The following is a 288,358-nucleotide window of genomic DNA, read 5'->3' on the forward strand; positions in this document are numbered from 1 at the left end:
ATGGCAATCTTTATGATATGACTTGGGGGGAAAAGGTCCCACTGCCTTCTTAAAAGGCTCCACCTGCCACTAGTACATGAAATTTTCAGGCTTAAGTCCCTTCTTTGTATTAAGGCTCCAGAAGACTCCCTTTAAAATGCAGATTTCTAACCCAGGAGGGGTAACATATTCTATCACTACCAATGGATTTGGGGTTTTGTTGTTATTGCTGATCAGAATTTTAATTCACTAGCAGAAGGAGCTTTGAGATCAGAAATTCCCTCAACCAATACAAATCATCAACTCTGCAACTGATTGACTGAGCCACTAAGTGGTTAAATGAGTTGTCCATGATCACACAGCTAGTGTTTGTCAGAAGCAGAACTTAAAGCCATGTCTTCCTAACTCTGGGCAGCTTAGTGATGTCACAGTGCATAAAGTACCAGGCTTTAAAGTCAGGAAGACTGTTCTTCCTGAGTTCTAATCTGGTCTCAGACACTTACTAGCTGTGTGATCCTGGACAAGTCACTTAACCCTGTCTGCCTCCATTTTCTCATCTATAAAATGAGCTGGAGAAGGAAATGACCAAACACTGCAGTATCTTTGCCAAGAATGACCCCAAATAGGTTCACTAAAAATCAGATAGAAAAATGACTAAACAACAACTTCCTTATTCTGAAGTCCACTCTTCTATCTGGCAACTGCATGGCATAGCAGATAGAGTGCTAGACTTTGAATCAGGAAGATCTGAGTTCAAATCCAGAATCAAACACTTAACTAACTGAATGATGCTGGGAAAATTTCACAACCTCTTTCAGACTCTATATCTTCATTTGTAAAATGGGAATAATAATAGCACCTACCTCCCATGATTGTCATGAGGATGAATTTGTATAAAGTGCTTTGTGAATCTTAAAGCCCTATAGCTATTGTGATGAATCACAATTACTGTCTCTCTCATCTGGTACAGATGGGATGTTGTCTGGAGGGGCAATGTGGGAGTCCTCAGAGAGTTAGTGTTGTATAATTTGGGTTTTGAGTCTTGCCTCTATTCTTTCCAACCCATATTATTTCCCCTTTCTGAGACTGTTTAAAAGGGGAACTTGCTCCTGTCTTCAGCTTCAATACCCTAATTCCTAACCTTCTGTCTCTCCTATCAGAGGTAGAATTCTTAGAGAATGCATTCTGGACAGGCTATCGCAAGGTTCAACAAATTATGACCTGTGAGCCAAATTCAGCACTCCACCTGGTTTTAAATGGTCTGGGGGCTAAGAATGGTAGAACTAACTTGTGAGTTGTACAAAAATAGGCAGCAGGCCAGATCTGGCCAGTGGGTCACAATTTCTTGACTTCTGATCTATAGACATATTGAAATTGTGAGCTGTAAAGGGCCCAAGATATCATCCATTTCAACTCCTTCACTTTACAGAATAGGAAACTGACACCCAGAGCAGAAAAGTGACCTTGTCCAAGGTCATACAGATAACAGAAGTGGGATTTGAACCCAAGTCATCTGAACCAAAAATGTTGTGTTCCTTCCACTATGCTCCCAGCTATAAACAAATCCAGAATGGGATCCTAGGTTATTATCAAATAAGGGCAAAGAAGAGGTGGTAGTTCAGAGTCCACAAAATTGGTAGCCAAGGAATCCTTTAGAGTCAGGGAATGGGACAATGATCTTACCTAGCAGATTTGTTCACTGTCAAAGTTCCTGGCTCACATTCATCTCCACCTCACCACCCATTTGTTACTCAACCCCTGGATTCTGGTTTTCTGATCCCAGCACTTTACTGAAGTTCTCTGTATGATCAATGGCTTCTTAATTGGGGGGGGGGGGGACAAGTGGATGGATTTTTCTTAGTCCTTATTCTCCTCAGCCTTTCTAAATTATCTATCACCACTGACCACTCCACCTCATCCCCACTCTTGGTTTCCATGACACTATCTTGTCCTGATTGTCCACCTTTGAATTGCTGATTAATTTATGGAATTATGAAATGGGGGCTGGAATATCTGGTTCTTTGGGTACTCACTGGGAAAGATCACAATGGCAGTAGGAAGTATGGCTTCAATCACGCTTAAAGAAAGCACAGGGAGTGCAGGGATGAACAGGCACAGAAGGTACAGAGACAAGTGGTGAAAGGGGAGGAGGGTGCAGAAGTAGATGGCATGGGAAAGGGATGGGAGAGTGGAGGATGCCAGGTAGGCTGGGGAAGAGAATGGGGAGGGGGAAGCTACAGGGAGTAACTCATATTACCATGGATTAGAGTTGGGAGCACTAGACAGCATGGACCCCATAGAGATGGAAGAGGGCTGGGGCTGGGGGGAGAGGGAGGAATTTAAGGTCTCATTTTTATAGGGTTTTGGTAGAAATCAGACTCATCTGTTTGGGGTTAGCTCATTAATATATCCAAATCATCTCAAACTTGAATGTTAACTCACATCATCTCAAAAGCTACAGCACCATTGGGAGTTCTGCCAGTCTTACTGCAGATATCTGAAACTTAGTCGAGATTTACATATCATAGGACCAAATGGCCCTGACAACAAGGTATATATATAACATGTATATGTGTTATATATTCATATATACATACATATACATATACATGTCCCAGATCTACATATCCAATTCCAATCTCTCCCCATGTTTTCAGTCCCAAGTCTCCAGCTGCCTACTGAACTTCTCTTCCTAAGTTCCTACCAATACCTCAAACTCACAGTGTCCCAAGCAACCCATCATCCTTCTTCCAAAATTTGGCCAGAGTCTTCTCAAATGCCTTATAACTGTTGAGGCTATCAATATCCTTCCATCTTTTCAGTCACACAAGATTGATCTTGTAGCCATCTTTCAATCTTCCTCCTTCCATCTCACCCCCTCCCTCCCCTTCTGAATGAGTTTCCAAATTGTCTAGTTCCCCAGCACCTCCAGAATGTCCCTTTCTCTTCTCTAATAACACTACCTTAACTCTAACTCAGGCCTACATTTGTCAGTTACCTAGGGATACTCTGATAGTTTCCTAACTGCCCTCCTGTTCTTCACTCTCTCCCTTCTTCAATCTAACCTCCACACATCTGCCAAAATAATCTTTCTAATGCAGAATCCTGACTGTGTCATTCCCTATAACACAGGTTTGAATGCTTATAGCCAGCTTACCATTACATATGCTAACTAGTGTAATGGGAACACTAATTAGGCTTATATTTCTCAATGCATGCACTCAAACTTTATTAGTCAAAATGTACAAACAATACAAATGATACAGTCCTCTAAAAAATAAACCATCAACCTTTGTCTTAAAGGTTCTGGTAAACTTCCTCCATACTGGATTCATGACAAGGTCACCTCTCTGCTCAGCCAAAGGCTGTGTCTCCCTCTAATTTGGTCATCTGGCAAATCTCCATCAATCAGCCAATCAGCATAATCCTCAATTGAGCAGAGAGTACAGGAGCCAGTCCCAGGCACCATCTAAGAGTAGACTAGGGCTTCCATTCAGTTTTTTATAGTTCCGGCTATGGGTGGTCCTAAGTTGTTTACAACAAAATTTTATTGGTAGTTTACTACTTAAATTACTGATAAAGTTGATTTTAATATTTTCCTGTTGGTGGTCTCTCTTATCAGAGAGTCCACATATGTTTATCAGTTATTTAAGAACACACGCATGTTGTGTGCTATATCATACCACACAAGTGCTTATCTTATTGAAACACAATTTACTCAAAACAATTCAATCACAAAATGAAAGCCTAAAACAAAATGAAGTAAGTCATGCTAAACTAAGAAACATATTCCTTTCTTAATAAGATAATAAAATATATTGTCACTACACTTCCCTGCTCAGAAACCAATGATGACTCCTTTTTTCTTATTGGTAAAATCTTGATAACAGATACACCACTTTATTAAAATCAGTGGTTTACTGGAGCTGCCTCACACAAGCTCATGAGTATCCATTGTTAAACTTTTTTCAAGAGCATTTACACCTCAGAGATCAGCAAATGCTACAAATTATCACTTGATTTATTGTTATGTTGATTGTTTAGACCTCAAAAAATAATGGAGAAAATGCAACAATTCAAGTTCAACTTAAAAGTGTGTCATTCCATTGCTTTGTCTTTTATTGTTGTTGGGGGGGGGGGGGTTTTAGAGAGCTGGTTTTTAAGCATCTATCAACACCCTCTAAATAAAATACAAACTCCTTAGCATGACATTAAAGATCTTTCATAGTCTTACACCAATCTCCCTTTCTAGCCATTTTTTGTATTACGCACTCTATAGTCTAATCAAAATGAATTACTAGCTGTTTCCTAAACTTGATTGGCTATCTCCAATGTCTGTGCATTCACTCAAGACATCTGCCATGCTTAGAATGCAGTTCTGTCTCCAAAGGGTCAAAGGATATAAACAGGCAGTTTTCTGATGAAGAAATCAAAACAATTTAAAATCATACAAAAAAATGCTCTAAAACATTATTGATTAGAGAAACACAAATTAAAACAACCTTGAAATATCATTTTACACCTACCAGATTGGCTAAAATGATCGAAGAGGAAAGCAACAAATGCTGGAGGGGATGTGGAAGAATTGGGACACTAATTCATTATTGGTAGAATTGTGAACTGATCCAACCATTTGTAGAGCAATCTGGAATTATGTCCAAAGAGTTATTAAACTGCTTATACTCTTTAACCCAGCATTACCACTACTAGGTCTATTTCCAAAGATGATTAGGAAAAAAGAAAAAGAACCTATGTGTTCTAAAATGTTTATAGCAGCTCTCTTTGGCAAAGAACTGGAAATTGCAAAAATGCCATCAATTGGGAATGACTGAACAAATTGTGGGATGTGATTGTGATGGAATACTATTGTGCTATAAGGAATTATGAGCTCAATGAGTTTAGAAAGGAATGGGATGACAACCTCTCTGGGCCTCAGTTTCTTCATCTCAAAAGCAGAGGGGATCAGACTAGATGTTATTTAAGCTCCCGTCAGGCTTTAAATTAATAAGCACTTACATGACCATGTTTTCCCATAAGTTCTCCACTAGCGATAGAACCAAAGGGCTGGGGACCTTCCTCTAGTTCCCTTGACACCACTTGGCAGGCTTTTATTCCTTACTGGTCCTCCAACTCTCCAATGGCATCTTTTATACTTCTCTTGAAAGCACATACAGCTTGTCTTGCACATAACAGCTGTGTAATAAATGCTGTTGAATTGAATTGAGCTGAACTGAATTGAATTACTCCAGTCTACATTGATCCCTACTTTCTCTGAACACTTCTGGTACTACTGTTTGTCTCATTCATTCCAGTATTTAATTGTAAACTGCCTTCCATTGGTAACTATTTAATTCAATTTAGTTCAATTCAATAAACCTATCTATTAAAATGCCTGTTCTGTGCCCAGTGATGTGCTACATGCCCAGGCTACCAAAAAAAAATGGAAAAATCCTTTAGCTCCTGAGGCATAATTATGTTCTGTGGCTTCCTACAGAAGGAGACGGGGTCATGGATATCTGGTCCCTTATATCTGTAAACATAAGAAGCCCCAATAAATCCATGTTAAATGATTAAAGAAGTAAATGAATGAGTGCTCTCTATAAGGTGATATGATAATTTCTCTCTACACACAGATAAGATAAATTGAATAGAATAGAAACTCCACCAGGGGAAGAACTGCCCCCTCTTTTGTTTTTGTATCCCTAGCACCTATTGTGGTATCTGACATCAAAGTAGGTGATTCATTAGTTCTTGTTGATCTTGACTCCAGAAAAGAACAATTAGGTAGCTTAGTGGAAAGAGCACTGGGCCTGGAGTCAGGAATACCCGAGTTCCAATCCAGCCCCAGACAGTGACTTAGCTGGCATGAACTTGGGCAAGTCACTTAACTGCTCTCTGCCTCAGTTTCCTTATCTGTAAAATAGAGATAATAAATAGCACCTACCTTCTGGGGGGGGGGAGTCCATAGTGAGGATCATGTGAGATATTTGTAAAGCACCTTGTAAGGTGCTATATAAATGCTAGTTATTATTAAAATGCACTCTCCCCCCCCTCAACCTTTATTAAGGAGATGAGAGACTGTGAATATGGACTAATGTGAGAATTGGAATGACACCCCCTGCTGGTAGGAACATTGTGAGCTCCGGCCTGATCTTTTCTGGGGTTTCCAAGGTCAGTTCATAGTCAGGAAGTGATGTTTGCTCATGGGTTCTGTCAATCAAAGTTACCAGCCAATTAGCTTGGAGCTGTGTGTGTGTGTGTGTGTGTGTGTGTGTGTGTGTGTGTGTATGGACAGCCCTTTTTCCTGTTTCACAGGAGGTTCTGGGAGTAGCAACTGAAGAGCTGGTCCTTTGGGTTCCTGACCTCGGCTTGGGGGATCAGATGCTGGGATATATTAGAAAGTTAGAGGAAGTTTGCCTTCTACCTCTCTCTCTCTCTCTCTCTCTCTCTCTCTCTCTCTCTCTATTCACTAACTTCTAATGCACTTTAATAAATACTTAAACATCTAAACTCTTGCTAAAGTTTCTAATTTAAGGCAACCACTCATTAGATTTTAGACATCATAGCTAGAATTTTAGTCCCTTACACTAACATATCTGTAATCAGGCAGAATTTATGTATAGGTTAGTTTTGCCAATCTCTGTTTTCTATTTCTTTTTCATCTTTGTTACTACATACAGTTTGATGCTCAGAAAGAACTGAGTGCTAGATTTGTAGTCAGGGAGACCCAAGTTCAAATCCTGCCTGACACTTAGTTTTGTGACCCTGGGCAAGTCATGTAACTTATCATAGCCTCAGTTTCCTAATCTATAAATTGGGGAGGGGGGGTGGACTAGCACCTAACTCCCATGGTTATTGTGAGGATCAAATGAGAATATTTCTAAAGTTCTTTACAAACAATAAAGCACTGTATAAATGGTGGCTATTTCTGTTATTGTTATTATTAAAGATGAATATGATGCAAAATATAGACAGAGACAAAAATAATAAGACTTTAGAAAATAAGATAAATGTATGTTGGATGAAAAGAATGAATGAACAAACCTATTCTAGTAGGTTAGTGGGTTCCCCCTCCCAGGTGATACACAAGTATTTTAACAGAATGACTCTAATGGCACATGAATAGTGGAAAGAGCGCTTGGCTAGGAGTCAGACAACCTGAATTATAGTCCTGACTCTGCCAGTGCCTAGCTTTATAAATTTGAGGAAGTCACTTTGCCTTTCTGTGTCTTAGGAAGGAAACAAGCATTTGTTAATTGCCTATTGGGTGCCAGGCACTATGCTAAACACTACAAATATCTCATTTGATTCTCCCAACAACCTTGGGAGCTAAATGCTATTATTATTCCAATTTTGCAGTTGAGAAAACTCAGGCAGGCAGACATTAAATGACTTGACCAGAGTCATATAGCTAGTAGATGTATCTGAGGTTGGATTTGAATTCAGGTCTTCCTGACTCCAAGTCCAGTGCTCTATCTAATGGTGCCACCCTAGGTTCTTCATTTGTTAAATGAGAAAGTTAAACTGAATGATGCTGGAAATCCTCAGTCTTCATGATGTAATGTATTGATCACCTCATTCTGAAGATGAGGGAACTGAGGACCAGAAACTCACACCAATAAAAGCAGACACCTCTGCTATAAATCACTTGAATCAAGAAATTATATATAGATTAATTTTCATCAGTCAAAAATTGTAATAACAATATAAAGCCAGAAAGAAGGAAATAAGTATTTATATAAGACCTATCTTGTGCCAGATACTTTACAAATATTATCTCATTTGATCCTCACAACCTGAAAGGAAGGTCCTATTATTATCTCCAGTTTACTCTTTTTTTGGGGGGGGGCAGGGCACTGAGGGTTAAATGACTTGCCCAGGGTCACACAGCTAGTAAGTGTCAAGTGTCTGAGGCTGGATTTGAACTCAGGTCCTCCTGAATCCAGGGTCAGTGCTTTATCCACTGCACCACCTAGCTGCCCCATCTCCATTTTACTCTTGAGGAAACTGAGGCAGGCAACAGTTAAGTGACTTCCCCAGGGTTACAATAATTACCTGTTTGAGGCCACACTTGAACTCAGGCCTTCCTAATTCCAGGCCCCGTGCTCTATTCACCTCACCACCTAGATGTAGAAGTGGAACAACTCCCATTTATGTATGCCTTATAGTTTACAAAGGGCCTTTCTTCCCTGTAAGCTAGCTTGTGAGAGTTACTGCTGTTACTGGGTCTCAGAAAGGCTGAGTTGCCCATGATCACACAGCTAAATGACTAAGTGTCAGAGCCAGTATTCAAACTCAAGTCTCCAGACTTCAAGTCTGCAGCGTACTTCTTCCATAATACCAGTTTCTAAGAAAAAAAGTATAAATGATCATTAGTTTTAACAACTCAGCTAAATGAAAACCATTCACCAAACCATTCTTTTGAGTGTCTTCATGGCCTCAGAAACAAGAGTCTTTGAAAGATCAAGAGATTCAGTCTTTGGATAGTTTCAGTGTCAGGGCAGAAACTGACCATAAACACATTGGGGTTGGGCGGGAGAGGGATGGGAGCAACAGCTGTGGTCCCCCTGTTTACTCCCTACCTCTCCTTAGGATGACTAAGCTATGAGGCAGTATATCTCAAGCTGTTCTAAAAGGAACCTTGAAGTACCCCCCAAGGTTGTGTTGTCATTATTTATGAACCTTATGTTGTTTTTTATAGTCATTAAAAATGATAATATTAGATTTTACCACATGGATGCTGTGAGTATTTAATTTAAACTAAAGGGTCCTACACTGCGGAAAAACTTTGGGGAACCATTGGTCTAAGGATTCTGTAGCATCTGTTGCTGCTCTGCTATTTCTAAGGGAGCAGCCAGCCTTACCGCTGCCTGGAACCTTTTTGTATTCAATCAAGCAAGAAAAGGGTGCAAGATCCCCTTAAGTGTTCTTACTACCACTCTCACTGGCTCCTGAACTACCAAACAGCACCAAGATGGCCCTCAATGGCATAAGAATGAAAAATAAAGCATGACAGGCTGAGTTCATGTGGATTGACAGACAGTTCATCCAGCTACTGACTTTGAAGAAGAGTTAGAGAAGGAGGCTTCTCTATTCTCCCTTTCTATTGGCCTCATAACTATTTTTAATACCATATTCTCAAATGAAGGCCTTGAACTGCTATGTTCAGCCCACCCAGATCCTCTCTCTTCAGAAAGAATTTGAGAAGGGAAGGATTTTTTTTTCCTTTAGCCATGTGGGGGGATGGGGAAAGGGTGAAGAGAGCAAGGAAGAAGCCGCACAAATGTAGTTAGGCACTGAGAAACTTAAAATGGGGGGTAGGGAGGAAGTGTGAGAATTACATAAGTAACCATCCAATCAGCAGCCAAATCTTGGTCCCTCTTCACAGCATCTCTCTCTTTCTCTCTATTTTTTTTTCCATTTCTTCATTCAAAGGGCCACTACCCTAGTTCAGGCCTGGACTGCTATAATAGCCCTCCTAATTAGTCTCTGTACTCCCACTCTCTCCCATCTTCTCTGATTCATCCTCCACACAGCTGCCAAATAGCTTATGAAGTTTCCCTCACTCCCCACTTTCCTTGGTAATACCATTATTAATAAGTGCTACTTTATAGCTATGTCTTCAGTTCTTGGTGACGATGGATCTCATTGATCCATCAACCAGGGTAGTGTTGCAAGATGTCCACAGTTCCACTGTCCTTTGCAGTGTCAGAGTTGACAGCTTTTACCTTCAGGGTATTTGAATGGAGGAAGAGAAGCAGGAGAAGAGCCCTTTCATTCCACCACCATCACCACTCCCCCTCCCCAGCTCCTGCCTGTGGATATGATCCCCAAAAGAGTCATGAACTAAAGGGGCAGCTTCCTAGCACAGACATGAGACTGGACCCTCTTGGTTCATATTGCAGACCCTGAGGAGAGAAATGAATCTCAGTTTACTTAATAGGGGTCAGACTCTTTTCCAAAATGGCTTCTTCCCAGCAGAGCTTCCAGCATGGAAAAGCACAGGTTTCCAATATGGGTAGAAACTGTATCACTTCCAAGGAGGTTGAACTAAGAAGACAAAGTGATTGGTAACAGGTAACCTAGTCTAAACAGAAGTAGTAGGTAGGGTTTCTAGAGTTTGCACCTTGACCTTGTTTTTTCTCTCTCTCGTTCTGTCTCTGTCTTTCTGTGTGTCTGTCTCTTTCTCTCTGTCTCTATTTTTTTTATCTCTGTCTTTCTCTGCGTTTGTGCCTCTGTGTCTGTTTCTGTCTGTTTCCTCTGTCTCTTTCTCTGTCTTCCTGTCTCTCTCCCTCTGTCTCTCTCTCTGTTTCTGTGTGTGTCTCTGTCTCTCTCTCCTATTATTAATGAAACATAAGTCTAGCAGCCCTGCTCCTCCTTTTATTCCCTTTCTGCAAGTAGTACAGGAGTCTACCTGGACCTCCATTCCTCCTAGCCTATCATCTGCTCTGAACTGGTATAGAGAGCCCAGTAGCAGAGACCCTTCCTCTCGCTCTCCCTCTTTTTCTCCCTCTGCTTCTCCTTTCACTCTCACTCTCTCATTGAAAAGTCTCTCCCAGGTATAGGCAACACCTATTGTGCTTAGGACAGGTATCGATTGTAAATCCATTATAATCTTCTTTATAAGAATAATTATGTGATATATTTCTAGGACTATCGTAAAGGATTATATTTTTATTATATAGAAGTTGTTATTGATGGATTTGTATATTGTTGAGCTGATAATTCCCCTGAGAATCCATGTACTTGGTGATTCAACTTATACTAGATTGGTATGTTCATTATTGAGCTAAGAATTGCCTTATGGTCTATATTCTGATCATCCTCACTAAATATCTTTCTTTAGCCCAGGGGTTCTTAACCTTCTTTTGTGTCACAGACCCTTTTGGCAGTCTGATGAAGCCTATTGGACCTTTTTGAAGAATAATGTTTTTGAATAATTCAAAGAATACTAAATTTCAGTTTGAGGTTAGTGAAAATGAAGGTGTAATTTTTCCCATTCAAATTCACAAATCCTTGAAATCCATCTATGGACTACTGGAGGAGGGGAGAGAGTAATTCATGGACCTTAGGTTGAAAAACCTGCTCAAAAACAAAATCAAGCAGTGATTTTGTAGGTTTCAAAGTTACTAAGAACAAGGCCAAAAGATCCAGGGCATATTGGCACCCCAATAAAGCTGAGGATGCAGCTGACTCAGTAGCTACTGAAGGTGGGATGGGGGATAGAATTCCAGCCCAAGTCCCGTGATCAAACATCACCAGTGACTTGCTATTACCTCTAGAATGAGATATAAACTCCTTAGCCTGACATTTAAAGTTCTCCACTTTTTACTCTGACCTATCATTTCAAACATATTTCCTATTATTCCTTTTCAATTATTCTATGCCATTATCAGATTGGATTATTATAGGCTCCCTGAACTTAACAGTTCATCATCTGCCTCCATACCTTTGTAGAGGTTGCCTGCCATCCTCACATCTACCTCATAGAATCCTCAGCTTCCTTTTAGACCTATCTTCATCATCCATTTTGAGTGTTCTCTCCCTCCAAAAAACTATCTTACATTTCTACATACACGTATATATAATATACATATATAGACACACACATATGTGTGTATGCATAGCTGTTTCCTCCCCTTACTAGAACATAAATGCTTTGAGAGTAAAATTCATTTCATTGTTGTCTTTAAAACTGTAGAACCTAATATAGCAAGGATAATACATAGCACAAAGGTGAGAAATATTCAGCTTGGGAATTCCTCCATCAACAGAGATCACAGCTTATCCATAGATATTAAATAGGTAAGTCCTAGAGAGTTGCCCAAAGCACATAGAGGTTAAGCAAGGACCTGGGTTCAAATTCCAGCTCTACTGGTAGAAGTAGGAAACTACCTATAATCCTGACAAGTGGCTAGTTGTCATCGCATCATCAAGAACTAAGAAAAGTTCCAAAAGACGTATTCTTTCCTCTAACACTCCAGTCCAATAACAGGCCATGTAATATATTTCTCTTCTTTTATCTATTTTTTTCCTGTATAATAATAATAGCTGGCATTTGATATAGAACCTTAAAGTTTGTAAAGTATCTTATGTGTTATCTCAATAGATCTTCAACACAACCCTGTGAGATAGATGATATTATTATCCCCATTTCATAGATATGAAAACTGAAGCTGAGAGAGGGTGACTGGCCCAGAGTCACATAGTTAGTAAGCATCTGAGGCAGGGTATGAATTCAAGTCTTCTTGACTCCAAATTCAGCACTCCTTCCATTGGTCCACCTATCTGTACCCTATATCCTGATTTTGCTTCATATATAAAGAGATCTGTGGTTGGTCATGAAGATTTGTGCTGTATATTTAGTATATGCTGAGAAAAGAGGGAATGGAGGAAGCTAACATTCACTGGAAATAGACACAATTTAAATTACAGCAAAGATCCAACCTCTGTGCAAATGTTAGGCATTTTCCTAACTGGGATCTCTAAGCTATTGTCATATTAGTAACTTTATGTTTGATATAAACTCCATAAATTAGCAAAAAAGGGGACCACATCAACTTGAGGTTCATGATAGTCTTCCTAGGTTAAGAGTGAACTGATTATTGTCCCAGGATATGGCTGATTAAATCTCCAGAGAGGAAGGCAAGGAAAAGGAGCTAGTGAATGAAGAAAAGAACATCACACACCACCTCCAGGGAGAAGCTAGGAAGATCCTGGGAAGGATTTAGCCCCGCCCCTTTCCAGCAGGGAGGAGGGAGTGATCCAACTCTACCCTGCATAGGGATACCTACTGGTATTCTTTTTTTTTTTTCCTTTTCTTAATTTTTTTTTTTTTTGCAGGGCAATGGGGGTTAAGTGACTTGCCCAGGGTCACACAGCTAGTAAGTGTCAAGTGTCAAGTGTCTGAGGCCAGATTTGAACTCGGGTATTCCTGAATCCAGGGCCAGTGCTTTATCCACTGCACCACCTAGCTGCCCCAGGCCTCTGAATTTCTAAGAGATAAAGGATCCATCAGCAAAGGAAGTCAGCATTGATAACCTGTACCTGTTTCCCAGCAATTATGTGTTCAAGTCTTTTTAAGTAGACATAAAAAATTTTTTTAAAGAACGGCTTCTGGTTGGGGCAGATCAGACAGTGGAGATAGAAGATACAAAGAGGGAGAATGATAGATCCAGAGAGAGAAAAGGGTATATACAGAGGGGAGAGAAGACTAGAGACAGAGAACAGAGGATAGACTTGAGAAGGAAAGACAATATAGATAGAGAAGAGGACAGTTAGAGATTAAAAGGACAGAGTATGAAGGGGGGAAGGCAAATACATAGAAGACTTCTGTCAATATAGATGGAGAGAAGAGAATTATAGCACCACAGGAGACTAGGTCCTCATTTTAGAGATGAGGAAAATCACACTCTGAGATGTGACTTGCTCAAGGTCACACTGGTAATAAATAGCCAAACTGGGGTGTGAAAACCGATTGTCTGGTTGCAAATCCAACTCTTCCCCTTCTACTATGCTGCCTCTCCCAAACATAGACTAAAGAGAGAAACATAAAAAACAAAATGGGGGAAAAAAAGAAAAGAAAACTGTAGATACAGAAAGATTAACATAGAGAAGGGTAATCAGAAAAGAGTAGAGATGAGAAATAACAGGGTAGATGCAAAAAGCAAATGATAGACACAAAGAGATAAGAAGGTAGAGTCAAAGACTTGCAAAAAAAATCGAGGTTTTCTTTGGGTTCAGGCGACAACTCACCATTTAGCACCAGAGGTCAATTCTAAGAATAAATGATCAAACGCTGCCACCTAGTGGCAAAGTTTCTCAGTCGCAGAAATGACAAAAGCCCAGGATACGTTTTCATTAAGTCCACAGTAAATCAAAATAGACCTAGTTAGGATAGAGCAGGAGGTCCCTTATTCAGTAGGATGAGATCCATTGGTAAATCTTGAAGTCATCTGTCATCACTAGGCCCTTTCATCACAATTTATGGGAGTTCCCAGCAGAGCAGGTCTCTTCCCATTCTGGTGTTGTATGGTTCTATCGTTACCCCATGATTTATATGTAAATATTTCAGGCAGTGATTTTTCCCCTTCTGCTGGGCCCATGAATCTCCTTGGTCTCTCCACTACTTCAAGTAACATGGACTACAAATCAATAGATATTATGCTTACCTTTGAACTTAGGATTTATTCCTTCTCAGTTTTGAACCCATCTCTATCCCACACCCATTAGGATCCTTGCTATGGTCCAAGGACATTGAACTTCATTGGGTTAGAATGGATCAACAGAATGTAGACTGAGGAAAGGCAATAAATAAAGGGAAAGCATATTTAAAATCAGTTCACTAAAAAACATCTTGAATGACTCCTCTATAAAACTTCCACTATCTCCCCAACCCGTGATAATCTTTCCCTTGCTGGGTCTACTAGAATACTTGGTTTGTACCAGCAGGCTTTTATGCATCATTTCATATTATAATTTCTGTTATATGTGTCCTAATCCCCTAAGAGACTATAAATTCCCTAAGGACAGGTACTGTGTCTTCCTTAAATTGTTATTTATGTACATAGCAAAGGATTTTGTCCATAGTAGGAACTTAATAAATGTTTGCTAGAGTTGAAGTTCAATTTACAGCTCCCCCAACCTCAGCTGCATGCCACTCCCCCATGCCTATAGCAGATGATTTGGTTTTCAATTTCATCAAGAAGACTGAGGACATCTGGCACCATTCCTCACACCTTTTCAGCCTCATTCCTCATTTTCTCCTGTTTGCTCTCTCCACAAAAGTTAATCGTCTCCCTGAGCCCTTGATCCCTTTCCCTGTCAGTCCCTCCAAGACCTTGCTCTAGCAAGTATCCCCTCTTTCTTGAGTATCTTGATCTTGCTTTTAAAGGCAGCTAGGTGGCCCACCAGATAAGGAACTGGGCTTGGAGTAAGTTCAAATTTGACCTCAGACACTTACTAGCTGTGTGACCCTGGGCATGTCACTTAATATCTATTTGCTTCAGTTTTACCATCTATAAAATGGAAATAATAATAGCACCTATCTCCTAAGGTTGTCGTAAGGATCAAATGAGATAATAATTATAAGTCCTTAGCAGAGTCCCTGGCACACAGTAAATGCTGTATAAATGTCAGTTATTATTATTTCCTTTGCCAATGGTACCTTCCATTTTTCTCATCAAGATGTCGAGACTTAGAGCATCCAAACAAAATAAAACCATCTCTGAATACAAGAAAACTTAAAGATTTACAATTCTTGAAAATAAAGAAAAATCCTGCTATCATTCCATCCTTTCCTCTCCTTCATTGATCTTCTTCTCAACTAAGTTCTCTATACCCAGTGTTTCCATTTCCTGCTCTCTACTCAATGCCTTTGTAAGAGGGAAGTTTCTCACACCTTCAAACCCCAATTAACCATCACTAACAAGATGCTCTATGGCCTCATACCTTTATCAGATGAGAACATCAACTTGATTGCATGATACAATCAATCAAAAGTATAAAATAGGTATGAACACTTCTAGATAACTTTATTGAATCCATCAATCAAAAGCACAAACCAGGTCAGAACAATGTAGTTCGTCAAGTTAGCAAGGAGTTAAGTGCTTTAAATCATTAGATTAAATCATATGACAAAATGTTGAAAGAAATGTTGGTTGAAACAACTGCCCATACACACCTGGGCCTAGTTATATAAGAGGCGATTCCTGCATTGAAAATTACACCAATTGCTTTGGAAGTGCTTTAAGAAGGCAGACCTCCTTGAGGCTCTGCCAGAGAGCAACAAGGAGAGACTAGGGAGCAAGTCCAGAGGATATATTCCCCTCCCCTCCCCCCCACTGAATGTCTCTTTGGAGAGATAAGACCAATAACAATGTATTCAGCCAGGAGCTGAGAAAGGACTGACTAGAAACAATATAAAGTGCAGCTTCAGGATTCTCCAAGGGCCCAGGCAGTAATTATATACACCTAAAGAGAGTTTTATGAGGACTCCCCAAGAGAAATGAATTAACATCCAACAATGAATTGTGAGACCCCTCCCCCATTTGACACATGTGTTCTCTAAGCTTGAGGCTACTTTCCCCTGGATTCCGTATACACTTCCCAGTTTGGGGAAATGTTGTTGTACTTTGGTTCTTGTATACCTTCTCAGTAAATATTCCTTTAAAAAAAACCTAGTTATTTGGTAATCAATATTGGAGAGATGTTAACTGGTAACTAATATTATGAAGCACACTGCCTTCATCTGGAACACCTAGTCTCCTCCCTTGCAATCGTATTCCAGTCAGTCCCCCAAACTGCCTAGTTGTCCACTATCCTTTGTTATTTCCAGTCTCCTTCAAGTATCATCTCATCTGACTTCTCTGAAACCTGCCTCATCCTTAGGGATCGTTTCTATAGCATTGACTGTGTATATCACTTCCTGGGATCTTAGCACACCATTTTGTATGCTAGCTTGTTCTGCTCTTTGTGTCTTGTCCACTTGACCAGGCTGCAGACTCATCGAAAGAAGGAACTATACAGTACAGATCTCACACATTGTTTTACACATGGTGGATATTCCATAAATATCAATTGATCAATCAAGTGTGAAAGGAGGGGAAATAGAAAAGTACCATCAAATGTGGGCCCAGTGATAAAGGAAATCAGAGGGAAGGGTCTAGGTGGAAAAAATATTCTTTATGACAACCGGAGGAGAAAGTGTGCAACGATACTGGAAAGGTGTGAAGAATGGAAATGGAAGGTGACAAGATCAAGAAACATGCCCCTGATAGTTGTTTTGGGAATGGCAAAATCTAAAGTAGTATTATTTTGAATGACTTAAAGCCAATGTTCAATGTTGGACTAATGTTCAGCATTAACCAATGTGGCTAAAATGAAATATTCACAATAAGCTAATATCCTTGAAACATCCACTTGATATATGAATCCAGCTTAGGTTTCCTGATTAGCTTGGCAAATTAGCCTATTCAGCAGTACCCAGACTCTCTAGCTAATGTTGATATTAACCTCTTTTTGAAAACGATGCACCACAATTGTAAGGGGAATAAAAGGAATTGGAAGACTTTTTTAAAATGGAAAGAAAAGATTGCAAAGATCATAAAAAAAATTTTTTAAAGAGGACAATGTGTCATTCGATACCCTGAAAAAATGTCGATTGGATGAATAAACAAATGCACATAATAGGTGCTCAGTCAACATCTGTTGAATAAATGAGTACACCTGAATAAAGTGGTGTAGATGATGAATGAGGATGAATGGAAAAATAAATAGAAGACCCAGGGGAAAAAAAAAAAAGGTTTTGGCAGCTACTCTGAGGGATATACTTATAGGGGGAAGTCTACAGCTGCCATTTAATTGGGAAAAAAACAGCATAGGTGAGTAATAGATCATAGGCATTCATAAAGGTTACTGATATTTAAAAGGGAGCATCTTACACAGTGTCTCTTTCCATGGAAACTCAGCATAGATCAGGGAAAGGCAATTCTAAATTCACAGTGTCAGCACATCAGTGGGGACCTCAGGAGGGGCAAGCTGCTTAGTCTCCCCCTCCTGTCTGGCTCTGATGTTATAGACTTTGCCCAGCTGGTTGAGTTTCTGGAAATTGCTGTGGATGTCAGATAACTGAAGGGGGAGGGGAGAAAGCTGGGGAAAACAGTAACTATATGTTTCCTTGGCTCTAAAGTCCCTAACTCCTCAAGGCATCCTTCTCACATTGTCTGACTGCCTCAATTCAGTCAGATAGAGGCCCAGTTTAGATAAGGAAAGAAAGGAGAAGGGAACAAGAACTTTTTTTCTTTTTGCAGGGCAATGAGGGTTAAGTGACTTGCCCAGGGTCACACAGCTAGTAAGTATCAAGTGTCTGAGGCTGGATTTGAACTCAGGTCCTCCTGAATCCAGGGCTCTTGCTTTATCCACTGTGCAACTTAGCTGCCCCTGGAACAAGAACTTATTAAGCACCTACTAAATGCCAGGCATGGTAATAAGTGCCATACAAATATTGTCTCATTCAATCCTGACAACAACTCTAAGGCAGGTGGTATCATGATGCCTAATTTACAGTCGAGGAAACTTGCCCAGGGTCACAGAACTAGCCAGTGTCTGAGGCTGGATTTGAACTCAGGTCCTCCTGAATCCAGGGCTCTTGCTTTATCCACTGTGCCACCTAGCTGCACTTTGTACAAGGGACACACAGACCCATGTTGATATCAGTAGGGACCATAGAGGTGATCTAATCCAATCCTGTCATTTTGCAGATGAAGCAACTGAGGCCCAGGGAAGTGAAATAATTTGGCCAAGATTGCATGTCTTGTTAATGAGAGAATCTGAATTAGAACTTTCTGTCTCCAGACTCCCACTTCAGAGCCCTATCTGCTACAGTTATGGGATAAACTATGGAAACTGTTTAAGTACTCTATCAGTATCTGTTAGGATGCAGACTAGATTCAGGATTTCCTTGGTATATGGAAATGCCAGATAAGAAAACTCCTCCTATCCAGGCAAGTTGGCACCTTCCCCATAACCTACAGTCGTAGAGAATTATCCAGAGCCCTGATAAATGGGGTAACTTGCCCAGGATCACACAGTGATACCTCGCAAATATCTGTCATTATGTTATATTATTTACACCGTACCTTGTAATTACTACCAATGGCTGTGCTGATATAAAACTGTCATTGATTTTCTAAAAACTGTACTTGATAAGGAATGCTCTCACTCTACTAATTCCTACCCTGATGCCTCTTCATGGTATAAAAGGGACCTTCTGTTGTAAAAGGATATGGTGTGGGCAGTTCTTGAAGATCCTAGCGGGCCCCAATATCTTTATCTACAGTCCCATAGAGGGCTATATGTCTTTTATCCTAGGCCCTACTTTTATGGTTGTTTAGTCATTTCGTTCATATCCAATTTTTCATGACCCCATTTGGGGTTTTCTTGGCAAAGATCTTGAAGTGGTTTGCCATTTCCTTCTCCAGCTAACTTTACAGAGGAGGAACCCAGGCAAACAGCGTTAAGGGATTTACCCAGGGTCACAAAGCTAGAAAGTATCTGAGGACAGATTTGAGGTCCGGAAGATAAGTCTATGCACTGTGCCCACCTAGCCTCCCCGAGGACCTACTTGGATAAGTACGTCACCAGGTTGGCAATTTTCTTTTGCCTATGGCAGCTAATGAAGTGCATGGTTGGTGAAGGGATAGATATGAGGTATTTCACATAATCATAACATTTTAGGATTAGTAGGCAACTTAGAGAACTGATCCAACTCCCTATTCTGTGGACCCCTTCTGTCTACTATCTTGTTGCCCACACCAGAGACCATACCCTGGAAGACCCTGGTTTTCCTCTATGGTTACTACTGCTTTGGTGCTCTAAAATCCAAATTAGTGGTCTCCTCTGCTGGACCACTGTTTCACTTGACTCCCTATTCTTTGTCCACCTCTTCCTCAGCCTCTCCAATTGCCTTGCTACCAAATGTGTGTCCTTCCTCACATTTGACCCTCTTACTCTACCCCAGGTTCTGTGACCATGAAACATGATCAAATTAACTACAATTTACTCCTGGATGGAATATATCAATCTACTTCCTTATACCCACTCACCATCCCTATAATTTTCCAGACCAAAGTGACTGTTGTTGTCCCCCACACCCTTGTGTGTGTGTGTGTGTGTGTGTGTTGTCTTCAATTTATTTGTTTGTTTGTTTGTTTGCAGGACAGTGAGGGTTAAGTGACTTGCCCAGGGTAACACAGCTAGTAAGTATCAATTGTCTGAGGCTGGATTTGAATTCAGGTCCTCCTAAATCCAGGGCTGGTGCTTTATCCACTGTACCACCTAGCTGGCCCCGTGTTGTCTTCAATTTAAAAGAGAATTGTCTCCAATTCTAATTCCATTATAATTTAAGGTCCCTGAAAGCAGGGACTGTCATTGGTTTTGTATGTATAGCCCCAGCACTTGATACAGAGTAAGAGCATTAATATATTATTCATCATTAATTCATTTTACAGATTGGAAAAATGAGAGGAATCTAGGACCAGAGGAAGGATGTGGCATGCTCAAAGCCATATTAGAACCCTAGGCAAATCCTTTTAGCTTTTTTGTCCACAGTAACCAAAAAAATGCAGTGGTAGAATCACTGTTATTGTCTTTTTATAATGAGGATAAATCATAGTTAGTATTTATATAGCCCTTTAAAAATTTCAAAGCTTTCTACATTTATTAGCTAATTTAATCCTCACAAAAACCCTATGAGGTGGGTGCTATTATTCCAAATTTGCAGATGAGGAAACTAAGAGATTAAGTGACTTGGCCAGGGTCACACAGTTTATTAGTGTCAAGAGGCAAGACATGAAATCAGGTCTGACTCTGCCACACCCTGCTTTGTCTCTCCCCCACCATCTAACTGTGCAAGTATGGATCCTCTAAGGCTAAACCTCAAAGGCCCTCTTACTGTACAGTGACTCCACCAGGCTCCCACGCCTCTCTTCCAGAGCACTTCAGAACCTGCTTTGGAGCTTCAGGGTGAGCTCAGGGGGATCTCAACCTTCTCTCAAACACTCCCAGAGGATCCACTTAGTGACCTCAGCAAGATCATGAAAAGAGAATTTGATTCAGAAAACTGAGGAAACATGTATGGAAATGCTTTGACTGGCTTGGAGAATTGGGGGGCTGGCAGCCAGGGAAGGAGAAGGATGGAGTCTCAGCCTTCCTTGGGCATCTTGCCTAGCTTCTCCCTGGAAGGTGGTTTGTGATTTTTCTTTTTCAGTCATCACCTCTTCTTCCCTTCCCTGCCTTCCTCTCTGGAAATTTAATCAACCATATTCTATGATAATAATCAGTCATAGAGAGGGTGGAGGAACAAACACTGAGTAATAGCTGATTCTGGTAGGTGGTAAAGCAAAGGGTCTACCCTTTCTAAAGGAGAGGAGCTGATAAGAGTTTATAAATCTCTGTGTACCCAACAATGACCCAAACAGACTCCGGGAGTGGCAAAGAAGCTGCTCCTCACTTCTCAGGGAGATCTCCATATAGAGAGAAAGGGAAGGAAAGAGAGATTGATTTTTCTTGAAGGACATCACCAGAGTAGCAAAGAATTTTTATACTTCCAATTTTGCTCCACGTAAGGTAAAAATACTCCCATGCAAATTAATCTGTCCAACAAAATGTAGTCCAAACACCTAGGTGGGCTTGAAAGTCTCTGGCAGGACAGCCCTGTGACATGACTCTTGATTGGCTGAGAGACTTCTGAGAAAAAAGAGAAAAGGGAATGAAGGAAAAAGGCAGACTTTGAATGATGACTAAGGGAATCCCAGAGCCATAAGCCTGTGGGAAGGAACCTGCAACCCAAAACATCCCTTGGTTCCCAGCCCCTAAATCCCCAGAGACTGCTAAGAGCTGACTACTCCAGTGTAATGGTCTTCTGTCCAGGCGAGCTGAGATTTCTTCTTACTCCTGAGTTGCTGAGCCCCTATATTCTTGTATGTTTCTGTCACCTAAACTAATCTATATGGCTTCCCCTTCCTGTTTTACTGTTTACTTTGCTAAATATGTTTATTCCATATTTGTGATTAACTTCTGTGGAATAAAAGTTAGGTGGAGAGAGGAAGCTAAGTCTGCTGAGGTTACCTTAACTGTTACTCTCCAGGTCTTGGGGGAAACTACTTCCCCCCTGGAACAAAGAGAGAAAATGGCTTTTGTTCTTACCCTCCCTCACCCCCTCAAAAAAAGAATCTCACCTCTAGACTTCAAAAGTCTTATAGGTAATGACTAGATGTGATTTCTAGGCGCAGATGAGTTCCTGGTTCCCACAAAGGTGGAACTTTAATCTCCCCAAACCTTGGGGATAGGGCATTCCACTTCAATCTGTATATTCATTTTACAAATGGGCTGCCCAATTCTACTTTACACAGTACCACATTTGATGTGAAAACTTTATTTCATTCAAGTACAAAGAAAAGCCAAACTATTTGTTACCAGATAGATACTTTGCCTGTCCTTGGCCAACTCAGCACCCGTTAGGATGTAAAAATTACCAGTACTAGATTGGACTCATTCCATAGGCAGAGATATATCTTTTTATCCTACCCTTTTTTCTTTTTCTTTTTTTTAGTGAGGCAATTGGGGTTAAGTGACTTGCCCAGGGTCACACAGCTAGTAAGTATTAAGTGTCTGAGGCCAGATTTGAACTCAGGTCTTCCTGAATCCAAGGCCAGTGCTCTATCCACTGCTCCCCCTAGCTGCCCCCTTTCCCCCTGTTCTCAGCCTGCCCCATGCCTTTTCAAAGCCTGGCTCAAATCCCACCTCCTCCAGGAAGCCTTCATGGACCACTTCATCCCTCACTAACTAGTCCTCATATTGCAGAGTATTAATTGTCTGCACCCTTGGTGTTTGCTGTGGTGCTAATCCTGTTAGCTTCACCACCTCAACTAAAATCATGAGCTCCGGAAGGGCAGAGACTTATTTTTCTATTTTTATTACGTGCCATGACAGTGCCTGGAACAATGTTGAATAGATAGTAAATACTGAAAAAATGCCATTGCTTGCAGTCCTCTCAAAAGGCCATCGCCTGGACCAGTTCTATAAACTCTTCAGATCTCAGTTTCTGCAAAATGGTAGAGTAGGATGAGGTGATCTCGAAGGTGCCTTCCACCCCTAATAGTCCAGGGGCCAATGAGGCTTGGAGGATTCTGAGCAGGCTTGCATTACCTGCACCCTGCTGCTGAGGAGGAGATAAAGTCAGCAGAGAAGAACTTGGTCATGCCAGAAAGGATCTTTATGCCCCGTTTGTTGTTGGTCCCTCCGATCCTTCCCTGAGTTTGGTGGTTATCTATCCAGAGACGATGAAATGTAAGGTGAGGGGTAGGGTACAAGGAGGGTGCCTTTCCCTGCTTCTACTTTGCAGACCTCTGCTGGGGCCAGTAGGCAGTCAGCAAGTGACTATGAAAGGGCTGGTACCTCCTGCCAAGACTGTACTGGTGCTAGCCCCAGGCCCAACCCATTGGTGGCAGACGTCTCACTTACTCCATCATGTCCAAAGGAAAAACTGCCCAGGTGTCCAACCTAAAGCCCCTGGAGAAGGAGAACCTGGAAGCAGAGCCCCTTCCCTAGCCTTGCCCAGCCCTGCTAGCCTTGGGGAGGTGATGCAGCTACCACCTCAGCTCAAAGTTTCACATCCAGCTCCAGGTCTTCATTGTCCCAGGTTTTGTGGGCTATGACAGGAGAACCTGTCATTGTTGGAGTCTGGGCCTGATTGCTGTTAAGGTAAACTTGGATGGCCGAGGCACAGTCCAGCCGCTCCATGGAAGTCATGAGGTAGTGAAGCTCCTGGAGGCTCCCATTCTGCTCCTCAAAGAGCTCCAGGACAGCAGCTGCTGGGCTTCGCTGGCAAGACAGGAACCTGCCAAGGAGAACAGGAGTCAGGGAAATGCCGGGAGAAGGTTTCAAGTCTTGATCCCAGTCCCTTGTTCTTCCTCTCTCTATTCCTTCTCAAAGAAGTGAGTGTCTCCCAGATTTAACTCTGTGCTGATGCTATAGTGGAATCCTACCTCTGACACTATCTGTGTGACCCTGGGCAAGTCACTTAACCCCTCAAGGCCTCAGTTTCCTCATCTATAATATGACATTTCACCCTTTGAGCTAGTGTCATAGAGTGGAAGAGACGCTGGACTGGCAGTCAAGAGAACTGGGACATAAACCAGAGTCTGCCACTGAGTAGCTGTGTGACTTTGGACAAGTCACATCTCTTCTCTGGTCTTTGTTTTCCCTCAGTTTCCCATTCTGTAAAATGAGGGCTATTACCTATAATTCCTCCAAATATCCTTCCAGTTCTAAAATTCTATTATTATATTAAATATTATAACAGCTAACATTTACATAGCACATTGCTAAACCCTTCATGAATATTATCTCGTTTGATCCTCATAACAAACCTGGGAGGTAGGTGCTATAACCACCCCCATTTTACAGATGAGGAAACAAAGGCACAGCAAGGTTGCATGACTTAAACAGCTAGTAAGTGTCCAAGGCTAGATTTGAATTCAGATCCTTCTGAATCTAAGCCCAGCAGTGCTCTATCCACTGGCCACCTATCTGCCTCTTGTATCTATTCCTTCTCCATTCCCACTGCCACAACATTGGTCCAGATCCTCAGGTGATCACATAGAATTGAAAGGGACCATAAAAATTTGTCTAAACCAATTCCCTCATTTTATGGATGAAGGCCAAAGATGGGGAGTGACTTTTCCAAGGTTACAAAGATAATGGCTGGACTATTATAGTGATTTCCCTGTCTTTCTCAGTTCCTTCAAAAGAGCCATCAGATAGACTACGAAAAGTCATTTTTTTAGGAAAACTACTTCCTAAATATATATATATATATATATATATATATATTTTTTTTTTTCATTATATCACTCTCTTGCTCACATTCCTCAATGGTTCCCTATTTTACTACTAGATCAAGTCTTCTGTCTGGAATTCAATAGCATCATGATCCCCAACTGTGCCTTAATGTTTTTTTTCTTTTCTAGGACTGGTCTCATCACTGTCCTTACATATGCCAGGTTCATCCTGACTTCAATTCTTTTGTTTGTACTGCTTATCTAATGTAATGTGGTAAGTGGAGGAATGGACTTTGAGTCAGGATTTGAACCCAGGGCTCTACTGCCTCAGACACTTACTAGCTAGACTATCACATATAAGTCACCTAAACTCTAAGAGTCTCAGTTTCCCATCTGTAAAATGGGGAAAATGATAACCATAGCACCCACATTATGGGCTGCTGTGAGGATGTCCTGAGAGAACATAAGACTTATGAAGAACTTTCACATGGACGATATGAATGTTATCACCCATGTTCAAGACCTCATTCAAGCACCTCTCCCTGAGGACTTGAGTTTACAATGTTCTCTTGACTCTTTGACCTTGCAGTATGATTATGAGTAGGCCCTTGTGATTTAGCACTTAATTCTTCTGTGTATTTGGTTTTGTTTTTTTTTGTTGTTGGTTTTGTTTTTTTGTTTTTTTGTTTTGGTTTGTTTTGGGTTTTTTGCAGGGCAGTGAGGGTTAAATGACTTTCCCAGGGTCACACAGCTAGTAAGTGTCAAGTTTCTGAGGCCAGATTTGAACTCAGGTCCTCCTGAATCCAGGACCAGTGCTCTATCCACTGTGCCACCTAGCTGCCCCCTCTTCTGTGTATCAGAATTGGAAGAGATGATCTGGGGACTGTCTCATCCAACTCTGACCATAGAGCCTATAAATGAGGGTTCTTGCTCATAAACTGTCTCATTCCTAGAAAAGAAATGCCCTCAACCTGGACCTGGAACTCAACTGTCACCCCAATTTGATTATAAGTTCCCAGAGGACAGGGCCATTGTGTGTGTGTGTGTGTGTGTGTGTGTGTGTTTGTATGCACATGTGCTGTGTATGTATACTGTGTATATATGTGTATATGTATGTATATATAATATCATATATTATATCATATATATATAAATGAGTCATTGGATGTATGTGTATGTGTATTCAAAGACCCACAGATCTAGAGCTAAAAGGAACTACAGAAGCCAAATAACCCCAACCTTTCATTTTATGGTTGAGGAAATTGAGACCCAAGGAGCTTAAGTAATTTGTCAGAGCTGGCATTTAAATCCAGATTCTCTTACCCCAGAGTCAGTATTCTCCCCTCTGAACACACTGCCTCAAAGGTGCCTGGCCCAAGGATGAATGTGTTAGATGCTCAATTCAGCTTTGGGGATTGGCGAACTGATTTGCTCTTTCGTGGAGAAGGTGGGTAGATAGGGGAAAGGAGGGGAAACATCAGTGACCTATCAAGCCTCCATGTGCTGTGCCTACACTCCAGGTATGTTCCATCCTGCCCCAGCTACGTCCTCATTTTCATTCCTAGATGCCAACCTGCTTCCACAGCCTTTACTCTACCTGATCTTCATGCCACACAGCCCTAGATGGGATGCCAGCTTGCGCCAGTCATTGCCTGTGATACTGTTTGGCTCCAGTAGCATCTGCAGCTGTTCAAAGAGCTCTGGAGGTAGCCTGAGGGAACAAGACATTAAGTGGTTGGTGGTGCGGGATGGGGAAAAAACCTAGATCAAGTTGTTGGCTTCTTCTCCATAATTATCCCAGCACTTCTCCTCATTGCTCCTGGAGAAGTTTTAAGGGCTAGGCTAAGACAGGGGCCCCAAACTGGCATCCTGTCTATTTCCCACCAATCTCCTGCCTCACCTGTTGCATGGGGCAGGTCGGGAGACTGGAGGTGGCACTGCCCAGCATTCCTCCTCTGATGCCTGAAACCGTAGGATTTCCATGTACTTGGTCTCCAAGCCCTGTGTCAGGAAAGGGATAGAAAACATGGGGAAACAGGACTTAGAAATCTTGATGAAGAACCTCCTGATAGAACACCCTGATAGAATTCCCATGCTCATTCCTCCCTTTCCCCAGTTCTGGTGCCACTATGCCAAAAGAGGCAAGCAGCTCCAAACCTCTTCCCCTGTGCTTTCTTCTTCCTAGGACATTGGGCATGTAGGGGAGAGGAGGATCCTCTGAGAGCTGGAAGGTCCTCAAGTTTGTTCATTGCCCATATATGGTGTGAAAGACAAGCCCGATATGTAGACCTCAAGAAACCAAGGAAAGAATCAAGTGGGAGCCAGTGAATGAAAGTCTGAGGGAAGGGAACTCAAATTCCTTTCTCTCTCTCTCTCTCTCTCTCTCTCTCTCTCTCACACACACACACACACACACACACACACACACACACACACACACACCCCTCCATCCCCTGTCTCAAGGTGCTCTTAGGACAATCGCTAACATCCTCCCTGCTTTTTCCTGATTATTCCTATTTCCCACTCACATACAGATTAAACTCCTGGCTGAGGTCCTAACCAATTTAAAAAATGTAGAAACTCATACCATTATGTCTGATGGACTTAGAGGCCCCTCAAAATGTGAGGCCCTACACTACACCTTGTTTAGCTTGGCTTAAAATCTGGCCCTGCTCCCACTCACTTAACATCTTCTGTCAAAATCCCACTCAGTGTTTCTAATAGCTACTACCATTGTGTCTCCCCAATCTCTTCACACTCTTTATTCTGAAGATGAGCAATATCTTCCCCTTGACTTAAAAAGTCAACCTGGAAAGGAAGTGTAATCCCACCCTATGGCTTGGTAGGGGTAATTAAATGTTTTACGAATTCTCTTGCTGGTCTTCAGGGCTTGTGGACAAGAAATCATTAAAGGACTTTATCTCCATTTGCTTAATTATGTTAACAAAACCATATTCACTCTGCCCTCTATTTCCTCAAATCCCTTAGTCCCATAGGTTTCCCATTTCCTTTTCCCTGACAACACTATTTCCCTGGTACTCACATTCTGGAAGGTGTGCATAGTGACAATAATCTCATTGGTCAATGCTGAATTATCTTCATCCTCACTGGTTCCTAAGGGAACAGAGGAAGCAACAGGTAAGGAAATTGATAGGGCCAAAGTGAGTGAATGAGAAGGTTAGCAGAAGACCCTACCTTCCTTACCCTCCCTACCCTCCTCTAGTCTTGCTCTCCACCTCCCAGGAGGACTGGGTTCTGAAGGGTTTCTTCTAGGGACCTGGGGACGAAGAGAATGCATGGGCCTGTCTATTTTTCTGCCTTACAAAGTCCTGTTGTTTTTCTCTGCTGTTACAATGGGGCTTCTTGGGGGCTTCCAGATCCTTTCACTGCTACTAGAAATGATGAAGAAGAAAAAGAGATGGGCTCTTGGATTACCTGCTTTTTTCCTGAAGCAAAAGGAGCGGAAGGGGCACTTTCCATGCCAGATGTGAAGGTAGGGTACCATCTGGCAGCTGCTGTCATCCACATTTTCCCAGCCTGGGTTTGGGGATGCAGAGGAGAGCAGGTCACTCTGTGGGGAAGGGTCGAGATGGGAAGAAGGACATGTGTACCTGTATGCACACATACACACACACACACACACACACACACACACACACACACACACACACATACACATACACATACACACACGCATACAGAGCCAGTTGACCCCTATATCATTCTTTTGTAACGATTTGAATGACGCCACCTGCTGGAGACTTACTGTAGAAGAGCTCCACCCATGAGGTGAAGGTCTTTGTGGGCAAGAATATGTGTCTTCTTTGGCTTCAGGAAGTGACATTTGCTAGTGGGAGGCAGAAGGGGGAGCCTGGCACTCTGACTGGGGCTTTTTCCTGAGGACTCTGGTGGAGAAGGGAGCTAGAAATGCGCTCTCTCTTTAATAGATAGATGAATGTAGGCCTTTCTTTCTCTACCAAATTCTTATTCTCCTTAATAAATGCTTAAAAGTCTAACTCTTGCTAAAGCTTATAATATATTGGCAACCACTCATTAGATTTTAGACAGTCTAGCTAGAATTTTAGCCCTTAACACTTTTCAAGCTGATCCTTCCAATTTCTTTTTCACCAAAGTCAAGAGAAATAATGAGGGGAGACAGTAGCAGGGAGAAGTAGGTAAAATTCAGTGACAACTAAGAACAAAGGTTGGTTGGACCTTCTTGAAGTTGCTACCTTCTAAGAGTCAGAAGTATATCCTGGAAATGAAGGTTCCCATCAGGGGTTCCCATCAGGGGGGTTTTCATGCCCCAAAATCAGATTTCCTTATAACAGACCTCTTTGCCCTAGACCCCCTCTTTTGGGGGCAAAAGGGGAATGAGGGAGTCAGGAGGCAACATATACTCATCTCTCTCCTGGTCTCTCTAGCTCTCCTCCAGTGTCTACCCCTCTATCTCCACAGTCCCATGAATCAGTCTCCCTACTTCCACCCCACACTTAGTATCCACAGTACCCTCAAAGGAGCATAGAACTGAGAGGTTCTCTAATAATGTAACACGACAATCTTAGTGATAATCTAATCTAGCCCCTTCATTTTACAGAGGGAACCTGAGAAAGGTAAACCAGCTTGCCCAAGGTCACAGTGTTAGTAAGTAGCAGAGTCAGTATCAGAACCCTGGGACCTTAAGTTTGAATCCAGAGCACTTTATACTATCCCAGGGCATGGGGCAGCTAGGTGGTGCAGTGGATAAAGCACCAGCCCTGGATTCAGGAGGACCTGAGTTCAGATCCAGCCTCAGATACTTGATACTAGTTGTGTAACCCGGTGCAAGTCACTTAACCCTCATTGCAGCACTGCAAAAAAAAAAAAAAAAAATTAAATATACTATTCCAGGGCTGCCTCCCTCACTGGCTCCCCCTGTCTGTGCTGTCTGGCTTCACATCACTGCCCTCTTCTTTCTGTCCCACTTTACCTTCAGAGATATACTTGAGCTTCAGATACTGGTCCCCCCGAGTCCCCATGAAGTCAAAGAGTTGGCAGGGCCCACGGAGGCGCCCACCATAGGGCTCTTCATTGGTCACTGCCCACTGCAGGGCACAAGGTGTGTTGTTGAGGAAGTAGACACGCAGCTGCAGGTGTGACTGTCCTGGTACCAAGGCTGAGCAGAATACAGCTAGCTGCAACCACTTTCGGGCATCATGCACATTGGGAGCCTCCAGCACACAGGTGTAGAGACTAAAGAGGAAAGGGAAAATATGGTTACATCTTTGTTGCTACCTTGGATAGCAGTGGCCATGGAGGGGCTGGGTGGGGGGAGGTGAGGAGGAGTGTTGGGGACAGGTGAAGAAGTGGGCATCTGTGACAAGGGATGCTGGCAAAAGATCATAGGCTGGAGGCAGCAAATCTCAGACCTAACTCCAATTGGTGAAAGAAACAAAGAGATTGGTGGAATTGTCTCTGGATATGGAATCTACATTGAAAGTTTGAGGCCCACATCAGCCACTAAATAGTCATGTGACCTCGAAAAGAAACTCAACCTCAATTTCCTCTTCTGTAATGTGATGGGGTTAGACTATATGATCTCTAAGGTCATTTCCAGATCTAGTATTCTGCACTTGTCATAGAGTTCCACCCTGCCATGGCTGTGAATGTTGGGAAAGAATGGGAAAAAGGAAATGAGGTGCTGAGGAGACCAAAGAGGAAAAGTGAGGGTCAGGAATGACAGTGCTAGAGAGGAGTAATTCATGAACATCTGGAAGTCAGTTCATCCATATGGTGAGGGGAGGGACATGTACACATAGCTAATCCCTTCAGCAAGGTGGAGAACAACAGCACTAGGTCACTATGTTGATTAGAAGGTGACAAAAGGGAGAGAAGGAGGAACCAGAGAGAGAATAAGTCAGGCAAAGAGGGGTGAGGAGGTAGATACTTCTGGACAGAAAGACAGAAAGATTAGAAACAGGGGAAAGACAGAACCAGGAAAACAGGACAGATAAGGATGAGAGATGGGGGATGGGCGAGCACATAGGGAGGGATTGTGGGCATAAATAGGCAAAAGCCAAATATATTAATCTATTTGATAATTAGAGTCAACTAAAAAATCAGCATTGCTTTAATGAATCAACACTGAATTATGAGTTATTTTCTATAATGGCAATAGTTAATCATGTTAACACAACAAGCAAGTCACCAGAGAGTTAGTGCGACACAGCAGCATTGGGCTTGGAATCAGAAGACAAATGGGTTTGAATTCCAACTAACTGTGTAACTACAGACAACTTGTTCAACCTTTCTGAGCTTGTTTCCTCATCTGTAAAATGAGAATAATTCCTGTGTCATTCACCTCACACTGCTATTTGAGAACCAAATGGGATAACAGATGTTTTAAAGGGCTTTCTAGAACCTTAGAACACAATATAAATGCCATTTATGTTTGTAAATAATAACTACAAGCAAATATGGATAATCTATGTTTTATAATAAATGCACATATATTATATAGATTCATGTTATATATTCTGTTGTTGTTCTTCATTCTCTTCATTCTCAAAGAGTAACAAAATGACATTACTATGTGGGAGGCAACTCTTTGACTTCATTGTGTCCAACTGTGAGTGATCAGAACAACATGAGCTCAGAAAGCTCTATCACAGGTCAAGTACAAAATAGTCCATATGAACATTTGGAGTGGAGATGTCTCTAAATGTGCACATCTTGTGTTTCTTTTGAGCTATTGCAATTCTGCTTTGCTCATAGAGCATAATTCCTTCTTTGATACCAATGCATGATTCTGGGTATTCCTGGGCCAGCATCTCCCATTTCTTACAATTGATTCCCAAGTTCTTCAGAGAGACCTTGAAAATGTCCTTGTATCACTTCTTCTGACCTCCATGTGAGCTCTTCCTTTGTATAAGTTCTCCATAAAATAATCTTTTAGGCAAACATATTTTTGGCATTCAGATAACAGGACCAGCCCATTGGAGTTGCACTCTCTGTAGTAGAGTTTGAATGCTTGGCATTTCAGCTCAAGAAAGGACCTCAGTGTCTAGTACTTGATCACTATCTTCAGAATCTTCCTAAGACAATTCAAAAGGAAGCAATTCTGTTTCCTGGAATGGCGCTGGTACACTGTCCAGGTTTCACAAGCATACAACAATGAGGCCAGCACAACGGCTCTGTAGACCTTCAGTTTGGTAGATCTACCTACCAAATACCTCTTCTCTCCATACTTTTCTTTGGAGCCTCCCAAGTACTGAGCTAGCTCTGGCAATGCATGGGTAAACCTTATCTTTTATATGGATATCCCTGGGAAGTATACTGCCAAGATAAGTGAATATATCCACAGCATTCACATTTTTTCCATTTGCTTTATCTGATGGTTCCCCACAGAGATGGTATAGTGATGGCTGGTGAAGAACCTCTGTTTTCTAGGTGCTAATTGTTAGGCCAAAATTAGGCAGCAGAAAATGATCCATACTTTGTGGCATCTCAGCCTCAAAGGTTACATCGAATGCAAACAAAATCTGCAAACAAAAAGTCACACACCAACTCTCCCTCCACTTTAGCCTTGACTTGTAGCTTTTTCAAGTTAAATAATGTACTGTCAGTGCAGTAGCTGCTCTTCATGCCGTTTTCATCCTCAGTGAAGATTTCCGACAACATGACAGAAAACACCATGTTAAAAAGCATGGGAGCAAGCACACAACCCTGCTTCACTCCACTGGTAAGCGGAAAAGCATAAAGGTATTGCCCATTATTCAGAACCCAGGCAAGCATGCCATCATGACACTGACATCTAATACTGATGAACTTCTCTGATACCCTCATGACGGACAATATCAAAGGTCTTGGTCAGATCAACAAATGTAGTGTACAGACCTGCTTCTGGAATTTCTTCTGAAGTTGTTGGGCTAATCGGTCACCTAGAAAATGGTCATCTACCCAAGAGCCAGTGTGACTTCAGAAAAGGCAGAGGAATGGCTAATGTGTTTGCTGCTCAACTGCTCCAGGAGAAATACCGGGAGTAGAACAGAGGTCTGTACACAACATTCATCCATCTGACCAAGGCCTTGGATATTGTAAATTGTTGGGACCTGTGGAAAATTATCCTCAGCACTTAGCACAATGCCTGGTACATGGTAGACACCTAATAAATGTCTATTGAGTGGCTGATCCGTATTAGAGAATAAATCTTTATAAGTTCAAATTCTGAATCTATCAATAGTTTATCCTAACCTCTCCCTTCTCCAAACTTATACCAAAAGTCATCCTTCAGAACTAAAGTTTAATAGCAAAAAAGAACACTAAGACTTTTAGGATACTGTCTATTGAATTGCGCTGGCCAAATTGTGGGGGGTAGAGTTGATTTGGGGGGGGGGAGGAAATGCAGGGAATAGATAGAGCAGATGACCAGCCCTACCTGAAGTGGGAGATGGGGATTCTGCACTCATCCCTTGAAGTGTGAGCCCCAGGCTCTCCCAGTGGCTTCCATATCTTGGCATCTAGCAGGGGAGTGTTGCTGGAATAGGTACGGGCATCGCTGGGATTCTGGGCACAGTGTTTGAAGGTAAGAGTGCAGGGCTTCAGGAAGGAGGCTCCGTGGGGGTTGCAGGCCACGACAGGGCTCACCAAGGCCTGGCTACTCAACAGTGATGGGGCATCAGACAGGTCCCACACCAGGGCCAGGGACACCCGCTCCCGGCGTCCCAGAGCTACTGCACCTAGGAAAAGGAATGTATGGAGGAGAAGAATCAGGCAAGGGCAGAATCAGAGGGCAAAGTTAAAGGCAGATGGAATCAAGGTGGGGCTCAGTTACACCAGTAGTTAAGAAGCCAGGCAACAGGCAGCTAGGTGTCGCAGTGGATAGAGCACCGGCCCTGGAGTCAGGAGGACCTGAGTTCAAATCTAGACTCAGACACTTAATACTTACTAGCTGTGTGACCCTGGGCAAGTCACTTAACCCCAATTGCCCTGCAAAAAACAACAACAAAAAAAAAAAAAAAAAAAGAAGCCAAGCAACAACAGTAGGAAAATGGGTGTATATGAGCCCAGGTTCATGTGTGTGTACATGCATGTGCTGGGGGAGAGGAGGTATCAGCGATGATGATGATGATGATGATGATGATGATGATGATGGTGGTAATGATGGTGATGATGGTGGTGATGATGATGGTGATGATGGTGGTGATGGTGATGGTGATGATGGTGATGATGGTGGTGATGGTGATGGTGGTGGTGATGATGGTGGTGATGGTGATGGTGGTGGTGGTGGTGATGGTGGTGGTGGTGGTGATGATGATGGTGGTGGTGGTGGTGGTGGTGGTGATGGTGGTGGTGATGATGATGGTGATGATGATGATGAGCAGCTAGCATTTGTATAGAGCTTTAAAGTTTACAACACCCTTTACAAACATTTATGTCATTTTATCCTCATAACAACCCTGGAAGGCAAGTGTTATTGTTATCTTCATTTTAGAAACGAGGATACTGAGGCAGAGGTTAAATGACATAGCTAGCAAGTGTCTGAGGCTAGATTCAAACTCAGGAAAACAACTGAGAAGTAGATGATATTATTATCCCCTTTTTACAAACAAGGAAACTGATACACAGAGAGAGTAAGTGACTTACCCAAGGTCACATAGCTAGTAGACATCTCTCATATACTCCCATGGATTGAATGATCATTTCTAAGTAGATCATTTCTATCTACTTATCTAGCCTTAACCTCTCTCCAGTCTCACATCTCCAACTGCCTATTGGACATCTCAAGTTAGATGTCCCATAAATACCTTAAACTCAAAATATCCAAAACTGAACTCGGTAGCTCTCCCCCAAACCCTCCCCACCTCTCCAAATTTCCCTATTACTGTCAACCAGGCTCACAGCCTAGGTATCACCCTCAATTCCTCACTCTCTCTCACTTTCCCTTATCTAATCAGTTGCTAAGCCCCCTTCTCTCCTCTGACACTGCTACAACTTTGTTGTAGGCCTTTATCACCTCACATCTTGACCATTGTAAGAACCTGCTGATCAGCCTTCCTGCCACAAGCCTCTCCCCACCACAGCCTGTCCTCCACTTATCTGTCAAAGTGATCTTCCTAAAGAGCAAGTCTGGGCAGCTAGGTGGCACAATGGAAAAAGTACCAGCCCTGGGGTCAGGAATACCTGAGTTCAAATGTGGCCTAAGACATTTGACACTTACTAGCTGTGTGACCCTGGGCAAGTCACTTAACACTCATTGCCCCACACATTTAAGAAAAAAAAAAAAAAGAGCAAGTCTGATCAGATCTCCCCCACTATACAATAAATTCCGGTGGCTCCCTATCACCTCCAGGCTCAAATATAATATCCTCTGTCTGGCATTCAAAGCCCTTTATAATCTACCCCTCACTACCTTTCCAATCTTTTTATATCTGACATTCCCCCACCTAATCTTTGATTCAATGATATGGCTGTTCCTCCAACAAGTCCCTCCTCTTGGCTCTGAGCATTTTCATTAACTATCCCCCACATCTGGAATTCTCTCTCTCCTCATCTCTGCCTCCTGCCTTCCTCCAAGTCCCAGCAAAAATTTCATTTTCTACAGGAAGTCTTTCTCAATCCATCTTAATTCTAATACCTCCCCCCTATTCATTATCTTCAATTTATCCTGCATATAGTTTGTCTGCACATCGTTCTTGACATGTTTTCTCCTCTATTAGATTGTGAACTTGTGAGCAGGGACCGACTTTGCCCTTTCTTCATATCCTTAGTGTTTAAGCATGGTACCTGGTATGTAATAGGCACTTAATAAATGTTTGTTGACTGATTGACTGACTGACTGACTGACTGATTGACTTCCTAACTTCAAAACTGTGCTCCATCCACTGTGCCACCCAGTTACCTATGGTCTGGAAGAAAGAACACTGGGCTGATCTCAGAAGATTTAGGTTTACACTAGGGTTCTAACACTCTGCCCTTCACCAGGTGTGTGACTTTGAGCAAGTCTCTTGCCCATTTTTTAAGCCTGTTTCCTCCTCTGTACAATGAACAGGTTGAAATAGAGAATTGATAATAATAGTATTAACTATCATTTATATAGTGCTTCAAAGTTTGCAGAACACTGTCCAGACATAATCTCACCAGAGCCTCACAATGACCCCATAAGGTTTTACAATGCCGTTTTACAGATGGGAAACCTGGGGCAAACAGAGGTTAAATGATTTGCCAGAGACCCCACAGCCAATAACTCCCTGAGATGGGATTTGAACCCAAATCTTCCAGATTCCAATTCCAGCACTCTGTCCACCAGGCCACACTACTTCTTCAGATGACCTCTAAGGTCTCTTCCAGGTCAAACATCCTATGTTTCTGTGGGCATCAGGAGATAGGGACAGGCTAAAGGGACAACATGGCCGGGGGTAGTAGTTAGTGTTGGAAGATGCATAGCGGGAAATGGGGTAGGAAGAATAGCAAGGGGTGGTGTCCAGTATAGCCAAAGCTTATCAGTCAACTCGTTCCATCCCCAAGGGAGGTAAGAGGCAAAGTGAAAGCCAAGAAGGGAAACCAAGAGAGGGCAGAGAAAGGAGAAGAGAAAAGAACAGAGCAGAGCCAGTATTCCAGGGTAGGCATGGGTCCCTTACCTGGTGGGATGAACAGAGAGATGCCCATGTCCTTGAGCAGCAGACAGCCCCCCTGGTGATCCACATTACGCCACGCAAACACCAAGAGCTTGTTCAGCAGTTGTCGGACCACAGTTCGGCCCTCAGCAGGGGTGTGCAGCTCCTGGTAGAAGTTGGCCATCTCTGTCAGGGTGGCTGGTGGACACTGCCTTGGAGCATCATCCTCCGGAAAGGAGAAGGGCTCAGGGACTGGTTCCTTTGAGGCCCGTGGGGCCTCTGACCTCCCTTGGTGCCTGCTGGGGGGGCAGATCCAGCGAAGGCACTGGACTAGCAGGAGCACAGTGGCCACAGGTACCCCCACCAGCAGGAGGAGCTGGAGGGGCAAGCTTTGCTGGATGAAGCTCCCAAGAAAACACATCAGCACAGCCAATCAGTGAGTATCAGCTCTCCTGCACCCCTATAGAGGAAAGGAGGTTGGCAGGAGCCAAGGGCCTGTTGGCAGAGAGAAGGGGTTACTCCTAGACTCCAAGAAGCAGCATTTTCCCTCAAGCTCTGGTTTCTGTGCTGATGGAGTAGGGATCAACACTGATTTAGACCTAGAAGGGCCCTGGAGGTGATCTACACCAACACCCTCTTATTGAAGATAAGGAAAATTAAGTCCAAGGTAAAGTGACTTTCTCAGGGTCACACAGGTTATGTATATGACTATTTTATGAATTCACTTAAAATATTGCTTTTATTAGGTCCTGCTTTGTAAGAACTAGGCATTCTATGGGGAGAAGGGTGAACAAAGCATGGTATATGATTGTGATGGTATACTGTTGGGCTGTAACTAATGGTGAAGGGGACAGTTTCTGAGAAGCCTGGGAAGACCCAGTCAAAGGGATGCAGAGTGAAGGGAAACAATTTCCCCCCCTAACATCAATATCATAAAGACAAACAATTTAGAAAGACTTAATATCTCAGATCAATACAATGACCAACAGTGACTGCAAAAGCCCTACAATGACACATGTTCCCCACCTCTTGACAGAGAGGTGACTGACTCAGAGTGCAAAGTGAGATATATTTTTAGATGTAGTCAGTACTGGAACTTGTTTTGCTGGACTATGCATATTTGTTACAAGAATTTTGTTTCTTTCCAGCTGGGGAGAGTATGGAAGGGAGAGGGGCAAATGGGCTTTTGTTCATTTTTTTAAATGAATTTAATTTTTTTAAATGGAAAAATAAAGAACTGGGCAATCAAAAATATTTGTTGAATGATTATCACTTCCCTGCTAAATAGCCCACCAATTAAGTCTAAATTTGTGGATGTGGCTTTCGAGGTCCTCTATAACCTAGTTCCACCCCAGCTAACCTCCTGCTTCACCCCAGTGGACACACTCTGCTCTGGCCAGAACAGGCTCCTCACTAGCCCTAACCCCAATCCCTAAACATGCTAGCTGCTTTATATGCTGTTTCTCTGCCTTAGCTGGTGCTGAAGCAGCTGGTGGCGAAGTGGATACAGCACTGCACCTGGAGTCAGGAAGACCCGAGTTCAAATCCGACCTCAGATGCTTACTTGCTGAGTGACCCCAGGCAGGTCACCTCACCTCTGTCTGCCTCAGTTTTCTCAATCGTAAAATGGACATAATAACAGCACCTACCTCCCAAGGTTTTTGTGAAGATCAAATGATATATTTGTGTAGTGCTTAGTGTAGTGCAGTGGCTGGCACATAGTAGGCACTTTAAAATACTTGTTTCCTTCCTTCGTCTCACTCTGGCATACCTTCTACACCTCTAATCCCTTTCTACCCTAATCCCCCAGACTCCCCAAACTTTAAAAGTCCAGTTCAAATCCCGAATTATCCATGAAATTTTCCAGGATTTCTTCAACCTGTAGCAATCATTCCCTTCTATGAATTCACACAATGCACCACTCAGTACTTTGTTCTTCATGTGTCTTATATGTTTGTTCATCTTGTCTCCCCAATTAGATTGCTACCTTTTCGTGCCTCTAAATTTCTTTTTCATCACCCATCATATGTAGCACAGACCAGACACACTGGCACAATAGCTGGAGGAGGAGTCTTCCAGGAAGCAGCCTCCCTCAGCTCTCCCCCTCCACCCTATCTCACTTTATCAGCCTAGAGCTCTGGGCTCTGCCCTCTCCCCAAACCACACCTCCTCAACCCTTCCCAGCAGGCCCTATCTCTGGCCCCACCCAGTTCCAGGTTCCTAGACCTTCTCCCACAACAACTCCACTTCCTCCACAATCCTCTTTCCCCATGATCTGTCACATCTTGTTCTCCACTACCCAGACCCCTGGCCCTTTTGAAAAATCTTGTCTCCAACCCTCAGAGCTGGAGACAGAATTTTTGCATTTTTAAAAGAGCCTGTGAGAGAGAGGGAGAGAGAGAGAAAGAGACTGCTAAACCCCTCTGAAGGACTTCTTCAATTCTCTCTACTAGTGGCATCCCACTCATCCCTACCCTGGCCCCTGACACTGGTCACTGGTGATATATAGAGGAAGAAAGAGGGGGGGATGCAAAAGGGAGAGGGGAATGTCTTGGTTACTTTTGCTTAGAAATTTAGATCCCTGAGGAAGGAACAAACCTGATAAAATCAGGGCTTTCTCTGCATCTAAGGGCCTGAGATCCAGAGAAGAAGGATGAAATAAACAAGTGGAAACAGAGAGAAAAGAGATTGGGCAGGATTTGAGAGTGGAAAAGAATTTAGTAGAACTAGGGGAGCTGTAGTAACAACAAAAACAACAACAACAACAAAAAAAAAAACCTAGGCAACCCAGAAGAGACCATGAGTGGGGGAGCACTGGAAGATCTGGAACCTGAGGGGAAAGCTAAAGAGAACTGGGGTAAAGAGAGATGGATTGCTTACTGGTAAAGAAACCAAGAGGTCTTAGAAACTGCACTGTACTACAATGGTCCCCACTGATGCACAGACAAGGAGGTTCCTCACTTTTAAGCTTCTCCCTTTACAAACAGCTGCCTATGCTTCTCTGTGTTCTTATACATACACACACACACACACACACACACACACACACACACACGTGCCAGTCTCCTTGGGGAAGAGGTCCTGAGGAGGGAGTCAGTCCAGGGGAGGGGAATCTATGAAGGCATCAGCCCCACTTCATTTCATTCAAACGTTTAGTGCCCACTCTGAGCAGGCATTTGGGGGAGGGGTAAAGAAAGATATGGTCTCCTTGTCCTTGAGCAGCTTACAAAGCAGAGAAAATAAGACAAGCACACCACAGAGCATATAACAGGAGGAAAGGAGAGGGGAACAAACGTTTATTAGACACCTACTATGTACCAGGCACTGTGTTAAGTGCTTTACAAATAACGTTGGGGCAGCTAGATGGTGCAGTGGATAGAGCACCGGCCCTGGAGTCAGGAGTACCTGAGTTCAAATCCAGCCTTAGACACTTAACACTTACTAGCTCTGTGACCCTGGGCAAGTCACTTAACCCCAATTGCCTCACTAAAAAACAAACAAACAAACAAACAAAAAACAAATAACCTCTCATTTGACCCTCTCAGGAGTCAGGAAGGTACAATGGAAAGAGCCCTGGATTTGAAGAGAGAGGGCCTGGGATCTAAACTGGCATAAGTAAGTTACTACCTGTGTGAGTCATTTAACTTCTCCAAGCCTAAGTTTCTCCATTCAAAAGCTGAGGGAGTTGGACTAGACAATCTCAGTTCCTTGCAGCTCTAAATCTAAGATCCTATTAAGTGGTTCAAACAATATGCCCTCAGAAGATGGAAGAAGACCCCAATCTGACTGGGAGGGAAGAGGGATGTGAGGTGCATAGAGGAGGAAAGTCTATATGAGATGGGCCTTGAAGGATGAGTATGATTTCAAGTGACAGCAGAATCACCTCCCCTTCTATTCCTCTCCTCCCAGCTCAGAGTTCATTCCAGGCATAGGGGGTTGGGTAGCACAAAGGCATGGAGGGAAGAGATGGAGGGTGTGGAGTAAGTACAAGAATAAGAGTAAAAATAACAAAAGAACAAGAAGAGCCAGTATTTATATAGTCGATGCTTTAAGGTTTGACCTCTGTTTCCTAGAGTGCCTCTCCCATATTAAGATGCAGTTATTGGGGCAGCTAGGTGGCACAGTGGATAATGCACTGGTCCTGGAGTCAGGAGGACTTGAGTTCAAATCTGGCCTCAGACACTTGATACTTACTAGCTGTGTGACCCTGGGCAAGTCACTTAACCCCCATTGCCCTGCCAAAAAGAAACAAAAACCAAAACCAAAAAATAACAACAACAAAGCAACAACCAAAAAAAAGATGTAGTTACTGACCTCCCAGGCTTCCTTTAGGTTCCAACTAAAACCTACCTTCTACAGGAAGTCTTTCCTGATTCTCTCCCTTTTTCCCTGACATATGCTGATTCTCTCCTTCCCAAAGAGGCAAATTGTACAGGTTGTCCCAAAAGTCTTGGTGCAATTTTAGCTCTTAAAGCTACTTGGTATGTATCTGGTAACTTTATATTTTTGCTACCTATATTTTATATATACTTGTTGTCTCCTCTATTAGAATGTAACCTTAGACAGGAGTAATGGAGTCAAGATGCGAAAGTGAAAAGCAGCATTTTTGTCTCTTTCTCCCAACATCACCTTCTCTCCCACCCCCCACCCCCATTTCCAGAAACCTAGATGCACCAAATTGAATTCTGTTTGGGGAAAATAAGAATAAGTCACAATGAGTCATTTTCCCAGTCCAGCATACTTAAGTAGATAGACAGAGAGGTATTCGGATGCTGGGAGGCGGGGGGAGGTGGCAGGGGTGCAGTAATGACAACAGGTCATAGCTTCAGAGGAAATGGCAACTGTTGGCAACAGTGGTAAGGAGCAGCCTAGTGCCCAGACTAGACAGAAGGGGATCCCAGGGATCCCCTGAATTGCTACTTGGCACAGGGATGGGTGTCATTTAGAAATTTTGTTCTCCTTTGCCCTGTTACAGGTCATAGTTCTAGGGCGAGGAGGAACAGGCCCAATCACATGGGCCCTATCTGTGTAAGGAACCATAGCTATATGGCTTTGAGACCAAGAACAGAGTGGGGACTCAGTTCTAACCTTTAGACCTGAACATAAACCTTCAGAGGATTAAACTGTGGCAAGAGACCAAAACCAAGGACAAACCAGGAATTCAACTGTACTGAACCTAAATAATATACCCACAAGCTATGATGGAGTCTAGCAGTAGACAATAGAAATTCAACCAAGGAAAAGCCAACAGACTCAAACTGGGTCAGGAATTTGCAAAAACACAGACCAGATGGGCAATGAACAGACCTCTCCCTGGATCAGACCACTTTGGAAGCACTGAAAACTTACAGGGCCCCAGACTGAGCTGTGAAAACAGCAGAAGAACATTAAAGACAGAAGCTCAGGCCAGACATTCCCTAAAAAGGTGAGCTGAGCTTAACTCTAATATAAAGTCTAAAGTCAAGAAATAGATTGGAAAAAATGTGCAAACAACGAAAAAAGAACTTAACCATAAAAAACCAATACTGTGATGGGGAAGCTCAAGACACAAATTCAGAAGATAATGACTTAAAAATATGTACAAGCAAAGCCTTAAAGAAAAGATTCCTAGAAGAATTAAAGAGATTTTTTAAAGGGAGCAAAAATAGATAAGTGGAGGGGGTGGGGCAGGGAATGAGAGTTACAACAAAAAAATTATGAGAAAAGATTTAACACCTGGAGAAAGAGGTACCAAAAACACTAAAGAAAATAACTCCTTAAAAATAAAAATTGGCCAAATGGTAAAAAGAGGTATAAAACCCTAATGAAGCAAATAATGTATTAAAAATTAGCACCAAATGGAAGCTAATAATTCCATGAGACATCAAGAAACAATAAAACAAAGTCAAATTATTAAAAAATAGAATATGTAAAATATCTCTTAGAAAAATAATTGACCTAGAAAATTGATTTATGAAAGATAATTTTTGTTTGTTTTTATTTTGGTTTTTGGAGGCAATCAGGGTTAAGTGCCTAGGGTCACAGAGTTAAGTGTTAAGTGTCTGAGGCTGGATTTGAAGTCAGGTCCTCCTGACTCCAGGGCTAGTGCTCTTTACACTGTGCCACCTAGCTGCCCCTATGAGAGATAATTTTAAAAGTATTAGACTTACTTAAAAGCCATGATTTTAAAAAGACCTTAACCCAAAAAGCCATGTCAAATATATATCAAGAAGTGATAAGAAAAATTATCCAGATATGTTGGAAATAAAGGGCAAAGTAGAAATTGAAAGATTCTATCAATTGCCTCCTGAAAAAGATCCCAAAATTAAAACTCACAGGAATATTATAGGCCAAATCCAAAGCTTCCAGGTCAGGGAGAAAATACTGTAAGTAGGAAGAAATGTACATTTAAATATCATGGAGCCACAGTCAGAATCACACAAAATATAACAGCTACCACAATAACAAAGCAGAGGGCTTAAAATATGATATACTGTAAGGCAAAGCATTTAGGATCACAACCCAAAATAAACTACCCAGCAAAACTACCTATAATTCTACAGGGTGGGGAGGAAATGGAAATTTAATGAAATGGAGGACTTTCAAAAATCCAAATGAAAAAAACAGAGGTGACTAGTAAATTGACATTCCAACACAACAATCAAGAGAAGCATAAAAGGTAAACATGAGTGAAAAATCATAAGGGACTTAAAACGGATATAAACAGGCAGTTTTCAGAAGAAGAAATCAAAGCTCTCCATATTTATATAAAAGTGCTCTAAATCACTATGGATTAAAGAAAGGCAAATTAAAGCAACTGTGAGGTACCACCTCACACCTCTCAGAAATGACAAATGCTGGAGGGGATGAGGGGGAAAAAGGTACACTAATGAATTATTGGTGGACTAGTGAACCACTCTAATCATTATGGAGAACAATTTGGAGCTAAGTCCAAAGTGCATACCCTTTAACCCAGCCATACTACTCCAAAAAGACCAAAGCAAAAAGAAAAAGGACTCATATGTACAAAAATATTTATAGTAACTCTTTTTGAAGTGACAAAGAATTGGAAACTTAGATGATGCCCATTAGTTGGGGAATGGTTAAACAAGCTATGGTATATGAATGTGATAGAATATTACTGTGCTATAAGAAATTATGCAAGAGATGGTTTCAGAAAGACCTAAGAAATTTTACATGAACTGATGCAAAGTAAAGTGGGCAAAACCAGAAAAATAATTTATACTGTAATAGCAATATTATAAAGAAAATCAACTGTGGAAAAACTTGATAACTTTGATCAATACTATGAACCCACCACCATTCCAAAGGGTCCACCACCCCCAGATAGAAAGCTGATAGACCTAGAGTATAGATTGAAACCTCTGTGTGTGTGTGTGTGTGTGTGTGTTTTACATAACTTCATATTTGTAATGGATTTTCTATCTCTTGCCTTCTCAATGCGTAGGAAAGTGGGTAGAGGAAGGAAAGAATCTGGAACAGAAAATGAAGGAGGAATAAAATTTGAAACTCAAAACTTTAAATAAAAATGCTTATTATTTTTTTTTTAATTTGAGGTTTTGTTTAAAAGAATGTAAGGGGCAGCTAGGTGGTGCAGTGGATAAAGCACAAGCCCTGGATTCAGGAGGACCTGAGTTCAAATCCAGCCTCAGACACTTGATACCTACTAGCTGTGTGACCCTGGGCAAGTCACTTGACCCCAATTGCCTCACCCCCCCCAAAAAAAAAGAATGTAAGCCCCCTGAGAGTAAAAATTGTTTTACTCTTTGTATTTATGTCCCCAGTGCCTAGCATAGTGTCCAACTCATGGCTGTTATTTTTCAATCATGTCCAACTCATTGTGACCCCATGGATTATAGCACACCAGGCCCTCCTATCCTCCCCTATCTCCCAAAGTCTGTCCAATATTTCCATGACTATCTATCTCATCCTCTGCTATCCTCTTCTCCTTTTGACTTCAAGCTTTCCCAACATCATAATGAGTCCTGTCTCTTCATTACATGGTCAAAGTATTTAAGCTTCAGCTTCAGTATTTGACCTTCCAGTGAATAATCTGAAATAATTTCTTTAAATATTGACTGATATGATATCCTTGCTGTCTAGGGCACTTTCAAAAGTCTTCTCCACCACAATTTGATAATATTGATTCTGTGACACAGCTCTCGTTATAGTCCAACTCTCACAGTCATACATTGTTACTGGAAAAACCATAGCTTTGACTATATGGACCTTTGTCAGCAAGGTGATGTCTCTGCTTTTTACTTTGCTGTCCATATTTGCCATAGCTTTCCTTCCAAGGAGCAAGCATCTTTTCATTTCATGGCTCCAGTTGTTGTCTACAATGATCATTGAGCCCAAGAATATAAAATCCAAAGCTGCTTCCATTTCTTCTTCTTCTATTTATCAGGAAGTGATGGAACCAGTTGCCGAGCTCTTAGGGAGTCTTTTAATGTTAAGCTTCAAGCCAGCTTTTACACTCTCCTCTTTCACCCTTATCAAGATGCTTCTTAATTCTTCTTTATTTTTTGCCATAAGAATGACATCATCTGTATATGTGAAATGGTTTATATTTTTCCTGCCAATCTTAATTCTGGTTTTTTATTCATCCATCCTGGCATTTAGCAAGATGGCCTCTGCTTATAAATTAAATAAATAAGCTGACAAATCCCAATCTTAAAACAATCAGTTGTCCCATGTTTGGTTCTAAGTGTTGTTTCTTGGTCCACATACAAGTTCCTCAGAAGATATGTGATATTTAAAATCTAGATTGTGTGATCACCTTAAATTAGAAGGTTCAGCACCAGTCTTTGGGCATTAAACATTTATTAAAGCATACAGATATTCACAAGGAGTTCAGAAAGTTAAGAAAAAAGAAGTCCTACCTAGCCTACAGTTCCAGCCTGGTTGGGTTCTTCCTCAAGTCCTCCTCCACAAGCCTGCTTTAATCAGGAACTCCTCAGCAAGCTGATTGTGGAAGCTTTTTATAGGTCTGGAACAGAGGCAGTCCTTACACACTGCTTCAAGGTGATTGGTTGCTGTCCTCCAAATCCATTGGTTTTGAAGGTGTTCTCAAGTTGAATTCACAGTCTAGCTTCTGAGAACAATACCTTCTTAAGGGATAGTCAGGTGTGATTACAATCCAGTTAACTAATCAGCAGTCAATCACTCTCACTTGATTCAATCAGTCTATATTAATCTCCAGGTGGGTCTTTGAGTATCTGCTAAATCCCATTATTTCATCACAGACATGTAAGATGAGCTGGTACTCCCACCTCTGTGAGGACTTGCCACATTTTGTTGTGATCCACACAGTCAACAGCTTTACTATAGCCAATGAAGCAGAAATAAATGTTATTTTTTTTTCCTGGAACTCCATTGCTTTCTCCATAATACAGTGAATGTTGGCAATTTGGTCTCTACTTTCTCTGCCTCTTTGAAAACCAGCCTGGCGCTCTGGTAATTCTCAATTCACATATTGCTGAAGCCCATCTTGCAGAATCTTAAGCTTAAACTTGCTGGGAGATGAAATGAGAGTAATTGTTCAATAATTTGAACATTCTTTGGCATTACCCTTCTGTAGGTTTGGGATGTAAACTGATCTTTTCAAATCCAGTGGCCACTGCTGAGTTTTCCAAATTTGCTGGCATATTAAGTAGTAGCACTATAATAGCATCATCTTTTAGGGTTTTAGGGTGAGGCAGTTGGGGTTAAGTGACTTGCCCAGAGTCACACAACTAGTAAGTGTTAAGTGTCTGAGACCAGATTTGAACTCAGGTCCTCCTGAATGCAGGGCCGGTGCTCTATCCACTGCGCCACCTAGCTGCCCCTCTTTTAGGGTTTTAAATAACTCAGCTGGAATTCCATCATCTCCACTAGCCTTATAGTTAGCAATACTTCCTAAGGCCCACTTGACTTCATTCTCCAGGATATCTGGCTCTCAATCAGTGGTTATCAATGATATTAAGATTTTTCTTGTAGAGTTCTTCTGTATATTCTTCCTATCTCTTCTTTTTTTTTCTTTTGTGGGGCAATGAGGGTTAAGTGACTTGCCCAGGGTCACACAGCTAGTAGGTGTCAAGTGTCTGAGGCCAGATTTGAACTCAGGTTCTCCTGAATCCAGGGTTGGTGCTTTATCCACTGCATCACCTAGTTACCCCCTTCCTGTCTCTTCTTAATCTCTTCTATTTCTGTTAAGTCCCTACTATTTTTGTCTTTTTCATGTCCATTTTTGCATGAAACATTCCCTTGATATCTGTAATTTTCTTTTTTTTTTCTTTTTTTTTTTGGTGAGGCAATTGGGGTTAAGTGACTTGACCAGGGTCACACAGCTAGTTAAGTGTTAAGTGTCTGAGGCCAGATCCGAACTCAGGTACTCCTGACTCCAGGGCCGATGCTCCATCCACTGGGCCACCTAGCTGCCCCTGCAATTTTCTTAAAGAGAGCTCGCCTTTCCCAGTCTATTGTTTTATTTATTTACTTTGATGATTTAAGAAAACTTTATCTGTCCTTGTTATTCTCTGGAATTATGCATTCAATTAGGTATATCTTTCACTTTCTCTTTTTGTTTTTTGGTTTTTTTGGCTGGACAATGAGAGTTAAGTGACTTGCCCAGAGTTACACAGCTAATAGGTGTCAAGTGGCTGATGTCCAGATTTGAACTCAGGTCCTCCTGAATGCAGGGCTGGTGCTTTAGACATTGCTCCACCTAATTGCCCCCTTATTTTTTGCTTTCCTTCTTTCCTCAGCTATTTCTTTTTTCTTTTAATAAAGTATTTTATTTATTTTTTTCTCCTTACATGTAAAGATAGTTCTCAACTTTTGTTTATACAAGCTTTCCAATTTCAGATTATTTTCTCCCTCCCTCCCCTCCCTGCCCCCTCCCCTAAACAGCAGGTAATCTGATATAGGTTTTATATATATATAAAATAACATTAAACATATTTCTGCATTAGTCATGTTATAAGAGAAAAATCAGAGCAATGAGGAAAAACCTCAAAATAGAAAAACAACAGCATCAAAAACAAAAGAAATAGTATGGTTCATTCAGCATCTATACGCCACAGTTCTTTTTTTTTCCCTGGATTTGGAGATCCTCTTCTATCATGGGTTCCCTGGAACTCTTCTGTACCATTGCACTGGTGAGAAGAATATAGTCCATCACAGTAGATCACCACACAATGTTGATGATACTGTGTACAATGTTCTTCTGGTTCTGCTCCTCTCACTCATCATCAGCCCACTCCCCAGCTATTTCTAAAGCCTCACCAGACAGCCATTTTACTTTCTTGTTCTTTTTTTTGGAATTTTTTTTGGGGTTGCTGCTTCCTGTACAATATTTCAAACTTCTGTGAATAGTTCTTCAGGCACTGTATCTACCAGATCTAATCCTTTAAATCTATTCATCACTTCTACTTTATATTCATGAAGGATATTATTTAGGTCATACCTATATGATCTGATGGTTTTCCCTACTTTCTTCAATTTAAATCTGTATTTTGTAACAAGAAGCTTATGATCTGAGCCATGGTCAGTTCCAGGTCTTGTTTTAATCGACTGTATAGAGCTCATAGTAGGTACAAGAAATAAATGCTTATTAATTCTTTTTCCTATTTATTGGTCCTGAATAAATGGGACCTCTACTAATAGGGGCTCTAATCTAAACCTTCTCCCTACTCTTTCCAACTTTTTGCACTACAGACCACTCCCATGGCACTGAGTGATGGTTTTCTTATGGTCCTTAAATCACTGAGCAGAAAGGAGAAGTAGGCTGACTTTTTGCTGCTGTCACTTTGCCACTCTTACTCAGCAAGTTCTCCTTTTGAAGTTCACTCCATCCATCTTTATCACTCAGTGGAACTCTTGTCACAGTGATCTACCATGCTCTCTAGGTGCATTTCCCCTCCTTTCTCAGGGAATTCAGTAGTTTGCTCTTAGCCTTCTCAGGGACTTTAATATACATGTTGACGTATCCTCAATCACCCTGACCTCCCAGTTCATCAACTTTCTGAGTTTTTGTAATTTCCTTGTCTTTGTTTTAGTCATAGTAGAGGTAATAATAATTAATGATAGCCTGTTAAAGTTTTGTAAATCACTTTGTAAATATCTCATTTGATCCTCATGACCACTCTGGGAGGGAGATACTGTTATTATCCCCACTTTACAGATGAGGAAAGTGAGGCAGACAGAGGTCAAGTGACTTATCCAAAGTCATACAGGTGGTAAGTGCATGAGGCTGGATTTGAATTCTGGTCTTCCTGACTCCAGGTGGCATTCTATTCACTGGGCCACCTAAGTGCCTTTGACCATTGCCTATACTTTTTCTACTTTCATAATTTTAATATCTGAAATTTCTCTCAGACTTCCATCTCTTTTTGTGTTACAGCATCACTACATCATGGAATAGGTGAAATTTCATATATTTAGGAAGAGTGTGTATCTTTTTGATCTTCCTCTGTCTCCTTTCTCTTAAATTTAGCCCTCATCCTCACTGTAACCTCCAGTTCTTCATGTTCTACAAGTGTATCACCCTTGATCTGACCTCTATTCCCTCCCTTCATAATCTTGGCCCTCTGGTCAACCAGTTCAGTCATACTATCATCTTAGTTACTTTTGATTCTTTTGATCCCCTGTCCCATTGCCAATTATACCTTACCTAACCCCAACCTGCCACCATTCATCTTCTCCGCTCCTATTCATTCAGATGCTGCTGGAATCAGTAAAAATGTATGTTATCTAATCTCAACTAGGCCCTCACTTCTGCACACAATTGTTTTTTATTCTTTCTCAATGGACTCTCTATCACACTTTCCCTTGTTATTTGGAACATTTTCCTCAATGTAAAGCACTATTTACCCAACTACCCACCAATCCCCCTGCCTCAAGTTAAGGACCTTGTCTCCATCTTTGTTGGGGGGAGAAAGGTCAGCTGTCATAGGCTTTCTCTTTCCTCCTATGCCACATATCAAAATCCCCCTTCAGCATCAGCCCCAGCACCACCCTTTCTTTCCTCCTTTCTTCCAGGTACTGATGAAATGGACCTTCTCCTTGACAAGATTAATTACTTTACTTGTGCTCCTCTGGGACCTGCTCCCTTTGTTCATTCTTTTATCTTTAATCTCTCCTTTTTCACTGGCTCCATCTCTGTCACCCACAAACAATCCCAGGACTCCCCCATCCTTAAACAAAAAAACTTTCCCTTGACCCTGATGTCCCCTCAAGTGATTATCCTTTAACCCTGTCTTCCCTGCTTTCCTGCTTCCCTGTCTTCTTTCAAAAGTACCAGCTAAAATCTCACCTTCTATAAGAAACCTTTGGTGCAGCTAGGTGGCACAGTGGATAAAGCACTGGCCCTGGATTCAGGAGGACCTGAGTTCAAATTCGGCCTCAGACACTTGACACTAACTGTATGACCCTGGGCAAGTCACTTAACCCTAATTGCCAAAGAAGAAGAAAAAGAAATCTTTTCTGGTTCCTCTTCATTCTAATGCATTCTTCTGTTGATCATTTCCAATTTCTCCTGTACATAGTTTGTACATAATTGTTTGCATGTTGTCTTCCCTATTAGACTGTGAACTCTTAAAGAGAAAAGACGGTCTTTGGACTTTGTCCCCAGTGTTTAGCATAATGCCTGCCACATAGTAGGCACTTAAATGCTTATGGACTGACTGACTTAACCTGTTACTCTCTTACAATCTCACTTCCAGCCCCATCTCTCAACTGAAAGTGTTCTCACCAGGGTTATAAATGATTTTTAACAGCCAAATCCAATAGCTATTTCTCAGCTTTCATTATAGCCTTTGCAGGTTTTAAAGCTTTCAACAACCCCAGTCTCCCGCATATTCATTTCTCTCTTGGATGCTGTGACACTGCTCTTTCTTGGTTCTCCTCCCAACCTATCTGGCCATTCCATCTCAATTTCCTTCTCTGGAGCAGCATTCTTCTCTCAAAACACTAAATACAGGCATATTCCAAGGTTCTGTTTTGGATCCCTTACTCATCAATTCCTACACTCTCCTCCTTAGCAATCTCATCAGCTCCCATGGATTCAATGATTAACTCTGCCAATGACTCTGAAACCTATATATCCAGTCCCAAACTTATATACATATATGAAACTTAACATGTCCAAAATAAAACTCATTTTTGCCCCTAAGCCATCTCTCCTCCAATTCTTCAGGGGGACAGGGGAAGAAGAAACAGGAAAGGTGAAAAACACCATTATTCTAATCACTTACGTTCACAAATTTATATCCTTGGCTCTTCTCTCCCCCTTTTTTCTCATATCCAATCAGTCAATAAGTCTCATAGATTCTACCTCTGCAACATTTCTTACATGCCCCCTTTTCTCCACAGATATGCCCATTACCTTAGTTCAGATTCTCATCATCTTTCATCTGGACTCCTTCATTCACTTCCTAATTGGTCTCTTTGCTTTTAAACCCCCACCCCTTCCAAATATAACCTCTTCCAAACTGATATTTCTTTTTTTTTTTTTTTTTAGTGAGGCAATTGGGGTTAAGTGACTTGCCCAGGGTCACACAGCTAGTAAGTGTCAAGTGTCTGAGGCCGGATTTGAACTCAGGTCCTCCTGACTCCAGGGCCAGTGCTTTATCCACCGCGCCATCTAGCTGCCCCCAAACTGATATTTCAACAACACGGATCTGATTATGTCACTTCCCCACCAATTCAAAAATCATCAATGGCTCCCTAGTGCTACAAATATATTGCTTCCTGTAGAGTACAGTTTAGGTACTACTTCCTAGATGCGACTTTTCCTGATTCCCATAAAGGTTAGTAAGTAACTAAGTAAGAAAAGTAAGAATTCTCTCCCTCTTGAAATTACTTTGAATTTACTTATCTTTGTACATGTTTTTATAAACCACTCCTCCTCCTTAAGGATAACATGTATTCCCTGAAGGCAGATTGTTTCCTTTATATCTTTGCACCCCAAGTATCAAGTACAGTGTATTCTACATAGTAGGAACTTAACATGTGTTTGTTGAATTGAGAAATGGAGAAATAAATGAGGAAGGAGGCTTCCAGGCCAAAGAAAGAGTGGGTAGTAGGGATGTTAGTGGCTCTCCAAGAATCTTCTTCCTCACCCTGAGGCTCTCTCCTCCCTATCTAAGAAAAACAAACACCTTAGAAACATAAGTAGAAGTAAATATTTAAAAAAAAAAACATAAATATTAGGGGCAGCTAGGTGGCGCAGTGGATAAAACACTGGTCCTGGATTCAGGAGTACCTGAGTTCAAATCCGGCCTCTGACACTAGACACTTACTAGCCGTGTGACCCTGGGCAAGTCACTTAACCCTCATTGCCTTGCAGAACAAAACAAAACAAAAAACCATAAATATTAAATGGAATTAACCAACAAAAGAAGAGGAAAGACTCCTTAGCTCTGTGGTTGAGGGCATTCCCATCTCTTCGCTATCATCGGCAAAGGGCCAGGGACTTATAGTGGGTTAGGGTTTAGTTTGGAGAAGGAAAGCACGTGTGGTCTGTGTTGTTTCCATTGCAGCAAACTTCCTGGGGCCTCACAAGATCAGAGTCCAAATCCCCTTTATGCCAAGAGATTGTCAAAGGGATGTGTAGGCATTATGCAAGGGAGTGTCCCCTTTCCCAATCTATCAGCCCTTAGATAAATAGGGCCTCTTGTCAGAGAATTGGAGTTTGAATCTTGGTCCCTGCTACTTAGACTTGTGAGATACTGGGCAAATCACTTCCCCGTCTAGGCATCAGTTTCCTCATCTATAAAATGACAGGGTTGGACTACAAGGTTTCTAAAGCAATAACCCTGTGATTCTCTACCATCTCCTTCTCTCCTCCCTAAAATAAAGCTTCAATATGGAGGAAGAAGGATGAGGGTGGGGTGATGGAGTAGAGAAGTCATCCCATCTATTCCCCACTTCATCCTAGTCTAGAAGTTTAAAAGATGGAGACATCCCCTTCCCATCATCACCTACAAAAGCTCACTCCCCCTTCATTTCAATCTTTGAGAAATTACTTAGCTCCAACTAAATGTGGATACTTTAGATATGGAGAAAAAACTCTGGCCTGATGATGGCCAGACACCCCAAACTCATTTTATAACCTTTCCTGTTCTCATTCAGAAGCCCAAAGTCTACAACTCAATCTGAGTTGGAAATTCCACCCATCCCCACCTCCACCCCCCAAGTTGAGGATGGATTTGAATTCTTCCTACCACTTTTTACTGCCTCTCCTCCCCAGCCATTGTGGCATAGTAAACAGAGGGAGAGCCTCAAAGCCAAGAAAACCTGAGCTCAAGTACTGAATCCGATACACCCTGGATGCATGAACCTCCCGTTGCTCTAGATCCTAGCTTCCTAAACTGTGGGTCTCTGGGTAGCAAAACCAAATGTGGGGCGTCATGAAAAATTTGGCGACAGAAAAAGGTTATACACACCTATCATTTACCTATATGTATGTATATATTATATATACCTATTTTATATACCTATATCCCTGAGGTTGTGTAAAAATTTCTGGGGTGCAAAAGGGTCATGAGTAGTGGAAAAAGTTTAAGAAGCCCCACTCTAGGCAACTCTCTAAGATTATTTGTAGCAAAGGTGCTAACCTGAACCGATACAGGAAGTTTCTTCACCTACATATCAATGAAATCACAGGTCCAGTCCCTTTTCCTTCCCTATCTCCCCAGAGCAATTTACCTAGAAGTTGCTGGGAACTTGAAAGCCTCTCCCTACCTTCCTCATCACTCCTTCCCCAATTAGGCACCCCTATTGAGTAGACATGCTCATGACCCCCAACCCAAGATTGCAGCCCTGCCTTAGAAAAAGTGCCCAGACTATAAGATGCCAAAATAATACCTAGGAGCCTACATGTTGCCAGTGAATACAGAATAGAAATTTCAGGTCAAAATATCCAGACATCTGTCTAGACTCTGCCGACCTGCCCAGTCCCCACCTAACCCTTTCTGCCTTTGCCCTTCTCCCCCTTTCTTGGTCATACCAACATGGGTCCCTCTATTTACCTGTGCCCTGTTGAGTCTATATTGGCATACTCATCAGCCATATATGCCCCAACCCCACACTTACCTAATTATTCTGAAGACCGGAGTTCACCTGGGTCTTCAAGGAGTTAAAGCAGTAGCTACAAGAAAAGTAAAAATGGAATGAAGTAGGGAAGTGGAATCTAGACTGAGGGTGTGGCCTGAGGCTTCCTGGCATAGTCCCTGGTTCCTCCTCCATAATCCCTTAAAAGGAAAGTAGGAGCAAATCTTATTTTTTAGGGAAAAGAACAGTCTCAGAGTTCAGTAACATTGAAGCAGAGAGACCCAGAGGATGGCCAAGAATGCCAAAAGCCCATGGTCTTGCCTGTCCACATAATCTTGGGTGGTCCTGTGGTTTGGGGAGGGGGAAAGAAAGAGGAGGAAGAAATCTGCTCAGGTGAATCAGCTAAAAACCTTGCCCTTCTACCCCCTCTAGTGGTCCATGGTTGAATTATTATTCAACCTTGCATGGATCTCCCTCTTTGCTGACACTCCAGAATGCCACAGGGCAAAATGGTGTTGATGCCCATTCTCAAGTAGAATAAATTTACATCCTTTTATACTTCTGAGGTTGGGAGGAAACAGAACAACTGGGATCTTCAGATACCTTGATTTCCTAGGGGTGGGTTCAGCTTGTAGAGGTGCTAGAATCTCACCCAGAGCTAAAAGGGACCTTTGAGATCAATCATTCAGTACACTTTCCTCCTTTTACAAATGAAAAAACTAAGGAAGGAAAGAAGCTTTTATTAGGTACTTACTATGTGTCAGACACTGCTCTGAGCTCTTTATAAATGTTATCTGATTTGATGCTCACAACAACCCTGAAAAATTAGGTGCTACTTATGCCCCTTTCATAGTTGGGGAAAATGAGGCAGAGGTTCTATGACTTGCCCAAGATCACATGGCTAGCAGTATGAGGCCAAATTTGATCTCAGGTCTTGCAGTCTCCAGGCCTAGTGCTCTATTCATTGTGCCACCCAGCTGCCTGAGACCAAAGAGACCAATCAACTTGCCCAAATCCCCATAGATTTGTCTATGTTCAAGCTAGGGTTTGAGCCCAGGTCTTCTGATTCCAAGCCACTTTCTCTTTTCACTGCACTACTGATCCTCACCTTCTGGCTGGATTCTAATTGAGAGGCCCCTAGGAGCCTTCCCAATCCCCCAGCTGTCATCCCCCTTAGGAAGGAAATTACTTTTCCTCTTCTAGTCTCAGTTAATTATTCTCCTGCCTTCTGACACACCTGTGTGCCTCTCGTTCCCCTCTTCTCCCCTGCTGCCCTCCCCCAAACCCAACCCAGAGTAAGAGTAGGTCAGACTATACTCCCCACCCCCATATGTGGAAGACACCCTTGAAGGAGGAGGCAAGGGATTTAGTGAGGCCAAACCCCAAAGAGTTGGCTGCAGGGGTTAGAGAATCAGAGAACTGGGTTACTTGTGGCTAAGAAGGAAGATGTTAACCCATGGAAATTGAGCTCTCTGCTTTAGTCAGTCACTAGGTGGGCTTCCTTCCTCTCTCACTGAACTCCTTATCATTAGGGAAAAGCCCATCACACTAACAAGCAATGTAGGACCTGGCTACCTGGATGGGTCATTCCAGTTAAAAAGCAGAGTTAAAAAACAAAAAATAGGGGCAGCTAGGTGGAGCAGTGGATAGAGCACCGGTCCTGGATTCAGGAGGACCTGAGTTCAAATCCTGCCTCAGACACTTAACACTTAACTAGCTGTGTGACCCTGGGCAAGTCACTTAACCCCAATTGCCTCAAAAATACAATAAAATTAAAAACTGCTGATCTCTCTTTTTGTTTCATGTATTGCAAAGCAGTCCCAATCCCGAGACTTTCTTTTTCTTTTCTTTTTCCTTTTTGGCAGGGTAACGAGGATAAAGTGACTTGCCCAGGGTCACACAGCTAGTAAGTGTCAAGTGTCTGAGGCTGAATTTGAACTCAGGTCCTCCTGAATCCAGGGCAGGTGCTTTATCCACTGCACCACCTAGCTGTCCCCTGGGACTTTTTTTTAACTCTTATCCCTTGTCAGTCTGATATCATTTCCACCCACCAGGAATCCTGTTGGGTCTACCTGTGATCAGAGAGTGACAGAAGCTTACCTGGGGACAAAAAGCTCAGGAGTAGTGGAGCCAGAAATGGGTAACAACTGGGACCTTCTAGAAGGCTCTCCTGTCCTTACATAAGACAACTCCCTAAAGAGGATGGAATGGACAGTAGGAAAGAGTCAAGAAGGTTTAAGGAAACCCTGAGTGAGGGGAGCTTGAAGGGGTTGGCTCAGAAAATGAAAATGACTAACAATTGAGTCACCTCCTCACCCATAACTCCTGTGGCTACTTGATACCACCCTAGACATCTGGGTAAGGAAGGTAGTGAGCCCCACCCTACCTCCTCACACCCCATCTTCATGCTCTTCTCTGCTTCCCCCACATAGTTCAGCAGGCATAGAGTCAAGGAAGTCAACTGACTGAGGTAAGGAGAGGAGGGCACATTCAATACGGAGTGGGGGGTGGGGGGTAGGAATGGTGAGAATGAGACAGAAAGAAAAAGATGTGGCCACACGGTACTCCTTTAGGATAGACAGAAAGAAAGAGATGCAGACTGCAAGACAGATAGAGTGTCAGGCATCCAGAGAGGTTACAATAAGAACTCAGATTTGTATAGTACTTTAATCCTAGTAGATTAGGAATTTATTGAGGGAGGGGACTGTCTCTTGCCTTTCTTTGAATCTCTAGTGCTTAGCACAGTGCCTGGCACATAGTAGATGCCTAATAAACACTTGCTGACTAAGTGTCTGGCTTTAAGGTTTGCAAAGCACTTTACAGATATTGTCTCATTTGGTCCTCACGACAACTCTGTGAGGTAGAGATTGTTATTATTTCCAATTTATAGATGAGGAACCTAGTAAATAAACAAAAAAACAAGCAGAAAGGCACAGACTAAAAAGAATAGGCCAGTCAGAATAGGGGGTCCTTGAAACCAGTTGGGTCAGGACCTAGTTAGGTGAGCTGTGTATGATTTGGTCCAGTCAGCTTAATTTCAATCAACAGGGTCTAGAATATATGTGAGGACAGAATATATGTGAGATTGAGGGGCTGAACTAGGGGATTCTGAATCCTCAACATGTGCATTTCATGCAAATAAGCAGAAATACTAGTGTGAACCTGCAGTCCAAAAGACTTGTGTTTGAATCCTGTTTCATACACTTACTAGCTGAGTGGCTTTGGGGTCTGGTCTTTCTTTTTTTCACCAAGGCGCTTCCCAGTCTGAATTTAGGTTCCCTACCTTACTCTTGGGAAGTGGGGAAGCTTAGGGAAAATCTCCAGCCCCTTGAGGTCTCAGATGCTAAATGAAGCTAAACCTCTCCTTAAAGGAGGTAAACAGACTGCCAAACAGTGGAGTTTGAATTTGGGCGGGAAGGAACTGGTACCTCCAGGCTTTGGGATCCCTGGGGCAGAATGCCTGTGGAAGGTAGATAACTCCTGAAGCAGAATGGGGAAGGTCAGATATTTACTCAAAAGAAACCCCACCATTCCTGGCTGTGACTAGATACTTAAACAAGAGATTGAAATGTAGTCCAAGGGCAGGTGCAAGGGGATTCATAGGATTTCACACTGAAAGGGGATCTTTAGTATCATAATCCAGCTATATCATTTTATTGAGGAAGAACCTGAAACCCACAGAGGCCTTAGAGAAGTAATTTGCCCAATATGGTAGCTAGTGGGTAGATCTGGAGTCAGGAAGACCTGAATTCAGAGCTGACCTGAGATGCTTACTAGCTATATGATCCTAGGTAGGTTATTTAACCACTGCCTGCCTCAGTTTCCTCAACTGTAAAGTGGGGATAATAACTACTACCTCCCAGGGTTGTTGTGAGGATTAGATATTTGCAAAGTGCTTCACACAGTACCTGGCATAGTGTCCCTCCTCCTCACCCAGGTTATCTCATAGCAGAGCAGGATTCAAATTCAGTTCTTTTGACCCTTTGAGCATCATACCCATCATGCCTCTGGTTGAGTTCAGTGGTGCTTTGTTCATTTCAATTCAATGAGAGTCGTCTATGTGTGCAGCCCTCTGGCAAGTTCTTTGAGGGACATACAAGACTCAACATCAGATGGCTCACAGTCTTGTTGGGGAGAAGAGAAGAGCACACATTAAACAATGAGGCAGTCTACATACACTACATGCTCCATGAGTGGTAAAGACACTAAGTGCTACAAGGGTGAGAGAAGACATAGTTTATTCTATGGGCCAGAACAGCACTAGAAGTTTCCAAGCAGAGATGGGATTTGAGTCAGGTCCTCAAGTTTTTTCATGCGGTTTAGAAAAACAGAAAGATGAACTAGGTGATTTAAGGTTGTTAAAGCATCTTATATGTCATCTCATCTGATCCTTACAATAACCCCATGATATAAGTGCTATTTATTATTTTCCTCATTTTACAGATAAGAAAACTGAGGTTGCTCCCAGTGCTGTAAGTATAAGAAGCAGGATTTGAACACAAGTCTTCCTGACTACAAGTCCAACACTCTGGATGTTGGTTTCTAGTTGTCACAGAACCAGTGTATGATTAGTCTATTGTTTTTCAAAAGGACAGTCATGGGAAAGGAAGTGAGAACTGAAAGGAAGAGTTTTGGGAAGGGAGCAAAGGGCTGGGAGAAGGGGTAGAACTCAGGGCCACCCTGATCATTGGCTTCTCCTCTTCTTCTCCAGGCTCAGCCCCACTGGACAATGTGGCCTCAGAGCACCTTCTTCATGGCTTTGCCCCACGTGGGGCCCATTGTGGGCTGGTTGTTTGCTCGACAGCACATGCCCACCTGGTATGACACCCTGAAAAAGCCACCCTGGTGGCCACCCAACAAGCTTTTCCTAACCATATGGACTGTCATCTACTCCACCATGGGGTGAGGCCCTAAATGTAATCCTTTCCCCAACTTCCAGGCCCCAGCCCCATTGTTTCCTAGTGCTAGAATAAGAATAAAGCACCTCAGGGCCTATACCTTCTGTAACAAGCCCCACTCTAGAGATATGAAGAGGGAGAAGGAAGAAGAAAATGGAATAAGCATTTAGATAGTGACTACTATGTGCCAGGCACTGTGTTTAGTGTTTTTTCAAATCTTACTTCATTTACTTTTCCCAACAATCCTGCAAGCTGGATACAATTATCATTCCCATTTTACAACTGAAGAAACTGAGGTTAAGGGACTTGTCCAGGGTCATACATCTAGTAAGTGTTTGAGGTTAAATCTGAATTCAGGTCTTCCTGATTCCAGAAACTCTCTATTCACCATGCCCCCAGTTACCTAGTTCCTATCCCTATCTTTTCTTTTACTGAAGAAAGGTCTACCATTTCATTAAAAACTCTGCAACTTTCCAGAGACCCATGTCTGTTCCACCAGGGATGATTCTCCATCCCAAATTGTCTCCAGCTCTTAACTGGGTGCAAAGTGGAGAATGTTGACCCAGGGATCAGGGAAACCTGAGTTCAAATCCAGCCTCTCTGATACTTATTAGCTGTGTGACCTTGGGCAAGTCACTTAAACCCATTTACCTCAGTTTCTTTATCTACAAGATAAGCTGGAGAAGGAAATAGCAAACCATTCCAGTATCTTTGCCAAGAAAACCCCAAATAGGGTCGGACTCAACTAGTCAATTAAAGAACAACTTTGTTACTTCTCAGCTATACCTCCTCACCCTACTTCAGGATACCCTCTGTCTCTCAAAGGGGAGTGTCATATAAAGGAAAGGGCATTGGACTGAAAGTCACAAGATCTGGGTTCAGATCCTACCTAGTTCCCATACTTTAATAGTTGTGTGGACACAGGCAAGTTACTTTAATTAAGTCTATGTTTGCTTCTGTAAAATGCATATTTAATGGGCCTGAACTACCCTCACAGAATTGTTGTAAGGAAAGCATTTCCTCAAGCTTAAAGTGCTATTAGAAACATTCATTGTTATCAGGTCCCCAGTCTCTTCTTACAGTAATTTTCCCTCAGGCCTGTACTCTGACACCTGTACCCTCCTGCTTCAGTGGGGATCTAGGACTTCCTCTTTTTTTTTTTTTCGGGGCAATGAGGGTTAAGTGACTTGCCCAGGGTCACACAGCTAGTAAGTGTCAAGAATCTGAGGTCGGATTTGAACTCAGGTCCCCCTGAATCCAGGGCCGGTGCTTTATCCACTGCGCCATCTAGCTGCCCCCCCCTAAGACTTCTTCTTGTGCCACACTTCCTACCCTGGTTGTCCTAGGGCTGCCCCTCCAATGACCCCTTCTCCATTCCTGCCCTTCCCATCCACTGTCCATTCCCTCCAACCCTTCCCCACTAAAGTACATTCTTTACTTCCTCCCCAAAGATATGCCTCCTATCTGGTGTGGAAGGATCTGGGTGGGGGCTTCAGTCTTCCTCTGGCCCTGCCCCTTGGACTCTATGCTACTCAGCTCATCCTCAACTGGATCATACTGTTCCTCTTCTTCGGAACCCACAACCTTAGTCTGGTAAGGGTGGAGGTATTCAGGAATGGGGTTGGGTTTGTGCATTGATGGGATGGGACTGTCTTGGAGAAAGAAGGGAGGGGAAAGAGACCATACCTTAAGATCCACAAAATGGACCATTCATTCATTCATTCATTCAGTGAGCATTTATTGAGGAAGTCCCAGAATATACAGTCTGTGGAACAAGTAGGGGGCTAAAGTAGGGGAGAAGGAATACTATAGAAAGGAAACTCTTACTGATACCAGGATTATCCCTTCTATTTCCCTGGCCTAATTGCACCTCCACCCCACCCCTATTCCCCATATCACTGTCCATCCCTCTCTCTCTCCAGGTCCTATGCCACCTATTCCTGCTCTATGGACTGGTATTGGGCATGGCCTTGAGCTGGCACTCCATCAATGGCCTAGCTGTCCTGCTCCTGCTGCCCTACCTGGCCTGGCTTACACTGACAACTTCATTGGCCTATCATCTATGGATGGACAACTCCAGTTCAGAACCACAGCTATCTTCACAACCCCAGCTTCAATCCACCGGAGAGAAGATAGACTGAGATAAGGAAAATTTGAGGAGGGAAAAAAGGGGAGAAATGTCAAGGGTTGGGACTGAGAAAGCTAAGGGAAGGGACTGAGGAATGAGGGAGGGAAAAGGGGGGAGGGACAAGGAATCCCCAAACATAGTCTCTGATCAATATTCCCATACCCTTCCTAATAAACAACGCTGATCTTGGACCTCCTCTCTAATTCCAAGCTACCCCATTCCTACTTTATCATCATTTGCTTATTAAAATGAAGAGGATTTTGTTTAAAAGAAGCTTATTTTATAGTTAAAATAAAAATTTTATTGGTTCTGAGAAATTGATGAATGTTATGTATAAACATGTCTATTTGAAAACCTCAATATTAATACATGTGAATGCATAAGTATAAATGTCTATAAATAATATAATAGCAATAGTAATAGTGAGAGCCATTAGGGCTTGTGGGTGGAGCTCTGGCCCTGAAGTCAGGAAGACCTGGCCAAGTCCTGGTTTCTTACATAATTATCCATGTGACCTTGGAGTGTATGGGGTGTTCAGGGAAGACTAGCACCTCTGGTGTGAGGGCTTGCCAAGCCCTTTTCAGGGATGGTCATCTATCTTTGGTGTCTACCTGACACCCAACTTTCACCTGTGGCTCCAAGAAACTGTATCCACTCCCCAGTAAAACTATCTCGGCAAACAGGCTAATCTAGGTGGAGGGTAACTGACAGGCCTCCAACCCATTGGTGAGTTAGGGGGATGGCTACCCCAAGCATGAGAAGACTGCCCCCCCCCAGCAGAAAGGGGGGATGAGAACAATTTGTTCCAAAGGCCATAAAGGTGGCTGAATCTGGTGCTATGGAGGGCTTAGAGTTTGGTCAGACATCAAAGATGCCGAGATAATCCACTGCATCCCCAGTTATCACCAGTCATCTTGACTTTTGTCTTGTAACTGAACTGCCATGACTCTGGGAGAGAGAGTAAGGCTGAGGATTTAGTGCAATTCTACCTCACTTACATCCAATTCACTAGCAACTCAAGGTTGCCTAGTGATATCACTGGTCCTCTTCAAAAATTAGCAACAGGTTACCCTAGGTAAGCCATTAACTTCTTAGTGCCCCAGGCTACTCTTACTAGGAGCACCCTATGGGGATGAAATTATAGTCCCTATAAAACCAAATCAAACCTTGACATTTATAAAGGTTTGCTATTGGGGGGGGGAAGGGCAATGAGGGTTAAGTGACTTGCCCAGGGTCACACAGCTAGTAAGTGTCAAGTGTCTGAGGCCAGATTTGAACTCAGGTCCTCCTGAATCCAGGGTTGGTGCTTTATCCACTGTGCCACCTAACTACCCCTAGGTTTGCTCGTTTCAAAACACTTTCTCCTGTGTTAGCCTTGTGTTTTCTAAATTATTGGGGCTAAACTGTGCTTTATAAAATTATTTCTACCATTTATAATATTAATGGCTATTTATATAATAATAGCTATTGCACTCATTTTGGCAGTAATCATTTATTATTAGGTAATATTATATATTAGTAAAGGATTGACCACGTGGCAGTTAACACAAGCATAAAAGCCCCAATGCCACGTTATCTATCATGGCCTACCAACCTACACTGTCCTAAGAAGCAAGTGCTCCCCAAGGAATACCATTCTGAGCCAAGAGTGAGACAAGTGCCAAGCTGTAGACAACCTCAAGTGGTCAAGGCTTTTATCCTCTTTTGATAGAGGCAGGTCACCATACATTGATCAAAGCTAATTGACGAGGATAATTCAATTCCATTGGTTGACGTGACTTGAGGGTGGTCCAAATTAAAATGAGCTGTACTGATGCCATAATGGCCTAATGGGAGAAACCCCCTGAGGGGTAAAGGCATTTCCACATAGGGGTGTTTGTGTGTGTGTGTGTGTGTGTGTTTGTGTGTGTGTGTGTGCGCGCAAGAGTGACTGAGCTAGAACTAAAATGTCAGAAGAAGAAGCAGTTGCCAGGTTTCATCTCCCCAGGGCCTGCTCCCTGGGAGTGGGGTCAGTAGTCCAGGAAAAGGAGGGTGTTCTTAATCCCAGGGCTCTTGAGCTCAGGATCTTGGGTTGTCTCCTTTCTAGTCTAAAGTGGTGGGTGGGGCAGTTTCACTCAGTACTATCACAAAAGGAAGGAGGAACCTATCAAATACAAGTTGTTCAAGGTCTTTTGACTCCAAGGCCAATCATTTTTCTATTCTAGGTAAACCTGTGGAACCCCAGGTCCAATGCCTCCTCCCATAAAGTATTAAGGTTAAAAATCCCTGTGCCTGCCCCCAAGGCATTCCCTCAAGCATGTTTCCCTTTCACTCTCCCTAGTTTGATAACAAGAGCAGGGCTACGGAAATCAGAGTCCCTGGGTATGAATTCAAGATCTACCCATTTGTGACCTTGGTTCATTTTTCTCATTTATAAAACAAGGAGTTTATACTAAATGACTTCTGAGTTCTTTCTCAGCTTTAAATCTGCAATCCTATGATCTGTGAATGTCTGTCTCACCATCTTGCTCTTTTTTCTTCCTTATACACTATTCAAAATTCAGTTGTTGAAAAGTTTGAGTTCCTTCTACAGCCCTGAGGGGTTAGGTCTAAACTATATATACTAATACTGGCTAGACCTTCATTCATTCTCCTTAGCTCACTGATCAAGGTGGGAGAGTTAAAATACTCCTTGCTTCCCATTGCCCCTTCAGGATCTCTTCCTTCCTCTAAGACCTCTCTTCCTTTGAGGTTCATGTGATTTATATCTACTACCCTATCAAAATCCTGGTAGCTGTTGTCTACAGAAAACCATACTCACCCATCCCCATCACTCCCCTTCCTTCCTCAATGAGTTCAACACTTGGCTTACAACTTTTCTTTCCTCTCCAACTCCTGTTCTCATACTAGGGGACTCCAACATACATACTGATTCTCCCTCAAATGTCCTAACCATTCACTTCCTTAACCTACTCACCCTCCCATGAGCTACTCCAACATACCTCAGCCACACACAAAGATGTTGCCATATTGCCATCATCCACAAATGTATCACCCCCATATTCAAGAATTCTGAAATTCCTTTATCTGACCATATACTGACCATAAAAGCCAAACTATTTGGTTTTTCAACTCTCCCTCTGCCTTCCTTTACATAACCTCACTTTTCATCCCTATTGTGCCCTTCAATTCCTTGACCCCTCAATTCTATCCCAGGCCGTCTCCCTTGCAGAAGCCCTTCTCTACTCTTCCCCTCATCTTGACTCCTTGGTGAACCAATTCAACTCTGCCCTGACCTCCTCTCTTGAATCCCTAGTCACCCCCTTATCATATCACCAATTTTGCCTAGCCAAGCTTCAGCCTAGGATCACTCCTACCATTCATCACTTTTGTACCTACATACATGCAGCTGAATGAAGGCCAAGAAAATCACACAACCACTCTGACTCGGTCCACTACAAATTTGTGTTACACAAGTTCAACTGGCCCCTCAATGTTGCTAGGCAATCCCACTATAACTGCCTTATTAACTCACTATTCCACTCCCCACGGTAGCTCTTCCTAACCTTTTCATCCCTCCTCTAACCTCCCATGGCTCCCCATCCTCTCAGCTGAAAACTTTGTCTCATATTTTACAGAAAAGACTGAGGCCATTCACCACGAACTCCTTCCTATACCCTTTTCCTCATCCTCCTGTCACTCAGATGCTTTCTGCCACTCTTTCCTCTGTCTCACATGATGAAATGGCCTTATTCCTTACCAAGGCTAACCTTTCGAATTATTCAAATGATCCCATTCAATCCCATCTCTTCCAATAGATTGCCCCTTCTGTCATCCCCACTCTTTTGGAACTCTCCCTGTCTATTGCCTATAAACATCTCCTTGTCTCCCCCATCCTGAAAAAATACTCACTTGATCTTTCCATCCCTACTATGGTCCTATATCTCTCCTGACCTTTGTAGCTAAACTCCTTGAAACGGCTGTCTGAAATAGATGCCTCTACTTTTTCAACCCACATCACTATTACTCTCTTCTTAACCCCTTGCAATCTGGTTTCTAATCTTATCATTCCACTGAAATTGTTCTCTCCAATGTTACTAATGACCTCTTAGTTTCCAAATCCAATGGAGGGAGGAAGAGAAGTTGGAACAAAAAGTTTTTTTAAAAATTGATGTTAAAATTTGTTTTTCATATATTTTGGAAAATAAAATTCTATTTAAAAGATAAAAAAATCAAATCCAATGGCTTTGGAGCAGCTAGGTGGCACAGTGGATAAAGCACTGGCCCTGGATTCAGGAAGACCTGAGTTCAAATCCAGCCTCAGACACTTGACATTTACTAGCTGTGTGACCCTGGGCAAGTCATTTAACCCTCATTGCCCTGCCCCCCCCAAAAAAATCCAATGGCCTTTTCTCAATCATCATTCTCCTTGACCTCTCTACAGCTTTTGACACTGTTGATCACTCTTTTCCTCTTTGATACTTTCTTCTCTCTAGGTATCCAGGACACCTCTTTCTCCTATTTTTTCTCCTACCTATCTGACCAGTCCTTCTCTGTCTCCTTTGCTGGAACTATCTCTAGAGTTCTGTCCTGCACTCTTTTCTCTTCTCTCACCATACTACTTCACTTGGTGATCTCTTCAGCCCCCATGGATTTGATTACCATCCCCATGCTGATGATTCTCAAATCCACCTTTCCTGCCCTAATCTCTCTAACTGGCCTCCAATCTCATGTCTCCAACTTCCTTTAAGAGATATTCAAATTAGATGTTTGGTAGACATCTTAAATTCCATATTTCCCAAATGGAACTCATTACCTTTTCTCCTAAACCTTCCCCTACCTTCCTCTTTTTTTTTTTTTTTTTTTGCGGGGCAATGGGGGTTAATTGACTTGCCCAGGGTCACACAGTTAGTAAGTGTCAAGTGTCTGAGGTCAGATTTGAACTCAGGTACTCCTGAATCCAGGGCCAGTGCTTTATCCATTGTGCCACCTAGCTGCCCCATCCTCTACCTTCCTTATTACTGTAGAGGGCAACACCACTCTTCCACTCCCCCAGGCCTGCAATCTAGGAATCATCCTGGACTCCTCACTATATCTTACACCCCATATCCAAGTTGTTGCTAAGGCCTGTGGATTTCACCTTTGCAACATCTCTTCAATACATCTCCTCTCCTCTGACCCAGTCACCACTCTAGTGCAGGCCCTCATCACCTTACACCTGTATTATTGCAATAGCCTGAGGATGGGTCCACCTGTCTCAAGTCTCTCCCCACTCCAATCCATTCTCCATTCAGCCACTAAAATGCTTTTCCTAAAATGAAGGTCTGATCACGTCACCACTCCCCCCTATGCAATAAACTTCGGTGGCTCCCTATTGCCTCCTGGACCAAATAGAAAATGTTCTTTATGGCATTCAAAGCCCTTCATAACCTAGATTCTTCCTGCCTTTCCAGTCTTTTTTTTTTTTTTTAGTGAGGGAGTTGGGGTTAAGTGACTTGCCCAGGGTCACACAGCTAGTAAGTGTTAAGTGTCTGAGGCCGGAATTGAACTCAGGTACTCCTGACTCCAGGGCCGGTGCTCTGTTCACTGCGCCATCTAGCTGCCCCTCCAGTCTTCTTACACTATTCCTCAACAATATGCTTCAATCCACTGACATTGGCCTCCATGTTGTTCTATGAACAAGAATGAACAAAACTCTCCATCTTTTGACTCTGGTCATTTTTTCTAGCTGTCCCCCATGCCTGGAATCTTCTCCTTCCTCCACTCCAGCTATTGACCTCTCTGACTCCCTTTGAGTCCCCACTAAAATCCCAACTTTTACAGGAAACCTTTCCCAATCCATCTTAATTCCAGGGCTTTCCCTCTTTTAGTTATTTCCTATTTATCTTGTATATAGCATATACATATCTTGTATATAGCATAGTGTCCCCACCCCCACCCCCACCCCCCTGCTTTAGACTGTAAACTCCTTGGGATCAGGGGCTTTCTTTTGCTTCTTTTTGTATCCCCACTGTTTATCATAGTGCCTGGCATACAGTAGGTACTTAATAAATGTTTATTGATAGATGAATGGTTTGATATATACCTATATATACACATACACATAAATATATACACTTGTATGCATGCATGTGTATAGATGCATGCCCACATTTCCCATCTCCGTGCCTTTGATCACACTGTTCCCTACATGAATGCCTTCATCCCTGCACTCTATTTGTTTAATGCCTACTCATTCTTTACATCCCAGTTAGGGGAGCAGCTAGGTGACACAGTGGATAAAGCACCACCCCTGAATTCAGGAGAACCTAAGTTCAAATCCAGTCTCAGACACTTGACTCTTACTAGCTGTGTGACCCTGGGCAAGTCACTTAACCCTCATTGCCCCACAAAAAAAAAAAAATCCCATTTAGGCAGCTATGAAAGCACACTAGATAGAATGCTGGATTTGGAGTCAAGAAAACCTGATTTCAAGTCCTAAACTAGGGTTCATGCCCAAGGAGGAACTGTGTTGGCAGGCTCCTTCCTAAGGTCACACCTTCCATAGGGGTTAGTGTCAGAGATACCTGTGCTTCGGTTTATGGTAAGTGGTATGGACTGGCAGAGATAGTATAGACCTCATTCCTCACACTTCCAGAAAACCAAGGACTATCTTAATCTGAAGACATAAGGTTGTCCAAGAGGTCTCCTCAGTACTTTCTAGAACTTAGTCTCTGATCTACTAAAACACATCCCCTCCAACCCCAGTCCCTTGATTCATAGTCCCTAAACTTACATTGCCTCACCTGTTCAACCTTCTCCCCTCCTCCAACACCAATTTCCAGCCCCCAGTCCCATGCAGGAAGCATTTCCTCCACTTCCCCCCCCCCTTGTTGCTAGTTACCCCTGAGTTGTGTATAAATAAAATCAGAAGCTACCTCTAGCCAGAGCCAGATATATCTCAGGATTCCACCATCCAAAGCATGCTTGAGTATATATGTGTGCACATATCTTTTTGTCCTGTGGTGAGAGTGTTTTTCCATGTGTCCAAGTACCTCAGTGTGTGTACATGGTGTTTTTGTGAGTGTGTTTTTTCCAAATAACTGATGAGCACCTCAGTTTGTGTACACAGTGTTTTGGTGATTCATTATAGTAGGAATGGGAAGCTGGAGGACCAAACTACCAGGTAGTAAATCTGCCCTGATTTCATACCCATACCCCAGGAGGAGTCTGAGATGGGAGAGAAATATAGGGCAGAACAGGGGCTTTGAAAAGGGGGTGCTGACCATGTTGGATAAAGGAAGGAGATGGCATTGGTATATTTATACATGCATAATTTAGTTGGGTGTAGGGGACGTAAACAGACATTGGAAGATGTCTGGAAGGGGTATGTGTATGTCTGTGTGTGTCTGTGTGTCTGTGTCTGTGTCTGTGTCTGTGTGTGTCTGTATGTCTGTGTAGTGGAGAAGCAATAAAACCTTCCTCCACTATATGGCATTGCTCAGACTGTCTAGATATACTTGGTATGACTTGAGGGGAACCTTTCCCAATATTGCCCACTGAAATCCTAAATTTCACCATCCCTGATTAATTCCTTTGGAGTTAAACCTTGTCTTCTCCCATGAGATTCTATTTTAAGACAGCACAGTGCCTGGCACATAGTAAGCACTTAATTCATCCTCCATCTATCTATCAATGTATCTTTGTATCTATCTATGTATCCAACTATGTATCTATCTATTCATCTATCTATATGTAAATGTATATGTATGTATGTATATGTCTATCTATCAACCTGTCTATTGTTTTTTGGTTTTGGTTTTTGTTTTTTTGGTGAGGCAATTGGGGTTAAGTGACTTGCCCAGGATCACACAGCTAGTAAGTATTAAGTGTCTGAGGCCCGGACTTGAACTCAGGTCCTCCTGACTCCAGGGATGTTGCTCTATCCACTGTGCCATCTAGCTGCCCCAAATATCATTTTTTTTCCTATCTATTGTTAATAAGAATTTATGGACCACCTGGATTTAATGGAACTGCCTTGTTATCCAAACAGATTTTATGAAACCCTGGATTAATTGAAGCAAAATGCCCTTTGACTAAACTTTCCCCAAGAGAGTAAATAAATCTTATTGTTCTCTTTATCAAATATCTAGGCATCTTTGTCCTTGGTAAACCCTTCCTGTTTCTTTAAGTTGCCTCTTATAGTATTTGTTTTAGGTGGATTTCTATCATGCTATAAAACTGATGTTATCCTGTAACCAGTGAAAGAGAAAAAAAAGGTTTATATACTGTCAAAAAAGGAGAAACTTTTTTTGAAACTTCTTTGGGAGGGGTCTCCGCATGATTCATGCTGCTTGTTCTTGGGACAAATAAATTGGTACTATGTTATTACTGTCTGTCTCTGATCTGGTTTTTCCTGTAGGAGACATAAAAATAATTTCTCTGATCTGTTTTGTTTTGTTTTTTGTAGGAGACAGGCAATAAAAACAAAAATGTACTCTATCTATCATTCTTCATCTACCTATCTACCTATCTATGCAAATACATCTGGAAAGGGCCACAGCCATGAAGATTCCCTGACACTTTGGTGTGAGTTGATCAGATACCCTTTCTCCCGTTACTGGGACAGGCTAAGTAAGATGGCAGCTATAGGCTGCTGGAATGGGGCCCTGAAAGAGAAGCACAAAAAGAAGGAGGAGAGGGAAAGAAGGGAGAGACACAGAAGCCACATTATACTTAACTTTACAATTTGCCCAAGCTGAGCCAGGAACCCAGGATCCTTTGAAGGTAATGGGGCACTAGAGAATCATTTTCCCTTTGCAAAGGGTGCAGGCTGCCTCCAGCCCCTCCCCAACCTTCCTACACACTGTTTATGTCAACAAAGCCTGTTGCCTTAGGGGTTGGGTTGTGCCCACCACGGAGCATCTGTGTGTTGACCTGTGTTTGTGTACCACATCTAGCCTGGGTAGTGACAACTGGAGGAGTGGGGGGAACAGAGAGGTCACTGTGGGCTGAGTCTGAGAGGCAACATGCTATCCGGACCCCAGCTGTCCCTGCACATAAAGTAGCCGTCCCTTCAAAGAGCCTTAGGAGGTGTCTCCTTTCATCACTCTGAGAATTTAAACCTTCCCCTAGTCGAACCTCTCTTTCCCCCTGTCTCCAGGCCAACTCTGTTCCCTTCCCCTGGGCAGGCAGTTACCCAGTCCTACCAGGAGAATTAACCCTCTGCCTCCACTGAGGCAGGCTTTGCCTTCAGTCTCCACTTCATAGAAAAAGGCAACAAATGCTCCAGAGTGGGAGCATTTAAATGGCGGTGGGAAGAGAAGAGAAAATGCAATTGTTCATAAGATGTTAGATTAAGATCTAGAAGGGACCTCAGAAGCTAATTAATTAGTCCAACTTTCTCATTTAACAGATGAGGAAACAAGCTAAGTGATTTGTTCAAGGTTCTAACAGTAGTAGGGATAGCTAGGTGGCACAGTTCTCACTGACCTAAGAGTCAAGAGGACCTGAGTTCAAATATCGATACTAGCTGTGTGATCCTGGGCAAGTCACTTAACCGAAATTGCCTTAAATGTCTGGAGCCATCTCCAGTTATCCTGATTCATATCTTGCCACTGTATCCAGATGGCTCTGGAGGAGAGCGTGAGGTTGGTGACCTTGCACAGCCCTCCATCACTTAAATCCAATTCAGTGCAAGTCATGACATCACCTCCTAATGTCATGGTTTTCTTTGAGAACAAAGGACAGACGACAACAATGCAACAGTAGTGATAGAGACAGGATTCCAACCCAGATCCTCTGAATCCAGTTGCAGGCCTTTTGCCTCCATAACATGTTGTAGGTTCTTGTTGAGTAACCCTGGGCCTTAGTTTCCTTATCTTTCAAATCAAGAGACTGGACTCTAGATGGTCTCTGAGGTCCCTTCTATTTTGAAAATCTTTTTTTTTTTTTAACTAACTTAATGTAGTCTTGCCCATTAAATGCCACCTCAATATTACTGAGGGGAGGCAAAAACTTGAAGAATGATGGAGCCATGTCCAGGAGGGAATGATTTGTTCCTTGTTTTTATTCCTCAGTGGATAAAGTGTTGGGCCTGGAGTCAGGAAGACCTGAGTTCAAATGCAGCCTCAAATGTTCACTAGCTATGTGACCCTGGACAAGTCACTCCACCGCAGTCTGTCTCAGGTCCTCATCTGTAAAATGAGGATAATAATAGTACCTCCCTCCCAGGATTGATGTGAGGATCAAATGAGATAATAATTGTAAAGCAGTTAGCACAGTGCCCAGCACATAGTAAGCACTATATAAATGTTAAAATAAATTATTATTATCATCATCCAGCCTCAGACACTTACTAACAGCAACCCTGGGCAAGTCACAACCTCTGTCTGCCTCAGTTTCTTCACTTATAAAATGACTATAACAATAGCAGGAACAGCTAGGTGGTAGAGTGGATAGAGCACTGGGCCTGAAGTCAGAAAGGCTCATCTTTCTGAGTTCAAATTTGGTCTCAGACACTTACTAGCTGCAAGACCCTGGGCAAGTCATTTAATTGAGATTGCCTCCAACAAAACAAAACAAAAAAAATAACAATACCTACCTTCCAGGGTTATTGTGAAGATAAAATGAAATCATACTTGCAAAGCAAGTAGGGGTGCCTAGCAGTAGGTGGTTAAAGAATGCTTATTTCCTTCCTTCCTATTCTCTATCCCCTTTGCATCCTAATTTCTTTCTGTGAGCCAGTGTTCTAAGGTTCATTCACCTTTGCAGGGCCTATTCCCCATGGGTTGTGATCCCATTCCTTCCCATATCCTCCTAGACTTTGTTTCCCTCAGGTTCACAGTCAAAAGCACCCAGGCTCCTGGAATAGTCTCAGTCTGTCTCTCTCTGTGTCTGTGTATGTCTCTGTGTGTGTCTCTGTCTCTATCTGTCTCTGTCTTTCTCTCAATTCACTGGTTCATTGTGAGAATCTCTCCTCTTCTCAAGGGATAACTAGAGTCATGTGACTCTTCTGATCAAAACCCCTGCAAAATTTATTATTTATGCAGTAAAACTTAAGCTTCTTTGCCCGTTATTCAAGGCCCCTCACTATCTGGTACCATCCCACTTCTCCCAACTTTTTCTCATACTATTCCCACTCACCTAATCTACAATCTGGCCAAATTGGACCACTTGACATCTCACATATAAATATACATACATACATGTATGCATGTATGTGTGTGTGTATATATATATATATATATATATATATATATATATATATATATATATATATATATATATATATGCATGTTCACATTCCCCACCTCTGTGCCTCTGCTCATACTGTTCCTCCCCTGAATGCCCTCACCCCTGCCTGTTTAAAGTATACCTTTACCTTTATATCCCAGCTAGGCAGTTAGATCATATAATGGATAGATTACTGGTCTTGGAGTCAGAAAAACCTAATTTCAAATCAGCCTCCAACGATTCCTAGCTGTGTGACCCTGGGCAAGTCACTTAATCTCTATGTACTTCAGTTTTCTCACCTATAAAATGGGAATGATAATAGCGCTTACCTCCCTGCGTTGTTTTGAGGAGGGAAATTATGTTTGTAAAACACTTTGCAAGCCTTAAAGTGCTAGCTATGATCATTATAAAGACTATCATCACTATTAAAATGTTATTTCTTCCAAGAAGTCTTCCTAATTCCTGCTTGGTAATTGGTTATTCTGGCTACTTCACATTTGTTGCTTTCCCTGATTCACATATCATACACTATTTTGTAGATTAACTTTTGTGCTAAAGCTTTCATGAGACCACAAGCCAAAAGAGGACAGGGATATGTGCTTTCTAAACTATTTCATTTTCCTCAGTGTCTTGTACACAGTGGGTGCCAAAAAGATGTTTATTTTGAATTCCTCCCTCTCTGAAGCCTTTCACTGGATCTTTCTCATCCCTTCCCTGATAGAGTGGATGAATATAAGTTGCAGGAAGGCAAGAGCTAAAATATGTCTGAGGATTCTCTTAGCCAAGGATGTTACTGTGAGCTCTTTAAATCCACTGAGAATTGGGGAGGGGGCCCTAGAGGGTAGTTCACTGCCCTAGAAGGAGCTCAGTAGCAGCTGGACGGGGAGGAGCCAGGTCTCTGGCACTGAATTCCCCAGATTAACTGGAGCGCTTTGAGGAGCGGTGGGGGTTGGGGAAAATGCCCTGGGTTGGGCATGAAAGCAAGGGAATCTAGCCTCCCCCACTCCCGCCCCCAAGGGGAGTCAAAAATAACCAGTGAGGGTCAAAGGGACCTCCAGGGATGGATCTAGGGAAGGGAGGAGGAGAATATGGTGGTAAAGGAAGCTATCACTCATCGGGAGAGGGCACTTGGCACAAAACCACTCTCCTAAATGTCAGAGGGAGCATTGGAAGCAGAGGGACAGAGAGCCTAGACTGGGTTACTTGCAGAGGGCTTTCAGAGGCCCAGGAGGTATAAAAAAAGATTCCTCTACCACCATCCCACCGTTGCCCCTCAACTCACTCTAAGTCAAAGGGTGAGGATATTGGAAATATTGACCAAACTGTCAGTAACCAGAGCCTGGAAGAAGGTGGTGGGGAGGTGGAGAGTGGACAGGGGAACCTCTTAATGCCTTCTCATCTCTTCCCCTTGAGACCACTCCTTGTAAGAGTAGGAAGAACTCTATACACATCAGAGGTGGGAAAACTAAAGCCAAGATTGGTTAAACAATTGGTTTGAGATCCATATTGTGTCAGAGGTTGAGGTAAAAACATGAACCCTGATGTTCCCACTTTTAAACCATAATTACATGCATGTAGTCAAAACACAGGAAGCTATGATAAAAGGAAAAAGATTCCCCCAAAGTGAAAAGTCAGAAGTGGTGAACTGAATCCAGGCATTTTAGAAGCTAAGTCTTAGGAGGTTGCTGAGGCTCATTCACAGATGTTGTGACTTCTCCAGGGTCAGGCAGCTAGTAAGTGTCTGAGATTGGGTTTGAATCCAGATCTGGCCCGCTGTGCCTCTCTGAGAATTGAAATTAATCTCAAATATAAATAACACTGTGGCCACACAAATGCAGACATCTTTATTGCCTACTCCACTTCTTCCAAAAACAAAGACAAAAATATTCTTTAAAAATTTTTTAAAAACATGAATTATTGTTGTGACATCATTATTATTAATAATAAAAAAGGGCTTGAAGATCTCATACCAGGCAAAGTTGGGGGGGAGGGGCAGTGCAGAGTGCAAGCATGGGATCTGTTTCCACAATTCTTTAGAAATGTCATATTCAAGGCAAATTAAAATTCATTTTACAAGATGTCCCAAAAGCCTTGGTGCAGTGTTTAGCTTTAATAGCTTAAAACTGTACTAAGACTTTTGAGATGCCTTGTATGTAAATGTATTCTATCTACTTGGCCATGATAAAGGCAGACTTTGTTATATATTTTGTTTTCTTGCTGCTTTCTATTTGCCCATCCTTGGTCCATAGCCACCACCCACCAACCAATTAACTCTGTCACTGTAAGCACCTCTGTGACATGTATGTACACCCTGCCCCTAGTGCATTCCCCATGATACCCTTGAGCCACTTATACATAGACACCCGAGGTTGTGTTCCCATTTATCCCCGAATGTATTTTCCAGCTGCACATGAATGTTTGCAGATGTTCCTGGCCAAGTAAGCCTGCATAGTCACCTAGAGCCCTCTTGCCTCACTGGCCTGGGACCACTCTAAAATGTCCCTGACCAGTCACACCCAACCCAGCTTAGGTCAGCTTGGGATTCCCTTGCTGGACACTGAGCATTTCAGCCATATTTGAAAGTCTGGCACTCTGAGGACTTTCCTCCGGTTTTAGGAGCAAGGGGGCATGGCACTGTGGGGAGATGGAATGACTATATGGCTTGCAATTAAATAAACATGGACAAATTAGCATTCGTTAATTCTGGACCAACAGCTCAGGCCTTGCCTTTTTCCCATTCTGCAGCTCCCATTCCAACCTGATTTACTGAACTTTGACCTAGTCTATTCCCACATTTCCCCCATCCTGACCCTTCCCAACTCCCCTTCCAAAAGACCTTTTATCCCTTTTTAGAGTCCCCGGTGACCCCAAACTAAATTTTCAGGAGACACTGGTCGCTCTTCCATCACCGCGACCTACCCTAGATAAGGTTGAGGGAGCGGAGAGTTGATGAGCATAAATACTAGGCTGGAGTAGAGCAAGGGAGTAGTGAGTGAGTTAAGGGAGGCATTGGAAAGAGGGAGGCCAGGACATCTGACCTGCCAACTTTCTGTCTCTACCTACTGATAAATAGGGGATTCCAATGGCCAAGATTTTCCACTTCCCCCACTCCAACATATTCGTCACTCAATTAAAAAAAGAGTGGGGGAGGGAAGGCACTGGTTATAAGGCCTGTACCACGAAGGGGCAGGGGACATTGAGCTCCGAGAGTCCCAGCTCTCTCCTGCTACTCTCAGCCTGATTTAGCTGTTGACAGCTGCTGCTCAGCAGCCCAGCTAGCTGCCTGCCTGTGGCCTAGCCAGCCCCCAAGCCCCAGACCCTTCGTTCCTGTGACTCCTATAGCTATCCCCAAAATGGCTGAGAAAGAAGAAGCTGCTGCTGCTGCTGCTGCTGCTGCTCCTCAAAATGGAGAGGGGGACTCTGACAACCTGGATGACCCGGAGAAACTGAAGGAGCTGATTGAGTTACCGCCCTTTGAGATCGTCACAGGGTAAGAGATAGGTTGCTGGCCGCTCTTCTCTGGGTGAGGTAGGAGGGAGGTTTTCAGGAGTGTGAGGTCTAGAGGAGGATTATGAGTGAGGACTTGGGTTCCAGTGCCTTGGGAAAGCTGGTGGAGGCTGACCACAGTTGGGCAGGGGAGAATTAGGGAGGAATTGGCTGGACTGTGCCCTGAGATTATGGTTGGGATACAGACATTAAATCCAGACTAATGTCTACTTGTTTTTAAATACGTGAATCTGGGGATATCACGGTATCAGTCTTGAAACGGAAGGGGCTTCTTTGCATAGTCGAGACTGACGTCAATAACTATAATAATTGCACATTTATATAGTCTTCAAGGTTTACAAAGAATTGATCTCACAGTAAAAATCTCTGAGGTGGCAGTCTCAAATCAGATAAGCCTCCTCCAGAGAGCCATTTGTTGGGGGTAAGGTTTGGGGGTGGGGTGGGGTTTGGTTTGTTTTATTTTTAATCCTTTTAAAGGGTTCAAGAGGGAAAGGAACAGCAGAGGTCTGGAAACTGCTATCTCTTATCCTGGAGAAATTGGCAGTGAGGTGGGGCAGTGGGAGGGAGGGATAGAGAGAGAGAGACAGAGAGAGACAGAGACAAAGAGACAGAGAGACAGAGACAGAGAGACAGAGAGAGACAGAGAGAGATTTCAGCAGGACCCCAGTTAAAGTTGTTCCCTTCCCTATTTGCTGGTCTCTAATCTCTGAAGAGAAGATTCCACAATAGAAGTTAAATGAGAGGTAGTTTCTTCCTACAAATCTTTTGTGAATTTCCCCAGGGGAGAGAAGCAGAAGTGATCCAAGAGCCCCATGAGCAAAGAGCTCATATTTAACCCAAGTCAGAGAAGGCAGGACAGTGAGATAAATCCATCCAGTATGAAGCACAGGGACATTCTGGTCAGGTAGGAAGTGGAGGGTATTGGATCCAATTCTACCAAAGCAAAGTGGGCTTCCTGGACAAGAGGAAGTAGGTTCAAGTGAAAGTAACAGGGCAAGAGAGGGGTTGTGTTGGGCATCTATTTGGGTGCCACTAACTTGTCTAGAACATGCCTACTCCAGACATAACTCCAAGAAATTCCCATGATTGTCTCTCTTCCTTATCCCTTTAGCCATAGCTACTGACAAATTGCTAGACAGAGAGAGATGAAGGTCTTTATGGGGCTGAGCTCAGCTGTACAGGACTCCCAAATCCTTCCCCATGCTTCAATATCTCCCACTGTCCCCTGGGTAAAACAGCAGTGAGCTCTCTACCTGATCCTTAAATCTTTCCCCCCTCCTCAGAGTCACCCTCTGAGATTTAGGGAGAACAGCAGTGCTCAAAGATGGGTGGGGACCACATTCTCAGAGAGCACAGTAGCTTCCAGGGGCAGGAAAACCTTACTCAGGATTCAGGATGAATCCTTGGAGGAAGAATAGCTCCCAAGTTTGTGCTGCTCTATGCCCACTCACATAATCTCACCCTTATCCCGGGATTAGGGGAGCAGCTGGAGCCAGATAGGTCTAGGGATAGGGAAAGCTTTGGTATAGCCTGGCCAAGAGAAGAGATTCCCACTCTGCCCCGCTTAGATCTTTTCTTTTTTTTTCTATGAGGCAAAGAGGGTGAAGTGACTTGCCCAAGGTCACACAGCTAGTAAGTGTCAAGTGTCTGAGGTCAAATTTGAACTCAGGTCCTCCTGAATCCAGAGCCAGTGCTTTTTCCACTTTATCCACTGCACCACCTAGCTCCCGCTCCCCCCCCCCCTTAGATCTTTAGTTGAGCCTTCCTCTACCACTGATATCCCTGAATGAAAGGAATAGAAAGAATTGCTAAGGGTCATGGTGGGGAGAGGACATTAAGAGGCTTTCCTACAATACAAGGACCCTAGTGTATACTGTCCTGGGCCATACGCACATATACCTCTGCTATTGCAATGGAGAGAAGTTTCTTAGCCTATGGATATGACCAGGCACTGAAGGTTCTTCTGTGATTTGAGGACGCCAAAGATAGAATGATTCCTAGTGACAAACAAGTGTAACCTTTGTGTAACCCCAATGTTCCCAATTGGGAAAATAAGCAAAAACCACCTCCCTCCATTTCCACACCCCACACCCTCAATCTAGGGGGAAAGGGAGGGTGTTGTTGAGGACTTGCAGTAATGAAAAGCTAGAAATCTGTAGCACAGCCAACAGAGAGTTCTGAAATGAACAGCAAGAAGCCCTAGTGTTTCCCTTCCACACTTCAGAGAAACAAGCAACAGATGCAGGAATTTGTTCCCTGGGGCCCCTCTGGGTAAATAGCCACATCTGAGATAGCCTGTAGGTGTCACTGTCCATCTGTCCTGGGAGGTGGGAAGAAAGGATGTTTGTTTGTATCCCTCCTCACTTGTTGACTTCTGGGTCACTGAGGTCAACAAGTTTTCAAGTCAAAGGTGATTTTTCAGGTCAGACCACTTTTAGGGGGCCTCGGGGATTTGGGCCTTGATTTGGCAAATTAGCTCGGAGGTTCATATTCTTCGACTTCTTGGTGGCAGAAGAAGGGGGAGAGGGAAAGAAAAGAAGGTAGGGAAGGAAAAGAGTATAGGAAGGAAGATGCAGACAAAAGAGAGAAAAAACCAACACTTTTTTTGCCTTCAGAGTTCCTGTCTTCAATCTAGAGATTGACAGGATGCATACAAAAGACACAGACTAAGAACTTGTATAAAATAATTTTTAAAAAATTTTGAGGACCACCATGCAGGGGTGCAAAAGAAGAATACTGAGAAGAGGCAGGGTAGAGGAAAGATTAGGTGTATTTGCAGATTAGATGATGCTTCCAGAAATTGGAGAACCTGCCTTTTGATGCTCATCCCATAAGCCCCCACCACCTTCTCAGCCCCTGAGCCAGATGAATCAGAGGGTAGCAAGTATGCAACCTCGAAAACAGAAGGCTAGAAACACAGGCATGCTTTGGAGAATTGAAGAGTTCCCTTGGGGGTAGGGAGGTGGTGCTGCAGACTTGAGCCCTGTAAAGCTTTGGGCTTCTGGAAAACCAGGGCTTGGAAGAGAATCTCTACCTAGGCCACTGAGTTTTGCTGTAGCCTCTGAACACAGTGGGGCAGCTAGGTAGTATAGTGGATAGAGTGCTGGAGTCAGGATACTTACTAGCTGTGTGACCCTGGAAAAGTCACTTCACCCCATTTGCATCAGTTTCCTCATCTGTAAAATGAGGTAGAGAAGGAAATAGCAAATCACTTCAATCTTTGCCAAGAAAAAAACCAAATGGGGCCACAAAAAGTTGGATTTGACTGAAACCACTGGATACAGTACAACTGAGAGAAGTGTCAGAGATAAAGTCTGTGGCTGCATTCCCCTTCCATTGGTTACATGATTGGTAGGCATGCCTCACCACAACTTTCACCCTAAAACAATGTACATGATATGACTTTGAAGGTATGTGTGTGTGTGTGTGTGTGTGTGTGTGTGTGTGTGTGTGTGTGTGTGTATACTTGAAGGAAGCTGACATCAGCAAATGAAAGCGGCAACCTTAGGAATCTCCTTAGTCATGATGAATGAAAGGGTAGAAAGGAAGCCAATCCTGGCCATAATCACGAATTCCAAATACCCTTTGGAGTCCTGGAGCATTTTAAAGGGCTGGCCCAGAAGAAAGAGAAGCTATCCAGCTGAGTTCAAACAGCCTTGATTCTATGGCAAAGTCCTGGGCCTTTGGATCTAAAAGGAGGCGACACATAGCTAGAAAAGTGGTGACAGATAGTTGGAAAGCTTTCTGGGAAGGAACATAGACATACAGGAGGTGTGGAACTCCCATCTTCTTGATGAGGGACACCAGAGAGATTCCCTTCTCAGGAAGGAGGGCCTGTGAATGAAGTGATGTTGCAAGAGTTGGGGAAAGGGGAAGAAATATGCATTTATGACACTGTGCTAAGAGCTTTTCCCAAATATTACCTCATTTGACCCTCACAACGACCCTGTGAGGTGGGTGCTATTATTATTCCCATTTTATAGTTGAGGAAACTGAGGTAGACAGAGGTAAAGTGATTTCAGCTAAGTGCCTGAGACTGGATTTGAACTCAGGTCTTTCTGACTCCAGGCCTACTGCCCTACCAATTGCCTCTAACAGGAGATGATCTTGACATCAAAGCACCAGGCTGTTTGATTGACTACGTGATTACTAAAGCTCCTTCTAAATCTAAATTCTACTATGCTATGCTGACTTCACAAGGTCAAGGAGTACACCTACCCCACTAAAAGAACCTTCCCATGTTCTGTTTTGCTCTGGATAGGAGTAGTTAGGGATGAATCTACATTTTTTTAGTACCCTTAGGTGATGAGGAAGGAGCGTGAGTTATCCCTGATAAAAGGAACTGGGCCGCTCAGTGACAGGAGTCCTGATTCTTTTTCCCTCTTAGACTGATTGTTTGGCCTCTTCTATGGGAAGATTACAGAGCAGAGGCAAGGGACTTAGAGCAGTAGAAAAGTAGAGGAGATGGGCATTTACCTTCATTGTAATACAAGGATATCTCACCTCCAGTACCAGACACTAACATCTGCCCTTCACATCCCCCAGAGAGGCAGTCAAGCAGGCACTGGGACAAGAGGCCACTGGAAAGCATGGATGGGTCAGGGCCCTTCCCTCCATAGCAAAACTCACTTTCTCCAAGGAAAGGTCAAGGGATCATGGGATTTTAGAGTTGAAAAAGACCTCAGAAACTTTAGAGATTATCTAGTCCAACCTACTCCTTTTACAAATGAGGAAACTGAGTCCCATAGAAGGGAAGTGACTTGAATAAGGTCATAATCAGTAATAAGTGATAGAGCTAGGAGTTAAACCCAAAACTTCCAGCTTCTAAATCCAGTATTCTGGATTCAAGGGATAATACTAACCCCCACCTCGCAAGTATTGTGAGGCTAAAATGAGATATTTGTAAATTTACTTAGCACAGTGCCTGGTATATATAATGGGCACTTAAGAAATGCTTATTCCCTCTCTCTTCTGTACTCCTTCTAATTCCTGGTCTCTGAGGTCTCTAGTGTTTCCTAAACTTCCATTGGCAGAATTTTCCTGAGTAGTCAGTCAATAAACATTTATTAAGCACCTATTACATACTGGGCACTGTGCTAAGCACTAGGGATACAATTCCCATTCTTGTTTTCTTGTGGTTTTTTGTTTTTGTTTGCGGGGCAATGAGGGTTAAGTGACTTGCTCAGAATCACACAGCTAATAAGTGTCAAAGTATCTGAGGTTAGATTTGAACTCAGGTCCTCTTGAATCCAGGGCAGGTGTTTTATCCACTGCACCACCTAGCTGCCCCCTGATAATGCCTGTTCTTAAGATTCTCAGTCTAATGGGGGAGACAATATGCAAACAACCATATACAATCAAAGTATATATAATTTGGAAATAACCAACAGAATTGAAGGGGAATTAGGAAAGACTTTCTTGTAGAAGGTGGGAATTTAGCTGTGACATGAAGGAAGCCAAGAGGCAGAGATGAGGAAGAAGAATATTCCACAAATGGGAATAGCCAATGAAAATGTCCAGAGCTGGAAGATAGAATGTCTTATTCAAATAACAGCAAGAAGGGCAGGGTCACTGGATCAAAGCGTACCTAGAAGGAGAGAGGTATAAGAAGGTCTAAGAAGGCTGGAAGGTAGGGCAGCTAGGTGGTGCTGTGGATAAAGCACCTGGATTCAGGATGACCTGAGTTCAAATTCAGCCTCAGACACTTGACACTTACTAGCTTTGCCACGCAAAAAAAAAAAGAAGAAGAAGAGGAAGAAGAAGAAGACTGGAAGGGACAGGCAGGTAATGAAGGGCTTTGGGTTTTGAATGACAGAGTATTTTACAATCCATTCTGAAGGTGACAGGGAACCACTAGAATTTATCGAGCAGCGACCGTGACATGGTAAACCCTGAGTTTTAGGGAGGTCATTTTGACAAATGAGGTGAGTGGGGAAAGACTTGAGGCAGAACCCTCTCCCAATCTTACTCAAAGGGCTCAGATAATTGCCAAAGATGAATCTATCTTATTTTCTCCACACCACGAGATAATGGCGATCTATTTCTTAGGACAAGCCTCCTCCTTCCCTCCATGGCTCATCTAAAAGAGCAGATGGCAGAGATGGCCCTTTACAAGGAAAGAAAGCAAGCTGCAAATGTCTCGCAGGCTCCCGTTTAGGACACAACATACAATCTTACAAATACGTACAAGTTCTTTAAACCTCTCCCAAACATCTTCCCTTGTTGATGGGGAGGGACAGGAGAAGAGAGAAAAGGGGAAACTGAAATGAGTAAGGTCTTTTTAACTCAGGTCTTCCTGACTCCCAGCCCAGTGCTATCCACCATACCACCTCACCGCCCCACATCAGAACACTAGCCTGTCTATATCACAGAATCTCAGAATTAAAAGGGACAAAAGAAATCATTTAGTTTGGCCCATATCTGACCCACTAGCCTCTTTTATAAAATATCTGACAAGTAGCCATCCAGCTTTCCAGCCTGGACTCTATTTGTTGAAAGTAAACACAAGTGGCTAAAGAAGGTTTTACTTGGCAGCTAGTTGGAGCCATAGTGCACAAAGCACTGGGCTTGGAATCAGGAAAACTCATTTTCCTGAGTTCCAATCTGATCTCAGATACTTACTAGCTGTGTGACCCTGGGCAAATCACTTCACCCTGTTTGCCTCAGTTTCCTCATCTGTAAAATGAGCTGGAGAAGGAAATGGTGAACCACTCCAGTGTCTCTACCAAGAAAACCCCAAATGGGTTCAAAGAGAGTCAGACATGATTCAACAACTACAATACTCTTATTTGCAGCACCTTAGGAATCCAAGTGCATAACATCATCATTGGCAGCTGGAAAAGTTTCTCAGAACAATTCCTTTATACCTTCCTTCTCCCTCTCTTATACTCATGTCCTCCTCCACGGCACTCAATATTTTAGTAATAAAATATGTGCTGAAAGGGTTTGCACAAGTAAACATGATAAGTAGGAAGAAAATTCCACTACAGTTGCAAAGAAAGAAATACTTACTGTTAGATAATCTGTGTCACTGCTTGCTTCTGTTAGGAGACAATAATTGAGATCACTATAATATGACTAAAAAAACCTTGCCCAGTGGGGAAGAGCTCCTTAACCTTTTGTTATATCATGTGTTTCCCGGTAATTTGATGAAACCGATGAAACTTTACTCAGAATAATATTTTTAAGTGAATAAAATAAAGTACATAGAATTACCTGGGAAACCAATTACATTGAAATAAAGATGAAATTTATTCCCCCATTCAAGATCATAGACCCCTTGAAATCAAACCACAAGACCTCTTATGGGTCTATGGACCCCAGGTTAAGAACCCCTTTTGTAGAGAAACTTGAGTAGCCCCTTCAGATATTTTAGCTGCCTTCCTGACCTGTTTCCATCTCCCCAGTGTTGACCTCCAGAACCTAGATGCTATTGGTTTCAAGAGAAGCCCCTAATTAGATGGTGAGCTTTCTTTATGTCATTAGCATGGAGCACAGTGCCTGGCACATGATATATACTTAATGCATACTGACTGTGAGACAGCATCTCTCTCACCCTCTATTTTCCTTCTGATCAAGGTGCCCCAGGAAAAGCCAAGCAGTCCTAGCTTCCCAGACCACTGGAGGATCAAGACTTTCAAAACTTTCCCTGCCTTTGTTCTTCTATTGAAATAGTTTCCCCTGTGGCAAAATGTGGTATAGTGCACCCCCTCACTGAGCAGGAGAGGAGTCTGATCCTGGAGGGAGGAGTAAACTGGGTATTAATAGAGGGCTGACCTTTTCTTCTCTCCTCTGGTTTCTGGTTTCTCTGGGTTCCTTCCTTGTGCTCAGAGAAGCTGGGTTGCAGCATTCCAGTAGAGATGAGGACTTTTTTCAAGCTGAGCACTTCATCTCTGAATCTAGCACCCACTACCAGGCTAGAACAAACTAGTTTTCTCTGCTTGGGAGTCTATCTGGCAAAATCTTTGGAACGGAAGAAAGCCTATTCAGAAGTCGTAGTGACAGGGCCGTCTGCAAGTTCTACTAATTTAGTCAGGAATAGTTGACAAATTGTGCATTTGACATTTGCTTTTGACTAAATCCTCCAAACCCTTCAGGAAATACCTGTATCACCTGCAGAAGAGCAGTTGTTACTCATTCTGTTAAGGGATTTACCCAATTACTGAGGTTGCTTTGGTCTGCACTGCAGGGTGGGGTAAAGGAAAATGGTAGCAAAGGAGAAGCAAAATGCAAATAAAGAGTAAGCTAGAGTTAAAGCAAAAAATATATTTTCCTCTCTCCATATGCCTATTTATCTTTCTATCTACCTATCTATCGATCATCTATCTATCATATACACACAGATATGTTATATGTATAGTAAATATAGTGTATATACTATAGGGTAGATATGTTCCATAAACATCATATGTATGTTGTTCTTGTTCATCCTTCATTTTTCAAAAGGACCAATGACATCAAGAGAGTGATATCTTAATTTGCTAGTGAATTGGATGTGAGTGGGGCAGAGCTGAGCAAAGTCATCAGCTTCACTGTCTCTTACAGAGTCATCAAAATCTAGTGGCAAGACAACTGGTGATAGCCCGGGATTCAGTGAGTAACCTTGGCTTTCCTAAATTAAAGTCTTTCTCAGGTCTCGGTTTGTCAGAGGCCATACCCATTCAATGACTAAGAGCTGGATAAGAGTCAAAAGATGACTCAATTTACCATCACAAATATATCAACCTGGGAGGGAAAGACCCTTGGAGTTTGGGGCCAGAACAGAAAATAATTGCTATTTACACTCATTCTAAGCCATCAAAACCTAAATAATAAGCCAGAGAGGCTTCAGTTGGGGCTATTATTGGGCCATTCAATGAAAGCCAGGGTCATTTGGGTTTTAAGGTGCAGTCAAATGGATCCATTTAAATCACAGCGGGCTTTTAAAAGTCTGTCTTTCCAGAGCTATATTTCAAGAAATCAAAAATGAAAACCACTCAGGAGAAAAAGTAAATTGTCCTAGCTTTTTTTTGGGGGGGGGAAGTAATAAATAAATGATGTGATGAAGAATAAGAAATAGCAGCATTTCCCAACTTCTGCTCAAATTACATATTATAGAAAATATACAATTATATACTCTTTATAATTAACATTATATGCACGTGTTAATTATAGAGTATATAATAAGTATAATATCTACTAACATATATGTAGTGTGTATGTGCATGCATGTGTATGTATGTAAACAGCTCACATTTCTGTACTGTTATAAGGTTTACAAAGTGACCTCCCACAATACCCCTATTAGGTAAGGTAGTGAAAATATTATTTCCTCCATTTTACAGATGATGATAATAAGGTGGTGAATTAACTTGTCCATAATTCTACAATTAACACTGTAAACATTAATACCAGGGCTTAGACCTAGGTCATTTTCTCTCTTCCCACAAACCCATCCTTCTTCCAAGCTTTCTTACTACTGTCCAGGGCTCCACTACTTTTTTAGCCAGTCAAATTCAATAATCTCAGAGTAAATATTTTTTGTTTGTTTTTGTTTGTTTGTTTTTGCAGGGCAGTGAGGGTCAAGTGACTTGCCCAGGGTCATACAGCTAGTAAGTGTCAAGTGTCTGAGGCTGAATTTAAGCTCAGGTCCTCCTGTACCCAGGGCTGGTGCTTTATCCACTGTGCTACCTAACTGCCCCCCTAAGAGTAAATCTTAACTCAGTTCTCTTCATCTCACATACCTGATCAGTTATCAAATCTTGTAATTTCTTTCTCTTCATTTCTCATTTATATCTTCTCTCCTCCATTCACATAGCCATCACCTTAGTTCACACCCTCATCACTTCTTACCTAGACAAAGCCCTGTTAATTGGGACACCCTGCCTCAAGTCTCTCCCTACTCCAATCCATTCTCCATACCAATAGTGTCAAACATTCTACTTGTGAACTTCATGCTGCCCAAAATACACTCAAATGTCCAAACCAGACTAAAGTGTAATTGAGAGATATTTAACAAAATAAATAAAAATCAATGAAATACAAATAATATTACATTTTAAAACTATGTCAATGTGCAGCCCACAGGGATCCTTATGTATAATTTAGTGATCTCCATTTCTATTAGAGCTTGATACCAGTACTTCACACTTCCATCAAAGTGATCTGCCTAAAGCTCATCTGACCATGTCACCTCACCCCCCCCACCCCCACACTGACCCACTCCCACAGAGGAAATTCCAGTGGCTCTCCATTTTCTCTAAGATTACATGTAAACTCTGCTGTTTGGGAACTTAAAGGTCTTCACAGCCTAGCTGACCCCTTCCTGTCTTTCCAGTCTTTTAACTCATTACTTAGTCTATGAACTCCATAGTCAAGACACACTGGCCTATGGGCCATTCATCCCATCCCCCATTTCCACTCCTTTGCCCCGGCTGTGCCCCCTGCTAGAAATGTTCTATCTCCTAACCTATGATTCTTAGATTCCCTGGCTTTCCTTAGGACTCAGTTTACATGCCACCTTCTCTGGGAAGTCTTTTCTGGTCTCCAGATATTAGTGACCTCTCTGCTTTAAAGCTACCTTACATCAACTCTGCATACATCTTGTATGAACTGATTTGTATATTTGGGTTTTGGGTTTGGTTTTTTTTTCAGGGTAATGAAAGTTAAGTGACTTGCCCAGGGTCACACAGCTAGTAAGTGTCAAGTGTCTGAGGCCAGATTTGGATTCAGGTCCTCCTGAATCCAGGGCTGGTGCTCTATCCACTGCACCACCTAGCTTCTCCCCCCCCCATTTATATATATTGTCTCTCCCATTATAATATTAGTAAGCTTCAAGAAGGCAGAGACTATTTTTGCTTTTTCTTTGCACTCTCCTCACCCTTAAGCACTTAGCACCTCAACTGACACACAGTAAACAATTTATAAATGCTTATTGAGTGATAGTTTTAGTGATCTTTGCCATGCTGTCTCTTGCGTAGATAACACCCAAATTATAAAAAGTCTCATTAACATTTATGTATTGTTTTAAGATTTACAGGGGCAGCTAGGTGGCACAGTGGATAAAGCACCGGCTCTGGAGTCAGAAGTACCTGAGTTCAAATCCGGCCTCAGACACTTGACACTTACTAGCTGTGTGACCCTGGGCAAGTCACTTAACCCCCATTGCCCTGCAAAATCAAAAACAAAAACAACAACAAAAAAAGATTTACAAAGCACCCTACATACATTATCTCATTTGATCTCTACTGTGGCATTATAGGTGTCAATGTCCCCATCTTACAGATGAGGAAATTAAAGTTCAGAGGAGTTGTGACTTGCCCACAGTCATAAGGCTAATGTCAAAGGCAGGATTGGAACCCAGTTCTTTCCGGACTCCAAGTCTAGTGCTCTGGTCATTAAACCACATCATATAATTACCACAGAAAATGCCTAAAAGAACTCTATTTAAGTTCTAAAAAGAAAAGGATTGCTAGTTTCCAGTGGGGATCAGGGAAAGTTTCAAGGAAAAATTGGATTCTGATTTCAACAGAGGGAGGTGGAAAAAGAGGAACAGGGTATGAACATAGGTGCAGAGGCAGGACAGCACAAGGAGACTGAGCTAGCGAGTAGCTTACACAGAAGGTAAAGAACATAAGGATAGAAAAAATAGGCTGGTGCCTGCTTATGGAGAGCACTGAGTGGGAGGCTAAGCAGATTCTATTTTATCTGTGTAGGGAGTCACTGATGGATTTTGAGGAGGAATGATATCATTAGATTTGTCCATAAGTTAACCTGACAGCAGCACCAGATTGATGGGAGGGAGAAGGAGCAGAAAGGAGGGAGAGTTGAAATGTGCAGTTCTGTAAGGAAACTATTATTATCGGCCAGTTGGGAGGTAATGAGGGACTAAGGTGGTGGTAGTGAATAGAAAGTAGAGAAGTAAGAGAGATTTTAATGCCTTTCAGAGTTAGTTTGGAGATTGCCTTACTTGATATTTAAGAAAACATTTGTGTTATAGAACCTCCCAGGGAAATTTTTCCTTGGGGACCCAAACAGTCTGTGTGTTCTGCTACATGGGATAGTGAGTCAATAATTATTGCATATCCTCTGTGTGGAGAAAAGTCCTATAAAAGCCACTGAGGAGACAAGGGTTTTTTGTTTTTGTTTTTGTTTTTGTTTTTATGGAAAACTCTCAGCTTGAGGGGGAAAAGACTCATAATCAGAAAACATACTTAAGATAAGCAACTTGGAAGTGGCTGCAAATGAATATTGTCCAATCAAGCAGCTAAATGATAAAGAGAGAAAGAGGAAAGGTAAGAGATCTGGAGTCAGAGGGCCTGGGTTCAAATCTTAGCCCTGGCACTTACCACCTGTGTGACACTGGTTAATAGCCTTTCTGGGTCTATTTCCTCATCTGAAAAAAATAGGGGGTTGGATTATATCAAAGCTTCTTAAACTGTAGGTCCAGACCCAATATGGGGTTGCATAACTGAATGTGGGGGTCATGAAAAATTTGGCAGTTAATGTTTGATTGGTATGCCTATATACCCATATAAAAAGTTCTTGGGTGAAAAGGGGTCATGAGAGGAAAAAGTTTAAGAAGCCCTGGATTAGATGACCTCTATGGTCATCTGTGGTCCATTTCAGCTCTTAAGTTTAGCTCTGTGAGGAACTGAGGTCTAGAGAATTCAGTGACTTGCCTAAAGCCTTGCTGGTTGTAAGTGGTAAAGATTAAAACTCAGGCCCTCTGACCCCAGCTCGCTGGCTCGCTGGCTCTCTCTCTCTCTCTCTCTCTCTCTCTCTCTCTCTCTCTCTCTCTCTCTCTCTCTCTCTCTATTGTTCCAAAGTCCTTGTGCTTAGCTGCCAAGCCTGATGATTCCTCTTATTGTACTAAAGGGTTGGTAGCTTGGGGTGAGTGTGACCTTGTGCTGTGGTAAAGGGTGGGCTCTGGGACCTCATCAGAGTCCCCATTCTTTTGAAATGTTAAGTAAATAATAAACACCTGTGTTCAGGGACAGAGGGGCTTAGGGAGCTAAGTATAGTGTACTGAGGAATCCCAGGGGCTGTGCCCCCACAGCCATTCATCTCCATAGTGGAAAATTACCTTGACGTGAGGGAACATGGAAACTTGAGTTTCAGTGGGGGAAGGGAGGCCATGGATTCTACAGGGGATTACTTAGCATTCACCCCATGCTTTGGCATCTATGGCTGATCCTTTAGGTCATCAGTGTCTGGGAGTATCCAATACTCCCCCTACTGGCTTGCCAATGGTTTGAGTAACTGCTACCTCAACTTAGGTAAAAGTAGGATCATGGATTTCAAATTGGAAAGGACCTTAGAGGTCATCTTAGTTCAACCCCCTCATTTTACAAAGGAAGAAACTGAAGCCCAAATAGAAATGACTTGTACACTAATGAGTGACAACTAGTTAGCAGCAGTGCTGGGACTTGAACCCAGATTTTCTAAATAGCAAATCCAAGACTCTTTCCACACTACTTTCTGTAGTCCAAACAATTTAGCCCTTATTTAAATACCATCTCATATTATTCTGTTTCACTTATGTCTTATCTTCCTGATTAGATTATAAACTCCTTGAAGGCAGGAATTATTTTCCATTCTTCTTTTGCAAACTTCATTGCACCTAGGACAGTACTGGGCATACTGTAGGTACTTCCTCAATAAATGTTTTATTAGAGAAGCAGCTGTTTGAGTCTGGGTAAGTCTCCCACAAAGTTGTTGGAAAGTACAAGTGAGATCATGTATATTGTCAGGGAATTCTCTTGACTAGGAAGAAGGCGACCTATTAGGAGAGGTGTACCAGTAAATGGAGAGTCCAATGACTGTGGGTCAAAGATAGGAAGCCAAACTGAAAAGAAAGAAATTTATTAGCATGCTAAGGAAGACTGCTCAGCTTCTACTTGTTAGGGTATAGGTTTGGTTTTTATAACCTTTCAGGCCTGGACACAATCAGCAGCATTTTGTGATAACTTAGGATAGACAAGAAAAGCATTTCACAAGGGGAGGGTTAGAAAAAGAGAAGGGTCTGCTATGGGGGGAAAGGGGAATAGTTGGAATGTAACTATCAGGATTGGTTGTAAGTAAACATTCCCTTTTCAAGGGAAGGAGACAAGTGGAAGTGACCAAATACTTTTATAATTGTGAAAGAAGTCCTTTTAGAAAAAAACTGCAGATGAGAGCATCCACTTTACTATATCCTTTCATAGTTTATTATATTATATATATATCATATTTAATTTCTCTTTCAATAGGAGTTATGAACTTTATAATATTTGGCCACCAGGTAGTCGGAGGATTAGTTCATCAAAATATTGCAAAATAATTGTAGTTCCTATCTGCCCCCACACATACAAACAATGTAAAGCATTATGGTATATGAATCCAAGGTATTATTTCTATCTTTCATAATAATTAATATTTATTAATAATGATGATGATCATAATAGACTTTAATTTGGATTGCTTCCATTCATCAAAATGATTAAGTGATGGTAATTAGGATAACAGCAAGGAGAAGGGAAAGATAGTTAAGGAGAATTCTTGAAAGTTTATCTGCATAGCTCATCAAAAGTCACTTCATTTTCTTCTCTACCATGTATGAAAAGAAATGTCTGTGGTGGGAAAAGGATGGAATTTGGGGGGAAAATGGACAATTTGAGTAAATAGATGAAAGGCAGATAAATGAGTACTAATAAGGTAAAATGAAAATGCAGTTTTGTGTATTTCAAAAGTATTATTTGCCCAGGATTCACCAAAGTCAAGAGAAAGTGAGAAATTAGAAATTAGTCCCAAATGGCTTGGGATGGTAGTTTGTCTGTCTTCTGAGTGGGATAAAACTGTATACCCTGCACTCATTGAGTCCTCTCACCCCGGGGTCATCCTTGCTGCTTTTCTCATTAGTTGGCATTTTAGTGAGGGCAGGCCTATGTCCCATTAGTATAAAATCTTCTGAAAGTTGGGAGGCAGCTTAGATTAGTGAATAGGGTCTTAAAGTCAGAAGGCCTGGGTTTGAGTCTCAGATTTGACACACACATGAGCTGTGTGACTTGGGATAGATTGTGTAACATTTATGCCTTAGTATTGTGACCTGTAAAATCATAGTTTAATATGTGTACGACTCACCTCATAGGGCTGGTATGAGGAAAATGTCTTGTAAACCTTTTTAAAAAATACCACATAAATGTGTAACTTTATAGTTTCTTTGCCTGATTTGAAAAAGTTGTAATATGTGATCTCTCACAAGTTCCTCCCAACTCTGAAATCCTATAATTCCTGATTTGTATCTTGGTTGCTTTGCCAGGCTTTCCATTATGGTATTAATCTAGCTGGCTGTTCCTTGGAACAAAATCTCACCTGAAAGACACCTTCTCTTCTTTTCCTCCCTCTCTCCCTCACTTTTAGGGAACGGCTTCCTGTCAATTATTTTAAGTTTCAGTTCAGGAATGTGGAATACAGCTCTGGACGGAACAAGACCTTCCTGTGCTATGTGGTGGAAGTCCAGGGCAAGGACGGCCAAGGCCAGATGTCCCGGGGCTACCTGGAGGATGAGCATGCAGGAGCCCATGCAGAAGAGGCCTTTTTCAAAACCATCCTGCCCACCTTTGACCCTGCCCTTCGCTACAATGTCACTTGGTACGTCTCCTCCAGCCCTTGTGCAGCCTGTGCAGACCGTATCTCAAGCACCCTGAGCAAAAACAAAAACCTTAGGATGCTCCTTTTGGTGGGTCGGCTCTTCATGTGGGAAGAGCCTGAGATCAAGGCTGCCTTGAAGAAGTTGAAGGAAGCAGGATGCAAGCTACGGATCATGAAGCCCCAGGACTTCGAGTATGTGTGGCAGAATTTCGTGGAGCAAGAAGAGGGAGAGTCGAAGGCCTTTGTGCCCTGGGAGGACATTCAGGAGAACTTCCTTTACTATGAGGAGAAGCTGGCTGAGGTCCTGCACTGATCTGCCTTTACATGTGAGTCTGCCTTCTCCCTTATACCTACCTGGGCTGGGTCCATAACATATAACCTATAACCTACAACCTCTTACCTTTCCAGTCTTCTTCCTGCCCCCCCAAAATGTAGTCTTCAATCCAGTGGCACTGGCCTCCTGGCTGTTTCACACATAAGACATGTCATCTCTCAGCTGTGGCCATTCTTCTGGCTGTGACCCACCCTGGGATGACTTCCCTTCTCCTTTACAACAACTGACTTCCCTGGCTTCCTTTAAGTCCCAACTAACTTCTACAAGAAGTCTTCCTCAGCCCCTCTTAATTCTAGTGCCTTCCCCTCTCTTAATTATTTCCTATTCATATTATATATTGTTACATTATTTCCTATTTATAGCTTGCTTTGTATATATTTGTTTGCATTAAATTTCAAGCTGCTTGAGGGCAGGGACTATCTTTTACCTCTTTTTGTATCTCCTGCACGTAGCACAAAGCCTGGAACATACAAGGTGCTTAACAAATGTTTATTGAGTGAATGAATGAATGAATGAATGAATGAATGAATGAATGAATGAATGAATGAACGAGTAGGAAGGGAGTTCCAGTTCTCCTATGGAGGGCTTTAACTCTGGTATGCAGTGGATAGAGTGATGAATCTGAAGACAGAAAGACAAGTTCAAGACCTGCTTCAGACACTTAGCAGCCGTGTGCCAATGGGCAAGTCACTTAACCTGTTTCACCCTCAATTTCTTCGTCTGTAAAATGAGGATAACAGGCCCTACCTCACTGGATTACTGTGAAACCTAAGTGAGTTAATGTAGGTAAAGTGCTTTGCAAACCTTAAAGCACTCAATAAAAACCATCATCACCACCACCAACAATGACATCATTCAGAAAAAGTTCTAAACCTGTTTTGTTTCAGCCTTGGCTCTGCTTTCCCTTCCTTCCCATTGGTCAGGGAAAACTATTCTCGATGTTAGAAATTCACAAATTCCTAATTCAGGCCTCTTGGTCCTTTAGCCTACAAAAGCACTACTAGGCCTGATGGTGTAGGTATGCCTTGATCGATCTTATGAAAACTGGTTTTATTCCACAAATAGATCCACAAATCTGGCTTCTCTCTAAGGACTCATTTCCTCCTTCTTGATGAGAGGATGAGGATTAAATAACCTCTAAGAACTTTTCCTTCTCTAAATCTATGATCTCATAATCAAAATAATTTCCCCACACCCCAGGAAAGAGATATAGCTAAAATTGACCAGGGATTCTAGAATTGGGACCCAAAGCCCTGATAGGGTGAGAATTGTATTTTCTATGCCATCCCCAAAAATGGGATATGAGGGTACCTGGGCTAAATTCTGTTATTAGAGCAAATATCAGAGAAGTCATTTCAATCCACAGACTGCCTTCTTCTTTGTCTCCTGCCTACTAAAGGCTTGAACCCCTTGAAAGCACATTGTTGTTGCTACCCTCCCATCATCCTCACTCCTTTTTTGCAGGTTTCTGTCTTCAAAGCGTCATGTTTTAATTTCTAAATAATTTTTCGAGTCCCACAAGAGGTTTGAATTTAATGTTTCTTTGGCTTTGGTGTTTCTACACAAACAATTATACAATTATTTTAAAGGAGATCTATGGTTGGCATTTAGATGTGTAATTCAAGAACCGTTCACCTTTTGTTGAAAAGCACCTCAGTAAAAGCCCATGAAAATGTGCTGAAAGGAAAAGACCCTGGGATGGCAATGAGCCACACTCTGCAGGAAATGTGGTAGTTTAAGATGATGTGTTTATCAAACTAGTTGCAGCATCCAGTCAGACCCCTACAGTTGTCGAGAGGAGATAAAGAACACTGGAAGAGTAGTTGTGTTAGTGAGGATTAGCTATTTAAACAGCCAATTAGGACACAATTAAGGCCAACTTGGCCTCTTGCTGAGGGTGAATTAGATCCTTAACAAAAACAGACTGAGTACCCTCTGGGAGATTAATGGATCCTTTTCTACACATTTTTGGGTTTGTTCTGCTCTAATTTTCATCCTCAGGAATTCTATGTAATACTCACTGAATCCCTTTGTTAGGCCCCAGGGTGGGCAGTCCCAAATATCCAACCACCAAGAAAGGTCTTGGAAGTCTTCCTGACTTTTACACTACTTTACTTTAGGTACTTATTTATATATGTATATACACACATATGTATATATACGTGTGTATGTATGTATGTGTATGTGTATTTGTATGTAGCAGTTAGGTGGTGCAGAGGATAGAGCACAGGCCCTGAAGTTGGGAGGACCTGAGTTCGAATGTGACCTCAGACACTTATTAGCTATGTGACCCTGGGCAAGTCACAACCCCAAATTGCCTCAAACATCTGGGAACATTTCCAGTTGTCCTGAGGTGTGTGTGTGTGTGTGTGTACACATATACATATCAGATCTATCAATCTAATCTATATCTATCTATCTATCTATCTATCTATCTATCTATCTATCTATCTATCTATCTATCTATCTATCTATCTCTCTCTCTCTCTCTATCTCTCTATCTATCTCTCTATCTATCTATCTATCTACCTATCTATCTATCTATCTAATCTACCCATCTACCTATCTACCTATCTATCATCTATCTTGCTACTGGACCCAGATGGCTCTGAAGGAGAAATCGAAGTTGGTGACTTTGCACAGCTCTCCCTCCCTTAAATCCAATTCACTGCAAATCATGACATCACCTCCTGATGTCACTGTCCTCTTTGAGAACAAAGGTTAGGGCAGCTAGGTGGTGCAGTGGATAGAGTACTGGCCCTGGAGTCAGGATGACCTGAGTTCAAATCCAGCCTCAGACACTTTACACTTACTAGCTGTGTGACATTGGACAAGTCACTTAACCCTCACTGCCCTGCAAAAAAAAGGGGGGGAAAAAGAAAAGAGAACAAAGGCTAAACAACAACCACCTTAGGTATTCATCAGCAGTCCTCTGCCCTGTGGCATTCATTTTAGTTTATGATAAGATGTGGGACCAGTTTGCTTTTAGGATGCTCCCCATGAGGATGTTTCAGTGCCCAAGATTCCATGTTTTCTGTGTACATGATCCATACCTCAATAATGAAATGCTCTTTCAAATGACATTTTAAAAAATCTTGAATCTGCCTGACTTTAGTAGGAAATGCAGATGGAGAGGGACCTGGTCACTAAATAAAACAGTTAAAGGGTCTTTTAGAAAACTGGGAGAGGGTGTTCAAATTGAACTGTATTGAATCCATAGCCTGGCCTTTCCACCTTGCTCTCTTCACCAGGAATTGGACCCTTTCACTTGATTTCAAGTTTAAAACAATACACAAAAGTCCATTGGTTTTAGATGGTGCCCTTGAGTCTACCACCCAGGTAATTAGACAAATAAATCATGTGCCCTGGTGGCCGAGTAGCAGTACATTTTCCTTTCTGTGAAGGCTGAAGAGTTTGGTTAATATTCATCAGATCCCAGTTGGAGATCTTGAAGAGACGCTAGTCCAATTCCCTTCCAAAGATGAGGAAACTGAGATTCTGAGCTCAATGACTTTGTCCTGGGTCACACAGCTATTAAGTGTCTGAGGCCAAGCCCAGCATCCTATGCACTATGCCATGCTGCCCCATTATTGGGCCTTTTAAAAATATGCTTATCCACAAAGTTAATGTTTTGGCATATGTCTCCATAGGTGTGACATTGCACACATGGATTATTTGTTTACAAATTTAAAAACCCTGGATGCGTCTGCCTTTGCCATTCTAGTTTCCTGAACTACTGCCTCCTGCTGCCCAATTGTTATATGTTCAGGGAATACATGCTAATTTATTATTATTATTATTATTATTAATTTATTATTATCACCCAAGCAAAACAGCTAGCTTTGCCTCAAAAATAATCCCTAAAAGCATGTCAAAATTGATTTTGAGATTAGAGTTTTGTTTATTGGTGCAACCATATAGAAAATAGGTCTTTTGGGGAGGTCTAGGGAAATAGAAGTAATTATTCCTAGGTCAGAGAGAAATGATTTTTGAATTCAGAGTAGTTGGAGGTTATTCATGTTACTGAACATTTAGTAATTGGTAGGCATAACAGCATTATCTATATTTATTGATTTTTTTTTTTGGTGGGGCAATGAGGGTTAAATGACTTGCCCAGCTAGTAAGTATCAAGTATCTGAGGTCGAATTTGAACTCAGGTCCGCCTGAATCCAGGGCAGTTGCTTTATCCACTGCGCCACCTGGTACCCCCAGCAGTATTATCTATATTGGTTAAAAATGCTTCCTTCTTTTGAGTCTATCCTGTTACTGAAAGGGTGATCATAATTAAACATGGCTGAACCAACAGTTCTGGAGAACAAGCATGTGTTTTACCATGGATTTGTTGTACATTTTTTACTTGATTTTGAAAAGCACAACAAAACTTTTCATTCAAGAAGAGAAAAGGCTAAGACTAGTTTTCTCTGCATTTTCTATCATAAATATGAGAGGGGAAATAGAGTTTAGCCAAAAAGCAAACCAGAAATCCCAAGACATTGATGAGGGAGATTTGGGGCACTAGCTAACCATGTGAGTGGTATTGTTAACTCTGAAAGAAATTCTTATTTTGGACCAGCAGTTAGCCTCTAATAACATTTTTTTCTCTATCTTTTCCCTAGGGCTAGCCTGTCACCTCTAAGAGACATCAGTGACATACACAGCCATCTGGGACATGCCTGTGGCTTCCTAATACCACTTGGAGCCAGAATATCTAAGTCAACCTCATCAGACAGGCCCCAATGGACTAAAAATATACTCCCTGTGCTTTAATTAATTTAAGCTGTGCCCCTCTTTGTTAAAGTTGCTCATGGAGGGTGGGGGTGGGGGAAAGTTAAAATAAGCCGGGGTGGTGGGGACAACAGTGAAAACTTAAGTGTTTAGGCGACAGGTTATAGTCACCTCCCAACAGGCTGCATCATAATTCAAATATCCTCAGATCCAAAGTGCAAGTCATAAAAATATGTCCAGCAATGTGTTTTGTAATGTTAAGAACCTTTTTTAAAAGAAAAAAACAGGGATGATTACCAAAAGAGACTAATGTTGTGGTTTTTATTTCTCATACAAACTGATAGATGCTAGGTTTTCAAGAAACCTAGCATTAGGGAGTTATAAACAGCAGGACATGATACTCCACAGGATAGAATTTTAAGTCAGAAGATGTGAACTGAATTTTTTTGTCTCAACCGGTGATTTCATTGGTGCAGAAATTCCTTCCACAAAGGTAGCTCAGCCATTTATGTATTTTATAGTTATTAGAGAGTAGTAGTCTGTGATAACTGAGGTTAAGTGAATTATACATGGTCATAAAATTAGTATTTGTGAGAAGCAGGACTTGAATCCAGGTCTTTCTGAGTCTAAGGTAGGCCCTTTCTCCACTATATCATTGCCTCTGAATCAGTTCATACCAAAAAAATAACAGGAGGCTTAAGTTGTTAATTGCTTCAGCAAAAACAACTCCTTACACAGATTTTCTACTGATGTCTTTAATCTCCATAAAAAGCTTTGGGGTTTGTTTGTTTGGGTTTTTTCCCCTAATTTTGCCCCATATTCAGGCTGGCTTCTGGATTTGATTATCTTATTAAATTCTCTTGCTCCCTCAAACTTCTCAGAAAACCAAAGTCAGGTATGGAACAAAAGAAAAGTAAAACCTTCATCCCCAAGGAGGAGTCCAAAGCCTAATTACCATGATTGAGCAGCTGACTTCCTAACTTTAAAGAGGGCAGGAATTTCCACACAGTGAGATGCAAATTAAATCATTTGCAGACTCGAAGCTAACATGTGAAAATCAGTCACAATTCCCATTTCTTAAGGACATGAAACCCGTAAAAATAAACTACGTGTGAATTCTTGGTGTTTTCCTAAACCTTGTTCAGGTTTCCAGGAATAACATCCCTCATTTTGAAACCAGGGTCCTGGCTCCTTTCTCCATTCTTCCAGTGTGATAAGCCATAGGAATTTGACCCAAGTAGTATTTGTAAATGGCAAAGCATTTTATCATATCACCACTCTTAACCCCAATTCATCCCCAGGCCATACTGGTTGAGGCAAATGTAGATCTCACTGCAAAAACCAATGAGGCTTTTCCAAATGCAAAATCAACCCTGAACTCTAAAAATGAAGGAGCTAGGACTTGAGGGGAAAATCTTGGACTTAATAGTGCTGAGTACAACAGCTATGTGCAACTTTGGGCCTCTCTGGCTTTCAAGGCAAGAAGTCTAATGTAGACACATTACACAGGGGAGCACTAACAAATGAAGTTAAGTAGTTATTGAAACTGCTTTTTCTTATCTGAATGATGTGATAAGCCAGACACAGGTCTGAAGTACAAAGGTTACAATCAAAAGCAGTTTTAAAGTGCTTTACCAAGATACATAACCCTTCTAACATTCACATTTTTTTCCACTTGTAAGAATAACTAAAGAAGTCTTGTGTTGAGAATTCACTATAGGAAAAAAATCAATAACTCATCTGGCTGTTCTAATTCTTAACATAGATATAGAAAGAAAATGTGTACTTCTAGTTTATGTACCAGAGCTCTGATATAAAGTTACTCATCCTAAATGTCACAAGCCTTGTACTGCTAGTCTAAAAATGAAATAGATAAAATGGATGCCACACTACTCCCTTAGTTTGTCACAGGTAGGTTTGGTAATATAAGATAAAGCTAGTGAAGGGAACAAAGACTACCACTGGACTATCTGGGAATCATCTCTCATATAAGACTATTTATAGTCAGGTGTGTTGGTCCTTCCTGGGAGTGGGCTATGATACCTGAGGCTAGCTAGCATTTACTTCAGGTAACAGATAGCAATCATAGATGGTCTTCCACCAGTGGTGATAAGATATATCTGGCTGGTAATATGTAAGAAAGGAGGGAAAAAACTACCACATGGAGGAAGTTAATTTTGCTCATGTCACTGTAAAGCTATTTCTGAGTCTACAATCTGAAGCAGATGTGAAAAGATATGAAAGCTGTTAAGTCAGTCACGGAGAGGGCTCCTGACTTGTCATTAATTCCAATTATTTAATTTCTCATGAAAGTGAGAGTATGGATCCTTAAAATAGCTTTGGAATAAGGTACTCCAGTCAAACATAACTGAAAACTCTTGCAACTGCTTTACTCTAAATCGAGATTAGGCTACAGTCCATGAGCACAAAACCTCATTTTACAAAACTCAAGAGCAAGTTCTTTAATTTTTTTCCACTTTATTCAACAGAAGAGAACTCCCCCTGTCAAAAACATAAAGCTTAGTTGTACAAATTTTTTTTTTAAAAACACCTTAATCCACCTGTCCTAGAATGGCTCTGGCAACACAAAGACAACACCGAACAAGTGCACAAATCATGATTTCAGGGGGGGCAAAAATACAAAAAGAAATGCCAAACCAATTGAAACTTTCATCCTCCCTGAAAGTGCTCTCCTTAAAGAGAAGCAGAGTAAATGCTGCCACTTAGTGGCCAGCTGAACAAATCAATGATACTCACCAAGGGTTGTTCGTCCTGTTAAACAAACCATCACCCGGCATTTCCCCGTCCAACAGACTATCAGCTTTTCACCCTCATTTGAACAAAACAGCAACATATCTGAAACACCCTAGCCTCCATAGCCCATCCAAACAACAGCATCTTGAATTTGGCCGGTGTTGAGAGAGACTACTTCAAATAAAACATTTCCCTGATCAATTTAAGATCTCCTGTCCCAGTTCTCTGGGCTTGGTGGGGGTGAGATGAGAGACATGGACACATCCACAAGGTCCATCTGTTCAGAGAGTATATACAGTAATCCTGATGTCTGTGCCCTCAAACACCTCTTCAATCATTGCCGAGACTTTCTCCCACTGTAGCCGGTCAAGACCACATCCAATCCTGGAAAAAACAAAAACATCCTTGTTGTGTGGAAATGAGGTGCTCAGACTACTTCTCCTTACTCCCTCCCCCCAACTCTCTTCATGAAGGTTATACTGCACAGCAAATAACCAAAAGAAAAAGGTTTTTCATGGTGGCTACTCTCACTCTGATTGCCTTTGTTTTAGGTAAAAAATTGTACAGTTCAAGTTGCCATGAATCACCTGAGGCTATCCCTGGTTAGTCCCAAAGGCGAATTTAAATCTACAACTCTTTTCCCCATAGAATATGGCATCTCAATCTTTTCCATTTCAAAGCAAACTTTTAGAAAAGTCTATTGTTTTCATAGTATACTCCAAAAAGTTAAGGGGGCAGGGGAGAGGAATAGAGATCTTCACTATACCTTCTAATGAAAACTGCCTAGCAGCAAAATGCAACGTAAGGCCTCTAAAATAACAATTCCTATGACAATGGATTCCAGATGAAGGTGTAGGAAAAAGAATGAAAAGAGTATGAACTAGGGTCTCTTCTGGTACAAAGTACATTTTACTAAAACACAGTAATATCTTTTGTGTAAGTAACATTCCTTTGTACAATCGTTCTGCCTTGAATACATTATTAATTCAATTTGTACTCAAGTCCACAAACGTGTGTAGGGGAAACATGGGGTTTATGGTCAGAAACCTGGTATTTACCTGGTATTTACAACTACAAGCCTTAGTTTCATCTATGAAATGAATAAAATGCTTCTATTACCTACTTCACAAAGCTGTTGAGAGAAAAGCACTCTGAAAAGCTTCAAAGTGCTATCTAAATGTTATATTAGTATAAGTCAATAGCTTCAGTACAAGTGGCTGGGGAAGTCAGAAAAGGATATTATTCTCTAAGGAGACATTTGCATTTGTTGACAAACCATACCCTCTATCATTTTAATACTTTCCTTCCACTTCGAAGCAAGCATTCTCTACTTTATTGACTCTTATCAACCCTGGAGGCAGGAAGACATATGGCATCATCAATACCATTTTGCAAAAAGAGAAAAAACTAAATGCTAAGGGCTTAATTCAGTCCAGGCCCTTCAGTAACTAGACCAAACTGCTACTAGAAGAAAAAACGAAGAGACATAATCACTCTAGTCATATTCCCAAGTGATATGAGCAAGAATCAATTAGTAAGTACTTCCCAAGAGATGGAAGGAATTTAAAGGAAGAGGTAGACTAGAAGCCCAATGTGACTCCCATAGGTCCCACCTGCATTGGAACAGTTAATAGAATCACAGTTCCAGCATGCCAACGAATTTTCAAACTGAATTTATGATGGTCTTTCTTCTGGTTATTAACTGCTGCAGTTCAATTTTCAGTATAAAGGAAAGCGATCATTTTACCACTTTGTGCTTAACATCTTTGGGAGACCTGGATGGGGCATGGAGAAGTCCGAATAGCCCAGATTTATTTCCTAAGCTCATATGACTTTAGGAGTTGAAGCCAAACTTCAGCCTTAAAATGTGTATGAAGCAGATATTTGACAAATACAACTGAGTGAACTGTTCCACTTTCATTGTGTAGTATGGGGTAGAGCCCTTTTTCAGCACCATTATCTAGGGATAGGGAATGGACTTCTTAACTCTGTAATTTATAGTTCTGAGAGTGGCCTAATGCACAGAGAAGCTAACTGACTTGCCTGGCATCCCACAAACCAGAGGTGAAACTTAAACCCAGGTTGTCCTGGCTTTGAGGCCAGCTTCCTTTTCTTTCTTTTATTTAAATTTATTATTTTTTTTTGCAGGGCAATGGGGGTTAAGTGACTTGCCCAGGGTCACACAGCTAGTAAGCGTCAAGTGTCCGAGGCCAGATTTGAACTCAGGAACTCCGGAATCCAGGGCTGGTGCTTTATCCACCTCGCCACCTAGCTGCTCCCCCAGCTTCCTTTTCACTAGATCTCAGTGCTTCTCTACATTACCCATTATCGTGAACAGTACTGATTATTCAGTGTGAATAAGCTGGACAATGGGAATGGCTTACACTTAAGCCAAATTCTCACTTCTGATTTGAAGACTGAAAATAAGATAATCTATATTAATTATGTGGACAGTTAGACCATTTACACTATAATACTTCAGGCAGTATAATACATTAATATCCTTTATGTCTCCAAATTAATGACATTTTCATTCCGGACCCCAGAATTCCTTACCTAGGCATGGAGAGGTCAGTAACCCCATTCTTCAGACAATGGGTTTTCATGGCCTCTAGACTCTTTTGCAAGTTTTCATAAGTCGGCTTATGAGAAGCTCTCTTCTTTGTAATCTGAAAACAAAAAGAAGATTTAGACTCTTATTAGACAAAATGATATGGAGTTAAAGGTCAACAACATATTATAATCACCCAGGAATAAAGTGTTGGTTTTACCTGACAGGGTCATCTGTCAGGTAAATACTGTCTGTACAATAGGTCGGTATAATATTCTTCTGAGCTGGTAGTTTTTGCAGATGTGTGGTTTTAAAAACTTATTAAAATCATTATATGCAAGGTTCCATTAGCCAGGGTGTTAACTTTTCCATTATTATCAACTAGAAATTTTCCCCTCTAAAAAGCCCACCACACATCACATTTGTAATCAACCCTAAAAGTATACTAAAAGCGGGCAGCTAGGTGGCGAAGTGGATAAAGCACTGGCCTTGAATTCAAGAGGACCTGAGTTCAAATCCAGCCTCAGACACTTGACACTTAACTAGCTGTGTGACCCTGGGCAAGTCATTTAACCCTCATTGCCCCACAAAAAAAAAAGTATACTAAAAGGGGGCAGCTGGTGACACAGTAGATAAAGCACCAGCCCTGGATTCAGGAGTGCCTGAGTTCAAATCCGGCCTCAGACACTTGACACTTACTAGCTGTGTGACTCTGAGCAAGTTACTTAACCCCCATAGCCCCACACACACAAAAAAAAAAAGTATACTAAAAGGCAAATTTTCTCTTACCAGGTAGTATACATATCTTTCATCTCTCTTTAACACTGCCACTTCTCCAGATTTCTTTTCTTAAAAAAAAAAAGGGGGGGGTGCAAGTATTAAATATAGGAAAAGAAAACCAAAACACTTAAGTTTACTAATGTTAGTTCTCTTTCTAGAAATGAGTTAGGAAGGCTTTCTAACTAAAAATGTGAATGCCAAGTAGAATTTCATTCCTTCTCCATTTTGTGAACACTAGGTGTTCATACCCCTAATAGGATCTACTTTAATAGCTCTACCCTATTATCAATTTGCCAATACTGAAGATTCCTTATTCTTCCTCTTTAATGCTTTACAAACCCAAGTTTCAAAAAAACAAGATCAAAAGACTTAATAAATCTGTCAGCTAAAAAACCCCTACCTACATATTTGTATAAAATTTTTCATTTTTCAAAAACATTATCCTTTATCATTTAACATTTACACATTCACTCAACAAGTAAGTATCCATAACAGTCAAGGCACTAAGTGCTTTGGACGCTATAAAGGGATACAATGATGTATATACAAAATCCTCTGTAGGAATTTAAAAGTCTATTAAGGAAACTGACATGAACATAAATAACTATGTCAGAAGTGTAGTTACGCTATGTTCTAGAGATAAAACATCTATAGATCAGGGGAAAGAAGTTCACTTTTGGCTAGGAAAGCTTCACAGAAAGGTTGGGATTTGAGCTGGGTCTTGAAAGACCAGAAGGATTTCACCAGGCAAAGGAAATGGCATGAGCAAAGATGCAGTGTCAGAAAAATGCAAGGCATGTTCAACGAACAGAAAATAGACAACTGGGGTCAAATAAGAGTTTTCCCAGGGGAAGAATGGGATATGCAACATGGTATAGTTAATGGCCAACTGTGGAGTACAATTAATATTAGTTTCAAGTCCTGTTTCTAACACACACTAGCTATATGGTTATGAACAAGTTTGTTTACCTGTTTAGTATCCCCAAACAATTCTCTAAAAAAAAGAATATGTAAAGGTAGTAGGGGCCAGAGTGTGGAAAGCCTCGAACACACATAGATTTTGTGTGGTAGGTCGGCAATTGGGAACTACTTAAAGTTGCTGCACATGCATCTGGTGAAGGGCAAGACCAGAGGTAAAGATACAATAAAAAAGCTATTCTAGTAGTATAACTAGGGTGGTTAACATTCAAAATAAAGGGATGGACAGGAGTCTGGAGGGCTGTGAATAACCATCTTCTGAACTCCCAGTGATGAAGGACATCCTTGTGATCCTATTTTGGAGACTTGGCCATAGTAATTTAACAAATGTTTCTAGTCAAGAGAAACCACAAGGTAAGGCCTAAACTCTATGCAAACTCACGTTGATTCAAGAGCTCCTGCACCCCTCCAAACTTCTTTTTGAAGAGAACAGCTATCCCAGCACCCATTCGACAATCCTCACTGATGCAGTGGGCCAATGAGTCTGTTTGGGGGCATGCAAAAAGGTCCCCTTTCACATACACAATCTGGAACATATAAAGAGGGGAAGTGAGAGAAAATGGTTTAACAGATATGTAGAAATGCTTGGCTGTTTCTTTTGGCCACTTTTCTCCTCTTACAGGGAGCAGTTTTATTCTTACTGGAATCAAGCAAAATCTTTCACAGAGAAAACCCCAAGAGACTAATTCAAAGAGCTGAATGTAACCTGAACCATGAATAAGATGGAAGTGATGATCCCTGCCTAAGATTGCACTAGCTTCTTTGAAGTAAATGAGCTAAGAAAAGATAATTCAGTTATGTTGCTTAATTAAAAACAGTGCTTAATGCCTATGACCTCAATTATTCCGGATTTTTATTTGCCAATAAGTCAACAATTTTTTACGCACTCTGTTCTCTCCTGGATCTTCATCAGGGCTGCTGGCCATGATAAGGAGCTGCTATTTCCAAGACTTAACAGTATTTCTTCAGCTAGGAAAATGGAAAAGGAAACCAATTTGCTTAGGGTTAAACACACATTCCCTGACCCCGCTCTCCCTATTTACAAAATCTGAACTATTTCAGTATTCTCATCCAGAAGTGGCAAAAACAAACAAGCAAACAACAAAAAAAACCCCCAACAACAACAACAAAAAAACCAGTGCAAAAACTGTAGGTGAAGGCACTACTCTACCCCAGCCCTGCCCCCAACAGCACCCTTGACCCCCCCCCCACTTGCCTTAGTTGCTCCCTTCCTTTCGACCCAGGCTCCAATATCCAGTTCAAATCACGGTAGAGTGACCTTAAGCAAATTATTTCCCCTCTTTGGGCCTCAGTTTCCTCAACTGCAAAATGAGAGACGTAAAGTCCGCTTCCAGCTCCATTTCTATGCTTCTGGCTCCTCCCCACAATCATGTCTGATAGAGATTTCAGAGATCCTCCAAGGCTGGGTGCTTAACCCATTTATATTTGTGCCAAGGATCCCTTGGGCAGTCTGGTGAAGCCTCGGGACCCCTTCTTAAAATGTTTCTAAATGCACAGTGTTACAAAGCGAAACAAATATATCGAAATAAAGATGTAATTGGCTCGCTCTCCCCCTCCCCCTCCCCCGCCCCATCCCAGTTCAAGGACCCCCGTAAATTTATCCACGGTCCTCGGGTTAAGATTGGCAGATACGGTCCAACTCATACAGGGTTAGGAAGAGAGTAGCACAGGCCTCATAGGGTTCATCGAGAGCCCCGCCCGACCCGGCCCTGGGACAGGGGGCGGGACGGCTTGACCCCTCCAGTAGGGTTCTTTGTTTTCCTCGTGCCCCCGCCCCCTATCCGTGGCTTCCCCTCCCCCTCGACCCGAGGGGAGGAGTGTGCAGTCTAGCTCCTCTCTGGCTCCCGCTCCGGGGGACGATGGTGGGAGCCGGGTAGAAGCTTTTCATGCGGAGCCCGGCCTGAGCCCATGGACAGATGGCGTCTGCCCCGCCCCCCCACCCACCTAACCCAGGGGCGCCGCGGGGGGAGGGGGTGTCCGCGCCCCCAACATACCCGGGGTCCCGGGAACGGGCCAGCTGCCGGGAAACCCAGGCCTCGGCCCCAGAAGGCAGCTGCTCCCGATTCAGCCCGGGTGCTCGTGACCGAGCCAAATCGGACTCGCGGCTGCCCCCAAAGGGACCTAAAATGGCCTCCCACGATCCGCCGGGGGAGCGGAAACGGGGCACCTCTAGCCAGACCGGAGGGAGGGCTGCGCTCTATGGTGGCGCCCCTTCGAGAACTTCCGGCGGGAGATTTCTCCCGCCGCCAGGCTAAGCATGCGTACTGAGAAGAATGGGAACACGCGCGGGACGAATTGGCGCTTGCGCGCCAAGCACTGGGGTGTGTTTTCAAGGATCTGTGGCGGACATTGGGGGAGAGTGAAGGAAGGGGCCGGTGAACGCTTGCGCAATAGCATCTCCAAGGTGGAGCTTGGGTTGAAAGGGTGGGCCAACATGGCCTGGAAGAGCCTGCACTTTCTTCCGGAGATGGGGGGGTGGGGCCCGGACTGGGTCTAGGGGACGCGTGCGCCGTACGCACCCAGCGCGGGGCGGGGCAAGTCCGCAGCTGGGGAGGGGGGTGGGGGCGGGGAGAGGGGCGTGGCTTATAGGCGCCTGCGCTGAGGCGGTTGGAGGGGGGCCCGGGTCTCCTTTGTTCGCGTTCGCCATTTTGCCAGGCAGCGGCAGTGGCGGCGGCAGCGGCGGCTGGAGCCTCTGATTGGGTTTCGGGGTCCGGTACTGGAGCCAATCAGCGCGGGCAGCGAACCGGGGGAGCGAGGCACGGTGAGTGTGAGGAGCCAATATCCAGCGGCCCAGAGCCGGCCCCAGCGCCCCGATTGGCGGGTCTCGCTGACCACTCAGGAGAGGCCCAGGCGCCCGCCGAGCCCGGGGAGCGGGGCGGGTGGCGGCGGCGGCGGCGGCAGCAGCGGAGCCTGCGGGGCGGGCCCGCCTGGAACCGGGCCCTGGCGTGGTGTGGCTGTACCGGGGACCTCCCGCCACTCCCGGCCAAGGCCTGCAGGGGGCCGCCCCGCCCGTGCGAGAATGTCCGGGGCCTCTCCGGGCGCGGCGCCTTGACCCAGGGGTCCCGACCCCCCAGATGGGGCCCGGATCCCTCGCTCGGCCACTGCTCCGGACGCTACGTCCATCTCCCTGGGATCTGGGCGCCACATACTTGGCCCACAGGCTCCAGGGGCCGGGGCGGGAGGGAGCGGGTCTCTAGTTAAAGGCATCCTTCCAAACCCTTGTTGACCTTACTGACCACTGAGTACTCCTTTCTTGTTCCCCTCTGTGGTCCCCGTCCGTGCCTTTTGTACGTGTGTGTTGGTGTATGTGTGTACACATACTCACTCATTTGTACCCTTTCAACCATTCGATCACCTGGACCCTAAAACCCCGCCTGCTCCTTCTCCCTCCCACCCCTCCCCCATCCTCTGTGAGCGGGGTCTGCTTAGTCCCCGGGCCATTCCCCCTTTCAACCCAGAACGGGCAGCCTGGCAAACATGGTACAAAAGCCCCCTGCTGTGGTTTCCCCCTACCCCCACCCCCATGCCCTTCCTCTTGGTTCCTCTACTGTCTGACTTCCCTTGTCCGCCTGGTTCCTGGATCCGGGAGGCCAGTGGCCCCCCTCCACTTCTCCCACCCCCCACTCCCCTGGCCAGACCATGCCCCTCCTTCCAGCCAACATTCCCTGTGTCTCCTGTCCCGTTACTGTTACCACCCCCTTTTGGCTCGTCATTTCCTCCTCTCTCTTACTGGGGCAGAACAGCAGCCCCCTCCAGACTTGGTGCCAAACCAAGTTGCCTCCTTTTCTCAGGCTGCATGTCCATTTGGCTCCTGGAAGCTCCCTGTACTAATTTGTTCTCCCTCGGAAGACAAACTGCACAAGCAAGCCCTCATTTTCTAATCTTGAAGTTTTTTTTTTTATCCAGAAAACATGGAGTTAATTTTCCCCTACCACTATCTTTCTTACCTGACTTGCAGCAGCCTCAGGCTCTTTCGATTTATTTTTCTCCTATTTTATAGTGTATAGTTAGGTTCCTATTTATAAAATGTTTTGCATTTTAAGTTTGTTTTAAAAAAATCATTTTTTCATGTTTATCTTCACGTTAGGACCAAGCTAACTTTTCTTTTAAAAATGAGAGCGTCTGTCTGTTTAACTTTAAATCCTATGATTCTGGCTGCAGCAAAGTTTTATTTAGCAAATGGTGACTTATCAGTACAGTTGTACAGTACTGGGATTCAGGTGAAAAAGATCAAAAAATATGTTCCTGACCATATTTAAGTCTAATTAACAAGTAATTAAGCATCTACTTAGTAAGTACTATGCACTGTGAATGAAAAGGAAGACAAAAACTGTTCCAGTAACTTAAAATTTTGTGAACATAAGCACACAATTATGTACTAACAAGATGTATATAGGACAAATTGGAAATAACCTTGAGTAGGCACTGGCATTAACCAGGACTCAAAGGCATGTGGAGTTTTAGCTGAAACTTGGAAGAGGCCTGGAGGCAGAGATGAGAAAGAATTCCAGGTATGGAGACAGCCAGATAAAACGGAGAGTTGTCATGTTAGAGGAATAGCAAGGAGGCCAGTGTCACTATAGAAAAATAGTTAGAAGGGAGTAAAGTGAAAGAAGACTGGAAAGGTAGGAAGGTTATGAAGAGCTTTAAAAGACAAGCAGGATTTTTTTTTATTTGATCCTAGAGTAATAGGGATGCACTGGAATTTGTTAAATGAAGGAGGAATTGACATGGTCAGACCTGTGCTTTAGAAAAGTCACCCAATTTTCTGAGAGGTTCTGCTTATTTATTACTAAGATTAATTTCTTTTGGACATAAGGGAACATTTTTGTCCCAAGTCGGCTTCTTGGTCCTATTAGGTAATAAACCTCAAGAAACTTTTTTTCCATCTGCTTTGTTTCTTAGAATTCAATTTCCTTTGACAAAAGTAATAAACTCTTAGTTGTTACATTAATGAATTCCATGGCATGGATAATTTTAAAATAACATTTGCCTTTGGAATGTGTTTTTTACATGTGTATCTGATGTTTTTAAATTCTCTTAACAAAATTGAAAGCCACATTCTGAAAATTCGATAAAGAGAATCCAATATGGAAACTATTCAGGCTCTTTCTGCTCTGCTGGAGAGTGCACATGTATTATATCCGTGTGAGTGTGCATTGGAATTTGGGGAACTTAAAAACATCATTCTCAAAATTGTGTCCTGAAAGTACACAATGTGTTCACTAGAGGATCTCTGAATTTTGGGTTTTGCTGTTTCCTTGAGATACTTTAGGAAAATAGTTTTTTTATGTAAACTTTATTTTCTCATGGATTTTACATTTTTACATTCATCATTGGGGCTAGGGGTGGGGGTGGGGAGAGGGGAAATAAGAGCCAAAAAGACATATTATGGGGGCAGCTAGGTGGCGAGGTGGATAAAGCACCAGCCCTGGATTCAGGAGGACCTGAGTTCAAATACGCCTTCAGATAATTGACACTTACTAGCTGTGTCCTATGTAAGTCACTTAACCCTCATTGCCCCACCAAAAAAAGGGCATACTATTCTCTGTCACGATTGACAACTCTTGGTATGGAAGAAGGATATTTTTGAGGCAAAACTGAAATACAGTTGCCCTTTGGCCAAATGACAGCAAGAAGTGAACTATTCAAAGGCAGTATGGAGAAATGAATAGAGCATGCTAAGATTGCATGAGCTCTGTATGTATGTACTTAATGTGTCTCCATGTGAGCTTCACCTATTTCATATATGCACTCTCAATGGAAGGGGCAAGACACCAGCTTTCTACCTTGGGAGGTAAAAGCTGCCCAGGGCTGCCTTTCAACTCTGTTTTATACTCCAGTTTATTCTTCCACATTAACCAACATGTATTGACTTTCAGGGAAGATTAGAAATAAAATTTCTATAAAACACCAGCCCTGGATTCAGGAGTACCTGAGTTCAAATCCAGCCTAAGACATTTGACACTAGCTGTGTGACCCTAGGCAAGTCACTTAACCCTCATTGCCCTACTGAAAAAAGAAGAAAAATAAAATTTCTGGAATTGTGAAATCATTGGTGGTGGTGCGGGCAGGGATTTAACTGGGGAAAGTATAGAGGAGTTTAGAAATTTAAAAGAAATCTAAGATACATTCAGTAGTTAAATGCATTTCCTTTCATTCATTGGGATCACATGCAAACTTCAGAACCCTCTTGATTCTGATTGGGTAGTCCTTTCCTACTTACAGACATTTAATGGCTATTTGAATAATACTGAATTTGATCTCAGGCCAATATAACCTACCTAATTATTTATGGTTTTGGGGTTGTTGGTTTTTTTTTTTTGGTTTGGGTGAGGCAAATGGGATTAAGTGACTTGTCCAGGCTCACACAGCTAGTAAGTGTCAAGTGTCTGAGGCTGGATTTGAACTCAGGTCCCCTCTTAACTCCAGGGCCGGTGCTCTATCCGCTTTGCCACCTAGCTGCCCGTTAACCTACCTAATTGATTAAAATAGTGCATATGTACCGTAACACTTTGAAGTCAGGCCTTACAAATGTGCCTCCTGCCTTGAAATTATCTTTTAAAGTGTTGAAGAATAAGCTTATTGTAATTATAATTCAACTGTGTACTTATGATTTTAATGCTGACATTGGTTTGTTATATAACTTATTATAGTGATCTATATACCTATTGATTATAATCCCCTAGTAACATTTCTTTCTTAACCTTTTTAATAATAGGAGCACACTCTTAGGCATTTCCCAGGATATCCAGTGGGATTGCAACCTAGATGAGACATGGAGCAGTATACAGCAAACAGCAATAGTTCTACAGAACAGATCGTTGTGCAGGCTGGACAGATTCAGCAGCAGGTATGAAAATGACTAACCTTTGAGTACCAAAGTAACAGAAATGGCTATAAGTTGGAGAGCTGTACTAGAATTGAAAATTATAGTGTTCTAGGTTTGGTGAGATGGAAACATCTAGAAATTTGCCTGGTAATATTTCCTTATATTTGGACTCAGTATCTCAAACTCTGTATTCAGGTTTCTTTGCACCTTCTATTCTATCCACAGCCCAGTAGAATTGTTTCTTCGTATTACCTGAACAATCTGACTTCCTTATTAGTTGACCCAGGTCTCCTGACATTATTAAAGTTCAAAATATCAGGCTACTTTCATGTTGAACTTTGGAATTGTTGAGTTTGTCTTCCTGTGAATATATTGAACTGACTCTGTTCTGTTTCTTTTCCTGATGGAATTGATGTATGGACATTGGCTTTCTACAGTAGATGAAAACAAAACACTTAGATTCAAATAGATCTGCTTTGAACAAGATGATTATTTTGGAAAGTTAATTTCTAATTTAGCATTAGGATAATATTTAGACAGTTGCATTTGCAAATATAGATGCATTGGTAAGGGATTAGAAGCTGCTGGTTTTTGTTTTTTTGCAGGGCAATGAGGGTTAAGTGACTTGCCCAGGGTCACACAGCTAGTAAGTGTCAAGTGTCTGAGCCAGGATTTGAACTCAGGTACTCCTAAATACAGAGCCGGTGCTTTATCCACTGCACCACCTAGCTGCTCCGCTGCTGGTTTTTAAATTAATCCCAAATCCAGGTAGGGTATTGTGAGATGTATACAGATGACACTTTCTGATGTTTCTTGCCCAGTTTTACTTTATTTTTGGATAAGCTTCCACACTTTTTTTTCAGGAAAGAGACATCATTCATTGTACTTCAGTCTGACTTCAGATAGAATTTCAGATAGACCAGGTATAAATGAAAAGGGAATTAACTTTTTGTTGAGTTTGGCATTGTTTCCAAACTCTAACATATAGTCCTTAGAAAATTGGGCTGTCCAGAGGTCATAACAGAAAGTTGTTCCTGATTAGTGGCCAAAGGAAGAAGTCAATTCGAATCAAAATTATTTTCAGTTCACTGAGATCACCCCTTCCAAATGAGGAGTTTCTACAAAAGCTTCACTATCTAGATAGTATGCTAATCGATTAAAACATTTTTTTTGTCAGGAATAACCATTAAAGTAGACATAACTATGTGAAAGCCATTAGATTAATTTACTGATTTATTGCCTGTAAGGTAGTTGAGTTCAGTAGAAATAGTTTTAGTTTGAGGTTATAAAAGTTGTGAATTTGTAAAGATGATTAGTCTTTAATGATTTGTCCCCATTGCATCATAGATTTTTTTGTTTGTTTTTGTTTTGTGGAGCAGTGGGAGTTAAGTAACTTGCCCAAGGTCACACAGCTAGTAAGTGTCAAGTGTTTGAGGCCAGATTTGAACTCAGGTACTCGTGAATTCAGGGCCCGTGCTTTATCCACTGCGCCACTTAGCTGCCCCCATAGATATTAGTCTTCGATTTATATCCTTCTCAGTCCAGAACAGTACTTTGCTTTGTAGTAGGCACGCATTATGTGACTTGAACTGGTTGTATTCAAATGCTTGTGAAATTCTTCAAATGAACATTTTCCTTTTGAAAAAGCTGCAATTCCACTAAAAAATAACTTTGCTTTCTAAATGCAGTTGAATAACAAATGAGTGCTGTAATACAGAGGAGCCTTATAATGCTTCCATAAAGAAATGGATTGAAAATGCCTGTTTCTGAAGGCTACCTTAGTTTGGTTTTAAACATGATGAAAAATAACTTTGACCATGTCATATTAAAGAGCAGAATTTTGAGTCTCAGAAAGGGGACAGATACTTACCTCCCCATCATTGTTCCAGTTGGTGACAGTAGCAACTTGGGTCTGTTTTTTCAGTCTGAGAGTCCAGGAAAAGGGGCTTTTGAGGAGAGAATCTCTCTGTCCCTTCAGGAGGTAAGGTTGATCTCTTGTCTTGAGCTGTGCATTTCCTTGTCAAGTTTCAAGCTATTCCTGTTCCTGTTCCCAGCAGCAGGGTGGTGTCACTGCTGTCCAGTTGCAGACAGAGGCCCAGGTGGCATCCGCCTCAGGCCAGCAAGTCCAGACACTCCAGGTAGTGGTGATCTCTCTAATTGTATCTATGTGAGCACTGCATGAACTTCCCCTCCACTTCATGTCTGATGCTGTTTTATCAGGGTTTGAAATTCGAATGGTAAAGTGAGTGGCATGTGATCTTTTCCTCTATTTGATGATGCTAGTTTTCATTTGAGACCCATAAAAATTCTTGCTGAGTTTCTTAATGTTTCCTAGAAAGCATAGAGGAACTGTTGTCATGCAGTTCTGAAACCATACATATCTCTATTTTTGGAATTAATAGAAAGCGAATGATTGATGAGTAACTAGAAGCAATTCTCAGCAGTAGGAATTTTAAATTAACTTAGAGATTTAATTAGGAGTTTGATCTTTACTCATGTACTGAATGTCAATAATTTGAGATAAAAGGAAACAAGAAAAAAATTGAATTAACAAGACTTGGGTTAGCCATTATTTTTTATTAATGAACTAAATGGCTAGGAAATAGCAAACTTAATATTATGTATTATTTTGAAGAAACTAATGTAGTAGTAATAGGCTGACAATACGAATGAATTCTCATAGAAGAAAGTACATTATTAGATGTACAAAGTAGGCAATAGAAAAGCTAAGTTGATTAAAGTATTATCAGTGACATATGGAAGCAGCATATAAGGCACTTTACCAATAGAAAACTTTAGAAACTAGCATATTGCATTGTTCCCTAGAGGAGTTCTTTATCTAGTTAAATTAAGAAACTTTTCCTATGCTAGAAACCCCACTGGAGCACCCCATAAGTAGATATTGGTGACATACACATGAGCTCATCAGACTTATATGTGTAAACCATTACCTTCTTTCCCTTTTCTGACAAGATGAGAGTTATTTTACTGTTGGATTTAGGGTGAGGTTCCTTCCCTTTTAGGGACCAAGCCCAGTAGTCCCATTTGTGAGTTTTAGAAGAAGGTACTTTAGGGCAACTTAAATTAATTAACCAACCAGTATTTCCCAGTGTGCTAGATAAACTGGTAAAGAAGAGCTTTGGCTTTTACTAGGAAAATTGGGACTCTGTTTCTTGAAGTCTGAGGTCTTGGAATTGGGCAGTGATCAATCTAAAACTTTGGGATTGGCTAGTTTAATAGTCTATGAACCTGGAGATTGTATCTCCCTGATTTACCTAATTGAACAATGAGGACAGAAGGTAAGTTATTTCAAACCCTGATTTGTGCGGCCCATTTCATTTGTTTCATAAAGATTGGAAATTCTTCAAAGCAAAAGTTAGGGTACCTGGCTTATATCTTTACTGCTTAGTGCTGTGCACTACATTTTGCTCCACAGTGGACTGGTACTGGTTTTCCTTCTCATGCCAGGTTGTCAGAAAAGAGTAGTTGTGGAATGATGTATCTATAGCTGTTGTATCCTAGAAGTTGTTCCAAGGTTAAGTGGCTTGTCCATCTTTCTGCTTGCTTTGTCTTAGTTTTAATATATAAATACAGACAGTTCTTGCTTTAAGTAAATGGACCATTCTGCAGACCTCTATGTAAAGTGATTTTTATGTAATGTGATTTTGCCTGAAGATATGAGGGAGGAAGGAACAGGCATGCAATCCCCTGGTTCAAGGACAGGGGCCAGGACAGAGAAACGAGCAGGAGGAGGAACACAAAGGGGCCTGGCCAGCCACATCAGAGCTGTACACGATCACAAACACTCCATACCCAAGCACAGACAGACCTGCTGGTGAGGGTGGAACAAAGGTCTTTTTTGCTGAGGTCTCAAGCCAAGCCCCGACTGGTCTCTCCAAGCTTTCACTTTCCTTTCACCTGGAGGCTTGGGGGATTTGTTTTGGGGAGCTTTTTGAAGGTGGGAGGGAGGCCTCAAGTCCTGGAGAGCAGAGAGAGAGCACACAGGATTGTATAGTAAAGTTAAGAAAGGTGTATTTTTGGAACGCCAATTTCTTTTGGAATTTGTTAAGTCAAATTTGTGTAAATTTGTGTCTTGCCAATTTACACAAAGCCAGAACTGTCTGTAAGTATTGTGAATTGTCATTAACTGCCTGTGGAATGGGAACATAATAACATGCTACTTAACTGTTGCTGCCCATCTTAATGCATGTACTTTTTTAACTGTATATATGTCAAAGAATTCTCGTTGGTCAGGGTTCATTTTTGAGTATATAAGCAGTGATCTGGAAAAGGATTGAGAGGTGGTAGATGGCTAGATAAATGGGTGTGCCATACTTAAAGCTTATCTTAAGTTCTTCAGACTTTTTTTTTTAAGAAAAGGAAGTTCTTGATGGAAATAAGTAGCAGCCTTTTTCTCTAGGGATCTCGTTATTTTAGAGAATTGTGAATTGCTCTTTTAGGTATTCATGCAATAAATATTCTGAAAACCTACCACATATCCAATTTTACATGCACTGTGTATCTCAAAAGGAATCCATTTTGGAGTGAGAAGGAAGAGGAACCAGGTATATGAGAATCTGACAGTAAAATTCATAGATATTAAATATGGAATTGTTCTAAGGGACAGAATGACAAAATCTAGAATTTTAATTTCTTAATAATTTTCTTTTACTCTCTCATCTGTTTATATAGTGGAGAAAATAATTCCTAACTTTGTAGTCTCTAAAAGTATAAATTGGCCCATCCTTAGCATATTTCTGGTCAGCTACAACTTTTTTTTTTAATTACTGGGGAATGATTTTAATGGCTTAAAGTACAAAGTTCTTTTGTTTTTCGAAAGAGTTTCCTTTTTTGGTTTGGAAGAACTACCATCCTAAAATCATGATGGACCCTGAGAACAGAAGGCCCAAACTACTTGTGGGAGCCCTTCATCATCTTTCTTATTTCAATGAAGTGTTTTGCATTGTAGCTTCCAGAAGGAGTTCTGGGGAAAGAACAGTTCATTTTAAGAATCAAGATGTTACATACCACTTGTAGCTTCCAGACTTATAGGCTTATAGTGGGTTCTTCTTAGAAACTTGAAAAATAGGAATTCTATTCATATCACCTGCATCTATATAATTTCCACATTCCTCATTCTACTGAAATTAAAATCAATGTGGTTGTTAAAAGGAACATTTATGGTAATCCAAACATTGCTGTTATAAGGAACATGTAGGGGAATCCAAACATTGCATATTGGTTGGAACAGCATGCAGAGTACATCAGTTTAAGATTAATCTATAATTTAAGGCAGTAAGTATTAAATAATGAAAATTACTTGGAATCCTCAAGGTGAGTTTGGAAGAGTGAATTGGAGTTGAGAGACAATGGAGAGAGGAGCTTGCTTCTAAAGACGTGGAGCTGCTTTTCCACATAGGCTTCTTGTATTGTTCTACTACTCCTCTCTCTCCACATTACCTAGAATCCTCACTGTCCTCTTTGATAAATACCATTCCTGGAAATTGGTTTACTGGTTTCTTTTCAGCTGCTAAGGACTTATTCATGCTTGTTGATAAAAATCTTGTTTTTTAGTAAATCTGTTGAGAATTCAAAGGATTGGACTTGTGTTCCATTTTAACTTTAAGCTGCCTTGGCATTTAATCTCAAATATCTTACACTGAAAATCACTGATGGAATTTCTCATACACTCATTTTTCTTCCTCCCAATTCCCAGCAAAGTTTTGTCCCAAGTGACAAAAAAAGTTAGTAGGTAGACCCAATGACTGGATTGTAGTTACATTCTTTCTCTGTGTAGCTTTATTTCATTGTTCTCATTCTGTTGATCTCTAGGTCCAGGGTCAGCCTTTGATGGTACAAGTGAGTGGAGGTCAACTAATCACATCAGCTGGCCAGCCCATTATGGTCCAGGCTGTTCCTGGTGGCCAAGGTCAGACCATCATGCAAGTACCTGTGTCTGGAACACAAGGATTGCAGCAGGTAAGTATTTTCATGTAATTGTATGAACAATTCATTAGGATGTAAATTGATGTTATAATTTTTTAATTACCCTATCTTTATTTTTGTGTCTTGCCTCAACACCTAGCACAGTGGACTTTACGTTTAGTAAGTCTTTATTTAACTTGTTCTTCAGATGAACTGAATACACATTGCTACCAACCATTTGTTGATTCAGTTCACCAAACTTTTACCACTAAGTAGTACTCTGTGAGGTCCTGGAGTTAAAAAGAGAAAGCAGTTCCCACCATCCAAAAGTTTACATTTTACTGGGGGAGTACAACATGTACACAAAAGAAAAATTGAAGAGAAAGATAGAATACTAATAACAGGAGGCATTGGGGGGTTGGCAGTGGGACCAGGGAAGTCTTTATAAAAGAGGTGAGGTAGTAATAACTGACTTGTGGCTTAAAAGAAGACAAATGTTTTTGAGGGGTTGAGATAAAGAGAGAATCCATTCTAGCCATTACTAATGGATTGAGTGAATACATAGAGAAGTGTTAAGGCTAAAATTCTAGCTAGTCTGTCTAAAATATTTAATGGGTGGTCGCCAATAAATTACAAGCTTTAGCAAGAGTTAGGCTTTTAAGCATTTATTAAGGAGAATTTGGTAAAGAGAGAGAAAGGCCTACATTCATCTATTAAAGGGAGAGCGCATTTGTAGCGCTGCTCTCCGCCAGAGCCCACAGGAAAGAGCGCGAGGCAGAGCACCAGGCTCCCCCTTCTCCTTCCCACAAGCAAACATCACTTCCTGACACCAAAGAAAAGACTCACGGTCTTACCTTCAGAGACCTTCACCTCATGGCAGAGCTTTTCTACAGTAAGTCTCTAGCAGGTGGCATCATTCCAATCATTACAGAAGAGACCATGTATTAAATTAGGAGAATGTCTACTGTTCCAGTTCCTATTAGAACATAGTTTAAGGAACTAATATAAAACAATGCTGGAATGGTAGGTGGAAGCTGTACTGTTGAGGCCCTTAATGCCAGTCTGAGGGGTCCATGTTTTATATTAGAGGCATTGTGGAACCACTGAAGATTTCTGAGTAGAGGAGTGACACAGTCATATTTGTGCCTCAGGAAGATGGTTTGGGCAACTGTGTAAACAGTGGATTAAAGAGAGGAGCCTGAATCAGGGAGATCAATTGGGAGTCTGTTATAATAGTCTGTGTTGGAGGTGATGAGGGCCTAGATTATTCTGGTGGTTCTTTGAACGGATTGGAGGATTGATGTGTATGTTGTAGGAGTTGATTGACAGGCCTTAATAACTGATTGGTTGTGGAGGAGAGGAAAAGAGTGATAATTTTGAGGTTACGAAATTAGGTAACAGTTCTGATTGCACTAAATTATTTTAATAGTCCTTGTTTCCCCATACCCATCTGGTTTTTCTTATTCGAAACTGAAATAGAATTATTCTAATGTTGGATATATAGGATAAGGAAAAGGATTTTAGAAATATGTTTTAAAGGAGAAGTAAGGTGGACCTTCGGCAGAAAGAATTGGTGTAAATTTAATTGAAATAATTGGAAAGAATTTGTAAATGGGTTGTGTTTTGTTGTTGTTCAGTCATTTTTCAGTTGTATCTGGCTGTGACCCCATTTGAGGTTTTCTTGGCAAAGATTTTAAAGAGGTTTGCCATTTCTTCAGCTTATTTTATGGATGGGGAATCTGAGACAAAAGGGTTAAGTGACTTGCCCAGGGTCACAGAGCTTGAACGTGTCTGAAGCCGGATTTAAACTCAGGAAAATGAGTCTTCGTGACTCCAGGCCCAGCACTCTGTGCACTGTGCCACCTAGCTTCCCTGGTTAAGTGCTGTGTACCAAACAGTATCCTAAGCACTGGTGATACAAATACAGAAGTAAGATTGTCTCCACCCTAAAAAATCTTATAGTCTAACGGGAGAGAGCATAAAAAAGGGCGTAGAAATGAGGGAGGGGTATTTTGGTCTGGCAAAGAGATGCCAGTAAAATCTTAGAAGAATCTCTACACGGCCTTTCCAGAAGCAATGGCAATATGCCGATTTGATTTTAGTTCATAGAACAAGAAATGGGTGAGGGAGGGTGAGGAAGGGATGTACTCATACATACCAGAAGAGCTCATGGCAGTAAGATGAATGGGATAAGTGACTGGAGGGGCTGTGAAGCATAGGCGGTCTGTTCTTGTCTGGCTTTTGGCCAGCTATATACAATGGGTCATGTGAGTTAGTTTTAGCCCAGGATGCTGAGTTGGTTGGATGTAGGGCATGGTCTTTTTGGCCCCCTAGTGATCTGGCAGGCTCATTGGCAGAGTGGATGGCCAGAAGATGACTGAGTTGGACAGCTGGATAGAATAGAAAGCAAGAAAAAATTCTTTTAAGTAATGTATAGAAGACAGGCTTAGAAGTGTGATTTAGAAATTTTCTGTCTTAAGTTGTTAAATGGAATATATGCTTTTTGATATAATTTCCCTATGTGGGTTGCAAGTGTCATATAGACCAGGGCTTAAACTTTTTCTACTCATGACCCTTTTTTGCCCAAGAAATTTTTACTTGACCTCAGATATATAGGTATACAAAATAGGTGTAGAAATCAAACATTTACTGCCAGATTTTTCATGACCACCCCCCTTCCCCATTCAGTTACATAACCCCATATGGAATCAAGACCCACAGTTTAGGAATCTTTGTTATAGAGTATAAGGAAACTTTGAGAGGGAATCAAAACTGATTACTGTAGAAATTAAGCAAGGTATCCAGGGATCTAGAAGAATCTTTTACTTTCTTAAAACTTAATTTGGATAATGTTTCTTAGTTATTCTGTTCCTTGTAGATAGGATAAATATATCAGTAGTTGAAATATTGTTCTAGGTTTTATTACCTTCTCCAATTTCCCATTAATATTTAGTTCTTCCAATTTGGAACTATATCCACAGGTCTGTAAAACTATGTATACCCTTTTCCCCAGCAATACCATTACTAGGTCTGTATTCCAAAGAGATCAAGGAAAAAGGAAAAGGACTAATACATACAAAAATATTTACAGCTGCTTTTTTTGTGGTGGCAAAGAATTGGAAATTGAGGGAATGCCTGTCACTTGGAGAATGGCTAAACAAGATTTGTTATATAATTGCAATGGAATACTATTGTGCTATAAGAAGTACTGAGGAGTATTGTTTCAGAAAAATCTGGGAAGACTTATGAACTGATAGCAAAGTGAAAGGTGAAGAACTAGGAGATCATTGTATGCAGTAATAGCAATACTATAATGGTAATCAACTGTGAAAGACTTTTCTACTTTGATCAAAGTAATGATCCATGACAACTCCAAAAGACTCAGGATGAAAACTGTTCACCTGGAGAGAGAGAAAACGGATGAACATTGAGTACAGATTGAAGCATATTTTCAAAGTTTATTTTTCTTGCCTTTTTCTTTTTTGGCAACATAACCAATATGGAAATGTGTTTTGCATGACTTCACATGTATAATGGGTATCAAATTGCTTGCCTTCTCAATGGAAGGGGGAGGGAAAGAATTTGGAATTCAAAATCTAAAAAATGAATGTTAAAAATGTTTTAGTTTGGGGGCAGCTAGATGGCGCAGTGGTTAAAGCGCTGGCCCTGGATTCAGGAGTACCTGAGTTCAAATCCAGCCTCAGACACTTAACACTTACTAGCTGTGTGACTCTGGGCAAGTCACTTAACCCCCATTGCCCCGCAAAAAAAAAAAAGTTTTAGTTCTTCCCTTTTTTTCTTGTTTAAGAATAACAAACTCTTCAATCTGTAAGAGACCTTGAGATAGCAATTTATTTCTTTCCCTTTCATCCAGAAGGGGATTTACACTTAACATCTTGGAAAGCTAATTATTTCCCATGATCTCAGTGTTCTAGAAGAGATCCTACACCTTACCTCGGAAATTTGTTCTAGCATTTTCTCAGCCACTGTAGTTGGCTTTTCTTTAGTACGTATCTCTTCCAGCTCTATGAAATCCATCCTATTTCAAGAGCTATCCACTGCCTCTTGAACTAAACTGAAATAAATAATAAATCATTCTTGATTCAGAATGATGAGGATAAAGGTAATACTGTTCTTTCTTATACACCACTTTTATGAGAAGACCAAATGAGGGAAGTTTCAAGATGAGATAATTCTTGTGTGTGTGTGTGTGTGTGTGTGTGTCTTTTTAACTTCTATAGATCCAGTTGGTACAGCCAGGACAGATTCAGATTCAAGGTGGTCAGGCTGTGCAAGTGCAGGGTCAACAAGGCCAAACCCAGCAAATCATCATTCAGCAGCCCCAGACTGCCGTCACTGCTGGACAGACTCAGGTAACTGCTCTCCCCTATAAGACAGTAAAATGGTTCATTTGAAAGTATTGAGATGCTGAGCCAAGACATTTCATAATTTGGGATGTTAATGTTTGCATAAGCTTCCAAAAGATGAAGAATTTGAATAACAGATCTAAACCTCATCTTTATTTTTTAAGGGGATGTTGTAACTAAAGAATCTAAAGACTTGAAACAAGTATCCAATTTAGAAGGAACAAGAGTTCTTCAACTTCTATTCTGTTTCTGTCTTGGCTACATTTAGCCCTTTTTGTGATAGCTCAGTTCTTTGCCCCGGTAAGCAACTTCTTTCTCTTGAAGTTGCTTTTTGGATTAAACTTATCCTTTTTCAATAAAATGTTTATGAAAAGTATGTGGACCTATGTGGCATCCCCTCTTTTAATTTCAGGATACTTTTAGGAGGCTATATGTTGTCTATTGATGGTATTTATTGTTGGTCCTTACAGACTCAGCAGCAGATAGCTGTCCAAGGGCAGCAGGTGGCACAGACAGCAGAAGGTCAGACCATTGTCTATCAACCAGTCAATGCAGATGGCACTATCCTGCAGCAAGGTATGGACAGTATGTATGCCTTCGAGTCACTGTTTCTTTCAGGTGTATTGTGTTTCTCTTGGGTGGCTGGCTCACTCTTGAAGAAGGGGCATCTGGCTTCCAAGAAATACCAGTTTTTGTTCTTTCATTTCTTCCTTTTAGTCTCAGATTTGGGTTGTTGCTAGTTTTCTTTCACCAAAATATGACAGTCACTTTTCCAAATGCAAAAAGGTTTTCCTCACAAGAAACTTATTAAGTCTTGGTCTCAGGAATCCTGCTGGATCAGATTTTGAAAGCTCTTTGAGAGCAAGTGTGAAAATGTTTCCAAACATTGGAATTTAAAAATTGAAAGTGGTCAGTTTTAAAAGTAGAAACTTTTGGGCATTGGGAGAGAGAAGGTTGTGAGGAGGGATTGATTTAGCATGAGGAAGTGTAGCTAGTATGACCGATCCTAGGATACTTTGTCATCTGTTCAAGGAACTGGGAATCTGAATTTTCATTTACGTTTTGCAGCTGACTTTTGACCTTGGACTGTGTATGGCTGAGTCTCAAATTCACTGCCAGTAAAAAAGCATGAATACTTATTTCAGAGGGGAATCCACTACTTTGGATGCAGAGTAGGATAGAATTATTACTACCTCCCTTGGTGTGAACTTAATGTTTCTGTTAATATAATCTAAGATTGGCAACATGGGCAAATAACTTAAGCTAACCCTTCAGTCTCCCCAGGCAACTCTTTAATATAATAAGTTGCAGAACAGGTGCTGAACTGTATTGGAGAGAGAATTTCTTCTAACAGTGAATTCACAGTTCTGGTTAAAACAAAAAGATAGGGTTGGGGGGACACGGATAAAAACACATTATTATTGATTATTTAGTCTCATTGCAAGCTAATAGTACATATCAGTCATGTTTGACTCCATGACACTGGAATGGTTTGCCATTTCCTTCTCCATCTCATTTTACGCATGAGTAAACTGAGGCAGACAGTTAAGTGACTTGCCCAGGATCATACAGCTAGTAAGTGGCTGAAGCCGGATTTGAACTCGGGTCCTCTTGACTCCAGTACTGGTATTCTCTCCACTGTGCCGCCTAGCTGCCCTCAGTAGTATAATATGCTCAATGCAATTGGGGGGGGGGGGGGGCAGGTCAATGAGGGTTAAGTGACTTGCCCAGGGTTGTATCAAGTGTCTTAGGCTGGATTTGAACTCAGGTCCTCCTGAATCCAGGGCTGGTGATTTATCCACTGTGCCACCTAGCTACCCCCCTCAGTAGTATAATACAGCTTTCAATTCAACAAATTTTTATTAGATTTTAGATGTATTAAAAAACCAAATGCAATTTTAGGCCGCATTAAACAAAAGTGTTATGTCCAGAAAGGTAATAGTCCTATTGTAAATTGCACAGGGCAGAATGCATCTGAAGTCTCATCTAATTCTAGGCCCTTAAATATAAGGGGAAGTGGGTGGAATTGACAAATAGTCTAGAAGAAAGTGACCAAGGGGTGGCTAGGTGGCGCAGTGGTTAGAGTACCAGCCCTGGAGTCAGGTGTCCTTGAGTTCAAATCTGGCCTCAGACACTTGACACTTACTAGCTGTGTGATCCTGGGCAAGTCACTTAACCCCAATTGCCTCACTAAAAAAAAAAAAAAAGAAAGAGAAAGTAACCAGGAATTATAGAAATTCTCAATGTCTAAGGCAGGGCTTTTAAAACTTTTTCCACTCTTTTTTTGCCCAAGAAATTTTTATGCAAGCCCAGGTATATAAAATAGCTATACTTAACCTTTTACTGTTGCCAAATTTTTCACGACCCCCACATTCAGTTATGCAACCCCATATGGGGTTGTGACCCACAGTTTAAGGATCTAAGGAAGTATGGCTAAACTGAATTGTGAACTGAACATTTAGCCTGGAGAAAATAAGTCTTTAGGGAAGAAATACGTTATCTTCAGATATTTGTAGGACTGTCATGGAAGAGGGAGATACTACTCTTTGTCATTTCAGTGGTCAGAATTGGGACCAATAGGTAGAAGTTGTAGGGAAAGTAGATTTCAGCTCACTAGAAAGGAATTTGTATTAGCACGAACTACCCAAAAGTAGAATAGGCTGCTTTGTGAAGTATTGAGCTTCTCAGCACTGAATGTTCATACAAGGCCAGAATGTTGTAGAGATAGGGTTCCTGCAGTCAACTAGATAACCTCTAACAACCTTTTCAGATCTAATATTCTATCATTTAAAAATATTTAATATGAATATTCTGATCTCTAGGTCCTTTTTGGCTTCTGAATCATTTGGCTACTAGAATCATTTAAAAATATAGTTTGTTACAAGGGCTACTTTTATTGGTGGTTTAAGGGGAGCAACTTTTAAAGTTAATAAATAGAATCAACCTTTATCTTTGGATAAGTTCTATTAATGATTATAGCTAACTTTTGTTCAGCATGTAAAGGTTTGAAAAGGTCTTTATATACATATTGTCTCGTTGATCCTGAGATCTTGCATAAAAAAATACATATGACTATGGTGAGGCCAACTTGTGAAGGGGTTCTACCGATACAAATCCTTTTTTCAAAAAGTCCTGCCTTCAAATATGGGAAATGTTCATGTAAATACTTTGAGTCATTCCAGTTGCCATGAAGGTATGGTGGGTACAGTTTCCATAGTACTGGGGGCCCACACTGATCCTCTTGGACTCTACCTAGAACCAGAAAGATGGTAAGATGAAGTGATAACTGCCAGTGTTCTTTCCTTCTTTAGCTGTATGGCTACCCTGGGTCAGTGAGTATGAGCTCAGTAGAAGAGAGACTAATTTCCCTTGTTTTATTTGTGCTCTTTATAAATGTTTTATTTTCTTAAAGTTACAGTCCCTGTTTCCGGCATGATCACCATTCCAGCAGCCAGTCTGGCAGGAGCACAGATTGTCCAGACAGGAGCCAATACCAATACAACTAGCAGTGGACAGGGGACTGTTACTGTGACACTACCAGTTGCTGGGAATGTGGTCAATTCAGGAGGAATGGTCATGGTGAGTAATTGATCCTTTTGCCTCCTCTTCTCTACAGGTTTTTAAACTCTGTTTCCTCTTTTATATAAAATGAGGGCAATTAGGCCATGTCATTTCTAAGGTAATGTCTGGTCTTATAATTACAATAATTAAAATGGAAAGAACGCTGGTTCTGGAATCAGGACCTAGATTCAGTCCCCTCTATCTGATACCACCTGTATATCTTGGGCAAGTCACCGAACCTTCCTGGGCCTGTTTCCTCATCTGTAAAATGAGGAGTTTGAACAAGGTGCTCTCTGAGGTCCTTTGCAGCTTGATATTAAGATGATGCTGTGACACAATATAGATTTTTGTCTTTGGTGATTCTTTAAGATCTCAATTTATACCTTCTAGAGCTGATTTCATTTACGAAAGCTGTGTAGCACAACTCTGGTCTTTATTTTGTTACAAAGATCCTATGAAAACCTGCATGAGACTTGTTTTTATACACATGACTTATGAAGGTCTATAATACCTTTAAATTAAGGATTTGATTTTGAAGTGCCATTGGAACCTTCACTAGTAGAGAAATATGTGTGTTGGGGTGGGGGTGGGGGAGCCCATTTTGTGCCTCCACTCATGCTGCCCTTCTCCTTCCCCCTGCCCTTCATTTCAGGTATTCACCAAGCATTTATTAAGCCCCTACTATGTGCATGGCTCTGTGCCAAGCACTGGGAACACAAAGATGAAAACAAAACATTCCCTGCTGGCAAGGAGCTTACATTCTATTAGTAGGTGAGAATCTGTATGTTAGTAAATAATTTAGAGTGATTAATCGTTTTAACAAAGGATCTTTTGAGTTATTGAAGATTTTTGCTAAGGAAGCCCCTTAAAAACAGCAAAATATATTAAGTTATTTGATTTACATAAAATTTTATCAGGGAGGGACATTTTAGTTAAACAGCATACAATAGTTACTAACTGTGAGATGCCCTCAGAGATTAGGGAAGAAATATTGGATCCCACAATGATTGTGGGTTTATAGTAATCTACATAAATAAGTTAACCCATAACAAACTGAAGACTTGAGTTTTGCAGGTTCTGCTTGCAGTGGAAAGAATATATAGAATCTTCCTACATGGAAAAGTCCTCAGGTTTTGAGGGCAGTTTTATTGGGATAGTTGCTTTGCAAACATGACAGAATACGAATAATCAAATGATTTGTAGACTGGGTCTCATGGACCACAGTCAGCTATCCAGGACACCAAAAACTTAGTAGAACAAGGCCCTCTATCGAGGGTTAGTTTTGTTGCATCAGGAAAAAAAATGTTGAGTAAAATGAGATTGGTATATTCTACGTGTGTGTGTGTGTGTGTGTGTGTGTGTGTGTGTGTGTACGTACACATACCTGACTGCTATTACTGCCGGTGTTAGTAATTACAATAATAGCCATTAGATGGCAGCAGGTTTTCATAGCAAATGAAGCAAGCAGTGGACATGGTTTGTTTTGAGATATTTTAAAGCCATCTTTGTGTTTCTTGCCACAGAAGAAAAAAAAGGGGTTAAGCAGGGATCCAGCAACTCTGCTTTATCAGGGCCTTTATGCTGCTAATTAATCAGTTCTGTCTTCTTTCTTACTCAGATGGTACCAGGGGCTGGTTCTGTGCCTGCTATCCAGAGAATCCCCTTGCCTGGAGCAGAAATGCTTGAAGAGGAACCCCTCTATGTGAATGCTAAGCAGTATCACCGGATTCTTAAGAGGAGACAGGCTCGGGCCAAACTAGAGGCAGAAGGGAAAATCCCCAAGGAAAGGAGGGTCAGTATATAATTGCAGACAGTATAGAAGAAGAACATTTAGGTCTTTTTGTTGTTGTTGTCAATCTGTTTCCCCTCTGACTTTTCTGGAAATTTATGTATAGTACTTTTTTGTGTCTTCTTTGGTTAATTATTAATTAATTATTGCTAATAAGTAGTCAAGAGACCCAATTTGGTATGAGCATCATCTTCCATGTTTATGTGGATGATAAGAAGGGAGGCAGGAAGGTTATTTTGGATATGAGTAGGTCTTGGATGTTTGGGATCATATAGTTAGAACCAGATTTTTATTTCAGACAAGTTTTATTTGTTTACTGTACTCAGCGACTTGTCAGATTTTCCTCCCAATCATTCTCTGCTCTTCCCACCGAATTAAAATTATTTATCTCTTTTACATTGCCAAACATAGTGCCTTGCATGTATTATAGGATACTTAAAAAGGTTCATTGAATTGAAACTATATATGCTCAAGCTCTTTTGAGGGGAAAGATTATACTTAAATAGTTGAGGTCTCTGTTAAGTTAATAGCTAAATAGAAGGATCTCTCTTTATCATTGCAGAAATATTTACATGAGTCTAGGCATCGTCACGCCATGGCAAGGAAGCGTGGAGAAGGTGGTCGCTTTTTCTCTCCAAAGGAAAAGGATAGTCCTCACATGCAGGTAATGATAATAGTAATAAGAACAACTACTGACATACATCTAACATTTTAGGAGTTATAACACACTTTACACATACATTATCTCATTTAACCCTCATAACAACCCCGTGAGGTAGGTCCACCCATTAATCAAAAAGCATTAATTAAGCACCTGCTATGTGCCCGGCCCTGTGCTAGGTGCTAAAGAGGGAAAAATAAAACTGTCCCTACCCCCAGCCTTTATTGGAGGAGAAAACATGTAGTCAGTCAGTGGTCAACAGTTATTAAGTGCTTATTCTGTGCCTGGCAGTGCCCTGGGAATACCCCCTCAAAAAGGGCAGAAATAGTCCCTGCCCTCAAGAAACTCACATTCTAACTGGGGAGACAGTATGTGAGCTACTATGTATATTCAAGATTGTATAGGGCAAATTAGAGGTAAACTGAGAGGGAGGGTATTAGTATAAAGGGATACGGAGCAAGAAAGGTTTCTTGCAGAAAGTGGGATTTTAACTCAAGACCTACACATATGTATTTGCAAAGTAAATAAAAAAATAATATTTTGAAGGAAGGCACCAAACATCTTGGGGGAGTTGGTAAAGACTTCTTTTTTTTTTTTTTTGGTGGGGTAGTGAGGGTTAAGTGACTTGCCCAGGGTCGCACAGCTAGTAAGTGTCAAGTGTCTGAGGCCGGATTTGAACTCAGGTACTCCTGAATCCAGGGCTGGTGCTTTATCCACTGCGCCCCCTAGCCGCCCTGGTAAAGACTTCTTACAGAAGATGGCATTTGCACTGAGCTTTGAAGGAAACTTAGTAATATTCTGAGAGTTGGCTGTGAGGAGGGAATGCATTCTACTGAGGGGTACAGCCAATGCCAGGGCACAGAAGTGGAGGCTTGAAGGGGAGGAATAGAAGACTAGTTTAGCTTGACTGCAGAGCATGTGGAGGGGAATTGCATATAAAAAGGCTCGAGAGGTAGGCTGCTAAAAAGAGTTGGACCCAAGAAAACCCCAAATGGGGTCATGAAGAGTCAGACATGACTGAAAAATGACTGAAGAACAATAAAGGTGATACAGCGAATAGAGTACTAGGTCTGGAGTCAGGAGGACATGAATTCAAATATGACCTCACTTGCTAGTTGAGTGACCCTGGACAAGTCATTTAACCTGTTTGCCTCAGTTTTCTTCATCTGCAAAATGCGGGTGACAACTGCACCTATTTCTATGTGCCAGGTGCTAAAAGATAAAAAATGTAATGATCCCTTCTCTCAAGAAGATCAATTTCAATCAGGTTTCACACTTCACTGCCTCTGTACAAGTTACAAATCCTGCTTTTTTGCTGTGGCTTTTGCTGCTTCTCCATTCTGGAATGCCTTGTGCCCTCCTCCTCTTCACATACCCAAGTTTTATCTCCAGCATGATGATTTCCCCAAGTACTTTGATTTCCACCTCCCCCAGTTCTGTGTCTGACCATAATAGTTGATCACCACATGTTGTTATTAGTCCAGCTAAATTCTCATTCTCCTGAATAAGTCCTCACCTTCCAAGCCTGGCCTTAGAATCTCATGGAGTGAAGATTTTGAGAGGAATTGCTACCCGTTTCCAAAGGCTCCTCACAAGGTTGTGCTCACAACTTCAACTGTTAGTCAGGTTCAGTATTATGTGGAAAGAACACTGTACTAGAAATCAGGTGGTTTCATTTTTAGCTTTGACTACCTCCAGGTAGCTGTTTTTTAATTTAGTGAAGTCTGTCGATTACCCCTTTCTGTGCCTCACATTTCCTTCTCTGTAAAATAAAGGGGTTAGATTAGGTCATGATGATTATTGCACTCTTCTGTACCATACTTCTTATTTGATTATATGTTTATTGCTGTCTTGATCATTTTGTATTGTACAAAACGAGCCTAATATCAGTAAGGAGTATCTCCCAGGGTTATCACCAGTATTAAATAAGATGATATATGTAAAATGCTTTGTAATTGTTAAACACTTTACAATTATTAGCTATTATTATTTTTGTCCTGAACTGGGGCAGGTATTATTTATCAATTTGCCTGGGTCTGTAAAAGGTTGTAGAGTAGCCCAGCTCTCTCACATACTCCCCAGCAAATATAACTCAAAGGGTGCCAGATTAAGCAGTGATCGATCAGTAACTGTAGAAAGCTGTTCCAGCCAGCCTGTAGTTAAAAAAGGAACTTCTGGGAGTTATGGAGAGTGGAAGCCAGTCTGAATTTCTGTAAACAAGCCTTAGGGGGACACCTAGATGATGCAGTGGATAGAGCATGGGCCCTGGAATCAAGAGGACCTAAGTTCAAATCTGGTCTCAGACACTTGACACTTACTAGCAGTGTGACCCTGGGCAAGTCACTTAACCCCAATTGCCTCACCCACCTAAAAAAGAGATACTACAGCTGGTCAAAATCTCAAGCCTGTAGGTACAGGATCCATCATTGCCCAAGTTTGGGGAATCAATCTGAAACCTGATTATCCTGGGCTTGTCTTCTCAAAATAGCAGGAAAATAGGATGAGGAGAGTCCCTAGAAACCCAGCAAGAGATTAGGTTACATCAGCAATCTAGTGAACATAAAAGTGACCTAGAATTATCTTGGATTTAATACTGGGGTATGCCAGGGCTATAGTAGAGTGCAGTAAAAATTATATAATAAAGGCTTTTTCAAGAGATGGATCAAACTTTGAGACTGTGCTTTCACGCAGTGCTCATGACACACTGGAACTGGTTAGGTCTTCCCAGGAATGCTGCCAGCTATATATACTCTTCTGGGAGGGGAAGTTAGGTGGTGCAGTGGATAAAGCACCGGCCTTGGATTCAGGAGGACCTGAATTCAAATCCAGCCTCAGACACCTGACCCTTTACTAGCTGTGTGACCCTGGGCAAGTCACTTAACCCTCATTGCCCTGACATCCCCCCCCCCCCCCCAAAAAAAAAAAAAGGATCAAATATACTTTTCTGGGGACAGTGCTGTCTCAGGCAAGGCCTCTGCAACCCTTCTAGGGCTGCCATCTTACTAGCCCTTGACTCTCCCAAGGATGCTGGAGGTTATATCTTCCCTGTCTAAGACTAAGGGGCTATGGCCTGGTGAAATACACTAGAACCAGAACTAATACTCCAAATCTCTAATAATAATAGAAATGCATTTTGAAACAATTCTGGGGTTCCATCTCGTATTAGATTGGCAAATATGATAAAAGTAGAAAATGACAATTGTTGGAAGTGCTATGGGAGCACAGACACACCAGTTCATTGGTGGTAGAGCTATGAACTGATCAATCATTATAAAAAGTGATTTGGATCTATACCTAAAATGTTGCTAAACTGTATGCCTTATAACTTGGCAATACCAATAATAAGAGTATACCTCAAGGAGGTAACAAACATTAGGAAAATAAAATATTTATAGCAATATTATTGTTGTGGCAAAGAATTAGAAACCTAGTGGGTGCTCCTCAATTATGAAATGAATGGACCAATTTTGGAAGGTGAATTTATTAGAATATTATTGCACTATAAGAAATGACAATAGGAATAGAGTCAGAGAAACCTGGGAAGAAGGTCTTATTTGAACTGATGCAGGGAGAAGTGAGTAGAACCAAGAGAACAATGTATAAGATGGCTATGGCATTAAAAAGGAAAATAACTCTGAAAGATTTAAGAACTATGATCAATGCAATGACTAATCAGGACTCCAGAAGTCAGACGATGAATCAGTCCTTCCTACCTCTTGGCAAAGATGATAGCCTCCTGGTGCATTATGAGTCATTCATTTGGGGGCTTAGCAAATGTGTCTGCATTTCTTTGCTCAACTATACTTATAGGTTACCAGAGAAGGCTTTAATTTTTTATGGGGTTGTGAGGAAGGGTTATGAGACTTAGGCTAAGAAAAGAAAAGATAGAAAAGAAAGGGTTTTTTGTTTGTTTTGTTTTGTTGTTGTTGTTGTTGTTGTTGTTGGGCAATGAGGGTTAAGTGACTTGCCCAAGGTCACACCTAGTAAGTGTCAAGTGTCTGAGGCTGGATTTGAACTCAGGTTTTCCTGAATCCAGGGCCCGTGCTTTATCTGGTGCTTTATCCACTGCACCACCTAGCTGCCCCCTGTTTTTTGTTTTTTAATACACAGAAGAGAGCAGAGGAAGCAAGTCAGTGTTGGTACTACAGTGTTAACATATGATATACTTAAAACAAGGTTATATAATAGAGTTACACAGTTCCATATACAATTTTCTTTTTTTGTATATGGAAATGCTCATGTTTGTTGATTGTCGGATTGATCATTTTAAAAAGAATATATTTAAAAATCATTGTTATTTTCATCTCTAAGTAGATTGTAGCTGTCTTTTGTGAGCCAGGCCTGACTCGGTCCAGTCTGGTGGATTGGAAGGAAATGAGACACTCATAGATCATCTAATACTTAACAAAAGGAAGCTTACTTAATAGCATGGAGAGGATTTTCAGCAAGGATACAACCTTGATACAGTTGAGTGAAGCTCCCCCTACCCCCACGTTAGCCATCAACTTCTGTGCATGTCCCTTTCAAATGAGAGGTCACACTGATTAAGTCCTGCCAACTGCCAAAGTAAAGTTACAGATGACATTTAACAAAAGGAGTTTTACTGAGCAGTGGCATGTGGAGGATATTTAGCAAAGATAGAATAGCTCCCTTGCCCCCAAATTTGCTACGATGGCACTCTTGGTCAAAAGCATGTCAAACTGAGGAGCTCCAGATTCCTCATGTTGCTGGCTTTTTGTACTTAGGTGAAGAGAAAATTATATCAGTAGTGGAAGCCATAGTCTTCTGAACCAATTAAGTCTTGAAGATGCTTTCATTTTCTCTCTCTCTCTCTCTCTCTCTCTCTGGGCAATGAGGATTAAGTGACTTGCACAGGGTCACACAGCTAGTAAGTGTCAAGTGTCTGAGGCTGGATTTGAACTTAGATCCTCCTGAATCCAGGGCTAGTGCTTTATCCACTGCGCCACCCAGCTGCCCTACGTGGGGACCAGTTTTTAATTGGGGAGCGTTAGCTAAGTGGCTCGCCACAATATTGGGGCAAGGAAGGAGACAGACAGCCTCTCTCAAAACAGAGCAGGATTTGTTTAACAAGAACAAACTTAAAAAACACAAACAGGATCAGTAGGATCAAGGGAAAGGGAAATTATACAACCTGAACAACACCACCCAGGAATCAGCTGAGAACACACAGCAGCGTCCTGTCACCTTCCAGCTTCAAGCTAGAATGGCAAAAAACCTCCCTTCTTCTCAGCAGACCCCAGGCTGACCACACACAGCCCCCAGCCAATTGGCTGGCCACTCTGACAGTCACGTGACTGCCCTCACTGGGCTTCCAATCATAATTTTGCCAGGCCCATGTAGGCGTCGGCAAGTGGTGATGACATGAGGTGCCAGCACTATGGCAACGGCTACAATCAGTGGGTGGAGACCCATGCCGTTTGTGGAGCCCCAGAGACCAGTGCGCACCGAGGGTTTTTTTTTTTTAATTATAGCCAAAAGATGGGGTCATAAAAACCTCAAATAACAATTCTTTACACCCGTTTCATTCTCTTTTAAGGGAAAGCAAACAACCCACCTGCCAGGGACCCTCATAGATATTCCTTCCACAAACTACATAAGTCAAGGACTGTTTTTTATTTCTCTTGTAATTCCTATTAGGGACATATTTGGCACTTATGAGAACCTATATATTGAAAATGGAATGTGTTAGCCCCGTCTCTTCTTCCCTTAAAAAAGGGAATTTTTAGGCAGTGCTATCTGTTCTTTCGGTTGTTTTTTTGTTTTGTTTTGTTTTTTGTTTTTTTGCGGTTAAGTGACTTGCCCAGGGTCACATGGCCAGGAAGTGTCAGGTGTCTGAGGCCGGATCCGAACTCAGGTACTCCTGAATCCAGGGCTGGTGCCCTATCCATTGCGCCACCTAGCTGCCCCCTATCTGTTCTTTATACTTAGAAAACTGCATAAACTTTGTATGCTGTATTTTGTTTTTGATATAGCTGATTTTTTTCTATGAAGACTGGTTGTGAAAATCAGGAGTATTTAACTGGAGGGAGAAAAATGATGGTTTTTATTGTTTGTCTGTCTACAGGATCCAAATCAAGCAGATGAAGAAGCAATGGCACAAATGATTCGAGTATCCTAACCAAAAGCAGAGAGAGCGAGCTGATCCAGGTTCCTCTCCACTGTGTCCCATTATCCCAGGAAATTGAGCAGACCTTCCAGTGGGACACTCATGATCACATTCTGCCCTTTTCTACAAAACAGAAACCACTTAATTTTTAATAAGTGGTTTGGTATTATAATTACAGTGATCTCTGGCGAATTGAAATTCCAAGGACTCTGTCCCACTCCTCTCAGTCAGGACTTCAGACTATTAATGACATTAGTATTTCATGTATTTGGATGGTACAAGAGACAAAAAGCCAACGAGACAGTACGACAAGTGGCACTTAATTCAGCTGGTGAAGCAGGGCCATCCCAAGGGAGAGATGCTGTTTGATAATTTAGCAAGACTGCAATCCAGGAAACCACAGCCTACTTCTTCCACTTGGAGTTTGCTTAGTCTCACCCATCCACGAAGTTTGAGATTTTATGTGTGACCAACAGAATGGACATGTTGCATGCGGAGATGACTTTCAGGCAGAGGAAATTTCTATGTGTAAAGAACATACTGTTCCCTAAGAATAAGGTTCAATCGGCCTATAACTACAGCAAGAACCTGAATCCATCTGTTTGATTTAATGCCATGGTGGGAAATACACCTCTGGAGTAAAAGAATCAAAGACTCCCTAGCATTTTAAAATGCTTCTCTTCTCAGTCTTACCTGCCTTTCCACTGAAAATGTAACTGATTATATTGAGATCAGCTGGATCACAGATTTTCTTTCCCCCCTCCCCCCAAAGGTTCTAGGGATGGCCAGTCCTAGAAGTTGCCATCCCTGGAGCAGAAAACAAAACAATTTAAATCCTTTTTTTTGTGTTCAAGTGCTGAGAACATTTGCAGTCAGTAAAATGGCAAGAGACAAAAAGTGCAGGTTGCTGATCACAGACTTTCTATAAAACTGTCCTCCTTTGACAGCACTTCAGGAATAGAAGGGAGAATGCAATGATTTGTTATTTTGAATAATGTGTTGTCTGTGTGTGTGTGTGTGTGTGTGTGTGTGTGTGTGTTGTAACATGACTCAGTGGAGACCTGGAGATCCTTAGAAAGTGAAGAGTGAGGAACAGATTCATCCTAAGACCTAACCTAGCAAGGGAATAGAAATGCACTTACTGTCTTTAGTCTGAGATTTACAAAAACCATTGCTTTATTTTACCCAGGTGCCATGGTTATTCCGTGTTACTTATTGGAGCCAGTAATGAAATTCTGTTGCTACAGCAGTTTGTGTTTTTTAAATCCCCTTGGCAGCTGGTGTATGGACACCTATTTCCACTTGCTTTCCCCACTTAAGATGTAACCCTTATGCTGTGGTTTAGGGGTCTTGTACAGAAAGGCTTTCACATTGTATCTTGACTGTGGGACCAAACTGGAAATCAATTCTGGAGCCGTCGAAACATTAGGAACGGAGCAGGGTTACCATTTCTTAGTGCCCATCAGAAATCAAGCTTCCATCTCTTGGCTCCTGTGGTTCAGAGAATTATGGCGATTGTTTTAGAAGAATTGCTGTCTATTGAACAAAAGTGGTTTAAAATATTCAGTACTTATACTGAAAAACTGGAGCTAAGTCTAAATAAGGGGGAGGGGATGCATTTTCATTTTTGTCTTCCCTGTAAAAATGTTGCATGAAAAAGGGAAGGGAAAATAAAATCTTTAGAAGAAAATGAATCCAAAAATAAGGGCTGTTATGGGGACAGTGGCAGAGATATAGATGGGTACATCTCCCTCATTCCAGGACTAACAGGTTCTGGAATCCATGTACCCAGTGTGGCTTCCAGATGTCCCTTTCAGATACTCCCTTGGGAACTGATTTGTTATTCTGTAGTTTCAGAGGCTCAGTCTTACTTGCTAAGAACAAAGTTTGTATGATGATAAGATAAAACAGAAGGGGTTTAGATTCCTGGTTTATCTTTAGGATCCAGTATTAAAAGAAGGAAGCCCCTCAAATCTGATCTCTAAAGCTCAAGCTCATTAAGAAAAACATTTTTTAAACTGTATTTATTTATGTTTGTAAACTTGTACATAGTAACAACCCTGCAAATGTTCTGTTACTCAATTTTACATCTTTTAGGTTCTTTTAGGGTTTTTTGTTATTTGGGGGCTTGGAGAAGGGAGGAAAATGCTTCAGTTTTCAGTTTGACTTTGGCATTTAAGAGTATCAGGTCCCTTTTTTTGTTATCTTGAAACACCATGACTTTGCAAGGAAAGTTTGGGGTTTGGGAAATCTTTTTTTGTTTATTTGCTCCTAGGAAATCCTTTCCTTGTTTGTAGGTATGACTGTTCTAATGACCTTACAATTGAAAAAGTGGGTGACTGGATGAATGAATAATTGGCATAATGTATAGTGTTAAATTTCATTTGAGTACTTTTTTTTTGCAGGATAATTGTGTGTATGTATATATAAATATATATTATATTTTTAAGTGCATTGTTACACATAACATGTCCATGTCTATACCGCTGGACCAGGGGAACGTTTTCTGGGTTGTGGGTGCCTGTTAATAATGTCTTGGCTTTCATTTGTGACCTTAAGCTATATGAAGGTTTTTCCCCCAGGGGAGAGGGGAGTACAGGTGATCATTGGTGACATTGTAATTCAGAGGAATTTCCCATTGTTATTTTTTAAAAGAAATTTATAAAAATATTAAAATAAAAGTTTGCGTTTTAGGGAAGCACCTTTATTCTTTTGACTACTTCTGTTTTGTGTTCATAAATCTAGTTTGTATGATATGTTCTTTTTCAGCATCACTGTGTTGTTATAGTTGTCTGAGATGGCAGTAATCAATTTTGTAAGATGTAGGGTTTTCCTTGCACTCTTATCATAGAAGTAGTAAATTTGCCTTTCTAGGGGATAATATAGAACTTGGATTTTTATTCAGTTGGAAGGTTTTATTTAAATATTCTAAGGGCCAGCTAGGTGGTACAGTGGATAGAATACTTTCATTTGGACCTCTAGACGCTATTTGTGTGACCTTGGGTAAGTAACTTAACTCTGCTTCAGTTTCCTCAACTGTAAAATTGGAATAACAGTACTACCCATGACCCAAGGTTTTTCTGGGGATCAATCAAATGAAATAATATTTGTAAAACAGCATGGTCCCTGGCACAGAATTGGTGCTCAATAATTGTTCTCTTCCTAAGGGGAAGTAGAATGGTACAGTTGATAAAATGCTGGATTTGGAATCAGGACCTAGATTTAAATCCTGGATCTGTCACTACTTGTGTGCTGTTTGGAAAGTCATAATCTGAGGCTCAGTTTTCCACAACTCTGAAATGAGTTTGGACAAGATGATCTGAAGGTACGTTCCAGCTTTAATCTATGAACCCATGAGTTCATCCTGAGTTCAAATTTGGTCTCAGAGACTGGGTAGCTGTGTAACCCTGAGCAAGTCGCTTAACCCAGTTTGCTGGTCTCTTCATCTGTAAAATGAGCTAGAGAAGGAAATGGCAAACCATCTTTGCCAAGAAAACCCCAAATGAGGGCATGAAAAGTTGGACATGACCAAAAGCAACTGAACAACATAGGAGATCTGGCCACTGAGTGGTTAAAGTTCCAGAATAAGAAAGGGAAAAAAGACAAACACTCCAGATTCACCATCTATGGAGGACCATTCTTTCATTGCTAAAGGCTTCCTTTAGCCACTGGCCATACAACTGCTACAGTGTTTCCCAGGACAAGAGTTAGCTTACCCTGGTACAACAGCCCTCCTCTGCAGCTTCCATAGAAAAGTGGCATTTTTTTTTCTTAGGAAGTGGCCTCAAAGCCCAACAGGACATGAAAATGGGGACTGGAGGAGTCTGTTGGTTCTGCTCTAGCCCTGAGAGCCCATAGTGACTCAGTGGGATCTTTCAGGGTTATTAATGACAGGGAACCATTAGTGACCCCAAAAGCCAGGAGTTAGCTTGAATTGACAGTTCAAAGAGGGTTCAAGTAGTTATGTTCATGCTGAATAAGGCTGGAAAGCCTATCTCCACTACGAGGAGCCACTGTGTGCCACCATGCATGTGATGTTGGCCTTGGCTTCATTGATTCAGAGTAGGGACAGTGCCATCTGTTCCATCTAATCAGATGATCACACTTCCTGCAGCACGGCCTGGCACTGTCCTGGACTCTCCAGTCTTAGCACAACTGTGTCATGAGCCCCTGGGCGTGCCTGCCCAGATGGTGATGTAAGCAGGTGTGGCTCAGGAGTTTGAGTTCCAGAAAAGCTGTGAATCAGAGCAGCTGCTGGCCTGCTCAGAGCTGATCTTCGACAGATGGAGTGGGCTGGGTTTCCTGCTGGGTGCTACCTGCCCCATTATGATACAGCCTGGGGGCCCTCCTGCAGTGGGCCATGACACCCAGCCTGGCCTTCTCTATCTACCCTGGTGGCTGGCCACCATCTAGTAACTGCAGCGCAAGAGAGGCTATCCTGGAAGACTGCTGGCCATGACCAGGCCAATTTCTATTTGCTGCTGAATTTGTTGGGATCTTCTGCCCTCCAGGCAGGTGACATCTGGGCCCTTGTTTGTCTATCCTGCTTCAACCCAGATGGCTTATATGGTGCCTCTGTCTGGATCAGGATGCCTGGTATCTATCCTCTACTGACAGGTGTTCCAGGTCCTGGATGGCTAACAGCAAATAGTTTTTTTGTTTATGTTTTTGTTTTGTTTTGTTTTGGGGGGGGGTTGCAGGGCAATGGGGGTTAAGTGACTTGCCCAGGGTCACACAGCTAGTAAGTGTCTGAGATCGGATTTGAACTCAAGTACTCCTGAATCCAGGGCCAGTGCTTTATCCATTGTGCCACCTAGCTGCCCCCTGACAGCACATATTTGAAGAAGGCCTACAGGCCCTGGGTGCCTTCTAGATTCCAGCAGTTGGTAGGGTAGGACTGACATCCTACAGTGTCAAAGCCCTCAACCTATGACAGCCTTGACAACTCTAACAAAGGAGAACTGATCTTATCTATTACCACCCTCCAAAGTACTCAACCATCCCCCACACAGCCCCCCAGGGGACCTCCACAGACCTACTTTGGAGAATGGCCTTTGAGTACCTTTTTGAAAGTCCCTGCCCCTTCTTATACTTTAGTATTCTGGCTTGGGTAGTGCGAAGGTGTTGGCTGTATCGAATGATCCCTTCTCTGGCTTGTCTTTGGAAGGTAGGATAGAGCTGGGGGGAAGGTATGGTAGAAAGCAGACATGTGAAAAGGCCACTATTCATTGCCCTCCTTACTGTTGCTATCTGAAGGCTGAGAAGGCCAGGTTTCCTCAGGGAAGTTTTGAGGGCTTGTCTGTGGGTGCGTGTCCATAAGAGTCTGTCTCTGGGTATGGCTGTTTTTTCTTTTTCCATTTGCTAGGGTCTTTGGGAGGCTAGGTAGGTCTCTCTAGTGGTCCCTGGGGATTTAGCTTTCTGTGTTCCTATGAAGCTAAGTGGTTCTATGAAGTTATGGCTCTGGGAGTAGCTACAAGGGTCCTTTTGTGTGTCTGAGCTAAGCTGTCCCTGGGTGGGCTCATCTCTCAGCATGCTGTTCTGTGTAACTGTGTCACAATACTATATGTGAATCTCTGAGCAGCAGCTTCTCCTTTCTACAACCTGACCCAGTTCTTTCTGGCCTCAAGCCCCATCTCCTCCAAACCCCTAGACTGTCTGGCCTTTAACAAGGGGCATCCTTTTTGCCACCCCAAGACACTGACTTTCATATGTGCTTAAATAATAAAATGTAAAATTTTTAAAAGTGGTAAGTTTAAAATTATATCGAGAACCAACAAACCAAGAAGTTGAGTCTAATATCTTTCAGACACTGGGAATGCAAAGAATGAAACAATCTTTTAACAGTGTAAAAATGGAGACAAGAAGTACATGCATAAAAATAAAGAGAATAAATACAAAATAACTAGGATCAAGGTAGTTTCAGAAGAAGGGTACTAGCAGCTATGGGCAGGAAGGGTTCAGGGATGGCTTCTTGTAGAAGGAGTGCTTGAGCTATGCCTTAAAAGAAGAAGGATCTTTGAGGAGGCAGAGGTGAGGAAAGAATGCCTAACATGAGTGAGGGACAGCAGGTGCAAAGACAAGACAAATGAGATGAATGATGTATGAGAAATAGTTTGGCTGGGCAGTAGAGTGGGAAAAGGAGGAATGTACAATAAAACTGGAAAGTTCAGTGGGGGAGGTTTTGAAGGGCTTTAAAAGTTCAAGCAATTTCTATTTGTTCCTAGAGGCTGTGGGGACACCTGTAGTTTATTGAGTAGCAGACACTACTTTTTAAGCCTGTGTTTAAAGAAAATCATATTGCAACAATATGGAGGATGGACTGGATTGGGAAAAAGTGAAAAACACAAGTCAAGTAGACCAATTAGGAGGCTATTGGAACAATCTAGGTGAAAGGTAATTAGGACCTAAACCAAGATGGTGAAAAGGGGTCAGATACAAGAGAATTTGTGGAGGTTTGGGGCAGCTAGGTGGTACAGTGGATAGAGCACTGGGCCTGAAGTCAGGAAGACTCATCTTCTTGAGTTCAAATCCAGACTCAGACACTTCCTAGCCGTGTGACCCTGAGCAAGTCACTTCTTCCTGTTTGCCTCAGTTTCCTAATCTATAAAATGAGCTGGAAAAGGAATGGCAAACCACTGCAGTATTTCTGCCAAGAGCAAAGAGTCAGACACAACTGAGAACAACTTGAGATGGGAGGATTTGGCCACAAATTGGATACATGGGGTGAGGAAGAATGAGTAGTTGAGCATAAATGCGAAGGCTCCAAATTCAGGAACCCAGAAGAAAGGTGGTGCTTTCCCTACTTTTATAGGGAAGTTTGGGAGGGGGAGAAGATAATGAGTGCAATTTCAAACATGTTGAGTGTGAGAGGTCTCCAGGACTTTTCTAACTATGGTGATGTGGGACTGAAGAGACAAAGGCTGAATTTAGAGATCTGTGAGTCATCTGCATCGATAGGGATGATTTCACTGATGAAGTTAATGGAAAATGTAGATCAAAAGAAAGAGAATGTAAAATCAAGCAAGAAGAAAAGAAGGCTCAACACAGCCTTTAGAAATGTCGCCAGAGGGCATGCTGTGGATTATGAACCAACAGAGGAGATTGCCAAGGCATTGTAAGGAAGGTAGGAGAAGAATCAGGAGAGAAAAGTAAAGTATATTGAGAACACAGAGGAACCAATCCAGCAAGAAAGGGAGGGGTAGTCCAAAATGTTTTAAAAAAAAAAGGGAATAGGTTGAGAAAGATGAGGACTAAGAAAACATCATTAGGTCCAACAAAACAATACTAACTTTGGAGAATGACAAAATAAAACGTAGACCCCTTGTTTTCCAGAGCTAAGGCCCAGCAAGCAAGTTGTGCCCTGAGCTTGGCAGGACAATAATCCTTTGCAATCACCCTCTGGATGATCTTGCCCTCTAGGCTAGTCACACAATCCAACAGGTGTTCTCTGATCAAAGACAAGCACTGGACAAAATCGGAACATCCTTCAATGAATCAAACTTGTCTCATAATTCTGCTCCCTCATTTTCAGGGCTACAGCTCACTGGGCAGCTACTAGTATAAGAATTGAGGGCAGCTAGGTGGTGCAGTGGATAGAGCACAGGCCCTGGAGTCAGGAGGACCTGAGTTCAAATCCGACCTCAGACACTTGACACTTACTAGCTGTGTGAACCTGGGCAAGTCACTTAACCCCAATTGCCTCACAAAAAAAAAAATTGAGATCTCCCCACACTGCCTTGCCCCCCAACACACACACACACACACACACACACACACACTAGGGGTGGGGCCCTACCACATAGTTCCTCCTTGCTTGCAAGCCTTTTCTTCCTTTGAAAATAAAACTTAATTCAATTCCTGACTTTCCTATTGTTGACATGCTCTGCTCTTGGCTCTGGTCATTTACAAGTTAGAGTCCAGTTCTGATCTGGTTGACAAGAAATTAGTTTCAGTTGAATGATGAGGTCAGAAGTCAGATTTCAGGATGTTGAGGAGTGAGAAGAAAGGAAGTTGAAGAAAGGAATATACATCAGACACTTGACACTTACTAGCTGTGTGACCTTGGGCAAGTCACTTAACCCTCATTGCCCCCCCCCCCCAAAGGAATATACGGTTTTGTTTTTACTAGGAGTTTGGTTGAGAAAGGGAGGAGAGATAGAGGATGAAAACTGCCTGAAAGAATGGTAGGGTCCAGTAAAAGTTTTTTTAAGGATAGGGAAAATGGGCATATTTGAAGGCAATAAGGAAGGAATAGGTAGGTAGAAGGTTGAAGATTAATAGGAGAGGGAATGATTGGAGTTGCAATCTGTTGGAGAAAAGAAGAGGGAACGGGATTAAGGACACATGTTAATGAAGGATTAGCCTGACCAGGAGAAAGTCCAACCTCTTCCTCTGATATCTGGGGAAAGGAGGGGAGTGGGGAATAATGTCCAGGAGTTTGGAGAGGAATAGAGGGGGAAAGAGGGAGCTACAGGCAAGTAAGATGTTAAAATGGATAATTTTGATTACATTAAATTGAAAAGGTTTTGCACAAGTAAAACCAATGTAGCCAAAACTAGAATGAAAGCAGAAAATTGGGGGGAAATTTTTTTTTTGCAGGGCAATGAGGGTTAAGTGACTTGCCCAGGGTCACACAGCTAGTAAATGTCAAGTGTCTGAGGCCGGATTTGAAGTCAGGTCCTCCTGAATCCAGGGCCGGTGCTTTACCACTGTGCCATCTAGCTGCCCCGGGGTAATTTTTTTATAGACAGTTTCTAGGGTAAACAACTCATATCTCAAATATATAAGAAACTTAGTCAAATTTATAAGAATATAAGTCATTTCCCCAATTGATAAATGGTCAAAAGATACGAACAGGCAGTTTTTTGGTGAAATCAAAACTATATATAGTCATATGAAAAAATGGTTTAAATCATTATTGACTAGAGAAATGCAAATTGAAACAAATTTGAGATATCTCACACCTATTAGATTGGCTAAGATGTTAGAAGGGGAAATGCAAATATTGGAGGGGATGTGGGGAAAAAAAAAAACTGTGAACTGTTCCAACAATTTTGAAGAGCAATCTGGAATTATGCCCCCAAAGTTATAAAACTCTGTATACTATTTGACCTAGCAACACCACTATTAGGTCTGTTTTCCGAGGTGATCAGGGAAAAAGGAAAAGAACCTACATATTCTAAAATATTTATAGCAGTTCTCATTGTGATGGCAAAGAACTGAAAATTGAGGGGATGCTCATCAATTGGGGAATGGCTAAACAGGTTGTGGCATATGATTGAGATGGAATACTACTGTACTGTAAGAAATGATGAGCTGGTTGATTTTAGAAAAAACATGGAAAGCCTTGGATGAAATAATGAAAAGTGAAATGAGCAGAGAACCAAGTGAACACTGTACTGCAGTAACAGCAAGATTGTTCAAAGAATAACTATGAACAACAAAGTTATCCAGAATACTACATTCAAACAATCTGTAAAAGCCTATGAAAGAAGATGCTATCCACCTCCAGAGAAAGAACTGATAAAATAGAAGTATGCATAGTATGGTTTTATATATATATATATATATATATATCTGTGTCAAATGGCAGCCTTCTCTAGCAGGGGGTGGGGTGGGGAGGGACGGAGACAATTTGGGACTTGTAACAAAAATGCAATGTAACAATATAAATGTAACAAATGTAACCAAAAATAAATAAAATTTAAAAATACAATTGGTTTCCTCTGTAAATTTATTTATTTTACTTTATGCATTAAAAAACATTCTGAGAATGGGTCCCTAAGCCTCACCAGACTGTTAAAGGGATACATAACACAAAAATGGTGAAAAACCTTTGCATTAGATCCTTCTGAATAAACAGGTAGGGCTCCTGAGATCCCTAAGTCATAGCTATGGGTCAATTTTAACTTTTAACCCTCAAATATATTTTCAATGAAACCATTGCTCAACATATTTATAAAGATAAAAACAAAGCAACAGTTCTGTCTCTAATTTCCCTCTTCCTTTCTTTGGCCTTCGCCAATCAAATAGCATTTATTAAGCGCCTACTATGTGCCACCTGAAGGCACCCTTGGCAGAATAGAGAGTTGGTCTCTTGAACCACTAGAATTCAAATCCTTCCTCTGACATAAATGACTCTGTGACTCTCACTTAACCTCTCATTGTTTTGAGCAACTCTCAAGTTTCAAAGAAAGTGCCTGCCCACCTGCATTGGTAGGCAACACTTCCTCACCTGGGAAGTTTCCTGTAGCAATGAAATCACACTGCCCCTTTCCCGTGCCAGGCTCTGTACTAAGCATCTTTCCCTTTTTCCAACGGTTCACCTGTGTCTTTTGTCTAAATTCTAAATGTGTTCACTTTGGGATTTATTTTTTTCATATCATGTGAATATTAATTAAGTTATCCCCCAAATCAGCCTTTCCCTTAAAACACATCAACAACGTGGGCACCTCTATAAAATGCAGAAGGGATCGAAAGCAGAAAAACCAGAATAACTTTCGGACTGTGGCTGATTCACAGAGGCGAAATCTTGCCGGCCCCCTGCCGCCATGTGCAGCACTAGGCCGACACAAAACCATCCCAAGATGCCAGGAGTTTTCGCCATCAGGGTTGCTAGGGAAAGGGGCGCCTTCTGTAATTGCCTTTATTCTGAGCCCTCCTTCCAAACACCAAAAAACAGACAAGATTTTAGTAACATCTGGCGAAAGACAATGCCAGCGTTTGATAAAGGTATAAAAAGGGAGCCTAAATCGGCTTTCGTGGACAAGTGCAGATAGATAGTTCACTTTTAGAAGAACGACTTCAGTGAAGAGCGCGCGCAGAAGGAGGATGCGCATGCGTCCTGAGACTGGTACCCTAGGAACTCGGAACCCGAGCCGACTCTATGCTCTTCGTCGGACTCCTGGACTGTGTGCCCTTAAGGACAGCACGTGGGCTCGTGAGCAAGGGGGCGGGAACAGTCCCTCCTACCGCTTTCGATTGGAGGCGGCCATCGAAGGGGATGGAAAAGTGAATGCCCATTGGTTGATCCGGGTAGCGGCTTGGGGGAAGGCGGGGCCGCGGCAGAATCGAGTTTCGGAATCAGTCGGCTTTCTGCGGCCATGGCTAGTGGGGACTGGCGTTTGGCTTCCTCCTCATGGTCCCTCCAGGCCCGGCTGGCGGCGCTGCTGCCCGACCTGCTGGTGTTCGGGAAGGCCCGGGGCCCGGGGCCAGAGCTCACTACAGTGCAGGGGGTCCTGCTTGGCGTCCATGTGACCGGTGAGAGTGGGAACGAGAGGCGACCGGGCGGCCGTTGGGCCCCGGGGTGACGGTTGCAGAGCTCCAGGACCCCACTAGACTGTGGCCCGCCCCTCGTTTCTTAACCCCCTGCATTTCATATACACGTCCATCCCTTGGGAAGAGAGGCGAGGCACTTGACCACGTGCATTTATTTATTAAGCGCTTACCGCATTCCGAGCACTGAGTGGGCTGGGGGCGGGGGTGGGGGGGCGAGCCGCACCGAACGTAGATTAAAGCCCCATCCCAGCCCTCCCGGAGCGTACTCTCCAGTAGGCCGGCGAGGCATGAATAACCCGGGTGTACTGTGCATAATTCCCTTTGAGAGGTATAAAATTTAAATATGAGAGGGAGAAGCTTGTTTGAAGACCGAGAAAGGATAGCTCCAGGGAAGGAGCCGGTGTCATGTTAATTGGACTTTTAAATAAGAGTTCTAAAGGAGGATGTTCGAAACGAGGGAAATTGAAGGAGCAGAAAGAGTAGTTCTCTTTCAAAAAGAAACCTCTCTGGGGTAGCTAGGTGGCGCAGTGGATAGAGCATCGGCCCCGGATTCAGGAGAACCTGACTTCAAATTCGGCCTCAGACACTTAACACTTACTACAGACAACCCCCAACCCCCTCCCCCCCACCTTCACCCTTCCCACCACTATTACGCAGGGCACCTAGATGGCACAGTGGATAAAGCACTGGTCCTGGAGTCAGGAAGACCTGAGTTCAAAGCTCACCTCAGACTAGCTGTGTGACTCTGGGCAAGTCACTTAACCCCAACTGCCTTATAGCATCGGGGCCATCTGTCGTCCGGGACTCAGGTGGTTCCCTCACTTAAATCCAATTCGCTGCAAGTCATGACATCTTCCAGACGATGAGAACTAACTTTGAGAACTAAGGACAGCCAACAACAACTGAGGTCTGGACAGTGAGCAGGAAACCATAATCAGTGTTGTCACTTGAATTCCTCCTTCACCTTGGGAAGCTGATCTCTTTACAGGAGCAAAGGACAACATAGATTAAAAAAAATTGTTTAGCACAACTCCTGGCACAGGTGCTTAATAAATACTTCTCGACTTTAGTTATCTACTTGTTATATCAGTTCCACAAACATTTATTTTACTCCTGGGAACTTTTCTTTATCTCCACTCATTCTTCCTCTCCTAAAGAAGAATGCAGGGTTGTTCTTGTTTGTTTGTTTTGTTTTTGCAGGGCAATGAGGCTTAAGTGACTTTCCCAGGGTCACACAGCTAGTAAGTGTCAGGTGTCCGAATCCGGATTTGAACTCAGGTCCTCCTGAATCCAGGTCGGGTGCTTTATATTTATACACTGTGCCACCTAGCTGACCCCAAGAATGCAGCTTGTTGAAGGAAGGGAAACATAGCTTTCTGAGTGAGAGTCAATCTTGGCAGTGGTTGCAGCTCCTGGTATAATATTAGAAGATTTACTGGTAAGAGGTTGTCAGCCCAAACAGCCAAAAAGTATTCTTTCTTCGTCCCTTACAGCCCAAGTAACCAACATGTTAAAGGAATGATTATATTTAGCCAAGTCCTGGTTCTTTTGGCCTGGCGCCTGTTCTTGGGGATGGGAGAAGGGAAAATAAAAAGCCCCCAAACCATCACTGCATTGATTAATAGGCTGAGTGACTTTTGCTTGTTGGATAGGATTTACAGCATTGATGGACAAGTTCAGCCTCACTTGCAATGCAGAGCAGAACATGGACAAGATGGCCCACATCTTCAGTTGTTACCTTGGTGACATTGTGGAGCGTGAGTGGCCACTGTAGGGTGGGTGGGAGGTTTCGAGGCCCAAGGAGGTTGAAAGGAAAGGATATTTTGATAGAAGATAAACCCCACTTCCCTGAAAAGACAGTCAATTAACAGTCCCTACTTTTGGTTTCTTCCTTCCTTCCTTCCTTCCTTCCTTCCTTCCTTCCTTCCTTCCTTCCTTCCTTCCTTCCTTCCTTCCTTCCTTCCTTCCTTCCTTCCTTCCATCCGTCCGTCTGTCCGTCTTTTGGTTTCTTAAAAGCCTTACTGAACTAGTCATTTTCTTACCAGTAATTTTCCTGATCCCTGATTAGTTTGATCAACTGTAACATGAGTTAGATAAGGTGATTCAGCTGTGACAATTCTACAATGTAATTGCAATACTTAAGGTCTTAACACAGAAAAATTACATGCTAATCATTATTAAAATACAGATTTTTGCTCCTGTTCCTTTTTCCTGCTGTCCCCAGATCCTACTTCTCAAAGTCCAGTATCTATAGACCCTGGTATGATGTGTCAACCAATACTAATTAAGTACTGTTTTCAGCAGTATGTTAGACTAGTAGCACAAGAAAATAGTATACATAGAAAGACTCCTTAGAGTTCTTGGTTCTTTTGTGTCTAGTACCTTTTGTTACCCATTGCACTTTTCCCTTCTTTCTAGACTGCCTGGCTTCCTTTCAAGACTCAGTTCAGATCCTGCCTTCTGTAGGAGGCCTTTTCCTGTCCTTTGAGATTACTTTTCATCTATTCTATATATATCTTGTATATATGTGGTTATTTACGTGCTATCTCCCTCACTAGAATATGAGCTCCTTGAGGGCAGGGATGATGTATTTTCAGTTCTTTTGTAGCTTCAGTGCTTAGTGCAGTGCCTGGCATATAGGAAGACTTAATAAATTCTTTTTCACTGATTGACCATGCCCTGGCTTGCTCCCCCTGTGCTACTGTGACTAAGATGCCATGTGGCATCTACTCAAGGACTTTAATTGGAAAGTGCAATAATATGCTATACTCTTTTAGGAGCTAGCATTAATAGCCTTCTACTTTTTTTCTGGCTATGGAATTTAGGGTTGAAGTAGAAAAATGAGAAGTATATTTGCATGTTATCATTCAGGTATTTCTTGGCTTTTTTGGATGGGAGGACAGGACCCAGAGGGGAGGCATTCTTCCCATAGCATTATTGTCCTCTGTTATTATTAGCTGAACCCCTAACTGTAGCCCATTTTTCTCTGCTCCTTTTTGTGTGTGTGTGTGTCTCAGATGTACTCTGCTTTGGAGGAGATATACTCAATATCACAGGTATTTCTTGATTATACATCTGAATGGATTCAAGATATATATATGTATCTCTGTGTGTGTATATATACATACATACATACATACATACATACATACATACATACACACCAGGTGGAATTTGGCTTTCAAAAGGAAAACCCTTTCTAAATTATGCCTGCTTAAATTTTATTTTTTCCTACATAGAATTTAAAATTATTTATAAATCATGCAGGATGAGAGCCTCTGGAGATGTATTTAGAAAACTGACAGGAGATTTGGCTCCCAACACTAACAGTTAGATGTGAAAAATTGGAGAGTATTCAGGCTGAGGAAAATATCAGTATCATTATTACTTTCTACAGTGCCCAGAACCAGCAGACTTTCTCAGATTTATTTGGATGAACCAACCACAAGATTGGGGTGAAACATAGTTATCAGCAATGTGTTTAAGAGCACATTTTCCACATCACCTTCCATCATTCCTTTTCCCTCCATCTGGTGATACCTAATAGAAAAAGGAATGATCTTAATCTAAGCTCTTGGATTCTTCTAGTTTGGGGGCATTGAGAATTCTACTTGATTAATTTTGCTTTTAATCTATTAAATGATTCCTGGGGAAACAAAACAAAACAGCTCCCTAATCTAGAAAAAGATAGTTCAAGGGAAAAGACCAAGAGTTTTGCTAACCACTCCCCAATACCCTACACTGATTTATCTTGGCCTTACAGGGAATGTGCTCCTGGCACTCTGGACAGTGGAACAGAACCAGCTAAGTGACATCATTACCCTAGTGGTGAAATGCAGCCTGGAAATACAGGAGAAGTTTGGAGTCTGCCCTACCAAGGAAGGCCAGGATCTTCAGATAAGGATAGGTAGCAACTTCCATCTGGAAGAGCTACCCATAAGTGCCCAAATCCCCCCTATGGAAGAATAGAAATGGAGTGGGTGGGGAAAATACATATCAAGACCCTTTGGACAACATCTTAGCAGGAGTTCTAAATGTAAGGGAAGTGTTGGTGTTTGGGATTTCTGTATATAGATCTTTCAAGCTTTAATGTAGGATTATTGCATATATAGCGATTACAGCAGATAATGAAGAACAATAATATTCTATTGCTGCCTGTAGTATTCAAACCTCAATTCCTTGTTCTCCCTTCTTCCTTTCCTAGCTTCAAGTTTAGACTGAATAGTTTAGTTAATTAGCATATGCTTCTTCAACCAGACCCAAGTCAACAAACTTTAGTCAATTTTTGAACTATAAATAACATAAAGCTTCTGGAGCCAGAGGCAGACAGCACTCGGCATGGGCAAAGCAAACATAATGTTGGATGTTGCTAAATGTCTACCTGTTAAGTTCATTTAGCACTTGTTGCTGTGTTGGACAAGAGGAAAGGGAATGTTTTGTGTAGCTCTCTTGCCCTAAGAATATTACAGCAGCTTCTGAATCAGACACTCTGCTCCTCTTTCCTTATTCACGTCCAAGATGCCCATTGAGAGAGCAAAGAATTCATTTTTACCAAAACTACCTGGGAGTTTAGTAGCTAAATAACTGTTTAGTTTAAACTAAACTGTTTCCTATTATTTCCCCCTTGCCAGTCTGGAGTTCTTGCACTAAAGGACTTCCTACCTTTAGGTATTCTTATAGCAGAGGAAAGTCCTTCTCAGGATGTCATTGTTGAATATGAATTTATTTAAGACTCATATGTATGTTTAATGTATGGGCATGATAGATTTTTCAAGCTTTAATGTAGGATTACTCTATGTATAGAAATTCTAGCAGACAATGAGAAAGGATCGTATGAACTTGAACTTTGGTGGTCCCAAATAGCACTGAGTAATGGGTCCAGTGGTTTGCACTATTTGACAAACAGGAAATTGAGGTCTAGGAAGATTTATCTACTTAACCAATGTCTTATATTTTTAGGGGGGAGGGGGAAACGAACCGAGCCTTGATGTTCTTCACCTGCCTTTTTTTCTCCTAATAGGCCTGTCTGCAGGTCACATCTCTCAGGTTGTAGTTGGAGATGAGCAGCGACAATACCTCCTGGTAATTGGACGAAATGTAGATGATGTCCAGGTAGCCCAGCACTTGGCTCAGGCAAATGAGATCATCTTGTCCTGGAACTGCTGGAAGCTTTGTGAGCAGTACCTGTTTGAAGTGGAAATCATGATGGAGCCTAAAGTTGTAAAGGTAGTAGGCTCCCTTCCTATCTAAGCTCTAGTGTAGCCTACAAGGTACATTCTGATAGATTTATGGGGCAAGTTAGGAATACAATAAAAGATAAACCACCAGTTGTGGAACTTTATATTTTAAATAAAGAAGCTATTAATCATTTATAAGTCTCAGGGTGGTAGTGACAGAACTATGAGATAAGTAGAATAAGGGGAGTACTTGAACACTCTTTTTAGTTCTTAGAGTCTCCATTGAAGGAGCAAGAATGGTGGTTAGTCTTGGGATTGAAGAATTTTCTTCCTGTTCTTTAGCTAAGAGATATGCGGATCATAGACCCCTTTGATTTTGATGAGCATTTTGAAAAGTGCATCGATTACCTTCCACATTATCCTACAAATAATGGTGAGCTGCTTTGCCCATTCTGCTTGAGAACTAAAGCTCAGGAGAGATTGTCTTTGTGGACTGAGCCCTTTCCTTTTCTTCATTAGTCTCTCTGAGAAATGCTGTGGCTTTGGATCCAAACCCCAAACTTGAGCAAACCTTGCAGAGGCACATAATGGGAAACTTCCTAAAGAAGGTATTTCCTAAACCTTGATTCTTTACTTAGGGATGTCATGTGTATATATGTGTGTATATATGTGAACTTTTCCAACCCATTCTCCAACTCACCACTATAATTCCTAATAAATATCCACATTCCTCTTAGCACTTATATGATTATTGTGATCATATGTTTCTGTTGACTGTATGTATTATCGTCTCATATTTTTCAAACCCTAAGAGCAAAAACCTCGTCTGCTCTTTATTTTGTGTCTAAAAAGCCTGATTGAATTCTTATACTCTCAAAGCCATAGTTTCCTCATTGATAAAGTAATGGAGCTGGTCAGTATGATCTCTAAGGTCCCTTTCAGCTCTAAATATTTAATCTTAAATACCTGTTGAATTGTTGACTGAACATATATATGCATATCTGCAGAATCGATTTTTGAAAATTGGTGATAATAAATTAATGTTATCAAACGTAATCCTTGGTTAGTTGTTCCAGTGGTGTCTGACTCTGTGACCCATTTCGAGTTTTCTTAGGAAAGATACTGGAGTGATTTGCCATTTTCTTCTCCAGTTCATTTTATAGATGAGGAACTGAGGCAAACTGGGTTAAGTGACTTGCCCAAGGTCACACAGCTAATAAGTGTCTGAAGCCAGATTCAAACTCAGAAAGATGAGTCTTCCTGACTCCAGGACTGATGTTCTATTTACTATGCCACCTAGCTGTCCAGTGTAATCTTATATAATGGAAATAGAAAAGGGACTTAATATAGCATTTACTACACAAAGACATTAAGTACTATTTTCAAATACTTAAAGTAGGATGAGGTCCAAAAGAAAAGAAATACAGTCTGGCTATAAATAGGCCAATTGTACATAATTTACTTTGTGCTAGTTTTCCCATTAAGACTGTGCCCAGGGGCAGCTAGGTGGTGCAGAGGATAAAGCACCAGCCCTGGATTCACGAGGACCTGAGTTCAAATCCAGCATCAAAACACTTTACACTTACTAGTTGCGTGGGCAAGTCACTTAACCATCCTTGCGCCCCCCACCCCCAAAAGACTGTGCCCAATACCTATGTGCTGTTATTCCTTCCTATTCACTAGTATATTTCATGGGGAATGGGGTTAAAATTCCTGCAATGTGATGCTAAATTAATGGTTGCTTTACAGATGAGTGAAGGCCAACCTGTGGAGTATTTATCTGAACTTCGCACTGTGACCATGGTGTTGATCAATCTAGAATTCCACAAGAAAGCTTGGATGTTGCATTTATGTCAGCTGATTCATGAAGCTGCCTTGTATATTTCAACAGCTATCAAGAATGGAGGTGGCCAGCTCAGTCAGATATTTATGTTTGACAAAGTGAGTGAGAAGGAATCCAGATCCACCATTATTAGAGATGAGAGAAGAGTTTGCCTGAAGGATGGATGTGGCTGTCTGCTGCTGTGCAATGGACATTTAAATACAACAGACCTTAAAAAACTTTCTAAATTAAATTCATTCAAGTGTTCTGTTTAATTAATGGAGTTGAATCTTTTTCTGATGATGTACCAGGGTCATCAATCTGAGCAACAATTCTTATTTGACTGGGGTTGAAGAAATAGGAGATTGGGATGACTTATTATTACTTACCCTGGCATAGATACACTCTAGAAGTTCATTTTTTGAATAAATTTTGTATATTAGCTTTCCCCTCTTACAAATTGGCCCTTTCTCCTAAGTAAAAATCATTCTGGTTTTTTTTAAGGTTCTATTTAGCGGAGTTCCAGTTAAATGAGATCTTCATGTTCATCCACAGTGGTGTTAGAGCCAGGAATGTCTTTGTTTTTCATATCATAGAAACATGAGATCAGAAAGGGGAAGGTACCACTTTTACAAGCTCATCTAAATATGAAGAGTTATATTGCTTTCCAGACATATATTTTTTTTATGTCTCCAACATTCTTTCTTTTCAGGGCTGTACTTTCTTCAGTGTATTTGGCCTTCCAGGTGATAAGAAGCCAGATGAGTGTGCCCATGCCTTGGAGAGCTCCTTCAGCATCTTTAGTTTCTGCTGGGAAAATCTTTCTGAGACCAAGTGAGGAGGAAGGTGGGGCAGAGATGAGCCTCTCAGGCCCCAGGGGGCTCTCAGGGCAGTGGGAGGAAGGTGGCAGGTATTGCTTGGATGCAGAGCCACATTGAAGGGGAAAGAGAAAAAATTCCAAGTGAAATCAGTCAGTAGTATTTATTGAATATCCACTACATGCAGAATTATGCTTTGGAGAAAATATAGAAGAAAGGAAAGATATGGTTAATGTTTGACTTGAAAGCTAAGCATCTGGGCCTGGTCTTGGTAAACTTTTGGTTTTGATGGCAGGCCCTTCTTCATAGTCTGTATACTTCATTCAGCTACCTAAAAAATCCAAAAAAGTTTGTTTCAGTAGTCAGCCCTCCTCCCCACCCACTGAATTCCCATTTCCTCTTTAAGGGCACCTTTTCTTAGCTTATTTGCATGACAGAAATGACTTACCCTGATACTGGTGGGTGATCCAAACCTTTTCTGGATTCTGATTATCAGTTCTACTCCACTTCCCTAGGTTTTCTTTGTTGTTTCTTCACTCAGATGTTTTCCAGAATCCCTATTGAGTTTTCAGTGTTAGAGTATCAAAATAATTTAAACATATATTGAATGACAGGTTTAGTTCCAACCAGAAGAGAAGGACTGTTCCCTCAGAGAAGGGTTTTAAAATAAGGGGGAACATGAGCTAGTAGAGTAGGGAAGATGCTGAGCAAAGTAAAATAGAGAAAAAGTTGGCCAGGTGGGAAAAGCTAACTTATTTGTTAGCACCTTGCCGTCTGTTACCATGAGACCTAGAGTCTACTACTGGCTTTACCAGTAATTAGCAGAGCAAGTTCCTTTGACTCCTTTTAAACTGCATTTACTAATTTGTCTAATTAACAGTAGTTAGAGCCTATGTACTTCACAGGGTCATTGTGAGAAATAATATAATGTATGTGAAAAAGATTTGAAAGGCATAGTCAAACAAGGAATAATTTGTCTTGTTGCATGGCATATTAATTAGCATATTAAATGCTTGGCATATAGTAAGCACTTAATAAAAATTTATGCATCCGCTTTTTTTTTTTTGGTGAGGCACTTGGGGTTAAGTGACTTGCCCAGGGTCACACAGCTAGTACGTGTCAAGTGTCTGGGGCCGGATTTGAACTCAGGTCCTCTTGAACCCAGGGCCTCTGCCCTATCCACTGTGCTACCTAGCTGCCCCTTGCATCCACTTTTTAAAATAATTCTTTTAACTCCCAGTAACAATTGGCTCTGTTTATATAGTATTTTACAGATTACAATGTGCTGTCACACATATTTTCTTATTTAATCATTGTAATCTGTAGAATTCCAGAATCCTATTAAATTTATATTTTTATGATATAAGCATTTAAAATATACTTTTAAACCTAATTTCCTCAAAGAAGGGTTTGGAAAGAATTTGACTTGTCTAAGATTGCAACTTGGGCCTTTCAGAATCTTAAGTCAGATGCATCTAGGTGGCATAGTACATTGTATCCTGAGCCTGGAGTCAAGAAGACCTGAGTTTAAATATGGCTTCAAACACTTATTTGCTGTGTGACCCTGAGCAAGTCACTTAACTGCTGCCTGCCTCAGTTTCCTCAACTGTAGAATGGGGGTAATAACACCACCTATCTCACAAGGTTATTGTGAGGATATTTGTAAAGTGTTTAGCACAATATTTGATATATAATATATATTTAATAAATGCTTGTTCACTTCTCTTAAATCCATTATTTTTTCCACTTCTTGAACCAGAATATAATCTGAATGTAGTTCTGAAGAATGTCTATTACAGGGTTCTGTACATAGTGAAACATCACTTCTGCATGTTGATTTATTTGCTAACCCAGGTTTATTATCAGATATTAGTCTACTCACCTACAGGAAAATCCCTCTAGTAGTTAATAGGGAATGCTTGGGGAGTGTTTGCCCCAAGTCATGTAACAAAATTCCAAGAGCTGGAGTCCCATTTAGACTTTATGACTTTTATTTTCATAAATAGTAGCTCTTGAATGGGGATTTATCCATGTTGTTCTTTCTGTCTCCTAGGCTTGTTTCTATCGGCATCACCAATGGTCCAGTGTTTTGTGGAGTTGTTGGTGCACTAGCCAGGCATGAATATACAGGTATAGTTGGTCTTTGGACTTTTAGCATTGTGGTTAATGGGGTGGGGTTCATTAACTCTCTCTCTCCTTGCTGTCTCCTGACAGTTATTGGCCCAAAGGTGAGTCTTGTGGCCAGAATGGTGACTGCTTATCCAGGGTTGGTATCTTGTGATGAAGTAACGTATCTGAGGTCCATGTTACCTAATAACAATTTTAAGAAGCTTCCAGAGAAGAAGATGAAAAATATCACCAACCCAGGGAAGATCTATGAATACCTTGGCCACAGGTCATGTGTGTAAGTGCCATCTGTGAGTACCATGTCTAAGTGCCATTCATAAGTTTCAGTTCATACCCTTTCCCCTCCAAACCAGAGTATGAGTGATAAATACTATCTAAATCCCAGTTAAATAACAGAATTTATGTCATAGTTATTCTGGTCAGAGGGCAGGTAGAGAAATAACATTGTCTGAGATCTTTGACTTCAGTGTAACATGTAGTGATTTTTTATCTTCCTATTCTGAGAGAAACAGTGACTGTAGGAAGAATATTTCTGTCTCCTACTGTGACACCAGCTTTTACCATCCCCTTAACTTTCCTGATCCTGAAGGGAAAATAACTCAATTTTTTAACTCTAGTATAGGGTTCTGGGAACCTCTTGGGTTCCCCATAGATACCTGATGAAGAAGATGATATCATTCCTGAATCCATTTACTTTCTTCCCTTTTCCAGAATGTTTGGGAAGAGACACCTGGTTAGAAATCGATCTGAACATCACCCTTTGTTGGGTAAGTTTGGAGAACTATATTGTTCAAACCCAAATCATTCATATATGTGTATATGTATGTGTATGTATATATATACACTAAATGGCTAAATGTGGAAAAAGACAGAAAAATGGTTTGTTTAGTTTTAAACTTGAAGTCAGTAATAAAAAAGCAATATTTTTGGCTAATTTATGTTAACCTAGAAAGGATCTGCCATTTCTTCACATTGACAGCACAGACTCCAGGGTTAGCTCTGTTATTGATCAAAAGAACCAAACTTAAAAGTCAGACTGTGTGTGAGGAACAGAATGTAGCTCATAAACACTTAGCTCATAAACTACCTTAGGGTGAAATATTATGGAAGCAATATTGCTCACTTCCTGTATGATGAAAATAGCTTAACTAGTTTAATTTTGTTGTTGTTCAGTCCTTTCAGTCGTGTCTGATTCTTCATGATCCCATTTGGTGTTTTCTTGGCAACGATACTCGAGTGGTTTGCCATTTTCTTCTCCAGCTCACTTTACAGATGAGGATCTGAGACAGACAGGGTTAAGTGATTTCCCTAGGGTCACACAGGCTGGATTTAAACTCCAGGAGATGAGTCTTCCTGACTTCAACCTGGCACTCTATCTACTCTTCCACCTAGCTGTCCCCATAGTGTGCTATTCTTTCTCTTTGAATCACTTTACCTTCTGTCCTTTAGCTGTTCATCTCTTTCCAGATGTCAACCCTGGATTATCCCTTCCATCCACTTTCCCCTGTCCTATTTGAATGCCCAGCATATAGTAGGCACTATATAAATGCTTATTCCATTTCCCATTCCCTCCTGACTGCCTCTGGAGGAAGTCATACAACTACCCTGGCTCAGTCTACTACAGATTTTTGTTATCTAATCTGAGCTGGGTCCTCAGTGCTACACCTCAATCCTTTTACTCTTTCCTGATTGACTTCCAATCACATTCCCTGTAAAGTCTGTTCCAGACCTTATATTACGAATCCATTTTTTTTGTTAAATAATATTTTATTTTATTTTTTCCAATTACATGTAAAGATAGCTTTCAAAATTTATTTTTGTAAGTTTTCGAGTTCCATATTTTTCTCCCTCCCTCTCTTCTGCCCTGCCCTCCCCCAGACAGTCTGATATGGGTTATACAATACAATCATATTAAACACATTTCCACATTAGTCATGTTGTAAGAGAAGAATAAGAACAAAAGGGAAAATCAGAAGAAAGAAGAAACAAAAAAAAAATCCCAACAAACGTGAAAATCTTATGCGTCAATCTGTATTCAGACTGCATAGCTCTTTTTCTGGATGTGGAGAACATTTTCCATCATGAGTCTTTTGAGTCTTGGATCATTGTATTTCTAAGAAGAGCTAAGTCTTTCATAGTTGATCACACAATGTTGCGGTTACTGTATATAATGTTCTCCTGGTTCTGCTCACTTCATTCAGCATCAGTTTATGTAAGTCTAGGTTTTTCTGAAATCTGTCTGCTCATCATTTCTTAAAGCGCATTAGTATTCTGTTACATTCATATACCAAAACTTGTTTAGCCATTCTCCAATTGATGGGCATCCCCTCAATTTCCAATTCTTTGCCACCACAAAAAGAGCAGCTATAAATATTCTTGTATATGTGGGTTCTTTTCTCTTTCCTATGGTCTCTTTGGGATATAGATGTAGTGGTATTTGCTGGGTCAAAGGGTATGCACAGTTTTATAGCCCTTTGGGCATCATTCCAAACTGTTTGCCAGAATAGTTGGATCAGTCCACAACTCCACCAATAATACATTAATTTTCCAATTTTTCCACATCTCCAACATTTTTTGTCATATTAGCAAGTCTGATATGTCTGGAGTTTTACCTTAGAGTAGCTTTAATTTGCAGTTTTCTAATTAGTTGTGATTGAGAACATTTTTTCATATGACTGTAGTGAATATTACCCCTTCCCTTCTCTCATCAAAGGACCTCTATCCATACTCTGCTAAAAAACTGAGGCCATCTGTTGTGAATACCATCTTCTCAATTCTGTACATCATATTTCCTTTCCATCTTTCCCCATTTTCTCCAGTTTTAGAAGAGTCAGCTTTGTCCTTGTCAAGGCCAGGCTGTCTATTTGTGTCCTTGATCTCATCCCCTTCTGCCTGTTTTGAGGGTTTACTCCTTCAGTCATCCCCATTCTACTTCTAATCTTCAATCTAGGATCATCGATCTAGAGCTGGACCTCTGACTCCAGAGCCAGTACCTTTTTTACTGTCACACCGCCTAAAGACGTGCTCAGCTCTCCCCCTCCCTTAACAACTTTCACTTGATTCTGCCATCTCTTTAACCTTTTTTTAATAGCTCTCTTCCCTTTCATAGCCAAACTCCTAGAAAAGGTTGTCTATAGTTATTGCCTCTGTTTCTTTACATCTTAATCTCTTGCTCAGTCCTGGGCTTTCTTCTCTCTGTACTCTCTTGGTAATCTCATCAGCTCCTATAGATTCAAATATTATGTCTGTGCAGATGATTCCCAAATCTACATTTCCAGCCCTCATATGTCATCTGAACTCCAGTCCCATATCACCAACTGCCTGTGGACATCTTTCACTTTCATATCCCACAGGTACCCAAAACTCAACTTGTCTAAAATGGACTTCACTATCTTTTCCTGACAATCCACCCCTCTTTCTTACGTCCTTAAATCTTGTGACTCAGGTTCAGAACCTGCTACTTATTTTTGACCTTTCACTTTCGACCTCCCCCCACCCCCTATCCAGTTAGTTGCCAAGTCTCGTCGATTTTACTTCTACAACATCTCTTGTGGCCATTTTCTCTCCATTCACAACTGCTACCCTGGTTTAAGCCTTTAGCATTTCTCACCTAGACTATTGCAATAACCACCAAATTGATCCGTATGCTTTCAGTCATGCTCCCCTCTATCCACCACACAACGATTACAGTAATATTCCTAAAGAACAGGTCTGACCATGCCGCATCACTGATCAAGAATCTTCAGTAATTTCTTTTGGGAAGTTTCATTTGATTTAAAAAAAATAAATTTTTTTGATAGTTTTTGTTTTGATTTCATTTATACTTCCCCAATATAGATCTTTCCTTCTGATTTCAGAGAGCTATTCCTTATAACGAAGGATAAAAGAGATGAAAAAAAATCAGCAAAACTAATGAGTATATCAACCAAGTCTGACATTATGTCCAGTGTTCTATACTCATAGTTCTCCACTTCATCAAAAAAGGGGGGAAATACATCCTTATATGTCCTCTTTGTGGTCAAATTTGCTCCTAATCTCACAGTATTCAGTTTCAGTTGTTTTGTTGTTCTTCCTTTTACATTGTTGTCATTGAGTATATATTGTTTTCCTGATTGTGCTTACTTACTTCATCAGTTTGTACATGTCATAATAATAACCCCATTCATACTCTTGAGAATAGGTCATCAGAAGCTTTTATTCAAGAGTAAAGAAACACAGACATACAGATGTATAGGAAGACTCTTTAAGAAAGCAATTCCCAATAGCCTTGCAGTCAGACTGATCTCCATCTAGAACTTAGCTCATTCTTCAGCATTGCAAAAAGATTGTCTGTTTATCCACCTGCTAACAGGAACCCAGAGTAGTGTGTTTTTGAGTGGGAAGCACAAAAAAAGAAATATATGACCCCATACTCTAGAATGTGGAGATCTGTTTACAACACTACACATGTCAGTGGAAGGGAGGAAAGGAAACTCCTGGCCCCTTTCTCTTTACTTTCACTCTTCCCACTTTGAAGCTATAATAGTTTCATTCAAGGAGATCCGTGTCCATCAGTTCTTGGAGTCTTCAGAGCAGGAGGTGGGGGTGAACAATGTTAGTCCTCATATGAAAAGGGGTTGAATCTGCACTTGGAGACCTATAGTAAAAGAAAAAGTACTAAAAGAGCAACCCAGTATAAAATCCCTAAGTTGGGGAATCTGGGGAACAGGGTCCAGTTTGTATCTTTTGCTGCTACAAAGTGCAAGGAAAAGAAAAAGCCCTGGATGATATTTAAATTGAATTCTGAACTGGTTGATGTAGGTGGTATACACCAGACTCCAGATTACACCTTGAGAAGTTGTTTGAACAAAAGAGTTGTTTGGATAAAAGCATTTTATTCTAGAGTGTTCGCAGAGTTGGCAATGGTATTACAAGTCATTTTCAGGGAAGTAGAGAGATTCGAACTTTCTGATGTTTGAATAAACCAAGGTTTTGTATCCTGGTACACAGCGTTTTAGGAAAACCAGAGTTGTGTGTGGCCAGTACATTCTCAATGGAATTTCTTCATGCTCTAATGAGAAATGAAGGCTATAAGACTTTCCTTATATGGCATATTGAAGAGAGACATACCCCATTACCTAAGTACTGGGCAGACACTGGATAAGGAAACAAGACTCCCAAGGGGACAGTGTTATCTGTTTTAGCTAGTGAGAGGGGAAAGGTCAGGTTAGGCATGGGCTGGGCTGGGAGTCATAATCTTGACCCTTGTAATTGGAACCATGAGGAGAGGCAGTGTGGCACAGTAGATAGAGTGTTGCACTGGGAGTCAGAAAGACTTGGGTTCAAATCCCACCTTGAACATTAACAACTTTATCATCCTAGGCAAGTCATTTAGTCTCTCTAGCTTCAGAATAGAGAACTTGATGATCCCTAAGGTTCCTTCAAGCTCTAAATCTGATCCTAGGAGGACAGTGACAGGTGAGTAGTATATAGAATATGACTCCTCTTGGAACAATTGACTTATTTTGTATCTGCATCCTGGAAGAAGACTATACAGGAGTATAGAGAGTGTGCACCATGGCAACATTCAACAAGGTCAGAGGTGGCCAAGGGATCAGAGGAAGGGTGAAGTCACACTGTAGTTACACATCAGTGTGTCACATTGGGCTGCTCTCCCCTGCACTCAAGATACCTTCTTCCATAGGCTTGTTAGAGATTAAGGTTTTTGGAGCAAGTCTTAAGGAAATGGCCCAGCTGCCTTCCTGCATAGCATGGCACACTGAGTAAGCTGAAGAAAATAGAGGGAGAACTATTACATATATTGCCAGGGTTTTCAAAACACCATCACTAATATGGTGATAAAAAGGAGGAGCTTTGTTGACTTCTGCTATGCTGATTAGCAGGAGCCCTTCTATACAGTATGTGAGCCCACGCTAACATCCCTAGAAGGACATGAGATTGATTTCTGAATCGTATACCTAGGTCAAGAAAGGGTCATCAGTTCATTCTACAGACATGGTCACATGGCAGGGGCTAAAATTCAAAAGAGAGAGAGAACATTAACCAGAGCTATGTCTTAACATAGTAGTATAGGTCTGTAGAGTTAAGAGTCAAATGAGATTGTACTTTAATCTAGGATCTGTTCTAGAGAGTATTGATAAAACTATAGTAAATAATGATAACCTGGTCAGTAAAAATACGTCTAAACATGTATCCTCCAGTCAGGTTTTGGGACTGAGGCATAACAAGGGGAAAACAGATTATAAGTACTGTTCTGGGGCTTCCTTTCTTTGGACATGCAGTGTAGGGAAGGAAACAGGGATGCCAGTGTGATTCATGGGCTACATTTGGTGGCCTTGGCAATAGACTGTGGGTGGCATTGCTGTTAAGCAAGATGGAAAATAGACCCTTCCAGCAAGGTTGGAGGGCATTTTTCTGTTAATGGATCTTTACATAGGCACAGCCTCTCAGGTGAAAGTTGTAACATGGTGAATCAAAGAGTAAAACAATCAACACTTGTTGATGAATAGACCTAACATTTCATTAGTGCCTTAAAATAATTTAGCACTATTTCATTTGTTAACTGGAAGTCTGAGTGATATGAGACATACAGAGGTCTACCTGACATTTGCAAAGGGTATGTCAGGAGAATTTCACATGGTATAAGGTTATGTTCACAGTGTTTCTAATCTTCATAAGAGTGATGGGATTATCGGGTCACTTGAGCAAAGTTTCTGTGCAAATTATGGCCAAGCACGTTTTTATGTTTTGCAGCTCCATTGGATTGGAAGGCTACAGAGTAGTTGTTTTACATTAAGTGCCTTATATCTATCTTTAATGATCCAACCTGTGAAGTGTATGCCCCTATCACTATAATAAGTGGCAATCTAAATCTGGTAATGAGTTCCTTAAGGAGTTTCTTGGCAATACTAGTATGCGAACGAACACATTGGTAACTGAACGAAAGCAATCTGCAAGTGTACAAAGGCTCAGAATGATGGGGGACAGGCAGCCAGTATGGTTTTTCCTTATTGCAAAATTTGTGGGCCACATGAATCATTCAGAAGTTCTGTTGTGATCATTTCTACCCCCACCCCTCACCCCAATACTCTTAATTTAGATGATCTTCAGAGCAGGTCAGAAGAGGAGAGAATGTGGAATTAGCCCTCTAGTGCCCCCAAGTCACCTAGTGAGAAATACCAAAGAGAGTCTTTCTGCAGAAAACTGTCTTCCAGTGTGTCTGTCACTAATCACATTTTAATTTTTTGATCCCTGGCTAGTGATGACTGAAATGAGAACAGAGTTAGAAGCTTCAGGTGCAGAAAGGACCATGTGCTCCATAAGGGAACACTAGAATGTTTCTTCTAATGAAGTTTGGTTGGGGGCAGGGAGGGGGTCACATGAATTTTACATTGTACAACAGCAATAGATGAGGCACCTTTGCCGTTATTGAGATAGGCACTAGACAAATTGAGGAACACTCTTTATTTCCATATTTGACCAAAAGCATATTCGGAATCAGTGTCACAGTCTTTTTGTTCTTTTGATTTCTTTTCTTTTTTTAAAGTTACAACAGGCAAGAGGAAAGTACTGTTAAGGGCTAAAATTCTAGCTAGTCTGTCTAAAATATCCAATGAGTGGTCGCCAATAAATTATAAGCTTTAGCAAGAGTTAGACTTTTAAGTGTTTATTAAGGAGAATAAGAATTTGGTAAAGAGAGAGAGAAAGGCCTAGATTCCTATCTATTAAAGGGAGAGCACATTTCTAGCTTCGCTCTCCACCAGAGTCCAAAGGAAAGAGTCCCAGAAAGAGCCCCCGTCTCTTCCTTCTTCCTCCCACAAGCAGACGTCACTTCCTGATGCCAAAGAAAAGACTCCTGGTCTTGCCCTCAAAGACCTTCACTTCATGGGTGGAACTCTTCTACAGTAAGTCTCCAGCAGGTGGCGTCATTCTAATCGTTACAGTACAATAGGTTTAACACTTTGATAGAATAATCATAAGGGAGTAAAACTGTTTCTATACAAAGTGTTGGATGTAGCAGAGTATTCTATATCCAGTTGTCCTAGAGTATACCTCAAAGGTAGGAGCGGTCGGCCATAAGGAGGAAGAGGTAAGGATCCTACAGAGAACAAGCCTTCAAGTCAAGCCTGAGAATCAACAGTTGTGCAGTATCAAAAATACAGTTCTGTGATTTGCCAGCAGAAGGTGTAGTTAACAGAGAATCAAGATTAAGTCGAGGGCAGCTCGTTAGGGTCATATTGGCCTTTGATAGCAAAAAGTTTTTATATTTAGTCTAGAGTTGGAGATCTGCTGGCTTTGCTTTTTTAGAAGGAGTCCCAGGAATGAATGAGGGATGGTCACCAGTGTGAGGGCCAAAATTTGATATACGAAGCGTATTAGGGTGACTCGCCTTAATATTGGGGTCCCAGAAATATGAGGGGCTCTTTTAGGTTTAATCTCCCCTTTGAACTTTCCTTTTTATATATTCCTCCCAGGCCAATAAGAAAAGGAGCTGTAGTTCATAAAGGATCAGGTTTTATTACTTGGGAATTAATTAAACCACAAAGGTGAAACCAATTAAGGAAATAAGGAAGTAGAAATACAAATAGATAGTCTTAACTCTAAGATTAGTTCATGCAATCCCAGAGTATTCCCAATTAAACTAGTTCAAAGGAATTTAGGATTAAACTCACCAACCCCAGTCAGTTTACTGTTGCTTGTAAGAAATGCAGTCACCCAAACAGAGCAATACGCGTGCCTCCACCAGGTCCCTGAATACCACCAGACTGATTTCCAGGCCAAAAGAATGCGAACTCTTTGAACACGCCCTGCCTCCTGGAAGTTCTCTCCCTTCCGGTTGCTTTCCGGTTTTTTTTTTCCTCCTCCAAAAAGGGAGACCTGGTGTCCCATTTTTCCTCCCCCAAAAGGGGAGGTCCTTCTCAGTAGCATATGTAATTTCAGGGTGGGCCAGGTGTGGCCTCTCCCAAATGATTCAGCTAAAACTTTCAATATTAATCTTTACCACACATAATTTTTACCACACCAGTCAGCCACCTTCTTGGCAACAAGACAGTGGCTGCAACAGATCTGGGACATGGAGGCAAACCAGATGACACAGAGTCCTAATTGGAGCTATATAAGCAGTGGGCTGATGGTTTTTTCCATGAATTAGAATCAGGACCCAGGGCAATACTTTCCTCATGACAAAATAAGGGGAATGGAGGCTTGGGGCAAGGAGTAGTGGCAGAGCTGGTTTCAAGGTAATAAATGCTGCCTCACTTTCTTTGAACAATAGTAAAGACTTACAAGTGGTGTCATAAGTATTGTCCTGTAGGAATTTATCTAGGGTTCATTGCTTAAAACTCATTGTCTACAGTAGCCAGCTATATCCCCCAATCCTGGTATCTGTCTTTTGAGAGTCAAGTAGTAAATTTTAAAGATGGCTTGAACTTTGTCAGTGGAAAGCAGTTTTTCCTCAGCTAAAATATCGTGGCAAAAATAAATAGCATTGGTGGGGGGATATAAAGCTGTAGCTTACTTTTAGAGGTTTTATGTCTGCCAACCAAGTTGTTGAGAAGGACTAAGATGTTCTGTTTATGTGCTTCTAGGGTCCATATTGGTTAGAGGTGGACCATGGAGAGTAATAGAACAGGTTCTTTTTGTGATCTGGGAGAAAATGATTAGAATCACTATGGCCTGGAGAAGCCTTTACTAATTCCTCTTACTTATCAAAGAATTTTTGAGTAAAGGTTAGGTCATTGGGAGCCACACACAGGCTACAAACTGATATTGCAAGATTTCTCTAGGCATAATAAGACCTCATTAATGGGTTATCAAGTTAGGTAATAACAATTTCTACAATTCTTCCTGGAATTTTTTGGGTTTCCCCTTTTGGGAACTCTTGGGTCAAATTATAAAGATTCCTGGGTGCTAGCAGATATGAATAGTAATGACATTGCCCTTGGAAGGATTAAAATCTTTGCCTTGACGTGAGGACAGTTGGGTTTTTTTTGTTTCGTTTTGGTTTTGGTGAGGTAATTGGGGTTAAGTGACTTGCCCAGGGTCACACAGCTAGTAAGTGTTAAGTGTCTGAGGCTGGATTTGAACTCAGGTCCTCCTGACTCCAGAACCAGTGCTCTATCCACTGTGCCACCTAGCTGCCTCAATGTGAGAACAGTTTTAAGAGTGGAAAGGGAGATTTGGGGAATTGAACTTGGTTCAGGATGGAGAGGGAGAGGAGAAACATTCTGTTTCTAGCCCTGGGACAGAGGTGGGGTGGGGGGCAAAAGGGGAAAACCATGGGGTTAGAAATATAGGAATTGGGGAAATAACAGCTACAGCCAGCCAGTACTCCTTCTACTCAGTGGGATACTTAGGGCCAGGAGACACATGAGGGTAGGAGGGTTAATAGCAGTAGTGTAGAAGGGCTGAATTGTTTGCATGAAGTCAGGCAGAGTTGAGTGCATGTGGATTGAGTTACCCAATCTAGGATGTCTTCCAATTTATCTTTGGATTTATATTGCTCTGGAGGATTAGAGATGAAGGACTGTGAACAATTTGTGGGGATAATCAATATCCCTTTTACATGTTCTAATTGTGATACATTTCCCCTGTGAGTTTTTGTGGCTGGCTCTTGGCCACAGACTCAGTTTTGTGTTTAGAAGAAGCTTTAAAAAAAGTCATCTCGGGGGTGGCTAGGTGGCGCAGTGGATAAAGCACCGGCCTTGGATTCAGGAGTACCTGAGTTCAGGTCCGGCCTCAGACACTTGACTTACTAGCTGTGTGACCCTGGGCAAGTCACTTAACCCCCATTGCCCAGCAAAAAAACCAAAACAAAACAAAACAAAAAAAGTCATCTTATTGGGTTTAGTCTCTTGTATCCAAGGAATTGGAGAGCTTTCCATAAATGGGTCAGTTGATCAAGATCAAATGATCCTTCCTCAGGGAACTGCTTTGAAGTTTCATCCCTGGTGTAATAGTTCCACTTGTCCTGAACTTACATGTTTGAGGAGAATAATGATTATCCATATAACTCTCGATTTTCCTTGAGGAGAGCTGGAACTTATTTAGACTGACTCTGCCCTATCTCAATCACACAGGCAGACAAGAAAGGCTTAATCAAGGTATCAACTGTTACTACTTTCCCAGCTAGCAAGTTACCTCATAGAAGAGAGGTTTGGCCTGTGGGAAATGCCCACGAGTGTGACTCTCTGCCCATGGGGGGAAAACCTTATGCTGAAGTGGGATCTCTCTCTTTAAACCACCTCATGGAAGAGAGGCTCAGCCCAGGGGAAATGCCTGCTAAAGTGAGTCTGCCCACAGAAAGCCTTTGTTGAAATGAGTTTTGTTGCCAAAGTGACTAGTAGCTCATAAATCAGAGATACTCTGGGGGACATTCAATGAATATAACATATAAATCTATAACATTTCACTACCTGAGACTTCACCCACTGGCTGTGACAGTATTTGTAGTTTTACAGTCTGACTAGTTGACAAATGCTCTAACAGTTGTAACTTGGAGAAGTCCCCAAGCTCTTTGCTAAGCCCTTTAGGCAAACAGCCATAAACTACCAGATAATCACATTGATCTGCAGCACTTCCTACTTGAAATTCCTCTAGTTGTGACAGCTGTGCCAGCAGGCAGTATTTGTGGCTGGAGGCCCTCTTGCTGAAGTCCCAAGCCTTTGCTAGCGTGCACGTGCGCGCGCGCGCGCGCGCGCACACACACACACACACACACTCACTACAGCCCCCCCACCCCTTGGGAGTGCAAACAGTACAGAGAGCACAGACAAGCAATTCACATCTTCCCTTCCCCAACAGCTTTCTTTTCTTCCTAAACTTAGGTCTATCTAGTGTGTTATGTGGCATATAGGTGCTTAAAAAGTTTCTTCCTATTGAGTTCCACTCAAGAACAAGCTATCAAAATATCAAAGAACTGTAACAAAAGGGAAAGGAAAAAACTTTTCTTTGATCTATCAGAAAAAAAGAAAACCCAATCCCTTGAGTTCAGGCATGGACTCTTCAGGTTGTCCCCCTGCAAGGTTCCAACAGATTGTAAAAGGAACCCTTACCTTCATTCAGTGGTCATTTGTTGCTGAGAGGGATGAAATCCACAGATCTTCGCCATTGGATTCCCAACCAGCTCACAAAGAACTGTCATGGCAATAATGACCATAACTTGCACTCTTAAGGAAAGATCAGCAAAAGTTTTTGTTTTTGTTTTTTGTTTAGTTTATGTTTTTTTAGTGAGGCAATTGGCGTTAAGTGACTTGCCCAAGGTCACACAGCTAGTAAGTGTTAAGTGTCTGAGGCCGGATTTGAACTCAGGTACTCTGACTCCAGGGCCGGTGCTCTATCCACTGCGCCACCTAGCTGCCCCCAAAAGTTTTTATTCAAATGTACAGACACAAAATCATATGAATCTATGGGAGGATGCGCTAATAAATTCTTCCTGAACAAAGCTTGAAAGTGGCACTTTTATATTCTTAGAAAGACAGCTTGTGTCTATCTGCATTAGGATGGCAGGGTTTTTGTTTTTTGTTTTTGACAGAATTACTAAATTAGTAGAAAAGGGGAATGCTGTAGACATAGATTCTTGCCAAACTTTTGGTAAAAAAATCTCATACTATAATTGTGGAGAAGCTGAAGAGATATCGATTGGATAATAATACAGTCAGATGGATTCAGAACTGGCTTGATGGCCAGACTCCAAGTCAGCGTGGCAGGAAATCTCCAGTAGACTTGCCCAGGGATCTATGCTTGGCCCTGTGATCTTTTAACATTTTCATCAATGATTTGCATATGGGTGTAGATATTCTCATCAGATTTGTAGGTGACACAAAGCTGGGGATAGCTAACATAATGGATGACAGTCAGGATCCAGGGGGAATCTTGATAGGCTAAAACATTGGGTTAAATCATTTGAGATGAAATTCAGTAGGAATAAATTCATTGTCTTTCACTTGTTTAAAAAAAAATCAACTTCACAAATATAAGATAAGGGAGGAATAGTTAGCAATTGTTCTGAAAAAAATTTGGGGGCTTTTAGTGGATTGCAAGCTCAGTATATGGTATGAAAGCCAAAATAGCGAATGTGACCTTGGACTGCAATAACAGCAGCATATCTTTCAGGAAATAGGGAGGTGGTCATACCATATTCTTCCTTGGTTGGACCTCAGCTGGTGGATTGCATTCAGTTCTAGGCAACACAGTTTAAGAATGGCATTGATAAGTTGGAAGATGCTCAGAGGAAGGCAACCAGGGATGGTGAAGGGCCTTGAGCTGTTATCATGAGGATTAGTTGAAGGAACTGGGCATTTTTTTTGTTTTTTGTTTTTTTGGCAGGGCAATGGGGGTTAAGTGACTTGCCCAGGGTCACACAGCTAGTAAGTGTCAAGTGTCTGAGGCCGGATTTGAACTCAGGTATTCCTGAATCCAGGGCCGGTGCTTTATCCACTGCGCCATCTAGCTGCCCAGAACTGGCCATTTTTACCGTGGAAAAGAGAAAACCTGTGGAGGAGGGATCCATGATCCAGGCCGTCTTTAAGTATTTGAGGAGGCGTCCTGTGGCAGAGAGATTAGATTTGTTCTCAGAAAGCAGAACTAGGCACAAAATGTATGGAAATTACAAAGAAACTGTTTTAGGTTAGATGTCAGGAAAAGCATGCTAACACTTAAGATCTGTCCAAAGGGGAAGAAAGGCTTCTTGGGAGGTGATGAGTTCCCTCTTTTTGGAGGAGGCATTCAAGTGAAAGCTAAATAACCACTTGTTGGGTAGGTTATAGTGGAGATTCAAGTATAGTTTGGGCTAAATGGCTACTTAGGTTGCTTCCAATTCTCAAATTCTGTAAAATCCAGTCGATTGACCTTTTATTGTACCAGTCCCTATACTTTTTTCATTCAGCAACCTACCTTCATGGGACATAGGTTAGGATATTATGCCATATACCATCTCCCCCTTCCATACCTTGGCACAGACTTAGGAGACCCAAGATTCCTTCAGGTGTCAGTCCAACTGTCACCTCCTACATGAAACTTTTCTCAATCTCATCGGTTTTTAGTGTTTGCCCTTCTCCCACAGAGCTACTTTGTATTTATTTTGTCTATTTTGTATTCGCTTATATGTATGCTTATTGTTTCACTTTAGTAGAATGTGAACTCCTTGAGAATAAGGACTGTTTCAGTTTTGCCTTTATGCTAGGGATATAGTGTTTGGCACATAATAGATATTTAAAAAAACAATTATTGAATTGAATTAGCTGTACACATCCAACTTTGATTCTTATGTGGCTGTAACAGTAGGAAGTGTTGGAAAGATTATTTTGGAAATTCCACAAGAACAAAGGAATATAAACCTAATCCTATATCTGTTTCTTAAATTGAACTATTAGCCTCTCTCTGCTTCTTCCTGGGACCTCTGCCATTTCCCAAGACCCCTACCTTGTCTCTGCACTCTCCACCCCTAACTTGGGCAGGACATTAGGGAAACAGACTTGATGAGTTTTTCAGCACTTTGTGGCATAAACCAAGTTCACCTTCCCCCCATACCAACTAAGAGTATTTCCCAGCCACTTCTGTCCCTCTCCTTGCTAACCAAAGGATATTAATTTGTGTGTTGTGGATTCTTAGAGCAGTAATTCTTAACCTGGGAGTCCATGAACTTCAATTAAATAAACAAACAAATAAATAAGTATATATGTGTGTGCATATATGTATATATGTATGTATGTATGTATATATATATATATATATATAAAATTCTACCTCAGTATAGTTTCCTTTGCAAGCATGTGCATTTTATTTTGTGTTTTTAAAACATTCTGAGAAGAGATCCATAGACTTCTCTAGACTGCCACAGAGGTCCATGATGCAAAAATGTTAAGAACCCCTGTTCTAGAGTAACCCTTCAAGCCACTGCAAATCCTAATACAAAGTAAGTTTAGAGCAGACAAATAAAAATAGTTTGCATTTTTAAGTCCTCTACAGGTTTTCCAAGGACCATTATAAAGACATCCTAAGACTCTACTCCTCAATTTATATTATTAAATATTAAGTGAGCATTTTTTTTTTGTGTGTAAGGCAGAAATGCTAAGGGCTCTTTCTCTTTCAGGCCGGGAAAAAGAGCTAGAAGCCTTTCGGATGGCATTGCAGAAATGTGTGCAGCAAAAGGAAGGGCAAGCAGTTCTATATGAAGGTGCAAAGGGCTATGGGAAAAGTCAGCTGTTAGCAGAAATAGACTACCTGGCTCAGAAGGAGGGGCACAGGTGAAAACCTTCTCCCTCTCCCTCTCCCCTCCTTCCTCCCTCCTGGGCAATTTACTGAATGTTTTTCTGTAATATGGAATACTGTGGTAAACTGCTATGTCACTCAATAGGGTTTTGGCAATGGAACTGAAGAAAACAGATGCTGGCCAGAGCTTCTATGCCATGCAGACACTTATGGCTATCTTCTTTGAGATTGACCTGTGCCCACCCCTTGACCGGCAACGTCTCCTCCGTAGCCACCTCTGTGGGATAGTAGAAGAACCACTTCACTGCATTTTCAATGACCTGTTCTTTGTAAAGGTGATGGAGGCAGTGACTTTTCTTTCTAAATTGATTGGTTGTCTGATGTTGGTTCTTATTAACAGACAGAATTTAGGATAGAGTTCTCCTTTTTTGGACTTTATCTCCTAATCTAGTATTCTTAGGCCATGGTGATTTTTAAAACACTGTTCCTTTCATGATCTTGTCTCAACCCTGACCAGCACATGTAGCTCCTTTTAGCAACTGGACTCAGAAGTACAATTCTTTAGTCTACAAACCCATTTCTTTTCCTGCCCAGACTTTACCACTTTTACCAGCCTGTCTTGCCCTGCATTCATAGCTAATGTTTTATCATGGATACTGACTAATCATTCATCAGAGGGTTGGCCAATCAGCCAGGGGCACTGACTTATACTAAAGATATAGAGGTAGAACTCCATCTTGGCTTCATAGCATTACTCAGAAGCCTGTGCCAGGAAATGCCAATAGTAGTAGTTGTTGTTTTTTTTCCTTAGCACTAGAACTGCCCAAAGAGACATTGCCAAAATTTCTCTGCTGTACTGGACCCTGAGTTGTATGCTTAAGACAGAATCTTGAGTATGTAGTGGTCCATTCCATTAGGAATGATCTGACAAATTTAAAGCTTGCACATTAGTGGTGGAAAGAACATGGGATTTAGAATCAGAAGGCTTGCTTTCAATCCTAGCTTTGGTACGTAAGTGCTGTGTGACCTTGGCCAAGTCAGCTGAAGTTGTTTTGACTTTAGTTTCCTCCTGTTTAGACTGAAAGGGGCCATATTAGGTAATCACATGCCTTTTCTAATTCTAAAATCCTATGAACTCTATAAAGGAGTTCCATCTCTCCTGTCTGTTACCTATCATAACTGAACATTCCTCAGTGGATAGTTCCCTTTGAGTAGTCTCCGTGTTTGAATATTACTGATTGGATAGGTGCTTTAAATGGTAACTCTTGGATTATCTTTCTGGCCAGTTTCCCTTGTCCTTCATAGTTTCCCACATGGATGACCTAGACAGACAGAAGAAAGTTAAAACCTGTTTGATCCAGTTGCTTCAGGAGGTGGGTACTTTTGTTATATGCAAAGAATTCTGTCTACATTTATCTGCATTTCATCTTAATCATGACAAAAAATGCTTTAAGTTCCTCACAAATATTGTCACCTACTTTGTTTACTTTCTCTGCTGACACTACTGTCTCTAATATTAATTTTAAGTATCAATGGAAGCCCCATAGGAACTCAGAATATGCATGAAAAGTAAAACACTTCATTACTTCACCTACCCCAAGGGAATGGGAGGCAGAAAGACAGGGAACTTAAAGAGACAGCCACTTTGCTTACTTAGAGTGTTATTTGCTTCATTTTGAGAAACATTGTTCATTCCCATTACATTCCTGTTTTTTGTAAGCACACAAAATTTCCCTAATTGTGGCAATAAGTAGTAAGCTAAGCCATAAATTTTGGAATTAAATTAAACATAATAAAGAACCTTTGACATCAACTCCTAAGACCCCTGAAAGTGACCTACTGTATCTTTATCACAATCCCTATCTCCTCTCCCTTAACACAAAACCAATTGACCCTGTGTTCATGTCTGATACTGTATGCAACATTCACATCAGCAGCCACCTGACTTCCTACTGAGATGAGGGAAATGTGTTAAACATTATTTTTCTCACAAACCAGGATTCCAAATAAGGTTTTAAAAACTACTTAATCCAACGAACATTTAAACCCTTAGAATGTTCAAGGCACCCTGGTAGGGCCTTGTGACTGCAAAGACAAAAACAATATAGTCATTGTGTGAAGCCTACATTGTATGGGGAGGATACAACATAAACACAAATACATAAAGAAGGAGTTTCAAAAAAGAGGGAATCTGAATAACTGGGGCATCAGGAAAGCCTTCATGGAGAAGATGTCACCTGGGTTATGGTGAGAAGGAAGCTAACAATTTTATGAGACGCGGGTGAGCAGGGCATAGAATCATTCAGTTTTATTGTGGGTTTTTTGTTTGATTGCTAGTAAATAGCAGCACTGTTTTCTACTCATTTCGTTGCAAATGTTCAATATGAGTTAAATATCTTGGACTAGCTTGGGAACAGAATCATCATTTTAAGCATTGTGTCAATGGGGGAAAGTATTCCTAGTTCCAACAATCATTTCATCAAGCTTTTCAGAATGCTACTTGTTTGAAAGGTGAAAACCGTTGGTGATACAGGTGTAGGGCAGTAAGTCAGGAAATAACTAAAAAACAAAAGACAGCAGCAGAACTCTCTAAAAGTTGGAGATTGCCTTTCCCTAGGTTTTCCAATTTGAATTAGTTCTCTAGATAGTTTAATTTACTTTGGTTTTTAAATAACTTTGGTCTTAGTGCTAATAGAAAATTAATATTCAGATTGAATTCCACATAAGGTTTAGCAAATCAGAGCAGTTCTTTCCAGTTTTTTTTTTTCCTGTTCAAATTCCTGTGTATTACAGTATGAGTACAAAAACACACCTTGCAGAGACAGAAAAGTTGTTTTGGTGTTGCTTGTTATTTTGATTTATCTACACATTTGTGTCCCACTTCCATTATTGCAGAAAATTGAGAGATCTTAGGTAGTTCACAGGCCAAGTTTTCTATTTGCAAAAGAACTCCTTTTTTGCATACCCATTAGATGTGACAACCCAAGCAGCAGGTATATGTGAGACTCTGCTTTGGAATAAACTTAAATTTTTGGTAGATCAGAAAATGTTTTCAAAACATTTGCAATGTCTTAATAGATAACACATCTTTCTAGTTTTTTTCAGACATCTTAGACAAATTATTTACATTTGCCACTCAAAAGTAAAAAACTTATTTCATATTCATTTGTTTTCATTCCAAAAATTTCTTTAGCAAGTACCTATGGGAGCTATATGTAGAGGCAGCCAGGAGAAGTAGAAAGCTTACCTTAGAGTCACGAAGACCTGGTTTTAAGTCCTACTGTTGTCTTGTACTAGCTATGTAACCTTAGGCCCAGTTTTCTGACACAGTTCTCTTAGATTCTTATTTGCAGAGTAGTTGCTGATGTACTCACCAGAAGTTCCCTATACCAATTAAGTCATGGTTCTTGTAAAAAAATGTTAAGTGAAATATTAGCAGAACCTAGAATACATTTCTAAGAGCCCTGCCTTGTACTGAAATCACCTTAAGTCCCATTGGTGATGGATGGATGAATCTGTTGACTTTCCCAACTTTAAAAATAGTGGTTTTCAATTAAGTTAATTATATGAAATTCCTAATAGGCTTAGAAATTTAGAGCTTTTGTGTCTAATTTAGGAATATTTGTTCTTTCTTTGCTGTTGTTTTAAGGCAGTTAAGGAAGAATCACTGATTTTCCTCATTGATGAGGCCCAGTACATAGACACAGCCTCTTGGCAGTTTTTGGTGACGTTGCTCTCCAGTGTTCCTGTTGTCATGGTGATGGCCCTATCCTCCACCCCTGCCCTATGTAATTTGGCACAGAGGTTCATACAAAGCCCCCGAGCTGCCTACATGACTCTTCCAGTACTCGAAAATCCCACACTGCTGGAAATGGTGTGTCAGGATCTGGGGGTGGTGAGCATCCCCCGAGAGCTGCAGATGTGAGTGGTCAAAACCATAATCTAAGGGAGCAGGCCCAGGTCTCTCTTACACAGGGAATGGGAAGGGTACTGGTAATGGTAGTGGGTTTAATGACAAATTAGTACTTGATCCACAAGGAAACTATCATGGCCTGTCTAAAGAAAAGCTTCTGTCTATCTGTCTGTCTCTCTATCTTTCTATCTATCATCTATCTATCTATATCAACTTTTGATAGATGTGTGGGATTACTTTGTGAGTTGTCTGTAGCCAGGCCAGCTTCCCCTGACCCCAGGACCCCTTTTTAGGGACTCCTACTTCATTAATAATAAAAAGCAGACAAAATTAGGAAAATCAATCTGCTCATAACATTGCTTAACATTTATATAGTCCTTAGGCTTTAGAAAGTCATATAATGATTGCAAAGCTAAAAATACATTATTTCTTATAAATTATTACTATTCTATATCCCTTTGCAATTGCTTTTGTCAGTGCTGGTCATATAGATGTGACTCTAACAAAGGAAGATTAGGAACCAACTGTGAAGTAGCCTTAAGTCCCCTTCAAATGGTCTTCCTTAATCAGCCTCCTCACATATCTCTTTTTGCAGCTACTTTCTCCACAGGTGCTTTGGGGTACCCCTCTACTGTGAGGTCCTGTGCCAGAGCCTCCTTTCCTGGGAGGTGCTGATCTTTCATGTCCTACAGAAGGAGGAGGAGGAGGACAGCAAATGGGAGACACTTATCAGTAAGCTTAGTTACTCCTATAGGTTCTTGGCATGCCCAGTCTGCTAGAATCACTTTCTCAGGAGTAGACCATTTTACCACTCTTGCCCTATGAGGCATATGCTTTTTCCTACTGTTAATTAAGGTTTCTTTTATAGAATGATAGGCTGTTTCTTCCCTGGCCTTTTACCAATGCCCTCAATCAAAGTATTTTTAAATTAAGCTGATGGCAGCACCTAATACCAGTGACTTAGTTTGGCCACACAACAATGGGTACAATATATAAAAACATAAAATCAACAAAAATATTGGCAGTATGTAATTAAAGCAAAGAACTGACATAAAAGGTGACACACAGATTTTGCAGGGTCAGAGTTTATGTTGAGTAAATTTAGGAATATTTATTAGAACCATGATATAAAGGAATGGAGGAATATAGTAAGGTGGACAGAAGGTGGGAGGCTGTTCCATATATATATTTACATATATCTTATATACGCACACACAAAACAGCCTATAAATCTATATATGTATACACACATATACAATACATACATGTATATATGGATTATATACACATATGTGTATTGTGTGTGTGTGTGTGTGTGTGTGTGTATGGATGTGTGTGGATGAATGATAACCAAAGGCTGGGAGGCAAAAGAATAAGGAACTATCTGGAGGAGCTATAAAATGTCATTGTGTTTGGCAAAGATAATGTATTTGTTATTATTAGCAAGTAACAGACAGAGAAGGTGAAGCTAATTCATTTTAACTTAGATTCACTTTATCTTCATCCTTTTTATCTCTTTAACTCCTGTCTCTTGATTTGAAACCCAAATTACTGAGCAATGATATTTTCCATAGTCTGTCTTCTCTCTCCATAGCCAATGCCACCAAATCAACAATATATAAGGTTTCCCCCACCACTTCTGAAGAAGAGCTTTACATTTGTACAGTAAAAGAGGGTGTGAATCTGGATACACTCTTTCTTCCACCTTTGTTAAAAGGTGAGTCCTTGTAGACCCCAAATATGTTGATTTCAGAGGTCTTTGTCTATCACTTGCTTGTTGTGTGGCTGAAGGCAGTTCATTTGAAATCTTATATCTTTACTTTTTTATCTTCACTAAGCTGAGAGAGGAATCTCACTTATAAGAGAAATAATTAATGAAATTGGCTAAATGTATTCTTATTGATTATTTTTCTATAGAAATAGGAGTAATCCAGTTGGATGAGCTAAAGCCTGCACAACAAATGTTAATCAAGTGTGCAGCAGTCATTGGACATACATTTCCCACAGACCTTCTGCAATGCCTCCTGCCTGGATGGACCAAGAAGAAGACGCAACAGGTGTTAAGGTCTCTTATGGAGTTAGAGTTGCTTTGCTGGGTCAGCAAAAGCCAAGAGACTACACGTGGGTCAGCTCTGACTCCCTGTTCAATCCCGCTAATAACCCAAGCAGAAAAGCAGAAGGGGGAATTGGGTGAGCAAAGGCTACTGCTTGATTCTCAGCCTTGGAAACAGTTTCAAATGACTTGGGAGGTCAAAGCCTTAGGCTAGGTATTGGATGGAAATATTAAAGAAGGAGACACCAATCCATAAAGGTGTTTCAGAGGGAAGACAGAAAACAAAGGGAAAGAGGTATGAATGCAGGCAAGAAAACATTCATAGGCCCACCCCACGTTACCCCTTCATTATTGTTTACCTAATGACATATTTTTAAAAAACTGATTAAGCATATTAGGTAGGACGTCCTATAATCCAAACTAATATTTAATCAGATTTAAGTTGTTCCCGATGTGTCCCATTCCTGGACTGCCCTTGCTGCCCCTTTTTGCTGTTGAATTACTAGCCAGTTTTTAAAAAAACACAACTCAAATGTATCCTCTAGGAAGGGTTCAGTGACCCCTGTGAACAGCAGCCTTCCTTTAATGTCTAGTGACATTTTGTTGGTTAATCCAAAAAATTTAAGGATTATTTTATATTACATTATCTGCATATGTCACTTCCCCCTGCTAGAATGTAAAATATTGGGAGGCTTAAATTTTAATATGTATATGTATAATGAATTAGAAAAATCAAATAATATCACCTTACATGTGTATAGCCTTTTGTTTTAAAAGCATGTTCCTCATATGTGTGAGCAAGTAGTGCTGTGAAGAAACAGGTTTGTGGAAATAAGTGACCTACCCAAGGTCATACAACTCGTATGTATACCAGTCAGGTTTTTCACAACATAATCCTCCTTTTTTAGGAACTCTTTGGAGTATTCTCTTTGTCTACTTTTTCCTGTACTCTCCTTTTTGTTAGGAATGGGCAGCATCACTTTGAGATGAATGCAAAACTCTAGCCTCATTGACTCTCCTTCCAGAGTAGTGATGATGTCAGTGAGAAGTTGAAAACACCATTTTCTGTGGATGAAAAGAGGAACATGTTTTAATGAACAGAACACTGAATTGAGCAAAAGGCTGGAAACTTGGTGAGAATCACCTCCGTGAGCCTGGTTGGTATTTTGTGCTCTTCAAAACCACAAAGTCGTCATGGAGTTTTTATTTTAAAGTTTTTTTAAAAAGGCTTTTGGACAGTACATTGCTTTGCATTGACCTTGGTACTACTGATCTGCAGCTTTGATTCTTGTCAATTAAATTTTCATTAAGTGCACATAATAGACAAAACAGAGCTAGGTTTGGGTAGAGAAGCTGCAAAGGTAAAATTAGACAAGTTATCTGTCCTCATGGGTTTTACATTCTAGCAAAAGGAAGAAACATACAGATAATAAAATACAAGGTAAAGTTTTTCATAGAGGAGTATAAAACAAAGTGCTAGAGGAAGGAAGGCTGTTGTTAACTAGATCATTGAATGTTTCAAGGAGGTTACATTTGATTTGCTCTTTAACAAAGTGGGTAGGAATTCAAACCTAGTGATTTGGAGTCAGAAAATGGGGGTTTAAATCCAGGCTCTGCTGTTTACTACCTCTTTGTCCTTGAGCAATGCAATTCATCAACTGTAAGAGGAAATGGCTGGATCCAGTAATCTATAATGTTCTTTCTCCTTCCAGCTCTAAAGCCTAAGATCTTATATAAGCTGCCATATATTTAATGTAAAAGTTTCTACAGTGTGGAGAACAGATGCTTTAAAGAGTTTTATTCTGATCCTTTCCTATTGCAGACACAAATCCAACTGTTGCTCTCAGAATGCAAGAGGAGCTGCTCTCTCCTCCATTAGCAATACTACAATTTAGAGTACCTCTACTTCGAGAAGCAGCGTGGGAGCTGTGGCCCAAGGAGAGACAAGCAAACTTGCACCTCGAATGTGCACGATTCCTCCAGGATTGGGCCTGCCGATGTGGGAGTTGCAGTGGAGGGGACTTTGTCCCCTTCCACCGTTTTGCCATCGGTCCTGTCCAAAGTTCCTTTGAAATGTCCTGGTTTCACAAAGCCCAGAATAACATGTCTCAGCTCAGAGAGAGGATTCTGACTAAGTTGCAGAAGCCCTCTGAACAAGGTAATTATGGGGTGATATAGAGGGCACATTACTGTAGTATCTCACTGACACCTGATGGTCATCATATTTGTGCTCCTCTTTTTCAAAAGACTATAATCAAATAACGAAGGAAGAGAAAAAGGATGGAAAGAACGTACAAGTGAGAGAAACCATTTTTTCTTTAGAGATAAACAACAGTTATGATAGAGGAGGAATTATGGAATGAATTGTGGGATGAATGCAGAGTTAAAATAAGAGGAAACCAGTGACCATGCTTGGAAACACTGCTTTCTGGCTTGATATCATAAAAATGTTTTATCATTTTTTTTTCTTGGCAGGCTCCATTCTTCTGTCCCTAATCTCCTGTCCTGACTTCTGCTATGGGTACTGACTGCTAAGCTACCTTTCCATTTCTATTTTAGATCAGACAGTTGCATATTCACAAGATGATGAAGAAATAATGAATACCTTCTCAGTAAAAAAATATTCAGTGAAAACTTCCCAGGGCCCAAGTCAAGGTATTTTCCTTATGTTCTCCATGTTAAAGAGACAGATCAACAGTCTAAATGGAAATTAGTCCATCACATTGATTGGACACTCATGCCATGTAATACCACATATTGGAATATGTGATATCAAGAGAGGAGACTAGTCTTGTCTTCCACGAACTTTCAGGGGTTCAGATAAATATATAAAAACACAAATGACCGAGATAGAATTTCCAAAGACTAGCTCCTCCACTGAAAACCTGAAGCAGAAGATTCCTTTCCCTTAAGTTTGTTCTGGCCCTCTATAGGTCATTAGCAACTTGATAGAAAAATAAGGAAAAATAGACAAAACAGAGGGAGTTTATTAAATTGATTTGACTTATAAGGCTCTCACCATTGAAGAACAGCCAGAAATTAAGTTAGAATAGCTCTGAAATTATCAGAGTGAAAATGAGATTCCATTTGTAAAGATTCTGTTTAAGTACAGAAAACTATCTAAAGCTGTCTGAATAGCTATAGGATGGAGTCCTTTAGTGGAAAGGATCAAGGAGAAGGAAATATTCTTCTTGTCCGAGAACTTCCCTAGCTCCCATGGAGTTCATGTAGGTTTTCACATAGAATCACAGATTCTCTATATTTGCTGGATCTTCCTGAGGTCATCTTATCACTGCCCTTCCCTAAGGAAGTATATAGGCTTTTCTCAAGCCTACACAGATGGAATGCTGTCTGTTGCAGATCTTTAGGGATGGGATTCAGCAGCCTCCCTCAGCTATCCCACTCAATGATAGGAACATTCTTCAGTATCAGAAGGTTTATTCTCTTATTTTAACTTGAATCTCTTTGGATCTACTTCAAGTAAATTTGAACTATTCTCCCATCCTCCCTGTTGAGGCTAAGGGTGCGTAGGGGTTTTCTCCCTAACCACATTATCTTCACATAATCAGATAATATCTCTTCTGTTGGTGTCATTTTCAGACTTCCCTGTTTTGATTTGTGAAGAGGCAATAATGGCACCTATATCATCAATCCCAGAGGGTGAAACTCAGTCAAGGCCAAGAAGACAAAACCCTTAGATGTTATTGGCTTTTGGAAACCTAGGATCTGTTGTTCCTCTGATGATTAACTTTGTCTTATGTTTTGAGCATTGAGAGTCAAATAGCCATTCTGGTCTGGTTCCAGAACTAATCTGGATAGCTCTTAATTATCTGCACTACCTGAAGGCAGCCATAGACTACATAATCGAAACCCAATACATAAGCTAAAGACTTACAAATTTTTAAGACATGTGCTTACAAATGTATAGACAGATTTGGCTTTAGCACATTTTTTTTCTGTTTCTTTGTATGTTTACCTTCCTAATTTTGTATTGCTTATGGCACTATTGACATTCACTTGTACTTTAGTTTATAATGGGAAAGACAGTTCATAATGTTTCAATGTCTGGGGGAACTCAAATATTCCTACAGGTAATTGAGTGTAAACTATATTCTATTTTTTTTCTCTGCAGAGAGTTTTCAGTTCGATAAGAAAAGTTTCAGGAATCAAGATCATCTCAGGTACACCAGAGTGATGGAGCTTAATGAAATTAATTCAAAATTAAAATTTTGAAAGTAGTGGGAGAGTTAGACTCTGATATTTTGTCCTAAGTGAGGGGGTCATCAGTGTGGAGAATACATAGGACTAGGTAATCCAAAAATTAATTTACAAGTAGCTAAATGTAAATTGAGAAGTGGTATGGTGTAGTAAAAAGAGCACTGTATTTAGAGGCAAGAGACCTGAGTTTGAATCTGGCTGTAACACTAACCTCATCTTTGGCAACTCACTTCATTTTCAGCTTATTTCCTGGTCTGTACAATAGGAGATAATAATAATTGCTTTACAAGGTTGTTGTGGGGAGAGTGCTTTGTAACCTTAAGATGTTCTATAAGTAAATTGGATTTGGAATGCGTCTTTGATGACATATATTTGCTTTTCCGATTATATTTGGCTCGTGGTGATTTGATTTTTTGCGGGGCAGTGAGGACTAAGTGACTTGCTCAGGGTCATGCAGCTAGTAGTGTCAAGTGTCTGAGGCCGGATTTGAACTCAGGTCCTCCTGAATTCAGGGCTGATGCTTTATCCATTGTGCCACCCAGCTGGTCCTTGTGGTGATATTTTTTTTGTTTATTTATTTATTTATTTTTTTAAGGGCAATGAAGGTTAAGTGACTTGCCCAGGGTCACACAGCTACTAAGTGTCAAGTGTCTGAGGCCGGATTTGAACTCAGATCCTCCTAAATCCAGGGCCAGTGCTCTATCCACTGTACCACCTAGCTGCCCCCCTTGTGATTTTAAAAAGAATTTGTATTTCCCAAGAATTAACTAGATGGTTCCCTATCAAGCACCTCTTCCAATCTAAATCCTTTGCCATTCAAATGCTCCATAATCTGTTCCTAGTTTAACTATCCAACCTTATAATAGACTCCTACCCAAAATGTACTAAGTTCCAGTCAGGTTAGTGGTGCTCAGTAGTGCTTATTCATATACCAGTGTGTCTCTGTCTCTGGAATGCCTTCCTCCATCCTGTTCAATAACACAAATTCTACCAGTTGTTCAATACCCACCTCAATTCCTGTGTCTTCCCTGGACCACAATAGGTCTCTTAATATACATTTGGCAACTAGTCATGTGTACCCTTATGAAATCTAATATGTTGTTATGTAGCTCTTCTCACACACATACACACACACACACACACACACACACATACACCTCTCCAAATAGGTTAAGTTCCTTTAAGGAAAGACTTTTTATTTATTTATTTTTTAATTTCCTAATACACAGTGCCTTATGCATAATATAGGGCCTCAAAGAATATTAGCTAATTCATGCTAAATAATGTACCTGGTCCCTGTCCTTCAATATCAGTGATAGAGAAGTCAGGGAATTAAAAGATCATTGCCAAATTATAGGCATGCATTATAGTAAAAGGCAGTGGTTGTTTTTTTACTTTGGAAGATGCACTGAGTTAGAGAAACATTTTATGAAAGAGTTGAGTTTGAAACCTGGTCTCACTGCAGCGCTAAAAGGAGGAAGTCAAGGTAGTGAGTAAATTATGGTGGTGAGAAAGCCAGGGTTGTTTATTGGAAATATCACTGGACTAGGGGTTAGGAGACCTGTGTTCCAGTTTTGATTTTTCCACTAACTTGCTGTGTGATTTCAGGCATATCATTCCACCTCTATTCATCTAAGTTTTCTTATCTGTCAAATGAGAGGAGACTGGGCTAGTTGATTTTTGAGGTCATTTCATCGCTAGCATTTCAGGATTCTATGATTCAAATTTGTTTTATATAAACTGTGTGTTCCCAATATCTAGAATGGTTCTCTGTACGCAACAGGCATTTAATAATTGTTTATTGAATTAATGAAAGTTGCCCTTCTCAGTTCTCTATCTTCACTCCAAATAGAACAGAGCAGGAGTTTCTGGATCATGTGAACAGAATGAAAGCCCAGGCCAGCAATAAGAAGGAAGTGCTGAATATAGAGCCCTGTCAGTGTGGGCTTATCTTGGAATTAGTTCTTTCACCTCTGACACAACATTGCATAATAATTGAAGATAATGCCATTGCTTTCTACTACTTGCTGGAGGCTGCAGCTGCTTCTTTGTACATGTCAGACAATTATATGGTGAGAAAATTCTGCCTTCCTCCACCTGCTATGTCTCTCATTTTATGTCCTTTGATTTAGGGGAATTTGAATGAATTTTTTTTTTAAATTTCCAAATGGGAGATAAAGAGAAAAAGGTAGAAGTGAGAGAGGAGATGAAAAGGTCTTAGGAACAAACAGAAAATCAGAGAGGCTAGTGAATAATTAGTAGGAATGAATGTAACATATTAAGTAAGACTATCCCAAAAGTTAACTCTTCCTTTAGGACTTGATAGAATAAATGTGAGGTGTAAGCCAAAGACTCCACTCCTTTAACTCTAAACCAAACCTAATTTTAATTCTAATCTTAACATTTACCATATTTTACTTTAACCCTGAACCCAGCAATTCCAATTGTATTCTCTTATCCCCATCTCATCTTCCTGGCTTGAAGGCATTTTTTTACTTGAAGAAAGCAACCAGCCTGTTGGGACAGTCCTCAGCATTCTCCTTAAAGAAACCTAAGCTGAAGATCAGTCAATTTGAGGAAGCTACTTTTTGCAGTCTTCGGGCAGAGGTGAGAGTAGGGAAGAGTTCTCTGAGGCTTTGATTGTTCTCTGAGAAGTTCTCATCATTTCTTTGAAGTCTACTTCTATTAGGAATTATCTCTAGGTGTATCTGCCTCTGAAGCCTCTTTAATTCTCGTATACTATCAGTTCCTAGTTGTACAGGGCTATATACATGGCAGTGTTTTACTTCCAGTGTGACTTTTTGTAGTCACTCAGTCCATTTCTCAGTTACCTTCTTCCACTTTGTGGTTGGGGAACACAAAGTTATTTTTAGATTAGCCTTCTAAAACCTAATGAGGATAAGTAAATCTTACACGTGCAGTGTATTTGAAAACTTAAGGGATCGTTTTTGAATTGTCCACTATTGTTGGGTTATCTGTGGTTTTGTTCCTTTCAGTTAGTCTGGAGAATAAAGAGCATGACTATGTCATGTCTCCTCCTGAATATTCTGTAGTCAAGTTAATTTTACAGCTTTCTTATGGAGCATCTATCTTTGAAACAACTTAAAATAACCTTCTTCATTTTTTAGTTGTTCCCTCCACCAATATTGCCCCTCAGTCCTCTCCTAGCCCCCCGCCCAATGTCCTTCCTGTACACCCCTTTTGTCATTATCTCTGGAAGTGACAACTGCTAGAAAGGTAAGGACAGGGCTTGATGATGACTCCAGTCCACTTCCAGGCACTCTGGAGGCACACAAACAGTTTTCTTCCAGCTCCCATCTAAATCACCACTGGCCTTGGCCCTGGAGAGTGTATTCTAGTCTAGAGCTCAATCTGTGCCCTACTGATAGATGCATAGGAGAGGAGAATGGAGCGCACTTTCTTGGGTTTCTCTTTCTCATGCTTGCTCTGTCTCCTTTGCTCATAGATGCACTTGGAGATTGGTCATGGGTGTGGCTCTTGTCCCAGGAGTCCCCTCCAGCTTTCCACTGGTCCTAATTACGCCTCCGCTAAAAAAAAGCTTCATTGGGATTCGCTGACCCCAGGCTTCATGTGCTGTTTTCTCTCCATGCCCCTACTCTATCTTCTGTTTTGCAGGTGTGTTTCCACATGGGGCAGATTGCTTTGGCCAAGAAGCTGGCTAGGCAGGCTCTCCGGCTGCTGCAAAAGAACTTCCCTCGGACTTGGCTTGGGCTGATCTTCCAGTCCTTCCTGGAAAAGTGGCGGCACTCCCGCTCTCAGAGGCAGGCCCCTCTAGACTGCAGCACCAAGTGAGACGCTGGGGCCCAGTATCCCTGATTCCCTCTTCAGTCACAAGGCATCTCTAGCTAATCTAGGGTCAGGATTTTGGGCATTTCTAGGACTGGAAAGGTGCCAGCACTGAACCTGGTCACCCAAGTGATTATGTTCCTTCTTCCTCCAACTAGTTCACTGTTGTAATAGAGTAAAAGCTCATTTTCCCTCAGTAAACTTTGGAGTCATAACATCTTCAGATGAGTTCACCAAATTTTGGGGGAGAAGGATACTATTAAATTGTAACTCCACAATTAGTTAGCCTCTAGACCCAAGTGTAAATGAAAAACACATTTAATCAAAATAATAGCAATTCAAAGATTGTACCTTTTTAAAAAAAGCTTTCTCTTTGACTACTCTGCTTGTCAGGAGGGTTAATTTTAAATGGAGTGGAGGGTCGGGAGCAGTGGGAAGCCTGGGCCTCTTCCAGGTTTGTTGGTTCTGGAGATCGCCCCTTGCTGAGTAGACTTACATTTCTTCTGGTGGAGGGTGTGCCAACCACCCCCACCCCCCAACAGTGAGAAAAAGTTGGCAGTCCTGCAGCAGCGAGTGCGCTGCCTCTCCTTGCTTTGGCAGCTCTACAGCTTGGAAACCACAGCCAGCAGTCGCAGGTTTTCCTGGCTCGCAGCCCTAATGCAGATGAACTCAGCTGAAGAGTTTGTGAACCAATCTCAGGTGGGTTCCTCCTTTACCCCTCACCTGGGTTTATGGAACTAAGAAGTGAGGGAGGGAGGACCCGGTGAGACCATTCTCTGAAGGCTCCTGCTCTTTGCATATCTCCCTGATGTCCTCCCTCAGCTCTGCTTAGCATACCTAATCACGTGTCCAGCTTCTGCTTAAACCCAGAGAACAACAAAAGAGGGATTCACTAAATTTGGCCCTTTTTTCTTGAAGTCTATATGAGTATGTGGCACCTGTGAATAGTGAGGGGTAGTTCCTTCTAGGTTTTAAGGAGGCAGGCAATCAGTGCCTTGGGGAAATAATCTGTATGTAGACTCTTATACTGGGCTATGTGTGGGAATGCTGAAGGGAGTGAAGTGCCAAGCAATCTCATCATCTCTTTAGAACTATAGGACATAACAGAGAAGAAAAAAATAATTAGAAAGTAACATGAACAGTGGAAATTGAGTTCAAACTATAATGAAACAGTGCTGTTTAATTCATTCAGTTTGTTACAATGCAGCATGCTGGATGCTGAAGTTTATGGGGGGGGGGAGAAGAGTAGTGAGTCAGGTGGGTTTAAATAGCACAGTCTCATTAGAGAAGGTGAGGTTTGACAAATTTTGAAGCAAAACATTAGGAATCAGTGAAGGGGGGAAGAAGAGTAATTGAGGAAAATGGCCTGGCTAAAGACATAGAAGTGAGAAAGGAGCAAGTTTTGAATGGGGTAGAAGGCAAAGTTGGCTGGAGTGATAACTTGAGAAATAATAGACAAGTGCAGTTAGTATGATGAAGGGCAGGGTGGTAGTTATGCCTTGAATTCCAGACTGAAGAATGGAATTGTTTAAAATATGCATGAGCAAAAGTGAACAACTTTTGCTATTTCCTCACATTTCCTGTGAAATAGGCGAAGTAAACATTGTTAAACCAGTTTTACAAATGAAGAAACAAGTCACTTGCCCATGGTCACTCAAACTAGGAAAAGTGAGGCAGAATTCAAACTCAGGCTTTCTAACTCCAAATTTAATATTCTTTTCACTATAATAATTCACATTTACATAATGTTGCTTTACTCATAATACTCCTGTGACATAAACAGAACAAATATTAGTACTACTCTGTTACATATGAGGAAGCTGGGACTCATAAAGGTTAAATGACGTGTCTGTGGTTACACAGCTGCTAAATGTTGGAAATGGACTTTAAATAAAGTCTCCTCATTCTAAATCTAACGTTTTTTCTGCCACATCATGATGCTTCTGCACACAAGAAGATGTGTGTTTTGAGGCTGAAAGCATTTTATACCTTTGTTTGTTATCCCTCAGATTATCTCAGCCTATGTGGACTTCTCCCAGTTCTCCCAAAGCATGGGCTACAAGGATGAGTGGCTGCACTATGAACTGATCGCTATCCAGAGGAGTATACAATGTACCGTTTCCAGAGAGGGCCTGCTGGTCACAGCTCAGCTCATGCAGGCTTTGGCCTATAGCAAGCTCTGCCTTGGCCATCTTGACCTCTCCATCCACCTGGGTATGGATGCTTGGGATAGGTAGTTGAAGGGATCTTAGAGGATCAAGTGTTAGACAGAATTAGGTCCCAGTCTATGTTTTCCAATCCCCTGCAGGTTATCAGGCTCAAGCAATGTTCAAACAACTTAGAAAACCAACCCTGGAGTATTTGGTCCTTTCGGTTCTCTTCAGATCTGCATTTCTGAAAAACAAGTATTAAGACTATTTTACATTATTGTATTCATTGTCTGAGAAGGGTGGGTTCTCCCTAAGAAGTAATTCCTGGCCTAGAAGGTGGATGTGAGGAGATAGTTTCCTAGCCACTTGAGGAGATTTCATAGTATGGAGAGTGAGTAATTAAGGACCCAGTGAGGGCTGTCTCAGATTACTCAGCACAGCGTATTTGTAAAGTATATGTTTGTGGGTTGGTTTTTTTTTGTTGTTGTTGTTGTTGTGTTGTATTTTGCTTTTTGTTTTTCCTGGAGGAGATAGGAAATTGCAAATCTTCTGAAAATCTAGTGATTTGGGCATTAGATTTTTACCAAAATACTTGTTTTGTGGGGTGTGGAATGGGAACCATAGTATCTGATCTTGGGTTCAGATATCCCTGATAAGTAGAATAGTATATTTGATTTCTGAGGAATGTTCAGATGTCCTTCTGGTTTGATATTTGCCCCATTTCTACCTTATTCCCATGCCCCAAGTGGTTCCAGTATTTGTGTCTTCAACAGATATGGCTTGTGTGTCCATGTGCTGGAAAGCCAATGGGGGCTCATTTCTCAGAGTGACAGTGTCCTGGGTTTAGCCTGCTTCTATTCTTCCTGCTTAGATTTATTGCTCTATGGTGAAGGTGAGTGTCATCCTGGGGTCTGTGGCAAACATGGGAGTCATCAGGCTTCTGGCTGGGCTCTGGGTATAAAACATGAAGAAGGTCCCAGACCTTATTCTCAAGCTCAATACAGCTTTCTGAACTCTCAGACTTAAGAGAAAACCATGTTGTTCTTCAAGAATACCTACCTTTCCTTAAATGTTGATGATCCTCCTTCCCACCACCCTCCACATCATCCACTTCAGATGGCTTGAGTTCTGTATCTTCCCACAGGATTGCTTTGTCGGCCCTTTGGCGAGTGCCTCCGATTCATCCAGCAGTATGAGCACAGCTGTATCCTGTCTTCTCAGAGCAATGTCATGTTGGGTGTCCATTCTTCTCTGGCTATGTGGTAGTGTGGGGCAACAGAAGCTCAGTCAGAGCTGGGCTGGGAGATGTAAGGGGCTTCTAGAGAGAGTTAGTCACCCCATGGCTCCAGGCAGGACTCCTCTGCTCCCATTGAGGAAGGAGAGGGGGCTTCCAAAACTAAATAAGAAAACAAATGAATTCATTTCCTAAATATTCACCAGGAGGGTTCTTACACATTTAACATGCCATTAGCATGGGAGGGGGACAGAGGAAGCATTAGGGTACTATTAGATGAGGTTAGTAGTTAGAATTTAGGATTGGGAAAGGGAGAAATGAATGTCCTAATCACCCTGCCTTGCCCCACCGTGGCCCCCACCCCTGCCCCTGTCCCCCTCTTTTTTTTTGGTGAGGCAATTGGGGTTAAGTGACTTGCCCAGGGTCACACAGCTAGTAAGTGTCAAGTGTCTGAGGCCGGATTTGAACTCAGGTCCTCCTGAATCCAGGGCTGGTGCTCTATCCACTGCGCCACCTAGCTGCCCCCTCCCCCTTCTTTTTTAAGCTTTCCCTGTGTGAAAAACTTTTGCAGGTCTCTTCAGATCCAACAGTTTTGCACTGGGGAAATGGGACTAAGCACCAGTTGGTCCCTGAAAGATGTCTTAGAAGCTTAAGGACAGGTTCAATGTTTTTTTTTGAGAGCTGTGGAGGACATAGGAAAAGCTGATAACAGTAGCATTCTCTCTGTAGGTTTGCTCGGCACCATCAGTGGGACCTATTTGAGCATAGCTTCTCTAAAGCCCGCCGGCTAGTGGACAGGACAAATGCCTCCCTGTTTGGTACCCATGGTTTTGTCCGATTCTTAGAGTGCCAGGTGATGGCATTACAAAAAGTCACCGAAGATGCATCTAAGCACATCCCAAAGACACGTATTCGAACACTTAAGGTGCCCACTTCCTACTGTTCATACCCCATTCTTTCTTCCCACCAAATCATATCCATCCTTCTCTTGAACTCACTGGTTCTGTATTCATCATTCTCTTGCTCTTCTTCTCCAGTAGGCGATCTTGTTCCTGAACACCTGTTCCGTAATAGTTCCTGTTCTTATCTTCTTTTCTCTCCCAAACCCCAAACACCTCATGCTCCTTGTCCCCTAAGGGAGCCTTTGACCAAGTCTATACTTGACCAAGCCTCTCATATCCCTATCCCTCAAGCTGCAGTCCCATTCTAACTCCTCCATGTCTAAAATCTAACTTGGTAACCTACTCTACCACCTCTAGCCCCCTACCCTGGATCTGAGCATATTAAATAAATGTTGGGAATAGGAAAGGGGATGTCTAGCCTTGAAATAATGACCCAATCCTTTTTCTTGTAGTACTTTAAGGAGTTCTTCTCTCGCTGCTCCACCAGCCCTGTGTATCACTCATGGGTCCACAAACTTAAGGCAGCTGTCAGTTTGTCAGGGCATGGAGGGACTGGAGCAGCCCCTCTGGCCACTGTCTTCAGACTAGACAACACCTACCTGCCCAATACCCAGGTGAAAGAAGCCTGACTGGACTCGAGCACCTCTAGTCAAGGGAGTTTAAGCCTACATGGTGAGAACCCATTTCTAGAATTCCTTTCTAGTGAAACTTTTAAAGAGTCTGAGTTTTCCAAGTGAAAATTAGACAAAGATTGTACCGATGAGCTGAGGATGGGCACAAATTCAGCAATTTCTCTTTCCTCCAAAAAGCATTATGTTTATCCAGTATACCTGGACACAGTCTCTTCTGCTTTTGACAGCAAAAGACCCACAGTCTCCCTCAAGTATTATTATTAAGAATTATGAAATTCTTGGAGGTCAACAAAATTTCTGTATCATAGTTTGTCCTTTGTCATAGGGAAAATGGAGACTGGCTATTATTTACTGAGTGACAAGGAGCACTGAAGGGCTAGGGGATGGTTTTTTAGTCTCCAGGAAGGTTAATTGAGAGGTGTGGACTCAAGAAAGAAGAGAAGGGTCAGAATCTCTATTGTGTTCATGTTTTTGTGTCCTCTTTATTATAGCGTCTTACATTTCTCTCACTCCCAAGGCTCTGAGTTTTACATTTGCCAAATGATATTGATATTCTTTGTGTACCTACTTTCAGAATTTGGCAAAACGGATGGTGCTAAGGAATAGAAGACTAAATTAAGAACTCTAGAATATATACTAAACAAGGATGAGAAGGAAGTACAAGACATATGTTAAAACATACAGCTATATGAAATGATAATATCCAGTTGTTATAGATGACACAAAGAAACTAGTTGAGTTCTGTTTTTTTTTTAAAAACACTGCTCTACGATTTTTATTGTATAGTGTATATATTAGATTTCTCAGTCCCTACTATGTATTTATAAAATTTCAATAAAAGCCTGTTTCCAAGAAATAGCATTGGTGTTTATTAGCTCCTGATAGATATCAGTATAACCGGACAAAAAGTTAGAGGCTTTCCTTGGCTGATTTTTTTTTCTTGGCTGATTTTTAGCCAAACCAACCCTACCCTTTAAGATCTCAGAGGGGTATCAAGTCATAGAAACTTACAGGTGAAAGATACCTCTGAGTTCATCAAGTCTAACTCCTACCCAAATAATACTGTCTATAACCCACAGAAATATGTTTAATGTGATTGTACATATATAACCTATATCAGATTACTTCTTGTCTTGGGGAGGGGAGGGAGGGAGAAAAATTTAAAACTAGAAGTCTTATAAAAACAAATGTTGCAAACTATCTCTAAATGTAATTGGAAAATAATAAAATATTTATATATAAAAAAGAAAAATTCAAGATAAGGAAAAAAAATAAATGGTTGGTAACTGAACACTGATCAGCATTTTGAAGTTTTTCAGGGTTGTTTTCCTTTACATGATTGTGGTGATAGAAGTTGTTTTCCTGGTTCTGTTCCCTATCAGTGCATTTTCCCAGGTTTCTCTGAATCTGTCATAGTCTTCATTTCAAATGTTATTGCATTCGTATACCAAAATTTGTTCAGCCATTCCCTAGTTGGCAGGTACCCACTTTGTTTCTAGTTCTTTTTTACAACAGTATTACTCTAACTATTTTATGCATATAGTTCTTTGTCCTGTGTCTTTGATCTCTTTGGAGAAAATGTTAGTTAATAAGCATTTATTAAGTGCCTACTATGTGCCAGGCACCACCAATAAACACTGGAAATATGAAGTCAAAAAGTAGCCCCTGCTAACAAGTAACTTTCTGCCTCGTGGGGGAGACAACATGCAAACAACTATGTACAAATAAGACACACAGGGTGTTTCAAAAGTCTTAGTGTAGTTTTAAGCTTTGACGACTTAACTACAGAAGTTTTAGTAGCTTCTAAGATCCCAAGGACTGTCTTCAGTGAGTAGTATTCAGGAGGAGGAAGTACAAGAAGAATGGATTCTCATGCACATAGTCCAGGGTCAGATTGGAGCTGGAAATCAAACCATTTGTGGCCATGATTTGATGAAAGGAAAATAGTTCTTCAAATAGAAAGCTTAAAAGGTGATGCAGATTTGTATGATTCAGCTTCTACCCTTGTTTTGGTGAATATGAATTAAGTCTTAAGCTTTAATAGCTTAAAACCGCTCTAAGACTTTGGGACACCTTTATAAGGGACAAATTAGAGAAAATCTCCAAGGGAAAGCATTAGGATTAAGGAGGATTGGGAAAATTTTGTAGAAGTGGGACTTCAACTGAGACCCAAAAGAAGCCAGGAGGTGAGGATGATGATGAAAATGCCAGGCATGGGAGACAGCCAGTGAAAATTCCCAGAGTTGGGAAATGGAGTGTCTTATGCAAGGAACAGCAAAGAGGCCAGTGTCACTGGATCACAGACTACATGGGAGTGAATACTATATGAAAAGTCAGGAAAAGTTGGCAGGGGCTGGGTTACAAAGGGCTTTAAAAGTCAGAAGATTTTGTATTTGCTCTTGGGGCCGTGGGAAGCCATGGGAGTTTATTGAAAAGCAGCAAGACAGACATAGACTTGTGCTCTAAGAGTATCACTCTGAAAGCCGAGTAGACTAGAATTGGGAGAGATTTGTGGCAGACAGACCAACCAGCAGGATGTTATAATAATCCAGGTGTAAAGTAATGAGGAACTTGTGCCAGGGTTATGAGAGTGTTTATGGTGCTTATTATGAGAGGCATTACAAAGGTAAAAATGATAGGACTTGGGGCGGCTAGGTGGCGCAGTGGATAAAGCACTGGCCCTGGATTCAGGAGTACCTGAGTTCAAATCTGGCCTCAGACACAGACACGACACTAGCTGTGTGACCCTGGGCAAGTCACTTAACCCCCATTGCCCTGCAACAAACAAACAAACAAAAAAATGATAGGACTTGGCAACTAGTTGGATATGGGGATTAAGAGAATGAGGAGTCTGGGATGGCATCTAAGTTATGACTGGGAAAGATGGTAGTACCCTTCACAAGAATAGCCAAGTTCAGAAGAGGGGGGCTTTGAGGGAAAAGATATGTTCTGTAGTTATTTTGAATGTAATTTCTTTTTGCATTTCTTCTGCCTGTAATTTGTTAATAATATGCAGAAAAGCTGATTATTTTGATAGGTTTATCTTATGACTTTTTGCTTTATTTAAGTTATTTTATCAAAATTTTTTAGTTGCATCTCCAGATTCTCTAAATAAACTATTATGTCTGAAAAGTGATCATTTTGTCTCCCTTTTGATTATGTTTACTATTTTAAATTCTTTTACTTGACATGAAAATAACTAGCGTTCCTAGACTATATAAGATATAAAATAATAGTGGTGACAGTGTATATCCTTGCTTTATCCCTGATCTTATGAGAAAAGCCTCTAATATTTTTCCATTTTAGATAATTTTCACAATAAGTTTTAGATAGATACTATTTGCCACATTAAAGAAAGATCCATTTGTTCTTATTTAGTGTTCCTATTCCTTTTCAGTGTTTTTTTTTAATTTTGCCATATTCATGTAATTTTAATTATTTTTGTTGCTAGTATAATCCTTTATGTTTAATGCTTTTTTTGGGGTGGGTGGGGCAATGAGGGTTAAGTGACTTACCCAAGGTCACACAGCTAGTACGTGTCAAGTGTCTGAGGCCAGATTTGAACTCAGGACCTCCTGAATCCAGGGCTGGTGCTTTATCCACTGTGCCACCTAGCTGCCCCTGTTTATTGCTTTCTTAAAATTGAACTTAGCCTTAATTCTTGGTATAAATCCCTCCTTCTCATAGTATATAATTTTAAAAAATAAATTATGTTGCCATATCCTGTTTCATAGGCCTTTTCTGCATGACCTGCTTTCCAGCTTTTCTATCCCTTCCTATTCTGTAACAGAATACACATATAATATACTTACATAACATACATATATGTATAAGTGAATATATACCTATAAATTAACACAAGTATTCATATATAAAATAACAAAAGAAAGAATAAAGAAGTGAATTGTGAGAATTTATTGTGATTTGGGGACCCTGCCTTTGGGCTGAGATGAAAAAGCCTTAGGCCCTCAGGGTTTTTCTCTGTGTGAGATGGGCTGGTGCCCCTCCTGCTCCACTTCAGCAGTAGAGCTGAGAAGCCCCACAGGCCTTGGAGCCTTAGGGGGTGCGGGCCTGGCTGGACACTAAAAAGCCCCAGCTCCCTCCCCCCTGAGGGGATTTACCCCCAAGATCCCAGGCTTGCCCCTGCTGGCCCCTGGCACTGCTGTGCGGAGGCCCTGGGTACACAGTGAGGGGCACGGAAGGGAGTCTTGGGCGAGGTATGCAGGGGCCCCTTGAGACTCCGGCCGAGGCCCTAGGGCAGCTAACCAATTAGCTTGATGTGTGTACGGGCTTGGCCCCAGGGTTCCCAAGGCCGGCCACCCATCCATCCATCCATTTATTTATTTATTTATTCATTCATTCATTCATTCATTCATTTATTTATTTATTTTTTATTTTTGGTGAGGCAATTGGGGTTAAGTGACTTGCCCAGGGTCACACAGCTAGTAAGTGTTCTATCCACTGTGCCACCTAGCTGCCCCTCCCAAGGCCTTTTATATACCAGGGGAAGTTAGACGGTCAGGGGAGATGCTAGAAGAAGGTCGGTTGGTACAGAGGAGGCTAAGGAGACACAGGAAAGGACACCAGAGAAACAGTACGGAAAGAGAGGGGCCTTGCAGTTAGACGGTGGAGGAGGACGTTACAGAGACACTGAGAGGTCATATTTTACTTTTGTTGTCTTTATCCCTAAGTTTATTCACCTAAATAAATCCTTTGCTGTTAAATGGAAAGAGGCTGTTTGCTTATCAATTTGGGAGAAGCAGTTGTGGGAATTTTTAAAGGGCCCTAAGAGACTGGCTTAGGCAATTAATAGCAGTCAGATAGCCAGCCAGTCAAAAGTCCACAGATTAGGCCTAGTTAAAATATTTTTACATTTGAATGGTGACCCAAATGGGACTTACAGCCCAGATATAATTTTTCATATAGCCCATAGTTATAAAATTTACAGATTAGGATAAGTTAATTTTTTTTTACTCAGAATGTAAATGAAAAAAAATTTTAAATAGATTTCCAAAGTATATATTAACTTTGGCAAGATAGCAAGAAACCGGGGGCACCTAGGTAGCGCAGTGAACAAAGCACTGGCCCTGGATTCAGGAGGACCTGAGTTCAAATCCAGTCTCAGACACTTGACATTAGCTGTGTGACTCTGGGCAAGTCACTTAATCCTCATTGCCCTGCAAACAAACAAACCCCCAAACAAAATAAACCCACCACCACCAACAAGAAAAAAACAACAACAGTTTTGGGGGCAGGTAGGTGTCACAATGGATAAGGCACAGGCCCTGGATTCAGGAGGACCTGAACTTGACATTCACTAGCTATGTGACCCTGGGCAAGTCACTTAATCCTCATGCCCTGCAAAACAAACAAAAAGAACAAACAAACAAACAAAAACAAAACAAGAAAACCAGTTTTTCAGAGTGCACCAGGGCTTCCAGTGAGGAGGAGGCGAAGGTAAGTGCTAGATGGAGTACCTTCGGGTGCTGGGCCGGGGGCTCAGGCTGGTGAGTGGGCATGGAGGCATCTTTGGCCAAGTGCTCCAGCTCTTCAGGGTAAACGATGTGAGGGTTGGCACGTTAGTGGGTGAAGACAAATATGGAAACAAATACCATTGATATAGGAGGCAAAAAAGGGTTAATAGAAAAACCTAAGACCCAAGCTCTAATATAGATACTAGCTCTAAAAGGGATTCAGATCCCAGTTAATGGATAACTTATGTTAGGTTCTTGTACCCATAGTGATCAACATCCATAACAGACCAGAAGGGGTCAGGTCAAAATAACAATAAAGGAAAAAGACAACCTGTAGAAATTCTAATAAAAAATGATTATATTTTGAAACTAGCCATGGGAATCAGAGAGACATGCGCAGAAAAGGCCAAATTTGTCCCCAGATTCACCTTATGACCTGTAAACCCCCAAAACACACCTCCACTGAAAAAGGTACCCGCCTCGGGGGTTGGCTTAGGACCTCCAGGAACTCCAAATTAGGATAAGCCCTCCCTTGTAACACCCCTAGATGGAGAATATTATAATGAGTAGGACAGGTCCTCCCCTGTACCTCCCCAAGGTGGAGATTATTATAATGAGACTGATAATCAATTTATCTATACTATAAATATAACTGTCTTTTCTTTCACTATTTGAGAGATACCTTTCCAATATTCTGGTTCTCTCCCTGTGGTCACCCACAGTATTGCAATAAAACTTGGGAAACTGAGTCACTGAGTCTTGTAATTGTTTTGGGACGACTCACTATTAATTTGACCCAAATTCCATCCCACATCACTATGAAGACAACAGACAGTTTTTTGGTCTACATCGACGGGTTATCTACACCACTGAAATGAATGGCAAAAACACATTCTGGGGTGTGGATGGAAGCATGGTGCCCCCTGAATGTCATCGTTGGCTCCACTTGCATGACTGATGACCCTCCAACAACTGTCCCGCCAACTGCTCATACATAAGTTCATTTGGAAGAACCACAAATTCAACCTGAGTGGCGCTCCTGAACAGTATGTTCCCTATTCTACTACCCGAAAGAAGATTCAGTAATGGGTCCCACCTTTGGACCTAACAAATAGATGCAGCTGAGAGTAAAGCTCCAGCTTTGTTATCAGATGTGGGGTGTCTGTGTAAATTGTATGTGTGATGGCTAAATCCTTTAATAAAGTTGTATTGTGTCTTCAGAAATAAAAAAGATAGTAAAAAAACTATTATTTGTTTCTGTAACCCTTTCTGAACTTTCTTTTTGTACTATATAGGACTTTTGGGTTTTTTTAATTGTTGTGCTTTTTCCACTCTATGTCATTTCATGTACGTTTTTGTATTTCTTTGTAGTCTTCATGTTTATTTCTTACAGCACATTTATTAAAATTTGTTTAATTATTCCTGTCAATCAGACAGTCTCTTTCCCACTTTATTACAATCATATTGGATCTTCTAAGAACATTTTTGCACAGATGAATCAGGTTTTTTCCTATTAATAACTTCAGATCATAATTGTAGTGCTGATATCACCAGTTCCAAGGGAATTGATGTTTTTTAATAAATTATTATATAATTCTGAGTTTCTTTCTGAAAAGAAAGAACCAATTCACAAATTCACCAGCAATGTGACAGTATTCCTGATTTCCCACAATTAGGGGAATTCTCAACTTTCATTAACTTAGAAGGTAATGAGAATTTGTTTTGGACTTTGCTTATTTCTCCCTATGAAGTGTATAGACAACCCTTTTGAGTCATTTTTGGATTCATTATGGATCGATTGCAGTTGAACTAGATGGCTCAGATTATTGCTTGAAGAACTATTGTGGGAAGACCAGCCTCCTTTTGCTAGTCTGTAGAAGAGAGCCTTCATTTCACATTTGGCATTTTGGTGACTTTGCCCTTTTTGCCTTTTTCCTTTTCAGAGAACAGATCATCAATAAGCAGATCTAAGGGTAGATCTGGGCCTAGGGGTGGAAATGGTGGTTGTTGGGGATTGTGAATGGCTGCCATGGGGCAAAGGCACAGGTTGCTCCCATGTGGCCTGTGAGTTCCTAGACCTCAAGTTCTTGGTCTCTGGTTCCTGGATTAAGCCCTGGAGAGGAAGTAGCAAAGGCATGGATGCTTTCAACAACATGGCAGCAATGGAGAGAACTACATGGTCTAAGTGGTAGGTATTCCTGAACTCCAGCCTCCTGTAGAGAGGAAGGGGGCAATTCCTGACAGAAAAACTCCAGAAACAAGCCTTCTAGGAAAAGTCAGTGTGGAGGTTTCCTTCTGGAGAAAGAAAGATGAGTTCCTGGGTATCACTGTTCTCTTGGAGAAATAAAAGGATCCTAGAATTCAGCCTTCTAAAGAGGGAAAGAATTCCTCAGTAGTACTAGACTCATGGAGAGAGAATGGGATGCATGTGTCCCTCCTCCTTCTTTGAAATTGGATCAAGGAGGAAGTAATATGGGAGAAAACCGAAACTTGAATTTTGCCCTTTGCTATTACTGTGACATTCTGACATTGAAGATCCAGGGACACTACCTCTCTAGTAATCCCAGATGCATTTCTCTTATGGAAGTAGTCTTAAGCCATAACATCCTAAAGGTTGGATACCTGCCTGAATTCCTAGGTTGAGATAGGTTCTCACCAGAATGTTGAAGATTGCTTAGCTAGCAACCCAAACTTTTTTCCCTTCCAAAGTGAATGAAAACCACGAACTGGTACTGGGTCTAGAGTACTATATAGGCCTGGGGAAAGATGGTCATCATCTAAGAGGGAAAGGAATTATGGAAATTTTTCATGGGTTCCTATGATTTTTCTTTTCTGAACACAGAATGTAGTTTTATATATGTCATGTATCAAAAGTACCTTGAGTACTTTTGCCTGGAGCTGAGGACCCTTTTACACACAAGATTGGAGACCAAGACAGTGATGATATTTGAGCTCTACTTTGAGACTTCTCAGAGGATACCCTAAATGAGGGAAAACTAAATCAAAGAATGATTCGGAGAACTTCCCCCAAGATTTGGCCCAGAACCCCATGCTACCTGGGCCATGGTTCATACTGAGCATTAAATTTTATAATCTTTTACTATCATTGCCATTTTGATGTTTATAAGTTATTGGTGCAGAGTTGACTTAATTTGCGTTTCGCTAATTATTGGAAAGGTTGACCACTCTGTGGTTATTGATAAATTGTATTTCTTCCTTTGAGAACTGCTTGTTTATATTCTTTAGCCATATATTCATTAGAGAATGGCTCTGTTTCCCAAATTGATCAATAATCAAAGTATATGACTAGGCAGTTTTCAGAAGAAATTCAAACTATCACTGTTGTCATTAAGATGTTTTTCAGTCATGTCTCAGTCTTTGTGACCCCATTTGGGGTATTCTTGGCAAAAAATACTGGAGTAGTTTGCCATTTCCTTCTTCAGTTCATTTTACAGATGAGGAAACTGAGGCAAACTTGCCCAGGTCACACAGCTAGTAAGTGTCTGAAGCCTGATTTGAACTCAGGAAGATGAGTTTTCCCTACTCCAGGCCCATCACTCTCTTTGTGGTGCCACTAACCTGCCCAGCTATGAAAAAATGCTCAAAATCACTAATTACTAGAGAAATGCACATAAAACAACTCTAAGATGCCACCTCACACCCATCATATTGACAGAAGTAACAGAAAAGGAGAATGACAAATGCTGGGGAGGCTATAGGAAAACAGGTATATTAATGTACTCTTGGATCTGTGAACTGGTCCAGCCATTCTGGAAAACAATTTGGAACTATGCTCTAAAAGTTATGAAATTATATATACCCTTTGACCTAGCATTATCCATACTGGGTCTATACCCAAGCAAGATCAAAGAACAGGGAAAATGAACCATTAGAACACAGATATCTATGTATCTCTTTTTGTGGAAATTGAGGGAGTACTCATCAATTGGAGAATAGCTGAACAATTTTTTTCTACGTGAAGGTGAAGGAATACAGTTGTGGTGAAATGATGGAGAAGGTTTCAGATACTAAGTGGAGTGAGTAGAACCAATTTATACAATAGCAACAATATTGTAAAGATAAACACTTTGAAACACTTAGGGACTCTGACCACTATAATGAACAACCACAGTTGCTTTCTATGTCCAGAGAGAGAACTGATGGACTCAGTGCAAATTGAAGCCTCCTTTCTTCCCTTTCCCCTTCCTCATTTTTTTCCTTTCCCTCTCCCTCCCCCTCCCCTTCCCTTCCCTTTCCCCTTTTTCTTTTCATTTCCTTGACATGGCTAATGAGGGAATTTGTTTTGCTTGACTATACATATTTGCAATAGATTTGGGTTTTTTTTGACTTCTCAAAGTGCGGGAGAGGAGAGAGAATTTAGAGCTGAAAACAAAATTGAATAAAATTGAAAAAAAGAATGGCTCTCATAAACTTGTTTACATAAAAAAATGCCAAAACCTTTCCCCCGCTGTAACATGGGTGATATGGGTATTCCCACCTAGAGGATCCCAGGTTACATATCTAGACAACTCCCCATATGTAACACCCTGGCCCCTGGTGCCTGAAGAGGTTAGCTATGTTACCTTTTATTTCTACCCCAGAATTCCCTGACACCCTTGAAGGGGGTTGGGGAAGTGTCTATACCCTCTGCAAATGGCTCTATCCCCCACCAATGGTATTCCCTCAGTTGTAGAGATTAGGCCCCTACAATCCCATTGAACCCTAGTTCCATTTCGACACTAACAGGTTAGCTTTTACACATAAATGTTTACTTCAGAAGGTATAATCACAAATATTCAGATATTATTCTACTATATGGGAAGCATAATCCTCCCCTCCCCCTCCTTGCACTACTTTAGTCTCTGGGGAGGACAAAGAGAATTAGGCTCAGTTCCATGATCAACTAGTATGGGTTACCCTCTTTAAAAAGGAAATGGAGTACGCTGGCATAACTTTTTTTTTTTTTTTTTGCAGGGCAATGAGGGCGAAGTGACTTGCCCAGGGTCACACAGCTAGTAAGTGTCAAGTGTCTGAGGGTGGATTTGAACTCAGGTCCTCCTGCATCCAGGGCTGGTGCTTTATCCACTGTGCCACCTAGCTGCCCCTGGCATAACTTTTTAAAATAAACTTGTCCTAGCTCTTAGTAATCACCTCATTTTCAAGGCCTCACAAAACTGGATTCTTTTCTGTTTATAACTCATTCTAAATTTTACCAAGAATAAAGACATGGTCCTAGTAGCATATCATCAGTCAGCACAGGCAAGTAAAGTCTAGGTTCAATGAATTGGGTCTACCTCTATCAGTTGCTGCCTTCATTCAGTTTGTCACCCTACACTCACCATATCGCCAGGGTTCATGCTAACACTCCATACCCAGGGCTTGATACCATGATCTCTTCACTGATATTTACCTTTGCTTTTAGTCTCAGACCCAAAAAGTCTACTGACACATCTGGTCAGTTAATTTGCTGCCTTCTGAGGATGCTGTCCTCTTTTCTGGTAAAGCTCATGAATGACTTTACTAGTAGGCATTCCAAGCTAATGAAGGGAGATAATTTGGGTAAGGAGGCCTTTCAGCCCCTTCACCGCTGAATAGTAGATACCTATTTCTACAAAAAAAAGTTGCCGTGATGACAGTCACCAAATCAGGGTTCCAGAGGACATAGAAACTTAATAATTGTTGAATGAACAAATAAACAAATGTCCTAACAACATGAGGATTCGCTTGGCCTACTTTGAAGAGATTATCCAACTCATGCTAATGTAAAGGGATGATCCAGAGTAGCAGATAATTCCGCAGTCATTTCTGTTTCTTTTTGGTGTGTGCCAAGTGGTCTTAGGACAGCCACAGATTTACATTCAATTCTGTTTTACTCAGTCTTAGATCAGCTACTTCTTTGCACACAGACATCAAAGGAAGCACTGGAATGGTGCAGAAGAGTTCAGTGTAAGGAACGTTAGACTTGTGGTGAGGAGACTTGAGTCTGATCCCCAGCACAGACACTGGAGAGCTATGCTACTCATTGTAAGTTACTTGACTAGGAATCAAATTTGGGTCTTTTACTCAAAGTTCTGAGCTTCTCCCAGCTTCAGTTTCCCCATGTAATAATAAAAAATCCTGTGTTACCTACCTCACAGCGTTGTTGTGAGGAAAAAGTTTTTGGAATCAAAGCACTATAGAAAGGCATTTCTGTGGGTCACCAGTCATCTCTGGGCCTGAATTTTCCTGTTTCTGAAATGAGGGGATCAGAATAGATGATCAACAAGAATTTATTAAGCCTGTACTATATGCCAGGCATTGAACTGGGAATATAAAGATATGGCCTCCCCTCAAGGAGCTTACATTTTAACAGGGAAGCAAGATCTCTGAGTTCTAAATATTCTTTGGTTCTATGATATGAGGTGGACAGAGCCAGACAACAGGAATGACACTCCTATGCACATACTTTCATGGTGGAGTGAGGATGGGTAATGAATTAGATTGGTGGGTTTTGGAGGTCAGTTTGTTCCTGAGTAGGGTGAGTGGGGACCTCTCCAGCCTCAGTCCCTGGGGGGAAGATCACAGTCGCATATGTCACAGGCTTAGAGCTGAAATGGACCTGGGGCTCTGATTCAGTCGGGGGAGGGGGAGGTGGTGGCTTTCCTGTTGGAGGACCTAGAGGGAGGTTGGTGTAGGTAGTGTTGTCTAAGGAGGGTGGGGTCTCCAGCTTGACATAAGGCACATTTGAAGTTTCTTCAGGCACGCTGGCATCCTGTAATGGCAGTAGACAGAGAGAAAAATTATACAGTTTTTCACCTATCCCACACGTGGGAGTGAAAGGGGATACCAAGACTGGATTAGTCTTGGAGATATAGCCAGGAGCACCTCATCCCTTTTGGTCAATCAAATTGCATGCTACCCCTTCTAGGCCTTGGGAAGTAGACAGGATATAATATTGGGGAGGGGTGTTGGTGCATAACAGCTGCCTGGGGGTGGGATTGAACCGGAACAGAGCAGATAATCATTGCCCAAGCCTGTGAATTTGGGTATGGTACTGGTGAGTCCTGCACACCAGGTCCTTTCTTCACTCTCCTAGCTCCTGGTTTCACTCAATGGTAGGGCCATAGGGAACACGTGGTGCTGTGGCTGCAGAGGGGCCTCTTACCAAGGCTGGTGCTTCACTGCTTTGGGATCGCCCACAAATGTCCAGCTTGCCCCCTGGCAGGACAGATAATTACACATTTTTCTCCTGGTCCTGGACTATGAACCCTTTCTTTCAGATCCACTCAAAATCCCTCAAACCCCAATCCCTTTACCCTCTATAAACTCCTTCCCCAAGCCTATATCACTGACCACCCCAATCCTTTTTTCCCAGCCCTTCCACAACCTTCCTCACATCTATCAATCCTTTTCCTTTAACCCCCCCTCATTCCCTCTTCCACCCCCCTCCTTCAACTTTACCTACTCTACTTGTTTTTGGTTTTTTGGTTTTTTTCTTTTTTGCAGGGCAATGAGGGTTAAGTGACTTGCCCAGGGTCACACAGCTAGTAAGTGTTAAGTGTTTGAGGCCGGATTTGAACTCAGGTACTCCTGAATCCAGGGCCAGTGCTTTATCCACTGCTACCTAGCTGCCCCACCTACTCCACTTGTTGACCAACCCTTAGTCCTATCACCACCCTCTCTCAAATTTTCTGCTCCCCACCCCTCCAAAAGTTCTGTACATCATAGAATGGGGGACATAAAGAAAAAAGCCCAGTTGGGCAGCTTTCTGATGATGGAGAGGAGCGAAGGCCCACCTAGAGGCCTGGTCTGTATTTGTCTGGGGAAGATAACTAATGAATTAGTAAGGTCAGAATGAAATAAAGATGGGCAGTCACTTACCCCTCTTTGCAGCTATCACAGCCAATACCACAGCAGCCACAAGTAGTAGGCTCAGGAGAAGCACAGAACCCCAGACCAAGGGAATGCTAAAGGACAAGAATATGGTGAGTTCAGCCTTTGAATCTAATGGTGGGAAGAGATGAACTGGGGTGGGTGTGGGGGGCTAGGGGAAGCCCTCCCTCTAATATCAGTGACTTCTGCAAGACAAAGACGATAGGGGAGTCTTTGGAGGGCTCTTAGTGGTAGCTTAGAACTCAACAAAGAGGTGGGTGAGAAGGAAGGTTGTACCTTGGGACATTCACAGAGTCTCCAGATTGAGGGGTTTTTGAGGCTTCTTATACTTTATAGCCCCTGTGTTCTTTTTAATCCAGTGACATTGGCCTTTGCCGTTTCTCAAACAAGAAGCTCCATCTCCTAACTCCTGGCATTTCCCCTGTCTTTTCCCCATGCTTGGAATACTCTTCTTCCTCATCTCAGCCTCTCAGCTCCCCTGGTTTCTGTCAAATCCCACCTAAAAGTCCAAAAGGAAGCCTTTCCTCACACCCCCACTCTTTAATTCTCATGTCTTCTTTCTGTTGGCTACCTACACTTTATCCTGTAGATAGCATTTTTGTACATAGTTGTTTGCATGTTGTGGATTCCTTGAGAATAGGGACTATCTTATGCCTTTCTTTGTATCCCCAACAATTAGTTCAGAATCTGGTACATAGTAGGTGCTTTATCAATGTTTCTTAGCTGAATTGTTGACTTCATCAACACTTCTTTGTATTCATTAGTCAACTGGGAGAAGGGCATCTGTCTCAGTCTGATCTACCAGATTTAGCCCCAGGAGAGAATGATGTCTCTTTTAAAAAAAATTTATTGGGTCTTTAGGGAACAAGGGACATGGTTACTGTATGACTCAGCCATTCCACATCTTCTACCATCCCATTGTTTTAGCAAGCTTTACTCCCTGGACACCAGCTCAGATTGGATAGTCTGGTCATTTCAAACCAGAAACAACCAAAATTGAACTCATTATCTTTCTATTCACCCAGCCACCACTTACTTTAAGTGCCCTCCCCGCCCCCCCCCCCCCATCATCTTTTGGCCCCTGGTCTTCCTGGCTGGAAGGCCAGTTCTTTTGTTTTTTTCTTGGGGCAATGAGAGTTAAGTGACTTGCCCAGGGTCACAGCTAGTAAGTGTCAAGTGTCTGAGGTCAGATTTAAACTCAGGTCCTCCTGAATCCAGGGTTGGTGCTTTATCCATTGCGCCACCTAGCTGCCCCTCCCCCATCATCTTTTGTTGAGACTATTGAAATTGTTAACAACCACCTCTCAAGAAAGAAAATAGTTGCAAGAAACAGACTTTTAAGTTTAATCTGCTTTATAACATTTTCTCCATTACTTTCTTAAGTCTAGACAACCAACAAAATGATAAATCAAGCCGTGATTTGTCACTTTTGCCAATTTCTGAGGCACAGATGCTCACACTGAAAACTTAACAGTTGGTTCTCTCTACAGCCTGTATGAGCTGGCTTCTGCACACCTCTGATTGTGATAGCCTCTTAATTGATCTCCCTCTTTTAAATCTCTCAACACTCTAATTCACCCTATATTTAGCTGCTAAAGTGATTTTTTTCTTAAGAGCAGATCCAACCATGTCCGTTCCCTACTCAATTAGCTCCAGTGGCTTATTAACTCTTGGCTATATGATAAAATATATATTTCACTTTTAAAGCCCTTCACAACCTTGTCCCCGCCTATCCTTCCAATCTCATTATACATTACTTATTGTATCTTACTGTAGTAGACAGCTAAGTGATACAATGGGAGAAGCAGGAAGACCTGAGGTCAAATCCAGCCTCAGACACTTACTAGCAGGTCCCTGGGCAAGTCATTTAACCTCTGCTTGCCTCAGTTTGCTCATCAGTAAAGTGGGGATTATAATAGCACCTACCTCACAGGGTTGTTGTGGTCAAATGTGATTATATTTATACAGTGCCTGGTACATGGTGGGTGGTTTTTATTATTATAATTCTAGTTGTTTGTCATCACCACCACCACCACCACCATCATCAATCACTCCCTTTTCCACACTCTACTGTTCAGCCCAATTGGCTTTCTCTGCTACTCAACACACTATTCCATCTCTATTCTCTCTGAACCGTTCTTTATATAGGATTTATATAGACTACACTCCTTTGCCTGGAGTGCATGCCTTCCTTTGCCTTTGCCTTACAGAATCCCTTCCTTCCTTCAGGATGCAGCTTAACCACCACCTTCTATAGGAAGACTTTCTTGATCTCTCTCCTGCACTCCCCCTGAAGTTAGTGCATTCTCTCCTTAACTACCTTATGTTTAACTATTTTGTATTAATTCTGTCCATAGAATAGACTCTAGACCCTGGTATAATGTAAGCTCCTTGAGGGTCTGGAGTGTCTCATTCTTTGTCTTTGCATTCCCAGAATCTAGCCTAGCACACAGTGGTACCTCCAGTCTTCTTGGTTGGGCTTCACGGAGCTGAAGCTCAGGCTGCTTGCAGTATATCCCACAGTAGCCAAAGTCAAGGTTTCTCCCAAATAGTCTTCTTTGTCTTCCTTATCCTTCCTTGACACTGAAGAGACACCCCCCCCCCAAAAAAAGAGGGGAACTTGGTTAGCTAGTTAGAAACATCCATTGAATATATGAGGACCCTACAACCTGAACAGGTCTGGGGGGGCCAATGGTGGGGAAATGGGGAGGTAGTGAGGTAGGGAATTCAGAATTAAGGAAATAGTAAGGTTTAAGGTCGGAAGGTACAGAACTATAACTAGCAAATCTTGTGCCTTAGGTGAGATGTATAAAACATTCTCAGTCGGACTTTTAAAGACAAATTCAATTGAGTCGGTAGGAGGAGATGCTGGTATATAAGCCTCCATAGGCTGCTGGGGATTCCTCATGCTACTGGAGAGGACAGGATAGGAATGGAGGTGATGGACAGGGTTGGGCTGTGGTGGAGCTGAAATTCAAAATCTGAGGTATTCCTAATTGAGGCAATTACTCTGTTAATGAAATGCTAGGCTCAGTTGATTTAGCTGCTGTTGGTGGACTGCAAAAGGATATCTAAATACTCTAAATTATCATGCCCTGGGACAAAGCTCCAGTTGCCTTATCCCAGGTATGACTATGAGAAAATGGAGATGATAAGGACAGAGGTGGGCAGGTAGAAAGATGGTAAATTCAGAGGTGGGGAAGCTGGATAAGAAGATGAGGATAGCTTGAGCAGGGCTGAATTATCACATGGTTGGCAGTGTGTCCAGTGAGAACAAAAAGCCTATGAAAAATATTATCATTTAAAATTTTGTTGAATGAAAACTGCAGCTAAGGCCTGTTATTGACTATAACAAAGCTCTTTTATTGAGTGTGTGTGTGCGTATAGGAGGGAGAGAGGAGGTGGTCCAGATCTGTGATTTCAATAGGATCCTTAATGCCTAAGAAGAAAATTTTTTCTACCCATAAAGATCAGCAAACATTCTGTAACCTGTGGATTTAGGGGCAATTCTGTATATATACATATATGCATATCTATACAGGAATTCATGTATGTACACATATATAGTATACAAATACACACAATATAGGGTATATGTGTATATCTACTCTATACATGCACATACATATATAAATATGCACACATATACATATGTGTATATACACAGTGCACATGTATACCTATTTGCACACATATATGCATGTATACATATATATATATACCTACATTAGTAAAAGCAGTTGCCTGACTGGGAATCCTATATATTGATAGAGTCATAAGTCTGGACACTTGACACCAGCACATGCACACACATTCGTCAGATAAAACAGATTTAGATTTTGTACTAGGCTTGTAATTTCATGGTATAGGAAACTCTGGGTCAGGAACCCCCTTCCACTGATGGAGATCTGCAACTGCCTACAACTTAGAGCCTTAAAGACTTACCTGGGACACTGAGAGGTAAGTGACTTTTCCAGAGTTACACAGTGAGGATGTGTTCAAGGTGGGGCTTGAAAACAATTCTTTTAACTTTGAGCCTAGCTCTTTATTCATTATGTCATGCTAATTTTGCATGTATATGTGGATCAGTGAACTTAAATATCACTTAGATATACAGATACATCACATAAAAGATAGACACAATACCCAAAGAATTTAAAAATACATCAATCAAGTCTCTATTCCACATGTTGGAATCTAATTGAGGCTACCTTGGGCTGCTCTTCGCCTTATTCCCAATCCCTCTTCCCCCACCCCCACCCCATAGAAGTTCAACCTGAATTGTTAGTGAAGTAAGAAAAGTGTGGTTTTAGGAGTCAGATCAAACTTCAACTTTGAGACCTACTGTGTGCCTCAGTTTTCTTATCTGTAAAATAAGGAGTTGAAATTTGAGCTCTAAATCTATGATGATCCTCATTATAATATTGCCATCTCTTTTTCTGGAGTCAGAAAAGAGACTGTGAGCTCTGGTGGGGGAAGGAAGCAGTGTCCTCAACAGACTGAGGCACAAAACCCTAGAATATTAAGGAAGAGGGATGGATAAGGCAAGAATGGAAAGTAGTCAAATTTATGACAATGAAATCGTAGAATGCTCAAATTTTAAGAAATCTTAGATGTCACCTAAACCTAACTTCCTTATTTTACAGATAAAAAAACAATATTCAGAGAAAGGAAAATGGTTTGTTCTCCCAAGTCCCTACATCATACGAACAGTTTTATGGGGTGGTCATGTTCATTTTAGGGGCAGCTAAATGGCCTTCTAGCTCAGAGCACTGGACCTGGAGCCAGGAAGACCTGAATTCAAATATGACTTTAGATACTTACTAGATGTGTGACCCTGAGCAAGTCACTTAACCTCTGTTTGCCTTAATCCACTGAAGAAGAAAATGGTGAAACATTCTAGTATCCTTGCCAAGAAAATCCCAGGGACAGTATGGTCCCTGGAGTCATGAAGAGTTGGGCACAACTGAACAACATGTTTATTTCATTTCTAAGAAGTTTTTAAAAATACAAGAATCCTCTCCCATGCCCATGGCATAAATTCTGGAAACCCCTGTGACCATAACCAGTCTATCTATGTACCAAATTCTACAGAGAAGATGCCCACTTTCTCTCCAACCTTCCTCTTCAACAATATCTCAGTTCTTAGAATGATAAATTGAGAGCTGTAAGACACCTCAAAGGCTAAGCACTAGTTGAATCTTTTCATTTTACCCTTGAGGAAACTGAGGTCTAGCATGGTTAAGGAGACATAAGAATTTGAATCCAGGTCCTGTGCCTCTCGAACCATTGCCATTTCCAATGGAACGCACTGTCTTTTGGGGGTCTTAGCCTTAAGTAGATGCTAGTGATCTCTCTTCCCTTTTAGCAAAGAGGGCTCAGAGCAGCAAATAAGATTTGAAAAACTTACAAAAACAATAATATAAACTGAATATATTCTAATACCCCTCCCCTTCTAATCCTAAAGTTTCAACCACCTTGTCTCTTGATCTCCACCCTTAGGGTTCCCAAACCCATAATCCTAGCCCTTTTCCCCAGGATACTGAATTCTATTCATCTTCAGTCCTATGAAATATACCACATTTGTCTCCACTCTACACTGCCCCTCCCCCTGAGAATGGAGGGCACACTAAATGTACCCAACAGCAGCCTAACCTCCAGACCCCACCCACCTAGTTCTTGATCCAACCTGATTCCACCATAAAAATATGTGTGATTTCAATATTTCCTGTCTATATGCAGGACACTTCTTTATTGTTGTTAAATTGTTTCAGTCATGTCCAACTCTTCATGACTCCATTTAGGCTTTTCTCAGCAGAGATACTGGAATGATTTGCCATTTCATTCTCCAGTTCATTTTACAGATGAGGAAACTGAGGCAAAGTTAAGTGACTTGCCCAGGGTCACACAGCTAGTAAGTGTCTGAGGCCAGATTTGAACTAGTCTTCCTGATTCCACGTCCAGTGGAATCCACTCTTCACCATTTGGCTGCCTCAAGGACAATTTACTGAGGATTTGCCAATTCAGCATTTTTTTCAGATTCTGAATTCATCATGACCTTTATGTACACATAGATCCTACACAAATACACACAAATTCATTTCTAAAAGATGAAGTTGTACATTTTAAAGAAAAAAAAACAATTAAAACTAGCACTTCAAACTTGGCCCTAGAGATGAGTTGGGAAAATTTATATCCCTCCTTTCTTTGCACAGGTGGGGGACTACAGGTATGGACTACTGAAAATACTGTCAGACATGGTTGATGTGGTGGTTGGTTTTGCTGAATTGTGTTATTTATCTTTATTTTTCTTTGCCATATGGAAAGACTCCCTGGCTAGCAGTGGGGATAGGAATATAATCAGAGGGGAAGGGGATGTGAAAACAAAAGATATAAAGTGAGGTCCAGTCTTTATCCCCTGATATTAATAAAAATTAAAGAACCTATGGTTTCATTGGCATTGGGAACTTCCTTCCTCTATCAGTGCAGGTAAAGGAACTAAGTCACTTAAGCTCTATTTGCCTCAGTTTCTCAACTATAAAATGATGATATTTCCAGCACCTTACTCTCTGAGTCGTTGTGAAGATCATCTGGGATAATATTTGTCAAACACTTTGCATAGCACTTAGCCCACAGTAGGCACTATATAAATATTTGTTCTTTTCCCTTATAGTTTCATAGAGGTGCCTAGAACACACAGAAATGGGGACCAGCGATACATACATAAGGCTCCCTTTGGGTAGCATATTGACTTAGTCTTAAAATTCAATATTATGTATTTTGATTGTATTTTGATTCATTTTCTTAAATATTTTCCATTTACATTTTAAAGTGGTTTGCATAGCACCCTTGCAGCCAGCATGTTTGCTACCTCTGACCTAGAGCACTGAGAGTTGATTTGCCCAGGGTCACTCAGTAAGCATGTGTCAGAGGCGAGCCTTGAACCCAGCTCTTCCTGGGTTCAAGGGCAATTCTCTGTCAACTACACTAGGCCACCTAAGATTAAAAGAAGATGAAATGGGGCAGCTAGGTGGCGCAGTGGATAAAGCACCGGCCCTGGATTCAGGACGACCTGAGTTCAAATCCGGCCTCAGACACTTAACACTTACTAGCTGTGTGACCCTGGGCAAGTCACTTAATCCCAATTGCCTCACCAAAACAAAGCAAAATAATAATAAAAAAAGATTAAATGAGGGTCTCAGAATCAAGGCTTAGAAGGGACCTCAGAGGTCACCTAACCCAACTCTATTTTGTAGATAAGAAAACTGAGGCCTAGAAAAGTAAAATGACTTTCAAGGTCACCAAGCAGTAAATAGCAGAGTAAGGATTTAAAGCCAGGCCATCTCACTCCAGAGCAGGTGCTCAGTATACTATATAATGCTGCTTTTTAAAAAGAATTACTGAATTTAAAAAGAAAAATTGTGCTATGTTGAAAATTTTGACCGAATAGAGGAAGGATGTGAAGGGGGGTTGGGTTTGAGGGGAGAGGCTGGGGAGGAGAGCCCATTTTCTTGTGTTCAGATGACTGGGAACCCAGCTAAAAGTCAGGAATGGTAGGGCCCTCGTCAGGAGACAGACAACTTATCTTGGCCTCACCATCCAAAGCAGCTTCCTCCCCATAGAGAGACAGGAAAGGATATTAATGTCATCTTCCTGTGGCTCGCTCTTGGAAGGCACCCTCAGAGAGGGACTTTGCTGGGATTCAAGAGTCCTGGTTACTGAACTAAAGGTTTCTCCCCAATACTCACCTGCAGGGGATACTTTCAGAATGAACGTGTGCAGAATCTGGAGCCCTGTGGTTGTCTCCACCATACAGCCGTATTTGCCAGCATCCTCCAGCTGCACTTCATCTATCACCACTTCTAGTAAACCTTCTCCCAGGTCAGTGAGGTGGGCCTTTTCACTGCCTGGGGTTCTCCTGTCCACGACTGAGGTGACAAGGGGTTGGCACCCTGTGGTCAAGAATTGACACCACACTTTTCGGGCCCGGACATCCTCTAGGGCATAGTGACACTTCAGGGAGATTGGCTCTCCAGCTGTGGCATTTATGACTTTGGGAACACCTTCAGCAATACAACCTGGGGAAGAAAGAGAAGGCATGGTGTGGCAGGTGGTGCATGTGTAGCTGGTACCCACAGTCACGATGGTAATAGGGGAATACAATATTGGTCTATCCTCCCTTCTTAAGGAGGTTGAATGGATCACAGACTATGATTGGAAGGGACATTAGAGATATCTAATGCAGGAGTTATGTGTTGTGTGTGAGAGATCCATTCTTAGAATAGTGTTTTTAAATGCATAAAATAAAATATAGAGGATTACAAAGGAAAACAATTATATTAAAATGAAGAGATAATTTTCCCCATCTAACTTCATGGTTCCCCTGAAATCTGCTTCAAGGGCCCCATATTAAGAACCCCTGATCTAAGGAGATAAAAGGGAACAGAGGGCTTCCTATAGCCTCAGTGTCAAACAGTCCCAAGGGGGTATCTCAGTGCCCAGGACCTAGAAGGTACCCCTTCCATTGAGAGAATTATCAGTCTTCTTTGGGACTTACCTGTCATACCCAGGAGAAAGAGTAAGAGTGGGGTGAAGCCCATAGTGGGACAGGCTGGAAGCTCTGCCGTCCAGGGAACACCACAGCTCAGAGACTCAGTCCAGGGAATGATAAAGGGCCCTCCCAGATGCAGGAAATGCTTCCTCAGGGTGCAGTCACATGGGTCTCCCAGTGACCAAAGTAAGGGCAGCTCAGTAGACTATAGCAAAGAGAAGAGGCAAGAGGCTGATAGGCATTTCCATCGACTTGAAATGGGGGCAGGAGTGGAGAAGGTGCCATATCAGTTTGCTAACTCTCATCAATTCTACTCCCACATCATTTCTGAGACTATACTAGTTCAGGCCTTCATCACCTCCTACCTGGACTCTTGTAATAGCCTCCCTTTTTTCTCCACTTCTAGCATTGCCAGGCCATCTTGTCAAATTGATATTCCTAAAGCACAAGTCTGACCATGTTGCTCCCCTACTCAAGAAGCCCCCAGTGGCTCCCTATTGTTTCTAAGATCAAATACAAACTTCCATCTGGCATTTAAAGCCCTTCACAATCTAGCTCCAGTCTACCTTTCTTGGTTCATTGTACATTACTCTCCTTCATTCCATATTCTAGCCATGTTGACCCAATTGCTTTTCCTATACTGTATCACATTTCATTTCCCGCCTTGGTGACTTTTCACATTCTATGGCAAGAATGATGTCTTTCCTCACCTCCACCTCTTGGAGCTGTTATCACCCTTCAAAATTCTGCTCAAATTCCACCCACTCTATGAGGTGTTCTTGATTTCCACGGTTATTATCAACTCTCAAATCCCATCTTGTAATTACTTATCAATGTACATGTTGTAGCATTCCCTCCCCTGCCCATCCCACCAAACCTGCAGTGAAATGGAAGCTTCTTTGAGAACTCCAGACTACCTTGCTTCTGTCTTTGTACCTCCAGTGCCCTGCACGGTCATTGGAGCATAGTATATAATCAATAAATTCTCTTTGCTTGGTTGAGGATTCTTCTAAGTACAGAACTTTTTGATATGATGAAAAAATCCTAAAATAAAAGAGTTAAGACTCTCAGAAATCATCTAATACAACCCCTCCTTCAGTTCCATGCCCCCTTTCCTCCCCCTCTCCCCACCTCAGAGAAAGGAAAGGTCTGAATCAAAGTTGGTCCTTTTAGCTACTTCAGTAAACTGGTGGCAAAGCTGGGATGAGAACCCAGGTCTTCTGACCCTTCCATTCCCCTTTTAGTATTCTTTCCACTATTGCCAAAGAGATGGGACATGGGGACTTTGGGAAATCCTAGCACACTATAGAGCTGGGTTCTGGCCAAGTAAATGAAGAGATTTGTGGCAACTTAAGAATAGAGGATGAAGGTCTTAAGACCATAGACTTCTAGAATATCAGTGCTCAGAGATACCTTCGGGGCCATGTCTAATCTCTTCATATTACAAAAGATGAAACTTTGACAAGGATGGGGATATCACTTGTTCCTCATCACAGAAACTAATTAGAGTCAGCTAAGTGGTAGAGCTCCAGACCTCGAGTTAGGAAGGCTTGAGTTCAAAATGTGACCTCAGATATCTAGTACTATCAGTTGTTATTATTGCTCAGTTGTATTAGACTCTTCATGACTCTATTTGAGACTTTTTTGGCAAAGATACTGGAATGATTTGCCATTTCCTTCTCTAGCTCATTTAACAGATGAGGAAACTGAGGCAAGAAGGGTTAAGTGACTTGTTGAAGGTCACATAGGTAGTAAATGCTAACTGCTTTACATATGATTTCATTTGATTCTCACAAAATCCTAAGGAGGTAGGTGCTATTATTAGCCTTATTTTAAATGTGACTATGAAGAAACAGGCAGACAGAGGTTAAGTGACTTGGCCAGGGTCATACAGTTAATAACTATAGTAAATTAGGCTGGATTTAATTTTGAGGGGCAATGAGGGTTAAGTGACTTGCCCGGGGGGGCGGGGAAGCTAGGTGGCACAGTGGATAGAGCACCGGCCCTGGATTCAGAAGGACCTGAGTTCAATTCCGGCATCAGACACTTAACACTTACTAGCTGTGTGACCCTGGGCAAGTCACTTAACCCCAATTGCCACACACACACACACACACACACACACACACACACACACACACAAGTGACTTGCCCAGGGCCACACAGCTAGTAAGTGTCAAGTGTCTGAGGTCATATTTGAACTCAGGTCCTCCTGAATCCAGGGCTGGTGCTTTATCCACTGTGCCACCTAGCTGCCCAATTAGGCTGGAGTTTGACTCAGGTATTCCTGACTCCAGGCTCAAAACTTTAGCTGTGTGACCTTGGATATGTCACTTAACCTCTATCTTTTGTTTCCTCAATGATATAATGGGTATAACCATGGGACCTACCTCCCAGGTTGTTGTGGGCATCAATGAGATGTTCATAAAGCAATTAGCACAGTGCCTGGCACATAGTAGGTGATTAACAAATGTTTGTTTTTTCCTTCCTTCTTTGAGACTGATCTTTTTCTCTCTTCCTCCTTCCTTCCCTCCCTTCTTCTCTCTCTCTCCCCCTTTCTCCCCCTCCCTCCATATATATTCTTTTCCCCCTCCATATATATTCAACTCAACAAACATGTATTGAGGGTCTTCTACATGAAAGGCACTGGGACTCCAGACATGAAAATATATCTACATCTTTATCTGTATTTATATCTATCTATCTCTGTCTCTGTCTCTATCACTATCTCTATCATCTCTGTCTCTATCCCTATCCATCTATCCATCCATCCATCTATTTATTTATTTATTTTGGTGAGGCAATTGGGGTTAAGTGACTTGCCCAGGGTCACACAGCTAGTAAGTGTCAAGTGTCTGAGGCCAGATTTGAACTCAGGTGCTCCTGACTCCAGGGCCGGTGCTTTATCCACTGCGCCACCTAGCTGCCCCCATCCATCTATCTATCTATCTATCTATCTATCTATCTATCTATCTATCTATCTATCTATCTATCTATCTATCTATCTATCTATCAATCTACCTACCTACCTATCTATCTATCCATCTATCCATCTATCCCACAGTCCCTGTCCTCAAAAGGAGCCTATGCAATTACAGTCTACTAGGAATGGCAAAGGATGGGGAGAAGAAAGCACAAAATTTGTTAGTATGATGGAGCCAGTAATTACTGGTTTGTGAGAGCTGATTGTTAAATTTTCAGTGTGAGTTTGTATACTTTGGGGCAACTAGGTAATGCAATGGATAGAGTGTCTGGCTGGAATCAGGAAGACTCCTCCTCCTGAGTTTAAATCTGGTCTCAGAAACTTCCTGGTGTGTGACCCTGGCAAGTCACCTCCATTTGCCTCAGTTTCTGCATTTGTCAAATGAATATAGAGAATACAATTAAAGAGCATTAATAACTTGGAAGATAAGGGAAGGCTTCATGAAAGAGGTAACATATGAGTTGAACCTTGAAGAATTCTAGGAAACAGAGGTGAGGAGGGAGTGCTTTATGGGGAACAGACTGTATAAATGTGCTTCAATTCACAAATAGGCCCTCCCAGATAAGACTATCCTGGGCTCAAGGAGCTCTGTGGATCTGAATATACTTAAAACCATATCTCACAAGCCCCCACCAATGTGTTTATTTTTTTTCTAGTAAGCCAGAGGATGCAATTAATTCAAATAAATGGAATTTAGTGAAGTAATATAATGAAAAATATATCAATAAAATATTCCCTCCATGATACTGGGATACACGCTTTCATCATGAGTAAGAAAAGTTAAAACACATAGAAAACATGTGTGGCTAAGGCATAAAAGTAGAAGGTCACACAGGAAGGGGCAATATATATTTATGATACTATATGGTCTGTGGAAGATCATTTCCTTATGGTCTCTCATGGTCATTACTCAGTATTGCTGTGCTTGTTCCATGGTTGCTCTTAAGTATAGCTTTTTTGGACATGAAGACATAGGGCTTCTTTTTGCTTCCACCTTCAACTAGAATCTTCATCTTAGATGTTACCTTTTCCAAGTCACAGGAGGAGTAGACTCTTCCATCACTCTCTTAATTTAAAACATAGGGATTTTTTGCTAAATTTCTTTTAGAAGGCAAGTCCCTAACACATATTGTCACATAAAACTATCGAGAGATTATTAGTGATTTGTTTCCTATAAGGGAAGTTCCATCTGTTTCTCAGAACCTTGAATAGAATAGGCATTTCCTCTCCAGAAGGAGATCTCTTACCTCAGAAACCAAGCTCTCTGGAACATAGAACCAGAACTGTGTGAGCTAACTATCTTCAGGTTAAACTATATATGTATTCCTTTTTTTTTTCTGGTCACTAAGGGCAATGCTTCTGTCAAAAGTCTCACTCTGACTTAGGGTCAGAAAATTTACATAATACCTTTCATATTTTTTTTAAAAATGGGAATCATGCCATCCCCAAATCAGTTCAAGAGGTCGATAACAAAAGCAAGCAAGCAAACAAAACAAAACAAAAAACTCTTCAGAGGTTTGTGAGGTTGACTGCAGTTTTATCACTAGTCCCCAAATGTTCTGAGTCTATTACATAGGAATTCTGTTCCTTCTCTCCCCTCTCCCCTTTCCAACTCTTCTCTGTTTTCTTACCTCATTAGAAGGTAAACTTCTTAAGGCTAGGGGGAATTATGTTTCCTTGTATTTGTAATATCTAGCACAAAGGAAATTCTTAATAAATGCTCTATGTATCTATCTATGCATCTATGTGTCTATGTATATTTGTATTTATGTATCCAAGTGTCTATGTATCTATGCATCTATCACCTATCTATTTGTCTGTCTGCCTGCCTATCTATCTATCATCCATCTATCTATCAATCAATCAAATGAATCTTAGCAAATATAAAATCTCAGCTCACAAGGTAAGGCCACTATTTCTTTCCTGTATTAATCAGCTTTTCTGGTCTTTCATATATATATATATGTAGTTATCAAGGAGTTTCCTTTCCAACTTGGGAGGTGAGATGGAATATTTGCTACATGGTTCAACTAGTAAGCCAGTTTTACTAGAATTTATAGTATGTAAAGAACATTGTAAGACTTCTATTAAGATAGCTGAGTGAGGGGCAGCTAGGTGGTGCAGTGGATAGAGCATTGGCCCTGGGGTCAGGTTCAAATCCAGCCTCAGACACTTAACACTTACTAGCTGTGTGACCCTGGGCAAGTCACTTAACCCCAATTGCCTCACTAAAAAAAAAAAAAAGATAGCTCAATGAGTGGTTGTGTCGTGGCCTAGCCAAAAGAGTAAGAAATATGCCAGCTTAAAAGAACAATTGGGGGCAGCTAGGTGGCACAGTGGATAGAGTACCGGCCCTAGAGTCAGGAGTACCTGGGTTCAAATCCGGCCTCAGACAACACTTACTAGCTGTGTGACCCTGGACAAGTCACTTAACCCTAATTGCCTCACTTAAAAAAAAAAAAGAACAATTGAAAAGAAATAGAGAAAAGAAAAAATATTCGTAAAGAAAATTTGCCTGAAAAATACAATAGAGACTAAAGAAATTAATAATTATAAAAGAGACTATAATAGAAAATGGGATAACTTAAATCAAGGAGAAATCTCCAGTAATAATGATGTAATTATAAATTTCCAAATAATCAGAGAAATGCAGATGAAGAAAACTTTAATTTGTCACCCCACTGGAATGGTGAAAATAGAAAAAGAAATAAGAGAGAGAAAGAGAAAAAGGAAGGAAGGAAAGTAGGAAGGAAGGAAGGAAGAATAAAAATAAAATCCAGTGTTGTCAGAGTTGTGAGAAAACATATTCTAACACATTATTCATGAAACTATAGACTAGTGCAAAATATGACAATATTTAATAAAAATATAAACATGGATCATACACTTTGATGTAGGGATTCTCTTATTAGGACTCTTACTTTTATGTGTTTTTAACCAAAATTAATATTTAAAAATTAACAAACATTTTACTGTCAAGTTCTGTTCTTACCTCTTGCCTCTATTTCATCAACACTCATTTACTTCTCCCCATTATACCAAGCTTCTGACCCACCACTGTATTCATACTGCTTTGTCAAACCTTAACTACCAAATTCATGTCTTTTCTCAGTTTTCTTTGCAGTTTTTAACATGTGACAACTACCTCTCCTTCTGAATATTATGCTCTTTCTTAAGTTCTATGTCACTGTTATCTCTTGTTTTTTTCTACCTTCATGATCTTTCTTTTAAAAAACAAATTCTAAATTTAGTGAACACAAAAAGACCATTTCCATATACAAATTAGGATAGAAAAAGATTTATATGTGAAACAATAAATTTCTATTATACACTGTGCTTTTTAAATAAATTCAACAGTTCCCTCCAGTTATCCTGCTTGTATGTGTTTCCTTCTTTGTTTTGTTTTTTGTTTGTTGTGTTTTCTTCTCAATTCTTCTATGCATTAAAAATGCTTCAATTGTTTTCTTTGTTTTTTTTCCATTGAGGGGGAGGTGGCAAGACATGATTAGCTTTCCATTCAAACCTCCCACTCCAAAAAAAAGAAAACACAATTCTTCCAGCAAATAAATGTAGTCAAGCAAAATAAATCTATACATTTTCAACATCCAAAAATATATGTCTCATTCTGCATCTTTATTCCATCACTCCTCTGTTAGGAGGTGGCTAGCATGTTTTATCAACAGCCCCCTTGAGCCATGTTTGCTGACCTCACCTCTGTAGTGTCTTTTGCTACTTCACTGTGCATATCATGTCCTCTAAGTATGGTTGTCCTTTTAGGCTCTGTCCTGGGTTCTCATCTCTTCTTTCTCTACTCTCTTTCCCTTGATAACCTATTGGACATTTCAAGCTAGGTGCCCTGGAGATATCTTAAATTTAATATGTCCATGAATGAAATTATTTTCTCCATGCCCTCCACCCCCAACCCATTGTTCTTCGAACTTCCTTATTTCTGTTAAGGTACCACCTTTCTTCTAATATCCCAGGTTCCTTAACATTAGCATTATTCTTGACTCTTCACTTTTCCTTATCCCCTATGTACAATCTATTGTGGGGTAGCTAGGTGGCACAGTGGATATAGCACTGGCCCTGAAGTTGGAACATGAGTTCAAATCTGACCCCAGAAACTAGCTATGTGACTCTGGGCAAGTCACTTATTCCTGATTGCCTCAAACAACTGGGACCATCTCCAGCCATCCTGATAAATATCTTACCACTGGACCCAGATGGCACTGGAGGAGAGAGTGAGGGTGGTGACTTTGCACAGCCTCCCTCACTTAAATCCAATTCACTGCAATGTCACTTAACCTCTTGGAGTCTTATTTTCTATATCTTTAAAACAGACATAATAATACATATTTACACAATAATACTTAATACTATCTAGCTTATAGGATTGTTGAAGGAAGTTTTACTTAAATGGGAACCAATATTAGTATTACTTTTATTCCTAACCCTCTTGTTCCAACCATGCTTCACTTTACTCTCTTCTCTCCAGCCCACCTCTTTAGTAGCCTTCTTGCCAAGCACCTTGCTGTTAAATTCATATCCTTTACTCCCTGGACCTCCATAATTCTAGAACGATGGACCATGATCAAATTAGCTCTTCTATTGTTCCTGGATGAGGCATGTCAATCCACCACCTTAGGGCACCATTCATCATCCTTGTAATTTTGTTGGCCAGAGTGCCTGTCCTAGGTCACGATTCCCTTATGTGTATTGTTTCTTCCATTTGAATACCAGCTTCTTGAGGAAAAAAACTGCCTATTCTTTTATATTAATACCCCCAGCCCCTAGCATAGTGCTTGGTACATAGTAAGTGCCTTTTGGATGCTTTTTTAAATTTCCTGGCAGGAAATAGTAATATCTAATTGTCCTCCTTAGGCAGATGAATAGGTGGCCTGGTGGTTGTCAAGCTGATTCCAGTTTTGGCTGTTCTTTTTCATGGATCCTATGTAGGTCTTGTTTGTCAGTATCTCAGAGGGGAGGTGATAGCCTCAGTCACTTCTTTAACAACGTCCACAAGTCCCACTACCCTCTCTCCAGTCAAGGAAACAGAAAACTGGGGAGATATGAGGAGATAGAGGAGGAGAGTTGGCTACTGTTCCTTTCAGAGACCCTGGCATTCCTTCCTTTTCTCCCCCCAATACCCAGCAGATCTATGGTCTCCTCTCATCCCCAATGTCACTTTGAAAAGGATGGTTAGAAAACGATAAATGTTGGAAGGGCTATGGGAATACAGAGACAATAATAATGCTGTGTTGAAGAAGGAGGAGACTGGTCCATGCCATGCATTCTAGAAAAAAAGCCCTTCACAACTTGGCCTCTTCCCATCTTTCTAGTTTTTTTTTTCAGGACAATGATGGTTAAGTGACTTGCACAGGGTCACACAGCTAGTAAGGGTCAAGTGTCTGAATGCAGATTTGAACTCAGGTCTGCCTGAATCCAGGGCTGGTACTTTATCCACTGTGCCACCTAGCTGGCTCCCTTTTTAATCTTCTTACATTTTATTCCCCATCCCATGCACTCTGTGATCTAGTAACACTGGACTCCTTGAAGCTCCTTGCATAATACATTCCATCTCTCAAATCCAGGCATTTTTTACCCTACTCATCTCTGTCTCTTGGCTTTAATGGCTTCCTTCAAATTCCAGTTAAAATCTCATCCTCATTGAGAAGCTTTTCCTAATCCTCCTTAATACTAGTGTCTTCCTTCTATTGATTATCTTCAATTTATCCTGTATATATTTTGTTTGAACCTGGGTGACTGGGAAGATGATGGCACTGACCTTTACATGGAGATCAAAATGGAGGAAAAATTCCTATGGATAAAAAAAATAGTATTTATAGCAATACTTTTTTGTAACAGCAAAGAATTTGAAGGAATGCAGGTGTCCATTGTTTGAAAAAATTGTGATATATGACTGTAACAAAAAATTATCATACATTAAGAAATAAATATGAATCATAATAGCCTTAGAGTTGGAAGGACTTTTACATGCTATAAAGTCTATCTACCACTCACTTTATAGATGAGAAAACTGAAGCCCAATGAAGTAAATTGACTTGCTCAGGGTCACATTGGCGGTAATCACAAGAGCAGGATTTGAACCCAGATCTTACTCCAAATCCAGCTCTCTAACCACTACATCATTTTGCTACTCTGAAAAAATCAGAGAAAGACATATGTGAACTGATGTGAAAAGCTGCAAGCAGAACCAGGCAAACAATTAATATGATGACAACAATAATGTAAAGGAAAACAGCATCAAAAGACTTTCAGAATTCTCATCAATTTAGTGTCAGTGGTGGTCAGAATGAATATAGTGCACCACATGTGGTCTGGCCAGGATGATGTTATTATCTCCTTTATCCTGAACATCAGCATTTCTTTAATGCAGTCAAAGCATTTTTGGCTGCTGTCTCATGTTGCTTATACTTCCCTCAAAGCCCCGAGTTTTTCAAATGTCCGATTTTTTTTTTTTTTTGCAGGGCAATGAGGGTGAAGTGACTTGCTCAGGGTCACACAGCTAGTAAGTGTCAAGTGTCTGAGGCCAGATTTGAACTCAGGTCCTCCTGAATCCAGGGCTGGTGCTTTATCCACTGTGTCACCTAGCTGCCCTTTGTCTGATGTTTTTAGCTCACTATTCTTAAACTAATTTTTTTTCATTTAAAATATTAATTTCTTGAAACGGAGGTGGGGTGGGGGTAAAAGGGCCACACAGATGGACATGTATGAGGGTAGAGAAAGGGAAGCAAAAGGAAAAATGACCCAGTATATGTATTTTCATGTAAGCTTATTATGAAGTGTGTTTGTGCTTGTATTCTGTGTGTATCTGTTTGAGTACAAGTATTAGAAGCAGGAAATAAGATTAGGAGATCATAAGACCATAAATTTAGTGGGGGGGAGGGACCTCAAAGGCCACCAAGTCCAACCCCTTCCTTTTACAGATGAGGAGACTGAGTCCTGGGGAGGCTAAGTCACAGACCTTTAGTCCCAGGCTCAGTTCCCAGCCCTGTCCTTTGGATGACTGTTTCTCTTCCTCTATTCCATGAGAGGAAAGTGACTTGTCCTTTAGCTCAAATAAGGCAACTCCACATGCTACTGAGTCATCAAAGCAGAGTCAGATCTAGACCAAAATCGTTATTAGAGGAAGGTGGTAGTGGTGGTGGTGGTAAAGAGGGAGACTGAAGGGTCAGCATCTTGAAGGAAATAAAGGCAGAGCTAAAGAGTTTGGGAGAAAGGAAGGAGACAGGGCTGCTGGCTAGAGTCTGGGAGGAAATGTGGGAAACCAGGGTGTGACAAGGAGAAATACAAAAAGTGGGGTTCAGGACTGGGAAAGATTGTGGAGAAGTTTCAGGGGGAGAGAATCAAGGCAGGAAATCAAGTACCAAGGTCCAGGGGAGTATTTGAGGGTTAGTTAGGAAGGCATTAGAGAAAAGGTTCAGAGACTAGAATAGGGGGTAAGCAAAGGAGTAAAGGGGAAAGGAAGAACTGGGGGCCTATGATTTTGATTTGGGGGTGAAAGGGAGTCATGGGTTGGGTGATGGGGCTGAAGGGGCACCTACAGCTTTCTGAGGCTGCTCCTTTCCCAAAGTCATAAAACCAGCAGCATTTGAACTCATGGACCTAGATGGGTTGCACCCTGGGTCTGGGATAGGCACACCAAAGGAAGGACCATTAGAGTCAACAGGGTAACACAGAAGCTTCCCAAGCTTATGGTATCTGAGGAATTGATAATCCCACTTTACTCTGCCCTGGTCTGATAAGGTTCTATTTTGAGCACCCCACTTTAGGAGAGCCATTGTTAAGTTCAGTAGGAGTTGGATCAAGTTGGTGAAAAGACTAGTGAGAAAATGTCCTAAATCCAAAAAACTGGAGATGTTTAACTTAAAGAAGAAAAGACTTAAGGGTATTGTAATAGCTGTCTTCAGATGCTCCATGGCCTGTTATGTAGAAATTAAATGTGTTCTGCCTGACTCCGGAAGGGAAAATCTGGATAAAGTTATGGAGAGGCAGACTTTGGCTCTACTTAAAGAAAAAAAAAATAAAACAATAGAGCCATCTGAAAGTAGATGATCTTAAATATCAGACTAAGGGATATGAATTTGGGGACTTAGTCATTAAATAGTTGTGTGACCTTAGGCAAGTCACTTCTTCCTTCTGAGTTTCAGTTCCCTAATTTGCAGGGGTGGCAGCTAGGTGACACAATGAATAGAGTACTGGGTCTGGAGTCAGGAAGACCTGAGTTCAAATCCAGCCTCAGACACTTCCTGGCTATGTGAACCTGGTCAAGTTACTTAACCTCAGTTTGCCTTAATTTCCTAAACTATAAAATGGAAATAATAATAGCACCTACCTCCCAAGATTGTCAGGGAGATCAAATGAGAAAATATTTGTAAAGTGCTTAGCATAATGCTCAGCACATAAAAGGCACTTGATGAATATTTGTTTCCTTCTTTCCTTCCTTGTAATATGAAGGGATCAGATTTGTTGATCTCTGAGAGTCCCTCCTAGCTCCAAAAATTATATGGTTCTGTAACTTGATGAGGCAGGCAATAAGACGCCCTTGTTCTTGAGTAGGGAGGTGATATGATTACAATGGTCAGTAGAGAGTCTTTCCCCAAAGAATAAAATCCTTTTCCATGCTTTACTATTTTGCCTTTTCCTTATTTTATTTTATTTTATTTTTGCAGGGCAATGAGGGTTAAGTGACTTGCCCAGGGTCACACAGCCAGTAAGTGTCAAGTACCTGAGGCTGGTTTTGAACTCAGGGCCTCCTGAATCCAGGGCCGGTGCTCTATCCACTGCACCACCTAGCTGCCCCCTTATTTTGCCTTTTCCTGAAACCAAACACAGCCTTCTTCTTCCCCACTCAAAAGCAGGTTCTAAGTATAGTCTTTTCCTCATTTCTTCTACCATTCCCTCCTAGGAGACCCTCTCCTTCATGTTTCACATAGAAACTAGACTGAGGCTTTTGGAAGATTAATATAGCAGTGGTGTGCAAAATGGCTTTAGGATAAGAAGGATTTGAAGAGATTGGAGGTCAGAGAGGAGGCTGCTGCAGTAATCCAGGAACGAAGTGATGAGTGCCTGGACTAGGATGGAGCTCAGAATAGAAAAAACAACAAAAATATGAGACATGTAATGTGGATCCCACCCAAGTAAAGCAAGGTGAAGGGCAGTACTGTGTTTCATAAAGAGGAAGATGTGACTCCTAATTGCTGGTGAAAATTTTGAGGTGACACTTCTCCAGTTTAAGAGTTGGAGTTGGGTCAGAATTTTTAGGAGAGAGATATCTGTGGCTTCAGAGATTCTTCAAGAGATACACATGGAGAGAGAAACAGCAAATGTACAGGGGAAACTTACTCTTCAATAGATCTCTGATTTCTAGCTTGCCTCACTAGATATTTCTTCAGTATAACTCCTTGGGTGAGATTGGGCACTTCCTCTTGTTTTGAGCTAAGATCTTTTCTCACTTTCAATTAAAGACTCCATTCACTCTTTTAAAAAAAATTAAAATTTAAAATTTATTTCATTAACTATTTTCTAATTACATGTGAAAATTTTTAAACATTCATTTAAAAAAATTTTGAGTTTCAAATTCTCTCCCTTCCCTACCCCCCCCATCCTTCCCCTACCCCTTGAGAAGGCAAGGAATATGATATCAATTATACATGTGAAATCATTCAAAACATATTTCCATGTTAGCCATATTGCAAAAGAAAACATACACACATAAACAACAAAAAAAGAAAGTTAAAAAAGTATGTTTCAATCTGTATTCAGAGTTTATCAGTCTCTCTCAAGGTAGATAGCTTTTTTCATTATGGGTCCTTTGGAATTATCTTGGAATTATCCAAGATCAAAGGAGCTAAGTCATACATAGTTTATCATATAATATTTCTGTTACTGTGCATAATGCTCTTCTGATTCTTCTCACTTCACTTTCTATCAGTTCATATAAGTCTTTCCGGGTTTTTCTGGAACCATCCTGCTCATCATTTCTTATAGCACAATATTTATTATTCCATCACAATCATATGCCTTAACTTGTTACCTCATTCACTTTTGAATATTCTTTGTTATATCCTAATCTGTACAGTTTTTCTTATTTCTGTTTGTTGTTTGCTTGTGTAACCCCAGTCCCATTATAACTGTTCATTTAAAAATTTCTGATAAATGCATTTTGATATAATTGGTTTCCTCTATAATCCCATGTATTTTGTTTTTTAGATTAAAAATGTTACTCTGAGAGGGGATCCATATGTTTTACTATACTGTTAAAGGGAGTTAATAACACAAAAAAATGAATAATCCCTGCTTTAGAGGGTCCTGAAGATTCAATATTCTTAACCACAAAGATCTGAGGGCTACAGAGAGGTGAGCAGAAGTAGCCTTGGGAGGTGAGCATGGCAGAAACTCAGGGGATACAGTTCATGATTAAGCAAGGCTAACCATCCCACCCAAGAGCACAACATGGGGTAGAGACTAACCTTGGCATAATGCCCTAATTCAGGAACTAAAGCTGGAAAGATTAATAAATCCAAGAAGACTTTAACCAGGATAAAAAAATTACAAATCTAAAGATCTCCCCCAAAGGAGTAACTGTTAACACCCATAAGAAAAGACTGAAATTTAAAAAACAAAAGAATTTTCCAGGGGAGTGAAGTAAGAGATTAAAAAGGAAGAAGAAAAAAGAGCTCTGAAGGAATAAATTAGGAGGAAAATAAATAGTTTAGAAGACAAAGTAGTAAACTTACCCAAGAAATGAACCCCCTGGAAACCAAAATAGAACAAACAAAAATCAATGACTGTGAAAAAGGAAAAAAAAATTAGAAGAAAATGAAAAAATTGAAAAAAATAAAGAAAATATGATATATCTAGTATTAAAAACAAGTGGTTTGTAAAAGTGGGATAATTTAAGAGTCACTAGACTCCATGAAAACCACAATTAAAAAAAAAAAGCCTGGACACTATATTTTATGAAATCATAACTTCTCCGATCTATCAGAATCAAAAGGCAAGGTAAAGATAGAAAGAATCTACTGTATCACCATAAAGAACTCAGAAGGCCAGAGGCCTCCTCTGAAGTTCACCTCCCAGGCATAACCTCTCCTTAACAAAAACAAAAGGGGGAGATGTAGAGAACTCATAAGGACAGAGGCCTTTTCTGAAGTTCCCCTCCCCGGTGTGATGCCCAAACATTTAGGCATGTCAAGGATCTGTTAAAGTGTTGGGAGAATCAAGGACAGGGAGTGAGGAAGACAGAATAACAAAATGCTAGGGGGAAAAGTTCTCATGGCCATAAGATTAAACAAGAAGCCAGGTGGTCTCACTATCTTGTAACCATTCCTGGGAATATGCTGTAACTGTCAATTATAATTTGATGAATGATTTTGTTATTCAAAAAATGTTATCAGGTACTCATGCTTTGTTTTACTATAAGAGAATTGCTAGCTGGGAAATAAAAAGTAGAGTAGAACTTGCTGCAGAAAGAACTGCCTCCTGTTGTTCATCTCCCCTTCTGCGCCCTTTTTTGTTCCCCAGATCTGAAGGGCTGGGCGCATCATATCACCTCCTGAAAGAAAGCCCTAAAGGAAAAATCAAAGGACTGTCATAAACAAAATCCAGCATTCCCACATCAAAGAAAGAAACAGATCAAGTACAAAGGAATTATAGCTGACATCACATAACACCTACTAGCTTCTACTAAAATAAGAAATCTTGGAATACCACATTCCAAAGACAAATGATATAGATTTATAACTCAAAATAACTTGCCCTGCAAAGCCAAGTATGATCAATTCTTACACATTCATTCATTCTTTCTTTCTTTCCGTCTAAATTAAGTTTTGTTTGTATTATTGTTGTTGGGATACACAAGGTTGCTCGGTTCTCATTGGCAATTGTACCAGATGGAAAATGGATCTTTAATGGAATAGAGAACTTTAAAGAATGCCTGACAAAAATATCAGAGATGAGCAGAAACTTTGAACTGAAAACACGACTTAAGATGAACCTAGACAGATAAATTAATTTGAGTATTTGGAAGGGGCTATATGATAAAGTAGTGCTAACATTTTTTTTTTTTTTTGGTGAGGCAATTGGGGTTAAGTGACTTGCCTAGGGTCACACAGCTAGTAAGTGTAAAGTGTCTGAGGCCGAATTTGAACTCAGGTCCTCCTGAATCCAGGGCCAGTGCTCTATCCATTGAGCCACCTACCTGTCCCAGTAGTGCTAACATTTTAATACAAAGAAAAGAATTGTGTTATGTCTGAACCTTAATGTTTTCAAAGGGTATTAAGGGAGTTAAATAAGAAAAACTGAAAAGGTAGGGGTAGATTAGTTCTGTTCTGAGGATTTTAAGAAGGGGAAGAGAAAGAAGAGTAAGAGGAAGACAGTATTGCAGAAAGGAAGAAGAAGGAGGTGGAATTTGCTGTTTCTCCTAATTGCAGTGTGTAAGATATATGGAGGAAGAGGTGGTGGGAATGATGATAAAATAAGCCTCCCTCTTATCTGAAATGGGCAAAGGGTTGCATGGACAGTTTAGTGTAAAAATACATCAAACTCAACATAGAAACAAGCAGGAATGGAGGGAGATAATATGAAAGAGGGAGTAGTTGCAAGCAGAACAAATTTCCTCATCCTGAAGAGGAGATTTTTAATGGGGTGGGGGTGGGGGGGGTAGAGGGTGGGGACGGGGAGATGAAAAGAACTAGAACCTAAGAGTCCCGATCAATTAAATTATTAAATATCTGAAAAAGTTGAGGTATATAACTGTAATGAATATTATTTCAACAAAAGACATTAAAAAAATAAAAGATGTTTGCAGAGAATCCTGGGTAGTAAGAAACTATACAAAATGAAGTAAACAAAACCAGAAGAACAGTTTATACAAGAATGGCAACATTGTAAAGAAAAACAACTTTGAAAGACTCTGATTGATTCAATAAGCAATTATGTTTCTGGAGGATCTATAATGAAGCATGTTATCCACCTGTCTCTCTAGAGATGGTGTACTTTTGAACACAGCTACCATATGAATTTATTTTTCTCAATTATTAGATACGTTTTTATTTATATATTTTTATTTTTCTCAATTATGCTTATTTGTTACAAGGGTTTTTTTTCTTCAGTTTTTTAATTGGGGGAATTGAAGGAAGGAGGCTAACAATATCCCGCGGCTTCCCCCCCCCCCAAAGGGTGGTGGTGGGGAGGTTGTAGAAAGACTTTTAAAAACACACAGAAGAGAACAGAAAGATTTCAGAAGAAAGCACAGATAAGCGGGGCAGTTTTGAAAGTAATGTTTAGATTTTATTATCTAGTTAAAAAATACAGCTGGTATGAAATGGAAATTCATGGTTTTATATTCAATTCTTTTTGTATTGCTGAACATATGGAAATACTTTTTTGGGGGGGTGTTTCAGAATTTTAAAATAATATTTAATTAATTAATTAATTTTTTTTTTTTTGCGGGGCAATGAGGGTTAAGTGACTTGCCTAGGGTCACACAGCTAGTAAGTGTCAAGTGTCTGAGGTCGGATTTGAACTCAGGTCCTCCTGAATCCAGGGCTGGTGCTTTATCCACTGCGCCACCTAGCTGCCCCTAAAAGAATATTTTAAATGGAAAATGGAAAAATGGAAAAAATAATGACCAGATGGCTTTTCTTCTGAACTACATTTGTATACTTAGATGATCAATATTTGAGGGGGCAGATATACTTCTAGCTCTACACTCCTCATACATATAGGTGAGAAAAAAAAGCATCTAGCCATTACCCTTCTCCTGTTACCCTCAAGGTAGAAGTTGCAGTCTCCCTTGGAATAGGGTGTGCCAAATTCCAGAGATATCTATCTATCCCATGCCACCCACAAGTGGCAATCTATAACATTTAGATAATCCATGTTGACATACATTTCTTATATTTTGGCTAATACATATATTACAGCATAACTAATTAAATAAAGGGGATCTGTAGTGGGGAGAGTCAGAAATGACTCCAAGGTTCCTAGCTTCCTAGAGAATGGTGGTACCACTGAATGACCCCTGGTAACTCAAGGGGCCAGATACTTCTTCCATTCCCTCTCAAAATCTTCCCTCTTCTCCTGGACTCTTATCCAGACTGCCCTAACTTTAAACATAACAAAGACTGATTTTTTTTTATCAACAAATTCTTTTAATGTCATATTATACAGAATTCTGCTTGATTCCATTTACAAGTTCCTGCTCACCTCCCTTAGCTGCTTCTGGGAGCAGTGAGAGGGGACTCAGGAAAGAGAGATCCGCTGCTACCCTCCACAAGGCAGGCAGGCAGCAGGTCTATGCCCGTTCCATTAAGGAAGAACACATATGTTGGCCCATGGGAATCAGTGAATGGGCATATTAGTAGCTTGACTAGTGTGTGGTGCCTCAGGAGGCTCAGAGATTGGTATGAAAGATGTGGTGGGTGGAGGAAAGTGTGGAAAATTAGCTGGCATGTAAGATTGCTCCTCTTCTCCCTCCTCTTGTCCTTAGGAGTGGAATTTCCTTTCAGACTTCGCCTTGCCCTGCAAAATACAGAACAATTTAACATCTACAATTGTAGCTTTCCCCCTCACCTTATGGAAAGTCACAGCTGGACACAGCCTTGCAGAGGTAGATAGGTGACACGGTGGTTAGAATGCTGGACTTTGACTCAGGAAGACCCAAGTTTGAATCCTGCCTCAGACACTTAGAAGATCCATGACCCTGGGCAAGTCACTTAAGCTCTGTCTCAATTTCCCCCTCTATAAAATGGGGATAATTGACAGCACCTACTTCCCAGGGTCACTGTGAGGATCACACGAGATGATATATATGTATAGTGCTTTGCAAACCTCAATGTACTATATAATTGTTAGTTATTATTATTAGTAGCCAGTCCAAGCCCTGAGAAAACCGAGGCCCAGAGAAAGGAGATAATACCTGTGTGGCCTTGGGCAAATTAAGTAGGCAAGTCATGATTGGAAACTGGGTCTTTTGACGAGTGTTTTTCCCACTATATCATACTATATCCTCTCTTTCCATCTCCAAATCATCTCCCCACACCTTCCCCATCAACCCCGTCCACACTCACCTGGCAGGGGTTGGAGCTGGTACCCGTGGCTGTGCCTACTCTCTGGTTCCATCTTCTGGTTCCTCTTGTGCCAGGCTATGGCCCAGAGGAATCCCACAGCCAGGAGTTTGCTGCCCAAGAGTCCAGCGATCAGGAAGGAGAAGACAGTGGAGGGGAGTGGGTGCTTGGTTTCTGAGAGGCTCCTTTGGGAAGATAGTAGCACAGAATTGTAGAGGTGGAAAGGAACCCAGGGCCATGTGGTCCAAACCCTACCTGAACAAGAACCCCTTCCACAATATACCCAGCAAGTAGTCATTTTTCTTTTTTTTGAGGCAATTGGGGTTAAGTGACTTGCCTAAGGTCACACAGCTAGTAAGTGTTAAGTGTCTGAGGCCAGATTTGAACTTAGGTACTCCTGACTCCAGGGCTGGTACTCTATCCACTGTGCCACCTAGCTGCCCCCAATTTGGTCTTTTCTTAACAATTTCTCGTGGGGGGAAACCCAATGCCCTCTTTGCCCAGGGCAGCACTTTCAGAGAATAAAATTAAATGAAAATTCAAAATTTGCTTCAAGACAAAGTGGAGGATATCAGGGAGGGTATGTTGGCATTGAGGGCACAGAGTAGATAGAGTTTGCTTGTCCCCCTTCCAGGAAACTACAACCAAGAGAAATCCTAGGAAATTCTCAATTCAAAATGTCTCTTCCTTGTCCCCAAATGGAGTTACTAGGGGGTCAAAGGTTAAAGGAGAAACAGCATCAACTAGCTCAGTTTTTGGTGTTTAACAGCAGTCCAGAATTTCCTGGAAAGTGGGTTAGAATTAGGGAGTAGTACCTGGAGATGCTGGGTTGGACTTCAGGGTCCTCAGAACTCCGGGGCTCCTCTAAGATCTGGGGCTCTTCCGGGATCCAGGATTCTCCTGAGCTTTGAGGGTCAAGGGGATCTATGGAAGATAGTTTCATTTTGTTCCTCCAGTTCCTCTTTCTCTCCACCTCTTTGATGCAGGCAGTGAGCTAGAGGTCCTTAAGATCCATGGCTCACCCCATAGTGCTCTAAGCATTGTTTTTCTTTTCCATGGCTTCTCTTCTCTCCTTTTCTAACCATCCATTGCATACCACTCCCCTTACCCCCTCAACCCCTGCTCTAGTTAACCCCCACCACCCAGCATTTATGTTTCTTTCCTCAGGGCTCAGAGAAGGGGATAGGAGGACTGTGATTCCTTCATTGTCATCTGCCTTTTCAGTGTATTTGTTGAATGGAGAGGGATTTCAAGAAATATAATGGTTCTGGAGTAAGCTTTGCTTCTGGTTAAGGAAATCACATGAAATGTGATGAAGGGGATTTGCGTGAGGATGAGTGAAGTATCTGAAGAAAACCCACCAATTCAGCTGAGGAGTTTGAGAACATTTTTTTTTAAAGTGAGGCAATTAGGGTTAAGTGACTTGTCCAGGGTCACACAGCTCATAAAAGTTAAGTGTCTGAGGTCAGATTTGAACTCAGGTCCTCCTGACTCCAGGGCTAGGTGCTCTATCCACTGCGCCACCTAGCTGCCCCTCAGCTGAGGAGTTTGAATGAGATATAATGGGAGATCCTGGGACCAATATCTCAGGTCCAATCCCCTCATGGACCAGTTAGCTTCTCTCTCTGCTCTATAGCCAGTGCTGTGCCATTCTCTTCTCACACTTGACCCAACACCTTGAAGTCATAGGTCATGGGTCACCGAAGGAAAAAGATGGCAGATTCTATGCTGCTCACCCCTGGTTCTGAATACACAAACTCAAAATCATATAGGTTTAGAGTGGGAGTGGATGTTAGACATCATAGGCCCAGATTGGGGAAATGACTTGCTCAAGGTGACACAGGCACTAAGTAGCAGAGGTAAGATTTGTACCCAGGATCCCAAATCCAGCAATTTTTCTTTATACTACTCTGTTCAAAGAGTATATCTTACTGACATTCACAACCATCTACATGTAGTTCCTCCACTTCTTCTTTGCTATCTGGCTTCCAACCTCGTTAAGTTAAAACTGCTCTCACCAAGATCTCTCAGTTGCCAAATCTGATAGCCCCACCTGGCTTTTAAAAATGCTCTCATTGAAAATTTAACAACCAGCCCTCCAGAGCAGATTCAGGATGACTCCAAAATGTCCTTGCCTCCATCATTGCCCCCATTATCCTGCAGGACTGGGGCTGATTAGCAATGATTTACTACCCTTTCCACTCTTTCTCATGGCCCTTCAAAGTGGGTATTTCCTGTGTGATATCACCTCTTGTACTTTTCCCACTCTAGGCCACCCTGGATATTTTTTTGAACCAGTTTTTACCTGGAGAAAAATTTTGGCTTGGAATTGAGTAAGTGTGCTAATGGGGGGTGGGGGGGGGAGAATAAGGGGTATTGGGGATACAGCTCCAGGCTGCCAACATCAGAGAGATGGGGACATTAGCAGGAGCAGAAACCCAGTAGAATAGTACATTGGAAAGAGCCCTGGACTTGGAATCAGAACTCCATTCAAGCCTTGCCTCTGCCATTGATATTAATTCACTAAACTTGTCTGGGACCAGTCTCTGAATGCATAGAATGGTAGAATTGGACTGGGTGATCTGATCTCTAAGGCTCCTTTCAGTTCTTTTCCTCTGTGATTCTTTTTTTTTTGGGGGGGGGGCAATAGACTGTTAAGTGACTCTCCCAAGGTCACACAGCTAGTAAGTGTCTGAGGTGAGATTTAAACTCAGGTCCTTCTGACTCCAGCGCCGGTGCTCTCTCCACTGCACCACCTAGGGACCCCTTGTTCTGTGATTCTTAAATAGGGTCCAGTGATGAGGCTACTCACCCTCCAGCACCTCCACCATGACCTTCCGCAGAGTGTCTGCCACCCCATTCTGGTGGCTCTGGCACTGATAGAGTCCGGCGTCGTGGGTCCGGAGGTCTTTGAGGGTGATGGTCAGCCTGCCAGCCAGAGCATCATCCCTGATAGCCGTGCTCCCATTCCACTTCTTTAAGAAGGCTAGCAGCCAGGAGCGGTGAGCACTGACCACGTGCTGGCAGTGCCCCTCCCAGTTATGCTGCCGGCACCAGGACTTTAGCTGTCCCCAGTACTTTGTAGGGTTGTAAGGGCAGGAGATAGACAGGGTCTGACCCTCCACAGCCTGCAGTACTGTGGTGTTATGGGTGTGGGAGAGCTCTGTGGGAGAGAAACACAGGATGAATGAGGAGGCAGGACTGCTACAGGGCCTGAGCCCCAAAGAGATCAAAGACAGAAAGGTCTCATATACACCAAAGGATTCACAGTAGCAATTTTTGTGGTAGTAAAATACTAGAAATACATAGGAAGGCTTGTATGAATTAATATAGAGTGAAATCAGGTCAGCTAGGTGGCACATATAGTACATATAGTGCTGGGCATGGAGTCAGGAAAACTCATTTTTCTGAGTTCAAATCTGGCCTCAGACACTTATTAGCTGTGTGACCATGGGCAAGTCACTTCACCCTGTTTGCCTCAGTTTTCTCTTCTGTAAAATGAGCTGGAGAAGGAAATGACAAGCTATTCCAGTATCCTTGCCAAGAAAACTCCAAATGGGGTCATGGAGAGTCAACTAAACAACAGTGAAATCAGTAGTAACCTGAGAAAAATTTGCACAACTGTGTCAATAGTGGAAATGAAAATAACTCTAAAAGGTTGTAGAACCCATTAATTGTACTGAAAAATCCTAGATCTGGAGAATTTTTGATTAAGCAGTCAGTCAATAAGCATTTATTAAGTGCTAGGTATTGCACTAAGCCCCAAGTTTACAAAGAAAGAGGTCTACTCTCAAGCCACTCAGTAGCAAGATAGTAGATTATGGACAAAGAATGTGGTTTACACTATCATGATTCCCAAGTTTATTGCTTTTTGCATAATTACTTTTCTGTCTCATTTTTTTTTTTAATTTTGCAGGGCAATGAGGGTTAAGTGACTTGCCCAGGGTCACACAGCTAGTAAGTGTCAAGTGTTTGAGGCTGGATTTGAACTCATGTCCTCCTGAATCCAGGGCTGGTGCTTTATCCACTGTGCCACCTAGCTGCCCCCCTCATTTTTTTAAATAGAAATTTATTTTCCAAAATATATGTAACATCAATTTTTTAAAAACTTTGTGTTCCAACTTCCCTTCCCCCCTCCATTCACACCCCCACCCACCCACAAGAACTCAAGCAATTCAAAATAAGTTATACATGAGTAGTCATGGAAAAATTCCCATATTAGCTAGTTGTGAGAGAAAACAGTAAAAAAAAAACCCAAAACTTCAGATTAAGGAATTGTCAAAGAGGAAAAGAAAAAAAATTTTTAAATGGGTTTCCATCTGTTTTCAGATACTATCAGTTCTTTCTCTGCAGATGGGCTACAATCTTCATAAGTCCTTCAGAGTTATATTGGATCATTGCCTTGCTGAAAGTAACCACATGCTTCCCAGCTGATCATCCCCCACTATTGCTGTTATTTTGTATATAGTACATTTCACTCTGCTTCAGTTCATGTAGGTCTTTCCAGGTTTTTCTGATAGAATCCTGTTCATCCTAACCTGTATATAGTACCTTAAGCTTGACAGACAATTTTCTTCATAAAAGCCCAGCAAAGTAGGTACCATACGTTTTGCCATTATAATCAATCATCATAACTATTTCCCTCCATCCCACTCCCTTCCCATGACATTTACTCTCTCTTCTTTTTACCTATTCTTCCTCAGAATTGTTTTACTTCTGACTATCCTCTCCCTCACTCTGCACTCCCTTTTTTCACCCTTCCTTCCTTATCTTCTTCCCCTCCTATTAAATTAAATAGATTGCTCCTCCCAATTGGGTATGAAAGCTATCCCCTCCATGAGCCCACTCCAATGAGATCAGGGTCCCTGAGCTAATTCTTTGTTCTAAATTGTCCTTCCTCCCTCCCTCCTCAACCCACCCTATGAGATCAAGCAATTCAATATGTCATACTGGTGAAGTAATGTAGAACATCTTCATCTTCCTTGAAAGTGTTTTGCTTTTTACTGCTCTCTCTCCGAATCTGCCCTTTCCTCCTTCCCTTCTCCCCTCTCCCCTTTTCTCCCTCCCTCCTCCTCAGGGCAAAAATATATTACTATACCTACTTGAGTATGTATGTTAATCCTTCTTTGAGCCAATTCTAATGATATTAAGGTTCACTCACTCCCCAACTCCTTCCCCCTCTTCTACTCTCCTCCATAATCTTTTTTCTTGTTCACTTCATGGGAACTACTTCTCCCCAGACCATCTCCCCCCTTCTCCCTCCCCCAGTTTATTCCTCCTACACCTCAATCCTATTTTAATGATGTCATCATGGATTAGTTAGGTGGCACAGTGGACAAAGCACCAGCCCTGGACCCAGGAGGCCCCAAACCCAAATCCAGCCCTAGACATAAGATACTCCACCCTGTCTGCCCTACAAAGAACAAAACAAATGCTTTACAGATATAATCCCTTCATATTCAGTTCAGCCCTGTCTTCTGTGAATTGCTTACTGAGATAGTTCTTATGATTTCAAAGTATTATCTTCCCATATAGGAATGTTAACAGTTTGATCTTTTAATATCCCTCATGAAGTCTTTTTCCCATTTACCTTTTTATGGTTCTCCAGGGTCTTGTATTTGAAAGTCAAATTTTCTATTCAGTTCAGGTCTTTTCATCACAAATGCTTGAAAGACCTCCTTCTCATTGAAATCCCATTTTTGCCTCTGAAAGATTATACTCAGTTTTGCTGGGTATGTGAGTTTTGACCGAAGTCCCAGTTCCTTCGCCCTCTGAAATATCATATTCCATGCCCTTCGGTCCTTTAATATAGAAGCTGCTAGATCTTGCTTTATCCTTATTGGAGCTCCACAGTATTTGAATTCCTCTTTTCTAGCTTCTTGCAGTATTTTCTCCTTCACCTGGGAGTTCTGGAATTTGGCTATAATATTCCTGGAGGTTTTCTTTTGGGGATCTCTTTCAGGAGGTGATCAGAGGATTCTTTCAATTTCTCTTTTAGCTTCTGCTTCCAGAATATCAGGGCAATTTTCTCTCACGATCTCTTGGAGGATGATGTCTAAGCTTTTGTTTTGGTCATGGTTTTCAGGTAGTCCAATGATTTTCAAATTATCTCTTCTAGATTTATTTTCTAGGTCAGCTGTTTTTGCAAAGAGATATTTGACATTGCCCTCTATTTTTTCATTCAGTTGGATTTGCTTTACTGTGTCTTGGTTTCTCATAAGGCCACTAGCTTCCATTTGTTCAATCCTAATTCTTAGGCAGTTATTTTCATCAGACAGTTTTTTGATCGCCTTTTCCATTTGACTTTTCAAACTGTTGACTTTTTTTCTCATGACTCTCCTGCATCGCTCTCATTTCCCTTTCCATTCTTTCCTCCTTTTCTCTACATCTTCTTTCTATTTCTCCTACTTTCTCTTCAAAGTCCCTTTTGAGAGCTTCCATGGCCTGAGACCAGTTCATATTTTTCTTGGAAGCTTTGGATGTTGGAGGTTTGACCCTGTTATTATCTTCTTTTTCTTAGGTTGTATTGTGGTCTACCTTATCCCCAAAGAAGTTTTCGATGGTCTTCTGCTTTCTCTGCCTACTCATCCTGGCTTACTATTTCTTGGCTTTTAACTCCTTCTTAAAGTGTGGCTCTGCTTCCAGGACACACTGTTCAAGCTACAGTGTGGCCCAGGTGATGGTTGGGCTTCTTCTCAGCCTGCCTGGCCTTGCTTTCATTTGATTTTAAACTCTTCACTGGGGGGTGGTGCTGCTTCTTGGCTCAGCTCCTGTTCTCAGCTTCAGAGGGTCCCAGGTGTTTGGGGTTGGGGGGGGAGGGGCAGGTTTCAATCTCACCTGGCCTGTTCTCAGATCCAGAGATAATCTCAGGCCTATTTACTAAGAAACCAACCAGCAAAGCTTTCTGTGGTGTGGTTCTCAGCTTCCAATGAGACTGCTCCCCTGATCCCCTCCTCCACCTGGGTCTTCCACCATTCAGGATTTCTTCCTGGTTGCCCACTGGGGTGGGACAGTGGAATCCTTCCTCCCAGTCCACTGGTACCCCTGCACTTACCCCCCAGGCCAGCTGTTCAGCCCGACCGCGCGCTCGGTTCCAGAAGATGCTGGTGCTGCAGCCAATTCAGAGGCACTGGGGCAAATTCCTCTGGCGGGTGTCTGGTGTGTTGGCCTGACTGCGGGGTTAAGCTTTATTCATGGCTAAGCACGGCCCCCTGGAATCTATCTATAGCTGGAGAAAACTCTCAGCCAGTATTTTTGTGTGTTTTTCTGCCCCGAAGGTTATTTTATTGCTATTTTTGGGGTGATTGTATCAGGAGCCCTGTGCATTTAATGTCTTTCCTCTGCCATCTTGGCTCTGCCCCTCCCCCTCATTTTTTTTTAAATAAAGGCAATTTAAAAGGAATAACTTTTTTCCTTTTTAAAGACATCAATATCAACTGTGATGGACTTAGCTCTTCTCAGCAATACAATGATTCAAAGCAATTCCTCATCCAGAAAAAAGAACTGTGGATTCTGAATACAGATTGAACCATGCTGTTTCTACTTTTTCTGTTTTTCTTTCTTTTTTGAGGTTTTTCTCATTCTGATTCTTCTTTCAAAGCATGACTAATGCAGAAATATGTTTAATGTGATTGTACATATATAACTTAGATTGCTTTCTGTCTTGGGGAGGGGGGAAGGAAAAGAGGGAGAAAAATTTGCAACTAAAAATTTTATGAAAACGAATGTTGAAAACTATCTTTACATATAACTGGAAAATAATAAAATGCTTTTATGATTTAAAAAAAGGCATCAATACAAATAGAAATACACAAGAGTGAAAAATGACTGGGTGAGATTCTGGGAACCCAACTGAGCACAGCAGGAACTGGAAGGACCCAGAAACAGGATAGAGAGGTGAGATGCACTGGGGAAAAAGGAGGAAAGCTGGCAGATACTTGGGGAGGGGCCTAGGGGCATACTGGGAAGAGAAAAAAGAGACTGGAGGGCATTGAGGGAGGGCATAGGGAGGTCTATGGGAAGATTAATTTAGCAACATGCTCAAGGTTATTGTCAATTATTATTGATTATCTAGTTTGCTCTATTTGTGCCAGTTTTGCTCACTGAGGGACTTGGACTGGCAAAATGCTTTCCCCATCTAATGTGAACTAATGTGAACTCATCAGGGTATAAACTTTAAGACCTGCAGGCAGAGGGACACCTTGGAATGACTCAAAATATGGAGGCCTGAATAGGGGTGAGGGTAGGAGATATAGTTGGAACATCTAGGTCTCAAAGTAGATTGAGCTCAGGGCCTAGAAGTCAGGAAGACCCTAGTTCAAATCTGGTCTCACTTACTAGCTGTATGACCCTGGGCAAGTCACTTAATCCTGTTTTCCTCAGTTAGCTCATCTGTAAAATGAGGTGGAGAAGGAAATGGCAAACCACTCCAGTGTCTTTGCCAAGAAAACCCAAAATCGGATCATAAAGAGTTAGACATGACTGAAACAACTGAACAATAACAACAATGGGGGATATAAGGTTTGAACTGGAAAGTGAACTCCTTATTTCTGGAGGTCTTCAAGCAGAGTCTGGCTGCACATGGATGAAGGGAAAGGGATGCTTGTTCAGTATAGGTTGGAAGAGATGATGCCCTTTGAGATCCTTTCCCAGTCTGAGAGGCTTCAAGTAGTCTGCCTGTCCTCCGCTGTCCTTCCAGTGTCTCACTGGTGACTTTTCAGCATCCCACTCTTTCCTGCCTTGTTCTTTTTGCTTCCTCATTTTTCATAGATTGTTCTCCTTTTAGCTCAGACTTGTTTCAGGGCTATTTTAGGCAACAAATATACAAATATATCCCTGACTTGGGAGCCCCTCTCTTTGGCTGAGGGAGCAAATGGGGAGACAGTTGTTGGATAACTAAGTTCAGAAACTTTAATTTAGGAGTGCGATGGTAAATGTTTAACAAATAGATATCTGTTTTTATTATTTATTATATATTTAATATAATGTAATAATATATCATATTTAATATAATATGCAAATATATTTTCTATATTACATATATCATATATGCACAACATAATTTTACATTTAATCAGAATTCTTAATATTTTCTCCATCACTTAAGTCTAGAGACAATGAATGAAACAACAAACCAAACCCTGGTTTATAGCATTTACCACTATCTGAGGTATAAATTTTATTATAAATACTTTAATGTATAAACTGATGTTTAGTCATGTCCGACTCTTTGTGACATCATTTGGGGTTTTCTTGGCAAAGATACTGAAGTGGTTTGCCATTTTCTTCTCCAGCTCATTTGACAGATGAGGAAACTGAGGCAAATAGGATTATGTGACTAGCTCAGGGTTACACAGCTAGGAAGTATCTGAGACCAGATTTGAACTCAGGAGAATTCATTTTCCTTACTTCAGGCTAGGCACTCTATCCATTGTGTTACCTACCTGTCCCAAGGTATAAAAACACACATTGAAAATTTAACTATCAGCTCTCACAAACCAGTAATTACTGGCTCCAGCATACTAATGCTTCATTTCCTCATTAGTGGGAATGACAGAGGACCCACAAGCAAGAATCATTCTCCTTGACATAGTACAGTGGAACAAGTCATGATTCTTGAGTCAGAGGGCCTAGGTTCAAATGTTACTTCTGCTGCCTCCAACTTATGTGGCCTGGCCTACAAATCATCTGGGATCCCTGGGCCTCAGTTTCATCTTCCATAAAAGGAAAGGGTCAGGCTAGATGGCCTCTGAGGGCTTTTCTAGATCTAGAGATACAATGCTATGGTCACTTTGTGTATAGATAGAGATACAGATAACATTTGCATATTTGAAGTCCCAGTGCTTTGCATGTAGGAGATGCTCAGACTCCTTTGTTGAATTTAATTGAATTTCTTCCTTGGCCCTTCATTTTGATAGGGTCCTGATTGTTTTGGAGAGAGAAAAACATGAAGTTGGCATAATCAGGAAGCCTGGATTCTGGTCTTGGCTTTGTTATTAGCTAACTAGATAGCCCAGAGAAGGTATTCCCCTCAATGGACTTGCATTTTCTCATCCTTTTTCTCCGGGCTTTCCTCCAGATTTTTTCTGTCTTGCACACCATCACACCAAGTACCTGTCCTCCTTTCCATCAGTGTTTCCTTCTTTTTTTTTTTTTTTTTTTTTTTGCGGGGCAATGGGGGCTAAGTGACTTGCCCAGAGTCACACAGCTAGTAAGTGTCAAGTGTCTGAGGTCAGATTTGAACTCAGGTACTCCTGAATCCAGGGCTGGTGCTTAGCCCACTGCGCCACCTAGTTGCCCCATCAGTGTTTCCTTCTAATGTGTAAGTCTTTCCTCATTTGAATGTAAGTTCCTTGAGCGTGGAGACTATCTTTCTACTTATATTTGTATGCACTGTCTTTCTATTTATATTTGTATGGACTCGCCCAGCACAAAGCAAGCATGTAATAAACGCTTGTTGATGGAGTAATCTGTGAAATGAGGGGGTTGGACTCAATCACCTTCAAGGTTTCTTCTGGTGCTGACATTCTGTGACCCCCTTCCCCTACTCTAGCTGCCATGCTCTATGATCCTCTCTGTACCCTGATTCTATCCTGCACATCCTATAGATTACAGATGTCTTAAAAGTAGGTTTGATGCAATGTCCCAACAGCTCAGGTTTTGTCAGCAGAATCTGAACCCTTTTCTTTCTGCAGAGCAAAGGGAAAATTGTCTCTTGTGCAAGTTGCTCCTGTTTCTGCTTCTTTTTTTTTTTTTTAAGTATTTTATTATTTTCCAGTTACATGTAAGGATAGTTTTTAACATTTGTTTTCATTGGATTTTTAGTTCCAAATATTTTCTCCCACTCTCCCTTCTCTCCCTCCTCCCCAAGACAGAAAGCAACCTGAGATAGGTTACATATGTGCAATCATATTAAACATATCTTTGTATTAGTCATATTGTGAAAGAGGAATCAGAGCGTAAGGGAAAAACCTCAAGGAAGAAGGAAAAAAAACCAGCCCCAAAGTAGAAACGGTATGATTCAATCTTCATTAAGAATCCATGGTGTTTTTTTTTTTCTGGATGTGGAGAACACATGAGTTCTTTGAAATTGTTTTGGATCATTGCACTGCTGAGAAGAGCCAAGTCTATCACAGCTGATCATCACACAATGCTGCTGTTTCTGTGTACAATGTTCTCCTGGTTCTGCTCATCTCGTTCAGCATCAGTTTGTGTAAGCCTTTCCAAGTTTCTCTGAAATCCTCCTGCTCATCATTTCTTACAGCACAATAATATTCCATTACATTCATATACCACAACTTGTTTAGCTGTTCCCCAATTGATGGGCATTCCCTCAGTTTCCAATTCTTTGTCACTACAAAGAGAGTGGCTATAAATATTTTTGTACATGTGGGTCCTTTTCCCTCTTCTGTGATCTCTTTGGGATACAGACCTAGTAGTATATTACTGTGTCAAAGGGTATGAACAGTCCCATAGCCCTTTGGGCATAGTTCCAAATTGCTGTCCAGAATGGTTGGATCAATTCACAACTCCACCAACAATGCATTAGTGTTCCAATTTTTCCACAGCTTCTCCAAAATTTATTATTTTCCTTTTTTTGTCATATTAGCCAATCTGATGGGTGTGAGGTGTCTGTTCCTGCTTCTTGATGGCTGCCTTCCCCTTCCACCCCTTCCCTCCACCTTGTCCAGAGAGGCAAGGGACTCATCCCAGGAGGGTGCTAGTCACAAGTAATGAACTAATGTGGTAATGTAAAGGCCCCTGATGCTTTCAGTGAGTCCTGGAAAGATTTGTATGAACTTATGTGAAATGATGAGAGCAAACAAGGAGAACAATTTATACAATAACAACAACACTGTCAAGACAAACAATTTTGAAAGCCCTAAGAACTCAGATCAAATTAATGGCCAACCATGATTCCAGAGGACCCATGTTGAAGTAGGCTACCTACTTCTAGATGGAGAGGTGGTGAACTTAGCATGCAGAATGAGACATACTTCTGGATAGGGCCAAAAATTCTGGAATTTGTTTTGCTTTACTATGTATATTTGCTGCAAAGGTTCAAATCCCATCCCCAATGGTGGTACTGGATTGGGGGGGATGGGAAGGAGGAAAATGGATTTTTGTTAATTAAAAATAGTGATGATAATAAGATGCAATTTTAAAATAGTCAAACAACAAAGAAAGAGCCATAACCCAGCTCATAGTCCCAACCCAAAGAGATGATCTATATCATTCTGGCTGATCTAAAGGAACTTGAGATTTCACTGTTATGGTCAGTTTTCTGAGGCAAGGCCCACTTAACTCAAGTTCTGGCAGTGCCTCATGGGTAGAGGAGATGTCAATGCTGATTTTCATCTTGGTGGTAAGTACAAGATTCAGGGGCTAAAAATATCCTTTCTCAAAGAACATTTTTTTCTTTTCTCCATTATTTTTCTTCTTACTAAGCCTTGAGGGCAGGAATGCCTGCTCAGAAGACCAGATAATGTCAGACAGCCCTATTATTGCCATCTGTTATATACACTTCCCTCTGTCACTCCCTTAAGACTGACCTTATATTAAAGCAAAACGTGTGTGTTCATGTGTGTGTGTGTGTGTGTGTGTGTGTGTCTGGGTGTTGAGGTTGGGGGCATCATAAATGCTCAAGAAGATCCCTTAGTGCTGACTGGAACTGTAAACTCCATCATTAATACTTCATCCCTGTTAAAATGAAAAGGATCCACCAGGGAGGGTACAACATTAAGCATTTATACTTCAGAGTGAATAAAGGACCTAGAATCCTGGACTCTCATATTGAGAAGGAATTGTAGAGCTCATCTAATCATAGAATCAGGGACCTGAAGCTGAAAGGGACCTCAGACGCCACCTAATCCAACCACCTCATTTTACAGATGAGGGAACTGAGATTCAGGAAGGCTGTGACTTGCCCAAGGTCACAATCTCAAAGACAGGATTTGAATCCAGTGCTCTTTCCACTGTCATTTTACAGAAGAGGAAACTGAGGTCCAAAGAGAGGAATGAATTTGAGTCATAGCCATGATTAGAATCTAAACATCCTAACATTCAACGTACGACTTCTGGTGAAGGCATATTTTGCCAGGAAGGTGAGAAGGTGAGTATCAGGAAGTTGATGGGGAGGGCTGCTGTAGAGAGGGGAAAGTGTGAAGAACAGGGGTTCTGTGCACACCAAAATTCTCACCTACTTTATAAGTTTGCTGAGCCCACCTCCCCCAGCTCCTGGGTTCTCACCCTCTCTCACTGCCATTGGAGGAGAGGGAGAAAAGAGGAAATAACAGAGAAAAGGGAGGGATTGAAGAAGGTAAGGGGTGGGGAACTTTGCACTCCTCCTACCTGTGATAGAGAGCAGGATGAAGACACCTAGCAGCCACATGTCTCCTTGTGCTGGAAGGAAGGAAGGAGAAAGCCAGCCAGCCAGAAGCAGGAGCAACTTGAAAAAGGGACAATTTTCCCTTTGCTCTGCAGGAAAGAGATGAGGCAGGCACTGAGAACAGGAAATGGGCTGCCCAGGGATTGGGCAACAGAATCAGAATAGGAGTCTGACTTGGTGATGCAGAGAATTGGGGGGGTCAAATAAGTAGGGAGGAATCAAGGGACCTAGGAAAGGGGAGGAAGGGAAAGGAAGGAGAGAGAGAGAGAAATGGATGAAAGGGACATAGAGAGTAAAGGAAAAGCCACAAGATGGGTAGATACATGTGTGTGTATGTGTGTATATACATATATGTGTATATGTATTACATACACATATATGTGTGTATATGTATGTATGTGTATACACACATATAAAATAAGTTTTGACTGGAAAATCCCAGAATTCCAGGCTGCTTCAGAAGGCATTCCATCACTCTCTCTGTTTCGGGAAGGATGTTCCCAGACCTATCCTAGAGAGCTATATGTCTGTCTTTGGTTGTGGGGAAAACAGTGATTTAGGTGTAGCTACAGGAATATAGCACAAAGGTCAATAGCGCCATCTTGTCCTTGCTAGTCTTACAGAATGATGCTCCAGCATAATTAGCCAAAGTCTAGCATCCTGGGTCATGAATGAATTGAATTCAATAAACATTTAGTAAGCACTGTCTAAGTGTCAGGCACTGTGCCTGGGGATACAATTAAGAAAAAGAAGGACAGTCCTTGGCCATAAGGGGTTTACAATCTAATAGGGGAAGACAACACACAGAAGGAAGCTGGGGGGGGGGGCGCATCTTGTTCCATCTTTCTGAGGAGCTGAAACCAAGCAGAGATGCCAATGGAAAATAGTGTGAGATGAAAATCCAAATCCTGCCTTCTCTAAAGGAAATTTTGGGAGGAGTTTAGTGCTCCACTCTACATCCTTCAACCAGAGCACAGAATTCATTAACCCAGCACAAATATCAGGTAAGAATGTGAGACTTCATACTGAGGAAAGAAAGAAAAAAAAGGCATTTATTAATAGCCTACTGTGTACCAAGTGCTTCACAAATATCTCATTTGATAAATAATTATCTCATTTGATCTGTACAACAAACCTAAGGAGATGTTATCATTACCCCCATTTTATAAATGAAAATACTGAGGCAGACAGAGGTTAAAAGACTAGTCTAGCATCACTTAGGTAGTAAATAGTTTGAGGCTGGATTTGAATTCAGGGTCTTCCATATTTCAGGCCCAACTGGCTTGTTCCACCCAGCTGCCCAGAGTAATTCTTAAAACAGATTTGATCTAAGGGATTTTTCTGTGTAGACTGGTTTATATAGCTTTAGATCTGGAAGGGACCTCAGAAGCTATCTAGTCCTACCTTCTTATTGAACAAATGGGGAAAATGAGGTCTTGAAATTGTCTATAGCCACAAAAGACCTATAAAAGGGGGGAAAAGCCCATAAGTTATGAACTAGATTCACCAAAGAGCTGACTTGGCATATGGTAATCCCAACTCAGCAGAAAATCAACAGCTGACATTAAGTGGAAAAAGCAGCCCATCAGATGACATAAGTAGATATCAGCCAAAACAGTGGAAGCATTTGACTGAAATGGGGGCAGCTAAGTGGGGCAATGGATAGAATCCTGAGTTCAAAGCCAGCCTCAGACACTTGCTGATCCTGGGCAAGTCATATAACTCAGTTTCCCCATCTGTAAAATGAGCTGGAAAAGGAAATGGTACTCCATTTGTCTTTGCTCCTCTAGTATCTTTGCCAAGAAAATCCCATGACACAACAATAAGAAAGGTGAAAGTAGGAATTCTCTCTCCTATGTGAGAATTCTCTCTCCTATGTGTGAGAATCAGTGGGAAATCTTGCCCCTGAGTATATTAGGGGGTGTTCCTTCTTACTTATCTTCTGTCTTGGCAGTAAATTGATAAAGAACACACCTCAGGGGGCAGCTAGGTCGTGCAGTGGATAAAGCACCAGCCCTGGATTCAGGAGGGCCTGAGTTCAAATCTGACCTCAGACACTTGACACTTACTAGCTGTGTGACCCTGGGCAAGTCACTTAACCCTCATTGCCCCACCAAAAAAAAAAAAAGAACACACCTCAGAGATAGGACAACCTGGGTTCAATTCCTATCTCTGACTAGCTGTGTGATCCTGGGCAAATCACTCGACCTCTAAATGCCCCAAGTAACTCTTTAAGACTAGAAATTGTAAATAAAGAGGTCTTTGTTGGTGGAAGGAGTTCCCTACATTGCTAAAATCATGAGTCTGGTAAAAACACAATTTCTTAAGTAATCTCTCCTTTGCTTGGTTTTATTAATGGTTTCATTTGGATTCGGGTGGGGAGAGATGCAATGAAAATGTCTGACCCAGAGCTCTGAATTTGAGGAGATGATGGACCCAAGAGCTATGAGGACAGCTAGGTGGGTCAGTGGATAGAGTGTGGGGTCTCAAGTCAGGATGACCTGAATTCAAATATGGCCTCAGATACTTACTGCCTGTGTAAGTCTGAGAAATCACTTCACCCTGTTCTCCTCAGTTTCCTCATCTATAAAATAAGCTGGAGAAGGACATGGCAAACCACTACAGTATATTTGCCAAGAAAACCCCAAATGGGGTCATGAAGAATTGGACATGACTGAACAACAACTGAACAACGAACAAAAAACCTGGAGAAGCCAAACCTGTGGATGATCCCAGGTACTACACTGTTAAAGGTATTAAGAGGATAAGAGAGTTGATCTCTTCTAGGAGAAGTCTGGTCTAGTATGCAACAATACTTTTTGTCTAGTCTCAGTTCCTCCTGAGTCATTATATTTGTTCTCTCTGGAAATAGAGAATAGCTGCTCAGTGTCCTCTGGACTTGGCAAATTATTCTGACTCCTCCTCTTCTCTTCTTTGAAATAAGCAGCCATTTTCCTCTGTCTAAGGTTCTTCTCTGGTTCTTCTTGTTTTTTTTAATAGTATGTTATTTTTTCCAATGATATGTAAAGACAACTTTTAACATTCATTTTTACAAAATTTAGTTAGATATCTCTATGTTCCATAAGCGCCTTAAATTCAACATGTCTTAAAACAGAACTCATTATCTCGTCCCCCCTCTAGTCCTACCTTCTTCTGACTTTCTTTCTTTTTTTTTTTTGGGTGGGGCAATTGGGGTTAAGTGACTTCCCCAGGGTCACACAGCTAGTAAGTGTCAAGTGTCTGAGGTCAGATTTGAACTCAGGTCCTCCTGAATCCAGGGCCAGTGCTCTATCCACTGCACCACCTAGCTGCCCCCATGACTTTCTTTTTATTGTTAAGGGCATCACTCAGTCAACTAGACTTCCAACCTCTGTCACCCATGACTCATTTTTCGAACCCACTATACATATCCAACCTGCTGCCAAGTCTTGTCATTTCTACTTTCCCAGCACCTCTTATAGAAGTTCCCTTCTCTCCATAGCCACCATCCTGCTTGGGGTTCTCATTACCTCATAAACAGACCATTGTAATTGTCTTCTGGTTTGCCTCCCTGCCTCAAGTCTCTCTTCACTCCAATCCAACCTCCACTAAGATGCTAAAGTGATTTTCCTAAAGTGACTATCTCACTCCCCTGTTCAATAAATTTCAGTGACTCCCTATTACCTCCAGGGTAATATACAAAATCTTCCCTTTGCCATTTAAAGCCCTTTATAGCCTTGCCCTTTCCTCTCTTTCTAATATTTTTATACTGAAATCCTATCTACATACTCAGTGATCCAACAATTCTCAGTTTCTTGCTTTCCCTGTTATGTTTATACCTCCATCCTGTGACTGTGTCCATCCAGTGGTTGTTTCCTATTCTTAGAATGGTCTCCCTGCAGTCTCCTGGCTTCCTTCAAGAAAGCTGAGGCTCAGGGGAAAAGAGGGTTCTCACAAGAAATAGCCTCATTTTTTTAAGTGGGGAAAGCAAATGCTATGAGAGGTTAGAAGAAAGAACATAAACTTTAGAAGAACCACTGGGGTGAATAGGATAGAGCAGTGGTGTCAAACTCAAATAGATAACAGAGGCCATTAAACTGTACATAAAGGATTCTCATGGACACATACTGACTTAAAAAATACATTAGGGGCAGCTAGGTGGCGCAGTGGATAGAGCACCTGCCCTTGAGTCAGGAGTACCTGAGTTCAAATCCGGCCTCAGACACTTAACACTTACTAGCTGTGTGACCCTGGGCAAGTCGCTTAACCCCAATTGCCTCACTTAAAAAAAATACATGTTAACATTATTTATGTTTTTATTATGTTTTTATTTATTTTGCTAAATATTTCATGATTACATTTTAATCAGAAGATTTATTGTGAATCAGGTGGATCCAGAGAATCAGAAGGTGTAATCATAATGTTAAGGCTAGACCTGCTGACCAAGAACCCCACAGCAAGGGAAGAGGGGGTAGTTTGAGTAGAATTGCTGTGCATCAGTGAAGGCCCAGCTGTGGTGGTGGAGACACCATAAACATGTACTGGGAGAAATAAGCTCACCAATATATTGTTTTGTAATTATTCTTAAATGGTCTCTTGTTTTCATCTCTCCAATGAAAATGTAAGACAAGGATTGAATTGCCAACTGTTAATTTTTCACAGTCTTCCTCCATCCCCTACAAATTCCCTGCTCCCAGAAAAGCAGACCCTGAGTCTATTACAGGACTCACAACAAGGGGTATCCCTGATATATTTCTTTCTTTTTCTTCCTTCCTTCCTTCCTTCCTTCCTTCCTTCCTTCCTTCCTTCCTTCCTTCCTTCCTTCCTTCCTTCCTTCCTTCCTTCCTTCCTTCCTTCCTTCCTTCCTTCCTTTGTTGCTTTCTTTCTTTTGGTGAGGCAATTGGGGATAAGTGACTTTCCCAGGGTCACACAGCTAGTAAGTGTCAAGTGTCTGAGGTCAGATTGGAACTCAGGTCCTCCTGAGTCCAGGGCCAGTGCTTTATCCACTGTACCACCTAGCTGCCCCACTGTGCCACCTAACTACCCCCTGATATATTTCTGATCATTAAATCAACATGTATTTTGTAGTATTTGGGATAACTTTATTTTAAAACAAATAAATTGCTTATTTTTAACACTCATTTTTTAAAAAATTGAGTTATAGATTTTCTCCTTCCTTCTAGTCCCTCCTCCACCCATTGAGAAGGCAATCAATATGATATCAATTATGCATGTGAAAACAGGCAAAACATATTTATATATTAACAATCAACATATATTTATGAAACACTTGCAGATGACTAACTCTCTTTGCCCACTGACTCATATACGGTAGTTGATTTGGGATGCTGATATTCAGTCTTTCTGATGGTGGCATATTCAACAGACTCAAGAGGGGTGTGCATAATCTTAGAGCTGGAGTCCTTCTGTGTGCTTGTATGCATTAATTTTCTGGGGCCAAGATGGGTCAATGAGGCATATTGGATGTCTCCAGCACTGTCTTCATAGTCCATCTCCATGGTAAAACTCTAATAGAAGAAGAACATCAACTAGAAATTAGAGATTGAGGATGGGGGTTTTGCCAGTGCCGAATTTGGTGCTCACCTTATGAGGCTTTGAAATGCTGCAATGACAAAGGAAAATATGCCTAGGAAGCATCTCCAGGAATGTTATGTATTCATGTATAGAATGTGGGAGGTAGAAGTTCCCTTAGAGGTCACCTAAAACAGATGTCCATGGACCCCCTCAATAGGATAAAAATTACATCTTTATTTTCACTAAACTAACTGAAATTGAGCATTTTTAAAATTACAAATATAGGCAATAAACATTATTCTGAGAAGAATTGGCTGCCCATGTTTCCAAAGAAGTCCATATGGCACCCCCCCCCCAAAAAAAACAACTAAGAACTACTGATCTACGGAAACATTCTCACTTAGGAATTGAGGAAACTGAAGTCAAGAGAAGTCACTTGCTAAGGTCACAAGTCGAGTTAGAGGCGAAGCTGATTCTAGCTCTCTATCTAGAAGTGATAGATAGAGAGAGTTAGTCATCTGTAGGTAGATGCTGGGAGTATCTGGACTCCCAGTCACTGTCCTGCTTCCTTAGAGTTCATGGTACTTGGTAATTAGCAGAATATTGAAAGATGCCTAGTATCTTGAATGAAAACATGATTTGATTTTCTGGTTACAGCTCTGGATTCAGAAGGAATCTCATAAACCATGGAGTCCAAGGGCAACTAGGTGGTACGGTACATAGAGCCCTAGAACTGAAGTCAGGAAGACCTCAATTCAAATCCAGACTCAGGTATTTACTACCTCTGTGACTCTGAACAAGTCACTTAACTTCTATCTCTCAGTTTCCTCATCTGCATAAAATGGGGATAACAACACCACCTATTTCCCAGGGTTTCTGTAAGAATCAAATGAACTCATATCAAGACAATATTGGGGCAGCTAGGTGGCGCAGTGGATAGAGCACCGGCCCTGGTGTCAGGAGGAGCTGAGTTCAAATCCGGCCTCAGACACTTTACACTTACTAGCTGTGTGATCCTGGGCAAGTCACTTAACCCCAATTGCCTCAGTTAAAAAAAAAAAGACAATATTAAGGAATCCAAAGTGAATTTTTGTAGTTGCTGTGTACATCCTTTTCCCATTCAGAAGACAGATCACTACACAGCAAAGTAGTCCCCTACTGGTCTTCTGTCCAGGGCAAGGTACCAAGCAGCCTCAAAGGTTTTGATCAGGTAATTTTTTCAGATCAGACAAGAGGGGTTGCCTCAGAGTCTTATTCAGCCAGTCATCTTGGAGAGATGCTCAGTCCCTAGCACCCAATCAGAAACCATTCCTTATTCTCTCAACAAGGGAACAATGGGCATACTCACACTCTCCATGGGAGATTCCCATACTGCCCTGTGAGATCATTAAAATAATTGGAGTGCTTATCGCTTGCATCATGGAACTCCACTGGGGATCAACTTTCTTTACACTGATAACTCACATTTTAATAACACTTTAAGTTTACAAGGCTCTTCCTGAGAACAATTCTATGAGATAGGTAGTACATGTATTCTAATTTTAAAGATGATGAAACAGGCTTCAAGGGGTAATATAATTCCAGTGGGGTCATGCAACTAAGAACTTGAACTCAGGACCCCTGCTTTCCATTATAGTGCTCTTTCCTCTACACAATTCTGACCTCAAGAGTCTAAGGCATTTTTGAAAATCAAAATTCTTGTTCATTGATGACTTGTCACAATTCCTGTATATTATAGTATTTTCTGACTCGGGTGCTGCTGATCTGACACTGTTGTAATAAAGGACAACTCTCGAGTACCTATTGTCCCAATTTTACGTTGGATTCAGTATTCACAAAAGTCTTCCTCTGGTGCCTCCTAGTGGTGTGGAAATAACTAACCCTGGGCTCTCTTGGGCTATGCCAGTGGAGACCAAGCTCTGGTCACTTCTACCAATTCAGAAAAGACCTTGAGCATGGGTCTGAAAACAAACCATGGCTCCTGCCCAAGTACCCAGTACTTAAGTCTGCAGAAACTCCTGACCAGCAAATTGTCTACCAGGTGATGAATTCTTTGGCTGTGGATAGTAATTAATAATAATAACACTAATATTTATATGGGGGGCAGGTTGGTGGAACCGTGCTGGATCTGAAGTTAGGAAATTCAACTTCTTGAGTTCAAATCTGGCCTCAAATACTTGCTAGCAAGATTCTTCCCTTCTAATCAAAGCTATCAATTATCATATGAAAAAGTGTTCTAAATGACTATTGGAGAAATGCAAATTAAAACAATTCTGGGATATCATTTCACACTTATCAGATTGGCCAATATGACAGAAAAGGAAAATGAAAAATGTTTCAGGGGATGGGAGAACATTGGGACACTGATGCACTATTGGTGGAGTTGTGAACTGATCCAGCTATTCTGGTGAACAATTTGGAACTATGCCCAAAGGACTATCAAACTGTGGTTATCCTTTGACCCAGCAATACCGCTAACTAAGTATCTCAAAGAGATTTAAAAAAAGGGAGGGGGAAGGACCTATATGTAAAAAATATTTATAGCAGTTCTTTTGTGGTGGCAAAAAAATGGAAACTGGAGGAATATCCATTAATTAGGGAATGGCTAAACAAATTGTGGTATATAATTGTAATATTGTGCTATAAAAATGATGAGCTGCATGATTTCAGAAAAACCTGGAAAGATTTACATGAACTGATGCAAAGTGATGTGAGCAGAACCAGGAGAACATTGCACACAGTAACAGCAATATTATATGGTGATCAATTGTGAATGACAGTTATTCTCAGCAATATATTGATTCAAGACAATTCCAAAGGGCTCATGATGAAAAATGCTATCCACTCCCAGAGAAAGAATTGACGGAGTCTGAATGCAGATCAAGGCATATTATTTTTCACTTTATTATTTTGCGTTTGTTTGCGTGTGTGTTTATTTTTTGGTCTGTGTTTTCTTTGACAACATGACTAATATGGAAATATGTTTTTCATGATTGCACATTTATAACCTATATAAATTTGCTTACCACTTCAGGGAAGGGGGAGGGGAGGAAAGGAGGTAGAGAACTTGGAACTCAAAATGAAAAAAAAAAGAAATAATATGTTTACGTGTAATTGGGAATAAAAACTAAAATATTTAACTAAAGTTAAAAAAAAGTCTTCCCTTCTAAAGTGAACCGGTTGAATTAGGCAAATCTTTTTGATCCCTTCTACCTTTAAATTCTAAGACCTTAGGATCTACCCTAAGAAGTGGAGATAATTCCTACCCTTCCTGCAGTACTGGGCTTTAGGGTGGGTAAGATGAAAGGGAAGAAGGTGGACACAATAAAAGGGAGGAAGCCTCGTGGAGGTGGGCATGTTAAAAAGATGGTTAACTTTACTTACCCTAGATTTCTGCCTCTTGTTCTCAAAGTCACCACTCATGTGGCAGAAATCATCACCTGCCAAAACATACACTGTTAGCAGCCTGACCTGTTATGGGGAAGTTGAGGGAAGATGCTCTACCCCTTCCCTTCCTCTGGTTACCTAGGTCTAATTTTCTCCACCCTCCTCTTAAGATTGTACACCACAGGTAGTGGGCCACATTTAGCCCTGACACATTATAGTCAGATGGTGGAGAGTACTCTCCAGTTCCAGGTCACATTTAGTACCTGACACTTATGGATGGTTAATAAATGTTTAGTGATTGATGTTTTCTATGGTAGGTGGTGCAGTAAATAGAGCATCAGTGCTACAGCCAGGAAGACCTGAGTTTAAATCTGGTCTCAGACACTTATTGGCCTTGTGATCCTGAACATCTGTCTGCCTCGAGTTCCTCACTTATTAAATGGAGTTAATAATGGCACCTGTCATGTGACCCTGGGTAAGTCACTTAACCCTCGTTGCCCTGCAAAATAATAATAATAATAATAGTAACAACAACAACAACAACAATAATAGCACCTGTCTCTTGGAGTTGTTGTAAGGATTAAATGAGATATTTTTAAAGAGGCTCACACAGTGTCTATCAGATAAATATTTAATAAATACTTATTTCTTTCCTTCTACCCTTTGTCTTGCTTTTCACTATTGCCTCCAATCCATTCGAAACTTCACTTTCCTGTGTTTCATTCCCTGAAATGGTTAAGTACAGGAGAAGTGAGGAGGACCCACCTAGGGAAAGTAACAGATTATCTATGGAAGCTAGGTGGCACAGTGGATAGACTGATGGGCCTGGAGTCAGGAAGACGCTTCATCTGGGTTCAAATCTGGCATCAGACATTTAATAGCTATGTGATCCTGGGCAAGTCACTTAACCCTGTTTGCCTCAGTTTCCTCATCTGTAAAATGAGCTGGAGAAGGAAATGGCAAACCGCTCCAGTATCTCTGCCAAGAAAACCCAAATAGGTTATCTATTAATTAGTACTTAATATTAAAATTAATTAGTTAACTAATCTTAACCTGTTAAAAGTAATAAAGTATTAATATTAATAGAGTATCTACAGGTGTTTCTGCCATTCTTCTACTTCCTGGAACCCTATTGTCAATGAATAACATGTAAACCTGACATGTAAGACTCTCCACCATCTGACTCTGAACTACCTTTTTAGCCTCATTGCCTACTACTCCTTTTCATTTATTTTATGTTTCAAACAGCCTGGACTTTCTGCTCCTTTCTTATCCTGCCTTCTTCTGTCTCCAGACCTTTGCTCATTCTCTTCCCTCTGCCCACAATAGCACTCTCCAGTCCCAGGCCCTGGCACATTTCTACCTGTTGTGTAGTCTCTCCCTTCCTTCAAGGTCCAAGTCAAGTGACACTTCCTCCATGAAGTTTTCTGTCTCCCCCTTCTCCAACTTTCCCCCTTACCAAAAGCAGGTGAAAGAGAGATTCCTTCTTTTTCTTCTTTTTTTTTTTAAGTGAGGCAATTGGGGTTAAGTGACTTGCCCAAGGTCACACATCTAGTAAGTGTAAAGTGTCTGAAGCCAGATTTGAAACCGGGTACTCCTGACTCCAGGGCCAGTGCTCTATCCACTGCGCCACCTAGCTGCCTGGAGATTCCTTCTTTTTAATTTCCTCAACTTATTATAAGTGGACCAATCTTTTGCCCTATCATTTTCCCCTGTATCAATTGACAATCAACTAATCAATCAATAGGCAATTATTAAAAGCTTACCATGTGCCCAGCACTATGCTAAGCACCAGGGATACACATGAAAAGCAAAGGACAGTCCCTGGTCTCAAGGAACTTACAATCTAATAGGGGAGACAATATATAAACAAATATAGTCAAGAAATATTTATTAAACATCTACTATGTGGCAGACACTGATGTTATAAGCACAAAGAAACAATCCCTATTCATAAAGAACTTGTATGAAAATTATTCATGTTCATGGCTTTCCCCCATTATACTGTAAGTTCCCTGAAAATAAGGTTTGTATTATATCTTTTCATGTGCCCCAGTGCTAATCACAATGCTCATGGAAGGCACTTAGTAAATATCTATAGAATTAAATTTAATTAAATGAGTTCAATTTATTTGAATTGTGAGGACTGGCCTGAAGAAAGTGGGGAGGGGGAAAGGAGAAAGATCCAATGTTTTATACATCCATGCAAATATATGTGGCGTACTTGGTGAATTATAGAGGAAACCTTTTGGATTTGAGATCTCTGTATATTGATTCTAGATATGTTTATGAAATTTTGTTGTTGTTCAGTTGTTTTAGTTATGTCTGACTCTTTGTGACCCCATTTGGGGTTTTCTTGGCAAAAATACTGGAAAAGGTTGCCATTTCCTTCTCCAGCTCATTTTATAGATGAGGAAACTGAGACAAACAGGTGACTTGCCCAAGGTCACACAGCTAGTAAGTAAGTTTCTGAGATCAAATTCGAACTCAAGAGGAAGATGAGTATTCCTGATTCCAGGCCTGTGCTCTATCTACTGTACCACCTAGTTGCCCTATTTATGAACATGTACACAAAAGGCCTGTGTTACCAAGCCCTAAGGAAGTTAAAATGATGAATGATATGTCGAGTTCCTTGGCTCCAGGAAGCTCACAGTCCACCAAAGGGGTAAATAAACAGTAACCATAACATAGAATAGAATGAACTGTGTCATGGGGGAGAGAAATATAAAGGGATCAGCAGGATAGCCCAGGGACTCTACAGAGCCTGTCCTAGGTCATCTTTCCTTATCCCCTAGGACTGAAATGCTACAAAGATATGAGGTCAGTGAAAGGCAGAAGATGAGAGGGAGGTAAGAGTTGTATCTCACTTACCTTTCTTGGCTTTCTGGTAGAGTTTCTTGATGTACATAATTACCATAATGAGAACCCCCAATAGAAGCAGGATGGTCAGGACCACACTCAAAAGGATGAATTTTTCCTTTTCTAAGAAACTTATGGAAAGAGAAGTGTGTCAGATGGGGGTGTGGCAGGGAGAGAGACAGAGAGACAGACAGAGAGAGACAGAGAGAGACACACAGAGACAGAGAGAGACACACAGAGAGACAGAGACAAAGAGACAGAGAGGCAGAGACAAAGACAAAGAGACAGAGAGACATACAGAGACACAGAGAGAGACACAGAAACAGAGAGAGACAGAGAGACAGTGACAGAGAGACAGAGACAGAGACACAGAGAGAGACACAGAGACAGAGAGAGACAGAGAGACAGAGACAGAGAGACAAAGAGACACAGAGAGAGACAGAGACAGAGAGAGACAGAGAGAGAGACAGAAAGTGGCAGCGACAGAGAGACAAAGAGACAGAGAGACATACAGAGACACAGAGAGACACAGAGACACAGAGAGAGATACAAAGAGATAGAGAGAAACCACGAGAAAGACAGAGAGAACCAAATTATTTGTGGGAAACCAAATTACTCTGTAATGCAAAAGAGTGGGTGGGTTCGGGCTTTAAGAGCCTCCTACTACCTTTTAGTGATTTTCTTTCCCACTGGTTCCCAATGCTTTCAAATTCCTCCTTTCTGCCCTTGGCTGCAAAGAGCTCTCTATTTCAGTGCTCAGCTCCTAGTTCAAAGCAGTGTCTTTTGTTCCAGACCTTCACCAGTATCCTCCTCTCACTATATACTGTCACAGGGTCATAGAGATAGTTTAGTAAGGTCTCCACCATAGAACTCCAGAGACTTAGTTCACCTGCCACCATATGCTCACTTTAATACCTTGTAAACTCTCTCTACCTTTTTTATTTTTATAAATTGCTGCCTGCCTAGGAGTAAATGGTTTTTCTTCCTACTTCCTCTTTTCTCATTCCCTTCTTCAACTCTTCCTCTGCCACTCCAACTCTGATCTCCCCTTCCACTGTGCCTCTGGAATTCCTACCATGATGAATAAACTTTCATTCTAGATATAGCTTCCCCAGATTACACAGGACTCATGGTCATCCTCTCCAGCACTGACTGTACCTTCTCCCATATCATCTTTTCCCACCCCTCCACCCCTGCTAATCACACTGATCCTTGAAAAGAAGTCAGAACACACCCTAGCTACCCACAGCCACTTCCAGATTCTTTTTGTTGTTGTTGTTGACATTACTCAGCAAATTCCCCTCCTTTGAGGTTTATGTGATTAAAAATTTTCATCCAATATTGAGACAGAGTCTCAGTGGCTATTGTCTACCAGCCCCCAAGTCATTCTCTCTCTTTTCTCAAGGAATTCAGTATTTGGTTCATTGTCTTCTTTTCCTCGCCAACTCCTGCCCTTTATACTAGATTTCAACATTCACATTGATGCTTTCTCAAACACTTTAAGTTCCTAGCTCCCCTTCCCATTTGTTCAGTCATTTTTCAGTTGTGTCTTACTCTTTATGACCAACCCTATTTGGAGTTACTTTTTTAGGATTTATTTATTTATTTAGAATTTTCCCCAAGTTACATGTAAAAAATCCAAATTTTTTCACATTGATTTAAAAATTTAACGTAAGAATTTTATTTTCCAAAATATATGTAAAAACAAATTTTGACATCAATTTTTAAAAAACTTTGTGTTCCAAATTTTCTTCCTCCCTCCCTGTCCCACCCTAAGAAATTAAGCAATTCAATGTGTTATACATGTGCAGTCATGCAAAACATCTCCACATTAGTCAGGTAGTGAAAGAAAACAGACAAAATAACAACTATTTGGAGATTTCTTGGCAAAGATACTGGAGTGGTTTGCCATTTCCTTTTTTTGTTTGCTTGTTTTTTGGCTGGGCAATGAGGGTTAAGTGACTTGCCCAGGGTCACACAGCTAGTAAGTGTCAAGTGTCTGAGGCTGGATTTGAACTCAGGTCCTCCTGAATCCAGGGCTGGTGCTTTATCCACTGCGCCATTTAGCTGCCTCTGCCATTTCCTTTTATAGCTCATTTTACAGATGAGGAAACTGAGACAAACAGGGTTAAGTGATTTGCCCAAGGTCACACAGCTTGTTAGTGTCTGAAGCTGGATTTGAATTCATGAAGGTGAGTCTTTCTGACTTTACGCCCAGTACTCTATCCACTATACCACCTAGCTACCCCCTACCATTTGCCTAGACTATTACAATGGCCTCCTACTTAGTTTCTCTGCCTCATGGCTCTGTTTACTCCAGTCCATCTTCCATAATGTTGTCCAAGTGAGTTTCCTTAAGTGCAGGTTTGACTTTCATTTCTCTACTCAATAAATTCCAGTGTGAGATTTAAAATTGGATATTAGATCGTAAATCTCCCCTCTTTAACCTTTCCCTTAATTTATCTCCCAGACTAGTAAATGGAAAGGTTAAAGAGGGGAGATTTATGATCTAATATCCAATTTTAAATCTCACAGTTTGGCGACCACGAAGGGACCATCAGAGCAGGAAAGAGATCCCACTTCCGTTCTCTCCTTGGCTTTTAAGCTCGCACCCTGGAAGTGGAGTGCTTAGCAGGTGGACTGGCATGAGTAGCTCGTGCCGTTGGTCTCCTCCCCGAAAGGGTGGTCCTTAAAAAAACTGGCGTCTCTCCATTATTGCTAACCGACTGTTAAAACTTTTTACCACACCAGTAACTCTGTATCACCTCTAGGATAACATATAAATCCCTTTATTTGATTTTTAAATCCTTTTACAACCTGGTCTCAATCTGCCTTTCCCCTCTCAACCTATATTACTTCCCTTTCCACACTATATAATCCAGTCAAACTATCATTGATTTTTCTAATCCTTACCTAGGGCATTCTATTTCCCATGGATGAAATGCATTCCCTTTTTACCTCTACCTCAGAAAATCCCTCATGGTCTTTAAAAAGGCGCTCAAATGTCACTTCCACAACTGCTAGAGTCCATTCTCCCCAATTATTTTGTATATTTCATTACCTAGCATTTATTTTATATTTAATCTGTGTATGCTTAAATATGCATATGCATACATGCATATTCACATGTCTATGTGTACCTGTGTATATATGTATCTACATGCATATACATACACATACCATATAGATGTTGTCTCTCATGACTGAGCAGAAATTTCTAGAGTGTAGGAATTGTTTTTCTTTTTTTTCTTTTGTGTCTTTTAGTACCTAGGAGAGTGACTGGCATGCTAGATATTTAATAAAAGATTGTTGAATCATAATTGGTCCTGAAGACAATAAACACATGCCCCCCACAGAGTTCTTCTAAACCCTTGCCTTAACCCAAAGCCTGAATTTCATAGGGAAACTCTCTCTTCCTCCTGTCTGGCCTAAGGCAATGAGTCTAATGTTGGAATTCCAAGCACCATGACAGAGTCCAAGGTAAAATGTTTTAAGGGCATGTGGGCTTTTCAGAAGTCCTCACAGCATATGCTTACATTATATACTCTGATAAAAAAAAATCAAAATCCTGGACTGGGACATAGGATATCTGGGGTTTAGTTCTAGTTCTACTAGTAACTTATACAGAAAGGAAGTAGAACCTTAGGAAACTCACTTGTTCCTCACTAGGTCTCAGTTTCACCATCTTGAAAGTAAAAATGTTGGATTAGATCATCCCTAGTGGCTCAACAATAGAGGTCTGGCTCCTTTGCTCTTGGTTACTTACTAACTGGTGACCTCACTCTGACCTATTTTGTCTGTACTATCTCAAGATTAGACAGGTGTGATTAAACAGAGGATTGGGAATGAAGCAGATGGAAAATATGGAAAGGAACTTTCCATATCACATCAAGTCCACTGGACTGTGGCCAGCATAACAGACTGGCATGGAAAAAATATGAATTCAGGTCACAGGAAACTTAAATATGGGGGAAATATTAAGTACACATTCCCCCAGACTTACCCTGATCTTTCTGTCTCTCCTTTCTTCCCATGGAGAAGAGAGGTAGTCAATAAGACTGCGCATAGGCCAGTAAACACTAGAGTTTAGATAAATTCAGATTGGGGTAACACATGAACAAATAACTTGGGGAAATACATGGAACAGTGAAAAGGGGGCTTATGGGTGACAGGAAAGTAGTTGTACCTGCAAGTGGCTGGAGTGGTGGAAGGGACCTTTGAAGTAATCTGATTCTATTTGGTGGCCTTCTTGGCTACAAAAAGAAGAGAGAAGTGAGAGAAACATGTGGTAGAGACACTCACCTCCCTGATTTCCATCTGTCCTTTCTCAGGATACATGGTTCTTTTAAAAAACACTAGGCACTATAGCAAAGCATGGTATTTCCTATTATATTGTTTCCTTTTCTATTATATCCTGTACCATTCCTTGTGTATTTTCTAGTATTTTATTATTTTGTTCTTGTCATCATGTTCTGCCATCCCAGAGCCCATTGATTTCATTGGGGATTTTCTCCCTGTCCTCAGAAGGTGGCTGGAGCTGATGTCCTGAAAACAAGCTGGTATCCCCTCCAGTTCCAGCTGTGTCCTCACTTCTTCTTAGAGAGAGGAAAAAAAATACATACACACACGTATATATATATATATATATATATATATATATATATATATATATATATATATATATATATATATATATATATACATATATGTGTGCGTATATATATATATATATATATATATATAAACTTGCTTCACTCTACCTTCTGGACACTCTCTCTCTCATATGTGTGTGTATATATGTATATATATATATATATGTATATATATATGTGTGTGTGTGTGTGTATGTGTGAGTTTTGAGCAAAAAATTTCCTAGCTTCTTCTTCTTCTTCAACATAGAGAGTTTTGCCTTGACCTTGGGACTAGCAGAGGAGAAAACCTTGATTTATCCTTTTGGGACCTGGAGCTGACACCATGAAGGACCTGCTGTCATGAGGAGCAGATGGGAAATCTTCAGTGATCAGAATTCCAGAGCCAAGACAACGTGGGTGAAATATGCATAGACTGCATGGGGGCAGAGTCTTCATGGATAAACTCCATTCACATTAGAAACTGATCCCAGTCAGCTTCATTTCCCATTCCTTGTTCTCACTCCCTCTTCTAATAGGGCAAATCCATTCTCCTTAGAACCTAATGCTTCTTTAGCACTTGGGAGGAATTCTTCCTTGCTTCTTGAAAAGTTTGTTTACCCTTTTTTGTTTAAAAAATTATTCTTCTCCCTTAGAGCTAAAAAATAGAATAGCTATTACAGATTTGTTAAGTCATGTTTGATGTTGCATGAATACAAAGTGCGTATGAGTGTGTATGTGTGTGTGTGTGTGTGTGTGTGTGTGTGTGTGTGTGTGTCTCCTTGGACCCTGATTAGCCTCACAGGTTTTCTTTTTAGAAAAACAAGGAGGGAGCAGCTAGGTGGCTCAGTGGATAGAGCACTGGCCCTGGAGTCAGGAGGACCTGAGTTCAAATCCAGCCTCAGACACTTGACACTTACTAGCTGTGTGACCCTGGGCAAGCCACTTAACCCTCATTGCCCCACCAAAAAAAAAAGAAAGAAAGAAAGAAAGAAAAAAGAAAAACAAGGAGGTGACTCACCTCTAGGATAGGTAGCCTAATTCTTTCTAGTCTGAGAGTGTAGTGAGCAGTGGAAAGCTGAGGGGAGTAGGGTAGAGGAGATCATGATAAAGGACTAGAAAGCTGTCACTATCTGGGAATCCCAAGGAGTCTCAATTGCCCCATACAAGGACCTTGCTTTTGGAAGATGATTAATGCAAGTTTCCTGATTTCATTTGGATTGAGTTGAAATGGTCTTACCTGGAGACACCAACGGGTGGATGCTCTTTAGGACAATGACTTTGTTGTCTTTGTTGAAGGCCATGCACCTGTAATGTCCTGAGTCCTTTTCCCTGAGCCCTGACATGATGATGATGATGATGTGGCCAGACTTAGAATCATCAAGGAAAGTACAGGAGAATTTACCTTCTTTAGTCCAAACCCAGTTTTGTTCTATGATCATGAATTTGTTACAATCCTTTCCATTCTCTTGTAGTTTACACCAGGCTTTCCACTGTTTCTTAAGGTCCTTGGGCTGATATGAGCAGCTTACATTCAACATCTGCCCCTCTTCTCTCGTGTACTTCTCATCAGATTCTTTGAGTTCCTGGGAGCCTGGAGAGAACAGGTTCTGGTCAGCAGGAGTTTGGATTATGGCTCAGTACCCTTTCCCTGGCCTAACTGGAGAATAAAGGGGAACCTAGTCTCCTCAGGGAGCCTCCTTCATCTAGACCATGCTCCAAAGAAGCAGCCCAGCCTTCCCAGGGAGCTTTTCTCTCTACCCCCTGACCCATCTGCAGACTTTCCTGACCTTATTCTCTTCTCTTCTCATTCCCTCTTCTTCTTCCATGCCTTTCCTCCTCACCTGAGATGCCCCAGTGACAGCAGGAAGAGCAGCAGGAGGATTTCTCTGGTCATCTTGGACCTCTTCAAGCATTTGTGGGTACCACCTCACTCCTCCTCAGTCTGAAGCCTGGGGAGGTGGTGTGAGGGGTAGGACACTGAATCTGCCTTTGCTATTACTGAGTCTCTGAGAAGGAAGAAGAACTAAGGAAAGAGGGAGAGAGAGTCCTTATAGGGGAGCTGGGGGAAGTAGAGGGAGCAGAAATGCAACTCTAAAGGGTGAGGAGGGGAAAGGGCTCCTAGTGAGGAACCTACGCTTATGAAATCTCTGATTTTGAGGCTGATCAACAGTTCCTTCCCTGCAATGGCCTGGGCCCTTATCAGATATGGCTTTTTCTTCTCTCATTCTTCTCACATCAAGTCTTTGTTATCAGTTGTGGAGACTCCCAGGGAGCCTGGCTGAGGTGGAGGGGTGGGGGTGGGGGGGTGGGACTTGTTCTAGAGCTTTGGGGCTTAGGTAGGACTCAGGCATGGGAGATTAAATTTGTCTCCTGTGAAATATATAATTTCAGCTTAATGGCAGCTACTTAGGAGATGAAAAAAGAGTCAAGAAATACATCTTGGCCACTGATCTCCTCATTCCCCAGTTCTCCTAAACTCTGAGGCTCTTTCTATGCCATTTTCTATTAATTTGTGTATGTCATACAATCTATTGAATTAAAAATTATTTTTAACTTAAATAGCAAAAAAGCATTTTCACATGCACAACAAAATAATGAAAAATATATGATTCTGTATGAAATTATGAATCTCATTTCATACTGCTTTCTTTATAGAAAGGTATATGATAAATTCTATAAATCATTGTCCAAACTATTCTGATTATCTGTACATCCTTTGTCCCCTGTGAATTTTAAAAATAATGTTACAATGGTTCTTTTTAAAATCACTATTTTTAATTCCATTTGCATCACCTCATTTCCCAATTAAATACAGAAGAAAAAAATAATCCTTGTAATAAAATAAGCATAACACATGCAAAACAAATCCATGCACTGGTCATATCCAAAAGTGCATCTCTTTTTGCACCCATGTCCATTATTCCCCCCATTAGGAGGTGGGTACCATATACCATAGGTCCTCTGGACACATGATTTCTAATTGCATTGGTCAGGGTTCTTACATATTTCAAAGATTTTTTTCCTTTGCCATCCTTGTAAAAAATGATTCTGCTCAATTCACTCTGCATCAGTTCATATTACCCAAGATTCTCTAGAATTGTTTCTTTTATCTTTTCCTATGTCACAGTAACATTCCATTCATATGCTACAATTTGGTCAGCCATTTCCCAATTGTCTAAGAGGTGATCCAAGGTACCATCATAAATTCAAGTCATTTATTGTTGTTTTTTCCTTTTCTTTTTTGAGAAAAGCCATCATCAAGCATTTTACTGAAATAATAAAACTTGAAATTCACATGTGGTGGAAGGAGAGTGGGTAATGGCAGTTTCTCATAAAATAACTTGATGGGACAACAAAAGGGGAATAAGACAAAGGTGGGAACAGAAGGAAGAGTATCAGCAGTAAGGGAGCTGAGCATGAAAAACAGGAGACCTTATTGTTATTTCTTATTGGATGTCTTGGTCATTATTTGGTTTAGTTAAGACTTCGTGGTTTTGATGGAGTGGGTATATTGGAATGATGAAGGCTGCCTTCTCTTCAGGAAGTGATATTTTTGGAAAGTTTTGTTTGTTTTTTCAAAGAAACAGTTTGGTGATATCCATAGTCATTTAATTTTCCATTTTATCTATTTTCCCTTACTTTTCAGGCTATTTTTACTTATTTATTTATATTTATTTACCATTTTCCTAATTTTTAAATTGCAAAATTACTTCATTTTTTCTATTTTCTCAATGTCAATTTTCAAGAATATACTTTTTCTTCTAAAGACTCATTTAGCTGTGTCTTAGAGAACTAAGTGTATTATTTCATCATTATCCTTCTCTTTCATAGTAATTGTTCCTATGATTTGTTCTTTGACCCATTCATTATTAAGTTTCTATTTAAGTTATCTCATTGTTTCTGTTCTATGTACTAATTACTGTTTAAATTGCATTGCCGGGGCAGCTAGATGGCGCAGTGGATAGAGCACCGGCCCTGGAGTCAGGAGTACCTGAGTTCAAATCCGGCCTCAGACACTTAATACTTAACTAGCTGTGTGACCCTGGGCAAGTCACTTAACCCCAATTGCCTCACTAAAAAAAAAAATTGCATTGCCATTTGTCAAGAACATGTTTAGTATATCTGGTGTGGCTTTAAAAATATTTGTTCATAATTTTTCTGTGACCCAGTACATGGCCTACTTTTGCTGAGGTATCATGTGATACTGAGAAATGTATTTAATGTTCTCATTCAGAAAATATTATAAGGTTTTCTGCACTAACGTCTCCAAAACTTTTGAAAAAAAAATTGGGATAACAGGGAGCCAAGATGATAGATGAAAGGTAGCAACTTGCCTGGGCTCTCTCTAGGAGCCCTCCAAATACCTTTAAGTAATGCCTTAAGACAATTCCTGGAACAGAAGAACCCACAAAAGGACAGGGTGAAATAAATTTTCCATCCAAAGACAACTTAGAAGGTGAGAAGGAAAGGTGTGATACATCTGGGTAAGAGTGCAACACAATACAGCATAGGAAGGGCAGCTAGGTGGTGCAGTGGATAAAGCACTGGCCCTGGATTCAGGAGGACCTGAGTTCAAATTCAGCCTTAGACACTTGACACTTACTAGCTGTGTGACCCTAGGCAAGTCACTTAACCCTCATTGCCTCACCCCCCAAAAAACCCCAACAACAACAAAAAAATCAAACAACAACAACAACAAAAACACAATACAGCATAGGCCCAAGTAAATGAAGATCAGGCCTTGGGAGACACTGAATCAGCAGCTTCAGTGATTGTTTCTGGAACTCTCAGCCCACAGACAGTAGAGGGGTCAAGCAACTAACTGGTCAGAAGGAGATTGCAGGGTTCTCTTTGCTAGCACTGAGGCAAGACTCTGTTGCTTTGCCCATACTTGCATCCAGGTTGCAGTCTTGAGTGGCAATCCCAGGTTGATGAGGGACACTAGCACATTAGAGATCACAGCCACAGCAGATCAGGCATCCTCTTCATGGTTCCAGGGAAGAAAGGGATGGTGGACACTCACAAATCAGATCACAGGCCAGAAGAGTAGTTACTATACCTCTCCTTAGATCACACCATTTTGGAAGAGCTGAAAACTTACAGGCCCCTAGAAGTATCTCTGAAAATGGTTGCCAATACCCCTGAAGCTAGGGACAGTGTGCCCTCCACCCTGGAAGCAGAGCCCTACCTTAACAAAGAGTTAAAATGAAGAAATAAGTTGGGGAAATGAGCAAACAGAAAAAAATTCTAACCATAGGAAGTTACTATAGTAACAAGGAAGATCAAAACACACCGTCAGAAGAAGATAACAAAGTCAAAGCTCCTACATCCAAAGCCTCAAGAAAAAGTTTTAATTTGTCTCAGGCCATGAAAGAGCTCAAAAAGGATTTTGAAAATCAAATAAGAGAGTTAGAGGAAAATTTGGGAAGAGAAATGAGAGTGATATGAGAAAATCATGAAAAAATTCAACACCTTGGTAAAGAAGACACCAAAACATACTGAAGAAAATAACACTTTAAAAAACAGACTAGGCCAAATGGTAAAAGAGGTATAAAAAGACAATGAGGAGAAGAAAGTCTTGAAAAGCAGAACTGGCCAAATGGAAAAGGAACAAAAATCCACTGAAGAAAAACTCTTTAAAAAGTAGAATTGGCCAAATGGAAAAGGATGTACAAAAGCTCACTGAAGACAATGATTTCTTAGAAATTAGAATTTATTAAATAAAAGCTAATGACTTTATGAGTAATCAAGAATCAATAAAACAAAATCACAAGAATGAAAAAAAATAGAAGACAGTGTGAAACATATTGAAAAACAAAAAATCTGGAAAATAGTTCCAGGAAAGATGATTTTTTTTGGGGGGAGCAAAGAGGGTTAAGTGACTTGCCCAGGGTCACACAACTAGTAAGTGTCAAGTGTCTGAGGCCCAATTTGAACTCAGGTCCTCCTGAATTCAGGGCCGGTGCTTTACCCACTGTGCCACCTAGCTGCCACCACAAAAGATGATTTAAAAATTATTGAACTACCTGAAAGCTATGATTTAAGAAAAGAGCCTAGATATCATCTTTCAAGAATTTATCAAGGAAAACTGCCTTGATATTCTAGAATCAAAGGGTAAAATAGAAACTGAAAGAATCCACCAATCACATCCTGAAAGACATCCCAAAATGAACACTCTCAGGAATATTATAGCTAAATTCCAGAGCTCCCAGGCCAAGGAGAAAATACTGTAAGCAGATAGAAAGAAGCAATTTAAGTACCATGTAGTCAAGATAACACAAGATTTAGCAGTTTCTATATTAAAGGATCAGAAAAGCTTGGAATATGATATTTTGGAGAGCAAAGGAACTGGGATTGCAAACAAGAATTACCTACCCAACAAAACTGATTTTAATCCTTCAGGTGGAAATGTGGATATTCAATGAAAGAGAGGACTGTTAGGCATTCTTCTTCTTCTTCTTTCTTACAACAAACATTTATTTTATTTTTTCCAGTTACATGTAAGGGTAGTGTGAAAATATTTTAAATTGACTAGCTTAAATTTGGGGGGCTAATCTGACTGGAGGACTAAACTGGGGACCTTTGACTATTTGGCTATCTGACTACGTTAATTTAATGTGGGCCGTTTATAAAGTTCCACCACACTGTTCCCAAACTGATAGACTAAAGATTAAGAAGCCTCTTAACCAAATAATCAAAGCAGAGTTTATTTATGAGATACTATTTAAAATTAGGAATACAGGGAAATAAAGTGTACAACCTGACTGCTTTCCTGTGGTCTCTTTCCACTGCGTCTCTTTCACACCTGCTGCACTTCGAACTTCTTGAATACAATAAGGGCCTTAGCCGCCTCCGGCCTCAGGGCATGTTACACTTTCCCTGGTTTGTATTAAGGCCTGTAACCTTGTCAGACCCGTCTCTCCATTTCAGAACCAAACTCTCCTCCGTCCTTGTCCGGGCTCCCCTCTAGTCAGCCTCTCTCCTAGTCCGTCCTTCTCTAGTCAGCCCCTCTCCTTAATCTTTTCTCTCTATCTTGTCCATCCTCACTCCTTCTTTAGTCCGTCTCCCCCCTCCTGTCTAACTCCCAGGTCTATATATACCTTTTCTTCTCTCCACTCAAATCTCGGGGCTTCCTTAGCCCCCACAGACCAAGCTAATCCACCAGCCAGAGCTGCAGCTGGTGGAGGGTGGGGGGTGTGCTCTCAAGCCTCATGCCTCAGCACAGGCTATCCTTCAGATAGCTCCGCTCAGGTAGGAGGGAGCTGGGGGCTTCTCCCCCCCCCCCCAGCTGTCTGACCTGGTGTCTTGTATAGCCCATGGGGCTTTTTCTCTGAAGCTGAGGAGGAGGGAGAGAGACCCTGAGGGCCTAAGGCTTTCTAATCTCAGCCTAAAGGTAGGGTCCCCAAATCAAAATAAATTTCCACAGTCGTTTTCAAAATTCATTTTCACAAGATTTAGAGTTCCAAATTTTTCTCCCTTGCTCACTCCCTTTCCTCCCTCCCCCACAAGACAGCAACCATGTTATATATGTACAATCCACAAGTACTCTTTTTATCAGTTCTTTCTATGGGGGTGGATAGTAAGCTTTGTCATTAGTCCCTTGGGATTGTCTTGGATCATTTCATTGCTGAGAGTAGTCAAGTCATTCAAAATCGCTCATTGAACAATACTGCTGTCATTATGCACAATGTCCTCCCAGCTCTGCTCACTTCACTATACATCAGTTCATGAATCTTTCCAGGTTTTTCTGGGATCATCCTGTTTGTCATTTCCTATAGCAGAATACCATTCCACCACACTCATATACCATAGGTTCTTCCATCATTCCTCAATTGATGGACATTCCCTTGATTCTCAATTCTTAGCTACCACAAAGAGTGGCTATAAATATTTTTTGTATAATTTCCCCCGGTTTCTCTTTTTCATGATTACTATTGTTAACTGTTTCCCTTACATCCTATTCCCTTCCCCATGATATTTATTCTATTATCCATCTTCTTTCATCCTATCCCTCTTCAAAAGGGATTTGCTTCTGTCTGTCCCCTCCCCCAATCTGCCCTCCCTTCTTTTGCCCCTCTTTATCCCCTTCCCCTCCTGTTTTCCTGCAGGGTTAGAGAGATTACTCCACCCAATTGAGTGTGTACATTATTCCCTCCTTGAGCCAATTCTGATGAGATTGAGGTCTTTGAGCCAATTCTGATGAGTGTTAGGCTCATTTACTGCCAAGATTAAATAGATTACTCCACCCAGTTGGGTGTGTGTATTAATCCCTCCTTGAGGCAACTCTGATGAGTTTAAGGTCTTTGAACCTTTTCTGATGAGTGTAAAATTCATTTACTGCCCTGCTCCTCTCCCATCTCTTTCCCCACTCCATAAACCTTTTCCTGTTTCTTTCATGTAGGATTTCACCTCTGCCCTTCCTCCTCCCTCAGTGCATTCCCCTCACTTCTCAATTTAACCATAAAGGTGTCATCATGGGGCAGCTAGGTGACACAGTGGACAAAGCATCCACCCTGGACCCAGATGGATCCCAGCTAAAACCTGGCCAATTATTTTCATCAGAGAGCTTTTGTACCTCCTTTTCCATTTGGCCAATTTGACTTTTCAAGCTCTTGACATTTTTCTCATGTCTTTCCTGCATCACCCTCATTTTTCTTTCCATTTTTTCCTATACCTCTCTAACTTTATCTTCAAAGTCCTTTTTGAGTACCTCTATGGCCTGAGACCCATTAATATTTTTCTTGGAAGCTTTAGGTATATGATGTTGACATCTTTCTCTGAGGGTGCATCTCGATCTTCCTTGTCACTGAAGAAACTTTCTATGGTCCTCACCTTTCTCTGTCTGCTTATCTTGCCTTTCTTTTACTTGCATTTTAGCTCCTTAAAGTGGGGCACTGTTTCCAGGCTGCAGTATCCCAAGCTTCAGAAGTCCCAGGTAGTATGATTTAAAGAGGATCAGGTTCTTCACTCACTTGGCCTGTTCCCTGGTCCTTAGATGATCCCAGGCCAACTTGCTAATCAACCAGCTTTGTGTGTTGTGGTTGTCAGCTCTGACAAGCCTGTGCCCCTCCTCCACCTGGGCCACTGCTACTCAAGCCTACCTCCTGGTTCCCAGCAGGGTTGAAAAACCCAAGTTCTTCCTCAGCACCAGCATAGACCCCTGTAGTCTTCCCCCTGCCAAGGGCTCAGTCCTCTCACCAAACTGTGAGCTTAGTTCCAGATGACATTGGCACTTCAGCTGATTCAGAGGCTCTAGGGGTCTCCTTCTCTGGTGAGGCCTTCCTGGGACTGGGTCTGTGTCAGGGTGACTGTGGGGTTGGGCTCCACTCCTGTCTCAGCATAGCAGCTCCCTCCTTCTGACCTTCCAAGCCATTCGTGGTTAGAAAATGATTTTGGGGCAGCTAGGTGGCACAGTGGATAGAGCACCAGCCCTGGATTCAGGAGGACCTGAGTTCGGGTCTGGCCTCAGACACTTTACACACTTACTAGCTGTGTGATCCTGGGCAAGTCACTTAACCCCAATTGCCTCACCAAAAAAAAAAAAAAAAAGAAAGAAAATGATTTCAGCATGTTCCTCTGTGGGTTTTGCTGCTTCAGCCATTGTCCTTTGGCATTATTTTGATGTTTTTTGGAGTGATCATGTCATGAGTTTGGAGCTCACTGACTATTAGGCATTCTTGATGAAAAGACCAGAGCTGAATAGGAAATTTGACTTTCAAATACAAGATTCAAGAGAAGCATAAAAAGGTAAACAGGAAAAGGAAATCATATGGGATTAATAAGGTTAACTGTTTAACTGTTAAACATTACTATATGGGAAGATGATACCTGTAACTAATAAGAACTTTCTCATTATTAGGGAAGTTAGGATTTAGGGAGGCTGAGCCAAGATGGAAGAAGAAAGGCAGTAAGTGCTCAGAACTCCTGACAGAATCACTCCAAAAAAACTCCAAATAATGCCATAAGGCAATTCCTGGAGCAGCAGAACCCACAAAAAGATGGGCTGAGAGCATTTTCCAGCCAAAGACGGCTTAGAAGTTCAGCAGGAGGGGTCTGCTGTACTGAGGAGGGAGTGGATCCCAACCCCGCAGCCATGCTGACACAGATCCAGCCCCAGGCCATGACAAAGAAAGAGAATTCCAGAGCCTCTGAAGCAGCTGCAGCTGCAGCTAACTCAGCTCACAGTCTGGTAAGAAGATGGACTGGTTGGCCATGGGGGGAGGTTATAGGGGTCTCTGTTGGCACTGAGGTGGAACTCTGACTTTTGCCCATGCTTGTATACAGGACACAGTCTTGGGTGGCAGTGCCAGGTGGGGAAGGGGTGCAGGCCCATCCACACTTGCAACCAAAGTGAACCAGATTTTTTTCTGGGTTAAAGAGCAAGCAGCCTGTGGTTACTTACAGACCAGGGCACAGGCCAGGTGAGCTGAGAACATGCCTCTCCTTAAATCTGACCACCTTGGACCCCCTGAAGCTTGGGATAGTGCATCCAGGTAGACAGGGGACAGTGCCCCCCTTAAGAAGGAGCCAAAAGTCAAGAAATAGGCTGGCAGGGTTAGTAGGCAGAAAAAAGTATGGACCAAAGAAAGTTTCTTTGATGACAAGAAGGATCCAGGTATACCCTCAGAAGAGGATAGCAATGTCAGGGTTCCTACATCTAAAGTTTCCAAGAAAAATATTAATTGGTCTCAAGCCATAGAGGTGCTCAAAAAGGACTTTGAAGATAAAGTAAGAGAGGTAGAGGAAAAAGCAAGAGTGATGTAGGGAAGTCATGAAAAAAAAGTCAAGCCAAATGGGAAAGCTCTCTGAAGAAAATAATTGCCTAAGAATTAGGATTGAACAAATGGAAGCTAATGAGTTTATGAGAAACCAAGACACAATAAAGCAAATCCAAATGAATAAAAAAATAGAGGCCAATGTGAAATATCTTCTTGGAAAAACAGCTGACCTGGAAAATAGATCCAGGAGAGATAATTTGAAAATTATTAGACTACCTGAAAACCATGATCCAAAAAAGAGCTTAGATATCATCTTCCAAGAGATTGTCAGAAAAATTGCCCTGATATTGTAGAAGCAGAAGGTAAAATAGAAATTGAAAGAATCCACCAATCACTTTCTGAAAGAGATCCCAAAATGAAAACTCCCAGGAATATTATAGCCAAGTTCCAGAGCTCTCAAGTCAAGGAGAAAATATTTCAAGCAGCCAGAAAGAAACAATTCAAGTACCATGGAGCCACAGTCAGGATAGCACAAGATCTATCAGCTTCTACATTAAAGGATCAGAAGACATGGAATATGATATTCCAGAGGGCAAAGGAATTGGGATTACAACCAAAAATCACCTACCCAGCAAAACTGAGTATAATCTTTCACGGGGAAAAATGCAACTTCATTGAAAAAGAGGACTTTCAGGTATTTGTGATGAAAAGACCTGAACTGAATAAAAAATTTGACTTTCAAATATAAGACCATAGAGAAGCAAAAAAAAAAAAAAAAAAGGTAAACAGCAAAAAGAAATTATGAGGGATGTTAAAAGGCTAAACTGTTTACATTCCTACATGGGAAGAGGATACATCTTACTCATAAGAACTTTCTCAGTATTAGGGCAGATGTTAGGAATAAATTTAGACAGAGGGCACAAGTGGGAATTGATTATTAAGGGATGATATCTGTAAAGCATTTATTTTTTATCATTTTTTTGTGGAGGGCAGTCAGGCTTGGGTGGCATCCTTGGGGTTGCTGATTTGGTGAGTGACTTGTGTTTGAGGCCAGATTTGGGCTCAGGTCTTCCTGGGTCCAGTATGGGTATTTTGTCCACTGTGTCATCTAAATGCCCCATACTGACATCTTTAGGGTAAAATTGAGGGGTAAGAGGATTGCACTAGGGGAGGGGCAAGGGGAGAGGTATAATGGAGTGAAATCTCACATGAAAGAAGCAGGAAAGGGCTTTTGGAGTGGGGGAAAAATGGGGGAGGAGTGATTCAGTGAATGAGCCTTACACTCATCAGAATTGGCTCAAAGACCTTAATCTCTTCAGAGTTGGCTCAAGGAGGGAATAACATACACACTCAGTTGGGTGGAGTAATATATCTAACCCTGCAGGAAAGTAGGAAGGGAAGGGGATAAAGAGGGAGGAGTGAAGGAAAGGAGGGCAGAATGGGGGAAGGGGCACTCAGAAGCAAAACACTTTTGAGGAGGGATAGTGTAAAAGAAGATAGAAAATAGAATACATATCATGGGGAGGGAATAGGATGGAGCTAAAAAGCAATAGTAACTGTGAAAAAAAATTTTTTTTTTTTAGTGAGGCAATTGGGGTTAAGTGACTTGCCCAGGGTCACACAGCTAGTAAGTGTTAAGTGTCTGAGGCCAGATTTGAACTCAGGTACTCCTGACTCCAAGGCCGGTGTTCTATCCACTGCACCACCTAGCTGCCCCTGTGAAAAAAATTTTGAAGCAGAGGCAAGATGATGATTGGAGGAAGATGAAGGTTGATTGATGATAAAGACTGATGATGAAGATGAGGATCAATTGATGATAATGAGGATTGATGGATGATGATTGATTGATGCTAATTGGTTGATGATGATAATGACAAAGCATATGGTACTTACTTTTCTGGGCTATTGTTAAGAAAATTCTTTGTCAGGTATAAGATACTATATAAATGTTATCTATTACTGTTGTTGCAATAATCAATCTCATGGGTTTCTTATAAAGAAGTCTCTCTTTAAAGTACTATATAAATGTAATTTACTATAAAAAAATGATGAGCAGGATGCTATCAGAAAGACCTGGAAGGACCTGCATGAGCCGATGTAAAGTGAAATGTACTATATACAAAATAACAGCAATATTGTGAGATAATCTGCTGTGAATGACTTGGTTATTTTCAGCAATGCAATGATCCAAGACAACTCTTATGAAACATGCAATCCATCTACAGAGAGAGAACTGATGGTATCTGAGTATAGATTGAAGCTTAATTTTTTTGTTATGTAAGAAATAATAGGGGGCAGCTAGGTGGCACAGTGGATAGAGCACTGGCTCTGGATTCAGGAAGACCTGAGTTCAAATCCAACCTCAGACACTTAACACTTACTAGCTGTGTGACCCTGGGCAAGTCACTTAACCCCAACTGCCTCACCAAAAAAAAAAAAGAAAGAAAGAAAGAAATAATGGGCTTTTTGCCAATGCCCAAAGGCCCCAACCAGAGGAGATTGATTTGGATTGATTGAATTGAGACTGACTGACTCTGCTGATTAACTCACTTTAAGTTGACTTGATTAAAACTCCACCTGCCTGACTCCCAAGATGGGGTATTCTCAGAGGCTGTGGAGTATGACATCAACATGGGACCACCCTCAAGTCCAGTGAACCAATGGATTTGGGTGATGCTAGCCAATCAGATTGAAGCAGTGTGTATGGACCGCCTCTCCTCCAGAAGCAGAGGGACTTTGGACAGGCAGTTCGTTGCTCAAACAAGCTCGTGGAGGAGAACTTGGGAGAAGAAGTAGGCCAGGCTGAACTTTTATCTCTCCTCTAGGGTAGATAAGTTTCTTAAATTTCTAAACTCTACGTGTTCTCTCTTTACTCTTTAATAAATGTTTAATGTCCAAAAACTGGTGCTAAAGCTTCTAATTTATAAGTAAACCCTAGCTAGTTTTCTCTACACTGGGGACAGGAATAAGGAAACCACACTTTTAGTTTTACTTGTCACAGTTAGTTCCTTTATCTGAAGTTTTGTTTTTGTCGTTTTCTTTCACAACCTGGTTAATGTGGAAATGCTTTGCATGACTGCTTATGTATAGCTTATATTGAATTGCTTGAGGTTTTTTTTGGGGGGGGGTGGGGAGAGAGGGAGGAAGAGAATTTAGAACACAAAGTTTTAAAAAAATTGATGTCAAAATTTGTATTTTACATGTAATTTGGGAAAATAAAATCCTAAATAAAAATGAAGTACTAGGGATAAAAATGTAGAGCAGTTAGAAAGAGTATATACAGACAGAGGGCACAGGTATGAGTTAGATATGAAGGGATGATAACTAAAAAATAAAATTAAAGGGTGAAAGAAGAATAGAGAGGAATGCACTGGAAGATAGGGAAAGGGAGAGGTGGAATGGGATAAATTATCCCTAAAAGGGGCAAGAAAAAGCTTTTAAAGTGGAGGGAAAGATGGGAAGGTGAGGGGGAGTGAATGAACCATTCTCACATCAGAATTGGCTCAGAGAGGCAATATACCCCCAATTGGATATAGAAATCTATCTTACCCTGCAGGAAAGTAGGAGGGAAAGGGGATAAAAGAATGGGAGGGGCTGATAGAAGGGAGGGCAGATTGGAGGAGGGAGTAGTCAGAAGCAAAATACTTTTGAGGAGGGACAGGGTGAAAGGAGAAAGAGAATAGAATAAATTGAGGGTGGGGTGTAGGATGGAGGGAAATACAATTAGCAATAGCAACTGTGAAAAAATTTCGAAGCAAATTTCTCTGATAAAGGACTCATTTCTTAAATTTATAGAGAACTGAGTCAAATTTATAAAAAAACAAGAGCTATTTCCCAATTCACAAATGATCAGAAGATATGAACAATTTTTAGATGAAGTAATCAAAGCTTTCCATAGCAATATTAAAAAAATGTTCTAACTCACTATTGATTGGAGAGATGAAAATCAAAACAATTCTGGGGTACTACCTCATACCTATTAGATTTGCTAGAAGGACAGAAGAGGAACATGACAAATATTGGAGGGGATATGGGAAAAATGAGACATTAACGAACTGCTGGCCGAGTTGTAAACTGATTCAACCATTCTGTAGAGGAATTTGTAACTATGCCAAAGGGCTATAAAACCATGCATATTCTTTGACCTATCAATACTACCACTAGGTCTGTATCCAAAACAAAATTAAAAAAACAAAAAGAAAAGGACTGATATGTACAAAAATATTTATGGTCCCAAAAAATTGGCTATTGAGGACACATGACGGAAAATGCTCTCCAAATCCAGAAAAAAATAAGAACTGATGAATCTGGATGCAGATCAAACCATACTATTTCTATTGATTTTGTTGGTGTTGTTTTTCTTTTTTGAGGTTTTTTATTTTTGCTCTGATTCTCTCATTACATGACTAATGCAGAAATATGTTTAATGTGATTGTACATATATAACTTATATCAGATTACTTGCTGTCTTGGGGAGCGGGGAGGGAGGGGAGGGATGGAGAAGAATTTGAAACTAGAAATCTTACAAAAACAAATGTTGAAAAGAATTGGCTATTGAGGGATTGCCTATCAATTGGGGAATGACTAGACAAATTGTTGTATGTGATTATGCTGGAATACTATTGTCCTATAAGAAATTATGATTAGGATGCTTTCAGAAAAATTTGGAAAGACTTACATGAACTGATGCAAAATAAAGTGTAGGGTGTACAAAGTAACAGCAATATTGTAAAATGATCAGGTGTGCATGACTTAGCTGTTCTCAGCAATACAAGGATCCAAGACAACTCTGAAGGAATTATGATGAAAAATGCTATCCAAACCTAAAGAAAGAACTAATGGTATCTGAATACTGATTGAAGCTTAATTTTTCAAAACTTTCTTTCCTTTTCTTGAGTTTTTGTCTGTTTTCTCTCACAACATGACTGATGTGGAAATGTTTTGCATGACTACACATGTATAACTTATATTGAGTAGTTTGCCTTCTCAATGGAGCAGGAGGAGGGAGAATTTGGAACTCAAAATTTTTTAAATGAATTAAAAATTGATTTTACATGTGATTGGGGGAAAACAAAATACTAAATAACAAAAACTATATAATAATAAAAGTAAATAGAATAAAAATATTTAACAAGAGAAAATAAAAAAGAAAAGAATCCTTTTTGTTATTTTTTATTAGATTAATCCCTCTCAGAGAGAGGAACATTAAAATCTGTTACAATTTGTGCTTTTTTAAAAAAAATTGAGCTAATTTACACGTATGAATTTACATATGATTCTATTTGGTGCATATACATATATTATTGTTATTGATTCATTTCCTATGGTAACTTTAAGCTTATTGTAATTTCCATATTTATCTCTCTTAACACAGTCATTTATTTATTTTTTCTAATGTCAATATTGCAAACCTGCTTTTTTGAAGTAATTTGATATGCAGCAAATTTTGTTCGATCATCTTATTTTTATTCCTTTTTGGATCTTTATTTTTACAACTTTTCATAGCACTGCCTCATTTAAATCCAATTCACTTGTAAGTGACTGCAAATGATATCACTCCATGATATCATTGATCCTCTTAGACAATGAAGGACAGACAACAGAGAATTTTTTAGATGTGCAACAAAGCATTCAACTTTATTTCCTTGGGGACAGCTAGGTGGTGCAGTTCATTTATTTCTTGGGTTTGAGAATCTTACTGCAACAGCTGCTTTTTTACCAACTTGCCAAAAATTCAAACCACTGCAACAGGCCAGAAATGACACACAAAACTGTTTGCCACAGTTCTGACAAACATGGTAGACATTTTATATAAAAATCATTGACTTGTGACATCGAGTGTTCTTTAAAAGATGAATGTAAATGTAAAACATTTTTTGTTTTCTTTTTTCCCCAACAATAAATGTTCAAAGAAGACTATAAAAAAAGAGATGAAAAAAATTTAATACAACATGGAAAACATGGACTTAACAATAATAACCCTAAATGTAGATAGGTTTAACAATTAAATAAAGTGAAAGAGAGTAGAAGAGCAGATAAAGAAATAATATTTTGGGGGGGGGCAGGCAACGAGGGTTAAGTGACTTGCCCAGGGTCACACAGCTAGTAAGTGTTAAGTGTCTGAGGCCGGATTTGAACTCAGGTCCTCCTGACTCCAGGGCTGGTACTCTACCCACTGTGTCACCTAGCTGCCCCCAAATCGTACTACTTTAATGTTAATCTATTCCTAAATTGTCTCCTTTTGCTCTCAAAAATTGGAGAATAGAATTCATAAGAGACTCAAAGGAAAGAGAAATAAAGAAGGACCAAAGAAATAAATAAAGGACCATATAAAGGAAAACTTTGGGAAAGGGTGCAGAGGGCGGGGGGAAGGTAAATTAAACTAAAAGTGTTGGAGAGTGAAGAGAAAGATTTTGGACAATACATTTGTCTGAAGTAAGGAAATAGAATGATTAAAAGATTAGGATAGTTACATACATACATACATACATAGATGGATGGATGGATAGAACATTTATCATCAACATTCATAAGTAGTATTTAAACAGTACTTTAAGGATTGCAAAACACTTTACATATGTTATCCCATTTAAGAGCTCTCTTTGTGCCAGGCACTGTGCTAAGCACTGAAGCTACAAAAATAAGCAAAAAGAAAGACATCCATCCCCTTAAGAAGCCTACAGTCTACTGGGGGAAGAGTACACATAAAGGTGAGCTGAATAGGATGGGTCAGGAAAAGGCAGGAAGATACTTGAACTAGATTAAGGTAGAGAGGTGGTCTGGATGTCATAGGCTGGTCCAAGTTTGAAGAGGAGAATGAGGCAAAATAAATAATTCAATAAACAAAAAAGAGAGAGAGAGAAAGAGAGAGAGACAGAGACAGAGACAGAGAGGGAGAGACAGAGAGACAGACAGAGAGAATAAATAGAGTGATAAATAAGTAAGAGATTTAAATAAATTCAAGGAACTTTGGATAGGGCATGTACACAAAGGGGAGTAACATGTTATTATCACAAATTCCTGAACCATCGCATGCTCCTAAATGAGATCCATAATCCTTTTGGGAATTTGGCTTTACTAGCCACAGGGCAAAAAGTTCCCCAAAGAATGTGGAATTCCTGTTCTGGAGTCAGAGGACAAGGAACCAGATTCCCTCTCAGATCCTTCTTCTGGGATAATGGGCAAGGTAGTTAACCTTCTGACCCTGACTATCCTAATCTGTAAAGTGATGGAATTGAAATAGGTGGCCTCCAAAATCCTTCAAATAAAAATTGATGATCTTGGGATATGAAGTTGTAGGAATAGTCCACAGAGCTAGTCTAACAGTAGATATGTATGCGTGTCTGTCTGTCTGTCTGTCTGTTTGTCTGTCTGTATTGGACAGGCATTCAAATGGAAAATACTCTGGTCCCAGAAATAAACCAGTTGGGGAGGGTGCAGTGGATTTTGTTGGTGAAATCATATAGGGTTTTTAAGGACCCCAAACTTTTCCTTGGAACAAAGACCTATTTTTTTTTTTTTGGTGAGGCAATTGGGGTTAAGTGACTTGCCCAGGATCACACAGCTAGTAAGTGTCAAGCGTCTGAGGTCATATTTGAACTCAGGTCCTCCTGAATGCAGGGCCAGTGCTTTATCCACTGCGCCACCTAGCTGCCCCTAACAAAGACCTATTTTAAAATAAGATTCTTTTGCTAATGATCTTGTACTATTAGTCATGGAATATCATAGTTCTGAAGAATTAAAACTGAGAGTTACTCAAAAGGAAATGGAGAAGAGCATGGTGAGTGTGAGTAGACTGAAATATATGACAAAATAATATGACCACCCCCACACATATGTAGAATTTCCCCTTACAAAAAAGGAATATATTTATTCAAAACAAATTAGCACATTGGGCATCTGGTAATGTAGGCCTCATTTCTTCACCCCTCTTGTTTACCACTTTCTTGCTAAGTAGGAGGAATTCTGTTTAGCCAATAGCTGCTAGACTTTTGTTTTGCCCTTAGACTTCAATGAATCTGGAAGAGATAGAGGCTGATGACTTTGCTTAGCTCTGTCTTACTTAAATCCAATCCACATACAAGTCAAGACATCACCTTATGATGTCATTGGTGCTCTTTGATATGAAAGGTCAATAAACTAAGAGGAGGACAATAGTGCCAAAATGGCTAGAGGTGAAGCTTCAAAAAACACAATTTGGTCTCAGGCCCAAAAAGAATTCCTGGAAGAGCTTAAAAAGTATTTTAAAAAGCAAATTAGAAGGGGCAGCTAGGTGGCGCAGTGGATAGAGCACCGGCCCTGGAGTCAGGAGTACCTGAGTTCAAATCCGGCCTCAGACACTTAACACTTACTAGCTGTGTGACCCTCGGCAAGTCACTTAACCCCAATTGCCTCACTTAAAAAAAAAAAAAAGCAAATTAGAGAAGTAGAAGAAAAATTTGGAAAAGAAATGAGTAATGCAAGAGACTCATGCAAAAAGAGTCAATAGCATGGGAAAAGATATCCAAAAATTACTGAGAAAATAACTCCCTGTAAAACAGAATAGTACAAAGGGTCACTGAAGAAAATAATTCCTTAAAAATTAGAATAGAAGAAGTAGAAACTAATGACTCTATGACACATTAAGATACAATAAAACAAAATCAAAAAAAGTAAAAAAAAAAAAAGAAAATGTAAAATTTCTCATCGGAAAAATGACAGACCTAGAAAATACATCCAGGAAAAATAATATCAGAATTATTGGACTACCTGAAAGCTGTTATTTTTTAAAAGCCTGTACAATATGTTTCAAGAAATTATCAAACAAAACTGCCCTGATATATTAGAACCAGAGGACAAAATAGAAATGGAAAGAATACATCTATCAATGCCTGAAGGAGATCCCAAAATGAAATTCTCCATGAACATCATAGCCAAATTCCAGAGCTCACAGATCAAGGAGAAAGTATTGCGAGCAGCCAAAAAGAAACAATTCAAGTATCATGGAGCTCCAATCAGGATTACACAAGATATTACAGCTTCCACATTAAAAAACCAAAGGGCTTAGAATATGATATACCAGAGGGCAAAAGAGTTAGGTTTACAACCAAGTCTATCTAGAATAATTGAATGTGATCTATTAGGGGAAGAAACAGATATTTGCCAAAAAAAGAGGACTTTCAAGCATTTCTGATTAGAAGACCAGAACTGAATAAAAAATTTGACAAGAGTCAAGGGAAACATAAAAAGGTTTAAAAAGAAATAAAAAAGAAAAAAAAATTAAGAAATCCAACAAGGTTAAACTGTTTAGATTTCTATATGACAAGATAATATTTGTAAGTTTTAACAACTTTGTTACTTATAATTAGAGAGAGTTTGTGTGGAGAGGGTGTGTGAATATAAGGTGACACTGATGGGATGATCCCCCCCCCAAAAAAAAACCCAAAATAAAAGGGTGAGAAAGTAATTCCACTGGAAAAAGAAGGAGGGGGGAAATTGAATGGGGGTAAATTGTTCCACATAAAAGAGAAGTGAAAGAACTATTATGATGGAGGGAAAGATGAGGTGGTGGTGATGGACAAAGCTTAAACCTTACACTCATCAAAAATGGCTCAAAGGGAATAGAAATCTATCTTACCTTATAAGGAAGTAAAAAAGGGATGGGGATAATATAAGGGGGAGGGGGATTGATAAAAGGGAGTGGATATTGGGGAAGGCAATGATCAGAAGTAAAACACTTGTGAGGAGGGAAATAGTGGAGGGAGGTGAGAGAGAGGGGGATAAAAAAGTGAAAAATAGCATGGAGGGAAATACAGAGTTAGTTATCATAGAAATGTGAATAGGATGAACACACTCATTAAATGGAAGCAGGTAGCAGAATGGATTAAAAACCAAAATCCTATAATATGTTGTTGACAAGAAACATATTTGAAACACAGGATACATACAGGGTAAAGGTAAGGGGCTGGAACAGAATCAGTCATGCTTCATCTGAAACAAAGAAAGTAGGGGTAGCAATCATGAATTCAGACAAAACAAAAGCAAAAATAGATCTAATTACAAGTTATAAAGAAAGAAACTATATCTTCCTAAAAAGTACCATAGACAATGAAATCATACCAATACTTAACACATATGCATCAAATGGTATAGCATCTAAATTTTTGAAGAATTTGAATGAGTTGCAGGAGGAAATAAATAAAACTATACTAGTGAGGGATCTTAACCTTCCCCTTTCAGAACTTGATACATCTAACCAAAAAATAAACGAGAAAGAAGTTAAGGAAGTGAATAAAATTGAATGGGAATAGAAAGGAATATATCTTCTTCTCAGTAGTACATGGCATCTACACAAAAAATGACCATGTATTAGGACATAAAAACCTCATAATCAAATGCAGAAAAGCAGAAATAGTAAACACATCCTTTCAATAATAATTAAATTCAATAATGGATAATTGAAAGAGATTAAAATGTACTTGGACATTAAATAATCTGATCCTAAAAAAACAAGTGGGTCAAAGAGCAAATCAAAGAAACAATTGATTATTTCATTTAAAAAAAATGGCAACAATGAGACAGACAATGTATCAAAATTTAGATGCAGTCAAAGCTGTACTTAAGGTAAATTTTATTTCCCTAAATGCTTACATCAATAAAATAGAGAAAAAGTAGGTTGATCAATTTGGCATGCAACTTAAAAAAACTAGAAAATGCACAAATTAAAAATCCCCAATTAAATACCAAATTGGAAATATTGAAAATCAAAGGAGAGAGTAAAAAAATTGAAAGTATGAAAACCACTGAAGTAATAAATAAAACAAGAAGCTGGTTTTATGAAAAAAAACCCAAACCCAATAAAAATAGAAAAAAACATTGATTAATTTGATTTTTAAAAAAGGAAAGAACAAAATCAAATTATTAGGATCAAAAATGAAAGGGGTGAACTTACTGCTAATGAAGAGGAAATTAAGACAATTGTTAGGAACTATTTTGCCCAATGAGATGCCAATAAATTCTACAATCTAAATAAAATGGATGAATAACTACAAGGAATATAAATTACCCAGATTAACAGAAGAAATAAAATACTTTAAATAACCCATTTTAGGAAAAAGAAGTTGAACAAGCCATCAATGAACTTCCTAAGAAAAAATTCCCAGGACCAGATAAATTCACAAATGAGTTCTACAAAAATTTAAAGAACAATTAATCCTAATACAGTATAAACTATTTGGAGAAATAGGTGAAAAAGGACTTCTATCAAATTCCTTTTATAAGACAAATGTGGTGCTATTACCAAAACCAGGAAGAACTAAAACAGAGAAAGAAAATTATAGATCAATTTCTCTAATGCATATTAATTCAAAAATTTAAAATAAAATACTAGCAAAGAGATTATAGCAATGTATCATAAGGATCATACACTATGACCAGGTGGGATTATATCTAAATGATCAGCATAATTGACTATATCAATAACAAAACCAGCAGAAATCATACAATTATCTCAATAGACACAGAAAAAGTCTTTGACAAAATATATCACCCATTCCTATTAAAAACAACAGAGAACATAGTAATAATTGAGCTTACCTTAAAATGATAAGCACTATTTATCTAAAGCCATGAGCAAGCATTATCTGTAGTGGGCATAAGCTAGAAGCCTTCCCAATACAATCAGGGATGAAGCAAGGATGCCCATTATCACCTCTATTATTTAATATTGTACTAGAAATATTAGCTAGAGTAATAAGAGAAGAAAAAATTAAAGAAATCAGAATAGGCAATGATGAAACAAAACTATAATTCTTTGCAGACAATATGATGTTATACTTAGAAAATCCTAGAGAATCAATTAAAGCTACTTGAAATTATTAACAACTTTTAAAAAGTTTCAGGATAGGGGCGGCTAGGTGGCGCAGTGGATAGAGCACTGGCCCTGAAGCCAGGAGTACCTGAGTTCAAATCCGGCCTCAGACACTTAACACTTACTAGGTCTGTGACCCTGGGCAAGTCACTTAACCCCAATTGCCTCACTAAAAAAAAAAAAAAAAAAAAAAAAAGTTTCAGGATACAAAACAAACCCACATAAATCATTAGCATTTTTTACATATTACTCACAAAGTCCAGTAGCAAGAAGCAAAGAGAGAAATTCCATGCAAAATAATTGTAGACAATATAAAATACTTGGGCATGCACCTATCAAGACAAACCCGGAAAGCTATATGAATACAACTATAAAAAAATTCTCACAGAAGTGAAGTCAGATCTAAAAAACTGGAAAAACATTAATTACTCATAGGTAAGTAGAACCAATTTAATAAAAATTACAATCCTACCTAAATCAATCTATTTATTTAGTACCATTTCAATCAAACTTCCAAAAATTACTTTATAAATCTAGAAAAAATAATAACAAAATTCATCTGGAAGAATAAAAACTCTAGGATATCAAGGAAATCAATGAAAACATGAAAGAAGGTGGTTTAGTAGTAGCAGATCTCAAATTGTATTATAAAGCAGTAATTATCTAAACAATCTGATATTGGCTAAGAAATAGAGTGGCGGATCAATGTAATTGATTAGGTATGAATTACACTATAGTAAATGACTATAATAATCTAGTAAACGATAAACCCAAAGATCCAATTCTCATTTCTCAAATATATAGAGAACTGAATCAAATTTATAAAAATAGAAGTCATTCCCAATTGATAAATGGTCAAAAGATATAAACAATTTTCAGGCAAAGAAATCAAAACGATTAATAATCATATGAAAAAATTAATGTATGCACCATACGGAGGCTTTGTGTTGCTACCTTACCATGAATGAATGATTCAGTTATTTCCCATTTCTCATGTTTGTGCCCAGGCTTAAGAAGGCACAGAACTTTCAGCTTTTCTCTCCTATCAGTAATGAGTAGCAGATTTCTCTTTTGAAGGGCAGTGGAAAACTAGAACCTTGAGAAGTGATGATGTGTATTGTAGTTCTAGACTATTTGCATTTGAAAGTTAACCTTTTTTATCTTTTTCCTAATCAAATTAAATGTCTTTGCTTCTATTACAATATGAAGTTTAAGCAATTTGTTAAGGGAGGAGGAAGGTTGACAGGAGGCAGAGGCAAATTAAGCTAATGAATAATAATGAATCTGGATCCTAAATACTATTTTAAGGGGAAAGGAAAGAGAATAAGCATTTATATAGAGCCCACTATGTGGCAGGCACTGTGCTAAGTGTTTTGTTTTTTTAAAGTAAATATTATCTCATTTGATTCTCACAACAACTCTGCAAAGTAGGTGCTAGAATTATCCCTATTTTAAAGTTGAGGAAATGGGGACAGAAGTTAAATGGGTCACACAAACTGGGAAGGAGTAACAGGAGTATATGAATGCAATGGGTGTGGCAGAAGAAAGCTTATGACAAGATACAGCAACCTTTATGATTAAGAACACTAGAGGGGGGCAACTATGTGACACAGTGGATAAAGCAATGGCCCTGGAGTCAGGAAGACCTGAGTTCAAACCCTGCTTCAGACACTTGACACTTACTAGTTGTGTGACTCTGGGTAAATCACTTAACCCTCATTGCCCCGCAAAAAAGGAAAGAAAGAAAGAAAGAAAGAAAGAAAGAAAGAAAGAAAGAAAGAAAGAAAGAAAGAAAGAAAGAAAGAAAGGAAGGAAGGAAGGAAGGAAGGAAGGAAGGAAGGAAGGAAGGAAGGAAGGAAGGAAGGAAGGAAGGAAGGAAGGAAGGAAGGAAGGAAGGAAGAAAGAAAGAAAGAAAGAAAGAAAGAAAGAAAGAAAGAAAGAAAGAAAGAAAGACAGAAAGACAGAAAGGAAGGAAGGAAGGAAGGAAGGAAGGAAGGAAGGAAGGAAGGAAGGAAGGAAGGAAGGAAGGAAGGAAGAAGAAAGAAAGAAAGAAAGAAAGAAAGAAAGAAAGAAAGAAAGAAAGAAAGAAGAAAGAAAGAAAAGAAAAGAAAAGAAATAACAAAATGCTTTCAGAAAAACCTGGAAAGACTTATAAAAACTGATGCAAAATGAAATGAGTAGAATCAGGAGAACATTGTACACAGTAACCAGCAATATTGTAAGATGATTAGCTGTGAGCGACTTCATTATTCTCAGTAATACAACGATCAAAGACAACTCTGAAGCACTTATAATGAAAAATGGTGTCCTTCCCCAGAAAAAGAACTGAAGGAGTCTGAGATTGTAGCATACTTTTTAAAATTTATTTTTTTAAAATTTTGGTCACTATTTTCTTTTACACATGATTAGTATGGAAATATATTTTTCATGACTACACATACATAACCTATATCAAATTGCTTGCCTTCTCAATGACTGGGGTAGGGAGAGAGGTAGAGATTTTGGAATTCAATTTTATTTTTTATTTATTTTATTCAGCATCTCCCAATGTTGTTGTTTTTTTGGTGCGGCAATTGGGGTTAAGTGACTTGCCCAGGGTCACACAGCTAGTAAGTGTCAAGCGTCTGAGGCCGGATTTGAACTCAGATACTCCTGACTCCAGGGCCAGTGCTCTATCCACTGCGCCATCTAGCTGTCCCTGAAATTCAATTTTAAAAACAAACATTGAAAATTGTTTTGCATGTGATGGTGGAAACATAAAATACTAATTAGAAATGAAAAAGAAACAAGCTTTATTCATTCCAGAGATGTGTCCTGCCTAACTATGGGTAGAGAGCATGTGAGAGATGGCAGTGGGAATGAGATTTTCATTACCAAAGAGTGGAATTGAATTCTAAGGCCGACAAATCAAACCAAAAAATAAACCCTTATTAAAACATCTGCTATAAGCCAGGCTCTATGTTAATAGCTGGAGTTATAAAGATAAAAGCAAAAAACTCTCTGACTACAAGGAGTTTATGATCTATCTTGGAAGGCAACAGTTATTTATTGTAGACAATGTTTAACATGATATGTTTAAAATAGTTACAAATAATTTGTGGGGGAGGGCACTAGCAGTTTGGGGGATAGAATAAGGCTTCATGTAGAAGGTAACACAACCTAAATCCTGAAGGAAAATTGAGATTCTAAGAAGCAGAGGTGAGCAGGGATTGCTTTACAGGCATACAGAGGAGGAAGCCACTGCAAAGGTCCTGAGTAGGAATATGTGGTGTTGTGCATGAAGAACAGTAAGATAGTTTGACTACAACATAGAGCTCTTGGAAGAGAGTATGTGTACAAAGCCTCAAAAAGTAGGTTGGGGTCAGTCTTTGAAAGGCTTTAAATGCCAGATGAATATCTATTTGATCCTAGCAGTAGTAGGGAGGCATTAGAGTGTATTGAATAGGGGAATGACATGGTTTTGGCCACTATGTAAAGGATAAATTGGATCAGGGTGAAACTGGAGGGAGGGAGAACAATCAGGTTACTATAAAAGTCAGCCAGTCAGTGAACAAGAATTCACTCTGCCAAGCTCTGGGGATACAAAAAACATTACCTGCTATCTGAGAACTCACAATCTAAGGGAGAAGACAACATTCAAATAACTATGTTTGTATTTAGAAACAAGGTATAAACAGAATAAATTATAGAGAATCAATAGAAGAGCAGCACTAGTATTAAGGAGGATTTGCAAAGACTTCTTCTAGAAAGTGGATTTTTTGCTGGGACTTGAAGGGAGCCAGGGAAGTCAGGAGTGAATGTGAGGCATGGGGAATAATTAGTGGAAATGCCCAGAGGGAGAGATAAAGTGTTTTGTGTAATGAACAACTAGGAAGTAGAACCACTGGATCACAGAGCATGTAGGGGTGCGTAGGTGGGAGTAAGGCATAAAAAGACTGGAATAGTAAGGGGGGGGCGGGGCACGGATTATGAAGGACTTTAAATAAGAGGAGATTATACATTTGATCCAGGACATAACAGGGAGTTTATTGAATAGGGGTTGACTTAGTCAGACTTATTTAGGAAGATCACTTTGATAGCTAAGTGGAAGACAGACTGGAGTGGGGAAAGACCTGAGTCAGAGAGATAAACCAAAAACCCATTGTGACAATCCAAGCATGAAGTGCTGAGAGCCTGTGTAGGGTGGTGGCAGTTTCAGAAGAGATCTGGGAGGAAGAGACTAATAAAGACTAGACAGCCAGGAGGTCCAACGCCAGAAAAACCCAATGAGAAGGGGGAGTGGTCAGCAGAATACAGTGCTTTAAAGAGGTCAGAAAGAATGAGAACTGAGAAAAGGCTTTCTGATTTGGCAGCTAAGAGGTCCATGGTACATTTGGAGAGAACAGCTTCAGTTGAGTGATAGTATCAGAAGGCAGACTGCAAAGACTTGAAAACTGGGGGAAAGGAAATTAAGCCCTATGTGTTGAAATCTTTTTCTAGGAATTTGGCTGAAAGGGAGAGGAGAGGTATAGGATGATAGCTTGTAGATATAGTAGAATCTAGTGATGATTCCTAGAGATGGAGAAAAATAAGGATGTTATAGGTGGTAGAGAAGGAACCAGTGGATAGAAGAGATTGAAATCTTCTGGAGCCCATAGGAAGAAACAAGATCAAGGGATCATGTTGAAAGATTGGCCTTGTTGAGAAAGACCCTCTTATCATCAGAGATTAGCATAAAGGAGGAGAGAACAGTGGGTTTGTCCCAAGCCTGAATGGTTGGGCAGGGTTCTAGCATCTGGGCAGAGGGATCAGAAATTGTGTTGTTTGGGCTCTTAGCTGGCATGTGAATGTTTCAAAGTCTTCTATGCTCTGGTCTAAGCTGGAGTTATCAGCAACAAATGGTACTGTTTGGGGGTTAGCTCTGAAGACCCCCATTTTCTTTTTATCTCTTCTGTTCCTTCCGTGTCTTCATTGGCTTGAGGAAAGAGGAGAAAATTCAGAAAATGTAAAGACTTTATTCACGACCATGCTCCCTACCATATCCAACTCTGCCCCAGAACACAATAAAATTTTTACTTCTTTCAACCTGGTTATCTTTCCCCCCTTAATTCTCTTCCATTTTCTTTTCCTATACCAGAGGACCAGGCAGGATTCAGAGATCCAAGAAAGGAATGGCAGGTCAAGAGAAAGTCCATCACACTGTGTTCAAGCTGTCACCTTTCCCTCCCCCAGATACATTTATTCTCCCCCTCCTCTTCTGGGGACCCAACCCTTCTGTGTTCTATGTAGTCCCTATTCTTTTGCCCTTCCACTGTGCTTCTTGTCCTTGACCCACACTGCAATCCTAGAACTGTTAACTGTAATAATGCCAACACTCCTTCATGGTTTTTTCACTGAATACGGTGACTTTATTGATGGTACGTACACAATAGAGGACTATAGGCTTCTCCCCCTTACCATAGGGGTGCTTTGTTCCCTCATGTTTATGCAGTATGTCTCCAAAGTCTCAGTTGAGTTTTAAGTTTTACTAGCTTAAAGCTCTTAAATAGCTCTTAAAGCTATTTAATATGGTGTGTCCCTATAGTCAGTGAAATTTTAGGTTTTTAATAGCTACTAAAGCTTAAAACTGCCTTGAGATTTGGGGAATACCCCATCTTGGTTTATATTTTTGGAACCTTTTTCTGCATTACCTTTATGATAGCTCTAGGATTGGTTCTTTGGAAACATACAGACATTTTATTCTGCCTGGGAGTCTAGGGAGGCACTTCTATCTGGAGGTCAGTAAAGGAATGTTACTGGATTCATTTAAAATCTTGGTCCTCACTTAAGCCTCTACTCACCTGGGAGTACCACTTCCACAGGACAAGAAGAAAGCCCAAAAATACCAGGACCTTAATCAGGATGAAGCCATAAAATGCAGGAACAATGGAAGGGTTTGGTGTCCTGGGTAGGAAAAACAGACAAGGTGTGGTCCCAAACAAGTTGTTGCAATGCCTGTGATAGAATCCTCTCCATATTTTCTGTATAAGCTTTACATGACTACAGAACATTGGGAGAGATTCTTGGCTCTTGGGAAAACCAATCGTTCAATCCACTAGCATTTATTAAAGGGCTACTATGTGAAAGAGAGTACAAGAGGTGACTTCTCTGAGTCCCCCAAGGAAGACAAAGATGACTTTGGAGAAAACAGAGCAAAAGGAAGTTCATAACTTACAAGGAGGCAGAAGACACTTAGTGAAAGAAAAACAAAATAAAATTTTGTGTGAATCACTGACCAGAAGAAACAGACTTCTGGGAGAGCCAGGAGAGGGAGACAGAGAGCAGAGAACCAAGATATTGAGGTGCCCATGAACTTCTCCAGTGAGCTGAGCCATGGTTAGCTTGTACCTCAAGCTCATGACTCAGGAATTTATCAAGGAGGAAGTCACATTTACAAAAGTGGAGCATGCCCCCTGAAGGGCAGCATTCTCAGTGAACCCATTGCTAGCTCGTTTTAAATGCTTCTTCATTGAATCTCAACCCACAGGTCAGCTTTTGTGACCTGACTTTCAAGCTGATGAATTCAATGGCATCACCAAGGGGTGTGATAGATGATTGTGACTAGACTCCTATTTTATTTCAATTGGCATTCATCAAACTGATGTGATTCCATAGGGGTAGTGATTATAAGTTCTGTATATTAGGCCCTAGAACTGTGAACTGCAGATTTTAAATTCACTCGATTAGCCTGAGTAGAGGATCTCCACCCTTGTTTTTCCCTTGCTGTGGTGATGAAGTCCAGTGTAGCAGAGGTGACTCAATGACATGGAAAGTCCCCCAGCTATTTTTGATGTGTCTCCATCCCTCATATTCCTCTATTGCCCAACATGGGGAGATGCCCACAAGCATTTTGCCAATAAGTGAGCTGGTGTGGCTGTCTCCATCCTGTCTTTTTACCAACCTATCAGCCCATGTAGATGTTTTGACATCTGTTTATCAGCCTGGTCCAAGCAAAGTCAAGTAGCTCCATTTGAAAGACAATGTACTGGTCCAGAGAATCCCTGGACTCCTCAAAAACCATTAAAAAAAAAGCCTGTTTTTTTTCAGAGCTATATTTCAAGAAATCATAAATGAAAACTGCACAGTACAAAAAAGTAAGTTGTGCCAGCTTTTAGAAAAAAAAAATCTAGCTTCCAAATCCCAGTATATCTTACAAAGTCTAAACAACCAAAATGGACAGAGCACCCACATGGAAGGATATGAAGAAGGAAACCACATGTGGTGAGCAGCCATAGTTGTGTGTGGCTATCAGGGAGGCAGAACAGACATCTCTAGCCTCATCATCCCCCACCCTTTGCTAAGAGAGTCTTTCATTCCTGCTAGAAGCTTTCTTTCAGAGCTAGTTCTGGGGGTCTGCAAACCCTCACTTCTTCCAAGGTGGCATGATCTAAGGAGAGGTGTATTCACCTTTGTCCTGCCCTATGCTCTGCTCTTTAAGAAACTACAAGTATTCTTCTTCATCCCAGAGCCGTGACCAGGGCCCCTGAACCCTACCTATTCAATGTGGATAATAATAACTTCTAAATGAATCAGCAGTGGCTACTGAATTGACTGTGGGTATTGGAGCTCTGCTTGAAGATGTCCAAGGCAAGGGAACCCACAAGAGAGACTATCAATATAAGTAAAAAGAAAAATCCCCTCATGTATTCGGGGGCACAATTTCCCACAGATTCTTTCTTTCACATTTTATTTCACTCAAGCACTTCCACTACTTTAGCTATCTCATCTACATCCGTCACCTGATGAGCTTCCTTCTCCACTCTGTAGCTATATGGAATGGGGAAAGATTGGAGGCAGGGAAATCAATTAGACAGCTATAGTAATTGTCTGGGTCATAGGTGATGAGGACTTGACCTAAGGTGATGACTATATGAGTGGAAAAAAAAGGAGAATACATACAAGAGATAAAGATAGAAATGACAGAGGCAGCTAGGTGGTGCAGTGGATAAAGGACTGACCCTGGATTCGGGAGGACCTGAGTTCAAATTTGGCCTCAGAAACCTGACACTTACTAGCTGTGTGATCCTGGGCAAGTCACTTAAACCTCAGCGCCCTGAAAAAAAAAAAAAAGGAAAAAGAAGATAGAAATGACAATACTTTGTAACAGATTGAATATACATGATGAAGGCCAATAAAGATTCAGGAATGGAGCTGAAGTTGTGATCTTGAATGTCTGGGAGGATAGCACCACCTTATGAGTGAATAACTGTGTGCACCTTTTATTATTAGGATAGCTCAGTATTTAAAGCAAAAAACCAAAAAGAAATCAAATAAAGTCCCTGCAAGAATAATTCTAAGAGAATAAGAAAAATTTTCAACCTTTCATCCTTGACATGACAGAACTTGTTCCAGGCCTTAACAAGGCGAGGTTAGCTCAACTGCCTGCCCTGCCCTTAGGAGAACGGCCAAGCATTGTCTCTGGAATTCAAGCTTTGACCACAAAACTCTCCCAGGAAACTCTTGCTGCTTCAGTGACTATGGCCTGAGTCTGGGGAGGGGGAACTCAGTCAAAGGGACGACAGAGAGCCCTCTGGGTTCTCCACAGGTGAGCACTCTTCTCTTAGGCCAGAGTAGGTTATAGGGCTTCTGAACTCTGATTGATGTCATGTGCTCTCTTAAAGACAATATGGCACTGGGGGTTATTCTGCTTGTATTAAATGATACTGGGTCAATTCTTTACTACATTAAATATATTTTAATAATAAACGCTGGAAAGAGCCAAGATGTCAGAGGAAAGGCAATAATTTCTCCAAGCTCCCCACACGCTCTCTCCAAAAACCTCCAAATAATGCCATAAGACAATTCCTGGAGCAGCAGAACCCACAAAAGGTTGGTGTGAGATCATTTCCCAGCCAAAGATGGCTTAGAAGGTCAGCAGGAAAGGTATGTTGTACTGGGGTGAGAGTGAAGCACAGCCCTGCAGCCATGCTAACACAGATCCAGGCCACACCAGGGAAAGAGATCCCTATAGCCTCTGAATTGACTGCAGTGGTGGT

General features: G+C 41.0%; 9 protein-coding genes and 1 pseudogene across 16 annotated transcripts in view; 5 read left to right on the plus strand and 5 right to left on the minus strand.

Annotated features, from left to right (window-relative positions):
* Positions 1 to 22,611: 22,611 nt before the first annotated feature.
* On the minus strand, positions 22,612 to 53,041 carry UNC5CL (unc-5 family C-terminal like). The gene is made up of 9 exons (XM_043962332.1): positions 52,991 to 53,041; positions 35,939 to 36,409; positions 32,737 to 33,037; positions 29,290 to 29,552; positions 27,756 to 27,857; positions 27,364 to 27,434; positions 26,221 to 26,321; positions 25,918 to 26,031; positions 22,612 to 23,377 (listed from the first exon to the last, which is right to left on the minus strand). The coding sequence occupies exons 2-9, from the start codon at positions 36,333 to 36,335 to the stop codon at positions 23,140 to 23,142; spliced, it is 1,587 nt and encodes a 528-aa protein (XP_043818267.1). The 5' UTR covers positions 36,336 to 36,409; positions 52,991 to 53,041; the 3' UTR covers positions 22,612 to 23,139.
* Positions 53,042 to 55,312: 2,271 nt separating this feature from the next.
* TSPO2 (translocator protein 2) lies at positions 55,313 to 60,282 on the plus strand. 2 transcript variants are annotated; one of them, XM_043962333.1, is made up of 5 exons: positions 55,335 to 55,418; positions 57,392 to 57,420; positions 57,660 to 57,850; positions 59,298 to 59,439; positions 59,769 to 60,282. In XM_043962333.1, the coding sequence occupies exons 3-5, from the start codon at positions 57,678 to 57,680 to the stop codon at positions 59,985 to 59,987; spliced, it is 534 nt and encodes a 177-aa protein (XP_043818268.1). In that variant the 5' UTR covers positions 55,335 to 55,418; positions 57,392 to 57,420; positions 57,660 to 57,677; the 3' UTR covers positions 59,988 to 60,282. The 2 variants fall into 2 exon arrangements, with proteins under 2 accessions (XP_043818269.1, XP_043818268.1); XM_043962334.1 differs by lacking the exon at positions 57,392 to 57,420 and having other exon boundaries at positions 55,313 to 55,418.
* A 14,047-nt stretch (positions 60,283 to 74,329) lies between these two features.
* APOBEC2 (apolipoprotein B mRNA editing enzyme catalytic subunit 2) lies at positions 74,330 to 95,648 on the plus strand. Its single transcript, XM_043962556.1, has 3 exons — positions 74,330 to 74,657; positions 90,053 to 90,609; positions 95,234 to 95,648. Exons 1-2 carry the CDS (start codon positions 74,521 to 74,523, stop codon positions 90,594 to 90,596), a joined length of 681 nt encoding a protein of 226 aa, XP_043818491.1. The 5' UTR covers positions 74,330 to 74,520; the 3' UTR covers positions 90,597 to 90,609; positions 95,234 to 95,648.
* Positions 95,649 to 95,783: 135 nt separating this feature from the next.
* On the minus strand, positions 95,784 to 104,668 carry OARD1 (O-acyl-ADP-ribose deacylase 1). Of its 2 annotated transcripts, XM_043962558.1 has the most exons (7): positions 104,421 to 104,668; positions 103,622 to 103,727; positions 103,293 to 103,374; positions 102,788 to 102,932; positions 101,437 to 101,495; positions 100,653 to 100,765; positions 95,784 to 98,480 (listed from the first exon to the last, which is right to left on the minus strand). In XM_043962558.1, the coding sequence occupies exons 3-7, from the start codon at positions 103,329 to 103,331 to the stop codon at positions 98,378 to 98,380; spliced, it is 459 nt and encodes a 152-aa protein (XP_043818493.1). In that variant the 5' UTR covers positions 103,332 to 103,374; positions 103,622 to 103,727; positions 104,421 to 104,668; the 3' UTR covers positions 95,784 to 98,377. The 2 variants fall into 2 exon arrangements, with proteins under 2 accessions (XP_043818493.1, XP_043818492.1); XM_043962557.1 differs by lacking the exon at positions 103,622 to 103,727 and having other exon boundaries at positions 104,421 to 104,666.
* Positions 104,669 to 105,051: 383 nt separating this feature from the next.
* Positions 105,052 to 134,346, plus strand: NFYA (nuclear transcription factor Y subunit alpha). Of its 6 annotated transcripts, none has more exons than XM_043962361.1 (10): positions 105,052 to 105,187; positions 109,148 to 109,279; positions 111,313 to 111,399; positions 115,091 to 115,237; positions 119,425 to 119,556; positions 120,021 to 120,126; positions 122,963 to 123,129; positions 124,730 to 124,903; positions 125,463 to 125,564; positions 131,647 to 134,346. In XM_043962361.1, the coding sequence occupies exons 2-10, from the start codon at positions 109,205 to 109,207 to the stop codon at positions 131,698 to 131,700; spliced, it is 1,044 nt and encodes a 347-aa protein (XP_043818296.1). In that variant the 5' UTR covers positions 105,052 to 105,187; positions 109,148 to 109,204; the 3' UTR covers positions 131,701 to 134,346. The 6 variants fall into 6 exon arrangements, with proteins under 6 accessions (XP_043818296.1, XP_043818299.1, XP_043818298.1 ...); XM_043962364.1 differs by having other exon boundaries at positions 111,313 to 111,396; XM_043962363.1 differs by having other exon boundaries at positions 111,316 to 111,399.
* Positions 134,347 to 142,790: 8,444 nt separating this feature from the next.
* LOC122753107 (adenylate cyclase type 10-like) lies at positions 142,791 to 187,720 on the plus strand. Its single transcript, XM_044000222.1, is given in 33 exon segments — positions 142,791 to 142,947; positions 144,618 to 144,722; positions 145,983 to 146,021; positions 146,729 to 146,872; positions 147,986 to 148,191; positions 148,485 to 148,575; positions 148,662 to 148,750; positions 149,892 to 150,083; positions 150,677 to 150,798; positions 152,836 to 153,186; positions 153,621 to 153,676; positions 168,001 to 168,154; positions 168,265 to 168,454; positions 169,406 to 169,492; positions 171,769 to 172,040; positions 172,628 to 172,764; positions 173,627 to 173,749; positions 173,950 to 174,222; positions 175,908 to 176,243; positions 176,645 to 176,740; positions 178,218 to 178,266; positions 180,156 to 180,375; positions 180,788 to 180,910; positions 181,940 to 182,112; positions 182,623 to 182,809; positions 184,120 to 184,324; positions 184,419 to 184,515; positions 185,034 to 185,152; positions 185,405 to 185,522; positions 186,224 to 186,419; positions 186,849 to 187,068; positions 187,603 to 187,692; positions 187,695 to 187,720. Coding segments are annotated over 33 exon segments (5,043 nt in total).
* A 4,776-nt stretch (positions 187,721 to 192,496) lies between these two features.
* On the plus strand, positions 192,497 to 193,627 carry LOC122754987 (annotated as a pseudogene).
* Positions 193,628 to 198,852: 5,225 nt separating this feature from the next.
* On the minus strand, positions 198,853 to 209,001 carry TREML1 (triggering receptor expressed on myeloid cells like 1). The gene is made up of 6 exons (XM_043964097.1): positions 208,932 to 209,001; positions 208,123 to 208,452; positions 202,834 to 202,957; positions 200,363 to 200,448; positions 199,647 to 199,699; positions 198,853 to 199,253 (listed from the first exon to the last, which is right to left on the minus strand). Exons 1-6 carry the CDS (start codon positions 208,972 to 208,974, stop codon positions 198,978 to 198,980), a joined length of 912 nt encoding a protein of 303 aa, XP_043820032.1. The 5' UTR covers positions 208,975 to 209,001; the 3' UTR covers positions 198,853 to 198,977.
* Positions 209,002 to 225,451: 16,450 nt separating this feature from the next.
* TREM2 (triggering receptor expressed on myeloid cells 2) lies at positions 225,452 to 240,476 on the minus strand. The gene is made up of 5 exons (XM_044005517.1): positions 240,351 to 240,476; positions 229,813 to 230,163; positions 227,816 to 227,924; positions 227,004 to 227,185; positions 225,452 to 226,455 (listed from the first exon to the last, which is right to left on the minus strand). The coding sequence occupies exons 1-5, from the start codon at positions 240,388 to 240,390 to the stop codon at positions 226,439 to 226,441; spliced, it is 699 nt and encodes a 232-aa protein (XP_043861452.1). The 5' UTR covers positions 240,391 to 240,476; the 3' UTR covers positions 225,452 to 226,438.
* Positions 240,477 to 284,161: 43,685 nt separating this feature from the next.
* Positions 284,162 to 288,358, minus strand: part of LOC122725476 (trem-like transcript 4 protein) — a 15,402-nt gene continuing 11,205 nt past the window's right edge. The window contains exons 4-5 of the mRNA XM_043962595.1: positions 285,164 to 285,266; positions 284,162 to 284,298 (exon numbers count right to left, since the gene is read on the minus strand). Coding sequence (XP_043818530.1) covers positions 284,266 to 284,298; positions 285,164 to 285,266 — 136 coding nt within the window. The 3' untranslated portion in view covers positions 284,162 to 284,265. The remainder of the gene's footprint in view (positions 284,299 to 285,163; positions 285,267 to 288,358) is intronic.

This window comes from Dromiciops gliroides, chromosome 4, assembly GCF_019393635.1.
Source record: "Dromiciops gliroides isolate mDroGli1 chromosome 4, mDroGli1.pri, whole genome shotgun sequence".
Classification (NCBI taxonomy): Eukaryota; Metazoa; Chordata; class Mammalia; order Microbiotheria; family Microbiotheriidae; genus Dromiciops; species Dromiciops gliroides.

Bases quoted from the DNA above. Each gene is read 5' to 3' on its own strand.
- UNC5CL (XM_043962332.1), bottom strand. From the start codon at position 36,335: ATGTGTTTTCTTGGGAGCTTCATCCAGCAAAGCTTGCCCCTCCAGCTC. The intron at 33,038-35,938 runs GTAAGGGACCCA...TCCTTTTCCTAG, and splicing joins CTCTCTGTTCATCCCACCAG to GTGCAGTAGCTCTGGGACGC. The intron at 27,858-29,289 runs GTAAAGTGGGAC...CCCCAAACCCAG, and splicing joins GCTCAAGTATATCTCTGAAG to GCTGGGAAAATGTGGATGAC.
- TSPO2 (XM_043962334.1), top strand. From the start codon at position 57,678: ATGTGGCCTCAGAGCACCTTCTTCATGGCTTTGCCCCACGTGGGGCCC. The intron at 57,851-59,297 runs GTGAGGCCCTAA...TCCTCCCCAAAG, and splicing joins GTCATCTACTCCACCATGGG to ATATGCCTCCTATCTGGTGT. The intron at 59,440-59,768 runs GTAAGGGTGGAG...CTCTCTCTCCAG, and splicing joins GAACCCACAACCTTAGTCTG to GTCCTATGCCACCTATTCCT.
- APOBEC2 (XM_043962556.1), top strand. From the start codon at position 74,521: ATGGCTGAGAAAGAAGAAGCTGCTGCTGCTGCTGCTGCTGCTGCTCCT. The intron at 74,658-90,052 runs GTAAGAGATAGG...CCTCACTTTTAG, and splicing joins CCCTTTGAGATCGTCACAGG to GGAACGGCTTCCTGTCAATT.
- OARD1 (XM_043962558.1), bottom strand. From the start codon at position 103,331: ATGGCCAGCAGCCCTGATGAAGATCCAGGAGAGAACAGA. The intron at 101,496-102,787 runs GTGAGTTTGCAT...TTTTTTTTTAAG, and splicing joins GCAGGAGCTCTTGAATCAAC to AAAAGAAATCTGGAGAAGTG. The intron at 100,766-101,436 runs GTAAGAGAAAAT...TTTTGTTTTCAG, and splicing joins AAAGATATGTATACTACCTG to ATTACAAAGAAGAGAGCTTC.
- NFYA (XM_043962361.1), top strand. From the start codon at position 109,205: ATGGAGCAGTATACAGCAAACAGCAATAGTTCTACAGAACAGATCGTT. The intron at 109,280-111,312 runs GTATGAAAATGA...TCCTGTTCCCAG, and splicing joins CTGGACAGATTCAGCAGCAG to CAGCAGGGTGGTGTCACTGC. The intron at 119,557-120,020 runs GTAACTGCTCTC...TGGTCCTTACAG, and splicing joins TCACTGCTGGACAGACTCAG to ACTCAGCAGCAGATAGCTGT.
- TREML1 (XM_043964097.1), bottom strand. From the start codon at position 208,974: ATGGGCTTCACCCCACTCTTACTCTTTCTCCTGGGTATGACAG. The intron at 200,449-202,833 runs GTACCACTGTGT...CTTGTCCTTTAG, and splicing joins CCCAACCAAGAAGACTGGAG to CATTCCCTTGGTCTGGGGTT. The intron at 199,254-199,646 runs GTAAGAGGCCCC...CTGCCATTACAG, and splicing joins GCAGTGAAGCACCAGCCTTG to GATGCCAGCGTGCCTGAAGA.
- TREM2 (XM_044005517.1), bottom strand. From the start codon at position 240,390: ATGTGGCTGCTAGGTGTCTTCATCCTGCTCTCTATCACAG. The intron at 230,164-240,350 runs GTAGGAGGAGTG...TCTCTCCCACAG, and splicing joins CATCCTGCTCTCTATCACAG to AGCTCTCCCACACCCATAAC. The intron at 227,925-229,812 runs GTGAGTAGCCTC...TATCTTCCATAG, and splicing joins CATGGTGGAGGTGCTGGAGG to ATCCCCTTGACCCTCAAAGC.